The 243,793-nt window shown below is 42.7% G+C and overlaps 9 protein-coding genes and 4 long non-coding RNA genes across 30 annotated transcripts; 7 read left to right on the top strand and 6 right to left on the bottom strand.

The window, feature by feature from the left end:
- The first annotated feature begins 292 nt into the window (after positions 1-292).
- On the top strand, positions 293-25,323 carry L3MBTL2 (L3MBTL histone methyl-lysine binding protein 2). Its single transcript, XM_083400891.1, has 17 exons — positions 293-487; positions 4,661-4,919; positions 7,280-7,413; positions 8,717-8,840; positions 9,354-9,433; positions 10,497-10,614; positions 11,903-12,037; positions 13,540-13,628; positions 16,569-16,800; positions 17,101-17,177; positions 18,426-18,530; positions 19,076-19,223; positions 20,303-20,385; positions 21,230-21,464; positions 22,093-22,194; positions 23,688-23,855; positions 24,150-25,323. The coding sequence occupies exons 1-17, from the start codon at positions 449-451 to the stop codon at positions 24,428-24,430; spliced, it is 2,409 nt and encodes an 802-aa protein (XP_083257017.1). The 5' UTR covers positions 293-448; the 3' UTR covers positions 24,431-25,323.
- Positions 25,324-26,510: 1,187 nt separating this feature from the next.
- Positions 26,511-42,157, bottom strand: CHADL (chondroadherin like). Of its 3 annotated transcripts, none has more exons than XM_083400888.1 (5): positions 41,539-42,157; positions 34,233-34,401; positions 31,006-32,676; positions 29,427-29,593; positions 26,511-28,735 (listed from the first exon to the last, which is right to left on the bottom strand). In XM_083400888.1, exons 2-5 carry the CDS (start codon positions 34,386-34,388, stop codon positions 28,444-28,446), a joined length of 2,286 nt encoding a protein of 761 aa, XP_083257014.1. In that variant the 5' UTR covers positions 34,389-34,401; positions 41,539-42,157; the 3' UTR covers positions 26,511-28,443. The 3 variants fall into 3 exon arrangements, with proteins under 3 accessions (XP_083257014.1, XP_083257015.1, XP_083257016.1); XM_083400889.1 differs by lacking the exon at positions 41,539-42,157 and adding an exon at positions 39,631-39,705; XM_083400890.1 differs by lacking the exon at positions 41,539-42,157 and having other exon boundaries at positions 34,233-34,511.
- On the top strand, positions 29,407-52,568 carry LOC310658667 (uncharacterized protein). Of its 3 annotated transcripts, none has more exons than XM_083400893.1 (4): positions 29,407-29,505; positions 47,837-48,279; positions 49,602-50,200; positions 51,092-52,568. In XM_083400893.1, the coding sequence occupies exons 2-4, from the start codon at positions 47,841-47,843 to the stop codon at positions 51,953-51,955; spliced, it is 1,902 nt and encodes a 633-aa protein (XP_083257019.1). In that variant the 5' UTR covers positions 29,407-29,505; positions 47,837-47,840; the 3' UTR covers positions 51,956-52,568. The 3 variants fall into 3 exon arrangements, with proteins under 3 accessions (XP_083257019.1, XP_083257020.1, XP_083257018.1); XM_083400894.1 differs by lacking the exon at positions 29,407-29,505 and adding an exon at positions 37,049-37,062; XM_083400892.1 differs by lacking the exon at positions 29,407-29,505 and adding an exon at positions 43,985-44,241.
- RANGAP1 (Ran GTPase activating protein 1) lies at positions 52,440-75,353 on the bottom strand. 3 transcript variants are annotated; one of them, XM_083400895.1, is made up of 16 exons: positions 75,053-75,353; positions 68,511-68,669; positions 67,990-68,117; positions 66,560-66,619; positions 65,373-65,552; positions 64,457-64,591; positions 63,285-63,443; positions 62,995-63,108; positions 62,240-62,339; positions 60,563-60,647; positions 59,235-59,409; positions 57,803-57,925; positions 57,310-57,412; positions 56,732-56,820; positions 55,806-55,927; positions 52,440-53,535 (listed from the first exon to the last, which is right to left on the bottom strand). In XM_083400895.1, the coding sequence occupies exons 2-16, from the start codon at positions 68,620-68,622 to the stop codon at positions 53,466-53,468; spliced, it is 1,755 nt and encodes a 584-aa protein (XP_083257021.1). In that variant the 5' UTR covers positions 68,623-68,669; positions 75,053-75,353; the 3' UTR covers positions 52,440-53,465. The 3 variants fall into 3 exon arrangements, with proteins under 3 accessions (XP_083257021.1, XP_083257022.1, XP_083257023.1); XM_083400896.1 differs by lacking the exon at positions 75,053-75,353 and adding an exon at positions 74,697-74,989; XM_083400897.1 differs by lacking the exon at positions 75,053-75,353 and adding an exon at positions 68,889-68,943.
- An 87-nt stretch (positions 75,354-75,440) lies between these two features.
- On the top strand, positions 75,441-123,113 carry ZC3H7B (zinc finger CCCH-type containing 7B). 6 transcript variants are annotated; one of them, XM_083400887.1, is made up of 23 exons: positions 75,441-75,504; positions 84,802-84,862; positions 86,598-86,631; positions 87,852-88,049; positions 88,509-88,667; positions 89,313-89,393; positions 90,980-91,036; positions 91,857-91,899; positions 92,588-92,838; positions 94,291-94,639; positions 95,481-95,539; positions 96,326-96,488; positions 96,567-96,728; positions 97,502-97,707; positions 98,448-98,548; positions 99,377-99,558; positions 100,113-100,198; positions 108,520-108,653; positions 111,088-111,193; positions 114,709-114,817; positions 116,411-116,541; positions 117,347-117,510; positions 118,573-123,113. In XM_083400887.1, the coding sequence occupies exons 2-23, from the start codon at positions 84,810-84,812 to the stop codon at positions 118,763-118,765; spliced, it is 3,021 nt and encodes a 1,006-aa protein (XP_083257013.1). In that variant the 5' UTR covers positions 75,441-75,504; positions 84,802-84,809; the 3' UTR covers positions 118,766-123,113. The 6 variants fall into 6 exon arrangements, 5 of the variants coding, with proteins under 5 accessions (XP_083257013.1, XP_083257010.1, XP_083257012.1 ...); XM_083400884.1 differs by having other exon boundaries at positions 75,459-75,504; positions 90,977-91,036; XM_083400886.1 differs by lacking the exon at positions 75,441-75,504 and adding an exon at positions 78,968-79,188.
- Positions 123,114-130,152: 7,039 nt separating this feature from the next.
- On the top strand, positions 130,153-157,405 carry TEF (TEF transcription factor, PAR bZIP family member). 4 transcript variants are annotated; one of them, XR_014502342.1, is made up of 6 exons: positions 130,153-130,420; positions 144,198-144,524; positions 146,351-146,571; positions 147,879-148,090; positions 149,947-151,360; positions 151,766-157,405. XR_014502342.1 is itself a non-coding variant. In XM_083400404.1 (5 exons), exons 1-5 carry the CDS (start codon positions 130,318-130,320, stop codon positions 149,966-149,968), a joined length of 885 nt encoding a protein of 294 aa, XP_083256530.1. In that variant the 5' UTR covers positions 130,153-130,317; the 3' UTR covers positions 149,969-157,405. The 4 variants fall into 4 exon arrangements, 2 of the variants coding, with proteins under 2 accessions (XP_083256530.1, XP_083256529.1); XR_014502343.1 differs by lacking the exon at positions 130,153-130,420 and adding an exon at positions 141,610-141,947; XM_083400404.1 differs by having other exon boundaries at positions 149,947-157,405.
- Positions 135,208-138,897, bottom strand: LOC310658476. The gene is made up of 2 exons (XR_014502344.1): positions 137,382-138,897; positions 135,208-135,786 (listed from the first exon to the last, which is right to left on the bottom strand). It is a non-coding gene; the product is annotated as an uncharacterized lncRNA (long non-coding RNA).
- An 8,124-nt stretch (positions 157,406-165,529) lies between the features above and the next one.
- Positions 165,530-171,038, bottom strand: LOC310658567. The gene is made up of 2 exons (XR_014502373.1): positions 168,262-171,038; positions 165,530-167,699 (listed from the first exon to the last, which is right to left on the bottom strand). It is a non-coding gene; the product is annotated as an uncharacterized lncRNA (long non-coding RNA).
- Positions 171,039-178,402: 7,364 nt separating this feature from the next.
- On the top strand, positions 178,403-181,084 carry LOC310658578. Its single transcript, XR_014502376.1, has 2 exons — positions 178,403-180,069; positions 180,116-181,084. It is a non-coding gene; the product is annotated as an uncharacterized lncRNA (long non-coding RNA).
- Positions 181,085-182,879: 1,795 nt separating this feature from the next.
- Positions 182,880-194,589, bottom strand: TOB2 (transducer of ERBB2, 2). Of its 3 annotated transcripts, none has more exons than XM_083401188.1 (2): positions 194,245-194,589; positions 182,880-187,320 (listed from the first exon to the last, which is right to left on the bottom strand). In XM_083401188.1, exon 2 carries the CDS (start codon positions 187,232-187,234, stop codon positions 186,209-186,211), a length of 1,026 nt encoding a protein of 341 aa, XP_083257314.1. In that variant the 5' UTR covers positions 187,235-187,320; positions 194,245-194,589; the 3' UTR covers positions 182,880-186,208. The 3 variants fall into 3 exon arrangements, with proteins under 3 accessions (XP_083257314.1, XP_083257316.1, XP_083257315.1); XM_083401190.1 differs by lacking the exon at positions 194,245-194,589 and adding an exon at positions 193,710-193,916; XM_083401189.1 differs by lacking the exon at positions 194,245-194,589 and adding an exon at positions 193,065-193,194.
- On the top strand, positions 189,217-195,513 carry LOC310658818. Its single transcript, XR_014502508.1, has 2 exons — positions 189,217-192,807; positions 193,327-195,513. It is a non-coding gene; the product is annotated as an uncharacterized lncRNA (long non-coding RNA).
- An 8,848-nt stretch (positions 195,514-204,361) lies between these two features.
- PHF5A (PHD finger protein 5A) lies at positions 204,362-212,922 on the bottom strand. Of its 2 annotated transcripts, none has more exons than XM_083400402.1 (4): positions 212,690-212,922; positions 210,750-210,773; positions 208,043-208,209; positions 204,362-204,865 (listed from the first exon to the last, which is right to left on the bottom strand). In XM_083400402.1, exons 1-4 carry the CDS (start codon positions 212,739-212,741, stop codon positions 204,776-204,778), a joined length of 333 nt encoding a protein of 110 aa, XP_083256528.1. In that variant the 5' UTR covers positions 212,742-212,922; the 3' UTR covers positions 204,362-204,775. The 2 variants fall into 2 exon arrangements, with proteins under 2 accessions (XP_083256528.1, XP_083256527.1); XM_083400401.1 differs by lacking the exon at positions 212,690-212,922 and adding an exon at positions 211,062-211,098 and having other exon boundaries at positions 210,750-210,851.
- A 120-nt stretch (positions 212,923-213,042) lies between these two features.
- Positions 213,043-235,546, top strand: ACO2 (aconitase 2). Its single transcript, XM_083400385.1, has 18 exons — positions 213,043-213,673; positions 218,268-218,410; positions 219,706-219,964; positions 221,225-221,317; positions 222,373-222,531; positions 222,919-223,069; positions 223,995-224,099; positions 225,835-225,926; positions 226,549-226,654; positions 227,199-227,356; positions 227,469-227,542; positions 227,848-227,959; positions 228,402-228,524; positions 228,991-229,146; positions 230,554-230,745; positions 232,059-232,191; positions 233,577-233,698; positions 235,067-235,546. The coding sequence occupies exons 1-18, from the start codon at positions 213,638-213,640 to the stop codon at positions 235,202-235,204; spliced, it is 2,352 nt and encodes a 783-aa protein (XP_083256511.1). The 5' UTR covers positions 213,043-213,637; the 3' UTR covers positions 235,205-235,546.
- Positions 235,547-243,793: the final 8,247 nt, after the last annotated feature.

Genomic DNA, 243,793 nt, shown 5'->3' with positions numbered 1-243,793 from the left:
GGGCTTCCCTCAGGGCCGACTGACAATGGCCTGGGAGGCGGTGCCTTTTTCCCTGCGAGGAACGGACTGGGCACATGGTCTGCATTCTCTGCACAGTAAACACCCCGCTGAGAACATGAGGAGAGTGTGTGGTTGTTTTTCTCCCCAACGGGTCTACAGCCTGAGTTAAACTCCGTTGCGCCCCTTAAGAACTACAACTCCCAGAACCGCGCGCGCTGTGGAGCGAAGGCTGTTTACACGCCGCACGCCTCCCTCTCTGGCTCTTCCGGCGCCGCGTCTTCTCTCCCTGCCCATTGGGCGGCGGCGGCGGGAGCGCGAACGATTCCATGCGCTTTGGAGGTGCGCGCGGAGGCGACGCGGCTATTGGCGACTCGTGCGCTCGGTAGGGGGAAGGGAGCGCGCGCCGCCCGGCCGCGTCTTGTCGCTGGCGGTGCTGCTCGGCGTCTGCATGGGCAAGAGGAGAGCCATGGAGCGGGAAGGAGGCCCGGTAAGTCGGTCGTGGTGGTTGCTTTGCTCGGTTAGCGACGAGGCGGCAGTGAGGAAGATCTCCCAAGTTCCTTGCTCTGGTGCCATAATAACATCCCACCTGCCTGCCTTCCGCTTACGGGGAGGGGCGGGGAAGGGGTGTTCCACGTGAAAAAGGAATACAGTATATTTCCCTCATATACGGTACGTGCCCCCTTCCCCCTAAAAGGAGCTCGCCCCACAACCCGTGCCTCTCTTTCTCCCACCGCCCTTCTTGCTGGACCCCTGTGTGCAAGGAAAGGCACTTTTCTTTAGTCCTAAACTGTATCAAATAAGCTTCCTTGAAAGTTAACTCGCGTGTCTTTTTCTCTCTTTTACTTTCAAAGACAATTGCTCCTAGTCTAGATGATAGATAGATAGATAGATAGATAGATGGATAGATATGGATATTGGAAGCAATTCATTGAATACTTGTTACTTCCTCAATCAAAAGGTGATTTTTGTAATGCTATGTCTATTTTTTTAACAAATCAGATTATATATACCGTAGTGTATTTTATAAGTCGATACACAAGTGTATTTTAGGTTATAGAGGTTCTTTTTTCTAGGCGTTTTATATTTTCTTTATTGGTTATAATTATAAATAATAATAAATATAGGCTTTCCTTTAGGGAAAATGTTTTTTTTGATGGGAGCCTTAATGTTACTTAAATATACTGTTATTTCTCTTTTTAGAAAACCAACATGTGGGACAAAGCTCACCACCTCCCCAAAATGCATTTTACTCCTTCTGTGCTCTCCTCAGTATGCCTTGTTTCTAGTAGTATCAATGCTATATATCAATACTTTGTATTGCTGCCCTTGACAAAAAATAGAAATAGACTGAAATTTCTGAGTGTTGAAAGTGTTGGTCCCCCCCCCCATTGAATCCATGTAACTGATGCTCCCAACTATGTTATTATGTGAATTATCCTGCACACATGTAAGTTTCCTTTAAGTATTGAAAGATGTATGTGAGACAGCGCTAGACCTGTTGAAAGCATATTGGCTAATTACCTCCTGGCTTTGCTCTGTGTGCAATTCGCTGCTTCTTGCTTATCAAACAGCTTATTAAATTTGTAGCTGGCTGCTATTAAAACTAAATGACAGGTTGCATAGTGAACAGTTAAGTATCAATAGAATAAGAGTAACATCCAGCTGTTGTTTTCAGGTAGGTAGCCGGGTTGGTCTGCCGTAGTTGAAACAAAATAAAAAAAATCCTTCCAGTATCACCTTAGAGACCAACTAAGTTTGTTATTGGTATGAGCTTTCATGTGCATGCATCCAGCTACTGGTATTTGTTTGAGCACCATCAGTATAGTTCAGGAGTCGCCAGTTTTGTGCCCGTGGCTGGACCGGGATAGGTCTTCCTTGGCCCCCACATGGCCCCATCCTTCCACTGAAATTAGACTGTAGTCAGTAGAATTAGTTTTGGTGTATGCTTTGTTGCATGCTGTCCATTGACAGTTTCTCCTGATTGGGCCCAAAGGTTGGTGAGTTCACCAGTCTGCAATCCTGTGCAAATTTAGAAGGGTTGTATTTGCTAATGCAACATTGATTGGAAGATGCTAATTGGTTAGGAGTGTATAACTGGTTATTCTTGGGATTAAAGGAATGCTTTGTGGAAGAGGGTTGGAGCTCAGACAGGAAATGGAATTTGATATTTATGATGTGGTGGTTCCAGCTGTAGGGTGCATTATGGCTGGATGAGTAGTCGTAGGCAAAGAACTTCATGATCTCAGTAGTGATTTGGTGGCTTGCTGGGTAAATGGACTTAATCAATACAGCATATTGCTTGATCCCTCACAACAAATATGCAAAAAATAATACATGTCCTTCCTGTTGAATAACTTAGTATATAAAAGCTATTTGCTGGGGCTTTATATTCATAAGATGTAGCTTAGATTATTTTTGTATTCTCCCATAAACATGCATTGAACATAGGTGGGAAATGTCCTGATGGTTATACTTGCAAAAAGTGGTTAAGATTGGACTAATCTGCTTCAAGTAATCTCTACTGGATGTGGCCAGATTTTTGTCACCCCAAATAGTAGTGGGCTACTATGGGTATCTGCCACCTGCTTGACATTGCAATCTTCTTAAATTAGAAAGAAAAACCAAGGTGGTAGGATGTTTGACTGCACTGGCTTCCTCAGTATGTTGCTAAACTCACAAAGGTGCTTAACAACTCTTTCTTCTTCACTGTTTACCTCATGTCTTTACAGAGCTGGGCTATAGTCATGGCCACTTACCCCCAAAGTCTTCTTAACTCACTTGTTTGCTTTGCTGGGGTTTCCCTCATACAGTTCTGCCTACAGTGTCCTAACATTGCTTGAATCCAGCAAGTAGGAGGGGGAACTAGATGTACAGTTACCGTATTTTTCGCTCCGTAGGACGCACTTTTCCCCCTCCAAAAATGAAGGGGAAATGTGTGTGCGTCCTATGGAGCAAATGCAGGCTCCTTGGCTTCGCGGCGACGCGCCTGTCATGCGAAGCCGGAGGAGGAACAGAAGGGTCTTCTTCTGTTCCTTCTCCAGCTTCGCTGAAGGGCGCTGTGCCTTCTCCCTCTCTGTGCAGTGCCTTCCCTGTGAAGGAGGGGCGCTGCACAGAGAGAGAGAAGGCGCGGTGCCCCTTCAGCGACGCGTCTGTCCTGGCTTCTGCTTTAGCCCTGCGCAGCCTCTTTGGGCAGGGGGAGCCTTCATCCTGCTGCCCTGAAGAGGCTTGGCGCGGTTACCCCAGAAGCCAGAACAGCCACACGGTATCCCAGAAGCCAGATCCCTCTTGCTGTTCTGGCTTCTGGGATTCAGAATAATTTTTTCTTGTTTTCCGCCTCCCAAAACTAGGTGCGCCCTATGGTACGAAAAATACGGTATCTCTCTCTCTCTTTGCCAACTGTGTTTAACATCCTGTCTGCTTTGCCCCTAAATTTCTGATGTGTAGAAGGATTGCACAGGTCAGTGGGTTTAAAAGCATGTTCTGGCCCTCCGGGCAATTTTAGCAATTCTGGCAATCCTGAAAGGTAACATGTCTGCACTTATGGATTATCTCATATAATGCACTGCCTAGGAGAGGGGCAGGTGCAGGGCATGTTTCATGTGGTCAGTTGGGTCAGGGTGATGTCTAGGCCCAATGGACCAGGGTATCACTTCAAATGGACTTGAGAGAAGCTATTGAAAATTCCCCAGAATCCTCTGCAATATGCAGAAATTCCACAGCAGATGCTCAGGAGTTCTCCGGGGAAGATGCATCAACATAGACAGTGTTCCCTGAAAGAAAGAAAAAAGGGGGAAATGCTAGCAAAGATTGAAGTTATGAAACGTCAAAGAAGACTGAAATGATATACAGTTATATCATCCCCCCCCCATTATTCTAACTTGATTTTGTGTACTCCTTAGGATATACATCAGTTTTACTTTTTCTTCTTCTTTTTGTGCAATTGCCCACTATTACCACATCACTGTTTTCTGATTGTGCCTTTTGTAATTTATGTGATGCTCACTAAAGACCTCAAAAAGTCAATCCTAAAATTTTGAGAGTTATCATGACTTCAGGATTAAAGATTTTAAAGCACACGATAAATGAACAGAGATGCATCTTCATGTTGTTAGTCATATATATCCCACCTTCCCTAATAAACTTGGCTGGACTTGACTCTGCCTTTTTAGCACCAGTTGAAAACGCTTCCATTCTCCTGGAATTTTAATGGATATTATTTGTTTGTCCAATTAACTTTATTTTTGTTAAGAACCAAAGAAGATCTCTGCTGGATCAGACCTAAGGCCTATTTAGTCCAGCATCTGATAATTTGCTTGTCGTTTTCTGTAGCTCTTCCAGTTTACTCTTCCACTTACTGTCTGAAAATATTTTCACTTGATATTTGATATGTGTTTGGCTTTAAATTGCTCTAGTTTGTTGTTGTTGTTAGCTGCTTGGGCTTAAAGGAAACATCACAGTATTTTAAATAAATATGTAATATTTTAAGGGTAGCATATTGAGGGAGTATGGGACCTCATCATTAGTGGAAGTACCGACATTTCCTTGCCCTAATAGCCTGCTCAAATGATTCTGCCTCTGATATATGTGAACCAAATGCCTCTTTCCCACCATCATGCCTGTGGGTGTGTTTCAAATATACTCCGGTCTGTTTTGCTGTTAGTTGGAGTCTCCGGCCCATTCCAAGTCCTCATCCTTGGAGCAGAAGAATGAGGAGCAAGTGGATGATGACTTGGACCTCTTTGGGGGTTATGATAGCTGCCGGCGTTACAGCAGCAGCGGAGAGAGTGGCAGTACCTCCTTCCTGGAAGACTCTAGTGAGAATGAAGCAGCAGATCGAGAAGCTGTGGAACGGCCTACATTGCCTCCACAGGCCCAAAAACCTACCAGCCGATTGCCAGATGAAAGTGGTTCTGAGCCAGGTACTTGTGTTTTGTGGCAAAGGAAGGCTGTAAATGATTGAATACAAAGCAGTTTTTTTCTTTCTAGAGTGGGGGGGGGTTAGAGATAGTTGATGGAATACACTACATTTGGAGGATGAGCCAAAAAGAAATATAATATCAGCTTTTTAACAGGGAGAGTGTGTGTGAAATATTATCTCATACAGACATGGCGAGGGAGTATTGCATATACGGAGTATGCCTAGCCATATGGTATTGCATGAAAAAACAGCGGTGTGTAAAGATGGAAGAATTCAAAATTTCGCTATCATGCAGTTCTGCCCACTTTTTAAATCTACAGGGGCCTTGCTCCCAAGAAAACAATTTCAAACAAGCCATTTTTTTTAAAAAAAAAGTTTGGTTAAAGATTTTGACATACATTTTCCATGAATTCAGTGCAGTTATGGAAACTGTATGTTATAATTTGAACATAAAATTGTGTTTGAATTTTTACACTTGTTTTTAGTGGTAGCTTTAAAACAATACAGCCTGAAAATATATGTCTTATTAAAAAACATGAAATTAAACAATTCAATTATTCTATATTGTTTCGCAAGCAAAGCTTCTGCCCAGAAAATTCAAATTTTGTACTCAAAATCCATTTGAGAAATAAACATTTTTTAAAAAAAAGTACAATCTTGATAATTTGTTCTTATCGTATTCCTGGTGTTATGCTTCCTTAGTAAGAAGGTTTGTGTTGAGAGGAGACGTGTGCAGGGTCAGACTTGTACATTTGGGGGTAATGTGTCTAAAAATCATGAAACAGGACCAGTGCAACTCCCGCAAGGTGGGTTATATGTACACAGCTGAGTGTACCAGACCATATCTAGCAATTCCTCATGATGAGCTACAAAGCTTTCTTGAAAATTGTGGAATGGTGATATCAGAATGGAGCTAGATACAGTTGGGATTACCAACATGGTGCCCAAGGGTGCAGTGGTGCCTCCTGCTCGCTGCTCCCTTCATCATGAGGTGGCTTAGATGCTTTCCGATTTCCCCCTTGAAAAGTACATAGAAGCAAAGGAGGAAGTTGAAAGAATGACAATCTTTTTCACTTTCTCTTTCTACTCTGTGTGCTTTTCAAGGCTCAGGTTGACAAATGAGAAACTGAACAGAAAGTAGAGTGGCCTACATAAACATAAAATCCCTTATCATTTCTCTAAAATATCTGTTATTCAAATGAAGTTGTGAAAGGATACGATAAATAAAACTAAATAAATAACTCAGCGGAGGGCGAGTTGAGGGAAGTCCAGAGGGGGGGAGGGAGAATAATTGTAAATAACATGATGAATGAGATTTGTATCATTAATTGTTATGAAATTCAATAAATATTTAAAAGGATTAGAAAGTAGAGTGACCAAGTGGGTAGGAAGGAAAGGGGAAGCTATGGGACTGTGCATGTATGAAAACAGAATGGCCAGGAGAGAAAGTGGGGTGCCCCAGGAGAGAGAGAAGATGGTGGCAGAAAGAGAGAGAAAGAGGGGGAGAGAGAGAATGTGTGTGTGTGTGTGTGTGTGTGTGTGTGTGTGTGTGTTGGTGTAGGTGTGCATTTACCCAGAGGACCCAAAAGCTAGCCATCCTTTGTGTCCAAAATGAGAGGGTGGAGTAGAGGCTCTTTCCAATCCATTAGGTCACAGCTTTTGTGGTGGAATTTATTTAAGTTACCAAATCTAGCTTCAAGACAAAATTCTGCAACCAGGAGTCTATCTGCATTGTAACACATTTCCTGTGTTGGAGCACTGCCATACAGAGGTGCTTTTGGGCAGCCTCATAGGGTGTGCTTGTGTGATGTTTGGGTCAACCCATGCAATTCCTATTGGAGGTACAGGTTCCCTCTTGAGCGCCAAGCTAATGGAAGTAGTTTATCTCTCTGCTTTATAGTCAATACTATGCAATGCAATGCAATGCAGTACTGTCAGCTTTGTGCTTTTTATCCAACTTGGTTGATGCTCCTAGTGGCCAGTTAAATAACTGGCACTCTCTAACTCCTTGAGGTGTCTCTCTTTGGGATCCTAAAGCACACTATGGGCTCTGCTCTCTCCTTCTGATCCGCTAGTTGAAATGCCAGGACAAGAGCAGTTTGTGTCAGTAGCAGCAAATGCCCCTTTACTTCCCCCTTTGTTGCTACCTCCCTTCTTACATGCCAACTGGCTTTAGGATTCCCCCTAGGTTCACCCCTTGTTTTGGGGGTGGGTGAGACATAAACAGTTCCTCCTAGCTTGGAGGAGGTGGTGGCTCCCAGTCAACCTAAGTTAAATCATCCCCTTTGGTAGCCTTGGACTTTTCTGGTGGAACTGAATTGCTTCCTGCTGCTGAGGCCTGTTGTATTTGTGCCCCCTCAGCTGTCTGTGAGATGTGTGGGATTGTGGGCACAAAAGATGCCTTCTTCTCCAAGACCAAACGTTTCTGCAGCGTCTCCTGCTCCAGAAGCTACTCTTCAAATTCCAAGAAGGCCAGCATCCTGGCAAGGCTGCAGGTGAGCAAGGCCCACTTAACGAGGCTGCTGTTTGCTAAACGAGGCATGAAAATAACAGTAAGCAGTGCTGGAGGCCTGCCAGGGATATTCGAAAAGCCATTCTCCCATGAAGCAGGGACTTCAGGTGCTAGGAGGCACCTAGCAGACAGCCACACTGGATAACTAATTATTTGGAAGTAGCTTTTGGCAGGGGAGGGGAGCGTTGAGGTTGGAAAAGCCATGCTTTCCCCATAGAATTGCACACCCACAGGCACCAGCATATTAAAGATCACTTAGCACAGAACAGTTGCCCTTTAAATGCTGTTTCATATTTGCAAACAGGTTACTGAAGAGGCCCTTTCCAATGCTTGCTTTTGTGGAGTGTGATTTAAAAAACAAACATTGTCAGTGATTGCAATGAAAAAACACAGAGTGGTGGTTATTCCAGATTGACTAATCTCTCAAAAACACACAATCTTGTATAAGTAAGCCTTATTTGGAATCTCTAATATTGTACAATTAAGAAATTGTGAATATGACACCAGGGGTAGTGGTTTATTTCAAAATTTAGAATAAAAAGAGTGTGATCTTTTGCAAGCATTTCCTGTATGAGAGGAGGCACCAGAAGGGAGAAAAAGGACAACCCCACTAGTTGACAGGACACAGCACAGTTCAAAGATAAGAGAGTGAGTTGGAGGAGAAGAGGGATTCCTCAAAAGAAAATGAAGGAATCGGGTAGGTTTTAGGAAATAAGTTAGTTCTTTCTGTTCTTGATATCATTTCCTTCTCCATAACTTGGAGTGAGCCTTTCAGGGACAGAGTTCCATATTTTCCAACTGTTAAATCATGTCAACCACTCTGAGCATGTGTATAAAAGGCAAGGGAAAGATTAATAGTTGTTTTTGCCATCGTCTTGTGAAAGTAGCAGAAAGTTCTGCATTGCGCTCCTTTTCCGTTTGAATGGCAAAAAGAATTCTCTGGCACCTTTGGAAAACTGCAAAACATACGGTTGCATGAGCTTTCCTAGGCCAGGAGTGATTTTGTCAGATACATCTGATGAGAAAAGCAATAGTCTTTGAAATATCATGCCACATCTCTTCATATACAGATAACAAGGTTACTTCTCATTTAGGAAAGCTACTTGTAAGCCGTTTCAGTGCCACAAGACTTTCTTGTACTCGTTAAAGCTGCCCTTCTGGTTTGATCCATTTAACCTGCAAATCTATCACAGGCAGCAAGATTTGTCTGTCCCTTGTGTCACTGGAAGGCTATTGGGAATTAACATCTCCTTATCCTTTTGTTTTGTCTCGTCACACTTTCACAGGGCAAACCACCTACGAAAAAAGCCAAAGTCTTGCACAAGGCAGCCTGGTCTGCAAAAATTGGGGCTTTTCTCCATACGCAGGGGACAGGGCAGCTGGCAGATGGAACGCCAACTGGCCAGGATGGTAAGTGCTGGCAAGTGGGCAGAGGAAGTAAGAGGCTGTCGCTTGCTTCAAACCTCAAGGTGAATAGGAAGTTCATCAGAACCAAGCACAAAAGTATTTCTGGTTGAATAGAATATGCCAGCTGAAAGAGAAGAATGAATGTATAACCACTATATAGATGTGGGTGCAAGGTGAAGGAGTGCCTTCATGGCACAGAGAGAGAGAGAGATGTGCGTCCCCTTCCTGTGTTTTGGTGGTGCGTTTCAGACTTGTTGGCCTTGTAAACTAGTCTCTGCTTTTGGATAAGTCTAAAAACATCTGGACTGTTCTGCGCTCTCTAGAATAGATCTAGCTATTTTCTCCTTTCTACTGGATAAAGATGTCTGAGCTCCTCGGAAACTCGCAGTGTCTTACACCAAGAGGATGATGCTCCAGTAGAAGATGTCCCCATATCTGTCCTTGTCCTATTGTGGCGAATCTGTTTGCCAACCTTGAACCTTCTGTGTTGAGATGGTCTCTTGTGTCCCCTCCCAGCTCTCATCGTTGGCTTTGACTGGGGAGCGTATCTGCAGGACCATGGATGCAAGGCTGCGCCTGTTGGCAGTTTCAAACATGTGAGCACTCCCTACTTTCCATCAAGCCCATATGTGTTGTGTTGTAGGCTCCTGATAAGATAAGAAGGGTCCCCAGAAAAGTGCTCAGAGTAGCTTAAATTTTGTTTTTAAACAAGAATATCAAATCAAGATGACTTTGAATATCCATATTGTAAACTGTGTGCTATGATTTCCAAATGATAAAAAGCTTAATAGTATCCTGCAAATGGGACACGGGTGGCACTGTGCGTTAAACCACAGAGCCTAGGGCTTGCTGATCAGAAGGTTGGCGGTTCGAATCCCCGCGATAGGGTAAGCTCCCGTTGTTTGGTCCCATCTCCTGCCAACCTAGCAGTTCGAAAGCACGTCAAAGTGCAAGTAGATAAATAGGTACCACTCTGGCGGGAAGATAAACAGTGTTTCTGTGTGCTGCTCTGGTTCACCAGAAGCAGCTTAGTCATGCTGACCACATGACCCGGCAGATGTATGTCGGCTCCCTTGGCCAATAAAGCGAGATGAGCGCTGCAACCCCAGAGTCGGCCACGACCGGACCTAATGGTCAGGGGTCCCTTTACCTTTATCCTGCAAATGGATCCCAATTAGATTTGGCAATCAGCTTAGAAATATGTGAACAATTAAATTTAGTGTTGCCAGAAAGGGTAACATTTAAACAAATTGTTAGCTAACATTAAAACTAGTGCAAACTGCTATGACCCTAAAATAAGTATAAGCTGTTCTACAATAATGAGAAACCTACACTGTATGATTAACAATGCTCTATTCACGGCTGTGAAGATGAACAGGAGAATGGCCAACTTCAGACTCTCCATCTGGTGTTGGAGGTGATGCCCCCTTTCCTCCCACAATCACATTTTTACCTAGAAAGGTGCTAGAGAAATGGAAGCTAACAGACTTGAGGGCACAAAGTTCTTTGTTAAAAGCAATTCCCTCACCTGCTCATCACACATGTGCACAATAGCACATCCACACACACACAAGCAAATATAAATTATTCTGACATTTTGCTATTCTTTCTATGCCTCCCTGTTTTTCTGCTTCAATCTGTTCTCCACTCCATCATCAGGTGCCTCTTTATGATCAATGGGAAGATGTGATAAAAGGGATGAAGGTAGAAGTGTTAAACAGTGATGCTGTGCTCCCCAGTCGTGTGTATTGGATTGCCTCTGTTGTTAAGATTGCAGGTGGGTCTCTTGGGGGGGATAACAGAAAAGAGTAATTTACTTTCCTTATTGTTATTTGAATGTACATCTGCTTCCATCTGGAGACTTGAGGCAGGCAACATATTTAAAAGGGAATAAAAGCAACACCATTATAATACGTTATGTACAGTACTTACTTTTTAACACTGATATGCAGCTATTCAAACAGGTTTCAGATCTATTGCGCAAAACATAATTTAATTTGAAAACTTACATTAAAAGCATTATTGATAAAAAGCAGCCCAAGAGAAGTAGCAGAACAGAGAATTAGCAACACAGCAATGGAAGGCTCTCTTTTCCTTTTCAAAAGGGGAGGTTTTAGCTTGTCTTTTAAAAGGACAGCAGAGAGGAGGCTGCATGCACCTCTTGTGGGAGGGCATTCCAAAGAATTGGGGCTGCAACCGAGAAGACCCTGCTTATTGTAGAGAATAAGCTCACCTCCACAGTAGTTGGAATCTGTACCAAGGTCTTATTAGTAGATCTCAGTTTGCTAGGGAGGTTCATTTGGCAGTGCAAGTGCTTGAGCAGTGTTTTCCCAACTTTTTTGGTATGGCGACTCACAAGCCCAAATTTACCTGGCATGGTAGGTGACCCATTGATTTATTGTCAAATGAATTTTGGACCTCAGGTGTTTGGCAGCCACTAGTTTCATGCATTCTAACTGCATGTTTGCCTATTTTATTACCACTGCTTAAGACAGGCATAGGCAAACTCGGCCCTCCAGATGTTTTGAGACTACAGTTCCCATCATCCCTGACCACTGGTCCTGTTAGCTAGGGATGATGGGAGTTGTAGTCCCCAAACATCTGGAGGGACGAGTTTGCCTATGCCTGGCTTAAGACATCCCAGTAAAAATAATTAAGCCTGTGACCCACTTGCAAGTCATAACCAACAGTTTGGGAAGCACTCTTCTAGAGCACTGGTAGAATAGGGTTCCAGACTTGCCATGCTGTGTCCCAACCCAGGGTTCCAGATGGGCCTTGAGAGCATTCTTGGTAACAGGGCATAACTGTAAAAGATTTGGGGAGCTGAATTAGGACACTAGGCTATCTTTCCAGCTGACAAAGTTATTCAGGCTGTGGAGCAACTTCCTAAAACACGTGGTAGAAGCCCTGTGGTTGGAGGCATCCAGTGGTCCATACACTGAGAACAGAGTTTGTCTTGAAGGAACTTAGTGCTATAGTTATCAGAAAAGGGGGTGACAGTGTTTGAGACGTGATAAAATGTTCTCTTGTTTTCCTTTTCTGTCTCCAAAAATCAATCCTTGCAGGATACAAGGCACTGTTACGTTATGAAGGCTTTGAGAATGACTCTAGCAGTGACTTTTGGGTCAATTTGGGTACTGTGGACGTTCACCCTATTGGCTGGTGTGCTGTTAACAGCAAAATCCTGGTGCCTCCCCAGTGTAAGTGTCTTTGAGTCTTGCCCAGCTTTGCGGGTTTATTTAACTCACAATTTGCATCATTGCCTTTTCTCAATTAATGGATCATGCCCATTAATCCTAAATGCTGCACGTTGGAATACATTGGGAACATGAGCAAAAAGTTATCAAATTGCATGTATGCTTGTAAATTTGAGAGTTCTTACAATATGACAATTTTTGTTTAGGGGACTGAGAAAGCAGAGATGAACGAGAAACGGGTGTATTGGGGAGCGGGGCTTTCTAGGCCAAATAGTACAAACCCTTGTTCTAGATGACTGTCCCACTAGGATGTGTCATTTTAGGGGGTAAAAATTTTTGCTAAATTTTTGCAAAAGAAAGCAGTCTTAAAAATATGTTTTTGAGTGTGAGGAATTCAAATCTGCTATTATTTTCGTGATTGGACAACATTTAGCTTGGTAAGTACGTTTGATGAAAAAACACATAAACTGCTTCTAAGAAAACCAAGGAATTTTAATTTTACCTTCTGAAAGTGTGAGGTAATGCCTAATAATAATGATGATGACAATAAAAAATAATAACGTATAATATAACCACAAGTACTTGGTAATCGTTTTAAATTATCTCTATGCAATTTTACACACATTCTATGTACCATGCGAAGCTAAATTATATTAATTTAACCAAAATGTCTTTTGAATTACCAAGTCATGTTACAACTTTTTAGCACCCCTCATTTTTGAAAAGTTGGGTGGCCATTTGTCGTGGGTGCTTTTGTTGAAATTACTGCATTGCCGGGGGTTGGACTCGATGACCGTGAGGAGCCCGTCCAACTTTACAATTCTATGATTCTATGACCTTTAAAGCCCTTTATGGCTCAGGACCGCAATGCCTCAAGGACCACCTCACCATATGAACCAGCCTGGACCCTACAAACCTTTGAGACATTTTACTGTAAAAGCAACTGGTAAATGAAATAAATAATAATAAGTAGTTATTGCAGGTTGGATAATTTAACTGCTTGTAGTGCAGAACTTTCCCTTCAAAATGTAAAGTAATTTACTGCACTTCAAGGTGATCTGTAGTTACCTCTAAATTTTCCATCAAAAATCTAGAGCCTGTGGTAGTATGTTGAGACTTAGATGTTTCTGATGCTTTTGTTGAGAGAATACAGTATTTTGAAGGAGCAAAGCAAGTTGCTGTAGGTAATTTTTGGGGTGAGTGTAAACTGAAAGGAGGCTTTAAGTTTAACCAGAGAAGAAGAAAAATGAGGAAATCCCTGCGTTTCATTCTTTTGCAGCAATGAAAGGTGTGCTGAGTTTAATTATATGAAGATCATTATCCCAGCCTTCAACCACATATGTAATACTGAGGGCAATTTATAGCAGTTAAAAATCACACTTTCATAATAAAACAACAGTACTGTATTGGACACCGATACAACCAAGAGAGTCATAATGGATAAAAACAAAATTCTCAGATCAAAAGTATTATTTACCTGGGCCATCTTATACCTCTTTGTACAGCCATCCATTCAAAGTACACCGACTGGAAGGGGTACCTCATGAAAAAGCTTGTGGGAGCCAGGACTATCCCTGTGGATTTTCATATAAAGGTGAGGGAAAAATCTTTCTCCCCCCCCCCACCCCCCTGCACACAGAGGAAAGAATCAAGGCCTTTCTGCTTATCCATTCTTCCAGTAGCCCAACCTGGTACTCTCACCGTGTGTAGAAATACACCACCCATCATCCTTGACCATTGCTCATGCTGGCTGGGGCAGATGTGAATTGTAGTCCAAACATCCAGAGACCACAGAGTCGGAGGCTGCAGTAGCCTGTTCAGATTTAATATGGGCTGCAAGCCCTGCTGGAGCTCACCTCTGTCTGGAAGGCCTGGTGGTATTAGTGATAAGGGAAAGACACTTCTACAAGTTCCACACCATACATTTATAGCACTCTCACAGCATTTCAACACTCACGGCTTCCCCCAAATAATTTTGGGAACTGAGAGGGTGCTGGGAGTTGTTAGGATACTACCCCTCACAGAGCTACAACTCCCAGAACCCTTAACAAGCTACAGTTCCCATGAACCCCTGGGAGAAGTTACTGTTAAAGTGATATGACAGTGCTTTAAATGCATAGTGTGGATGTGAATGCAGTGCGTTGAAATACGCAATGTGTTTCAGGACTGAGCCGTGTCTGGGATAAGCAGCATAGCATAAAGTTGGTAGAATTTTCTTCAGAGTGTTTGGGTTCTGTCCAGTGCATTGTTTGATAGACATGAACAGAATGTGTTAGCTGTAATCTCCCACATTCGTGACATGATGGCCTTCAGTTTAAAAGACTAAATAAAGAGCAATTAAAACCCTGCTGTTTGGTCTGTTGCCTTCACTAGCTCACCTAAAAACTCAGTTTAGCTGTATTTGCTGCTGGAGGGAGAGAGGGCGCCCCCTGCTGGCACATTTTAGAAAGGGATCTATGGCCGGAAGGGATTTTTCTTCATAATCTGTGCCTCTGAATAGTGAGATGGCGGATTGAGGAAGAGCTTTTGCAATTTTAGCTTCCACATTTAAACAGGCAAACAGGCACGAACCAGTGATACAGGGTTGGAATCACTAAGCAGCGTTGATTAGTCTCTTCAGAATGTTCATTGTGAGAGGGTAATTAGTGTTATACTTCATTATGCCTTCTTCTCCCTCCCCCCTTTTACAAGGCTGCCTTGGCTAGAGGTGGTATATTAGGCTGTTAGGGGCAAGGAGACTTCCTTATTGGGGGAGACCCAGTGAGTTACTGCTTCTAGGTGATATCAAGGTTGCAATTATTTGCACGTGTGTTTCTACTGCAATCTGTTGGATCTGCTTTTAATAAATATGGGTAGGATCAGGCAGAAGGTCATTGTTTAATAATAATGCTTTTCATATATTTTTCCCCTCTAGAGCTTTTTTAAAGTTCAGAGTGCTTCTCATATATTATCTCAGTAATCTTTACAACAGATAATACAGAATGTTAGCCATGTTTAGAGGAGACCCACTGAAAACAATGGACTTAGGTCCATTTGTTTCCGTAGGTACACTCTGGGTATGAGTTAGTTGGGTATACGCCCCCCCCCCAGTCACATTGTATTTTTTATTATTAAATAATTTTATTAATTTTCAAGAAGCCAGTAGCATTGTAAAGTAGGTCAGTTATACAGTGGTACCTCTGGATACAAACGGAATCTGTTCCGGAGCCCTGAAGTAAACGCATCCTGAAGTAAACGTAACCCACGTCTGCGTGTGCGTGGGTCGCGATTCACTGCTTCTGCGCATGCGCATGGCGTCATTTTGACCATCTGCGCATGCGCAAGTGGCAAAACCCAGAAGTTACGCATTCTGTTACTTCCGGGTTGCCGAGGAGCGCAACCCGAAAGCGCTCAACCTGAAGCAACTTCAACCCGAGGTATGACTGTATCCACATATGGCAGATTCGTGCAGGGGACACGAGAGTCTGGTTTGCCAGAGTTCATGCCAGAGTTGCGAAATAACAACAACAACAACAACAACAACAACAACAACAACAACAACAATAATTTATACCCTGCCCATCTGGTTGGGCTTCCCCAGCTCTGGGCGGCTTCCAACAAAATATTAAAATACAGTAATGCATCAAACGTTAAAAGTTTCCCTAAACAGGGCTGCCTTCAGGTGTCTTCCTGGTTCGTAGCTCCATCTCCTGGTTTACAGCACTTTGTTGGCTAAATCTGCTTCTGCCAGAGATGTGGGGCATGACCCATTAACACAGAATGTAAATCCAAGGAAGGTTCTGGAATTTTGACTGAGACTCCCCCCACAACAAAACAGTCAGTGTGGTATTAGGGTACCTTGGGCAAGCCTCTCTCTCTCTCAGCCTAGCCTACCTCACTGGGTTGTTGTGAGGATAAAGGGAGGAAGAACCATGTATGCTGCCCTGAGCTTCTTGAAGAAAGGGCAGCATACAAATGTAATAAATCAGGTTAGATTGTGGTTTTATTTATCTAAATGCTCTGGGCGACACAAAAGTGGCAATGGCAGCATTCACATTTCATGGTAAATAATAGTTAATGGTTTAGTATGAATGCAGAGAAGGCGGCTGCTTTACTTCTTCTTGAGCAGGGCCAACAAACCCTGGTCCCTGGCTTAATACTGCATCGGAACTGGGGATTCAATCAAATGAGTCCAGAAGCCAAAATGTATTCAGATGTATTACTAAACCAAGGCCAATGATTCATGACTCCCACTCGAGCTGGAGAAGGAGTGAAATAGGAGCCATGAAACCATTAACTATGGGTGTATGACCTGGGCTACTGAAAGTGTTTGGAAAAAATCCAGTCTGAATGGATGGCCGAATGCTTTTATGTTGACATGGAGGCATCAGCAATTGGGGTTTTTTTGGATCCATGCGGCATCCCATGTTAAAGAAGAACTGCAAGGCTGCACTCTAGAGGAGGAAGCGTAAAAGTGCAGAGAGTTGCGCAATCTCTGTGGTGGAGAATCACAGACGTGGAAGGCAGCAGAGCATCTCTCTTCTTGTTTACTCAGATGACTGAGAACATGAAGTATCCCTTCCGCCAAGGCATGAGACTGGAAGTGGTGGACAAGACCCGTGTTTCTCGGATACGTGTGGCTGTCGTGGACACTGTGATTGGTGGCCGCCTGAGGCTTCTCTATGAAGACGGGGACAGCGTTGATGATTTCTGGTGCCACATGTGGAGCCCCTTAATCCACCCTGTTGGCTGGTCTAGAAGGGTTGGCCATAGCATAAAGAGAACGGGTGAGGATTTACATAGGAGAAAAACTACTCTTCTGCTTGAAGTATATATTTTAACCTTTCAAATTGTTGCAGATATAATGTATTCCTTCCTTTTAATGAGATTGGAGCACATGATGTGTTATTTGATGGTTTTTAAGATGATGAGAATGTTTGAAATGTATGCTGTGGCAAATAAACTATTTTTAAATGGAAGAAGAAGAAGAATTTTCCTTGCCAAAAGATGACCGCTAACTAGCATATTTGAGATGTCTTGTTTCACTCTTTCTTACTTTCAATATCCTTTTATGTCTTTGCTGGAAGAAAAATCTAATGACATGGCACACCACCCTACCTTCCGGAAGATCTACTGCGATGCTGTTCCATATCTCTTCAAGAAGGTGGGAAAGGTTTATGGTCTCTTTCTTTACTTTGGTCAGCAAGTGAGATAGGATTTGCACCATTTGGGGGATTGGTAGTTTATGGAGCTTTTGAAATCTCTCTCCTGCCTTGCAAGGGACTATCTTTTGTAGCGCCCAAGGAGCTCAGTGTTGTATGAACCAGTCGGGGGGGGGGGGCCTTCTCTGTAGTGGCTCTCCATAGAATCACTTTGCCCTGGAACTGAGACAGGCACTAGAACTGTTGGTGTTTCAGCACCTTCTGAAGTGCCTCTTCCCAGGCTTTTGCTGATGCTTAGTTCTTTATAGTTTAGTTCTGTATACCTGCAGGAGCGTCTCCACCCCCATTGTTTATCCCAGACATTGAGGTCCAGCTCTGAGGGCCTTCTGGTGGTTCCCTCACTGCAAGAAGTGAAGTTACAAGGAACCTGGCAGAGGTAGTGGCACCCACCCTGTGGAATGCCCTCTTGTCAGAAGTCAAGGAAATAAGCAACTATCTGACTCTTAGAAGACATCTGAAGGCAGCCCTGTATAGGGAAGTTTATAATGTTTGGTGTTTTACTGTGGTTTTATAATTTGTTGGAAGTCGCCCAGAGTGGCCAGGGCAACCCAGTCAGATGGGCAGCAAATAAATAAATAAAGTAGTAGTAGTAGTAGTAGTAGTAGTAGTAGTAGTAGTAGTAGTGGAGGTATTGTTAATTTGCCCTCAATTGCTGCTGCATTTTATTTTTCAAAGGTTTAAAGCTGTTTTACTTTGCTTAATGGATTGCTGTCTTTTTTCTGTTGTGCTTTGAGATGCTCTTTAAAAGACAGTATATGAATAAACAAATTACAATGTTGAGCTATTGGGGATAGGATACAGGACCTGCGTGAGTTGAAAGCAAAACAAGGATGGCTTGCAGCAAAAATACGGGGAAGACTTTCTGTGGTTGGAAAGAGTCATCCCACTATTGAAGGACTAGACCTTGGAGGAAGCTTAAGCAATGGGAGATGTTGTCTTTCCCTTTATCGTGCTTATCCTCCTTGGCCTTGCAACCATGCTGTGACGTAGGTCACTGCTGTTCTCGTGTATCAGATAATTAACTGAGAACAAGAGTGCTGCTTCCCCAAGGCCAGCCAGCAAAGCTGGAAAGCAATTTGAACTCCTATGCCCCAATCACCAAGGTCAGTCTTTCTAGTTACCCACACATGTCCCTGCATGTGTCTTATTTCTTTATCACCAACTTCTTTCTCATCCGTAATCTCTTCCAGGTGCGCGCTGTCTACCCAGAAGGTCGCTGGTTTGAGGAAGGCATGAAACTGGAAGCTATTGACCCTTTGAATATGGGCAACATTTGTGTGGCTACTGTCCGTAAGGTATGCCGGTCTGGTCTGAAAAGAGGGAGCGGCTGCTTCAGCCAAGCACAACGCTTTCAAGGAATTGGGAGTTAGACTTTGAAAGAAGAAAGGAACTGCTTTGGGGTTGTTGTTTTCTTACAAGGAAGCGGTGTATAAATTTTTATGAAATAAAAAATTAAGGCTCTAATTTATATACCTTAGAGCCAACTGATTTGGGCCAGTGGGCAGATTTCGAATTTTGAGAAAACGTTGGAGGCAACAGTCACAAAAGAGCGGCTATGTTCTATGAGTCTGCTTTTTTAAAAATCTAGTAATGCTTGTACAGTGTTGATGGGGTGTTCAAATCACACACATGTGAGTGCAGATCTTGGTTTTTGAAAGAAAAGCAAGTTATAAATATTTTAAAAATGAGTGAGAAAATTAAGAGGAAAGTATGTTATATTTAGGTACTTAACACCATAGAGTGCTCCAGCTCTTCTCTCTGTTGAGTTTAGAAGCTGCTATTATGAAATACTTTAGAACAACCTTCAGGTTCGCTTTCTCACCCCTGGCCTGTCTTTCAGGTCCTTTTAGATGGCTATCTCATGATCGGCATTGATGGTGCAGCCTCTGAGGATGGTTCTGATTGGTTCTGCTACCATGCTTCCTTGCACTCCATTTTCCCTGTCAATTTCTGTAAGCAGAACAACATTGAACTGACGCCTCCGAAAGGTGAGGACCCCAAGCTCTCCTTCTCTTTGCTTGCTTCCCTGGCAGATTGAGCTCCTTCTCTGCAAAATAGAATGCTAAGAAAGCCTTGCTTATGTTAGACTATAAGTGTGAAACCGACATACTCTGTTTCTTCTTTGCCTTCGAGATGGCGATCTCTGTTGTTCTTCCTGCCCAAGAAAATGGGGAGTTTGGCTGGAATTCAGTTTCTGTCTTGCTATCCTCCTGCCTGCCTCTGAATCTTGCCGTTTCCATGCTTCTCTTTTGGGGGCTTCGGAGGGCTATACAAAAGCTGGTGTTCATCCTTTCCTGCCTCTGCACTCCTCTGGAAACAAGAACTACAGTAGTGCCTTGCAAGACGAAATTAATTCGTTCCGCGAGTTTTTTCGTCGAGCAAGTTTTTTCGTCTTGCGAAGCACCACGGTGGGGAGGGGTGGGGAGAAGCAGGACAGCTGCCGCAGCCGGTATCTTGGACTCACCCGCGCCTTGTGGCCATCGCGCGACGCGGCTGCTGGAGGGCGGCGGGGCTCAGGAGCGCGACTCCGGCTGCAACGCTGGCTGCTGGCAGCAATGGCTCCTGAGGGGAGCGTGCGAGGGCGATGGGCAGCGGCGCGAGGCAGCCGGAAGGTCGGCCATCAGCCGGAAGGTGGGAGGGAGCCGGAGGAGCGGGGAAGCGAGCGTGCGTGCGTGCAGTGACTGTCGCCATGACAGGAGAGACAGGGCTGTTTGGTCTAGCGAAGCAAGCCCATAGGAAAATCCGTCTTGCGGAGCACCTCAGAAAACGAAAAACGCTTTCGTCCAGCGAGTTTTTCGTCTTCCGAGGCATTCGTCTTGCGGGGTACCACTGTACTTGGTTTTCTGAATAGCTATTGCATTATGTTCTGTCTGATCTCCACTCTGGAAAGCAAACGTTGTTTTTGCTTTCCCCCACTGTAGCTGGCATTGGCTGCTTCTTGGACAAATATGTGCGAGGGGATAGGCAATAACTTGCATGCTTCTCCTGCTCCTTCTGGTTGTGGTGTTTATGAGGAGGTTGTTTCATTCCGGTAACATGCCCCCCCCCCCCCAACTTCATACTTCAGGGCATGATGCCAAGACCTTCAATTGGACAAGCTATCTAGAAAAGACCAAGTCAAAGGCTGCACCAGCACATCTGTTCAACTTGGTGAGTACCATGTGGAAGGGCAAGTTCACAAAGGCACCAGCATCACCCCAAACTAGTCGCTCTGTTGTTGAGAAGCAAATGGCCTTATGAGAAATGCCATTATATACATTGCAGATGCAAGCATACTTATGAAATATTGTGTAAAGTGTTTCCCTGAAGCTACAGAAAATGGCAGTCAGATTTATCAAGGGTTGTGAATGGCTTCCCTAAGTGGAAAGGTCCAAGTGTCTGGGATATTTTAGTCTAGATAGGGAAGTAAGATTCATTTCGTACATAGAATTTCAATGATCACCCTTGACAGTGTGCTTTGCTGAAAAGAGATCAGGAAGACTGCACTCTGCAGCTGAGTCAAATCTCTCATTTATAACCTTGGCATTGGTACTGCTAACTTAAATGTGTAGGGCTCCCCCCCCCCCCCCGGTTTAAATTCCTTCCTTGCCTCATTACAAATATCATTTCTGGACACTCATACTGTCCCTCAACTTAAACTGCTAAGCTTCCCCAGTAGAATTAGCTATTTATTTATTAAAATATTTATTTAATAAAAAAAAAATTACCCTCAACTTAAACTGCTAAGCTTCCCCAGTAGAATTAGCTATTTATTTATTAAAATATTTATTTAATAAAAAAAATTCACAGCCCGCTCTGTGTGTGTTTGTGTGTGTGTGCGTGTGCGTGCGCATACACTTAAAAATTTAAAATCAGAGAGCAGCATGCAGAATTTGGATTTCTGAGAACAAGAATGTTGAGTGCCTTCAATAAATAAATGGAAGGAAGGAAGGGAGCCCTCATGGATGTATATTATTATTTGAGGTTGGGTATATCGTGCTGCTCCTTTTCCCAGGATTGCCCAAACCATGGCTTCAAGATGGGTGCCAAGCTAGAAGCAGTAGACTTGATGGAGCCCAGGCTTATCTGTGTGGCCACAGTGAAGCGAGTGGTACATCGGCTCCTCAGGATACACTTTGATGGTTGGGACAGCGAATATGACCAGTGGGTGGACTGTGAGTCCCCAGATATCTATCCTGTGGGCTGGTGTGAGCTGATAGGCTACCAGCTGCAACCCCCAGTAGCACCAGGTAAGAGAATATATCTTCTTTTCATCCAGCATCACCAGTTTCACTCAAGGTGTGTTGGGGGCAATCTGACATATTCCTTCTCTTACGAGAAAGAGGTACCTTCCACCTGACCCACCCTATGTCTTTATTGCATAGCAAACCTGGACATGTTAAAGGCTGGGAACCAGAATGGGCAGGTTCAGTAGCTGATGAGGAGCTGAAGCTGAAATCAAAACAACAGGAGCCCCCTATTTTGAGGGAGGGAGGATGTTTTCAAGCAGAAATGGTCGTTAAACTGATTCTGCTCTCAATACCAGCTCCATATACATGCAGCTCATTCAGTGAGGACTAGAGCAGCCTTTTGGCTTTGTTCCTCTACCTTTGAATTACCTTACTCTGAGCCACTGACGTTCTTTACAAGATGAAATCATTGTGAGGCCCCAGAATAAAATGTACAAAGGTAGCAAACTTGGGGGCTTGTGGGAGACTAGACAGAAAACTGTCCTTCTCTGTCTCCTCTTATCTTTTTATACAAAGTGTTCTGAGCCTGTTAAACTGGGAACTAATCATGAACCCTCCTGCTTGGAAACTGCATGCAGCTGTGTCTTTATACTTAGCTACTGCTTAACGTCTCCTGTGTCCTGTGTAGCTTCTGATTGTAGATCTGTTTCCTCGGTGGCAGAGCCTATGTCACCAGCGCCAGCAGCTAAGGAGGTGCCGAAGAAGAAGCGAAAGCCATATGGAAGGAAAAGTGAGTGGCAATTGGAACAACCTTGTCTCTATGATTCATCTGAATAACAAAGCAAATATTGCAAGGTTTGATACGAAGGCATAAGCCTGCTGCAGATAGTATGCTGCCCAGAACTACCAGAGCACATGCAAGGAACATTAAGGTACAGAAGATGAGGGTGGAACGTTTGCCTGGACTATCTTCTGTGAGGATAGCATTGCAAAATGGAATAGCTTGAAATGTGGATGATGGGACTGTCTGACAGGGCATGAAATGGACTGCCTCATCATTAGCTTGTGCCTTGGTCCTATGCATTCTTGCAAATTACTGTAAGCTGTCACTATTGGAATTGGGATTCTTGATTGGATGGACCACATATATGACTCGGCTCTATGACAGGGATGATGAACCTGTGATTCTTCCAATTTTGTTGCACTACAATTCCCACCATCCCTTTTATCATCCCATTGTCCCTCTGTCACCCAACCTGAGCCTTAAAGGAGCATGCCTTTCTTATGCTGCTGGTGAGGAGAGCCAGTGTGGTGTAGTGGTTAAGAGCGGTAGTCTTGTAATCTGGGGAACTGGGTTCATGTCTCCGCTCCTCCACATGCAGCTGCTGGGTGACTTTGGGCCAGTCACACTTCTTTGAAGTCTCTCAGCCCCACTCACCTCACAGAGTGTTTGTTGTGGGGGAGGAAGGGAAAGGAGAATGTTAGCCGCTTTGAGACTCCTTAAAGGGAATGAAAGGCGGGATATCAAATCCAAACTCTTCTTCTCCTTCTTCTTCTTCTTCTTCTTCTTCTTCTTCTTCTTCTTGCTGTGAGGTAACGCCGAATAGGGCCCTTCTCTGTAATACCAAAGATCATTCTACAAGGAGGTGCCAGGTGACTGAATCTGTGACCTTGTTTGCACAAAACATGAGCTATGGCTCTTCAAGAATTGTGGCTACAACAATTGTGTTTGAAACCCTGAACGTCTCTTACTAAAAGGGTCTCTGTTAACATGGTGGGAAATGAGCTCTGGCTGAATATCAGATGACTGTAGTGGGCTAATTGAACCATTGGCCTGATGGCCAACGCCAACTAAATATACTAAGCATATGAGAGCCAGTGTGGTGTAATGGTTAGAATGCTGAACTAGGATCTAGGAGACGGGCGTTCAAATCCTCACTCAGCCATAAAGCTCACCCTGTAATTTAAACTAAACAAAAATGACGATCAGTAGCACTTGTGTCAGGGTTGTAACGGTGTGTTTAGAGAATTGTTTGATTGTTCAGCATCCTGCTAAGTTCACTGAGTGGCCTAACCTATCTTGCGAGATTCCTATGAGTCTTAATTCTAGCTCTCTTTGAGAGCTAGTGTCTTGAGTAATTTCAGCTGCACTGAGAGCTCACTTGACTGAATGCTGCTGCCATACAAAACAACAACCACCCTTCACAACAAGATGTTAATATAAAAAGCAAAACAGTCACAAAGGTGGGTTTTCTTATAACTTCCTCTCTTCTGTATACAAAGGGAAGAAGATGACTGCTAAAGCCCGTTCCATCAAGCAAGCAGCAAAGAAGACGGCTGCCCCCGAAGTAAAGAAGAAAGCACAGGCTGCCAAGAAAAGGGCTGCCCCTAAAGCAAAGGAGGGCACACAAACTGCAAGCAAGACCTCCCTGAAACCAGCTTCTGATGAAAGTAAGTTAAAAGGGGTGTCACTTATTCCTACTTTTTTGCTGCCCCCCCCCTTCAGTGGGATTGGAGATGGGAAGGTGGTGGTTGTGTAAATTAGCTATTTTCCTGCTCACCATTTCCAGTTCAGAATCTGCTTGCTGTTGTAGGAAACTCCAGTCACAGGTCTCCCAGTCTTGGTACATATGGATGCAATTTACCACAAGCTTTTGCTATTGCTTATTTCTTACATGTGTATGTGCATGCTCTGAGGATTGTGTCTTGCGATGTCAATGTAGCACCTCTCTCTGTTTCGTGCAGTTGTTGCTGTGGAGGTGAAAGAAGAAATTCTTGACGATTCAGCAATGGAACTTGAAGCCCCACCGCTACCAGTACCAATCAGCAGCTTAAAGGATGAAGATATGGACACGGAATCCCCACTGAGTCCTATGCCAGGCGGCTGCTTAAAGGATAAGGATATTGAACCAGAAGCTCCCGCAAGCTCTGCGCTGCTCAGCTGCTTAAAGGATGAAGCCATGGAACCAGAAGCTCCAGCAAGCCCAGTATTGATCAGTTGCTTGAAGGATGAAGATGTAGACTAAAGCTTCATGCGACAAAGTGACTTGATGTTCTTTTGCCACAGTCCTTGAAGAAATCAGGAAAATGCTGGCCTCATTTGCGGGGGCATGGACCACAGTTTATAAAGCTGTAGTTTTTTCATAGTTGATGGATCACCTCAAAATAAAAATGGAAAAGCTCTCAAAACAAATTCCACTTAATTATGTAAAAAGGCAAGCCCACTATGCCTTTCTGACTGGCATGGCAGGAGCCAAGGATGAACGTCTCCATTTCAGATCTCTGTAGGGAGGTGCTTCCAGTCATTCTAAACTTGCATCAACTGAGCCAGAATCTAGATAAGTGCCAATCCAGTAGAGAACCACATCCATTACATGGTACAGTGGTACCTCAGGTTACAGACACTTCAGGTTACAGACTCCGCTAACCCAGAAATAGTACCTCGGGTTAAGAACTTTGCTTCAGGATGAGAACAGAAATTGAGTGGTGTGGCGGCAGCGGGAGGCCCCATTAGCTAAAGTGGTGCTTCAGGTTAAGAACAGTTTTAGGTTAAGAACAGACCTCCAGAACGAATTAAGTTCTTAACCTGAGGTACCACTGTATTGGGAACTGCCCTCCCAAATTATCTCTGTCTTCCTCTGTGCTACATTGTTTCTTCCTGCCATTTTGGCCACAGAGTCTAAGAAGGCACAGGGCACATGAAATCAAATTACATGTGAGCCCAATGCACTTTGGAGCATCACATTTTCCTCTGTGAGGAGTAGGAGTATACACTTGCCCCCCCCCCCCTTTGTACTATGAACAGAATGAATCAATTCTTTGACAATAATGAGAGGAGAAAAATGTATTGCAACCCTTTCTGTAAATAAAACTGCATGTGTTTATTTTGCCCTTTTGTTGAATAAACTCAGTCAGAATACCTTGTGTTTGGAGTCTTTTCTGGTCTTCTCTGGTCAAGAAAATATGGGTACCAAGGGCATACAGAAGCAACTTGTGCATTGTTTGCTGGTTCTAAAATACATCTGTCTGCAAGGGGGATTGCTTTGCCTTTTGTCTTCTCAGACAGGTCATAACCACAACACCAAAAGTATAATCCTTTTTCACTTTTATAATACTATATATTAGAGAAAGTGTTTCCGAACCAGAACACACAAATGTTTTTAAACATATGCACTATAGACATGTGCTAGGAACATAATGCATGGAATGACATTTAGTTTTCGTTTTCTGACTCAACTCCTCTTTCTCTGCTGCCGTTGCCCCCAAATTGTGTTTCTTCCATCCTTCCCCTTTCCTATTTGCATTTATTCCCAAACTACCTAAAGTGTGACAGCTGGAATCTAAAGGGATTGGAATGGGCTATTATGGCATGTTGCGTTTCTAAAGCAGGGTGGGTAGACTTACGGCTTGTTGGTTGTGCTGAGCCTTTTTCTTTCTGTTAGCTAGAACTCAAAAGACCTAACAACCATAGCCAGGTGCAAATGACAGATAGGAAGAATTAAAGAATAAGGTCCCTTTGAGCACATTTTGAGACTAGGAATGTGACCAGAACTGGGCTGAGCTCTTTACAGCAGCTTAATTTAGGTAGAAAAAATTCATTTTGTTGTTGCCATTGTTAAACAATTGGGAGTCAGAATTTCATGTCAGTCTTCTGCAAATCAGCCAGAGATCTGTCTGTGGATTCTGATCTAACTTCTGCATTGCCCTAATGTAAACCATCTTTATCAAGCATCCTTGTCACTCTTCTGACTGTGGGCATTTTGATGGGCCCCAAAGTCAGCGTGTTTCTCCCACCTTGGCCTGAAATGAAAGAAGGCTGTTGGGTGGGGACTTGAAATAGTCCAGAAGTGTGGACCATCCCTGTCAGCCTCTTCATTCCCAAGCTTCTGGTGAGGTGGTTTTTCATTTCCTTCCTCAACAATAAATGTGTACGGGGAGAGTCCTGATCTAACCATATGTTTTTGTACAGACTCTACCCATCTTCTACCAACTTTCTCCTTACAGAAAGTAAGTCTGTGCTTCTTAACATCAGGAAAGAAAGTAAATCTCATTTTTATAAATGTAAAACAAGAATAAAAGTAAATCTCCACACACTAGAGCTGTAACTGAAGTGTTTATATTTTAGCTTTATTGTTTATGATACTTGTATAGCCATATAAAAAGAGCTTGCTTCTAACTGTATTTCACATACAAATAATTATTTGTGCATTTAGTTACATGTAGGAAACAGCCCTGAAGCTGTGGGGGAGTTTTCGTTTCGATTTCAATGCCATTAAGCTGTGGTACCTCCTGTTATTCTTTACTAGAGTGACATTTAAGATTTGTCTCTTACATTGCACTGGCAATGCACTTCCGTCTAAGAATATGAATTCCTTCCTTGTTTTGTTGCTGTAGTGCCAGCATCCCTGACCATACAGATGACAGCCATAGTCCAGCACTGGTCCCTGGTGAGGTTAAAAGTGGCCTAAGCCTGTGAGAATCTGTTCTGAGAAGTGAAGCAACAATTACCCGATTTACATTCACAGGAGCAGCCACATTGCCACTATGAACCAGTCTTAAAATTCTCACCCCGAGAGCAGATGGGCCGTGGTATATCTCCAGAAGAGGGTTGCCATTTGATAAAATATTAATAATGACGCTTTTAATTCTGCTAAGCTTGTTACCTTGTGAAATAATGGTTGGAATAAATACTGGCCAGCCCCCTGCAATGGCAGCTTCCTGGGGTTTAAATCATGCCCATTACTTAAGCGTGTGTTTCCATCATCCTGGTGTTTTGAAAAGCTCCTAGGAGGAAATCTCACTACTTCCCTGGGCAACTTGTTCCATTGTCTGATGCTTCTTACAGTGAAAAGGTGCTTCCTGATAGGCGGCTTTCAGCTGCTAACTTTAGCATGGACGCTTAGAAAGAAGTCATTTTGCAAGCAAAGGAACTTGCTTTTGAAAAAAGCATGGTTAGGATAAGGCTGTAAATCTGCTGTGCTACAACTTGCCCCCATGGCTGCTTTTGTTTCCTGCTGTGAAACGCTTGATTTCATTTTTGTTTGGAGACATCTTGGTTCTTTCGAACAGTCTTATCCCATGGTTCTTTCAATGCACATTCTTTTGCTATTGCGTCAAATCCCCCATATTTTGTCTCTTGTAGAATGTTTGTCGCCTCCAGAGATAACTCCAGAACACACCAGAGATAAGAGGCAGTTTAACCTTGGGAAGAGTATTGGTTGCTTACAGATGGTGAGCTCCTAGCACTACCCAATTATTGCTCTTCTGTGGTAAGCTATGCTAGAATTCACAACAAATTCCTCAATTCTGAATTGCAAAATTCTGTAAATAGTGCCAAAAGCTATTGGCATGTAGAACATCAATGCGTAAATTTGGCAAACTGAATACAATGAGTAGCAGAAGACAAAGACTTAGCCAAATTGTAGCTTAGCCCAAATATTCCAATGCTTAGAAAAAGCATCACAAGAGCATTGACTTTAATAACTAATATACTTCACAAAGGCAACTTTCTAACTATCTCCTCTAACAGAAACTGCTGTTTCTACTTCAACAAAATGCTCCTGGTTGAGACTGTGGGTTCTTTTACAATTTAGCAAAGATGCAGAAACAGCTCACAGTTCAGCTGTGGGCAAAAAATTCAGCAACCTTGAGAAAGCTTTACATTACGTATGTATGTATGGCAAGCTCTTAATACTTTTTAAGCCCTTGTTAAATACAGACAGACTGGAAAGTGTGCAGGACATGTCTGGCTAAATCATGGTGACAAGAGGAGCACTCGGTACCTGCCACTACTTCCAGACTAGCAGAATAAACGATAGAATATTTAAGTGTGCACATTTGCCTATACAGTACAAGCATCTTGGAGATTTTAACCATGCTCAGTGCATGATTGTACAGGCAGACAGCTATAGCATACCGCTCCACTTGCCTGCCTCTTTAACATCTAAGATTGACTTTTGGTATAATTATCAAGTATTCCTTTGAAAATGCACCTTTTGTAGTATGGAGGGATTTGCAGGCCATAAAAATGTGCCCCCTCTCAAGCCTTTCTCCCCCTATTAATGGGGAAGCGCATTTTCAGCAACTTGCTCTTCCTGCTTCTGCTTTTCCTGCTTTTCTTGACTCGTATATTCCCAGCTTGCTGCTGCCTCTTCTTACTGGAGCTCCTTCCAGCCTTGGCTTTGCCTTTAGTTGAACTGGTTCTTTTTGTCTTCTTGGTATTCCAGCCTGGGCAGCTTTGGAAGATAGTGACGAGCTTCACCTTCTGGCCACGTACCTCTGCTGGGGAGCCACAGGTGGCTCCTACTCTAAGATTCAGCTTGTCAAGCCACCTGAAAAGGAGGAAGAAGCGAGGCAATATAATCAGCCTAAGTACTAAGCCTTTGTATCTTCACAGTCACACACTTTCCTACATTTCTGAAAGCTTGCTTCTTGATACAAGAGGATCTTCAGTTATTGTGAAACACAGAGGAGGAGAAAGGAAGGTATGGAGACTTGATGATTTCATTAATTTAATGAATTAATTTAAAATTTAAAAAAAAATTCTAAGTCAGCCTAGGCAACTATGGAGCTCAGCTTATCAGCTTGATGCGTAAACGAATGAACCACCTTTTCAAATTGTGTTGGGTTGCCTATCTCTTACCTAGCTTTAGTCTAGATACACTGCAGCATTTGAGTCAGCTTAAAGCATATTGGCTTGAAAGCAGATGCAATAGCATTTGAAGTGAGTTGCATAATGAAAAGAGTTGCTTCGTATTTGCTGCTCTTGGGCCTTCCCCATCCCTTACTTGGTTTATTGGCAATAAAGAGGAACATGTTGAATTACAGTACAATTTTGTGACTAGGCAACAGAAACTAGAACAGTGCCCATAATCACTTTGCTGAGATGGCTGGCAAGAGTGCTAGTCTGAGCATGTTAATAGGATGCGTTTGAAGCCCTGCCAAATAAGAAAGAGAGACAAACGTTCTACCCAAACTGCTGTTCTACAAGCCCTTGTGCAGTAGTGGGAACTAGCAGCTCACTTGCGTAGCGGGAGAAGTTGGCAGTCGCAAGAGAAAGGAACATCACTCAGGCTGATGACCTCCAGAGCTGTAAAGCTGTGTAAGTTCGGCAGACTGCGCACTTTGTTTTTCTCAAGATACAGGCTTCTTATCTGTGGGCCCAAGCCAGTGAAGGCACCAGAGGAAATCTGAAAACACAGAACGAGTTTGGCTGTCAGACGCTTAATGACATCAGCAGTAAATTCTACGTTAGCCAGTTATCTGAAACTTCTGGTGGCATTGACCCACTTGGCGTGTCCCACCAGAACCCTTTGGAAGGTGCTCTTCTACTTATCCAGGCACTTTAGCTTCCACATCCCACCCCAGACTGATCAAATTATGGTCGTTCCATATTACTTTAAGGAAAAAAACTTGGATGGGGAAATGGAATTGCTCTACCAGATCTGAGCATCTTCAACCTATAGCTATAAGGGTGCTGGAATAAAGGAAGTAATAGTTCTAGCTTTTAAATTTGCTCATCTGCCGTGGTTTCGGGCTTTGTACCTTCTCCCTGCCCCTTTGAAAAGTATCCAGTTGATGGCAGCATTTAAACAAAAGAAAAACAGCAATAACCCCCGAGATCATATTTATACATTGTGCAGGTAGTTTGGATACAAGCTGTTTAAAAAACTGACACGGTGAGTCAGACCCCTGGTTCATTTAGCTGCGCTCTGGGGTTTTATTCATGCAGGCATCTTTCCCAGTCATAGCAGGAGATGTCAAGGAATGAACCTGGGACCTTTTTGCATAAGAAGCCTGTGTCCTGATAACTGGGCAATGGCCATTCCCTTGGCCTGCAGGAGCCATGAGATGAAATGGAACAGCTGTGCAGCAGAGAGAGTTTGACTAGGGTTAGCCTCTCCTGTGGCCACTGCAATGTGTGGAAAAGCCACACCTGCTAGAAATTGTATTGCATATCTCTGTTAAAGGCCTAAGAGCAGATTTTGTGGTCCGGGGGGAGGTCATTAGCTCAGAGGCAGGCACCTGACAGTAAGAGCTGTTCGACAGTGGAATTTGCTGCCAAGGAGTGTGGTGGAGTCTCCTTCTTTGGAGGTCTTTAAGCAGAGGCTTGACAACCATATGTCAGGAGTGCTCTGATGGTGTTTCCTGCTTGGCAGGGGGTTGGACTTGATGGCCCTTGTGGTCTCTTCCAACTCTATGATTCTATGATTCTATGATTCTACCTTCCTTGCATGCAGAAAGCCCTGCACTTAATGCCTGGCATTGCCAGGTGGGGCTGGGGAAAACCCCTGTCTGAAACCCTTGAGAGCTGCTGTCAATTGGTTACTGAGCTAGATGAACCAATGCAAGTCTGACTTGATTAAGTTTATCCCCTTCAGGTGAAGCTTGTACTGTATTTGGGGAAGGTGGCAAGATAGGGCCTACAGGTTGGATAGGGCCTCCTAGCACATTTGTACAATTTCCCAAATTCTTCTTATGACACCTGAGAACTTGGTATTTAATAAAATTAAGCAAAGAAACATTTGCAAAGGGGTGTTATTGGGACTATGATGGCAAGAAAAGGCAGGTCTTAATTTCCAACCTTCCTACCGCTGCTTACCTGTTCTAGCCCCATATCATCCAAATACAGGTGCTGCAGAGATCTTGCCACTGGCAGGAAGGCGCCATCCCCAATGTACTTTATGGGATTCTTGGACAACTTCAGTTCACTAAGCGTGGGCAGCCCTCTGAGAGACTTGGTGGGCACTTCCTGCAAATGATTCTCGTCTAGATGCAGCTTCTCCAGCAGCTTGGCATGTCCCAGAGCCTTGGGAGACATGTGAGTGATGCGGTTCCCTGTTAAGTATAACCAGCGTAGCTTCTCCAGCCCAGCCAGATCATTATCGGTCAGCTGACTGATGGAGTTGTGTTGCAAGTGGAGGGCAAAGAGGTTTGGCAAGAGGGTGAAGGAGCTTTTGGATATCTGGTTGAATCCATTGTGGTCCAGGTAGAGATATGCAAGCTGGGCAGGCCCTTTGAAAACATCAGCATCTACAGAATCTATGTTGTTGTTAGACAGGTAAAGGTAGACGAGGTTTTTCAAGTCCTGGAAAGCACCAGGCTGCAGCCTTGCAATCTTGCAGTTCTGCAGATGGAGTGAGGTCAGGTTTCTCAAGCCAGGGAAGGAGTCTTGAGGTACCGAGTGGAACTCATTATGGCGCAAGTCCAGAAGTTGGGTGTTGCTTGGAAAGCCTTTGGGAATACTCTGGAGGTTTCTCCTGACACAGTTTGCATGCTGGGAATCTGGTGAACAAGTACATCCTTGTGGACATCTTACAGCATCCTTCTCTGGTTCCCTGGTGACCGTGGCCAGGCTAGGCAGCAGCTCCTCACCCAATGCGTGACTTCTGCACTTCATATCTGTTGCCCTCAGGGATTCCAGGTGCTCTCCCCTGACGGCAGCAGGACCAGCACATACCACATCGGCGTGTATTCTTGCTTTCGCAGCCCATTCCTTGAAGGGGCGCATTTCACAAGTGCAAAGGACAGGGTTCCCTGTTAGGTCAATTTTTTTGAGGTGGGCCATCTCCGTCTGTGGCTGCAACACGGACAGCTGGTTGTTATGCAGGTCAAGAGTGTGCAGCAGAGGGCTCTTGACAAAAGCTCTGTGTGAGACTTCCTGAAGGGCCATGTTGTCCAAGAAGAGCTGTTTCAGGGATGCCATCTCAATGGCCTCCTCACCAATATAAGTGATTGGATTATTTCCGAGGTCTAGCTGGGCTGTGCCAGACAATCTAGAGAGCGCCTCGTTAGGAAGGAACTGAAGTTCATTGTGATCTAGGCTTAGCTTCCTAAGGGTCGATAATCCACCAAAGGCCTCGTTGGCAAGCACATTGAGTGAGTTGTGGGACAAATTAATCCACTTGATCAACTGAAGTCCCTGGAAGACCATATCTGGTAGGTAAACCAAGGAGTTTCTTGCCAGGTTAAGAAAGGTGAGGAAGCCCAGTTGACTAAAAGCCCCTGGCTTTATTTCCTCAATGCTATTATTTTCTAGGATAAGCTGCCGGAGGGAGGAGAGGCCATCTAGAGACTCTTGATAGATGAATGCTATATTGTTGGAAGCCAAATTGAGGTAGACAAGCCGTCCTAATCCCCTGAAAGCCCCTTCCTCAATGCTTTCCACCTTGCATCTCTGAAGTTTCATGTGGGTGAGGTATGGAATAGGCAAGAAAGTTCCTGCAGAGATGACTTTGATTTCATTACCCCGGAGGTCAAGTCTTTGAGTGACCTGTTGATTACACAGATAAACATTAGCTTTATCCTCAACTAATTGTCTTGCTCACGGTCTTTTGGAACAATGTTGCCTCTGGATGAAAAGTCAATTCCTCACTCCCTGGTGTCTTTGTTATAATAGAGAATTAGCATATTATTAACTATTCCATACTTGGAGTAGATATAGAAAATGACTTTTCCCCATAGGTCTCACCTTTTGAATCCACAACAACAGACTTCAAATTCAATCCCAGAAAAGACTGAGAGACCTTTTCAGATGGGAAAAGCATAAATGTATAGTTGCATGGACCTGATACCAAATGGGAATTTGTCTACTTGAGACCAGAGTTTTGGGAGTCTCAGGTCTGGGTAGCCACAGGGTATCAGTAGCTTCAAATAAAGCAGTCTGTACAAAAAGGAGCGGGTAATATTTTCAGGCTGCATCAAACAACTTATGATGACTTCTTTGGCTTGTTATGATTTAGGAGCATAAGAAGCTGCCTTATGCTGAGTCAGGCCAATGGTTCATCTAGTTCAGTATTGCTTACACTGACTGGCAGATGCTCTCTGGGGTTTCAGGGTTTAAGTGGCATATTATTCCAGCTAAAACCTCATTCCAACTGCAGGATGTGTAAGGGGGCATGCCTATTTTATCCATTTGTGGTGGAATTGTAATATGTACATGGGTGAGGTATACAAGTTTTGGGTGTAGATAGGGCCAATATTAGGTGCTAATGCTACTGTAATTAATCATCTCACTGTCTTAATAGCGTAGGTATCAAATGTACCGTATGTGTATTATTTTGACCTGTTTGTAATTGCTGAGATTGTTCTTTCCAGTAGTGCAAGGCTCAAGGTATATGATTGATTAAGGAATGTCTGATAAAATCCTTAGATATTATGTAAATGGATGAACTGACATATTATTAATATTAGAAATTTGTTAGAGGCAGCAGCTGTTCTTTAAAAAAAAGTCTCTGGGTTAGAGAGACCTTAGGTGTCTTCACTAGAACTTTTAAAGAAACTGGAGCTGTTTCATAGACTCATAGAATTGGAAGGGAATGTCAAGGCTCATCAACTCCAACACAGTGTGCGAGCCAGTGTGGTGTAGTGGTTAAGAGCGGTAGTCTCGTAATCTGGGGAACCGGGTTCGCGTCTCCGCTCCTCCACATGCAGCTGCTGGGTGACCTTCGGCTAGTCACACTTCTCTGAAGTCTCTCAGCCCCACTCACCTCACAGAGTGTTTGTTGTGGGAGAGGAAGGGAAAGGAGAATGTTATCCGCTTTGAGACTCCTTCGGGTAGTGATAAAGCAGGATATCAAATCCAAATCCAAACTCCAACCCACTGCTAATGCAGGAAACCCATTAAACATCTCTGATAGGTAGCATTCCAGCCTTGGCTGAATAATAAAGGAACATCCACCACTTTACAAGGCAATTTCCCCCCAAAACTCTTTCCAGTTTGAACTTTGCCAGTAGGATGTCGGAGGAAAGGGCCCTATGGATGCTTCACAGAAGTGCACTTGTGCAAACCTCGTGTTGCACGTCCCTCGTTGCTTCCCGCAAACTGACCTGAGGGATGTTAATGGGCACCTTGGTGAGGTTCTTGTTCAAGCACATGACTTGATGCTTGATGCCGTCGCAGAGGCAGATTTGTGGGCAGCGTTCAGCAACCGTCTTTCCGGTGAGGAGGGCTGACAACAGGAGAAGGCGCACAGAGGTCCACATCTTGCGGAAGCGGCTGAGTAGGGAATATGCAAGAAAGCCAAGTCGTAAGGCAATATTAAACTTTCTGCTGCTGTCGTGGACTGGCTGCAGGCAGAGGAGTAGTGGGAGGCTGGATGGGCAAATGGTTTGAATAACGCAGCATCCTAAAATGTGTTAGAAAACACAAGGCAAATCCTCAGCATGTGTTCCCACCATACTTATTTAGTAACAGTTAAAGAAATGGGCTTGTGCACTGGGTGTGCATGCTGAATGCACAAAACCACTTACAGTGGTACCTCGGGTTACAGACGCTTCAGGTTACAGACTCTGCTAACCCGGAAGTAGTACCTCAGGTTAAGAACTTTGCTTCAGGATGAGAACAGAAATCGTGCGGCGGCAGCTGGAGGCCCCATTAGCTAAAGTGGTAACTCAGGATAAGAACAGTTTCAGGTCGAGAACTGACCTCTAGAACGAATTACGTTCTTAACCAGAGGTACCACTGTATTTTTTAAAAAATGCTCTACACGGATGACCTTAATATTGTCACTGTGATGTAATAAAAAGGGGTATAAACTGAGCAAGTGATCTTCAGATACACTGCCTCCCCCTCCCCACCAATCCAAACCTTAATATATCCAAGACAGGCACTTTCCATACCAGAAACCTTCATTCTTCCTCATTTGCAATGTTGCTCCTGGACTGGAAGCAAATTACAGTTCTTGCGAATTAAGACCAATTAAAGCAATCTGATGTTGAGAATACAACTTTAATCAATTTAGCTCTTTAATACTGCTGCTTCCGGCTTTTCCTTCACTGCTCTTCACTTTGTGTATTTTTTAATGGCTGTTTTTAAAAGACAAATGTTAAGGCTCCCGTTGTTAGAAGTGAATCTGACCTACCTTAGGGAGGCCCCTCAGCCAAAGTAAAGAGAACAGCAGGGGCTTTGGAGAGAGACCAAGAGAGAGAAGGAAATGGAGGAGGGGTGTGTGCAATTGGAATCACAAATCAACATAGTTTAGACAAAATTAAAATGGAGGAAGAAATCCCTGAAGATTTAGAAACATGCATAAACTGGGCACAAAAGCCCAAAGCAAAAATCAGTATTTTTTCATTTACAGGGCAATAAAATTGATTTATACTGTATATAGCCCTCTCTTCTGCCCACCCCACCTCAACTGATGTGCAGGTTATTTTACATAATGCAACAAAATTAAACCATCACTTGATGCCAAGAGGTTCATTTCTTTGCTTTCCCTTCATTCGCCTTCTTTTTGCGCGACCTTCTTTGTGAATTTTCATTTTTCTTTGCCTGTTCCCTCAGATCTGCATGTCTTGGTTATTTTCTGTGCCTGTCAATTTTCCTCTATTGCCAAAGTTAAGATTTCACTCCTCCCTGAAGACCCCTTTCTCTGTAGAATACAAGAGTCTTTACATACATACACCACTTCATTCATTAATTCATTCCACACCTCACCCATTACAAGTAATAATACAAAAAAATAGATTTCCTAAGGGATAGTCTTGCTTAGTGGAAATATAAAATATTTTCCCTTACTTCCTCTCAGTAAACTGTCAATTACAATACACTCTTCACACATAAATAAACAGAATGTTTAATACCAGTGATGAACACAACTGCATCCTGGGAGTGTTATGAATTGCATTTTTTTTTTAAGAGAGAAAGAAGCTCCTGTACTTTAAGCGACTAATTACAATGAAAGTGGAGTTTACAAAGGTGTATGGTACTGTTTTAAGTGTTGCATTTTTTATGGACGGTTCCAAACCTGGCTGATTCCACAGCTATCCCTGTCAGAGGAGCACAATATGATTCAGATGTCCTTGGCATCTAACTCCCATCATCCCTCACCACTAGCCTTGCTGGCTGGGGCTGATGGCAACTGGAGTCCAGCAACATAGGGAGGGACATAGATATGCCATCCCTACCCTAGGCCAAGTCTAAGAAGCCTTGTCTTCTAATCCATCTCTCTCTTTATTCCTTCTGTGCCAGCAGGCAGCTTGATAGAAACCTGGCTGCAATTTTTATACCCTTCTTTTACTCCAAAGAGGTCAAAGCAGCTGAGGTCAGGCTAACGTTCCCCCGATTCTCTGGAATGTGTGCAAAGCTTGAGTCTCATGTCCTTGGTGGGATTGGGTCTCAATATCTCCATTTCCTGAGTCACATGTTTACTATGACCAGTTTGTCTGTCTGTCTCTGTCTGCAGTGCAGCTGGCTAGACACAAAGCATCCCAAATTATTCATCGAATGTTGAAATACTTAAAGACTAAAAATACATCACCCACCCCATTGCACAATGCTGACTTAAAACATCTGCTTCTAAGTTTATTAGACTTAGGAACAGATTTTACATCTTGAACTGTACAACTAATTCATACAGTCATGTTGTGGAGAAATACCCATTTAGGAATGAAGTGTCCCTATTCCTTTAGCCAGACAGCTTCTTATTATTTGGCAGCAAAAGGGTGTTGTAAACAAAAACTGCTCCCTTTCCCTTATGGGGTACACAAGAGCTCTTATAGAATCCTTTGTAGGTTCTGCATCAGTAGGGGAAAATAACAGCAGCCAAGCAGAGAATATTGAGAAGCAAAGCAGCTAGTAAGCCTGATCTTTATTAAAGCTGTTGCAACAGGGTGCTCCCTCTACATGCAGGAGAGAGGAGGAGGACCCAGGACAAAGGTGTGCAAGCCCTTATATAGACTTTTGAACTGCCCACCCTAGAACCTAAGACCACTCCTCCATACATCATACATACATACATACATACATACATACATACATACATCAGAGAAGGGGCGGGCTACAACAGAAATCTGAGTGCCTTGTTTTTATCCTGTCTGCCAGGTTACCTGATTGGATTACCTGGGCATCCTGGCCACTCTTTTGTTATGATAACTACTCAATTTCTGAATCCAGGTTACAGGTCACAGGCTCACCCTATTCATATCTTAAATGTGCCCTTAAGGCAGAACTTGTGAACAAAGAGACAATGGGGAGACTTCCCATTTCCTTAGACCTTGCAGAGAAATATTTGAGGTAATTTGGGAGAGACAAAATGGTTTCAGGACTTTTTTCTGTGGGGTTTCAGACGTGGTTTATACATTTATGTATATGCTTGCTTGGTACATTTATAAACATTTACTTTATATAATAAGACCTTAAAATTCTTATAACAAGGGCTTTATAATTATCCCCGACTACAACTGACAAAATGCTTCCCCTTCCCCAAAGTGCCCACTAACTTACCTAGTTCCTTACCTGGATAAGGCTACGTAAAGTTGGGAAGAGGAAAAGAAATATTGGTGTGAAAACTATCAGAACCTTGTAAATGTTCCTGGTATGTGCATTTGCAGTGAAAAGAGCTGAATGAGCTCTTGTTCAACAGTGGTGTGTGTGCGCTCTCTCACTCCCTCTCAAACACACAAACACACAGGGAGGGTGGAAGCAGGGAAGGCAGCAGCAAAAAGGAAGACCTGCAATTGCCTTTAATTTATCAGTTGCTGCTACCTATAATATTTGGGGGTCAACCGAGGAGTTTTCTATGTACACCAATAAAATAGCATGCAGAATAATTTGAAAGCACATCCACATGTCTCTTGAGTACCTTCGCAGAGTACCTTTTAAATTTTTAAATTTAAAAATTGTACTTCTGTTTAGGAATTAATATGAAACCAGCATATGGATTGCAAACTCAATATGTTTATTTATCATGTGTATAGGTATCCCCCTTGAGCACACTGGGTAAGACCTGTGTGTAAAGTCATCATCCGTTGTTGTTGTAATTAATTCACATCCCACACATGTTGCAGGGCGTTTTGTAGTCACATTAATTCTTAGATGCAAGAGTCTTCCGTGTAGGAATTGTGTCATATATGCAATGGCACTCATTTAAGGGAGTGTTTCAGTGCATTTACTCTGCATAATCTCAGGGCATATTCTAAATCAGAAATGGCTAACCCTCAGTCTGAGAGCCTGATCTGTCCCTCCTAGCAAATTTTTCTGGACCCCTAAGACCCCATCAATTTTGGCAACGAAAACAAAAAACAAGGGAAACCTCTTGTTGGGTTTAAAACCTCTCTGCTCACCCCAGCAGTCTGGTGGGAATGAGAATGGACTTGTCAGCTAATCAGTTATCTGATGAGCAGGAAAGGAGTGAAGTGGCATCTGTTTTTGGGTGGTGCTCACGGAATATAGCTGATAGTGTGGAAAGTGAATATCGAAAGTACTTGCAGCTTTCAACAGAATAACAGTAGGCTAGAAGGCCACCAGAGATTTATACCCAAATGCCCAGGCAAGAGCAAATTCAGAACTAAAGGTAGACAGCTCATCTTTCACACAGTGCAGGGACAACAGTCAAATAGCATTGCAGAAAGTGTTGGGAGGCACAGAGCATAACACAGGCTTGGCCAGTCACATTGCACCCTCTTTTGAGGGGGTTGCACTGGCAATATTTATCTGCCTGATGGAGGCCTTGCTTTACCGCTCATAAAGTAGATTTGAATATAACAGTCCCTTCATTTATTTCAAACTATTCAAGTAACTCCATGTACATGAGGTAATTTGTTTTCTGTATAATTTCCTTCACTGCTTATGGTACACTGGAAGGCTAAAATTTTCCACAAAGTTTGGGAAATTGTCTTTATGGAGGGTTGTGGGACTGAAGGGAGAATGCTGGTTTATTTGCCATAGAGTTGAAATGATCACACACACACACACACACACACACACACACACACACACACACGCTGTTGGGAATGCCTGTAAAGCTGCCATACTGTTGCTTTGAATGTCAAAAAAATAAGGGACAACACATCTCATGAATGCTTCCGCCAATGGAAGCCCTGTATTCAGAATGTCCTTAGAAAATGTCAGGATTTCAGCCTACAAAGGGAGAATTTATTATCATCGCAAAAGTGACCCAAAGTGACTTACATTAAAGCCAATTAAAATAAGCACAACCAATAAAAACCTAAAAACACACCTATACAGATAAAAGACAGGTCTTACAGATCTGAACCCTCTAAGAGAGGCTATAAATACCCGAAAGCCCAATATATAATGCACTGCAGTCATCCAACCTACAGCCGATAACAGACAACAGAAGTTACAGTAGTTAAGACTGTCCTTGTCTAGATATGAGCACAGCTGGGCCACCATTCAAAGCCAAGGGAAGGCACTCTGCACCGTCAAGGCCACTTGAGCCTTAGGTGACAGAAGTGAATCTGGAATTACCCGTAAGCTACGTACCTTCAGAGGGAGTGAAAACCATCCAGGATTCTCATACAAGCTAATCAGTCCTCTTTTTTCTGCCTGCCATTGCAGTGGCTGGTAATGGAAACACACATCGAGAGCTGTTCATCCTTGCATTAACACTGGACTCTTTGTAATACCTTTAGACTTGGGCAAGCTGCAGCCCTTCCACAGAAGGAAACAAGGAAGCTCATGGAGCAGAATTGCAGAGCGCCGCTTCCCCCCTTCAAGCTGTCAAATAGGCCAACCTGTATTACACAGCCTCTCATTTATGAAGGCGACGAAGTCCTTGCTCTGCAAGCAGTTTCTCAGTGTGTGTGTGTGCACGCATATATGCACACACAGCAAGTTAAATTTCCAAATATCCTTATTGATTTGAATGATTTGCTCCAGTACATTAAATGCAAATTAAAACAAAGGGAAAACCTGTTGGATTCCAGGGTTTTGTTGTAAACAAAAATTGCCCTTTTCCCTTATGGGGTATCCAATAGCCCATATAAAGTCCTTACGTAGGTTCCCTATTGGTAGGAGAGAATAACAGAGGCCAACCAGAGAATATTGAGAAGCAAAACAGCTAGTAAGCTTGATCTTTATTGATCTTGTTATGTTGTCCAGTGACTCCCACTACTGTGGCTGGCACCCAAGGAATGTCCCCCACATAGTTCCGGGCAAAGACTTGGTTTCCTGGAACAAATGACGGTGGCGTGTTGGCACAGCCTGGGGGTTCGGCCACGGCAAAGTCCGGGTGCAGCTGGTCGAGCGGTGACCTGAGGTGGCAGCCCATAAGCAGTTCAGCAGGACTCCGCCCTGTGGCCGCATGAGGGGTGATGTGTTGCACGAACAAGTATTCGGCGACCTGCTCGTGCCAGTCTCCCCGGTCCAGGCGCGCCAGTGCCTCTTTTGCCGAGCGCACCATTCTCTCTGCTTGCCCGTTGCTGGATGGATGAAATGGTGCCGTTAGGGCATGGCGGATGCCCAGTCCCAAAAGATACCGCTCAAAAGTGCCTGATGTGAACTGCGGTCCGTTGTCGGAGACAAGGACATCAGGACACCCATGCGTCGCAAACAGGCCCCGCAGCACACGGATGACGGCCTCGGTAGTGGTGGAGGGCATCAGGGCCACCTCCAGCCATTTGGAATATGCGTCCACCACTACCATAAAGGTCCGGCCATGAAAGGTAGCCCAAATTTTTTGCTCTCTGAACCCAGATGTACTATTTGTGGAGGAAATCCAGGAAATTAATAGTTAAATAGAACCATTGTGAATAAACAAATCAGAACTTTCTCATTTATAATGTGATCCTTGGCTGTTCTCCTGTAGTTTTCAGTGTTTAGTTCAGTTCATGACTCTTTTCTGTTACACAGTCTTTGTCAACTTCTTTATAGTAAATATAAAAAATAGAATTTCTTAGCATAACAGTGCTTTCAGGTAGTCTGTGTTGTAAATGGGGAGGGGGTCATTCAGGTATTGCAAATGGGTTATTGACAACAGTTTTTCATTTATCATACTTCCCCCAGAAAGGGTAAATCAAGATTAAGGGCTTCCAGATTGAATCCTACCCATAAAATTGAGTCAAACAGATACCAGCAAAATTCAGATGGCAGTTTAAAAGGATTTGGCACTCTACTGCAATAAAGCTACTTTCCCCACAAAAAACAGACTTTTGTGGTAAGCAAATGCACTGAAGATGATGGGATAAGCCTGGTTTGATGCAATGTGATATAACTTGCCTCTTAACAAATCAGAATGAACGCTCAATACACAACCCAGGCTCCCAGGTTGTGAAAACAAATCAGGTTAAATGCTCAATATGGAAGTAGGCTAAAAATAACAGGCTAACATGCCAACGTTGGGTGCGTGTTGCAAAAATGTGCACACATGAGGTGCATTCAATATACACCCACCTGGAAGCACCCTACCACTCTGGATGATTCCAGACTGCCATTTGTGAGTGGGATTCAGTCTTGTTTTGACGGCAAATTTAAGTTGTGCAAGGAAAGTTGATTCGTCTCCCTTGCCCGCTCAGACTTATTGCGATAAGGAAAACGACAGGGACAATATGCACTGGGGAGTGGGCGATACCCTTTACTTGAGGCAATGTCCTATAACAACTCAGGAGGAATGCTCAGTAAAGAGGTCACCTGGAAGTGGCCTCTGTGTTCAAGGTAGCAAAAAGAGCTTTTCCACACTAAGCCCCATCCTTAAAAGAAAAGCCAACAGAGGTGACCAGCACACTCCGACTCTCAGCTTTAAGGTTGTGGCCCTATTATGCGCATTTACCAATACATCTCACTGAACACACTGGATCTTAATTGGGAGTAAAGATGCGCAGGATCGCGCTGCACATCACTTGCTTCTAATGACGTGAGACTTGCAGCGGGTCTGGGCTTACACTGCACTTTCCTCAAATAATTGCGAGCCTTCTCTCGCAAATAGTATTTTTATTCGTGCATCAAATGCATATTTACAGTGAACGGAGCTGATAGGAATATATACTGTACAAATCTGCTCCTGCACGCATGCACAGACTTCTCTGAGCGGCTTCCCAGGCACAAGCGAAGGCAATTTTTCCTTGGACAAATGACCTCATTCATATTCTCTTCCCCGCCCCATTTCTGTAAACTAGCACCGGAGGTCTGAGCATGCGCAGCGGCGATCATTATCCGGCAGCCTTCGCGACAAGTGCAGACGTCATGAGAAAGCAGAGCCGGCTTGGAGGCGCTGCTTAATTTGCATATCCCATCATACATTGCGCGGAAGGCCATAGATGATAAAATTTAAATACTTTTATTAATGTTTTTGTTTCGAACCCGATTATTAAACTGGCCTTGTCACCCTGGAAATCTACTGTTTACTCAAGGGATTACTTTGGACAGGTCCGTTAGGTATTCGCCCTCACCTGCGAGGCTGTTGACTGATCTCCGGTAGAGGCGCCCGAATGCTTTTCAGCATACTCTGGTTTCTCTTCAGATCGTATAAATCTTTCGCCTTTTACTAAAGATTTCCGTGGAGAGGAACATTTATGAGTTTACAACTAATTTTTTGAGGCTCTGTTTCGGCAGAGCTGTCTTATACGGTTTCAAAAAGTAGAATAAACTATTTTGTCTTTGAGCGGGTGTTTGGCGTTGCCCTTTTAATTTAATATTATTTATTTTTGTGTTCCTGAGGCTGTGAGATGGGTGATAGATCTGTGGTTTTTCTATTCTTAGGAAAGTGTAGGGTTAGAAGTGAGATGTGTTTCTGTTGGTGTACCGCTTGGAGATGGGCTATTACAAATAGTTTTGGGGTTTCTTTACTGCTTTCAACATCTTCCTTTTGGGGTTCTGTCTGAGTTGTATGATCTTAAAGAATATGAATTATTTTACTTCTCATCTCCATGTTAACATCATATTTAACCCTACTCTTAAAATCTAGAAATAAATAGTATATCACTTAAACAACAATGGAACGACCGTGTATTTATTGATCAAAAGCACCCAGCAACCCTCACATTTCTGTTCTTAAATTTCCTGAGCAAATTAATTACTCCCAGTGTTGTAGCACATTTGTCTTGCTTCTGTTATGATGGATAGAGTCCCCGGTCAAGGCGGTTCAAGATATGTGAATCCCAAGATGGTACAATGTACAAACACAAAACATTATGGTACTCCAGTGTTTGTTAGAGTTGATGGTTATAATATGTTTGCCTTGTAAGTGATCAATGGTGGAAAAATAATTTAAAAACAAAAGCACAACGCAAACAGTAGATTATTCCCAAAATCTGAACATTCATGTTTAATACCATATACTTAAATAATCATATGACTATAATAACTGGTTGCAGGCATGTATCTGGGTGTATGGTAAGTCTCATGGAACTCAATAGGACTTCCTTCTGAGTAGACTAACATAGAATCATCCTGTAAAATCATCCTTTAATCATTCTCCCAGTATCTTCCTTTACATCTTTCACCACATCTCAGTATTGTTTATAATACCCAGTTCTGGTAATAACGTTTGTCACAGGGGTTTATGTAATACATGAATTGAAAGTAATATTGGTGTGGGAAGTGAGTGTAATATTGGTGGTAGAATCAATGATCAATATTAGTTTTACTTGTACTTAGTTTGGGTCATGGAATAACATGCAGACATAGCATTTTGTGATGCAAGTAATGCACAGCATTACTAGAACCCCTGTTTTTTCCTCCCTTTTTTAAATTAACAAACAATAAGTAGTAGTTCAATTTATATATATATATATTCCATTCTGATGGTAACACATGTAAAATGTTGGAATCCTATTTCATAAACATTTGCCTTTTTCCATAAATTGGAAAAGAGAAATAAAGAAATATTGATTCCACTCCACTACTTCCTTTTTACTGCCTTATCTACTGGTGTTTTAAGACAGGATCTGGTGCACTGGGTCACTTTTTAATAGGGGGGGGGGCTGCAGGACCATTTTCACTAGAAACAATAGAAGGAAACCCTTGTTCAGCCCAGTTTCCTATATCAGACTTGATGGTTGAAGGGAAGCATATGAAAGAGCAGTGAGAGAAGCCAGCTACTTGGCTGTACAACCCAAAAGCAGCTCCAGGACAGCTTAATAAGAAGCACCGCAGCAGGTAAGGGAGATAGATTCATGGCTCAAATTGATGAGGATGCAGGAGCCACACAACAGGGAGCAGCACATGAGAATGATAAAAGCCTGAATCCATTTTGTGCCCCTAAAGAGATACTTGTTTTAGCAAAGGGGTTTCCTTATCATAGACTATAAAATTTAAGTGGGTTTTGGGGTGTTTTGAAGGCTAGTGACAGTGAGGATTGTTGAAGGCTATGTAGCATAGCAAAAATGGGAAAAAAGTATCCAGATTTAATTGTGAAACCAATATGTATGTTCCAAATAGGTACAACCATCCACTGATGAATGAGAGACTCTGATTGCATAATGCAGTTAACAGACTGTTTTTACTTTGAAGGATCTCAGGTCTTTACATTGGCACACTTACCTTGCATTTCCCAGCAATTGAGACCACAGTCTTAGTGTTGTAACCCACACTGAAGGGTGGGTAAGAAAGAAATAACAGTAGTGAGTTTTCCTCCCAGAAAGTGCATGATGCTGTATTTGAATTATTTGATGATGGTGTGTGCACAAGGGCCATCTGCCCAAAGGCTATGTGTACTGTGTGTTGTAGTTGTGCAAATGACATTAGCATGTATAGCTTTATGTTCATTACATCACTAATGAAAAATGACCCAGCTCTCTCCATTCATACTGGGCCGTTTTGTATTTATGTTATTTTGATGTCTTTAATGACAGGGTACTCTCAGCATAATTTCTTTTACGGGATTCTAATCTCACTTAAAATATATTAAGAAACATATGGTTGCTACCCCCTTCCAATGACTGAATACAAATCTAGAACTATGTAAAAGCATAACCTGGCTATCGCTTTGCTACAATTAATCAAAATTCACCATTTTTGTTAATTCACATGCTTGCTGGACTGAAACAGTCTTCCTAGTATTCCTAATAGTGGTGTCTGGTGTCCATTGGAACTGATAGGGTGGAAGGCATAAAGGTCAACAACACTAGGTAGAGCCAGAGCCAATGACAGAACCAACTAATTCTCATTTTGCCCCCATCCTCCTGCCTGTTGAGTTCTGCAAGAGGCCACACTGAGACTGAGGAAGAGGAGGAAACTGCCGCCTCCTGTTCTGGGTGTAAGAAAGAAGGCTGGCAGGCAGGAGCTGGCTGAGGGCGGACTAAGGTTGGTGGGGCAGTGACCCATTTGCCATAATAGACCAACCTCCCTAACAGTGCAGCCCTGTGCACAGTAACCTGAAAGCAAGTCACGGTGTGAGCTTACTCACTAGTAAATGCATGGAGGATTTCAAGACCAGAACTGCCACTGATGTGAGTTTCATCTACAGAAATCCCTACCCAGGTTTTGAGAGCTTAACTAGCATGGATGAACATTAAATTAGTGGAAATTAGGTACTGCCTGCTGCTTCTTGATCAAAGTTAGGGCTAATGTGGTACAGAGAGTTAAAAGCTATTTGCTGAAAAGCCCCTTAACCCAATAGGGTGAACCTGTGGCTCTCAATCTGAAGACTCCAACTAGGTCCAATAGCTCAGCAACCTCACAAGGGCCACCAGTTCTCTTCTAGAAAATGTGCAGATCCATATAAAACCACCTAATGGGCATCACTGCTGTTGTCATTATGTAGACAGGGGATGTGGCTGTTTCATGTATTGTAGAGTCAGATAGCAAATATAACATGTTAGGACAGGAGAATCTTGGGCAATTTATAAATCAATTATAGAGCATGCCTGGGGACTTTCCCAGTTCTTCTCCCTATAGCTTTTCCATGTGTGGATTTATATTTTACTCACATCCATAAAATCACAAATTGCAAATGGTTTTATTTGAGTGGAACAGTATGTTTCAGTTGTGTTTTATTTATGCATGTTGGCTGCCTTTGGAAGGCTTGGTGTGAAAGCTAGCATAGACACAGGTATTTTAAAAATGAGTAAGATTATCTGATGCAGAATGTCACATCCCAAGAATTGCCATTTTAATTTATAAGCTAGAGCAAGTTTCTACTCTGCACTCTCAAATAAATCTATTTTTCAGGGCAAAAAACAAACCCCCAACTTCCTGTGTTTCTTGGCCACATGGACTGAAGTCACAGAGCCCATTCATCTCATGCCCATGTAGAGAATAGTAGCTTATGCTCAAATTGTCACAACATTCATCAGAGATAATTTAACAGCAGACACTTTTCAAATACCACCAGAGGGAGGGAAATCAAGGGCAAAGAGGTCTTATGCCAGTGTTTCCTGCTTTCCAGATTGCTGAATCAGTATATTTTTAGCTGTAAATTATACCCCTGACTGAAACAAAAGGAGGAAGCCCCAACACCCTCACTGTTTGCTTCCAGAGATGCCAGTTAACTACTTTCTAGAGGGGTAGCTGTGCTACTAAGTTGTTTTAAGAACAGTAAGAGTATTTTGCAGCCTTTTAAAGACTAATAAATGCATTATGGCATAAGCTTTTGATGGAGAGCCTTCTCCAACCTCGTGCCACAGGCGGATTTAGGGGAGGAGCAAGGCCTGTTCGCCTGCACTAGGTACCCAGCTGAGAGGGTGCCACAACGATGATGCAGAACAGAGGCGGGGAGCTGTGTGGATTTAGGTGTTGCCCAGGGCACTGCTGAAATTTGGAAGCCCCAAATCTGCCTCTCCTGCTTGTGCCCTGCATATGGTTTGGACTATGGACACATCCACTTCCTAGAAGATGATGTCCTGCACATGCATGGAAGTCTTCTGCAGCATCCACACATCGCATCAAAATAGCAGCCCACACTTTCCTCCTTAATTCAGATTTCCCTGCTGTTTCTGGGTTGTTTTTAACTTACTGGACAGGATCAAGCCAAGAAGACCTAGGACTGTGGTAAGAGGAAGTGGAGAGTATGTCAGTTAGTGCTAATGTGGTAGGGGAGGGCCACGGAAGGCCAAGTGACTCTGACTCTCCCTTGCCTTGAAAAGCTGGGAGTTTCAACAAGGGATTGCCAGCAAAGAGACAGCAAGAATGATGGCTAGAGAGCAACTGGGGGAAAGTGTGACGATCAGTCTGAGTCCGCCTAAAGGCCTATCCAAGTGACAGTGTCAACTGCAGAGAAATCTTGTTCTACTATAAAAGCTTTTATGGGTTGTGAAGGGGTGAAGAGATTTGCTCCTTTCTTGTCCCGTCGGTCTAGGACATGGGAAGTTAACATGCTGCCCTCCATAAGTTCTTGTATTACAACTCCCATCAGGCCCTGCCAGCATGGTCAATGATCAGGGATGATGGGAGTTGTAGTCTGCTCCGCCCCTGCCCCCCCAAAACAACCCCACACAATCTGGAGGGCACCTCATTGACCACCCCGGGTCTAGGGCTCAGACACGTGCCAGAACAGCACACGGAAGCCTATTTTAACCTTAAGTATGAAGACTGAACAGCATTAAGGTGACTTCACACATCTTTGCCAAAGCCCCTTAGTGCACAGCAATGTAAGCTTTAGAGCTGGGGAGACGTGGTGGGATGCATGTATAATTCTGACACATCTTCATCATGCAATTGATCAGAAAAGGCTCTGGCTGAGCAGAGCTGCATCCCAGACTGCTTGCTGGTTTCTGAAGTGTATTTAATTATTTCAGTCTGCTTTAAATTATAGCATTATGGCTCAGCGCTGGTGTGTGGCCTTTACTCTCTCACTACTGTGGATCATTGCCAGCCCAGAGCTCCTGGACCGTTCCCAATGCCCCATCGGTTGCAGATGCTCTTTCACAGACTGGTTTATTCGGTGCTCCAATGCCAGCCTCTCTTCTTTGCCCGCTGGTATCCCACAAGCCACAGTGGAGCTTGACCTGCAGTTCAATCAGCTTGGCAGCCTGCTGCCAGCCTCTTTCCCAGATTTGCCCGAGCTCACCACGCTTTTCCTTGGGAGCAACCAAGTGCGCCGGATTGAAGCAGGAACCTTTCTCGGTGTAAAGAATTTATACCACCTCCACTTGGACAACAATCTCCTTGAAGAGATCCCAGAAGGGGCATTTGAAAACCTGACCAATCTAGTCTTTCTGCACCTGGAGCACAATCGGATTGCTTACCTTTCACCAGGTATTTATAGATGGGTGTTTCCCCCCCTCATTGCTAAGGTAGTGATTATCCCTCTCACTTTCATTCCCAACAGTTTTAGGGTATGAATTGTAGGGAAAGGATGCATTTGGGATGAATGAGTGGACACATAAGACTTAGAAAAATACCAGCAGCTGACCAATTTAGAAGCTGAGCACAAAGCTGATGTGGAGTAACTTCACTGAAATTGGCTAGTTCAAGCCCTCTATGAATTACCGTATTTTCCCGTCTATAAGATGCCCCCATATGTAAGACACCCCCTAATTTTTGACATTATTTTTAAGGGAAAAAACCTAGTCTTATACAGTACACAGAAAAATATGGTATTTCAGCATAAATTCAATATGGATCTATTCAGTTGAGGCAAACATCTCTTTTCAACAGCAATAAAGTAGGCCCACGGTATTACTGCTATTGATAATGACTTGCTCATTTTTTATGTGCGATAGGCCTGATTCTGGTGCCCTATAGCTTATTCTGGTGCCCTTCCTGTTGCCTTTTGTATTCCTTATGGCACAAAAGAAGATTCTTATTTTACTCTTGGTGTGGAAGAAGGGAGAGAGCTCTTGACATTCTCTGCAAATTTTATAAAATTAAATTCTAACACAAACAAGGATGCAGGTCTGTAATTTTTGCCTGAAAGTTCTGTCCTGTCCTGATGACACCACTGAGCACAAGACCACATTCAGTGCCACAGTATTGCAGGAGGGACCAAGAGGTTAAATCTGAATATCTCTAGAGATCACACACACACACCCCGTAAACCAACTTGCCTATGAGGAAAGACAAGTTAACCTGGCATCATCCTGAGCTGTCAGGTGGGGGGAGACTTGGGAACAAACTAGATATCATCAAACACAAATGTGCACCATGAAAAGTAGAAACTGGCCAACAATATTCATTTTATTTATTAATTAAAATAGTTATATGCTGTCTCTTAAGTCACAGTTCTGCAAGAACCAAATGATAGGCTAGTTTCTGTTGTGCCATGTTCAAATCCCACTGCTAGCACCATGTGATGTCTGGTTCTCAAAAGTTCTGTGAAACACACTGAGTAAGGCTCAGGCCTCCCATATAGCAACAACTTTGTTCATTAATCTGAGCAGAAGCAAGTATAAACACACACCCAGAGAAGGAACCCTAGACCTAAGCACTTGGTTGCTTAAGCACTTTTCACCTGTGCTGGAAAGCAGTTCACAGATGTGCTCTGCACATCATTACCACCCTGGGGAGGACAGAAGTGGGATGGAGTTACTAGCTCTCAGCTCAAGGCAGCTCTTATTTCCACTCTCTCTTTTGCCTAGGTGCATTCTCCTCTTTGAAGCGACTGAGTCTGCTAGACTTGAGTCACAACCTGTTGACTGAACTTTCAGACCAGGCCCTTGGTGGTCTCCAGCAGCTACGCAAACTTCACCTCAGTGCTAACCTTATTGCCAACTTGTCAGCCAGAGCTCTCCCGGGCAACATGAGGATCCTCTACCTCGACTGGAACAGGCTGAAAAGTGTGCCGCTTGCCGTCCGCACCTCGGCCACTCTCTCCAGCCTTTACCTTAGTGGCAACCCAATCCAGGAGCTGACATCGCTCTCCTTTGGGAGGAAGCTCAGCTCGTTGAGGCAGCTGTTCTTAGAAAACCTGTGCCTGGAGAACATTACCAGCTCAACGTTCAAACGGCTACGCAGACTCGAGGTCTTGAGCCTGAGGAACAATAGTTTGGAGTCGCTGTCACCTCTGTCGTCGCTGAAGTATCTCTCGACTTTGTATCTGACTGGGAACAAGTGGCGCTGTGACTGCAACTTAATCTGGCTTCGCACCTGGCAGAAGCAAGTAGTAAGAAAAGATCGCAGCCCAGTGGAATGCAGTTCCCCGGAAGCCCTTCAGGGACAACAACTGGCTAATGTAGAGGTAATGAACAATCTGAATCACACTGACAGACTCCAGAAACACCTTGCAAATAGAGCTGTTGAAGAAAGGGGGGGGGACAGACCCTCCTCTCCATCTGCAATCCAGGGTAGCAAGGGACATTATCACAGTTCAAGGGCAAAATTTTAGCCACCTGAGGGTACTGATCCTTGATTACTTTGTATAACAGACAGAAAAGAGCCTAGAGATGGTCTAAAGCTGGGCCACAAGACAATTTCCCCAGAGCTGAAAGTGGTATGAAACAGGAACACTTGCTTGGGGTGTGTCCACTAGTCTCTGGCAAACAGGTTTTGTAGGTTTTTATAATGCTTCAAGAATATGCAAAGCCTGTTAGCTAGAGGCAGACAACAATGGGGCAGAATAAATGAGTGTGTACATCACAGGCAATGTTGTCATCCAACCACATTCATTTCTCTTTAAGCATTCTCCGTCTGCAGCAAAATGGGTCGCTGAAGGAAGTAGTGGCAATGCTAAATTCAACTCTGAAGTCATAAGAGCTTTCTTAGGAAGCTGTAACATTCTGTACATTGCACTTAGTTGTCATGTACTAAAACGAAGAGCCTTCATTTAGACATTACAGTGGTACCTCGGGTTAAGAACTTAATTTGTTCTGGAGGTCTGTTCTTAACCTGAAACTGTTCTTAACCTGAAGCACCACTTTAGCTAATGGGGCCTCCTGCTGCCGCTGCTGCATGATTTCTGTTCTCATTCTGAAGCAAAGTTCTTAACCCGAGGTACTATTTCTGGGTTAGCGGAGTCTGTAACCTGAAGCGTATGTAACCCGAGGTACCACTGTATAAAGGAGAGAGCAAGTGTGACACACATTATAGTTGATAATGGAAGATAATTTATCTCATGTCTTTTCCCTTCAAGTTACAGAAATTGACTTGTCCACCTTTTCAAACCGATTCAGCCACCACCAGCTCCTCTACAAATGCCATGCCTGCGATATCTATTCTACCCAGTGAACGACTTTTGCTACAAGCTGCTACGACCCTTCCGATCACTGTTTTCACTACTTTCGTTACCAGTAGGATGTTCTCTGTTGCAGGAACAACTACACAAAATAATCCCACTTCAAGACCAACCACTCATGAGACCCATTACATACTGGAGAAATATGACCCTTGCCTCTCTGACCATATTAGTAGCATTCACACAAGAACAAAAGACCACACTGCCCTGGTGGTTACTTGGTCTTTCTCTGGAGATCATGACCAGTTTGAAGTGCGCTACATGTCTTCTGTGGATCAGAACACACTGCGAGTGATTGGACGTTTAACTGAGATTGAACTTCACCATCTGCAACCAGGGACCGATTACAGGGTTTGCGTTATTCCCCAGAACGAGAACCTCCTGGAGTGTGTGGCTCCTACAGCCCAGCAATGTGCTACAGGGCGCACTGAAGCCCAAGTTCCAGCTCAGCACAACTTAGCCTTGGGAATTGGCATCACCATCGCACTTTTAGCACTGATGGCCCTGGCTCTCTTTGCCTTCTACAAGTGGCGGATCCGACCCTTCCAGTTCCAGCGCTACTATGATGAAGATGGGCTGCTTTCCCGACGCCAAGGCACTGCCCAGTCCAAGCTGACCACAGAGCCAAACTATGAGAACTTAGAAGAGGACAACCAGCATGTTTATATGACAGCTGCCAGCCAATGGCCTCAAGAGAAGATAGACTGCACTCCTGTTGTCCCATCCAGATTTTCATCCACACCAGCCTATGCAAGCCTCTGATATTTACAGAATATTAGTTATTTGTTAAAATGACCAGGTGTCGTGAATGGCATCCAAACCTTCACAGCTGTGGATGAGAACGTTTCTTACATGACCACAAAGAAATGCTGAATCTGATGGAAGAAATCTTTTCTAACCTGTCTCCTCCTTGGTGAATATTTTTTCAAAGAAATGAAGTCAGCTGTTATTACCTTTTACAACAATACCAGGAAAGAAATATTATTTGGGTATTCATGTTAGTGGCTGAACCTGAAAGGGGATCCATCTATATCACTTATTATGCAAGAGATTCCTATTTTTCTGAAGACCAGAGCGGGGAAAGCACACAATGATGCCATCATAGCTGCTGCCTATCTGGGATATGCTCCACACAACTGCCATCTTTAGAAATTTTTCATATATATTAATGAAATAGTATTTCTGAAGAAACCCCTGCCTATAGTTCATGGCACAATTGCTCTTTTGATAATCAACAGTGGATGGATAGATGTTATTCGCTTTATTTTTTAATGATTCAAGCTTGGCTTCAAGGTAATGTGTTTTAAAATAAATAACCTGGACAACAAAATTCAAACTAAAAAGTAATTAAAAATGGCAGTATTGTTGAGTTATATGAAGGGTTGCTTATTTCCATTTCTGCACTGTCCAATGAGTCAAATTTCTGCTTCTAACAATCCAAACACAATCACTTTCTTTACTCAAGGTATAAGACAAAATATGAATAGAATGATTCCAAGGAGAGTCAATATTGATTTTTTTTATACTAAACCAAACCTATTTTAATTGAGAGCATTTATGCTTAGAAATATTACTAGCAGTTTTCTTGCAGGCCACCAGAATCGGTCATTTCAATGAGAAACATCAGTGACTAATGGGGAAGGATCACTCATGATGATCCAACAACCAATGAAATATCCCCAATTAGGAATATATGTCACAGTCCACACAATATAATAACCTAAATTTCTGAGAAACAGCAAAAATAGTGACATTGCTTTATACCTGGTGCTGGCCTAGAGCTGGAAGAATTGCCCCCCCAAAGCTCATAGGATAGTGCAGTAAAAAAGTTAGCGTCAAAATTTTCTGTTACCCCATGAGAGGTGGTCCTCTGACAAACAGTTCAATTTAAGCCATTTAGTGAGTCCAAAGCCCTGAATTTGGAAACAGAAGTTTCAGCTAAACAATATGCAGAAAAGCCGAGGGAAGACTAACCTCAGAGAAAGGGGGATGGGGGAAAACAACAAAGTATTTACACTGGGAAAGGCAGAGTTCACTTTGGGAAAAAGAGAGCTTAAAATCACACAGCCCCCTCAAAAAAACCACGAACACGTTTTTTTTTAAAAGCACATGGCAGACTTCCTCAAAGCTTTAGGTAGCAGTAGGTGGCCAGACATCCTGGTGTCAAGAGAGGCAGAACGTTTTATCCATAAGTCCCGTTGTCTTTATCTGCTCTCCATCTCAAGCACTCTGATGGCAGTCTTATAATGTGAGGGAAACAGCTTCCTGTGTATTACAGCTGGTGGAGGGTTTGTAAGAGCAAGTGGCGGGCAAAGGAACAGGAATCCAAAGCATGATTGGGTCTGCAAAGATAAAATGGAAATAGGAGAAGGGATCAATGTTAATGAACTTGTACTCGGATCAACAGATATTCTCAAAGGGGACAAAGAGTTCAGTTACGTAGCCCTGGAATCTGCCATAGGCAGCGGCAATCGCTAGGCGCTTTAAAAAAATACTCAGGATTTCCCACAATGCAACAGTCCGATACACTTGTATGTGTCCCACGTACATGTAGGCCCCATGGTCTAAAACAGGAGGTGGGGGCTAACTGGCCGCCCAGATGTTGTTGGACTCCCAGCATCCTAGCTATGGTCCATGCAGGATGATGGGAGATGCAGCCCAACAACATCTGGAAGGTCACAGGTTAGCCACCCCTGGCCTATCAGGATTATTCTGGTGTAACTATGGAGTACAGAGCAAAGTGTACCACGGGAAAATGGGGTTGTGGGGCAGAAACAGGATTCAATCTGTAGCAAGAGTGAGGCGTGGAACAAATAAGTTCTGCACTGGCAGAAGTCTATCCAGGACAATATTCTCTCCCTCCCTCTCACTCTCTCTCAAACACACTCTATCTATCTATCTATCTATCTATCTATCTATCTATCTATCTATCTATCTATCATCTATCTATCTATCTATCTATCTATCTATCTATCTATCTATCTTCATTTCCCATTGTTTAATATGACTTCAATTCTGCCACAATATGGTCGACCACTAGGTGGTGCTGCAACAGCATGGGGATAATTGCCAAGAAAAGGACAGTGCAACTTTATTGAATACAGTGGTGCCTCGCAAGACGAAATTAATCCGTTCTGCGAGTCTCTTCGTCTAGCGGTTTTTTCGTCTTGCGAAGCAACCCTATTAGCGGATTAGCGCTATTAGCGGTTTAGCGGCTATTAAAGGTTTAAGGGACTAGCGGATTAGCTGCTAAAAGGCTATTAGCAGCTTAGCGCCTTAGAAAAAGGGGGTGGGGAGCGGAAAAAACCCTCAAGAATAGCAAGACATTTTCGTGTTGCGAAGCAAGCCCATAGAGAAATTCGTCCTGCGAAGCACCTCTGAAAACGGAAAACCCTTTCGTCTAGCGGGTTTTCCGTCTTGCGAGGCATTCGTCTTGCGGGGCACCACTGTATTTGTATTACTGCTCACAGTGGGGCATGGTCTGAGACTGTCTGACTGCCAATACCCGCTTGCATGATCTTATAAGGTTCAGTGGAAAACAAAAGAGCAACATGGATACAACTGTACTGCTCATATGGATGAGAACAGAAACTAAAGTCCCTTGGGGTCAGATGAAGCAAACACCAAGCATCAATGAAATTAAAGCCTTGTAGCACCTTGGCTTGCATTTTCATTTTAGAAGGTGTGGAACCCCTTCTATCCATGTGAACATCACAAATCCTATTTAAATCACCACCTAACATTATTGCACCTTCTTGAAAAGACATCAGTTTAGAAACAGAATTGTAGAGTTGAAAGGGACCCTGAGGATCATCTAGTCCAACCCCTCAAAATGCAGGAATATGCAGCTGGTCCAAACAGGGATTGAACCTGCAACCTTGGCATTATCAACACCACATTCTAACCAACAAAGCTATCCAGGCTGAGTAAAGGGGTATTTTTGAAAGGGTATTTTTAGGAAGGGATGGTAAACAGAAGCTATAGTTAAGGTAGTAGAATTAAGTTCCCCTTTGGCAAAAACAAATCTGCCAGCATCATCCATGCCATTTACAGTTAAGGAGTAAAATTTGAGCCCTTCAGAACTCCCCGTGGGAGGCTCTGTTAATGAAAAGTTCTCATGTCATTCTGCTCTTTGAAAGGCAGACCTCAAGGGGATTATTGAGACTTTATGATAAAATAGGTGTTTTGATTAACCACACTATTGTAACCATCATTAGAACGCTTAACATTAAAACACCAGAACAAGGTTGTACTGTGAATGGCTCTGGAAAAGAGATCCTCTCTCTAAGGTCCCTCAGGCCATTCACATAGGCAACAAATGGAGGGGCATTAATAAATCAACCATAATGAATGAATAACCCCTCTCCAGATGAGTGTGTGATTCCAAGGCTGGATATCTATCACCCTTTAAAAAACCAGCCAACCAGCCAAAAAAGGCTTTTCAGCAAAAAAGTAAGCTGTCATTACGGTTTATGGCTGACGTTTAAGCCCTTTGCAATATCATGTCTTGTGCTGAGAGGTTTCTGCTGGATCCAGCAATATGATGTGTCTCTGTTCTCTGGGAGCAGCTAGTGTTCCTAATTTTTCTTATTGAGAAAGGCGCAATACTCACTTTGTAACAAAGGCCAAAAGAACTGGCACAAGAGATTTAGGGAAATAATCCTGCTGGACCATGTGGTTCAGAGTCATCAAAGGGCCATAAAGGCTTGGTACAGCCTTGATCTTCTCTTCGCTCTGGAAGGTACAAGCAGACATGCATGAGATACAAGATACCAGTGTCCCCTGTTTCTCTCCCATCCCTTTGTGGCTGCCTACCCTGGGGCCTTTCAAAGCCCAAACAATTTCTTTTTGGCCTGAGAAATAGAAGCATGTGGCCAGTGTCCCTTCTGGCCTTACAGGACATCCAGCTGCCATATCATTTATACCCTTTTTAAAGGGCGGAAAAAGCCCTCAAGTGGATGCATTTGGGATAGATGGGTGAGAAGCTAAAATTTCACTTAGCTGTTGCTTGAGCACAATAGGCACCGTATTTTTCGCCCTATAGGACGCACTTTTCCCCCTCCAAAAATGAAGGGGAAATGTGTGTGCGTCCTTATGGGGCGAATGCAGGCTTTTGCTGAAGCCTGGAGAGCAAGAGGAGTCGGTGCGCACCGATAAATTTTTTCCCCTTTATTCCCCCCCCCCAAAATAAGTGCGTCCTATGGGCCGGTGCGCCCTATAGGGCGAAAAATACGGTACTTGATCAAGGCCCTGTCTATGCAAGTGTATTCTTTGCTTTTCATTCCTACCACATGCCTTCCATTTGCCAAGAGCAGAAATGGGTACTTCCATTTTAGAATACCTGGTACTGAGAACAGATTTCTGTTATCGCTTATCACCAGATATACATAGAAGCCTTATATAGTCACAGAGAAAGAACATCTTCCACAAGCAGCTATCTTGGTCTTCTAAATCTCTCTGATTTTTGGAGCAAGGGTGCGGTTTGCTTATACAGACCACACCTCACAGTTGCCACAAACCATTTGCTTCTCCTCTCACCTTGAGCAAACCCATGTGAATCAGGAGGCTGGTAATGAAAGCATCAGAATTGAAGGTAGCTGATGAAAAAGCTTCTCTCATCATGGCATCTGAACAAAGAGAATGGCAGGGTTCAATTTTTCAGGGAAAGAGGCTCTCAAGCTTTACAGTCCTGAAGGCAGGTGGCCAAAAGAAAGACACTAAGAACCTGGTGGGTCACAGAACTTAGCTGGTATCTTCATATGGGGGATAATCTGCAGCATATAGCTCTTCCTCTAGCATTTTTGTGTCCCCACAATATCCCTCACCAAAAAATTGGTTATTATAAAAAAATACTTTATTGACTGCTCCCAGAGGCTCTCTGCTGTGATACCAAAAAGGTTTTTATGACCACCTCAAGACCCCCAAAATGTGTCTTTTCTTACCAAAACTAATAATTAAAAATTGGTCATGCCCTCTTGAACCCTGCAGTCAATGCAGTTGACCATTGGCCAATGCAGCCCTTCAGCTAAAAAAAGGTTAGCCACCCCGGCCATAGCGACTACGCCAGATAGCCTGCTCTTTGCCATCATTCTATTGGCCAAAGCTCCCAGGCTCACCTGTTGTTTCATTCACTGCTGATTTTACTGTTGGCTCATCTTTGAACACAGAAGATATCTTCAGAAAAACCGTAACAACTTTCTCTGTGTCAGATGTGTCTGTCTAGAAGAAACGTAATTCCAGAATCAAAAAATGCAGAATCAACCGCAAGGTATTTTTGCTGCTTGAAAGAACAACTAGTCCATGGCCATTACGCCTGGAATTGCAGTCCATGCATGACACCTACATCCCCAGCTATTTCAACAAGTAGCAAGCATGGGAAACCCAGCCAGATGGGTGGGGTATAAATATTATTATTATTATTATTATGATTTTCAGGGGGAAGAATACAGATAAGTCTAATTATACTCAAGCATATTTTGTAGCCTTCCTGAAGTTATGTAAGTATTTGTACGCTGAATCCTCTGAAACACCTAATAAAGACCAATCTCAAACTGTAGCTTTGCAAAAAGAACAACTCCCCACGACTCATGAAAAACAGCTGTGACTTACCTGCTGCGCTATTAAGGTGGAGCATTTAGGGCCTAGTCGCAACAGTTTCTCCGGAGATGGAAAAGCAAGAAAAGTGCCAACATCCACAGGAGGGAGAGAAGGAGAAACCACTGGAGTAGAATCCTGGAAGAGACGGCCATGAAAATTAGTGTGCCCTAGTAATTCCCCAGAAAATTCACAAGTGCCAGAACTCTAGTGCTGTAGATGAGAAGTGGAGGGAAAGGAAGGTCCCAAAAGAGAGTTGCGGCAACAGGGAAGGTCGTCATAAATAAATTAGTAGAGAAGAGCCTAATGCTATATTACAGCACCATGCTGAGCCTTTCCATCGAACATACTAAGGCCACAGCAAAAATATCTTCCTATCACTGAAGTCTTGTGCCTCAGGGAAAATGAGGGTCAAAGAAGCCTTTCTCTGTTACAAGCAGCTGCCTCAAGGCAACTGGAACGCCTTGACTCAGTAAAACCTACAAGGGCAGCTCCCTCTTTACCACTGCTCAGTTGTGGGGGAGAATTGTGGGAAACCAAGGAAAAACTATGGGGTTCCCCCCCACAAACCGCTCTGTTGTTTGGGATGAAGAGGGAGCTGCTTCAGTTGTTCCTGAATTATCCCTTCCAATGGACAAAAAAGGGATGGCGCACAGGGAAGAAACAAAGTGAAAGAAAAAGAAAGAGAAAGAGAAAGAGAAAGGGGTAGAGAGCTCTCTCTCTCTCTGTGTGTGTGTGTGTGTGTGTGTGTGCGTACTGTTTGTGCATCTGTCCAAGAGTGTGGGATGGTGCCACTCATTGACAGTCCTAGCCCTCTGAAGGCATGTGGTCCCTGGAAAGTTAGTCCTCAGACTAGAGTCTGATTTAGCATTTCTGCTTTAAATTTGGTAGGCTAACTTTTGTTAGCCCCGTTCACATTAAACCACAATTTAACACTATAGTTTAATGTGAACAAGCAGAATACTGATGCGTACTGCTCAAATGTTCCTGCGGTGCTCCTCTCCTGCCATGGCTGAAACAAACCAGTCTGGCTTGATTTATCATCTGAACCCGGGCTTCTGATTAGGCTGGAAGACAGTGATACAGCAGCAACTTTAGAGCAGTCCATTTCAGCATGCTACTTGCTCACATTAAACCACAGTTTGTTTCAACCTATGGTTTAATGTGACCTGTGAATCAGGGCAGTAGTGCTTAAAGTTTGTAAAAACAACTCGAAAGTTTTTCCAGTAGCTAAAAATATTTGAATCAAAATTCTTGCTTAGCAGCCCAATTTGACTTGTATTCACTTGATACATTTTAATTTTATGCAATGCTGCATTTGGAAATGGAAAAATTACAATGAAAAATGTGGCAGGAGAAATCTTACAGAACACTTTCCCACCCCATATCACTTCATCCACAGCTATTTTCCCTCTATGTGAAAGTAATGGGATCTGTTCATTCTTACATGTGCCTCCAAGATTTTTTTAGGCGTCAGTGATTCTTGCTCTCCCTGGCCTCTCTCCTGCAACTGAGTTGGTTCTTCTTCCTCCTCTTCCTCTTCCTCCTCCTCTTCCTCCTCCTCCACTTCATCGTCATCATCTTCATCATCATCGTCGTCGTCATCTTCTCCATCATCATCACTAGGTGGACAAGCGTGAGAGAGAATGTTATGAATATAGCTGCTTCATGCCGTATGCAAGCACTTTATTGCCAGTCAGTTTATAACAATCAACACTAAATAATCCTAAACGCAAATAAGAGGAAGATCTAGTGGCAAAGATGGAAGGAAGCACACTTGTAGGAGTGGCTATTCTCCCTAGTGGTCCTTTCAAGGAGCAGCAGTTGGACCTCAGGAGCGGATGTCATCCATCACTGTATTGTTCTTAATGCTATTTTATGTTCTATTCTATTTTTACACATTTCTGTACACCACCTTGATGTGCTATATGAGTGGGTGGTTTATAAATATTTGTATAATTAATAAATTGTTTCCCCAGAGCCTTCATCAGTAACTGAATTTGATTGTTTTCCAGTTCCTATCCCATCCCCTTTTTCTTTTGTTTTGTGAATGTTAGACTGTTACCTCGTGGACAGAGATGCATTTGACATTTAATCTTTGTACAGCTCCTAGAAAACTGGTGGTATACGACCCAATCATACTCAGAGTGGACTCATAGAGATCAATGGATTTGAGTTAGTTATGTCAATTGATTTCATTGGTCTACTCTGACTTAGTGGAATACAACCTAAACTTATCATCATCATCATATTTTTCTTGCCTCATTTAGAAAACTGTAATCACAAAGCAAGTTTTGTATCTTTACACAAGCAAAAACCAAGTAAAACGGCTTATAAAATCTTTTTCTTAAAGGAGCTCAGAAAGGCAGAGCACAAACCTCTAAGCCACCAAAAAGAGCAGCAACAAGTGTTAACCCGAAAAATATTTTCACACTCGGGAATAGAAGCTATGTATCCTGGCAATGGTTAACTAGCCAGTCATAACTAACTAACATAAGGAATGAGCCATTTCCAAAGAGGGTCCATACAATTTAAGTTTTAAGGAACGAAAAACTCAGGCCAACCGATCAAGAGATGGGCATGTCCAGGGCCCCCGAGTCAGATTTATCCCGCTGTAACACTCCTAGAATGGTTGTTATAAAAACAGCAAAACCAATTAGGAGCCCGAGCTTAACTACTGTTGGAGAAATGGCCATTTCACAAGCAGCACAGCTTGCATGCAGCTTCACTAGAGAAAGAGTTCCATGATTACCATAGCTTCTTCATATATCTTACCTCAGAGATCCAAGCACTTCTGCCATGTTGAAGCCTTCAAGGATCTCTTGGAGCTGCTCACAGCCCTCCTCTCCAAAACAATTCCCTGTGGCAAGGACAGACATCAGCAAAGACTGTAATCCCCACAATGCACCTGCAGCCATCCTGTGACTCTCTCATGTGTGTTACCGGGCAGATTTGGCAAGTAATTTTGTGTAGAAAAGGGCAAAACTCTGTGGGTCGTGGGAGGAGATTTCAGGAACTGCTGATGGCTATTTGTTGGGACTACGGATTTAAGGGAAGACTTTGAAGTTGTCTGAGGAAGAAGTTGGAAAATTGCCAGACTTCAGAACTCAGAGAACCCTATCAGTTGCAGGACTTTGCAGCAACCAAGCTTAGGACTTGGCTGTGGACTTTGACACAGCAATGACTTTGAAACAAAGAATCCTCTCTGGGTTGAGAGGGAGAATGCTACTTGTACCATCTGTGTGTGTATGTAAAGGGGTGTATGTTGGTGTTGGCCCCATAAAGACCACTCTGCTAAACAGCTGTTTTCTGTTGTGAGCTTAACTACTTGACTGATCTTCTTGTGCCACATGCACCCAACAAAAACTCTACAGCTGCCATAAAGGCATTTGTTTAGCAATACAAACCGTTGGGAATGAAACAGTTATTGTTTCAGTATTATCTTTATATGAAAAACTTTCATATTTAAATGCCCAATCATGGGACGTGCTCTGAAGGAAATGCCACTTCAGTTGGGTTTGCTGGGTCTATGTGGAATAGTGTTTAAAAAGCAAGTACCGGTATATTGTACTTTGGTAGTGAAGTCTCTGACACAAAATGGCTAAATTGTAGGGGTGATATAGAATATTCATGAACGTTATATATATTAGGATTCTTGCTCCGTGTTTGCAGTCATGGGATTGTTGTCTATCACATGACAGTGTATGTTTTCATTCCACAGTGTGGGAAGTGACGGAGACAGGATGTTTTGTGTTACTGTGTTCCATGATGTGGGACTATTGTCCTTTGTTCTCTCTCTTTGCTGTCTGGTGAGAAAGAGGAAGGAGCTAAGTCAGAATGCTCCGAGTGTATTATATGTAAATAAAGTAGATTAGCCAAAATGCTGTGCTACTGAGTTCTGTTACGTAAACTGCTAACACTCTGCAGGATCCTAAAGCGTGCTAATGCCTTTTGGTATCAGTCGCTGTGATGTTCAGGCTGGAGAAAGCTTTTGAAGCTCCCGAATGACCGACCAGGAGGCAGAGAACATGCCAGTCAGGCATGTGACTCTGCCAGGGTCCTACAAGCGAGTAGGACGCTCCTAACAATATATGCTCAGAGAGCAATATGTCAGAATGTTTCCTATCCATCTTCTGGGAGAGAAAATCACTTTGGCTAGGACTAAGACCCTTCACAGGCTCTAGGAACTACAGTAGCATTGCACGGCCAAGTGATATGAGATTCAATTAGTTAGGGAAGCTAAAGGACAGGAATCCCAGAGACAGGATTGGAGAAACAAGTGTGTGGGATGTGCAATGGACCAAGAACCTATGGGAAGGTTGGGTTAAAGGTTGGGGAAGAGAGGGAACTGTGGCATACAATATTCACATGCCGACCTGAATGAACCAGGCAATTATCCAGCTACAGATTTCTAGTAAAACATTTTTGACACTGACATCATAAGCCTCATACCATTGAGATCCAGCTTCTGTAGCTCCGACTTGTCCTCAGTAGCCTCAGCAATAATTAGAGCAGCGTCTCGCTTGATTTCACAGAAAGACAAGTTGAGTTCCTAAACAGACAGAAGCTATGGTTTTAGAGGAATATTTTTTTAAAATAGACATATATTTTGCATGTTCAAGCCAGGTATGTCTACAATTCACATTACAAAGTACCAAATCAGGAATCCAAAAAAAGCTTCATTAAAAAGGTTGAGGTTGAGGTGATGAGGTTAGGGGAGAAATGACTGAATTATGAATAACCTTGTTTAAGAGATGGCAAATAGTGCTTGGTTTCCTTTTTAAGAATCACAGAAATAAATCCTAGATGAAGGTTTGTGTTGACTCTTTGTAGTTTTAGATTCAGTACAATACATCTAAGCCAAATTTCATATTAAATGGATGGAAAACACTTACATTTCTCTCAAACAGAATACATGTCATTCTTCACGCCAAGTGGCTTGTAATATATTCATGCTTAGTGGCTATGTTTTGACATCAATTCATAATGGTGCCTTTGGCTTTAAGATGGATCTCAGCCATAGGCACGAAAATGAGTAGTCATGTATTTTGTCAATCCCTATTTCAGGGTTTTTGAATTAAACGGTATGGGGAGATGGACCCCCCCCCCAAAAAAGTATTTCCTATTTGAAATCTCAATCACTCAGATTTCTCCCAAGCAGCTTAACAAAATACAGTATCCTGAAAGATTTAAGTTGTAGCCAATACCTTTAATTTATGGAGTCCTTCATTAACAGCTTCAGCAATGGCAACAGCACCCTTGGAACGTACTAGGCAGTCACCAAAGTTGATCACTTCCACTTGTCTGAGTTTCTTGAGGGTCTGAATGGAATACAGAACATTATTCCACTCACTATTCTATTTGACCATGCAAGACCACACAAGACCAACTTAATCCTAAGGAAAGTGTCCGCCCCCCCCCCCCACTTTCTCGGGATTTCCTGGCCCAAGTCACTGTTAGAATCAAGAGGAATTAATTTTAAGTGAAAGGAGCTCACCTCTGCCATAGCCACAGCTCCCTTCTCTGTAAAAGTGTTATCGTTCAGGTTGATCACCCTCAGCAAGGGATTGACAGCAAAAGCCTCAGCTAAGGCTGTAATTCCTGGATGGTTGATTCCATTTTGTGGCATGTGAACTTCTTCCAGAGTCCCAATAGCCTGAAGGGGCAAAAACAGAATGGAAAGCAAATAAAGTTCATGTCATAGGTGATAATTCTAGGAGAGTGGTGTTCTCAGATCCTTTTCTCTCCATCTTCCACAATTGTTTTGGGGTATTCTGTCTGAACCCTTTGTATACTATTTAGCAATCAAAAGTGATTGGCTAATTTGAATAACGAAAAGCCTAAGCGCATTCCTGATTCCAGAATGTTGAGACCCAGAACAACTTTCCTTTCTTGTCCCATTGCTTACTCATCCTGCTTGATTTAAAATATTAGTTTTTGTCTCTCTTTCTAATTTAGTTCAACACCTCCTCTTGCTCTTTCTCTTCAGCGTGAAATCATCTCTCTTTCCTCCACACTTCTTCTCCCAACCACTTTTACTCTGCAGGTGGCAAGTTTCTGGTGCTGGCATTAGTCCAACAAAAATTCTGCAGCACAGCCAGAATGCAGGGTGGGTGAGTAAGAAGAATTGAGGCCCACCTAAAAGTGGAATGCAGTCCACTAGTAGTCCCTGGCCCACCAACTGAGAAATACTGCAGGTGAGTTGCTGTTGCTTACCAGGAGGGAGGGCCAATGGAGCAGGGAGGTCAATGTGGTGCAAAAGCACCAGCAGGAACCCTAGATTGGCTCTGCCAGTGTGTTTGCTCCGCATCAACCTCCTTTCCAGTCTGCCCCTCCTGATAAGCAAGAGCACCCATTTCCTGGCAAGCTAGCACAGTGGTGCCACGCTACCTGGCAAGCCGCTTCTTGCGGCAGTATCAACAGAGGTGACTTAGGCTGCCTCAAATGGCCTTTTCTGATGCTGCAACGAACTTGATCACTACTAATACCATTCAATGTAGGAGATAGTAGCATTGTAGCAAAAGGAATTCATTTTTTTAAAGGGCACCACAGCACACTTTGGAGGAAGAATATGCATGTTCATTAACACCAATGGCTAAGAGCATCCCTTCCCATGCAACAAATGTCAGGGCAAACTTCCTGTCTCAAAGTCCTGCTTTTTGTACTTACACTGAATGCCTCAGCAAGAGCAGTTGCACCATCATTTTCCAGGCGGTTCCTGCCAGCCACAAATACTTTCAGAGCCAAAGGCTTGCCTTGAACACTTGATTTCCTGTGACACTCTTTCAAAGCTGCAGCCAAGATCTAAAATAATAATAATACCAGACTGTTTATGCTACTATAATGTCATTTTGGCCTGAGGGATTCCACTCCTATAAGGCACACATTTAAGCTACCACTTCCTATACATACATGCATACATACATACATAATGCGGGCACTCTGCAGGAAATATTACACACCACTGAAGGCTATTCCCAGCAATAATATCATGAGGGGAATGTAGGTTAGTAAGATGACTCTGTTGTGTGTCCTCAACTCAGATTTCCATGTGTGTGAGATAAGGACACAGGTCCCCAAATTAGGGTCTTGGCTCTCCCATCCCTCTCAAAAAAAAACCCAAAACCCTTCTATGGCAGGCAGAGGAACGCTTTAGATATTTTAAAAAATATCCGTCAAACATTAGACTTTTTTTTACTAGAAAAAGAGAAGCCTGCTCACCCTGTTCAGCTTGTAGAGATTTTAATGCAGACAACAATCTGAAGCAATAAAAAACTTGTTGGCAAACAGAAGCCCTTCTGGAACTGGTTCTACTCAAGAGCTCTAAATCAAAGTTTCTGAATAGTCAACACTTGTCAGAAATAGGGTTTGACGACAGTGTCAATCAACTGACAGGAAGTGACTTCACACAACCCCATTGGGATCTTCCCTTTGCAGTACCACTTGCATTCAAGTTCCACGTGAAGGGGGAAATGTGACATCATGGTGACATCACATGATGGATAGGCAGGAAGACCCAGTAGTGGGGGTTTCAGGTTTCACCCTGCTGTGAAGATTGGATTCCCTACCCAGGAAATGCCCTTACCTTGCCACCACCAATGCCCATGCCACAATTGTTTAGTTTGAGCTCCTGCAGGGTGAAACAGGCAGGGCTTTTCAGAAGTGCCTCAAACCCACGCACTCCATCTGGTCCAAAGGCATTGTCACTCAGATCCAGCTCTGTAAGCTGGCAGCCAGCAGAAACAATGGCCTCTCCAAGTGCGATCTGAAAGATGAACAAAAGGTAAATTTGACACAATGCCCCCGTCTACTACAGAGGACAGAGATCTGCCCTGCAGCCATTTCTTGCCGTCTCTTTTCACCCATCACCAGCTAGCAGCCTTGAGAGGCTCCTTCTCGTTCATAAAATGGAGAAGTTGCAGGTAGGCAGACAGCTGTCCTATGTGCCATGCCTGTGCCAAGGAGGGGCAACACAAGCAGCTGGGATGAGCAAGTCACACCCATCTACCTGGATGCTGTGTTTCTGTTTCCTCCTGGCCTTTTCTCCAGCAACAGATATGTTGTGACACCGAGCAAAGAGGACAGAGGAAACAGTCACTGATGACACTCTGTCCTCCTTATAATGCCCTAATGTTTTATTAAACTGTTACCATTATAATACAGATTCCATCATTGCTCAATTTCTGCCCAACAGAGATCTCCCTTGGCAATTAATCTACAACTCATTTCAAAGCTTAAAATTACAACTCTTCTTAACCTTCCTTTTGGTCATTCATTAATCACATCCCTGTCTCTATCTGAAGCAGGGGTGGGGAACCTAAGACCCTCGAAATTCTCCTCAGGCCACACTCCTGACTGGCTCTGCTTTGCAGCCCAAGTGGTTTTGCCTGGAATGAGTGTGTCCTTGAACTCTGACAGGGCCTCTTGGTTGCATGGATAGAGGATAGCAAGGTGTGCATGACTGTGTGCAGAAACTAGCCTACTGTACAAAGGTAATTTCTAACTTTAATGCCCCACCCACTTTTGCCTCTGCCTCTACCTACCACTGGCAGGTGGCCCTCGGAAAGTTACCCAGAAAGGGTAATAAAGCTTGGGCTGAAAAAGCTTCCCCACCTTTGCCATAAAGTCCCTGTAACAGAAACAGTATATTGCTCCCACTGTTGATCATCAAGCTCAGAAAGCCATTCCTACACTTTAGCCTCAGAAAAATATCATGATAAGAAATCATGAAAATGGCACTTGGTAATATTAGCGACCTAGTCGTACACTTACCAGAGCAGGGGGAATTTCAGATCGTAGTCTCCCGGTGAACATATCACTCCAATGGCATCTCTAAAATAAGACATATATATATATCATATACATGCTTAAAAATAAAAGTACATTGTAATCTACCATTAGCCAAAGTATTTGTACTCACTTACTTGGTGTGCATAATGGAGAGATACACAGGCTTTATATCAAATGTTTTGATCAAGAGTAGTTTTTTATAATAACAGGTTTTTGACAGCACATAGCAATAATACATACAGATTAGAAATTTGGTAAACTAATCCTTATTGTTGGTTTTAATTACCGTATTTTTCGCTCTATAAGACACACCAGATCATAAGACACACCTAGTTTTTGGAGGAGGAAAACAAGAAAAAAAATATTCTAAATCTCAGAAGCCAGAACAGCAAGAGGGATCACTGCGCAGTGAAAGCAGCAATCCCTCTTGCTGTTCTGGCTTCTGGGATAGCTGCACAGCCTGCATTCGCTCCATAAGACGCACACACATTTCTCCTTACTTTTTAGGAAGGAAAAAGTGAGTCTTATAGAGCAAAAAATACGGTATTCATTAAATGTTTAAAACATTTGTCTTCAACTGTTTTTTTTACTGGTAATTTCATTGCTTTATTCTTCTGGGAAACTGCTTTGAGGGTTGTTGTTGCATGCAATCAAGTGGTATATAAATTTTGTGAAATAAATAAAATCACCATGCTCCAAAGGAGGCATGCAGAGTGGCAATTTGCTAAAATATCCAGTATAATCTTGCACACCAATTTAAAATCTTACCACATACACACACAAGCTTAGTAACTACAGCCGAAGCACTGCTACTTCAGAGTTCACAAGGAAGGCAAGAAGCAATGTTTTTTTTAAAAAAAATAGGGCCTATCTATGCAATCACCACCCCACCCAAAAAATAGTCAGACGGTTGTTTTGTAGTCAGAGGGTTGAGGGCAGGAGAGAGAATGGCTGAAGAATTCATAACTGCTACTGTAAGACCTAGCATATTTCATTTTGTTCTCTGCAAAAATGGTAAACTTTGCTTGAACAATGGTTTCAACCAGTATTTGCTCCGCCAATTCAAACTTTTCCTTAAATCAAGAGCGGGGAGCCTGTGTCCCTCCAAATCATGGCAGAATACAGCTCCCAGCATCCCTGAGTGCTGACCAGGCTAGCTGGGGATGATAGGAGTTGGGAGTCCAACATCTGGAGACCCACAGGTTCACTTACCAACAGAGTCAATCACAGGAAGCACAGTGGTGAATGCCACTTATAATTCTAAATTGCTAAGACAGTTTTGATTTTTTTCCTTATGTTTGTGAATGTCACAGATCTCCCTGGGCCTGTTTTATCTGCTAGTCAAGCAGACAATGAATTCACGTTGCAAGATAATGGGTTTTCCACTGTCCATCATCCACTGAAATGCTCACCTTGAGCTGAGATTTCTTCTCCAGAGCCTTGGCAATGACCTTTGCTGCCTCCACCCCCACAGTGTTGCCTTCGAGGCGTAGTGCTTCCAGGCCATCGAACTCCTCAATCTCTTTAATCACCTCTTCGGCTGCACAGAATAAGCAGAATATTACTTGTTCCCAAAACTGAGATCTAACAGTGCTAACAGTACCAGTTGTGCATTTTTATTTTTTTTAAAAAATACTCTGGAGAAAGGGGTGTGTGTACAGCCTAGGTATGTACTAAGGGCGGTTGGAGAATCTCTCCTGAAATCATTCTCCTTGTTTGGGTCTCTAGAGGAACCACCAGAAAGAATTTGCCTGTGAAGCACAGATACACATTCATCCTGCAATTCAGAATCCAAAATCAGGGAAGGATTGGGTTTCCTGCAAATCTGCCATTTTAGAAAGATTAAAGGGAGGGGGGACATATATTTGATCAGGCCAGACTTTTCCAGGATCTAATGCTGGGAAAACATTCAAAGCAGTGCTATTCCTCTTACCATCTTCTGCGGTATTGAGTTTCAGACTCTTGCCTTTGAAGCTCAGCTGCCCTCCGCCCACCTGAGTTTTAGCTAAGGACTCTGCCAGCTTAGAAATGTCTTCTGATGCCATTTTTTTGGATTGTGTCAACCTTTACTGATTACCAGTTGGGAAGGGTGCTGAAAAAGAGGAGAGAAAGCATATACCATCAATGGGGTAAAAGCATGCTGTTCAATTATATGAAGAATTTTTTGTTTGATAGATAACTGCTTTCAAGGCTTAACCCCTTAAGTGCTCATGGAGAAAATGAAACAGTCAAGGGAGGGGAGCAAAGGGTTAAACCATCACACAACCTCCTGCAAAACAACTATTTCAGTAGACTAATAATCTTTGCCTACCTTATATTATATGCCACGAGAAAAGAGGTCAGAACAGGCTAACACTGGGGTGAAAACTGCCTGCGAGGATAGCAAACAGGCCCTGTCACATGCAGGCGAAAATAAAAGAACAATAATTTACCCAAGTCACCACATGCCAGTTCTAAGAGCTGCGGATTAGGAAACAGCTATTGAAAAGAGGCTACAAAGCATAGTTTGCTAGTGTGTACCGCCATGCTTCTGCTAAGTTCCACATAAATAATGCAGTTTGGTTTAATATTCGGCATCAGCACATTTCAGGAAAGGATTATTTGCATGAGGCTGATGATAAACTGGGGCAAGCATGTCAAACTCAAATTAGTAGAAGGGCAATATTCATCACCTAGCAGAACCCAAATAGCTATATCCATAATTTTAAAAAGTCAGCTGCACACTCATTCACAAAATGTTGATTTTCTGAAGTCCTGTTCCTGATTTCTGCGCACCTAGCAAAGCCTGAGCGAGGAAAAGCTCCAATGGGGAAGTTGGGGAAAAGACAAGTTTGAAATATAGGCAATCAGATTCCTCATTATAACACCTGCCTACGCTTTCTCTCATTAGCAGTATCTGGAGGAGGAAGGAAGCATTTCTCTGACCACGTACTCTGGCTGGGTTCAATCCTAGCCACTAAACAAGGAACTCTGATACGGCCCAAATGTTACATACACAGCTTGACTATTCAACACTATGGATTTTAATGGAAATGAAAAGGAGCCAAAGCTAGATGACACAGATTAGCAGCCATTCCCAAGTTTGTTTCTCCCTACTTAAGGGCACTGGTTTCCTATCATCATTATTTGCCACATTTTTGCACTAAGGTGTCTCAAAGTGACTTACAACAATAAAAACAGTGTCTATGTAGAATGTGGCATGGGCAACGAAGGCTATATTGGAGACACACATCTCATACTTCAGGACCATCAATGGTAAACACAGTTTACTGTAAGATACAAGCCCCTGCAAGTCAGCAAGAACCACGGAAGCTGGGCTCCCAGAATCAACATCCAACTGACACCATGTTACAATGTGTGCTACCTGGACTTTCATGTGGACCACCAGCATTCATGTATGTTCATATACACACTGCTGAGAGGTTTAGGATCTTTTGCTGGAGTTACGAGGTGCGCTTGTCATGGATGTGTGTTAACCCTTAGTCTTATGCCTACAAGAAGCTCTTACACAAAGAAATAAAGAAACTTGGTTTATTATATAATGCAGGGGTGACAAACTATATAAAAATGCTGCTTTAGACGGCAAAGTTACAGTCTAAGCAGGTAGCAAATGACAATATGTATACACTTCGATGAAAGAGTAAGATTCCCCAACTATTCTAAAGGCCCACAGGAGCATGGGCATGACAATTTTGCTATAAACCCACACTAGAAGGAGGGGAGAGAGAGGAAAGTATACATGCCCTTAAAGTGAAGCAGACGTGTGCAAAGTCCTAGGGATCGCTGGGTTAAGTGCTGTCCTGTTGGAGCTGTGAGAGCTAACTAACCTTTGCATCTAATGGTTTTTTAATACCCTTTTTGCCAAGGCATGCCAGTGGAGAAGGGAGGGGGTGGTGAAATGAGTGGTTTCTATAATTTCCATAGTTACCGTATTTTTCGCTCTATAAGACGCACCAGACCACAAGACGCACCTAGTTTTTGGAGGACGAAAACAAGGAAAAAAATATTCTGAATCTCAGAAGCCAGAACAGCAAGAGGGATCGCTGCTCAGCGAAAGCAGCGATCCCTCTTGCTGTTCTGGCTTCTGGGATAGCTGCGCAGCCTGCATTTGCTCCATAAGACGCACACAGATTTCCCCTTACTTTTTAGGAGGGAAAAAGTGAGTCCTATAGAGCAAAAAATACGGTACTTCTGGAATTTCCTACCTAGTTCTCATCTTTGGTCATCCTGTTCCTGTCTGTTTAACAAAAAGGTGAAAGATTTGTGACAGTGAGCAATTACCTGAACCTTTACATCACCTTATCATTGTGTAGATGGATCTCACTGAGGAGCTGAGTATCCTGTACCTGACAGCTAAATTTGCCTGGGTTAATCCTTAAAATCAGATGTGTGTGTGTGTATTCAGGATATTCCTGATTTCAGGGTGCTGGAGTAAGGCTTGTGTCAGGTTACCATGGAGTTCATCATGGAGGGTCTCATTTCAATCTTATACTTAGTCCATAATCTACAGAGATAAACTATATCATAAACTCAGATTCACACACACTTCCTTCAAGTACTGTGAAACTCCCAATTACTTAATAAAATCACTTGTTGCTATGTTTCCTGGAAATTTGACCATGTTGGGTAATTTTAAAAGTCCACTTTATCATGTAGCAGGGAAGGAAGCTACCCTAAAATAATTTATTTTATATTAATTTCTAAGCACAGATGTAGAAATTGGCACCAAAGATGACATGGTCTGCAACAGTTAGAATTGTGCGAGCCACAAAACCAGGAAATGTGGAATGTGTGGTTTAGCGGTCCAAAGTAAGCAAAGCAAACCTATTACTTTTCTATATTAATATCACTTTTTTAGATAGGAAGGAATAGCCACTTGCTCCTGATCTCAACACCAAAACTCATGTCCACAGCACTGCATCTGTTTGCCACCTTCTAAAATGAAGATTACCTTCATGCTATTTTTAAACAAGAGGTGTCACATTTATCTACAGGCCTAATTATATCTCTTGGAATTAATATTTTGTTAACTACCTCTCCCCCCCCCCCATTTCAATCCAAATTCTTATTTAAAATTTTGCTTGAGCATGATATTTCAATTTTAAATTGAGTCAGTATGCCACATAACACACTGAATGCCAATTGTTAAAAGACTGATCCGGCACACAAATCTTCCTGTATACTTAAATAATATACTAAGCATCTGTCATAATCAACATTGATTCCTAGGGAAGTTTCTCCATCTCCTTGATCATTTTGGTTGCCCTTTTCTGACCCTTTTCCAAATCTACAATATCCTTTTTGAAGTGAGACAACCAGAACTGTATACAGTATTCCAAATATGGTTACACCATAGGTTTGTATAATGGCGTTATGATATTGGCAGTTTTATTTTAATTCCCTTCCTAATTTTTCCCAACATTGAAATCACCTTTTTCATAGCCACTGCACACTGGGTTGACATTTTCATTGAGCTATCTACCGGTACTTTCACCCCAGGGCCTTTTTCTTGGTCCCTCAAGAGTTCCACAAGGCTTCATCTTATGATCCATGCTATTCAACTCTGACATAAACCTGTGGGAGAGAAGCTCTAGAGATCTGGAGTGTGGTGTTAGCACAACCACTTTGAGGTGGGCTTTTATATTTTCACAATCAAGTGGTGTATAAATTTTATGAAATAAATAAAAATAAACAAACCAATAAGCATGGTAAGGACACCCAATTTTCTCTTTCCCATTTGATTCTAGAGAGGTTGCGGAAGATCTTGAATCACTGCTTGAATTTAAGGAGCGACCGGATGTGGGCTAATAAATTCAGATTCAATTCAGATAAGACAGATGTGCTGCTGATCAGGAGACCCAATCCAGGGTTAGGTGTAAAGTCTGTTCTGGACAAGATTCAACTCTTCATAAAGGAGTAGGTTCACAATTTGGGAGCTCTTCTGGATCCAACTTTGCTCTTGGAGATCCATTTAGTAGCAGTGGACAGGACTGCTTTGTGCTGCTTCAGCTTGATGCACTAGCTGTACTCTTACCAGGAGAAAACAGCTCTCCTCACTGTCATGCCTTTTTCACATCTAGGCAAAGTTAACATACGGCACTTTATGTCAACCGTCTCTGAAAACTGTTTGAAAACTTCAACTGGTACAAAACGCTGCAGCTAGAGTTTTGGCCAGGGCCTATCTTCCACCTTGAAAAGGATATTGTAGGACTGGAAAATATTCTGTAATGGGCAACCAAATGGTCAATGGACTGCAGTAACTCCTCTCTGAGGAAAGAGGCTCTTTAGGCTCTTTAGTTTAGGAGGAGGAAAAGCTGAAAGGGGACATGATGGTATAGATCTGGGGGGGGGGGGTTCCTGTCTAAACCCTAGGAATGAATAAATTGAATGAATTGAGGAAACTCCTGGGCCGGCTTATGCAAACCAGCCTGGCCAAGCTAGGGCAATTGGCAGGAGAACTCCTCCTCCCAGGTGTGAACAGAGACAGGGGTCTGATTTGAAGGGTTGTCAAGCTGATGGGGTGTGCTTCTGAGCAGAGGTTTCTGGGAGGAATGAGGAGGAAGAGCGGGGGAGAGATCCATCTTGGCCAGGGAGAGAGGAAAGGTTGCCTACAATGCCGTTGGCCATGCTGTAAGACAGGCATCCCCAAACTCGTCCCTCCAGCTGTTTTGGGACTACAACTCCCATCATCCCTAGCTAACAGGACCAGTGGTCAGGGATGATGGGAATTGTAGTCCCAAAACAGCTGGCAGGACGAGTTTGGGGATGCCTGCTGTAAGCTCTGGACTCCCACCATGCAGTCCGAAGGTGCAAATAAACCATATTTTTTTTAAAGCCCAACAGTCTCTGCCGTGTCTTCTATTCTCCAAAGGGACAAAGACCCTGTGTGTGTCCCTGTGACCCCATGGGCTCTTGCCACCACTTGGCAGTGAGAGAGGCAGGCACTGGACTTTTGTAACAATATACCGGTATAAAATTACGCATAGCATGGATTTATTTAGTGGATGGAGTCTGTCGTCCTTTTCTTTAGAACCTAGGATCATCCAAAGAAGCTGAATGATGCGAAATTCAGGACAGGCCAAAGGAAGTACTTCTTCAAATCATAGCTAAACTATGGATTCACTATGTAGTGACTGATGCCAGTTTGTTTGACTTTGAAAGGTATTACATAAATACATTGAAGATAAGGTTATCAGTGGCTACTTGTCACAATAGCAATATTCTATCTCCAGTACTGAAGAAAGTATGCTTGTGAATATGCTAGGGAAAAGGAATGGCAGTGTGTTGTTGTGCTTATTTCCTACCTATGGGCTTCTCATCACGGGTTTCCAGTTCAGTTCTGCACTATTTGAGACCATGATATTTAAAAAGATCACTCCCTCCCCCATCCACTTGGCTTCACATTTCACCACTATCAAAAGTGTAGTTGGGGTGGGGAGAAAGTTAGCTTTTTGGCAATGTCTCCATGACTATCAAGCTTTCTAACTCATTTTTTTCTTGTCATACTTTAACTTGATTTCCCCGTTAATGATACTGTATTGCTAGTTCTCTGTTCAGACTGTTGTAGAAGACAAGACATTTTTTAAAAAAACAATACATAAAATGTATTTAATTTTCCATTCCTGTTTTGACTACTCCTGTAGTGACTATCAGTGCTGCTAAAGGCACATTATTATAATCTCTTCAGTTCCAAAACGCTTCAATATTATTATTAACTAGCGGTTTGTTACACAGGTCAAGAGACTGTCAACTTGTTTCCATTAGAATAATCACTTCCCAAACAAAGGTCCTATTTAAAACCTTTTGTTTTTCTGCCTTTATCACCCTATTCCTGAAGCAAAAGGAAAATGCGTGAAGCTGACGTATTTCCTCATGTTGCAAGCTCTTTCAGTCATCGAGCATCGCTCAGCCAATCTAGACACACCGCTCGCCTTCATTGACTCAGTTCCGTCTGCTTCCTCGCTATTCTACGTAAGCAGCCTCCCATGCAGATGCTCACTTTAAAAAAGTAAGTGTAACTGAGAGAAGGTGAGCAAAGAGGTGACTCGAGTCCTTCGCTCCGCAATGCACGGGCTTCGCACAAACGCAGCAGCACAACAAAATTACACAACAGGCTCACCCGAGCGGGCCCTAAAACTGCCAACGAGGGCGTGACGTCATACAGGGAAGGGACCGAGAGTTTTGGGCTGGTAAAAAAAGCACTCCTAGTGGGGAGGTTTGGATCCACGTCCCCGCCGGGCGAACCGAGCACGGTGTATGTCCTGTGGGAAGATACGGACACGTGTATCTTGAGGGACAACGCGCAAGTGCCTCCTTCTTTCCCACCACGCGCCGCGCCTGGCATGGCCGGGGCGGAAAGCGGGGAGGCGGCGCTAACAAACCCACCCGGCGCCCTCTCACCGGCGAGCCTGCCTAATAAACCCAGCCCGCCAACTCCCGCCCCTCCTCGCGCGAGACCACCCGGCGGCCGCTTACCTGCGAAGGCGCCGGGTTCCAGCCTGTCACGTTGCAGACGCTACCGCAGCCCCAAGCCTACGAAGACGATGGCGTTATGGGAGGCGGAGGATTTGAAAGCCGGCAGTTTTGTTTCCTACGCTGTGATTCGCTCTTCGCCTTCCCGGTCTTCCGCGCCTGCGCAGGAAGGGGCTTTCACGGCCTGCCTCCCTCCTCCTCCTCCCCTTTGCCCCCTCCTTCCTCCTAAAGGCGCCCAGGCAATTGTTAGTGCGAGAGCCGAAACGGAGGGGAGAGGTCACAATTTCGCGTCGCACGACGCGACTCCCCCCCTTTGCCGCAAAGCATCCTGGGAGCTGTAGTTTTTTTTTTACTAGAAGTGTCCTCGAGCTCCCCCTTTAAAAAACAAAACTTTGCGGTGGAGTGAAAGAGGCTGAGTTCCCTACTATTTTGTTGCTTGGAGCGGCGGGTCAGATGTGTGTAACGGGTTTGGATACGATTATATGGTTCTGTTTTGTTTTTAGTAGCACTGCTACCTATTTTCTTGAAGAATTCCTGTGCCTTTAAGAACTACCTTTAAGAAACTTTTTTATGAGAAAAAATTACAACGTTTGAAGTTTTTTAATTTAGAAAAAGGTGAGGGGGAAAAAAATAATTTGTTCCGAAAATCCTCTAAGGACCCCCCCCCCAAGTGTCCCTATTTGCCAGGGACGTTCCCGATTTAGAGAAGCCATCCTGATTTTTTATTTGATCCTGGAATGTCCCACTTTCCCTTAGGATGTCCCTATTTTCATTGGAGAAATGTTGGAGGGTTTTGAGTTATCCAACCTCTGAGCCACCTGAAGGCAATCCTGTATAAAGATTTTTAATGTTTTATTATGTTTTATACATGTTGGAAGCTGCCCAGAATGGCTGGGGCAACCCAGTAAGACATGTAAAAGTAAAATTATCATTATGGAATGGGACGTCCCAATTTTCATTGGAGAAGTATTGGAGGGTATAGTTTAGACTTTTACAAAGCGACACTATTGCTTCAGTGTGTTGTGAACTAGGCCCAATCTGAACTATACATTTAAAGCAGTATCATATCACTTTAAACAGTCATGGTGTTGCAGCGTTTTCCCCAGTCAATAAAGACAGACACGGGTTCTCCGAGGAAGGTCAGAATTTATTTGGTCCGCCTGCAGAGAGAAGACAGAGCAGAGGCCAACATCTGCACTTCCTGAGTCAATGGCTTTACCTAAAAGAATCCAGGGAAATGTAGTTTATGAAGGGTGCTGAGAGTTTGTAGCAGCTACAGTTTCCAGAGTGGTTTAACAATCAATCCCTCTTTGGAGGGAACTCAGAGAACTGTAGCTGGGGGGGGGGCAGTAGGGGTCCGTAACAACTCTCTCAACACCCTTAAAAAACTGCAGCTTCCAGGATTATTTGGAGGAAGCCAAAATTGTTTAAAGTGGTGTGATACTGCTTTAAATGTATTGTGCAGATACAGCCTTGGTTTTTTTGCATATGTTTACTCAACAATTTACAGCATCAAAATAAGTTCATATAGTGGGGCTGTGGAGTCTTGCACCTACATTTCCCAACAGATTCTAATGTAACCTGCATCACTGACCTAGTGAGGTGGGTTGGTTTGCTATGAAAAAGAGGTAAAAACTGACTACAGTGCAGCTTGGTAGCAGATCTGTGTGGCACCAGTGGGGCGAAGTGGAGCAGAAAAACACTTAAATGAGCATAATCAAATAGGGTACAAATCTGTGTCCACTTTCCCTCTTTATGATGTTTTAATAGCCACACTAGACAAACTGCTGTGGCAAATGCTACATGTGGCCAAGCCTGCAATATTCTGCTATATCCAAAATACAGATAGGTACCACATATGCAGCCCACCAGTGTTAACAGGACTTTCCATATTTCATTTGTCACAGTTTATTGCCTTATTAAAATAATTTATTGGTTGCCTTTCAATCACTCCAGATACCCTAAAGTGAGACATAAAACTCACTAATAAAACTAAGCAGAGCAAACTCAACAGCCCACAAAACTGGGGGGGAACCCATTATCAGCAAGAAAAAGTATTGCTTGTTGATTTTCCTTCTGATTTGGGGGATAACAACATGCCCAGTTATTATGTTGACTAGCTTCACGCGTTCTTGTTTTTCATGAATTTACCTCTTTTTCCTCTCTCAATTTCAGTGTTGACTAACTCTGTGGTCAACTCTGTGAAGGACAGGATAAAAAATTTTCCCATTAAAATTGATAAATATATGTTTAATTTGACACTTTCCTCATCAGTTACTGGACTGGTTAAGTATCCATTATTTTATACTCACTCCTAAAATTGGTTGTCTCTACTCATTGGGACACTATCAAAAGTTTGACTTCTATTTATATACTCTGATTTTTTTTATCTATCTATCTATCTATCATCATCATCTATCTATCACTGCAAGTAATCACTTTTTATAGGTGACTTAGTTATATTACTCTGATAATTCTTTATTCATACACATTTATAGATGGATAAAGTAGTTTACAGTACAGTCCTATACATGACTACCCAAGTAAGCGGGTCTAGAACTGTAGCCTTAGTCTGGTACTATCTGTTGATAAATTGCCTGGAATATTCTTTACTGAAATGCCAGTTATTGGTTGGACAAGCACCTACTGTACTCCCTTGCATGAGTAGTGCAAAGGCAGGTATAGGAGTTGGACAAAGAGAGAGGGAAGACTGTACTATGCACAGCTAGAAAGGAGGGAAGGATCAAAAGAAGAAAAGGACAATGGATAGAGTGGCCAACAAAGTGTAAAAAAATGGAATACTGTAATGGAATGAAGTTAAAAGGATGGATGGGCTGAAGGAAAGGAAAATGATAAGCACCTTGGCCTAGTGCTGTGATTCCTGGCCCCTCGACTTGCTATATAAGCAAGTACACAAGTCCTCCTACCTGCATGGCTGGTTTATTACCAAGCCACGAAAGCCCCTCCTGATCAAAGGGAGCAATGATGGAAATTAGGGGGAGAGAGAAATGATTATTGATGTCATTATTAATATATTAATTGATAATGGGAGTAGCGGAAAAGAGAAGCTACAGAAGGAGGAAGGAAACAATATCAAAGGAGCAGGAAGAGGAGGGGTTAAAGAATTTGGAGATTTGGGGCAATGATACAAATTAAGTATGAAAGGAGAAGGGCAGAAGAAATGAGAGTTTACTAAAAATATTTTCAGACAAGTGAAACCTCATTTATCAACAGCACCCCATACTACTAGTACCCTGTTTAATCAAGTGAATCTGAACACTTACAACAGATTAACAGAATAATAATTAGGGAGAGAAAAAAGGGGGAAATCCACAGGTAGATTAAGCATTTAATTGTGTATTTGCAAATATAATAATAATAATAATAATAATAATAATAATAATAATAAAATAATAATAAATATTTTGTTGGTTTATTTCCTTCGCTCATTTATTGTTACAGTGGTACCTCGGGTTACATACACTTCAGGTTACAGTTGCTTCAGGTTACAGACTCCGCTAACCAAGAAATAGTTAAGAACTTTGCTTCAGGATGAGAACAGAAATTGTGCTCCGGTGGCGTGGCGGCAGCTGGAGGCCCCATTAGCTAAAGTGGTGCTTCAGGTTAAGAACAGTTTCAGGTTAAGAACAGACCTCCGGAATGAATTAAGTACTTAACCCGAGTACCACTGTATACATCCTTGCTCAGATGTTTATCATCATAGATTGCAATGCAGTTCTAACCATATCTACTCAGAAGGAAGCCATATGGAATTCAATGGGGTTTATTCTCAGGTAAATGAGATTAGGATTGCAGCCTAAATCTCTGCTAGGAAGGCTGGTGTTATGTGTGTGGTGTCGATGAAGCAGTGGACTGTAGGACCTGGAGGGATCCCAAGGAAGCATTTTGCCTTGCTGGTGAGACTGAGCTGGAGAGACCTGGAAATGAAAGTAAAAAAGACCAAGAGGCACATGGAGGGAGCTGTATCGGCAGCAGCTCTAGGAACAGAATGTTGCCTTCTGTAATTAAATAGCAATTACTAGTATTATTACTAACCGTAATAATGCTCTAATAATATCTCTAGTAATATCATAGCATTTATCAAGGCGGGGTGTAGGGGGAATCCCCAAGCAGAGGAGGTGAGTTGGTTATTTTGTTGTTTTTCTGTGAAGGAAGGAAGCTAGGAAGGAGGAGGGTGGCTGGGTTGGGGGTATGAAGGAGCGAAGATGGGCCAAAATAACCCTGAAGCAAAACTGCTCAGCTTTGCAGATGAGTAACGGAAATATTTCTCACTGCATATGTTGCTTAATCCCGACCAGAATTAAATAGGACGCGAAAGTCACACTACTACCGTCTCTCCGGGTCGATTTCTTAAAAAGATAAATGTCTTCTTCCTCCCTGTGCTCCTTCTTTTGCGGTTGGGAAGTTTTTTTTGGGAGGAACTAGCGGGAGCTCGGAACTGAATGGCGATCCCAGAAACCTTTTGACTTCTCTCACGGTTTCATTTCGGGTCTGCGGTTCTAGAATTTTTATTTCATTTTACTGTATTTTATTGCTTCCTTGCTCAAAAGCACTGACACAGTGAAGAGAATCTTTGCAGAAACGCTGATCTTGGACGAGGGGGAGTTGAGTAAAAAAAAAAAGGTTTGGCTGTTGCCTCATCTGGCATTTTATAATCCATGACTTGTAAAAGTTACGTTGCTTAGCAGAACGGAAATGTTTCATTTAAAATCATTTTTGGGCGGGTTTTTTTTTAGTCTGGAACCAGCCGTGACAGTTTGTTGTGAGCTTAGCAGCACCAAGTTGTGTGTTGTGGCTTCCGAAGGCAGAAGGCAGGCGGCTCCTTCCTTGTCTGTTTCCGCGTTCGAGGCACATCTAACGCCGGTTACTTTTGCTAACCGAGGCCGGGGATTTGGAGGCCTTGGATTGGTGGGAATGGGGTCAATTCTAGAGGAATTAAACCAGAAAAATGTGCATGTGTGTTTTAGGGCTGTTAATGGGGGTTGGGGGGCAATGAAAAGGAGGACCGTATTTGAAGGAGCAGAGCAATAGAAGCAAACCAACAAGACGGAAGATGCCGCCAATGCGCATAAGCAGGGTACAATCCACACCGAAAAGGCTTACTAATGTCTGTTATACGCCTGTTGCATTATAGTATGATAGCTAACCAAAATATATTGAAAACTGGGAAAATGAACACTAGGGGAATGGGAAACGTGTTGAAACCGTTGCTGAAAAAGCGATTCTGTTCCCTCCCTCCCTCCTTTTCCCTGCATATTGCAGAGGTCTTTACGGTGCATGTAAATATTTGGGGAGACAAGCGCTAGGGATATGTGTGCTGTAAAAGTAATCTTACATTTGGGTTTGCAGCTCAATGCTACCCTGTTAATGTGCGATATTGAGAGCTGCAACTAAGCCGCACAGCTTTCTTTATGCAAAGCAAAACAAAACATCACAATTTGCATGAGTGCAACGAACCTGTTGTGATTCTGCCAAGCCATTTGTACATTTTCTCGGTAGAGTCTCCTTATCGCATAATCGGTGAAACGTTCCAAACATATGGGATCATAAAAGCTTTGTATTACTAACTCCCAAGGTTCAGGGTTGGAGAGGAGTCTAGAAAACATGAGATTTGAAACCATGATAATAAATGCGTCCCTTTTCATTTGTTTCATTTCTCATTTTAAGCTTTTAGTGAATGTTATAGCAGTTTTAAGCTTTTACTCTGCAGTATACCATCTCTGAGCAATTTGTAGATCCAGTTTAAAATACAAAAACAATCCAAAGTTTAAACAGTGAAAACAATGAAAACCAACAATAATAATGCAGAACTGGAAATAAAAGAAAAGAAATCTAAAGAACAGTATACAGAGCAGCAAAAACAAAAAAACAATTTAAAACCAGCTAGAAGAATAATTAGGTGGATCTTAAAACCCCGTAAAGCGACTATCCATTGTACACAGGAACATAGGAAGCTGCCTTATACTGAGTTAGACCATTGGCAAAATCATTCTGCACCATCTAGTTTAAACTGTAGGCATGTCATGAGCAGCTATTGGCTAGTGCCTGTAACATCATATTAAAAGTGAAACATTTGTTTCCTGCTCCCTATTATGTTACCCCATTCAAGAACTTTAAAAAACCCTAAGAAGCAAAATACTACCAGGTGCGCTACTCCAGCAGAAGTACTCAAGGTGATTTTAAATATTTGTGCAAAAAATAAAAACCAACCTCATACTTCTTCCTCATAGCTGTGTTGTTGTGTCACTTTTTCCCCCTTTCTAAAAATTAAGGCAGTCTAAAGGGATTGACAGACAAATAATGATATAACCAACCAATATTAATACCATGGTTACAAAATATATTTTATAGTTAAACAATCTCATGATGTTTTAAAGTCTGCTTAAATTTAACAATAAATTGTTACTCCTTTGAGAAGGACCTTTACAAAAATGCATTTCCAGACAAGGACATCAGCATATTTAGATGACAGTTCTGTGGTGCATATGTGGGCAAAGTTATATGTAAGATGCATTAACTTTTGTATCACCTGCCATATAAGAATCCCAAATACTGGTTTTTTATTTGGAAATTTATGTAGAGTTATGACTTCCGATAGGATTATGTCTTTGCTGGCTGATTTTATTAATAAATAATAGTAAACTTATGAATAATCTCTTACATTATCACAAAAACAGCTTTAAAAAGTTTTGAAAACAGTAAGAACCTTTCACAAACACAAACAGTACAAAATGAACAGAGACCTTTTCACCCAGCTGGAAAAGCTTATTGAAATAACAAAATCTTCCATTGTTTCTGGAGAGTACAGATAGTAGATTCCTGTTCTATCTAAACTTGAATGCTGTTCTACAAAACAGGGGTAACCACATTGAAAGCCCTGCTCCAAGTCACTGTGGAACACGTTTCTGCTATTTTGGGCACTTGAAGGAGAAACACTCTTGCAGAACACAGAGACCCACTGTGTGTATAAGGGATAAAGCGGTCACTTAAGCAGCCTAGTCCTAAGTTGTATGTGCTAGTACCGAAACCTTGAATTTGGCTCAGTAGTAGATTGGCAGCCAGGGACGCGGGTGGCGCTGTGGGTAAAAGCCTCAGCGCCTAGGGCTTGCCGATCGAAAGGTCGGCGGTTCGAATCCCCGCGGCGGGGTGCGTTCCCGTTGTTCGGTCCCAGCGCCTGCCAACCTAGCAGTTCGAAAGCACTCCCGGGTGCAAGTAGATAAATAGGGACCGCTTACTAGCGGGAAGGTAAACGGCGTTTCCGTGTGCGGCTCTGGCTCGCCAGAGCAGCGATGTCACGCTGGCCACGTGACCCGGAAGTGTCTCCGGACAGCGCTGGCCCCCGGCCTCTTGAGTGAGATGGGCGCACAACCCTAGAGTCTGTCAAGACTGGCCCGTATGGGCAGGGGTACCTTTACCTTTACCTTAGATTGGCAGCCCATGCAAATCCTGCAAACAAAGTGCTATATGCTGCTGGTGGTTTATCCCCACAAGCAACCTAGAACTGCATTGTACATTACCTGCAGTCTCAGGGCCAGCTTCAAGGCTAGCCCCCACATAGAGTGCATTGCACTAATCGAACCTTGAAGTACCAATGCATGGACAGTAGTGGTTAGGCTCTCATCATAGACACCTGCATCTCTAGGGATAGAGCTATATCTAGAAGCAGTCTACACTTTGCAGCTGCTCTTTCGGGGAGTGTTTGGCCCCATCCTGGATCGGGACACATTCTCACTGAACCTAGAAACCCAACCCCCACCCCCTACACACACGGTCTTGCCTGGATTCAGACTCTGTTTATTAGCCCTCATCCAGCCCACCACTGCTTCCAGACACTGGTCCATGGCCTGCTCAGCCATTTCCAATTCATATATTACAGATAAAAAGTTTTGGGTATCATCAGAGTACTGATGACTCTTCATCTTCTAATGGCTGCTCCCAGTGTCTTCATATATATGTTAAATAGCATTGGAGACACTATAATGCCCTGTAGCAGCCCATAACTCAAGAGCCACGGGGGCTGAGAATCACATATTCAGTGTTAACTTCTGGAAGTATCCCTGGAGATAAGCCCAGAGTCACTGCAGAACGGTGCACCAATATCCATCTCCCAAAGATGGTCCAAGAGGATTTCATGGCCGATGATACTGAAACCTGTAATCAGGAGTTTAAGCAGGAGCAGCAGGGTCGCATTCCTCCTGTCCCTCCCGATAGAGGTAATCTATCAGAGTGACCATGGCCGATTGATCCGAACTCAGTTTAGAATGCATCTAAACTGTTTCCTTCTAGAATGCCTGTGTGCGCTGTCGCAATTCTCATGAGTACCTTGCGACTGGGATGTATTTGTAGGCACCACTTCCTTATGCAAAGGAGTGTTCACTGGACCCACCCAGTCACGCCCACCCTGCAGCTAGCTTTAATCAGTTTTGAAAAGCAATGGTCGAGACAGCACTGGAGGCATAGTCACAAATAACTTTCCCACAAAGTAAGACTTGACGGAGCATTCCAAACTTCACTCAGAGCTTAGTCTTAATTTGTGTTGTACGTTATGGGATATGCTGAATCTCACTTGGACTTTTCCCCATGTGTTGAACTTTCTCCTTTTTGCAATGACATTTTGGTTTCAGCAGATAAAAATACCCGGTTTCCAGCAATATAGAATACTAATTCTGCTGCAGATTCAGTGCATCTTGTGTTGCACCTGACCAACTGAAAAATACTTTTAAGTTTGCCTAGCACAGCTAAAGATAGCTGAGAACAAATTTTCCTGTTTTGTATTTTTAATATGAAATGTCAGAACAGCGCACTGAATCATGACATAATTTTTGTGCTCTGAATTTTTCTCCTGAACTGAGTTGGTTGCTTGGTTTCATCTTCATCTTTCATGTTCCTAGTTGTACCACCATAAATAATTCACAGCCTTCATTTTGGTTTGCATCTTCAAAATTGGAAAAACCTAGTGTAGCTAGGTGGGTCTTAGAATCTGTGTTGCCATGAATTGCGTAGAGTAACATCTCTGTGCATAAGATGGTAGTTTCTATGGTATCCTGGAAATCAAAGCCTGCCTTTCAAGTTTGCTTTCTAAAAAGTGGGCACTTGGGGATGTATGAAAATGGAATGTTGAAAAGGTAATGCATACATCTATCTGGAAGAAAATGTGTCAACAGAAAGCAGGATTTTGTTCCTCTGTACAGACCCCAGTCCATTGATGTTCATTGAGGCTGGAATGGTAGCAGGTCAGCTGAGGCCATTTTGGGGCAGTGTGGATCAAGCAGACTTTATTGTGCTTTAAAAAAGGGGGGTGGCTACTGTAATATGCATTTACATGTAGTTATGTTTAATAACAGTATTTGCACTCTTCTATTGGTCCCTAGGCCCATTTGAGGGTGGGAACTGTTCTCTATATAATTCTAAATGGGTTTAACCCACCACATTTGAAGCAGCAGCTGTGAGAGACCATTCCTCAGTGTTGGAATGCATGCTTTAGCAGCGGAGATGAGCAACTTGTGGACCTCCAAATGTTGTTGGACTTCTAACTCTCATCAACCACACTCAGTGCTCAGGAAACATTGGAGGATTCATACAACATCTGGACAACCACAGGTTTCCCATCCTTTCTTTACTTGTACAGTCCCAGGTACCTCTAGTTAAAACTATCCTATGTTATTGTTAAAGTTGTATTGAGGGGTACGCTCAAACTCTAAAGGTTTAATATATGCTTTTCCCTACTGCAGTGACTGTAATGGAGAGACAAAAACGTAAAGAAGAGATAGAGAAGGGACTACAGTTCATCCAGTAAGTGAACAAGTTTGGAGAATGTGTTGTTTCTATTCTCATTAATCTGTGAAATCGAGCAATCCTTACTTTAATATATTTATTTTTTAATATATATAATTTATTTTCCCTTCAAATGAAGACCAAAACAGCTCACACAATAAAGCATAACTTTCATAAATAGCAGCAGAAATACGCTGACATAAAAATACCTAGTTTAAGAAAAAATTATAAAGAAACAAACCACAATTCTTGTACAGCTTCCAAAATTGTGGCAGCACTATAACATAAGTAACACTTGTTGCATGGAAATGTATACTTGGCCTTGAGATGAGTGTACTTTGTTTTTTTTACCTTTGTAAGGGAGAACTGTGAAATACAGTGGTACCTTGGAACTCAAATGTAATCCGTTCCGGAAGACCATTCAACTTCTGAAACGTTTGAGTTCCGAGTTGTGGCTTCCAATTAGCCGACAGCTAGGTTTTCGCACAGTGGAAGTTGTGTCGGACGTTCGTGTTCCTCGGAACGTTTGAAAACCAGAGCGCTTCTGGGTTTTTGGCGTTCAGGAGCCAAAACGTTCGAGAATGGAGCAGTTTGACTTCCGAGGTACCACTGTACTAGAAGTTTGCAGTCTTAACTTTATAGAGTAAGGCTGCAGATTGGAAGGCCCCTATTTTAATAAGACTATTCTAGAGTAAATTGAATAGATTGTCATGGCAACTGTCTACGGTTATAGGGTTAAGACTTGCACTCCAGTCGATAGTCGCTTTTGGTTCATACAACTGTACAATAGTACAATTATAAGGGATAGAGGAGCCAAATTCCCTTCAAATCTGTGGCGCACACCCAACTTTTCCACATACGTAGCAGCCCATGGAAACTGTTAACTAGCTACACTTGGGAACCTAGGCAAAACCTTTTCCATTTGTATATTGAAGAATGTTGATTCATTCTATTGAAGGAAAATACTTGACAGACATAATTTATTGAACTGGACACAATGCCTGTGATGTGGAAAACAAGTAGTGTTATCATTTCCTAGTCAGAGAAACCAAAGTGTGTGTTTGGGTTGTTATCTGGCTGTGGAGAAAGTATTGCCTCCATGAGGCCACCTAGCAATGCAGGGGACATTTTATCAACACAGGAAACATTGGACTTTTGGATGGCAGTAGGCCAGTTGCCACCCAAGCGAGTTGAAACAATTTATTTGTTTCCCTCTATTTAAGTTCCCATCTATGATAGTTCAGGAATGATGTTGTGCTGGCTAATACTATAGTTGGTGGTACATTACCCAGAGGGCTTTGTTTTCCTGTGTTAGTCACTTTCACTGCCTTGAAAGTCAAAAGAAATTTAAACCGATACCGAAGCACAGCCAACTTTTTGATTATCTTGTCTTAGTAGCTTTCTGTTTGCTGTTACTTTAAGCCTACTTTATTGCCCAAAGAATCAGTGTGTGTGTGTGTGTAAACATAAGCAAAGTATTCTTCAGTAACAAGTAAATTTGTGTGCAACGGCTGAAGCCAAAGGGATAATGCAGCTTCCTGTATACATAGTTTAAAGTACAGGCCATGAAAAACTTAAGTGCATTCTGCAAACTCATCTCTGAAAAGTGAGCATACCAATGCCCACAGGTAAAAAATAAGAGGTTCCCTATTTCTACTTATATTATTCATTTATACTGCTTCACATATTAGAATGATGTGTATATGTATATATATATATTTCTGTACTTCAGAAGCCCTTTGTCTTTGTTTAGGTCCACATTACCCCTAAGCCAAGAAGATTATGAGGTAATTTTAAGAGTTTCTTTTTTAAAAAAAGAAGTACCAAATGTTATCTTGACAAATTAGTCCTTGTGACTGGGGTGGTGACGGCAGGGAGGGAAAGGGAAGTAGGTGCTTCTTGCTGCTGGATGTGCAGAGTTGCTCAGAGAACAGGGATAGGGAAGCTTTTTCAGCCCAAGGTCCATATTTCCTTCTGGGCAAGTTTTTGAGGGCCACATGCTAGTGATGGATGTGGCTAGGATTCAGGAGATGCCATTCTAAATCGCATTGAGATTATCAGCTGGGTCTGTGTGGGTGATTTTTATACTAATTTTATATCCTCCTGCTACTGAGATCTCCAATTGGTCCAGTTCTCAAAATATGAGTATGTAAAAAACTATCAACATCGTGGGCATTTACTTTCCAATAATATTTTTGTTGGTTGACTAAGTTACTTAAATATGTTGACTTCAGTGGGTCTGAGTACAGCTTAGCTTTGATACTGCCAAATTTGCTTTAATTGAACAAGCATGCTATGCATACTTGCCCGAGATATATATTTATTTTAAAATGGGAAACTTGAATTTACTCAAGCCCACTTACTTACTGAGTTGTTGCCTGGCTCTTAAGACTCTTCATTTGAGTTCTGCAGCCTCTGGCAGGGCATCTGCCCTAAAACCTTTGACAGATGTCCCCTCTCCAACCATAGCTATGAGTCTAGGGATCTCCTTTGCTCTAAAAATGTACTGTGACTGGTCTAGGTCCTATTTTTCTTGTCAAGTCCTGTCCACACTGTGTTGTGACATTGGCACACTGCATAGCAGACAGTAATATTGTGAAGCACAATATCATTGAGATTAGATGAAGAAAAAGCAGGTGAGAGCTGTGTTCACACATCATGCTAAGCCATAAACCATGGCTTAATGTGCATGAGTGAATCTTGTCCATTGTATTCTTCCCCACTCCTCCAGCTGACACTGTAAGGAAGCAAATGGCTTGGATAGACACATTCACCGTACAATGCCATGGATGAAGCTTTCCAACCAAGGAACACTGTTTCTCTCAGTAGACAAGCTTTTTCTCATAAACCTGTCCACAGGGAATTGTGACTTTCTAGGATTATTCGAATTATGTGCCTCCTTTATATTCTGAGAGAACGTATATGGTGATTTTGATGCCTTTTTGGCACAGTAGCAAGGACACCACAAGATGGCATAGTGTTTTTTCTTCGTTTCTTATTCCTACAGGCTTTTTTGCAAAAGCTGGTGAGAAACTTATTTGCAGAGGGCAATGATTTGTTCAGAGAGAAGGATTTCAAGCTAGCGTTGGTTCAGTATGTCGAAGGGCTGAATGTGGCCGAATATGCAGCTTCAGATGAGGTGGCCATTCCGGTGGATCTCTTATGCAAGCTGCATGTCAATCGGGCTGCCTGCTACTTTGCCATGGTGAGTAGTTTTGGGCTAGTTTGTGCATGTATGTGCTTTATTTGATCTCTCCATCATTGGATGACTTGCGTATAAGCAGGTTTAAACTGCATTAAAGTAATTTTGGTTGAAATAAAAAAACCTTTTTTTTTCAATATACAGTATGTCATGGCTCACTTGCCTTTATTTGACGTTGCAGTCATCAGGTGATGATCATACTTGTGCAATTCATTCCACATTCCATTGCCTTTAGGGGGTGTGGGTAGGGATCTGACTATAGGCACTATACACCAAGGGGAAGAATTATCCATTGTTGTGGGTATTAACCTGACACAACAACCTTTTGCTCCCCCTTTCTTTTCTGCACAAGCAGAACTTAAGAGCAATGAGTTAGGTCGGACAGATCTTGCATGGAAGGAGACGTGTAGGATCTGTTTATGTCCAGCTTCTTATGGTTATGATAGTCTCGTTTTCCACAAGGGCCTGCATGAGAAAGCTCTGGAAGACAGTGAGAAGGCTCTGGGATTCAACAAGGAGAACATCCGTGCACTATTCCGGAAAGCCCGCTGCTTGAATGAGCTAGGGAGGCACAAGGAAGCATATGAATGTAACAGCCGCTGCTTGCTCTCCCTCCCGCATGTAAGTAGTGGCTTGCACATTTACAGTCATTGACTTTTTAATGGAAAGTGAATAAATGCGTTAAAATAAATTACAATCAAACTTGAGATTTCCATTCCCCTCCTCTATCATTGGCTCTCTCATCTTTTCTTTTGATCCAAAGAGCAATAAAAAGGAATCTACAAATCTTCCAAGCATTGAGCAAACTAATAAATGGAGCATGCAGTTTCCAGCACAAATATGAAAGCCTATTATTGTCTTTAGCACTTAGATTTGCAAATATATTTTTATACATGACAGCTTCTGGGGGAAAGCCCCTGCTCTCTCTTACTGCAAGTGCTGCTTCTCCCCCCGCCCCCCCACCCCAAGTTTCCCTCCCATTATGTCCCCTCTTGCAGAGACACTGTCCCTTGTTCTGCTCATATTTCACCTCTAGATATTTTGGTTTGGATTGGAGAGATGGCACAAGAGAGAGCTTGGGAGCAGGGAACAATAGGCGTTTAGAGGATTCATGCAATTTCACTTATGAAATTTACACAATTACACTTATATGATGGGCCTGGAACGTAACCCCGCATAAGTGGGGGGGGGGGACCCTGTATTTGCAAAGAATTGAGTGAAATACTTTGTACACCTACAAAAGTGCTCATTGTCTTCTCCTTGAAGGATGAAAGTGTGGCACAACTCGGCCAGGAGCTTGCACAGAAACTGGGATTAAGGATCCGGAAAGCCTATAAGAGGCCTCAGGTATAGTATTCATGCCCCACGTTTATTTCAGTTGGCATATATAGGGTTATATGATTGCATCCGCCCAGCAATCCTTTGGGATACGTTAGACTGAGAGTGACTTGCCTAAAGCTAGCTAATGAGCATCAAGATGGTTGTGCAGGGATGTGAACTTGAGGTTCCAGCATCCCAATCCAGCACTCTATCCCAAGGCTGCACAGCATGTGATTCAGCTCACCAACAATGTGTGGTAACCTCTGAAGTGCTTGGTACCCTCCCATGTTTATGCAGTCCTCAAATAGAAAACAGAAATAGGAAGTGTTGCGTTCTGGTGAACTGCCATTCATGGCCAGTGCTCAGAATTGGGCTTGGTACAGTTGAGCAGGTCTAGTTTGGGGATCCTGTGTGGCCCTCCTGATGTTTACTGGACTCCATCTTTCTTTACTCCCAGACTTCGTGGCCAAAGGTCAGGGATTATGGGAGTTGTTGTCCACCAGCATATGAAGGGCCTCCATGTCTTTTTTTTTGGGGGGGGGGAGTACTAATTGGTGTGTACAGTTGCGTGTAAATGTGTGTATAAAAGGCTTATGGCAAACCAGAAGGTTGGAATGGTGAGTACAGTGGTACCTCGATTTTCAAACGTAATCAGTTCCAGAAGACCGTTCAGCTTCTGAAACGTTCAAAAACTGAAGCATTTACTTCCGGAAAACTCTATACAGAAGCCGCGTGGCATGTTTGACTTCTGAAAAGCTTTCAGAAACTGAAGCAGTTACTTCTGGGTTTTTGGCGTTCAAAAACTAAAACGTTCTACTTCCAAAAACTAAAACGTTCTACTTCCACTGTATTCTATTTTAAGAGCACCTGCCACTATTATAAATGGTATTTAATTAGAAATGGCATTTAATTCAGCTAGCCAGCTCAGAACAGAATCCTACTGTCTGGCTACCTATGAAGACCTTAGAGAGCATGACTACCTACCTCCTCTTCTGTCAAAACTTAGCACTATTAGTTTCACCCAGGATAAATCCAAAATAAGACTATCCACTTGCAAATGATGCAATATTCCAAACGCAGTACTGTAGTCAGTTCTTGTTGGGAATAGCATGTAACCTGCAAGTAGATTGTCCTATTTGACTATTACCGTATTTTTTGCTCTATAAGACTCACTTTTTCCCTCCTAAAAAGTAAGGGGAAATGTGTGTGCGTCTTATGGAGTGAATACAGGCTGCGCAGCTATCCCAGAAGCCAGAACAGCAAGAGGGATTGCTGCTTTCACAGTGTAGCGATCCTTCTTGCTGTTCTGGCTTCTGAGATTCAGAATATTTTTTTTCTTGTTTTCCTCCTCCAAAATCTAGGTGCGTCTTGTGGTCTGGTGCGTCTTATAGAGCGAAAAATACGGTATATAAGCATGCCTTGTACTGAATGTAGAAAACTGGGAAGTGAGGTTTAGCTGCAATTTCTAGTCTGTGTACAGGGTGCATGTACAGTGCAATATATATATATATCTCCAGTCAGTGCTATCTTGTATGTTTACTTGCTCCTTAATATGGAAGTGACTTTGTGTCAGAATCTTGTAGATTACCACTGTTCTCTCTTCCTTGCAGCAGGAATTGGAAACGTTTTCTCTACTTAGTAATGGCCTGTCTTCTGCCTTACCAAATCAGGTAGCCTTTATTGATAAAATAGTGCAAGTGAGACTTGAAACAACATTTTGCAGTGTCAAGTGCTGCTGTTCAGCATGCCAGCTAGCCAGGACCTCTTCGTGAAACTTCATTTCATTCCTTTCCCCATTTCCCGCTTAAAGAGTTTTATTGTTCTTCAAACCCTGGGATTCCACCAAGAATGCCGATATCTCCCTCATGTTTCTCAGTGATCCTGCTTGGCTAGAGTACTATTGGCACTCACTGCCTAAGTCCACTGTTGCAAGAAATGATGCCTCCTAGAAATGTTTAATTTTAAGTGCAGTTGATTGCATTCCAGAATTTTAGCAGAATCTGAAAAACTGTAGAGAGTGCTGACTGGCTAGCTAATGGCCCTTGTGACAGTCATGAAGTCAGTCAGTTGTGTAGAGCACTGATTGTCGGTCCAACTAGTCACATAACTCACATGGCCTGAGCAGTATTTCAAGGTTGTTATTTTTTTTAAAAAATAAACCCAACAGGAAAGGGATCCAAAGAAAATTTAACCAGATGAACATATGCCCAAGTTTTTTGTGTTTTTTAATAGTTGAAAGCTTTCCTGAAGTCTGGCGGGAAAGGTGAAAGAGAGGAAATTAGTGCTAGTTTCAAAGACCAGTATATGTGTCAGTAAAGTGAATAAACACTTTGCAAGAGGAAAAAACTGCAAACTCCTGTAGTTAGGTACATCACTATGTGCCCTGAAATAACTCTTTGTGAAAGTTGGAGAAAAGATTTGAATGCTGAGAGTAGCAACTCCCCCCACCCTGCCAGAGGGATGACAATAGTATATTCTTTCTTTTTGCAGACTGTTTCTAATGGATTGGGCTCTGTAGATGACATTGAAACAGGTGATTAGTTTTATGTTCCTTTGACTCATAGCAATTTTTGTCTCTTTGCCACTAAGGACTATAACTTGAGTGACAGAAAATGTTCTGGTAGAGGGGAGGGCGGAAGTAAGTTTTACTCTTGCAACTTCCCTCCCTGAGCCAGCTTTGAGAACCTTGCACTGGGCTTGCAGCTGTTCCCCTGAACTGTGTGGATCGGCAGAAAAACCAATGGATGCTGAAGCTCCCAGCACATGTAAATGAAATCCACTGCAGGAGATACCCTTTCCCCATGATACATAGGGCGCCAGCATGCTATAAAACCTGAAGAAACTGTTAGAAACATGACTTTAGATTGTACTCTGCCAGATACTGAAAGACATATTTTGAAGATGGGAGACACAGTATAGTACAGGCTTTGAGTGCAGAAGGTCTCTGGTTCAATTCCTGGTATTTCTGTCTGTCTGTTTATGTAAGGATCCCATAGTGGGTGATGAGAGGGGGGCGGGGAGAGACCTCTGCCTGAGACCCTGGACAGCCACTGCCCCCCAGAGTGTACAATATTGCGCTAGTTGGACAAACGTCCTGGGCTGGCATACGGTAGCTTCCTATAGTTCAGAGAGCAAGAGTCTCTGAGCTTCAGTTTCTGCTACTGGATTGGGATCTGTGTGTGCGCTGCCATCTGGATGTGATCAAGTAATTTGCCTTGCAGACAGCTCTCTCGGTCTCCAGTGCGTCACCCCTCCCAATGTCTCTGTGAGTGAGGACTCTGCCTTTCCATCAACTGACTTGGATACGAAAGGCACACCAACTTCACTGCCTGCCGCCACCCTGCTCCCTTCTACTGATGCTGCATCCATGCCAGGGTCTGAGGGTGCTGATGACTTCACTGAAGGAGGAGTTCTTGGGCATGAACTGGACTCCATTCTGGATTCTATTGCAGATGGGTCACAATACCCTCTGGTAAGAGTGGATTTCCTAGGTCTACCTATTCATCTACGTCTCTGCTTTCAGTCACTCCTTTCTGACTTTCCCTCACTCTTCTCCTCATGCACTGGAGAGTTCTGTGTCTTTCTCCCTCCTCCTTTTGGTTTCTCTTCCCTGCCCACAAACTCCTCCTTTTGGTTTCTAAGTATCTGACGAGATCTGAGCCAACCTGAGTATATTATACATTTCCATGTGGCATTGTTTATCACCTTGGGAACACAAAGGGTGTGTGCACATCTAAAACTCCCAACTGTCTAGCTGTGGTTAAGCAATTGGAAGCAGAGTTCTGGTCTCCCTGTCCACACACGTTGGCCTTTTGGAGTGCAAATTGTTCTCTACTAGTCTTACATGCAATTAAGTCCTACAGTGGCATTGATGTTGACGGTGGCTGAAGTTGCCCAGGGTTTCCTCCCCAACATCCATTTCAAATCTTGGTTAAGAGAAAACTCTGATACCAGGAATGGGGAAGTCCATAGCTTATTGGCAGAGCATGTGTTGTGTACAGTATGCAAGAAATCCAGGGTTCAATCCCTGACACCTCAACCTGAAAGGATCCTGTATTAGGAAAATATTAGGCATGTACTAGGAAAGACCAACTGTCCTTGTTAGACAGCAACTGCTAATCAGAGTAGATGGTTCTTTCCTAGATATACCAATGCTCTGGGTCAACATTGAGCACATTCTCCTTCCCTGAAGCTTCTTTCTGGTACCCTACTGGATTTGTTCACCTGTTGCATTCTTCCTCCCCACTCCCCCAATCCAGTTAATGCCACTTATGCCTCTGATACCTGGTTAGTCTTGATGCCTATGTAATGCTGAACTGCAATGGGGGAGGCAGGAGTTGCACCCCAAAAGAGAGGAGGGTCTTTGTGAATAAAAGTGTTGGTGCTGACCTTTAAAGCCCTAAATGGCCTCGGTCCATATACCTGAAGGAGCGTCTCCACCCCCATCGTTCTGCCTGGACACTGAGGTCCAGCGCCAAGGGCCTTCTGGCGGTTCCCTCACTGTGAGAAGCCAAGTTACAGGGAACCAGGCAGAGGGCCTCCTCGGTAGTGGCATCCATCCTGTGGAAAACCCTCCCACCAGATGTCAAAGAGAACAGCTACTACCAGACTTTTAGAAGACATCTAAAGGCAGCCCTGTTTAGAGAAGCTTTTAATGTTTAATGGATTACTGTACAATATTTTAATATTTTGTTGGAAGCCGCCCAGAGTGGCTGGGGAAGCACAGCCAGATGGGTGGGTTATAAATAAATAATTATTATTATTACCCAGATACTGGTTGATAATGCAGCTGCGTTGGAGAAAGTAACTGTAAACTAGTCTTCAGTTCTGTCTGTCATAGTGCCCTGTGCTACCTACCTTGTATATCTGGTGTATTTCATCTCTTCCCCTCTAACTGTATCATGTTTGATCTCTCTTGCTGAAGTCCCTGGTCCAAGGTGCCATCCCTGCCAACCTGTCTAGTGAGATGCCCCAGCTGATCCCCGTGTTTCCAGGTGGCACTCCTCTGCTCCCTCCCGTGGTGACTGCCAGCATTCCAGTCTCCACCCCGCTCCCTCCTGCTTCCTTTGGCCTTGTGATGGATGCCACCAAGCAGCTCTCCTCCTCATCTGTCCTGGATGCCTTTGAATCGCCTGTGGGTGGCAGTGGCAGCTCCCCTTTGGACTCGCTGGATTCGCTGGACTTGCTCCCATACACAGAGTCCCGCCTCGATGTGTTGGATGCTTTTGGAACCAATAGGGGATCGCTAGATGCGCTGGATTCCTTTACTGTTGGTAGGTGTGGGGCCTGTTAGAGTCACATTATCTTTTGAGAAAGGAAGGGCAATGCTGCATCAAAACTCCGTATAATTTCTAGGCATATCTTTGTGAAGCATCAGCTGCCCTAGGCTCATGTTACATGCTCCTCCACTGCCATCTAACACTCTCCTTCTCACCACTCATATCAGTTCCTGGCCTATGTCCCAGCCTTGTATTGTCGCTTTTCAATGGCAAATGTTTCTTTTTTTTCTATCTAGGCTGGGTATAATAAATAAGCAAATGGATAAATGTGTTGGTTTGTACAGTGCCCATCATGTGGTTTGCACCAAACAGCAGCAGTATTAGTTCATTGCTGCATTATAGATTAAGAGAAACTTAAAGAATTACTTGACTGAATAACAAGATTAACATGTAAGAGGATGAAGGAGCCGGAGGTATGTTTCAGTATGATCCAAAGCAAATTTGAAGAAAAGAGTCTTTTTCTAGCCAGTGATATCTAAACCACCAGAAAACAATTTTGGTGAGAACTGCCTCTTTGGAGTAATTTGAAACTAACACTGGAGAGAGAACCCCCTGGGATATTTCCCTATGCAGACCTCATGGTAATGACCTGGGTGGCAGGGCTGTGCAAGAGCATTACTATGATTTTCTTTCTTAAATCTAGGGGTTTTTTTTAATTATTGAAACTATCTGCCTCAAGTGCTAAAAGAATGTGGAACTTGGTTTCTGTTGCCTCTTGGGAACTTAAGAAAAGAGAAGGTAGTTGAATGTGGTAGTGCTCGGGTAGTTGGCAATCATGCTTGTAAGACCGGCCACCTGTCTTCATTTCTCTTGTGATTTTTCTCACCTTGTTCAGAGGAAACCAGCACACAAGAACCACGGCAGCCTGCTGGTATCCAGAAACCACCACCCTTGGTGAGTAGTAGTAGTTCTCGTTTTCTCTGGATTGGGAGATAGAATAATCTGTGGGCCAAGAGCTGAAAATGGACCCCTTGGATGGCAAAACTTCATTAGGATTTTTTGAAAGGTGTATATCTTGGTTGCATTTTCATGTGATAGCCCGTTCTGACAGGTTGCTTGAGCTCTTTATGCTGTCATTAAGATGGCTGATGCCACCTTTTCTAATTTAAGATATAATGTCAACAAAGTATGTGATTTAAAATGTTAAAACTATGTTGGAAAGCTAATGAAATCTGTTACAAAAAACTAATAATTTCACTGTTTTTCACAATTACCATGATACAGCCATGTATCAGGAAAAAAGTTATTTCCCCCCTCCTGAGCTATATATGACACTTTAGCTGAACCACATAGGCAATTAAAGTGTATTGGACAATTCTGGATACTCTTTGACCTTTCCAATAAGCTTTCAAATAAGAAGGAAATAGCTTTTCAGGTGCACCTTCAGTGTAACAGTCAATAATATAATTGATATCCAGATTTCATCCAGTCTATTCCACTAATGGTGCAATAGGGCAACACTTTGACAGTTCTTCTTTGCAACGCTGCCTAGAATTTATGGGAACGCTCAAGATTGTATTTTCGGTTGACCACGAAAGTCAGAGTAATAATAAATCAATGAGAAGGGCTTTAGTCTGCACGCTTTGGCTTGTTCTTTCTGAAATGCAGGTTGACCTGAAGAACTTCAGGAGAGGGCTTCAATTACTTTTTGTTTCAATTTCCCCCCTCCCCTCTCTCCAGGCAAATCACAGTGGACCAAGTCACCCAACGGTACCCAAAGTGGTAGAGTTGCTGATGTGTCAGCCAGAGTCAATGATGCCCAACACAGCTCTGCTTGTGAAGAATCCGCTGGCATCCACTCACATCTTCAAACAAGCCTGTCGCATCTGCTATCCCAAAACAGGTTATTTGCTTGTGGTGACTTGGACTAGTTGCTATTGGAAAAACTGGGCTCTTGCTAATCTTGTCTCCCCTTTTGTAGGACCCAAGGCTGGCGATTATACCTATCGAGAAGGTCTGGAACACAAGTGCAAGCGGGATATACTGCTGGGCCGGCGCTGCAACTCGGAAGATAAAACCTGGAAGAGAATCCGGCCACGGCCAACCAAGACAAACTTTGTGGGATCTTATTATCTGTGCAAAGGTGAATTGATGGGGGGGGGGGGGAACGGGACTGCTTCCTACAGAAGGAGGGTTCTGTGAAATATGGCGTGGGGAGAGAGAGGCTGCTTTCTGTAGCAGTGACCTGTTTCCTACTGACCTACCCTCTCTCCTTCATGAATGTGTACAGACTTTAATTAATATAGGGATTTATACCTTTGCCTTCAATTGATTCCCCAGCATGGTGGTTTACAACATTTTCAAAGTTCAGTAATAAAACAAGATAAAATATATTCAAAAGCACACCCAAAGCAGCAAGATTTAAAAGGGCAGCATAAAAACACAATTGTCATCAGCCAAGAAAAAAATGATTAAATTATCATTCTAAGAAAATCAAATTGTCTGACTTGCGCCAAAATGGGCAGGTGTCAGGCAGGTCTCCTTGGGGAGATTAAGTTAATCATTAGTAAAGATGGCAGGGGCTTGAGTTATTATGATGACTAATTGCAACCTTGTCCAACACTCTCCAGGTGCTGTTGTTCTACTGCAACTCCCATGAGCCACAGCCAGTATGGCCAATGGTCCAGGGTGATGTGAGTTGTAGTCCCAACAGCATCCCGAGGGTACCAGGTTGGGGAAGGCTGGGCTACCCCAAGATGTGACATTTTGAACTCATTGGTTTATTTTTAACTGTTTGTGATCTTGGGGCTGGGTGGGAGGGGAGAGACGGAAACAGAAGAAGGGGTAGCAAGAGAGCTTGGTTCTGATTCCAGCCTCCATTCCTTGTGTGGTGGTGTGATGTCTGTTGCTTTGTAGATATGCTTAACAAGCAGGACTGTAAGTACGGGGATAACTGCACCTTCGCGTACCACCAGGAGGAGATCGACGTGTGGACAGAGGAGCGGAAGGGAACTCTCAATCGTGACCTCCTCTTTGACCCGCTGGGCGGAGTCAAGCGGGGCAGCCTGACCATTGCCAGGATCTTGAAGGAACACCAGGGCATATTCACCTTTCTCTGCGAGGTATGGAGTAGAAGGCAGGCAAGATGTCCTTCCACTGCATCTTTCTCCTTGTCTAGTTACATAACTGGGCCATTGAGCCTTTCACCCAGAATATTGTCCAGTGCTGACATTTATTAGTTTTGGTTTTGCATAAAAACACCAAAATTCTGCTTACCCTTTCTCTCTCACACTCCATTCTGGGTTGCAGCTCTGTGATGGAAAATGGCGCCTCTCTGGAATTTCCTGCCTAGTTGCTATGTGGCTAGCCTTGAGCTGGCCTCCAGAAACCCCCAGTACTGCTGAGAAACATGAATTGGAAACATCACTGTGTGGTTGTGGCTTGATTACAATAAGCATCCTGTTCTCTCGCATAGTAACTTAGCAGAAAGCCACTGTGTTCTAGTCAATGGAGCATTGGGCTGGGTCCTGGAAGATCAGGACTCGTTGAGTGGGCAAGTTGCAACCTCCGAGCCTTAATTCCTCGTCTATAATAATAATTACCTATAATCACAAGTTGCCAGAAGCATGATAAAGGAACACAAGAAGCTGTCTTGCACTGAATCAGACCATTGGACCATCTTGCCCAGTATTGTCGATACTGAATGTCAGGGACTCTCCAGGGTTCCATTTGGGAACCATTCAGATTTCAGCCCTTGTTAGGCAAATATTACAGTGCATTGGAAGTGCTTTAGAAATGATTGTTTAAAGCAGTTTCTAGGGACTTAAGAGTCTGAAACCCTTTTCTAATGGTGTGCTTGCAGATCTGCTTTGATAGCAAACCCCGGATAATCAGCAAAGGGACCAAGGACTCGCCAGCAGTGTGCTCCAACCTAGCTGCGAAACATAGCTTTTATGATAACAAGTAAGTGGGCTGGGCTTCGTCATAGGAAGTTGCCTTGTACTAAGTCAAACCTTTAACTAGCTCGGTATTGACTCTACACAGACTGACAGACTGCTCTCCAGGGTTTCACACTAGAGTGTCTCTGCCTGGAGATGCTGGGGATTCAAAGCAGTTGCTTAACAATGAGCTGTGGCTGGTGGTCTCGCTAGTAATGCCCTACCCACACCCTGTTTGATCCTGGCCTATCCTATATTATTAAGATAAGGATCATTAAATCCATATTCATTCATTACCATTAGCAGCATGGAAACAGTTGACATGTGGTTGTGCTCATGGTGCCATCCTGTTAACTACCACACATAAGCACCTCAGTTGTGGAACCAACCTTTTCCTGTTGTTGGTTCTGATGATTAAGTATTTGCCATGCTTCTTGAGTAATGCATAAATCAGGCCCAAGATATAATATTTTATTTTGTCTGTCTAGCCCAGTCAATACATTACTCACGAAGCATTGCAGATACACAGTTGTCAAAGCCCACATCCAGTAAGTGTGTGTTCTGAAACTGAGGTACGTCCCCATGGTGGTCTAAACTTAGCACAATTAGCTCCCAAAGTGGCTTATAATGAAAATCCGCAAAAGGTGCAAATAATTAGGGACTGGTGGGCATGTTTTATGGCAGTCTCTTGACAAGCTAACATTGTAGTCCAGATTTGAGGTTCTTCTCTGTAGAATTGGGGCAGAAGGTGCTGCAAATGGATGGGCTGGCTCAGGCTGAGCAGTATTTTTCTATATCACTGCTGTTTTAAAACAAGTATCTTTATGAATAAACATTCCTCTCCTCGATGCAGGTGTCTAGTTCACATTGTTCGTTCCACCTCACTAAAATACTCCAAGATCCGCCAGTTCCAGGAGCACTTTCAGTTTGATGTGTGCCGGCATGAGGTGCGTTACGGCTGCCTGCGTGAAGACAGCTGCCATTTTGCTCACAGCTTCATAGAGCTCAAAGTTTGGCTGCTACAGCAGTACTCCGGTAAGTGTACCACTTGGCTCATCCTGAGGATGGAGAGGGAGATCTGCAGTATCTATGGTTTCTGAGATGCCTTTCTAGGGACCATAGGATTGTACCTTTAGTGTATTGAAATCTTACATGCATGAATTATAAGAGTTGAGGGAATGATTTGTGGTGTTAGGTTTTAATATTCTACACTTTGCAGAAAAGAAAAGCTCTAGAGTGGATCAGTGGATGTAACTGCCAACTTGGCAAGAGTGGCTGGAAATTGGAGGCAGCATGTCTGAATCAAGAGCTCTTAAATTTTATGCCCTTTTGTTGCTATATTTCTGCTGCACTTGTAGTGTTTTATATATATGAAGGGTGGGACGTGTGTATGTGTGTGTACACCCACTCACCCACACACCACCCTTCATCAGAGATCTTGGGGTGGTTCACAATGAAATTACTCAGATCTCCAAGTCTGTTGGTCCATTGCCTTTTTGAAACACTACAAGTAAAACCACTGTTTTAAAAAATCTGAAAAGATTCTGGAAGTTGGAAGCGCTTAATAGAAGACTTTATTATAATTCCAGGGATGACCCATGAAGATATTGTACAGGAATCCAAGAAGTACTGGCAACAGATGGAGGCACATGCCAGCAAGACTAACAGCAATATGGTAAGGAACTTGAAAGATCCAATGCCAATGGCTGTGTTTTATGAGAACACACGTTCATTGATCAAAGGTAGACAGCATTAGGAACTTCCAATTCCAGGAGGTGTACTTTACTTCTGTACTTGTGTACATAAAATGTACACTAGCATTCCCTAATTTTTCCTCCCACACAGAAATTCCTGGAGAACATTGTGCATAGATAAACTCTGGCATTCACTAGCCTAAGATATGGTGGTGGTCACCAACTTGACTCTAAAGGGAAACAGACAGATTTGTGTTAGATATGGCTAACAGTTGCTTCTAGTTTCGGTGACTATGTTGCCTTCAGTATCGGTTGCTGAGGATAGGGCTGTTGTCCTCATGTCTTTTTTGTGGGCTTCCCAGAGGCATATGATTGGCTACCGTGAAGAACAGGATGCTTGACCTACCAGAACTCTCTCTGTATTCTTTTGTGTGCCTTTGAGAGAATAAGAAACAACTCTCTCCGTATAGTGGCCCCCCAGGAGAGGGGTGGGATTGGCTGCTACTCCGGTATATTCGTATTATTAAATGGTGTATGTATTCCTTCCTCTTCCTTGCTTTTAACGTCTCTCTCTCTCTTTCATTTGGAATATCATAGGGGTTAAAACATGTTAAGGAGCTTCTTAAGTGGAAATAATTGTTTATGCGAAAATAGCTCAAGGGTTGTTCTGTGTGTAAGACCACATTCCTAAACACATTTAGTGGCCAACAAGAGCCATTAGGCACAGTGGCACTAACTTCTCAGCAAGGATGAATTGGTATATATTACCCATGTCCAAAATAGGATCCAGAATGGAGCAGTTGGGCCTTGAGGCAGCTTTCAAGGAAGGGAGGAGGATGTTTATGGGCTGTATGGGCGAGTGGCTCTTCATACTGCAGTGCAGCCTGTGGGGGGGGGGGGGGCTTATTTTGGGTGGAGATCACGAGGTTTGCTGCAACTATTACTCTGACTTCTCTCCTTCCCACTCGGTTCCTTCAGCTGATCATGCCTGCCGGCATCTAAAATGACGCTGTTAGAGGCAGCACTATCTCATTTGTTCTTTGTGGTTGTTAAAAGTAACAGAAAAGAAATTATGCCCAGAAAGGCCACCCCCCCCGGACAAAATCAAAGCACAGAAGCAAAATCCAGAAGCCATGGACTTTAGAAAAAATATAGTAATGAGTAGCTAAGAACATTCTTTTGAACGGGGGATCAGATTTCATTATTGGAAGATTATGGCTGGTGGGAGGGCTGTTGATCTGTAGGCGGAGGTTCAAAAGCCAAGTGGCAGCTTTTTGGGTTTTTTAGTTTTTATAATTTTCATTTATATAAATTACAACAATTATTCAATCATAATTTTAACATTTAAAACTTCGACTCCCTTCCTCCTCTTTCTATGGTTCTTTCGATTTCTTTTCATCTTCCTACATACTCCAAATTATCTCAACATATTTTTTTATATATCTATTCCCGTACATATCCCATATATATAGAGAGAGAGAGACTACAGGTTTTACATTAATCCTGCCAATGTCTTAATCTGTTTACAGTTTGTTTGTAAATACCCAGTAAACCATTTCCATTCCTTTCTTTAAAAAATTGTTAAATTGCTATCTTGATTTCTTATTCTCCCAGTAAGTTTTGCCATTTCTGCCTAGTCCCATTAACTTCTATATCCATTCTTCTCTTGTTGGGACCTCTTCTTCCTTCCATTTTTGGGCAAATAACATTCTTGCAGCTGTGGTTGCATACCTAAATAAATTTCTATACTTTTTAGGTAGTTCTGATCCCATAATTGCCAAAAGAAAAGCTTCTAGTTTCCAAGTGGCAGCTTTTAAAGTACTACTGTGCGATAATAACCTGCTACCCTCCTCCTGGGTTTCATTTTGGAGTCCTGGAGAAGTGCCTAGCTGATGAGTAACAAAAGGAGCCCAGCCCTGGCATTGGGTTAAAACAGCTCTTGAACTAGAACACTAAGTTCTTTGACCTTTAATGACTTTCAGAAGGTGTGGTTAGTCAGAAGAGAAAGAGAGGGGAGGGGAGACCCATCATTTAGAAGTTGTTAGATTAAAATGCTAAATAATATTTCCTACCACTTGGTGTCTCTTATTCCTTCTGTCAGTCACTTTCAGCATAGAAGGACATGTTATGGCTTGTCCAGCACATAGAGGATTGTGGCTTCATGCTAGTATAACAATGGGGTCAAATAATCATACTGCGCAGCTACATCATACTTTTCAGAGAAGAGCACGGGTGGAAGGATTGAGGCAGTACAGATGCAAGGAAGGATCAGGCAAGAGCTGGGGAAGAGGCCAGTTGGAGTGTTGTGGTAGCCGATGAAACAAATTAAACTCTGGATGCTCTCCCACCACCATTTACTTCCATGGTGGTTTAAGCTGGTACACATGTAGCCATTAAGGAAATGAATAGTCTGCATTGTCCAGTCTCATGATGTGGGGCTGAGAGTTTTCTTCCCTTTTGCTTTTTTAAACACATCTCTGTTTCTGATTTAGAAAATTGCACGCACACAAAACCATTTTCTTTACGGTGTGCTTCATGCACATCCTGGCAATTATCCATGCACTGGGGAAGAAGCAAGCTTGAGGACCGGAGGGATGGGAAGGAGCTGTCTGGTAGAAGGTGTTGACCAGACCTAGAGCCCTTTTTGGTTTGGGGAAAGGAGGGAGGTGTTGCTATTTCAGCATTCTACCTATGATTCATACCCTCCGACATGCCATGGAGGAAAATTGGGATGCACATCTTTTGGTGATTCATGCGAGAGCCTGGCTCCCCAAAATGTGTGTCTTTTGGGGCTGCGCTCTTGCTGACGGGACATCCCAGGATCCAATCAGAAGTCAGGGTGGCTTCTGTAATTCCGGGATGTCCCTGGGACAGTTGAGGGGTGTGATGATGCCCAAGTACTTCCATGCTGAAGGTGGAGGGGACATGTTCCCAATGAGAGGAGAAGGACCAAGTAGGAGTAGTAAATTATTAAGTGCCATGGTGGAGTAATGCAGCGGAAGCAGAACTGGGACAGTGGAGGCATAGCCTAGTATCAGCTAGAGCAGACAGGGAGGAGCGGCCTTTTCCTCTGACAGCCTATCTCCATGTCGTGGTGGAGGCATTCAGAAAGCATGAGGAACACATGCCGCTTATGAGACCATTATGGAGGCTGAGCTAAGAGTCCCCCGCCCCCCATGGCTGGGTATACAAGGGAGAAGGTGGCCTTGGGCAGCTCACACCCTACGTCTCTGAGGCTGCAGCCTTCCAGACCTGGATCCCTTCATTTCTAATATCTGCGGACATGTAATATTTGGGGGTACATTCAAGCCAAGTCCTGCACTGTTTTTCTAATGAGTCTCACAATCCCTTTGTGAAATAAAACATTCAATCCATCCTCCGTGATGGGAGTTGGAAGTCCAGTAGCATCTGGAGGGTCCAAATTCCACCATCTCTGAGCCTAGTGGGTGTCCTGAACTAAGTCAGAAATGTTCAGTTAGTAAGAAATGCTGCTGTGAAAAGCACAGCTGATAGCAATGGAGATTTTTTAAAAAGGTTTGTGTGGGCATGTTCAGAACATGCTTGTTGCTGATAGCCTACTAATTAAACAGGGTCCTGCATGACACTGATGTATAGCATGCTTGTAGCTTTTTAAATGGAAGGGGATTTTAAATATAACTAACCAGTCCCAGATGGGTTCATTGCGGTTTTGTCCAAGCCGAGGAAACCATCCTACCAGCTTGTAGCTAATTCTCAAAGAAAGTAGCAACAGTTCACTGGTGCAGAGGGCTAAGCAACCAACAGTGGAAAGTTTGTTTTTGCCTTTCTTTTTCTCCAGTCTAAGCAGGTTAATTGGGCATAATGCTTATTCAGCTGTGCTTCCAGCTAAATAACTCTTGCATGGAGAGGAAGTGGGGGAACTTCTGTGGGGAGAGGGATGATGCAGAGTCACATTAGGGGGGTGGGTTCTGTCTCCCCAGAATTCCCTTATTTGTGTGCACTCTGCTCTTGTGCTAAGATGACTTTGGTTCAGAAAAACTAAATAACAGGATGACTTGCTCTCTTGCTACTTTCACAGATTGCAAAATCACCTGACATTTTCTAAGCTGTGAAGTTGTCTGGAAACTAATTGCACAATGCCTGAATGCATTCGTTTTTTGATATACCTGGAACAGCCATTCTGTATAGCCAGCTTCACTCTGGTCTGCCGGTAAATAATGCTGGGCTGAGTTGCTTTTTTTGGCAACTAAATATGTGTGAATAATTGGGAACAGCTGGAGACAAGTTAACAGAGTTAGGGAAAGGTTATGAGAGAATAATACTCTTGCATATCTAAGTGAAATCAGACCCATCCCACATTTCTAGAATTCGCCTTCAACCATTGTTCTATCTAGCTCAGTACTGTTTACACTGACTGGCAGAAACTCTCCAAAGTTTCCTTTGGGGGGCATTCCCAGTCTTCCCTAGAGATGCCAGGGATTGAAATTGGGACTTTCTGCATGCAGAACAGATGTCCTGCTTCTGAGCTACAGATATTTCCCCAAAGCATACTCAGTGACTACTCGGGGGTGGTAGAAGAATGAAAACTAGAGGGAGGGAGAAATGGAATGGAATATCCTGAAAGAAATCATAGCTGGCTGGCTGGAATTCTGAAAGAAGCTCACCCTACTTCAACATTTTGTTGGTGATCTTATTCGCGTGCTCTACCACTGATCCACTGCTCTCTTTCTCGTTGTGGCATGCCTTCTGCCTTACTTGGAATAACAAATCAAAGCATTGCTGTGCCAAAGCTTTTAATCATGTGGCCGGTATGGTTTAGTTGCCAACTAGATCTTGTAATGTTGGCCTCATAACAATGCAGCTGTTAATCTGAAGCCAGTTGGGCTGAGTTAATTCATGGCATGCTTAGGAACCTCTAATTTCCATGCAACATTGACTGATTTATTAGCAATCTGTCAGGTATGTGTCTTGCTGTTACAAATACAGTCATGCAAAGTTGATGCTTTGGCTTCTTCTTTTAGTTCCTTTTAGCTTTGGAAAGATGTATTTACCTGGCAAGGATGCATATGCTTCTCAGCTTTGGGCTACTCACCTGAAAAGACCTGTTCAGTTTGTGCTTGCCTCGTGTTCTTGGAAGCTTCTAATGTTTAGAAGGAGCTTTTCAAAGCCTTTGATGAGGGTGTGAAAAGACTGGAGGCAGCGATTATTAGATAGATACCTAAGGGATGAATTCCATCTGCAACAATGACTTATATGGATTTATTTGGTGGGAGGGCCTTGATGGCAGCTTTCCACATGGCTAATTAACACTGTAGAAATAGGTGTCTAGTAGGCTTGGCTAATAGGGATAGCTGTTTTTGTTCCAGGAATTTGCATTTTGTCATAGTTATTCTTTTTGCACCATACCTCCTGCACTAATCTGGATTAGCCCTGTTTTTCCATTTGTTCTTGCAGTGATCAGCATGGCGATTGGTACAATCTGTACTTATGTGACTTGTGACACCAGCCTGGTGCGTTTATCCAGGGCACCTGAGTCTTTAGAAACTCCCTCCAGAATTACACACATGTAAAACTTTAAACCCTCCTTCTAGGCTTGGTCTAAGGCAGGGTCCATTCTCTGTGGCGATTTCCTTGGCCTCAGTTGGTGTGCTCTGGCTACCTGATTCAGGTGGCTATCCTTACCTGAGAATTAAGACTCAGTGGAACTTGTTTTGAGTTGATGCAGCATAATCCTACACAAAACACTGTGGCTGAACAAATTGCTCGCGATCAGCATTCTTTGCGTTTTGCACTCCTAAAGCAGTTCGCACCCAGAGTGACTCATTCGTCCCAGACCCCTGGTATATGTGTGTGTGTGTGTGTGTGTGTGTGTGTGTGTGTTTTATTTTAATTTAAGTTCCATGAGTTTGTTTATAAAGAAAAGCAGCAAAAAAAATTCTAACATTGCAGTCAAAGGAATGAGGATTGTATGTGAGTATTGTGTTTAATGTTCTTTTTTCCTATAGAGGTGGCAAGAACCATAACAATGTGAACCCTCTTTTCTTCCTCCTCCCCCAACCAACACACATTTTCTACACTAAATTACCACCACCAATTGCATGAATCTGTGATCTCCTGTCCTGGGAGAACCATCTCTCCATATATCTCAGCCTCTGACTTCTCCCTCCTGCCACTGTTTCTTTCCAAATTCTAAGTTGGCACAAATTGTCTTTAAATTATTAGCAGCTCTTTTCTCTTCTACTCAAATTGTTAGTCATTCAGAGCTGAAGTATCATGCTTAATATGTTGCTCAGGCAGAGAATTCCATCAAGTAATATTCTCCCCCCAATGTTGTAAAAGATGATATAGTTTATATATGCACATTAAACTGCCTAACAGTGTCCATGTCACCCAGGAGACCGCAGCTGCAGAGATAAGAAAAGAAGAGTTGTTCTGTTGTCTGAAGAGGTCCCTTCCTGGTTCACATGGAGAAGCCATTTTCAATAGAGCCCACCAATGGAAGCACACAGCTGTATTGAGGCAGCACTGGGTGTTGAAATTTTGCACCCGCTAACAATTTTGTGTCCAGGGCAACCGCCACTGCTGGCTCCTCCCCCCCCCCCAATGCTATGCCATTGCTATGTTTCTCAGGAACACAGGTGGCCTCTTCGGCTTGCCGATCGGAAGGTTGGCGGTTCTAATCCCCGCAACGGGGTAAACTTCTATTGCTCTGTCCCAGCTCCTGCCAACCAAGCAGTTCGAAAGCATGCCAGTACAAGTAGATAAATAGGTACCACTGCGGCAGGAAGGTAAACAGCGTTTACGTGCGCCATTGTGTTCCATTGCACCAGAAGCAGTTTAGTCATGCTAGCCACACAACCTGGAAAGCTGTCTGTGGACAAACACCAGCTCCCTTGGCCTGAAAGTGAGATGAGCGCCACAACCCCATAGTCGCCTTTGACTGGACTTAACCGTCCAGGAGTCCTTATGTTCCTCAGGGTTACTTTGTGTATGTATCTTCATTTTAGACTGGGTGTGTCATGTGCAATGTTTGCAACCCCTGCAGGAAGTGAAGTGACTCCAAGCCCAGGACTGTAAAGATCATATAGGCCCAATTTATGCCTTTAGAGCCCAGTCTATTGATTAGATACTGTGCTGAACCAGTGGCCAATACTGGCAAAAAACAACAACAACCCGTTCCTGTAGGAATGCAATTGTAAATTCAACAGCATGGATCATAAAAAGAGTTGTTTTTTTACTGTGAGTTTTTTATTGTGCCATTTCATTATCTCCAACACCACATCCCACAATACTAGAAAACAGAAGTGGGTGGCTTATTAGCTTCTTCAGTAGCATGAAACAGAGTCTGTGGAGAGAGAGAAATAGAGCGCTTTATCTTTATCTTCAGTCCCTTACATATGATATCCTTTACGTTTTCAAATAACGGGATTTTTGTCTGTAAATTAGCAGCAAAGGCTATTTACTTATATATCACTATCCATTCTTTTTTTTCTTTTTTTTGTAAATAATTTTTATTCCATTTTTCCAATATAAAATTTATACAATTCATACATCTTTTTTTTTTATATCCATTCTCTTTTTTGACTTCCCTCAACTAGGCTGATACTCCTTCCCTTCTTAATTTCTTACACATTTCTAAAACCTTACTTCTAATATTTTTATAAATTAAATCTTATTTTACTCATATTCTAACGTTTCTTGTTACAGAGCTTCATTAAAGCTTACAAGCGTTATTTGCTTTTCACTTAGTTTGTGCATATACTCTGTAAACTTTTCCCAATCTTCTATAAATCTCTGATCTCGTCGATTTCGGATCCTTCCCGTCAGTCTATCAAGTTCTGCATAGTCCGTCATCTTCATTCTCCATTCTTCTAATGTAGGTAGCTCCTCTTGCTTCCATTTCTGAGCCATCAGTATTCTTGCTGCAGTAACTGCGTATAAAAACAGCTTCCTTTCTTTCTTGTTTATCTCATTCCCTGTAATACCAAGTAAAAACGCTTCTGGTTTCTTAACAAAAGTGTACTTAAACATTTTCTTCAATTCATTATATATCATTTCCCGAAAGCTTTTTACTTTCTTACATTCCCACCACATATGACAGAATGTACCCTCTTTTTCTTTACATTTCCATTCGAATGTAATTTTATCTTACTGTTAGGATCTGTTTTTGCAGTCTTATTTTGTCACTTGCTTTATTCTGCAGTTCTCATAAAAGAACATACGTGTAAAAATGTGTATTGTCTTAGTAAATCTAGCTTGTCCAATTTTGTGGATGCAGCAACTCCCTCCACCAACTTCCTTCCTTCCTCCTTCCCAATATCAGGCTTCTGCGAGGACTCCCACGTCAAGCACTTTCGACCTCCAAATGAAATTTGTTTGTGGCCAGTGTTGGAGGAATGGGCAGGTGGTGGAACCAGACAAGGACCTCAAGTACTGTAGTGCCAAAGCTCGCCACTGGTAGGTGCCCTTACCTATTCTACTGCCTGTAGAACGTTTTCCTACCATATATTTTGTGGAGTGCTTTTATTTAAATGATTGCTGTGGTTTTCTAGGGTTTTGTTTTTATTCCTTGTAGACTATAAAATGTATTTGTGGTCATTTTTGAACTGAGTCAGTGCCAGGCATACCTACTCTTGTGGAGGAAGCTGTGTGGAGAAAAAACATGGGGAAAAGGGAGATTAAAAATGATGCAGAGTTTATGGGCCAATTACTTATGGGTCTGTATTGTTTTAATACAATGTTTTGATAATGGGACAGGTGCCCCCCCCCCATTTTAAAAATGGAGGTATACTGAGGCGTTCCCAAAGTAAAGGAAGGATTGAACTCTGATTAATAAGAATACACACAGAGGTTTGAAGGGTGCATATCATAATCTCTGTCCCTCTACCCCATGGCCCAGGTCGTTTTATTCACAAAATAACTTTTTACAGAGTGTTCGTAATCAATCAGACTTCTTCTGAGCATTTCAATAAACCCCACATTGGGAAAATTTAAACTACCAAAACTAATTAAGCACGCATATTGCGATCATTATCACCTTCAGCTGAGATCTGTTTCCTGGCCCTAAGATTAACATCCTAAGATTAACATATCAGAAAAGCTACATCAAAAGAAGCTGCCCACTATCTTTGATGACCCAGGATGCCTGCCTGCAGTACGTGACTTGTCAAGAAAGAGAAATGGAACAGGGATGCAGAGGTGTGGATTGATCAAGAATCATATCAAAATAGTTTAAGCCCAGTCAACGCAATGCTTTCACTTTGCTGACACAGATGGCTTACTCTATATTTATAATTCCTCATGGCAATCCCACCTGATCACGACAGTATACTTCAGCTTTGCACTAAAAAAGATTACTATAAATGCTTGATTACCTTGTAAAGCAATGGGCAGGGAGTTTGAAGCCAGCCCATTTTGATTCTGCTTCCCAAGGTCTTCCCCTTTCCTTGGCCTAGGAAGCACGGTTGCTTCCCTAAGTAGGCAATGTGTCAGGGATTCCCCCAGGCCTGACAGCTCTAGCACAGGCTGCATCTGGGGAATCCTTGGGCATTATTAGTCCTTCCTTCAGGGTTATGTCAATGATCATATTCTGGCAAAAAGGAGGAAACGGGTGCTGTCTGCTGCCTCCCCACTCGGAAGGTATGCACAGTGCCTCCACACACACCTTCAATTAGCCTTCTAAAATCTTTATCCTAGTTGGTGCCTGTCCTGGACCTGAATGGATTGTGTGTATTTGTTGTTGTTTTCAACTGCTTTTATATTTATAGTGGTTGTTTTTCAAAATTGTTCACATACACAATTGCTTTTAAAATTGTTTTTATATACAGTCATACCTTGGAAGTCGAACGGAATCCGTTCCAGAAGTCCCTTCGACTTCCAAAACGTTCAGAAACCAAAGCGTGGCTTCTGATTAGCTGCAGGAAGCTCCTGCAACCAATCGGAAGCCCCATTGGATGTTTGGTTTCCAAAAACAGCATGCAAACTGGAACAGTCATTTCTAGGTTTGCGGTGTTCGGGAGCCAAAAAGTTTGAGAACTAGGCTGTTTGAAAACCAAGGTATGACTGTAGGCAACTTTTATATTTGTCGTTATAGTGTAAATCATCTTGAGATGCCTCTTGAGGAGTAGCAAGGGTAAACAAATAAGGATATAGTGAGATAGATGCCACCAATGGTTATTTAGATACTGGATTTATATCCCATCTTTCCTCTGTGGGGGTTAAGAGATCTCCCTCCCATTCAGGCATTGCTACTCTACTTTAGGAAGGTGCCTTCACACACTGCCACAGACCTGGACATAGTAGCTGCCTAAGTTTTCAAGGCCTAATTCTCTCCCATGGCACACTAGTGTGCCCTGACAAGCAGTTCTGAAAGCTTTTCCTTAGTCTATAAATCATACAATCTATGTGATACAGGACCAGATGATCTGCCTCATAAGACTTTTCTTATCTGCTATTGCTTCACACAGTTTATTTTGGCAATCAGTTGTTGCATGTTGTCCTCCCCACCTCCCCACTTGCTACATGGCACAGAGCTTTCCTTCTTTCTAGCAGGGAATTCTGGATTCATTCGCTCAGTCTGTACAGTGGTACCTCAGGTTAAGTACTTAATTCGTTCCGGAGGTCCGTTCTTAACCTGAAACTGTTCTGAACCTGAAGCACCACTTTAGCTAATGGGGCCTCCTGCTGCTGCCGCGCTGCCAAAGCATGATTTCTGTTCTCATCCTGAAGCAAAGTTCTTAACCCGAGGTGCTATTTCTGGGTTAGCGGAGTCTGTAACCTGAAGCGTATGTAACCTGAAGTATATGTAACCCGAGGTACCACTGTACACCAGTTGTCATAAAAGCCAGACTCTGCTCATAATGGAACATTTTCTGATTTGTCCCCCCCGTAGTTGGACCAAGGAGCGCCGTGTCCTGCTTGTGATGTCCAAAGCAAAGAAGAAGTGGGTGTCTGTCCGACCATTGCCTTCCATCCGCAACTTCCCTCAGCAATACGATGTGAGTAGCACTGTTGTTTTGCAGATGGCGCTTAACATAAGAACATCATCGGAGCCTGCAGGATCAGGCACAACTAGTCCAGCACTCTGTCCTTACAGTGGCCGGTCAGTTGCCTATTGGAAGCCACAAGCAGAACTTGAGCATAGTCGCATTTTCCCCACTTGTGTTTCCCAGGAACTGGTATACATAGGCAAACTGCTTCTGGCACCAATGGTAGACCATCACCATCCTGCTTATTAGCTGTTGATTGCCTTATCCTCTGTGAACTTATCTCTTTTGAAGCCAGCCAAGCTTATGGCCACCACTGCTTTTTGTAGGCGTGAATTCCCTAGTTTATTATTATTATTATTATTATTATTATTATTATTATTACTCAGCTCAGGGCAGTTCACAGAATAAAATAAAGGATAAAAACAATAAAACAATTTAAACAAAAGAGGAAGGTTTTCAGCTGATGCCTAAAAATATATAATGTAGGTGCCAGGCGAACTAAGTGCTGTGCGAAGAAATGCCCTTTTTTTGACTGCCCAGAAACTTGGATTCCTCTTGAGATGAGAGCGGGAGAAAACTTTTCTCTATCCACTTTCTCACTGTGCATCATTCTTTGTATCTGCCGTGTATCTTACTCGCCTTTTCTCTAAGAAGCCCCAAATGTTGTGTGACCTTTTCTTATAGGTGAGTTGCCTTTTCTTTCCATTCACACAAGCTCTGTATGGAGTGAGAAGGGAGCCAGAATACAGAAGCCGAAGGAGGAAGAGCTCTTTACGGGAATAGCAGAGTTATTGTTAGACAAAAAACAGGTCTGGTTGAAGGCCAAGATTAGTCAGTGGTGCAATAATGAAAGAATATTTTGACACCCGTTGAAATCACCCATGCAAATTTGGTGGTTTTAATTAAAATCCTTGTTCCATGGAAGACTGGTTGGCTCTAGAATCGGGTATAGCGTTTCACCTTGGGTTACCCTCCTCTAATTCAGAGTGCTGTGTGTGTGAAAAGAAGCTGGTGATAGTCCTCAGTTTGTTTACTGCCAGAGAAGGTGTGGCACTAGCTCCTGGGCTTGAAGATGACGTGACTTCAAGTCAATTCAAGGATTTGGAAAGCACTGCTCATTCAAAAAAGAAGAAAACTATCAAGAGGAGCTCTTAACGTTAAGCCCAGTTGTGGGTGAACATGTTGCAAAACTTTTTTCTATTCCTTTTTCCTAAGGGAAAGGAAGACTCAAAATGACCAACAATATTTGGTAAATAATGAGCAAGCAATACATACATGTGCATATATTCACACATGAATGTTCAGATCTAGGCTTTTCATGTGCCCCTAGAGTCAAATGTCTCCTTGCTTTAGGAGAGTTTTCTATAAAAATCACCCAATCCCTTTTTTAAAAGACTTGTATTCTGCTGCAAAAGGAAATAACTGTGCTTCAAAAATGGTTGCTACAAGGAAGTGAATAATTTTACTGCTGTACTTCTGTTGTTTGCTAAGTGCATGGATGGGGAACCGTTGGCCCACCAGATGTTATTGGAATCCAACTCCCGGCCAATGGACTCCAACTCTTGGCCAGTGGTCAGAGGATGATGGGATTTGTAGTCCAACAACATCTGGAGACCACAAGTTCCCCATCCCTGGCTAAGGGAATAGTTTTTGTTTACTTTGTTGGAATTGTTCATTAAATCTGTTTCTAATCCGAGTGTCTGTTGTCTATTTCCTTTGAGCACAAAGCCAACATCTTCTGTTTCCATGAATGAGTAAGGATGAGGAAGAGACGTTAAAAACAATTCCTTTGGAAATCATTCTCCTAGAGCATAGCATGACTGTGGATGAGGAATGGGCAGTTGTGCTGTAGCCTCCTCAGGTTGTGGTCTTTTCAAGAACTGAAGAGGCTTTGTGGTAGAAACAGGAACTGAAAAGTGAGATATGAGGGAAAGGGAAAAAGCTAGCAGTATGTCTTTGGAGGAGAAGCTTTTCTTCAGTTCTCCTCCTATATTTATATTTTAGTGTTTTCTATTCAACTCTGCAATCTAGGAGGTTCTTGGAGAGGTATTCAAGAAATCTGGCCTTGATTTGTCTCCATTTCCAGAAACGGAGAGAGGATGTGGTCCAGAGTAACTTCCTGCTATGTTGGTATGGCAGGCAGGTCTCAGACTCTCCCCTCTGAGCTTCACTGTGATGCCAGGCTCTTGCTTGAAAGCATGCTTGAATGTAGCATATTGAAGGTGTACTATTCTTAATTCCGTGATGCAGCCTTCCATTTCAAAGTAGATCTCTGTGTAGCTGCATGTGCTAGAATGCACCTGCAGTTCTTGGGAGCGCTTGTCCAACACAAGGACAGACATAAGCGCTCTGAGAGAGGAAGTGGACTTAAAGAGTAGTAGGTTTTCCTTTGTACCCTGTGTCAAGGGGAAAGATGGCAGTGTCTGAAGACCTTGCTTAAATTGCAAGTGTGAGACATATGGCAGGACTTCCAGGACTTGCAGAAAGCAAGTCTCTGGTGTTGATACTCTGGAATAAGAGGCGGGTGGGGAGGAGCCCATGACTCCAATCCCTGTGACACAGCAACTAGTAGTGTTCTGCACAACAGCTGCTTTTTGAGTGAGGGGAGAAACTATGCCACCACCACCCTAATCCTGCTATGGATCACACAACCATTCTGAATTGACTAGTAGTGATCCATATGAAGAAATTGCTGCAGTCTGTATGGCTTATTGATAACCAGGTGCATTGATTGGCAGTGCACCTGAAACTCAGAAGGCCTTCATCCAGAAGTGCTGCAGCAATTGCTAGCCTCAGGAGGTCCCAGAAAATCAGCAGAAAGCACAGGAACAATTCCACAGCAGGCTTCGCAGAATAACAGTGGGTTGTTGAATAACCTCCATAAGCCCCCAGTGTATCAGTCTTCTGCTTCTTTTTCTTCTTCTTTGCTTGTCATCTTTCAGGTGTATGTGTTGGAGGTGGGTTCTATCACCACAGAGTCTTTAATGGCATTCAACATATATACAGTGATAAAAACCAGAATAAACTTGTACCAATAAACTTGAAAATTTAAATCCTACAGCTCTCAGGGCTTATCCTCACTTACCTCTAACCTGCTCTTTCCAGGCACAGGTCTGCACTTAAAAACTCTGTGTCTGAGCATGGGTTTTTTGTTTTGTTGCAGTGAATACCTGCTCTTTAGCACTCAATTGGAGCAAACGTCAATTCAGATTTTCCAGAGATTGCTATTTGCTCTGATTGAGCTTTAAAGAACAGGTTTTTGTTGCCGGGGTGGGGGTCAACTTCCTTAATGCTGGAAGGCTATCACCTGTCAAGCTGGAGAGACAAATTTGTATGTTGTTATCATTGCCTAGTCACAGATTTGCAGATACAGTCTGAAGCAGAATTAATTCGCAAAGCTTGCTCGTCCCCTTTTTGTTTGACTTAGCACCATTCTTAGCTACTTCATCCTTTTTTCTTTTAAGGGTGGAGGGTTTTTTTCTTCTTTTTTAAGGTTTGTGTGTGTGTTTTCTATCTCTTTGCAGCTATGCATTCATGCACAAAATGGCAGGAAGTGTCAGTATGTTGGAAACTGCTCTTTTGCCCACAGCCCTGAAGAGAGAGAGATGTGGACTTTCATGAAAGAAAATAAGAGTGAGTGGAATGTATGTTTGGGAGCAGGGGGAAAACTCTCTTCCATTCTAGTTCCCCATTCCCCCCTTTATAGGAAAGCTAGCTTTGAGAGTGATGGACACACTGCAGCTTAGTGAAGATGTAAGTCTGGCTCCCTGAAAAGCATAGTTTGCAAACCAAGGGCTGGTCTTGTGAAACTTGCTCCTTCCTTCCCCTCTCCAGAGCAATTGTCCCTTCCTTCCCTGTGCTAATTGAAGTACTGCATTATGAGGACACCAATGTATAAAATAATTGGGAATCTTGTCTCTTTCCCCAGCTTAGGAAGGTGAGTTTGGAGCTCTGGGGGAGACTGAGAGCTTATATAGCAGCGGGAGACTCCATTCCTGCTTGGCTTTCTCTGCCAGGCCCTGTTTTCAGGCACTTACCTGCCTCCTGAACAGCCAGACATGCTGTTAGCCAAGCATGTTCTTGCCTTGCTTCTGTCTCCTCCGTTACTGGAGCTCCGGGGGTGATGATTGGTGGAGGGATGGAATCCAAGAATTATCCAGGAATCTAGGCTACTGGTGTTGTGAGCTCTGGTCCTGGGGCCAGGAGTTCTGGATCTGGCAGGGTTGCTGGCAGTGAAATCTGCTCTGCTCCTCTTATGAAGAGGTTCCAGTCTGAGTAGGGCTAAACCTGGATAGGATTAAAGCCATGGCTTGAAATTGGTTTACAAACCATAGTTCCCTAAAACTACAGTTAATGTCAGGAAGGGGGTGCAGATGACTCCAGAGGAGGGAGGAGCACATGCATAAGACTTGACTCCCGATCCACAGATACCCGCAGTTTACAGGAGTCAGCTTTAAATAGGAACCACTAAATAGGAATTTAAATAGGAATTGTATTCCAAAATGTCACACGCATGTATAGCTATCTTCTTCTGTGCCAGCTGAAACCGTGTCCTGCACCTTGTGCTATTTTATTTTTATTTTGTTTATTTATCGCATTTATATCTCACCTTCTGGGCAGCCTTCCAGGGGCCACATTCCAGTAATGAGCAGGGCCAGAGGCAAAAGTGGCTTTTAACTTTGTACAGTAGTCTAGTTTCTACACTCAGACACCTACCCCTCTCTCTTCTTCATCTAGACAAGGGAGAGCTATGATCAGAGTCCAGGGACAAATTCTACCCATCCAAAAACACCCAAGGGGGGGTTGAAGCTGGGTTGGTGGGGAGGTAGCCTAGGGGTGTGGGGTGGAGAGAGTCCCAGGGCCCAGATAGAGAACCTTGGAAGTTCACATTTAGCCCCCATGCCTGAAGTTCCTAACACCTGCCTTCAAGAAAAAAGTATTTTTGTAAGTCCTTTCAGGTGTGGTGGGGCTTTGGCTCAGTGGCAGAGCGCGTCTTTTGCATGTGGCAGGTCCCAGGTTCAAATCCAGGCATCTCTAGGTAGGGCTTCTAGAGAGACCCCTGTCTGAAATGCTGAAGAGCTGAGCTACAAGAATGCTAAGATAGTATCAAACTAGATGAGCTCTTGCTCTGATTTTGGTATAAAGCAGCTTGTAAAGCTTTCCTCTTGGCGATATTGTGCTTGGTATGACGGAAAGGAGGCTCATCAAACTGATATTTCATTGCAGTTTTGGATATGCAGCAGACCTATGACATGTGGCTGAAAAAACACAATCCTGGGAAGCCGGGTGAGGGGACACCTCTGACATCACGGGAAGGGGAGAAGCAGATCCAGATGCCCACTGATTATGCTGACATGGTAACATCTTTCTCTTGCGCAATCTGTCGCTTGCTGGTTGATGGAGGGCCACTTCATTAATTAAATGGAGGGCCACTTCATTAATTGCATGTATTTTGCTGGAATGACATGAAGTATTGGGAAGACCCAATCCTTGTATGAGTAGTGAAATATACGAAGGATTTAATGTTGACTCTATTTTATTACACACACACACACACACACACACACACACCCCTGTGCCCCTGCTCACTGTTTCACTCACCAGTCCCCCTGCCATTCTCCCCACATTAACCCCCAAGAGCTTCTCCTTCCCATCCCATGCAACTACAAAGGTTGCTTTTCACTTTCCCAGCCCCATTTCTGAAGTTACTTTTCTGTTCTGTTGTGCAGCCCCATTTTGCACCTGTTTTCACCATCCTCATTGCCATCCCTCCTACTCCCTCTCTTTTGCAGCCCCTTGCACCCAACTCTTCACATGCACCCCCTTTTTTCCTCCCCCTCTTTTTTCTCTCCACCACTCCCCCCACAAAACCCAGAAGATCTTTGGCACTTGCAAAACATTTCGGAAAGTGGATAGTAAAGGAAAATCTAGTTGGCGAACAAACTGTGAAACACATCGAACAATAGATTTCTTTTATTATTATCTGAGCTATTTCTATACAGCTTAATTAGTGGAAATGTTTAAGTCATGGGCAAATTGGTTTTATTGAACGCTAGGCGTGGAGGTGGTTGGAGAAGCCCTTTCTAACCCTTTTATGGAGCAGTTGTTCAGTGAAACAGCACGAAGTTAAAGAACTGTGTTCTCCTGTTATCTGATGGCTAGATGGGTTACCATTGCTGGCTTTGTGGGAAGAACAGCAACAGCAAGAAGCAATGGCAGCAACACATTCAGTCAGAGAAGCATAAAGAAAAAGTCTTCACATCGGAGAACGACTCCAGCTGCTGGAACTACCGTTTCCCAATGGGGGAGTTCCGGCTGTGTGAAAGGTACTGTGCACAAAACTACCCCCTTCTCATCTGGTTACATATGCAGTTAATATGTAACTCCAGATTAATAAAGAGAACAGTCCTTGGCTTCAGCTCTTCCTCACCCTATTGCCGTCTAGCCTTAGGAAGAGTTCTGAAGGACTCAGAAGCTTATGTACTGTTTTGTCACGTTTTGGTTGGCCTGGTAGAGTTATTGCCCTAATACTGATTTGGAATTTTCTAATGGGGCAGCACAGCTACTATTTACTTTTCCAGGTTAAATGTTTATTAGTAATAGGTGGAGAGGCACATCTATTTATTTATTTTTAATAGGCGGAGAGCCAGCTTTTATTTACCGCTGCCAATTCACTTTCTAACTGCTGCCACCAGATGTCTGTACTACATTGTTTACCAACATCTTTAACTATATCTCAATAGCTGGTGAAATTCAGACATGGTACAAAACTGGCCAGACACACTTTCATAATAAAAGTAAGGTAAATGTAAAGGGACCCCTGACTATTAGGTCCAGTCGTGACCGACTCTGGGGTTGCGGCGCTCATCTCGCTTTATTGGCCGAGGGAGCCGACATACAGTCATGTGGCCAGCATGACTAAGCCGCTTCTGGCGAACCAGAGCAGCGCACGGAAACACCATTTACCTTCCCGCCAGAGCAGTACCTATTTATCTACTTGCACTTTGACATGCTTTCGAATTGCTAGGTTGGCAGGAGATAATAAAAGTAACAATATATAATTTACTATAAACTATAAAGGCATGATAAGTTTGCTGTTGTTTCTTTAAGACTTATGTTTGCTTTCTTAAGGTTATCATAGCTTTAAACAACAGTTACAGTTTAGATGTTGCTCAGCTCCAGCTCCCATCATACCTGACAATTGACCCGGCTGGCTTGTTTGCCAAAAAAGTGTCCCTCTTTTGCCTTGGGCCCTTGCTATGTTTCGTAGAAAAAACCCTTTGTAGTTTGAAATTAGTTTTCTGATGTCAGATACTGAAGAACCAAGGGAAATGGTTAAAAATGAAAAAACCCTAAAGTCTCTTAAGCCATGTGTTGTCCTCCTGCAGATTCCAGAAGACAAAATCCTGCCCTGAAGGGGAGAAGTGTCACTCTGCTCATGGCCAGGATGAACTGACAGAGTGGCTGGATCGGAGGGAAGTCATGAAGCAGAAGCTGGCCAAAGCCCGCAAGGATATGCTGCTGTGCCCCCGAGATGATGACTTTGGCAAATACAGCTTCCTATTACGGGATAGCATATAATTTACTGAGGGTGGTGAGAAAACAGGCAGGTTTTCAGAACCAGAGATGTGGGAAGGGAAGGAGCAGGGCAGTGACAAAGAGACTGGTAGTTGTTCCACAAACCTTTCTTTGATTGTAAGATAATCAAGATGATTTACTGATGTTGAATGGGATTTTGAATTGATTCATCTATAGCCAGGGAACACGATGCTCCTTTTGTTGTTCTATCTCCCCTGCTCCCTTTTTAAACATAATTTTTCAATTTACCACTTTTCAACTTAAAAAAAAAGAAAAAGATACTGTTTTGCGGTGTTTGGTAAATAAGAGGGAGGGGGCTTCTCACTTTGGTTCCCAAGATCCTGGATCCTTTATTTGGGGTGCCTGATTGCTGGACTATTGCAGCATCATAGACATGAGCATAGAGAGATAGTGGAGAAATGATGAGCAAGTGGGGTTTTGTTCAGTGTTGGTGACTGTGCAGTGCTGTGTGCTTCTTCTCCACAGACACCCAAACTATTGTGTAGAAGAATAAGGAAGTAACTTAAAACAAGCCCAGTTCAAGCTGTCTTTAAAGTTTTGAGGTGACTCCGGTGGTTGCTGTAGGCAATAGTAAAAAATAAGATCATATTTTTCTCTGTGTATTCTAAGATTACCTCCTCCTTTCTGCCCATTCCAATCCCTCTCAGGTGAGGGAGGACAATGAATTTCTAGTCCAGCTAGAAAGATTATCACTACATTGCCTTTGGAGATGGAGGCAACAGTATATTCCCTGCCTTCCCATATAGCTAATTCTGTTACCCAAAAAGCAAATTGATAACAGATTATTGTGTTGGACCTTTGTTTGATAAGCATAACTGTGAAGATTCTTCCTCCTACAGTTGGAGCAATTGCACAATGCAGTCTTTACCTCTCTGTAGAGACACCTAAAACCAAGATGCTCTTTTGAGGATTGACACGTGCTTAAGAAAAATTAATGTTTGCAGGTTGTGCAGAGAGCCTGCTTGGTTGTTACTGAAAGTGTGCCAGTTCCACCTTAGTGCCCCCCCCCCCCCCGTATTGGATAGATGTGTGTGTCTGCAAAGACCAAAAAGCAATGATAGCAGAAATGGACAGAAATTATGTAAAAGGAATCCAGTCGTTTAGATTAAAAAATGTTTGCCATATAAAAAGCAGAGTCAGGTTGGAAACCTTTTTTTTTTTTTTTTTGGCCATGTAAAATATGTGGTGCCACTCAGATAATAAAAAATGTAACTATACTTGAAATCAAAGATAGAATTAAATGCAAAGAGAGAAGTTAAAAATATTTCCACAAGAGAAACTGGTTAAACCAAGGTTACAAAGTAGGAGAATAAAACCTTTCTTGCATATGAATGTTTCATTTCCAAAACAAATATATTATCTACAAATAGCCTCCAGCAACGAGAACACATTAAATCAGCTTTCTGTCCCTTCTCTGACAGTGGACAAGGTTCCTAGAAGTCAATACGATCTCTTCTATATCAGTACTATTTAATACACCTTTTGAAGTGAGCTTCCAGAGGCTATCGTCCAAAGCTTGCTTTCTATGAGTTAAGTTCCATTGAACGCCATGGGGCCTGCTTTGGGGGTAAGCATGTTCAGCACTGGGCTGTAAACGTCTGCAAAAAAATGATGGGAACATTAAACAAAACGTTCTGTGAAATAGGGGTTGAAGAAGGGGGGGAAAGTGCTTTCATTTTATGACACTTGGCATGATGTGTGTGTTGGACACATCTGTTCTGGATAAGAATGCAGGTGATCTAAAATGTGCAGAACTTATATTTTAGCAAGCTAAAATGCTCAGCACTTGTGACTGAACAAGTTGGCGCAATTCTGTTTTTGGGTCTAAGAGGAAATGCACTAATATGTGTATTACAAATTAGTATGCAGTATTAGAATATTTGCTTTATGTTTTGCAAGCAGATGATGTGTGATCTGAATGAGGAGGTTTCATGCTGAGATGTATCTATCTAGGACCTGCAGTCTTGGTTATACTAGCTATTTTATGAAATTGTCCAACTAAGAGTTTTTGATATTTAATCAAATTTTATAACCCTTTCCTACTTAAATAATATTAATTAAGATAATATAAGCTATCCCTATAGACATGAAGAGGCCCAAATAATTGTGATAAGGGGAAGTAGAGTGAGCAGGGGAACATAAGATCACTAGGTTAGGGTTCTCTGAAACCTTTTGTTGCTTTATTTTCTTTCTAACTGATGATCAGATGCCCCATTACTCATTTTTGTCAGTATCTGGCCTTCACACTTATTAACCCACTTGTACCTATCGTAAAACCAGTTTAAAGATATTTGCTCTTTATAAGCAAAACCAGCTACTTGTTTTCAAATAGGCTTATTTTGTTGGACGAATAACTCGTATTCCTAAAGAGGAGATGTAGGTACTTTTCATTGCTATCTTCTAGGAGAAGGTTATAGCTTTTTGTGTGTTTAACTCCCAATGAATGGTAGTCATGTACCCTGACCACCACCATTCCATGGAATAATCCACACATACTTTTCTTGAAAGCTATGATTCCCTTTTATTGATTTGATTATTCTAGAATTTGAAACAAAACCACTCATATCATGTTATGTGTCTTCCATTGGCCTAGATTTTGATAAAAAGGGAGTTGGCATTTTCTGCTGTCTTTCCAGTTTAGTAGTCTTAATTAATTTGACACTGGATTAAGCAAAGCCACAGAAATTCAACTGCAACTGAATGAGCCAAATCACTCCCCTTCCCACACATAAGCATTCTGTGTATTTGCTTGTTGTCTGCTTGGTCATTATGCTTTCAGTCTGTTGGTCCTATTTCTCAAAATACTGATGAGAGCAATTGACCAGCTTCTGGAGTTGAAATGTTAACCTATTTGGGACAGACAGAGGAAAACACACATAAGAAAATGGATGTTTAAAATTCTTAAACTATCTGCATCTAGAAATGTAACTATATAAGTGTATGCTCTACCATGAGTTATAATATGTGAATTTATTTAGATTATGGGGTGGGAAATGTTTCCTTTCCTCTTTAATTAAAAAATAAACTGCTTTGCAGCCTTTTTTACTCCAATCAATACTACTTTGATGGGGGAGAAAACGGCTTTTGTGGTTTATGGAAGTAGAGTTTATAGGGGTGGGAACACATATTCCTGGGCATTGCAGTGAGAATCAACTTTTGTTTTTTCCTGATATGATAACCTGATATGTGGTGTTGCAGTATTTTGTCACTGGACTTGTTCTAGTGTGTATATATGTAACCCTTCCATAAAACATATATACACAGGTATTAAATATATCACTCTATATAATATTATATATGTATGTGGTATCGAAGGAATCTTTTTTTATTGAGGGTTAAGGAAAAGGACTCTAGCTAGGGAAATGCAGCATCTCTTATTGAAACAAAATGATGTTGGGGGGAGGAACAGTTCTGTTGCGTTGAAAAATAATTATTTATGCTGACAGGGGATCATTACTCCAATTAGTGGTGAACTCACCCATGTAAATATCTGCCCATTCCATGGAAAGAAATGTTCATCTAATAAATAAGGTGCTAAAGAAAACCTTTTGATTATTTTCTTAAGAAAATGGACGTTGTCAAGAGCAGGGGGTGGTACTTTGTCCTCTGTTTATCTTTTCCCCTTTGTCTTTATATAAATAGGATGGGATTATTTTTTGTGCTATAGCATCTCACTGTATCCATAGCACTAACAGTTCTTCAGTAATCAAGGGTGTCAGCCCAGTGCTCCAGAACAACTGAATAAAAGAAATAAGCATTTGGATAACTACCATAAATGACCTACCAAGGGAAAGATTTTCAGGAGGGCGGACACATCTGAGAATTATAATGAAATTAGGTCACTGGTTATGTTTTTTAATACTGAACAAACTGTGCTACAAAGAGCTTGGCAATGCCCCTTTCTTAACATAAAATAAAGTTATTGGTCCAGTCACTGTATTATAAAATGCTCCCAAAAAGGAGGGAGGACTCCTTTCCCAGATCCTCAAAGTTGAGGGAAGGGTAGGTTTGAATGGGATAGTGATTGACCAGGCCTTCAACCAGGCCATCCCTAAGAAATTGAGTGATAGGGGAAAGCCAGTGAAGGGAGATGCTATATTTCTAAGCTGATCTTGTAATAAGTTGGAGAGTCCTTCAAAATGTCTTTGTATTACTATATTTTAAGAATACCACGCTTTACTATTACAAAGAAATCCATAGTACCTTTCAGAAGGTCTAGTATCCAAGATAATAATGTAGATGTTCTAACAACTTTCTTGTTCCTAATGAGACAGATTTGCTTCTTTTAGCCTTTGTAATAGAAAATAAAAGTGTGCACTTTAAACCCTCACCGTGTGTGCTGTATTATTCCTTGGAACGAGAATGGAAAGGTGGCTCATCTGTTTCTTCATGCATGGGTAATATGCCTGGTATGAAACATGATCAAAAGGTGATTCATTTGTGGCCTAGGATAGATACAGTGGTGCCTCGCAAGACGAAAAGAATCCGTTCCGTGAGTCTCTTCGTCTAGCGGTTTTTTCGTCTTTCAAAGCAACCCCATTAGCAGATTAGCGCTATTAGCGGTTTAGCGGCTATTAGCGGCTATTAAAGGCTTAAGGGATTAGCGGATTAGCTGCTAAAAGGCTATTAGCAGCTTAGTGCCTTAGAAAAAGGGGGTGGGGAGCGGAAAAAAAATCGCAGCAACTCGCAAGACATTTTCGTCTTGCGAAGCAAGCCCATAGGAAATTCGTTTTGCGAAGCACCTCCAAAACGGAAAACCCTTTCGTCTAGCGGGTTTTCCGTCTTGCAAGGCATTCGTCTTGCGGGGCACCACTGTATTTCTGTTTTAGCTACCTCTCATTTAAAATGAAATACCAAGTCTCATGTCACACAGTTCCCATGATGTCACTACTCTCATTACTTACGTACTTCAGATGTGGGGAACCTCCAGATGCTGCTGAATTACAACTCTTATCATCCCTGGCAATTGGCCGTTCTTGCTGGGACTGTTGGGAGTTGTAGTTCAGCAACATGTAGAAGGCCAGTGTTTCCCTACCCTTGATGTCCTTGGTCAGCACTCCTGATCAAATGACTGTTGCCCCATCCCACTTGTACGTACCACAATGACATTGGCATTGCTTACTGAAAAACAGAGTGGCAAGAATTTACTTCTACACCACTGGTTTGTTACCCAGGTGAGGGAACACCTGAAATAAAACATGGAACTAAGAGAATAAAAGCAAGTGCAACAGATCCAAGTTAGGGACCTAGTTTATTAACTACTGCACATGAGGACAGAACAACTTAATAATAAATAATAATAATAAATTTTATTTATATCCCGCCCTCCCCAGCCGAAGCCGGGCTCAGGGCGGCTAACAACACTAAAATAATACAACATTCTAAAATCATTTCATTATAAAATTAATTCAAATCAAATTGATGGCAACCATTGGGCTAGAGTTCTGTGAAGATTGCCAAAGGAGGGAGTCAGGCTGTGCCCTGGCCAAACTTAGCAGGGTTGTTCTTGCCAAACTGCCAGTTAAGAGAGTCTGCCCTGAGGCAAATCAGAACAAAGCTTTTACAGTATAGTAGTTCAAGCACAGCACTCTTAAATAAGAGTCATAAAACATCAAACCTTCTACTTACATCTACCCCAGCCAATAAGGCCAGTGGCCAGGGATGGTGGGAATTGTAGTCCAAAAGCATTTGGAGGGCCACAGGTTTTCCAACTGTAGTATAGACTGGCTAAATATGCAGATCATGCTTGATTTTTTTAAAATGATAATCAGCAGGAGAGAAGATTTTCTGAAACTCTAATTCTGCCTACATGCAGTAAAGTGTGTGCAAAGGAGAGAGAGAAGATGTATGTAAACCATTAAACTTGCTGCATGGTTCACATTCATGTAAATCCTGCCTAATCTGAGAGGCGGTGCCTGTGCCATGCAGGAAGGTGGTTATGTACTTTATAAGCACATTGACAGTTCTTGTTGCTATTTAGAGATGTTAGCACATGGCCCATACATTCATGGGGCTTGTGGCCTTATTACAAAGAGTTGTGTACAGTTAGCTTGGTGTACTTCACTATACCTCAGGTTAATCAGCTCTTCAGTCTCCCAAGCTTCTATGGTAGCAAATTACCACAAAGCAAATTGCTGTTTGAAGATGTCAATAATCACAATGTTATAAATACATGTAACCATGATTGGCGCTTTTGGCCATATAGTATTGTAGTGCAACTTCATCTGAGACAATATTTCAAATATGTGACTTAAAGCATTTTTTTCTCACCTGCTGCTGATGTGCAGGTGTAAAAGACGAAAAAACAACAACCCTGGAGTGAAAGTTCACAAAACGGCTTGCTGATGCCTTGTGGAGGGATGGAAGAGGCCTGTTACTTTGTGGTGTTGTTGTTTTTTAAATCAAAACTGGTGTCAGATGATTATACCACCCATTGCTGATCAAAGTGAGGGGAAGTACACAGCCACCGAAGAGTCTTGAGAGGAAAAGGGGAAATGGAAGTCCATGGGATGGTGTGGGCCACAGGAAGTGCTTATTTTAGGATGTCACATGTACTGTTTACTAATAATTGGGACATTCATGCCATCACACACTGATTGGCATGAGGACTACTGAGGTCAGGCAAAGGACGTCAGAAGAGCCCTGCCTGATCTCACTGTGGCCAGCTAGGTGCCTGGGGGCAGCCACAAACAGGACATGAGCACAAACGGCACTCTGCCCTCAGTCTGGATTCAGTCACTGGCTAGAAGGTCCAGAGGCTTTTCTCCCTCATAATATGAAAGCTGGGCAAGATGGCAATGAAGCTGAATGTTAGAAGCACAAAGCATAAAGGAAAGGAGGTACTTCTTTACACAGCACATAGTTAAACTACAGAATACGCTCCAGTAAGATGTAGTGATGTCCACCAAGTTAAATGGCTTTTGAAGGATTGACAAACTCATGGAGGATAAAGCTAAGTCCTACCTCTGCCTTCAGAGGTAGCATTCTGTGTACAGTGGTACCTCGGGTTAAGTACTTAATTCGTTCTGGAGGTTCGTACTTAACCTGAAACTGTTCTTAACCTGAAGCACCACTTTAGCTAATGGGGCCTCCTGCTGCTGCAGCGCCGCCGGAGCACAATTCCTGTTCTCATCCTGAAGCAAAGTTCTCAACCTGAGGCACTATTTCTGGGTTAGCGGAGTCTGTAACCTGAAGCGTATGTAACCTGAGGTACCACTGTATCAGTTTCCAGGAAGTGCAAGTGGGGCCAATGCCATTGCACTCAGGTCCTGCTAATGGAAAAGAATACTGGGCTAGATCCAGCTTACATTCTCTTAGGGTTGCAATGGACAGAGTTCTACAGGCCCTCTTCCATCCAAAGAAAAGGCTGCTTGGCTGTCATAAGAACGTAAGAGGCTGCTGGATCAGGCCAGTGGCCCATCTTGTCCAGCATCCTGTTCCCACCATGGCCAACCAGATGCCTGTGGGAAATCCCCAAGCAGGTTCTGAGCACAGGAGCCCTCTCCCCTCCTGCAGTTTCCAGCAACTTGTATTCAGAAGCTTTGCTGCCTCTGTGGAGGCACGGTCATTGTGGCTACTAACTACTCATGCCCTTCCCCAAGGATCGTCTTGTCAGTTGCCCCAAAACTGTAGGTAGGTGAAAGAAAAAACGTACCGGCTGCAGTCATTGGTTAGTGGCTTAAGAACAGGTGGGAGGCTGCCCATTCCTCAGAGCAAGAGCAGACATAACAGCTACATCTGCTCTCAGAGTCAGTGCCATGCGGGGAGGATGGCTATGCAAGAGTTAGGAAAAATTCAATTATATTTTTTAAAACAATTATTTACAAAATATTTGTACAAGTTGCTGAGAGCCTTAAGTGGCATGGGACATAAATTGAATAAATACATAACCGTTTGAAACTGTTGGGAAACTTTCTCAGTTTTTTGTTTTGTTTTCAATTTGTGATTAAGTGGTTTGCCATGTTTGGCTATGTATTCCTAACATGATCCAAATGCATTAGGCAGCTATGAATGATCAGGTTTGGCAAAGCGCTGGAAGAATGCTTCCAAGTCTCTGTTAATTAACTTCAGTTTTTACTGGTTTTAGTTTCTTCATTCCAAACACATAGTTTTCTAGATGGGATTCAACCACCAGGTCACCATCTGGTAATTCTGATATACTTTTTTTCTTTTAAGTGTATCATCACCATCATTCTATTTGGAATTTTATTTTCTTCCCCAAAGGCAGCTGTTTCAGCTATTGGTGTATCATATCCACTGTGCCCAAGAGAACTGGCAACTAATCTGATACATTAAAGAGAACATTTGGCTGTGAACATGGTGGAGACTTGGGTTCAAGTTCTCACTCAGCTATGGAGGTCTATTCTACAGATCTGGTGGGACACAGTGGTACCTTGGTTTTCAAACTTAATCCGTTCCGGAAGTCCGTTCCAAAACCAAGGCATGCTTTCCCATAAAATGTAATGCAAAATGGATTAATCCATTTAATCCATTCCAGACTTTTAAAAACAACCTCCAAAACAGCAATTTAACATGAATTTTCCGATCTAACGAGACCATTGATCCATAAAATGAAAGCAATAAACAATGTACTGCAGTCACACAATCAATCAGTAGCTGAACTGGGTTCCACATGGTCACACACCAAAGAAAAGAGCCACATAAACACAAAATAAATAGCAAAAACAGACAGACCTCAGCGTAACTCTCCAAACGAAAGTGTGGCACTCCAAACAGAAGTGTGGCACTCAAATTGGAAGTGTAACACTCAAAATGGAACACGTTCTACTTCCGAAAAAAGTTCGCAAACCAGAACACTTACTTCCAGGTTTGCAGTGTTTAGGTTCCAAGTTGTTTGAGAACCAAGGCACCACTGTATTTGGTCTATTCTCTTGTGGTGACAACGGTATTCAGCTTTCAGGCTGCTAGGCTAATTAGGCTTGGCACACCCACAAATGTGACAGGTATGTGTTTTGCAGGTATTTCAGTTCCTTGCATTGGGCAAGGATCTTGCAGGTAAGGCCTCCAGGCTCAAAGCAGTGTGTGGGAGGGACTTGTGTAAGGGGTGCCAAGGGAAGAGCTGAGGCTTGTTAACATTGCTTCTGGGCAACTTGTCTAGGTGTGAAGCGTGACTGGGGGATGGGATAGCAGACTGCACCCATTGGAATAATCACAGTTTTAAGCAGGCTTTGCAACACCTATCGCTACTGGACTGAGATGCTGACATAATCACACAACTGATTCAAAATGGTACCAGTCTGTCTCTTTGTATAAAATAGACGGCACACACTCCATCCAAAGAACCCTGGGAACTGTAGTTTGTTAAAGGTGCTGGGAACTGTAGCTTTGTGAAGGGTTAACTCCAGTTCACAGGATTTAGGGGACGTTGCCTTAAAGTATGTTATGTTCACAGTGTGGTAAAGTATTTGAACATAATTAGGAACATGGTGCCTAATAAAGCATGACTTAAAACTGATGACAAACGTAAGAAGATTAATTGGCAGCTTTGGATGATCCCTCTCAGTATCAAGCTTATATAGCATTAGGAATTAGAGTTATACTTGAGACCAGAAGGGCTCTAAACTTGCCCTGTGGGCCTCTAGATATTGCTGCACCTCTGTTCTCACCAGTGGCGTAGCGTGGGTTGTCAGCACCCGGGGCAAGGCAAGTAATTTGCGCCCCCTAACCCGTGGATTTGCGCCCCTAACCCTAACCCCCAGATGTTGCGCCCGGTGCGGCCGGCCCCCCCTGCACCCCCCACGCTACGCCACTGGTTCTCACCATCCCTGGCCTTGCTGGGTGGAGCTGAATGGGTCAGTCCAGAATCTAGTCCAGAAATAGCCAGAGCATGTTTAACAAAACTCAAAGTCTGCTTTATTCAGATAGTGTGGCAGCTAATGAACTAGCCTAAGCTGTTAAAAGGCACCTCTAGCCACCAACGACACTTGTGCCCCAAGTGCCACCCCCAGACTATGTATAAGGTCACTGCTCTATTTTAGTTTTATATAAATATGGCTTTTAGATAAACAGTACAGATAGGTTCCTGGAAATCTTGCAATAGATTTTCTGCTGATGCCATAGAAGTAGAAACTAGATTACAAGTAGGGTGTTTTCCACACCCACACCCAACTCTGAAGCTTAAAGCAGCAGCATGGTGTGTCATTTTACTCCATGAGAAACAGGATGAATGAAAGTGACCCATAATTCTACGGTCTTAGCTACATTGGTGGCACATGCTATAACTTTGGTAGAGTGTATTTGACATCACATGTGCACCCAGCAGCAAAATCAAAAGCAAAGCAGTATCTCAAACAAGTTCTCCCCAACCTGCATTTAATGCCACAAATTCCCACCAATCATAGATGAGTATGCCCATGGCATCTTCAGATTAGTCATATGCAGAATGTGGATCTCTACACATGGCAATTAATTTTCCCTATGATTCCTTTACTTCACACCCAGGCCAGATTAAAGGACCCCACAGCGCAATTTTCACACACCATCAATCACTCCAAGAATTGCTGGAATTTGCGTTTGATGAACCACTTGAAGTGCAGGTGGTCATCTTCTTTATGAAGAATGGGAGCACAGAATTAGTTTGTGGGTAGCAGGGTTAGTTTGTGGGCAGCAGTTGTGATTCCACCTGAAAGACTGCTTTGTTGCAAACAGAAGCAAGCAAACAAACAAACTCTACTGCTTCTGCCTTGCCAGGTCATATATTAGGTAACTGAATTAGGTACCATGGGGTTTTATCCAAGAGATAGAATTGTGATTATACTACTTAAGGTTTATCTAATTTAAGACTAAGAACTTTGATCCTATGGGTCATGACCCCACACAAGACACTGAGTAGCATATGAGAAATAAATATAGAATGTTGCCTACAGTATTCTGATGGAGAAATCAGAAATACTGGCTAAGAGGTGGCAGCTTCCAGGGTCACACTGCGAACCCCTTCCTAAGAAGACGGATGATTTGCAAAGCCGCTCCACAGTCTGAAAACAAAACAACACCAGGAGGAACTACGGCAACTAATGGATTTATTCTGCCTGATTGAGAGAGCAACCTATGATTTACTGGCCCGAGATTGGCATTATACTTTATGGTTGTGATAGACTTGTTGCGCCGACTATCAGAATCCTCCTTTGATTTCTTGCCCGTCTCTTCACACTTGAGATTTAAGCCTTTCCTGCGACCGAGCCCATTTCCTCTCGCAAGTTAGGTAACCGGCCCAGTTCTTTAGGGCCTGATTGGCTGCAGCGGGCCCTGTAAACCAGCCCTGGCAGACCGGCCCGGCCCTGTTTGCCATTGGCCAGCGGGGAGTGGGCGGGGCGGGCTGAAGAGTTCTGGGCTGCGTCCGTCTCTGATTGGCTGTTCCTCTGGCAGCCTCCCCCTGCCAGGAGTTGTTGAGCAATATCGCTCCGGGCTCTTCTTGTGACTTCTGCTGAAAGCCCGTTCTCCGCGCTCAGACACGCGGCCGGCCCTTCTCTTGGGAAGAAGAAACGGGATCGTCCTTCCCCAGCCCAAGGCGGGAAATGTCCAGCTGCAGCAGACTCGGAGCCCCTCCTGCCATGGATTTTCCTGAGGTGCTGAAGTCTCTTCTGGAGTACTCTGTGCCCTGGACGGGATCTCTGAAAGGTAGGATGGGCGCGCCACTCCTTTTGCCCCAAAACCAGATTGGGAGAGGGAGGGGTGGCCGCACAAAAGATATTGGCTTTGGCTTTTCTTTAATTCGACCTAAGCCACGAGGATCGGGAAAGTCGAGCGGAGCGACACGTGCTGAGAGCCACACTTTTCTGGTGCTGCTACATTAGGTGTGGGTCGGGGAGGGGGCGGCCGGAGACTTCGGAGGAAGCTGTCAGATACGTGGTGGGTGTCTTGTGTGGATGGTCCGGTTTGATCTCTCAGCTCAAGCACAACTACTAACGCCATTCTACTTGGGCATCAAAAACTCCCAGGATTTCCATACCTTTTAATTCCGCGAGCTCAGCTCCGGCGGATCATGACCACAAAAAAGCTATCTGACTTTTAGAAGCAGCCCTGTTTAGGGAAGCTTTTAACGTTTGATATTTTATCGTGTTTTTAATATTCTGTTGGGAGCCGCCCAAAGTGGCTGGGGAAGCCCCGCCACATGGGCGGGGTATAAATAATAAATTGCTACTACTACAACAACAACGTCAAAGGGCATGAGAGCAAGTCGACGATCCCACAGGTTTAAATCAGTGTCACGTCGTTTTATGGCGCTGCTTCTGAGGCATGTTGCTGCTTCTCCCTCCACCTCCCTTATGAAAGAGAGCCATCCGGGAGTAGGATGCTTTAACATGTGCTCCGATGGGCTTTGGGATCCGTTGGCTGATGCTTTCTCTTTCCCGTTATGTAGGCGTTTGTTTGGGGGTGGTTGTTTTTAAGTCGCTTGCTGTATTTCTGGCTATTGGCCAGGAACTCGTCTAAATGCTGTGGTGCCTATTTTAGATATGGTCCTGGTTACTATAACACAAGCTGGTGGTCGTTTCAGGGTCCCAAACATGTGCAAGAAGGCAGATTTTTGTGGGGCAATGTAGTGAGTTGATGCAGTGGGGAAAGCCTGCTGAAAGAAATTGCCTGCTATGTGAACTGACTGTGGCAACAGGAGAGTGATGATGGCAAAAGTTCAGTTGGAATGTTGTGCCATGAAGAAAATGGGACTAAAGGAGAATACGTGTTGTTTTTTAGGTCCCTCTAGCATCTTCCTTTTCTCATTGTCTTGTTCGTCCTCTACTTCTTCCTTTCAGAAACCTTTGCAACAAGCCACTGCTATAAAAACGGAGCCAGATGTCTGTTCTGTGACATCCGCCCCCCAGAACTATTTGATATTATGGTAAAAGATCATTGGAAACAGGAGGTCCAATTTAGCTCTGGCAAAATAATTAGAACTGCAACCAAGAGGAAAAATTATGCAGACCAGACAGTTAATCCAGAATCAAATAGTACGTAATTGTTCTGATAGGTGGTTGTTTTGACAGTTTATATACCACCTAATTATAAATGTATCCAAGTGGTTTACATCAAGTTCAACAAATAACAATACAGATTAAATCAGTTAAAAACTATTAAATAAGAAATTACTTAAAATATCTATTGGAATAAAGAAAAGGCTTCGGGTTCAACAGGGAGCGGGGGGATGCTTGATATTAGTTAGGAGGGAGTTCCACAAAATTGGGTCCACAATTCTGAATGCACAGCTCCTGGTGGATATGAATTGTGCTTCCAAGACATTCAGTACTGAAGGACTGAAACTACCTAGCAGATTTTAGATAAACAACATGTGAAGAACAGTGGCGGGCAACGTGCAGTCTTCCAGATGTTGTGATACTACTCCAACTCCCATCAGCCCCAACCAGGATGGTTGATTGGCAGGGATGCTGGCAGCTGCAGCCCAGTAACATTTGGAGGTTACAGGTTGTCTGTCTCTGGTTTTGTTTGAACATACAAACGAAACAGATCTTTGAGGGCGATGATTTACTTTTCACTGGATGTGGTTTATCTTGGCTACTCAGAAGCTGAATTCTTAGATTATGCTATCTTTGAAACGTTGTCAAGGGAACCTCCCTCTCCCTTAAGCAAACAACTTTCCATTTTTACTCGCATTGTCCTTTGTAACTTAAATAAAGCAAATGCACATGAACACACACAGAAAGAGGGGTTGCTACTCATTCCTCTAAAACAGGAGTGGGTAACTTTCCTCCTGCCCAATGGCCTCCTTCACCTTGGATCACCTTTCTGGGGTTCACAAGCTAGCAGTGGGTGTGGATATCCACACACACTCACACACATTCCTGGAACATACAAGTTCACAGTATCCTCCTTCGGTTGATCCATGTGGTTCAACTGTCACCCACTCTCCACACATCACATGATTAAGCTGATGAGCAGGGAAGGACCCCCCAGTGAGGGTGCTTAGCTCTACCTGCCTCAGTGCTGCCTGTTTGTTTATTTTATCTGCTGCTACCCAAATCAGTGTGATCTTGCAGGGGCAGAATTTTTGTAGAGGAGGGCTAGATCAGACCCCCAAGAAGCGGGGCTCCCAAACATGCCATATATATATGACCACCTTATTATAGACCACCCTTCATAATAAGATCTCAGGGCGGATCCCAGACTTACATTGTATTCTATTTATGTTTTGCTTTTCCTGCCTATTTTGTTGTTCACTGTTTTTTTAAAAAAATAACGTTTTTCATTTATTCTTTATGGTACAGAAGATACATTTTGAGAAAACGACTGTTACAACAGTAAACAACAAATGGCTTGTCGTGATAAAATTACAGACATTTGTCATGCTGTGTAATAAAGTTTCATTTGAATACTCTAAAAGATCACATCACATTTTCCCGTGAGTGTTGGCTGGATTTCTGCCAGTCTGAACTATTTATGTATTCAATAAACATTTGCCATAAGTTATAAAGGAAACAGGGGTTGTGTTTGCCCTTTGCTGCTCTGACCTGACATGTTAGTTCCTCTGCCAATGCTATTGACCGTACTTTGTTATACCAAGAATCAATGTTCAGTCCAGTGCCAGTTTTCCAACATCTGGCTATCTCCATACAGGCACCAGTCAATAGAAAGCAAAGAGGTCATCATTTGCTGTACACTGCATTGATATTTTAGATGATGGAGCCAGCTATACATATTTTAGTATACAGTATAAATGAGAACTGATTTTCCAATGGCCTGAATGGCTCTGTATTTTCCCCTCAGACCCAATCATCCTCTTATTTGTCTTTCTTTTAAATCAGCATTGACCTTTCCCATATCCAATATAAAATAGTTTTCTCGGGCATTTAGTTATGGGCCAATTATGAGTCTCACAGAATTCTCTGCTTTTTTTCTTTTACTGCCCATAGCTAGTACCAAAAAGGGACTGAGTCTGAAGTTGTTAGACTTTAAGCAAACCAAGAAGGTGCATCTGGTAGTCTAGGGTGCAGCATTTAGTCTGCTTGGCAGTCAGAACAACTAATTCCAAAAGAACTACAGTATAAGTCAAAACGCGTCGTCCAGCAAAGCTGCAAAATCAGTTCCTATGCATTATGTTCCTAAATAATAGCTCACATAGATCCTAAATAATGTATGTGAAACTCCACTATGTGCCAAACCATGGGCCAGTAGTATGACACAATATGGATACTAGTTCAGAACATCAACTATGTTTCTGCTATGCCAGAAGGCGACTCTTTCATTTGGTGAACTGAAGCCTGATTTAAATAAGCTGTCAGGCAAGTAAGAACGACCCTGTGAGGCGTCTCATGCACCTGGTGTCTTGCTTAAACTGGGTTGGCCTGCCTTGAGGTGCAGTGATAGCATGCCAGTGAGTGGACACCTCGCTGGAGCACACTAGTATTGCATGCATAGCGGTGGTTAAAACGAGAGGTTGGATATGTGGAATGCCAGCTGCACAGGTAAATTCCTCTTGCTCTGGGCATAAAGGTACTATTTTTGGTTTGTGTGCATTGTGAGCCTTCTCAGTAGTTGCGCCTCCCTTATGGAACACCTTCCCATCAGATGTCAAGGGAATAAACATCTATCTGAATTTCAGAAGACACCTGAAGGCAGACGCTACAGAGAGGTTTTTAATGTTTCAGTTTTTTTGTGTTTTAATATTTTGTTGGAAATCACTCAGAGTGGCTGGGGCAACCCAGTCAGATGGGCAGCATATAAATACAACAACAACAACAATTATTACTGACTTCTATTGGATAAATATAATATATATATTTTTACTGTTCAAAGCTTCAAGTAAAGTTTTGGAGATAGATTAAGGTCTAGGCAAATTGCCTAGGGGGCAATGCTGGAGAGAAGCTTTAGTCTCGTAAGTACTGTAAAGTTTGGCTAAATTCAGTTTTATTTACATTTGGGGCAGCTTCTATATGCATTTGCATGTTCTCTGTTAATAATAATATGATTTGTTTGGACCAGGCTTGCCCAAAATAAGGTCTATGATTACAGCTCCTTCAGTGTGAACTCACTTGGAATGTTTGTGCAAGGTTAATACACAGATTTGGGACGCGGGTGGCGCTGTGGGTTAAAGCCTCAGTGCCTAGAGCTTGCCGATCGAAAGGTCGGCGGTTCGAATCCCCGCGGTGGGGTGCGCTCCTGCTGTTCGGTCCCAGCGCCTGCCAACCTAGCAGTTCGAAAGCACCCCTGGGTGCAAGTAGATAAATAGGGACCGCTTACTAGCGGGAAGGTAAACGGCGTTTCCGTGTGCGGCTCTGGCTCGCCAGAGCAGCGATGTCACGCTGGCCACGTGACCCGGAAGTGTCTCCGGACAGCGCTGGCCCCCGGCCTCTTGAGTGAGATGGGCGCACAACCCTAGAGTCTGTCAAGACTGGCCCGTACAGGCAGGGGTACCTTTAATACACTGATTGGAAGCTGAACTGAGCACTGAATACTTGCTGGAGAAGCACACATTGCTCTTGATTGTAATCACACTGATACTGAGTTTAGGAAATTAAGAAAGCTAATTTTATTAAAGGGAAAACATACCTGATAGGAAATATCCTTTCTTCTGTCTAACTAAGATGGCGATACAAAGAACCATGGCTGCTCTTTGTTCTCAGCATACAAAGAGAGAGACATACAAAGATGTCTCTTCTCCCAAGGTGAAGAAGAAAATGAGGAAAGCAAGCCTGAGAATATCAGTCTAACACCTGATGGAAGGTCAGCACAGTTAAAAGAACAGCTCTATGAAGTCTGGAGGTTCCTCTCTCTATATTTTCTCCTATGCAGACCCACCAGTCTTCCATACAAGCTGAGTTTCATCCTAAAACTTCCCACACGACTGAACACTTTTTGTCTGTCAGCCCATTCCCATTCTCTTTGTGACAACAGCTTTGATCTCCACAGCCCCCTCAATAATGGGGTTGGGAGAATATTGATTGTCCTTTTCCTGGATTCAGAGGAACATCCTGTGCAAGTGGTACTTGTTTTTCTTCCCAAGCTGTTGCAGTTAGCCTGCCATTCAAGGATCACTAGAAAACACAAAGACCAACAAAACACACATTAGAAGCAGGAAACTTCTAGCAGAAAACTGACTAGAAAGGAATAAGGGAGAGAAAGGTGTGCTAAGGGAGGAAAATGAGATTGCAGAAAAGCTGAATTATTTGCATCTGTTTTCATGGTGGAAGATGTAGGGCAGATCTGATCACCTGAACCAACCATAGCAGGATGAGGGTCTGAGGAACTGAAGCAAATAGTACTAACAATAAATGAAGTTCTAGGCCACATGGACAATTTAAAATTCACAAATTGCCGGGTGCAGATGGTATCCACCTGAGAGTTCTTTAAAAACTCAAATGCTGATCTTCTAACAAAAACATATACTTTGCTCCTAACATCAGCCTCCATACCTGAGGACTGAAAAGTGGGCAATGTGACACAATTTTTTTAAAAAGGGAACCAAGGGGATTCTGGTGGTTACAAGATAGCTAGCTTTACATCTGTTTGGAAAAAGCTTTATTAAAGCTAAAATTACCAAGCATATGGAAGAACAGTTCTTGCTGAAGCAGAGGCGGCATGGCTTCTGCAAGGGTAAGAAATCCTGTCTCATTAAGGAGTATGACAAAACATATAGAGATGATCCAATCAGCATTATATATTTAGACCAGTGGTTCTGAAAGGTTGTGGTGCGCCACACTGGTGTGGCAGGAGAGGATGGCAATATGGCAGGAAGATTCAAGGATAATCAGTATTTTATTTAGGGAATGATTCGTGTTCTTATGTAGCTGCATTGTTCTATACTTTCTGGATGTCCCATGATCATATTATAAACTAGTTGTGTTCTATGTTATAAATCAAGCACTGCCATGAGATGTCTCTCCCCATGTATTTCTTACACACACACAAATTGGTGGTGCGAACAAATTTTTATTCTGAAAGTGTGGCCCAGAGAAAAAAGTTTCAGAACCACTGTGCTATGGAATTCATTCCCACGAGATGTGATGACTTCGGTGACTTTAAAGGAGGATAATGGTTAGTAGCCTGGATGTCTATGTTCTTCTACCTTTGCTGAGGTGGCCGCTCTAGCACCACCTTTCTCACTTCTGAAGATAAGGGAGCTCAGAAGAGCATCTGAGGAAGATCTTAATATCTGGGCAGGTTCATGCAGTCCTTCTGGTATCCCAGTGCTAAGCTGTTTAAGGGCTATAAACATAAAAGCCATGTGCTTGGCAATTGATTGTTAACTAGTTCAGTTGTTTTGAGACTGCTGGGATGTGATCCATTCAACCAGCCAATTACGAATCTTGATGTAGTATTTTGTACTAACTTAAGTTTCTAAGTATTTGGCAAAGGCAGAACCACATATAGTGCATTACAGTAGTCGAACCTGGATGCTTCCATAACATAACTATGGCTAGAAGTCATTTGGGTCTCCAAATATAATACCAAATCTGTCGGCACTGCAGATTGTCGTCTGAGTTCAACCCTGCCAAGAAAAGGCTAAAGAACACCATATAAGCTAGAGGAACTGCCTACCAACAGAAACTGCACCTGAGTTTCAGTTTATTGGCCTTTATCCAGTCCACGGCTATCTCCAAATACCAGCTTACCGCTTTTGCAGCCTCACCTGATCTCTGATGAAAACGATAAACTGATCTGGGTGTCGTCTGCAGAGTGATGACGCACCTTGTCGCAAATCTCCAGATGATATGTGCCCTGGTTATGATGTTGTCCTTGTGCACTAGAATATGCTAGGTGCTGATGTTGTGTAGAAATCTTATTACCACTAATCCTATTAGTCTGAACTCCAGATTTCATGTTAAGGGATAATTCCTCTCCCAACCATTTTGTAAACAGTTGAAAACAGCAAGCCTTCAGTGGGATTTCAGTGTCACCAGTCCCAGCAATGATGATGTCCAGCTGGACCTTCCAGATAGAATGCAGAAGTGGCTGATGGTGGAACAGATCACTGGAGGAAATTGATGCAGGAGAAAATCATGGTCTAACTTTAGGGACCATGGTTTCTTTAGTAGCAATGTACCTTAGGACATGGATTCTCAAGCTTTCTACTCCCAGGGCTTACTTGAGATGGATGAAAATCACTGAGGCCCACAAACTACAACATGGTGATGCAGGTGCCAAGCAAAATCCAAAATAGTGGCAGGTGGAGGTAAAGTTTGGCATAATCAACTGGCAATTACTATTACTTTCTACTGATATCTAATCCATTTTTTGAAATTGCTAAATTCTTTGCCTTAGCTTTTTCCTTGTAGCAAGGAGTTCCATAATTCAGCTTTCCTCAAGCTAAGTAAGAACAGTAGCCATAGAGGTATTGTGACTCAGCCACTCCATATTAGGAAGAATTTGCTGATACAGTAGCTTTAAGTGAAAAGGGTTTTTCCACACTCAACCTGTACCTTATCCCACCAGACTTCAAAATGTTCAGTGTCCTTTGCCCCTTCTCACTGATCCTTTTGCATTCACCTCTTCCTCCTCTAACAGCTCCCCTCTCTTACCACCTTCCATTCTAATCCCAGGCCAGTGAGGAGGACAGGCTATGGCACCAAGGGCCACCTGAAAGTGGCCCTTGATTCATTGCTGGGTCCCAGCCTAGTTTGAGAAACACACCGCCCAAGGAAATTCGCCTGTCTCAAGCTGCCTCAAACTACCCTAGAAGCTTTACTAGCCATAAATACTGTATAATAAAACAGCTTTCTATGTTTGACTGTAATTAGGTAGACTGAGAGCAAGGCAATATTGTGACTCCTGTTGCAGACCAATACTGTACATGAACCAAACAGTACCCATTTGTAAAAGTAGCAAAATAACGTATTTTTCTGTTTATAAGACACCCCCATGTATAAGACACCCCCTATTTTTGGCGACTCTGATTTAAGAAAATGGGGGGAGATGTATCCGTGTACAAGATGCCCCCCAATTTTTGACATTATTTTTTAGGGGCAAAACCTAGTCTTATACACAGGAAAATACGGTATGTCCTTTTTTAATGAATTCATGATTATTTACATTTATGGTGGCGTCGGGGTGGTTACATGCAATCCTGCTTTCAGTATTGCCCTGCAAAAGCTTCTGGTTGGACATAATGCAATATAGTGGGCAAAAATGCGTAAACATTACATATATTAGAAAGCAAACTTTAAAATGCTGGTCAATTTTCATGAGGACTTTTTTGTATGTAAATGTAGTGAACCAAAGTTAAGACTGAAAAAATGAGGAACAGGTTACATGCATATAAAAAGTAGAAATTTCAAACATATTTATATTACAACAAGGATTTTCAGTTGATCTCCAGTTTGCTTCTGCCCATTGGAACTATGAAAATAAAGGTCTTCTCTTGACTTCATATACCTCTGCTTGCTTGCTTCTATTGCAAGCAGCAGGTGGTTTTAGACTGTAGTCTGTTCTATTGTTTCTGAAAAGTCTCCAGGAAGCGAGTAGGGACACTTATGGCTGCAATTCTATACTTACTTTGGAGTAAATTCCACTGACCTCAGTCAGACTTACTTCTGAGTAGGCATAGGCTTTCACTGTAAATTATTATTTTAAAAACATTTTTTCTGCCAAACAGCACTTAAACTGATTTACAGAAAGCAAATACTACAAACTAACAATACATATACTGTAATACATACACATAAAGCAAATACATATATGAAACACTAGGTACACACTAATATCCACATAATAGTTCTGAACCGAAAAGCTTGAAGAAGAGAGGTTTGCTTGAAAACCTCAGGTGATTTGGCCTGTCACATCTTTTTGGCAGGAAAGTGCCATAACACTTAATGCCACTAGTGGGACCTAAATTCAAGATCTTAATTCCCAAAGGGGTGGACACAAAGGAAGGCATTCCCAGCTCTAGAAATTTAGGTCTGCAGACTTTTAGGCATGGTCTGAGATGAATTTTACAAGCACATTTGATGCTAGTGTGTCTTCCAAGATTTTAGTACAGTTCAAAACTTCTAGATTATATTAATTTGTTTATTCCAACAATGGGTGAATTACCGGTAAATCTTTCATTCACGATTCATTCTTATGTGAACTGAATTGTAATTATAAGAATTGTTTGTTGTTTCTGACTGTCAATATGTACCTATTATTGCTTACTTTGGCTCTAGTGCACTCCTACCCAGTGGAGGCTGGAGTCTGCAGGGCGGAAGGCAAGGAGGCCAACAGTATATAGAGCCCAGAACCTTTGGCAGGCAGAAGCAGAGCAGGTAATAGGTGAAGGCAACTAAGGTGGTTTCTGTCTGGAACCTCCTCCCTGCTAAATTCTTCACAGGCAACACTGGGACTAAGGAGCAGAAGTCTGACAAGCACTGCCACCCCCTGGTCTGGTTGTAAATGGACTAGCCTCCAATGTTCTCACCACTGGTGTTTAAAGCCAGGTGCATATAAAAGGTAAAGGTAAAGGACCCCTGACAGTTAAGTCCAGTCGCAAACGACTCTGAGGTTGCGGCGTTCATCTCGCTTTACAGGCCGAGGGAGCTGGCGTTTGTCCGCAGTTTCTCCAGGTCATGTGGCCAGCATGACTAAGCCGCTTCTGGCGAAACAAGAGCAGCACATGGAAATGCCATTTACATTTACCTATTTATCTACTTGCACTTTGATGTGCTTTTGAACTGCTAGGTTGGCAGGAGCTGGGACCGAGCAACGGGACCTCACCCCGTCACGGGGATTTGAACCACCCACCTTCCGTTCAGCAAGCCCTAGGCTCAGTGGTTTTTAGACCACAGCACCACCCGTGCATATGGCATTTGCTAAATCCAGTCTGTTGAGAAATGCTCCTGTTTGATACTCTTTCCTTCCTTGAACAGGAGTTCAGAGAATTCCAGGGACAAGGAAAATTAGGTAATGTGCATTGGGTGCAGACACTCTGGCCCCTTCTCTGATGTGTGCAGCGAACACCACTTGAAACACAGTGGGGAGACAAACGACCCTGTTGCCTTTTTAAGCCATGGGGGGCATACATACCCTATTTTAAAAGGTTTTATTTATATGGATTTCTGTATCGCTGTACTTTTACAAACTACTGCAAGCTCTTTTGCAGTTAACTGGTTCAAAAAGTGGAGAATAAATTAATTAAATATGACAGAAACTTCCCATTGACAACCTTCCTTGGAGGTTTTTAGTTCGATGGCTATCTGCCATGGATGCTTTAGCTGAGATGCTTGCATTGCACGGGTTGGACTAGATGACCCTCGGGGTCCCTTCCAACTTTACGATTCTCTGATTCTATGACAACGGGTGGATGCTATTTTTAAACGAGGTTGAGAGGCGTATGGTGTGCATGGTAGGTGAAAGAACAAACTGTGCGTATGCGTGTTTTCCTGCAGAGGGTGTGAGGGGCTCCCTTTTGGAAGCCTCATTGTTGTTGCTGCTATCCCTCCTGTGAATGCGCTTGCTGGCCTCCAATTCCGCGAGCTTTGTGACCTCTAAAGACGCCAGGCTCCTCTTTCCGGGGCTGCCCCGCTGGGCCCCCTTCGTCGTCCCGGCACCTCTTTGGTCCCCTCATCTTCCACTCCCCCTCCTTCCCAAGCAGGTGAAAAGGGCTCCGCCGCCTCCCTCTGCTGGTTACCCTGGCGCGCACCCTTCGCTTCAAGGCTCACTTAAGGTCAGAGCCGCGGGTGCACGTCGCGCGCAAAGCAATAGGGCGTCTCGGCGGCATACCCGCCAGCGCGTGGGGCGGGGCCCCCATGCTAATGAGAAACTCACCCCTCCGCTGCACGTGCCTGGCGGCCAGCCCCGCCTTCACGGAGGCTCTAGCCAATCGCAGGGCGCAGAACGTGAGGGCGGCGACGCTGGGCTCATGAATAGTAAAAGCGCCTCGGGGGGCCCCCTGAGAAGCCGCCGTCCGGAGCGGCGCACGCGCACTCGTCGGCGTCGGCGTCGAGTGGTGGCGGGTCGGCCCCTCCCTCTCGCTTCGCGGGCGCCCCCTCAGCTGGCCTCGTTCGCCGCCGCTCGCCCCTCTCAGGGCCTTCACGGGGAGGGTGGGGGTGTCTCGGAAGCCGCCGCCGCCGACCGCTTGGTTATAGTATGTCCAGCCGTGCCGCGCACCAGGAAGCGGCGGCGGGGACCGCGGGAGCCGCGCAGCAGGAGCGGGGCCTGGCGGGCGCCTTCCCCTTGGTGCTGAAGAAGCTGATGGAAAACCCGCCGCGGGACACGCGCCTCGGTGAGGGCGGCGGCGGCGGGAGCGCGGGGGGCTCCGGGGAGGGCGGGCGCTGCGGAGCGAGCCGGAGGGTTGGAGGGGAACGGCGCGCGCAGAGTCGCATCCATTTTGCGGCGCTCTGGCGCCCCGGTTTGTCCTTCGCCTGCCATGATCCTGGCGGCTTGTTTACGCGCCTGAGATAAGCAGCACCAGCCCCTCCTGCACGCTTACGAGGGAGCAAGCCTCGCCGTGCAAACGTGCCTCGGGTGGCACCGCAAGGGGTCGTGGCGGAGGAGGCAAAACAACGGCTCCTCCCGCAGCCTTAAGGGGCCGATTTGATCTCCCGTTTCCCCATAACCACAGTGGCAGCGTGGCTGCCAAAACTACACACGGAAAGGCCAGGCGCTCTCTTCGCTGCGCCGCCCTTCCCGATCCAGAGAAACGATCTGGAGACAACAGATGGGGATTTCGTCAGGGCTTCAAGCGAATACTCTTTGCAAATATTCAAGGTTGTGTTGCGTGGGGGGAAGTGAGGGGGAGGCATTTGGCCTGGGTTGTTTTGATGCTTCGTGGTATTCCAGAGATGGAGGTGCTCCTGATTAACGAAAGCATGCATACGTGTTCTGGAGCCGCCCTTCCCAAGTGACACACCTGCATGCACATTCTCCATCAACATTCCAAGAAGGATGTGAATGTAAATCTCGTTTTGTAGATGTGGCAAGGATGGCTGACCTGGATTTGTCTCTTGCAATTCACCTGGTTCCACAACACCTGTCTGAATTTGGATGGATGGTAGATTTTTACTCATGGTAGATAAGAAGAAAATCTACAATGGACAGTTTGCTAACCTCAGTAATAAATGTTAGCCTTCCTCCAGTTTTGGACGTTCACTGGAGCCCTGTTTTTATTTTCTCAAAGCTCCCTGGTTTCTAGTCTAGGTGATAAAATTCCTTCCCTGTGCAGAAGGTCTGGAGTGCTGTAGATTTGACACTCAAAATAATGGACACCCAAAAATATGTGATCTTGTGTATTGGGTGAAGCATGCAGTGTGGCTTTGTTTAAAATCTTATGGGAAGGTGGTTCTTTTATTATTTGAAATACTTAATGCAAAGTAGATGCTCCAGCATTGTGCCTGCTGCAGCCCTTTCCTAATTCTTGCCATTTGTTTTCTATTACTGTAATAAAACTTTTTACATCTACATATGTTTTCAGAAGTCATCTGATTTTCCCAAGTCTTTTTTCTTTTCTTTTTTAATCATTTCAGTTAAAGCAAAGGAGAAAAACATAACAAGTATCATGCATACATACTGTTGCAGACTGACAACATTTGAGCAGAATTATTAAAATTCTACTTTATGCAAACCCTCTTCTCCCCTTTCACCACCACTTTTGCCAGCCAAACAAGCTTTTTTTCATAGGTTGTCCAGAGAGGGGCATTATTTTGCAAATGGGTTGTTTGAGATCTAATGTTTGTGTGTGCACAGTTGCTATGTAAGAGTCCACACACTCTGGGTTTTTCCAGTCACCATATTAATTATTGTTGCACTTCTTGATGTCCACACCAGTGGGAAAAGTTTGGCAGAAAATATCCTGGTTAAGAACGGTCCTCCGGAACGAATTAAGTACTTAACCTGAGGTACCACCGTATAAACTTCTAAAATGTAACATGGCCGTAGTAGCTGGAAAGTTAGAATGTTTATCTTCATGTGATTTATTAACACTATGTGGACATGTCTTCCCTTTTAGGGCAGTTACACTTTTACAGCTTATCTGCCACATCCTCACTGGTGACTGGATGTAAACATATAAAAGGGAAATGTATGTCTCCAAACATGCAGTGGATATGAGTCAGCCAGTTGTGGCTTCTTAGTGCATGTTAACCATAGCATCAAAGACAGACAAAGTAAACACTCACTTTGGTGAAAACATAGTACACTACTTAGAATCCAGGGTTTTAACGGTCTTGCTGTGAGTTGAGGGGCTGGAGTTTGGCTGTGAACATAGATGTTTATACTTAATGTGCTGAGTGTGCACACCAGCGTTCATTCTGATAGCTTAGTCTCAAAGTCCAGTGTTTCATTTTGTGCATAAATTCCGACCCCCATTTGAAAAGGGATGTTTCTAATCTTAAATGGTTCTGTTCTGGCACCTAGCATGTGCCTTCTGATAAGTGTATCGGACCATGATATTGTTGAGTAATTGAGTGGTGTATATGTTTGAACCATGATTATAATTCACCATAAGATTAAAACCGTCATTTCTTTTTACATTTAGATAAAGAGAAGAAGGAAAAACTCGAGGAAGATGAAGCGGCAGCTGCTAGTACAATGGCAGTCTCTGCCTCCCTCATGCCTCCCATCTGGGACAAAACAATTCCTTATGATGGGGAGTCTTTCCACCTGGAGTACATGGATCTGGATGAGTTCCTCTTGGAGAATGGAATCCCTTCCAGTCCTACTCACCTGGATCTGAACCAGAACCCACTGCTGCCTGTGGCTGAGCTGGAAGGAAAAGAACCTGCCAGTGTTTCTGCTGCTACCACCCCACTCTCATCATCTTCCACAGTGGTTTTCCAGCCATCAGAAACTACCACAAGTGCAGGTATGTGTAATGATGCCAATCTGAATATTTCATAATCACAAAATCAATATGATATATTTGCCTGTTGTGCTTTAATGCTTTTTCATTTAAAGTGGAGATGGATGGTTTAAAAAGCTGTACAAGTCGGCTTAAACTTGTCCATGTAACTTGCATTGCTTCTGCACTATAGCTCATTATCGCTGCTAGTGCATTGCTTTTACACTACATCAACTACAGAGGCCCTGCCCAAGTGACTTTTGGGTGCCCTCCCATGAATGACAGTAACGTTAGAACTAGACCTCCACTACATTAATTGTGCTTCTCAAACCTTTGCACAGAGACATACCCCAATGTTGGGATAATAGTGTAAGTCTGTTCTAAGCTTTAAGTGAGCTGTACTTTCAGACAGAGCATGCTCTTTTACAAAGTCTCTGTGTGTTTGTGTTTCTTGACACAACAGGTAGCTTAATAAATGGTTGCTGGGAGATGTATGTTAAGCAGAAAAGGGTACTTCAATTTGTGGGGTAATCTTCCATTGTGCGGTGGTCTTCACGTTTGCACCACAGAGAAGGAATGTATCTTTTGACTTTCAAAAAGTAGACTCCTGGTATGTCACATTCTGCATGACTCTGAAAACATTTCACTTGCAAGATTATGCTCTGTACTATGAGATTAAATTCTAGGATAGAAGTTTTCCAGAAACTTTCGTTGAACCTTTACCTGCAGGCTGGACAAGTCATCTCTGTCCAAGATAGGAAATATGGAACTATTATCTGAAAATGTGCAGAGTCCCAGTCATGATTGCTACACCCAAACATGTTCTGACCAGTAGGCATATCTTTTCACAATTCCGAGTTCTCTTCTTCGTAGATTACCATCCAGACAGCGAAGAATAGCAAAATGTTATCCTTCACATGATGAAACAGAGCACATTAATACCCTGCATGTCTGGCTATCTGCTTTTGTAATTAATCTTATTTGACAGATGAACAGACTCTCTCTCTCTCTCTACACACACACACACACACACACACGATTGTCTTTACACTCTTCCTGTAGGTGTTACTGCATACAAGCTGGTAACACAGTTTGTGGTAGTTAACACAAGAAGACTGCAGATGCTGGCTTCTGGGAATGACCCCATCTATCCCGGATTCAGAACAAATTCTTAATGGATTGTTAATAGGATGTTAATTGGGATTAATAGCCTGCACACTCACTCAGAGGCACACTCATACCTGTCTTTTGTATGGGACTCCAACCAGGCTGGGGCAGTCCTGTGGCTTGACATTAGAAGAAGAAATGTACTTTTTAGTTTTGCTGTCACCTTTCAATTTGCTGCTGTCAAGGTTTCCTTGCATATCATAGGTGTATTTCCGAAATACCATGGATTGATGTGGTTATTTTTTTGGTGAGTTAAATTAGCTAGGTGACCTGTTAACTGACCTTAAATTGATTGTATCTCAGCTCCTGCTGCAAGTATCAGGGTGTTTTGGTGGGATGAAATGGGTGCACTAACTCCTGTCACAACAGCACAGCCTTAAGGCTGCTTTATAGTGATTTTATCCCAGTGGTCTTTTAATTACCCTCCTGTAAGTAAGGTCAAAGATATGTAACTAAAATCACACATTCTTCCCTTGCCTTCTTCCTTCCTCTCCCATGGGTGTCTCTTTTGTGTCTAGATTTAGGCCAGAAGTCCCTTGGGGTGAGGACATGTCATATCCTCCTTTGTAAAGTGTCATGTACATGGGGCTGTTAAATAAATGGGGGCTTCTTTTGACCCTTTGGTTTCCTTGTTGCTATGTTCCTCACACTGACATCCTATTTCAATTTTTTTTCTTTGCCAGAATCCTCACCAGATAACGAGAGACTGACTCCCAGCCCTGTTGATCCAGAGTGTGTTGAGGTTGATGTGAATTTCAACCCTGACCCTGCTGATTTAGTGCTGTCCAGTGTTCCAGGAGGTGAGCTCTTCAACCCTAGAAAGCATAAGTTTGCTGAAGAGGACCTGAAGCCACAGCCCATGATTAAAAAAGCCAAGAAAGTCTTTGTCCCAGAAGACCAAAAGGTAACACCTGGTTTTTATCACAGTGTTAGAATGTGAGTTAGAGAGCAGTGTTCATGTGTAATTTTTTAGAATGAGTTATTGCATAGATGGAAGGTAATAATGAAAAGGTTATTGGAAGCTGGTTTGTTCACTACTTTGCTGTTCTGGTTCATAGTACTGGTATTTCCTACAGCCCCCCCCCCCTTTTTTTAGTAAATCAGCTGACCCCTTTTGACCCACTGTATTGTTTGTTTGGTACAGAGGTATGAGCAATGTGAAAATGCCTTCATCCTTCTCTAGCAACTACTGTGTGTGTGTGTGTGTGTGTGTGTGTGAACATATACATGCTATATGTGTATATATATATGTATATACGTATTTTTAAAGGTCACCAGCATTTGGTCAAGCATATTTCTATATTTCAACAGAAGTATAGTGTCCTGATCAGAGGAAGTAATAGAATTATTCTATTTTGCCTTGGTCAGACTACATCTTGAGTACTGTGTCCAGTTCTGGGTGCTACAATTTAAGAAGGATACAGTATTGACAAGCTGGAACTTAAGTAAAGGAGGGCAACTAAGATAATCGGGGGTATGGAAATCAAGTCTTATGAGGAAGAGTTGAGGGCACTGGATATGTTTAGCCTGGATAAAAGGAAACGTGAGAGGAGATATGACAGCTATCTTCAAATATCTTAAGGGCTGTCATATGGAAGATGGGGCAAGCTTGTTTTCTCCTGCACTGGAGGGTAGAACCCAAACCAATGGATTCAAGTTACAAGAAAGGAGATGCCAACTAAACAGCAGGAATTACTTTCTGACAGTAAGAGCTGTTTGACAGTGGAACAGACTCCCTCAGAAGGTGGTGGACTCTTCTTCCTTGGAGGTTTTTAAGCAGAGGTTGGATGGTCATATGTCACGGATGCTTCAGTTGAGATTTCTGCATTGCAGGGGGTTGGACTAGATGACCCCCCGGGTCCCTTCCAGCTCTACAGTTATATGACCCTGTGATCGAATAAAACAAAATTGCAGTATGTCCCACTAAATCCTTCCAGCTGTTGAAGTGGATGGTAACCACTGGAGCTGTTTTAAGATGTGTTCTGTCTGTTGATCAGGACTGATCAATCTAGCAGATGGTTTCCTGTGCCAGATTTCTGAGTAGTCCCCACATATGAGACACAGCAATTATTCTGGAAGTTACTAGGGCATAGATAACACTTGCTAGGCTGGGTTGCATAGCTGGTCATAAGAAGAGGCCATATGGTAGGTACTTTTTGGCTTTTTGATACCTGAAGTATTTCACTATTGAACTGATTATTTTCTCTCTAGGATGAAAAATATTGGACTAGGCGGAAGAAGAATAATGTGGCAGCCAAACGATCTCGTGATGCTCGTCGCCTGAAAGAGAACCAGATCACAGTCCGAGCTGCCTTTCTGGAGAAGGAGAATACAGCTCTGAGGACCGAGGTGGCAGAGCTGCGAAAGGAAATGGGGAAATGCAAGAACATTGTCTCTAAATATGAGAGCAGATATGGACCCTTGTAAGCAAACCCTTTTCCCTTACTTTGTTCCTTGGCTTGCTCTGTTTCAATAGAGACTAATGTTTGTAGCTTGGTTGTTCTATAACCCTGAACAGGATCCACTTCTGCTGACACAACTTGGTCAGGCGCTTTCTGATCCTTGTGTTGCAATATGCCAATTTTTAATATTTTAAAAAACAAATTTAACACATTTTAAGAATTTGGTGTTTCTGATCAAATAACACTAATTTGATGAATTGAGGAATAAATCTGTCTATGTTGCTAGACTGGCAGGTGTTTTACTGCTGTCATGTCTGGAATGGAAGGCAAATGGTTCAAAAGTATTTTCCTTTAAAACAAATCATATAATGTGGAAGGAATCATGCTGAAATAATTTTGTAATTGCTCCCTTTTCCAAGTTATACATACAAAATAATATGATGTGCAGGACTGATAGTTTTCTCATACTTTGAGAACAAGTATGAATCTTCTTTTCAGTTCTGGGCCTTTTGATTCTTTTGGGCAGAAATGAGGCTTTGGCTTCAATCCTAACCGTGACTACTCAGAAGTAAGTCCTGTTGAATGCAATTGGACTTACAAATAAGTGGGGTTTAGATTGCAACCTTATCAGCTGTGTATCTGTCCAAACAACAGTGCTGTGGGTGTATTACTTCTGAAAAAAAATATAAATTCCTTTGCATATTGTAAAATGGAAGCATTTCCTCTTAATTGATTTGGATTTTTTTACTTTCATTTAAGCAATTTGTCTCCAAATCACTTGCATTAGTTTTTTCAACTAATATGAGTGGCTGTTGAGAAAATAACCATATTCACTTAAATTACAGGTTCCATTCATTATAGTAAATTCCTGCACTTAATTCTTCAAAGGAGTATATTCTTATTTTTATTAAAAAGTAATGAGCCACAATATTTGTGACCTAGAGTTGTAGGGTAATATTAGTCCTGGGAGAGCTTGCTTTAGACCCATTAAAGTGATGCTTTGCTACAGTGTTGGTTCTGACCTGACCAATGTAAGAGGTGGGTGGGGCACATTACCTTGCTGCAAGCTATTTAATTTATTCATCCATTTGGGTTGCCTTGCATATGGTTTCCCTGACAGCTGCATGTCTTGTGTCTCAAGCATATTTTAGTGCTTATCTTGAAAAGAACACACAAGGCTTTCCACATAGCTGCTAATAGCTGCTAATAACCTCCTCCAGCTAAAGCAGCATACATTGGTGTAATACTGGAGACCTTCTTCAAGGCCATTGGTTGAAAGGATACATAAGAATGTCAGTAATACAGAAGTAAATGGGTACCTTGAATTTTAGCAGAGCCAGTTCAGGTGCACACATCCCCTTGTAGCAATTTTTTTCAGCATGTAATACGCTTTCTTAATGATCAAGGAGAGAAAAATGTCTGAATGCTGAACTAGTTTTCAGGCAGAATGGAGGTTTTTCTTAAAGGCAAGGTTTGGGACATTGCTGCTGTTTTAGGATAATATAATCTAGATGTGCTGCAGCCAGTAACGGTCCTCTGTTGTGCCCACCCACCCACTTTTTAAAGGGAGGTCACATTAGTGGTGTTAAAAAACACCAGGTATTGGGTATGGATCAACTGTTGGACAAGCTCTACCATGGCTCATTGATAGAAATGGGAAGCAGTTTAATTTTGTGCAGTTAAAATACATTTCCTAGAATTGTTGTTCCCTCTCGTGATACCTTGACTCAGCGGAGTGGTTTTACTGTCAGTGCTAGTGTAATGCTCCCCAAGTAGTCTGTTTCCTTTATCATGGGGAATTGGTAACATCCCTGAGAGTGAATGTAACAATATGCTGTTTTATAAATAGTCATATTCTTGCTTTGCTTTGTTTAAAGTGACTTATCCGATTCCGAGTGATGCAACTTTAAAGACTCTTAAAATCACAAAGAAACTAAAAACTACACATGAAACCACCTGCCATCAGAATGAATAGTGAAAGATGTGAGGTGTTCCACAACTGATGATGACCCTGCTTGCCTGCAAGTACCTCCCTCTGAACTACCCAAGGGCTGAGCATGATGAAAAGACCAAGGTCTCTAAGGGTACATTTCTGTTGTACTGCTATTTTTCCTTGTACCCACAACACGGCAGTACAGTTATTAACTCTTTTCAATGACACTTGGTGCTCGTGTCCTTGAGTTCAGTTTGAATAATTAGTGGTGATCCTTTATTGAGAGGAAGGGGCAAGTATTAAGGGAATATAACTATAATTATTCAAGATTTCCTTCTGTGTTTCTTTTTCATATCTGTTCTGTGCTTTAGAATGGATATCAATATTGCAGCTAAATTCTGTTAATCTATTGTATCTTGTACTATTGGAACAGAAACAGCATATGTGGATAACAGATTAAAAAGAAATATGTTCACTATACAACCAACATATCAATTAAAATAGAAGTAATGGAAAATAACACGTACCCTAAGATGCACTATATCTTAACAAATGCTAGTAAGTTAGATGCACCTTATTTTCTCGGCTGATTAAAGCTGACACTCACTTTCTGAAATTAGCACTTTTTCTTAAGCTTGCTGACTGACAATAGAATGATTGTGATGGCATGCTGATGCATTTTCACAATCTACTCCTTGTAATAATCCTAAGAGATTTCTATTTCCTTACTTTGATAAACCTAGATGTGTAATGAAGAGGGAGCAGTATAATAAAAGGACAGGTTGCGAAAGTAGGGTGACTCAGTTATTCACTCAGTTACTCATTTTATCTGCTGTTGCCTATCTTCTAGAAGATGCAAGTTCAACATCTAGTTTACTTTTTCTTGCTGAACAAATTACCCCAAGTCCCTTATCAAAATTGGGGTGGCCTTCTGATTGCCCCAACTGAATAATTACGGAATAATTGCTGATTTTCACTTCTACCTGGTCCTGTACATGTTAGAAATAAAATAAGCAACGTTTATGCTGTTTTCCCCTACTATTTTCCCCTTAAAGATTTCTGAATTTCACTTGAGTGCCTGAACATAGTATGATGAGCATTGGACTCATTAATCTGAAGCATCAGACATAGCAAAGTTGGAATATCCCATCAGATACATGCCTGTGTGGTAGCAGAACCTGTTGCTTAGACCCTAGGGACAGCAAAATGGCTCGTGGAAAATAGGGCATTTCAATTCTGTAGAAGTTACACCCTGAGTATGAGCTACATGAAACTTGAAATGTGTCAAGAATAGATATATTTCAAAACTGGATAAAACCCACACCAATTTGTCATAGGACTAATGACTGGGTTAGCAGGCTTCCATCAGTTGATTAGGAAAGCATAACACAGAGGTTGACAGCTTGTGGGCACATTTGGAATTTTGGACAAGTGCACCATCCCTTCTGGCCACTTCCCTCAGCCAGATCAGCCTCCCCACAGAAAGAAGATCACTTTTCCAAGTGATCTTATCCAGAATAATTAATCTGGGCCTTGCAAAGGACATGGAGCTAAAAAAGAAAGTAGAAATAAGCATCATGCTTCCAATGCTTCCAATTTCCTCATACAGCTCTATGCATTCCAGCTCATTAAAAGGGCAGAAAGTAAGAGGGGCTCATTTGGCCTGTTGGAACCATGGGAAGACCTCAGAGGCGCTATTGTGCCTACAGTTCAATGCTGACAATATTTTTATAACATTATACTGTTTCAAAATTCATAAACAGAAAACATGTGCATGGACAATGTGCATGGATGTTCCATTTATTCAATTCTTATTAATTTGTGACTCCATGCACATATGTTTTCTGTTTATGAATTTTGAAACAGTATAATGTTATAAAAATATTGTCAGTACATTATTAGCCAACGTGTTGCTTGTTGTTTAGAGTGTTCTGTTTGCAACACAGAATTTTTTTGGTGCACAGTTCAACGTTGGCAATCCCTGCTTAGCACAAGAGCCTTCAAGATTGCTGTTTCAGATTCAGAAGTTGGACTTGACAGGAAAGTCCCAACACAACTATGCTAGTAGATTACATTTTGCAAAACACTGATTTTCTGCTGTTTTCAAAGCGTAATCCCCACAAAATTAAGAAATTGCCTGTACTGTTTTAATTGTTTGCAATTAATGCACCAGTGTGCATATTACTTAGTAAAATTGACTGTGGGCTCTTTGTAGAAACTCTCAAAAGTTGGAGAAGATTGGTATAACGATTAAATACACACAGAAAGAAAATAATATCAGAATTGTAGTACTAATCCAAATGATGTGCTGCATCATTATAACTTAATAACTTATAACTTGCAGTTGGAGCCAGATTTCCAATACCTGTGGGTGTTACATTAGAAATGTAATATATGGCTCTTCATGATAGCTGTTAATAATTTTAGTTCTCCAGCCATTTTATAGCACAAAACAACTGAAGTAGATATGAATTCCCACATTTAATGTGCTTTGGTTAGTCACTTGGAAGATTTGCATGTGTTGTGCAACACGATGCAAAGGTTATGTGTGTAACTTTACGTGTACCTTTGTGTAGGAAGATGAAGTAGTTGTAATACTCTTCCAAGGAAAAACAAATGAGACACAGTAAACATCACGTGACTTTACAACTTTGTTTCTTTAAAATGCATTATTTCTTTTGTATGGGAGGTAAATAATATATCATTAGCATAACCAGGTCTTCCACCTTACTCTTCATCTTGGTAACCAATTTATAGTGATAACAGTAGAGAATAATGTTCTTAATTTGCACTAACGTTTAACATTAATTTGTCCAAAGAAATAGTGCAGGATGCCTGCTGTAAGTATGCAAACTCTTCTACATACTGCTATTTAATTATATAATGGAATGACCAGAGTGTGATCTGTAGGATTACAGACCTTGCTGGGAACAGTTTGAGGGGAACAGTAATCTCTTGATGGTTACCCAGTTACTATCAACATGCCATTGAAGATCCAAGGGTTAACAACTTTTATTTTTTTAATAATTATTGTGGAGAAGAAAGAAACTCTTCAAAAGCAAATAATCTATATAATAGAGAATTTTGTTATAGTACTCTTAATGTACATGATCATCCCCTTGAGAGAGATTGAAATAAAATATCCCCTCTAAATGAATTTTATCCATAGATGAAATTAATTGAATAATAATAATAATTTCTAAATAATAATTTAGAAGCTGATCTTCCTTTTCTTAAAGATTTTGTTTCATTGTACAGGCTTAGCATAGGCATTTAACTCTGTTTATTGGTTTTTAATCATTCTTTAATAGTCATGTGAGATTTCTACTTTGCAACTAGAGCAATGATTTAGGTTTAAGGGATAATTTGTGGTTCTTTGTGATCAATCTCTGTGCAGGTTTCATGTGAAATTTTGGTGGAGTTTTCCCTTATTCATTACTTTTCTATCATTCATTCAAGAAGTAATGGAGGCATATATTTAGTGCTGTGGGTGCTGAAGCCTTTATAAGTTTTTATATTAAACCTATGATATTAATCTTGGTTGCTGTTTTGTATAAATTCCCAATGTCTTTGCAGGTGGGTTTTTTTTAAAAAAAATATTCATTGGCACTTTCCCTTTCTGTGCTGTGTTGTGCTGTATTGTGCCGAATAACCAAGTATTCTAGATGTAGAGCTTGCTTCTAGTACTCCCTGGTGGGCAGTCCTTCTGTCAGGTATCAAGATAACAGGTGCAGTAAAAGAGAACCAGCAGTTAAAGCTTACAGAGATACTGTAAAATTGTTAAGAGCAAATATATTTTGAATAGTTAAGACATACTAGAATCTCTATGGTGTTGTTTTTTTACAGAATTCCTAAGCACCTCTGGGCCATAAGCATCTAGTTCAAATTTTTTTCTATCCCCACCCCAAAAACACACAAAAAACTCAGAATTTGGGGATATTTTAACACAGATACTCATGTTGAGGCTGATTCACCCACTAAAGGCAGCTATACAAAACTGAATTGTTTCAACTTCTAGAGTAACAGAAATCTTTCAAATCTGAACCTTTGCTAAGGAAAAAAAGTGCATTATCTATCTTTTTGTATATGCACCTCTGCTTTCCTGGAAAAATGTGTACACTGATTCACTAGTATTCATATACTCTTCATCTAAATATCTACTTCATGTATTTCACGTGTGCACCCTTTTAGATCTGCCTTTTTAAATGCTCACCTAAATTTTGTGAGTGTGATAACCATGTGTTTGCAAACATATATCATGCAGACGCACTTAAAATATAATTTTATATCCTGCATATACATAATAATAATAATTTTATTATACCCCACCCATCTAGCTGGGTTGCCCCCAATAGTCTCCCATCCAAATAATTGATCAGGTCGACACCTGCTTAGCTTCACCTGCAATGCTGGAGCCTCAGGCATCCACAGATACATCTCCAGGCAGCCTTGATTAACTGCACCTCATTATGGAGCACACAGTCTGTGACAGATCTGAGGTTTGCCTCTGTGCAATGTGCATAGCCGTGAGACAATGCTGGCAAATCGAAAATTCTTAACTGATTACTGTCCCTTTTTCAGTTTGAAAACCAGTTAGAGAGAGAAGACAGATGTGACCTGTATAGAGCAGTGAGATTTTGTTTGGAAGAAGCTTCATCTTGTTCAAGCATGCTCTTTAAAAACAAACAAAATAAAATATATATCAAAAAACTGTTTTGCAAGTTTGCAGCCCAAGCCAGGTGTGCATGTGGCCAGGGGCGGAGGAAGGGGTGTGTGATGGGGACAGACTGCCCCAGGTGTCTTCACTCAGGGGGGTGACATGCGGTGTGCTGCCCACCTGTGACACCCAAGCCTACCCCAAGCCGTCGGGGGAAGGGGGGAGCTGCGCCACTTTGCTGGCGGCATTCCCCCCCTTCGTTTTGACAACTGGGGGGTGCACTGAATGTCCGACATCAGCGGCTCCCTCTGCGCCCCAGCGCCCTCGGGAGCGCGCCCACCCTGGGCAGTGCAGGCATATGCTCCTCCACTGCATGTGGCATTGATAGGATGGCAACTACAACAATATACACACACACACAGTTTTCGCTTTAAAAAAAACTTTTGTCCTTTTTTCATTAACGAAATAAGGCAAGGTTGATTTCTGAGCCAGCATTGAATTCACTGCTATGCAGATCTCATTAAGCTGAGAAGCAGGGAAGAATTCAATGGATAGTGTGCAACTATGTTTTACTCAAAGTAGACCCATTGAAACTAATGAACCTGACTTAAATTAGGTCCAGTAATTTCATTGGGTGTAGTCTGAATAAAACCCCTTCTCTCTCCCTGCGGCTCCAAAACATACTCTATATATTACATCTGTTTTTCCCAAATTTGTCACAGAACCTATAAAAATACTTAATGGCAACTACATTCCCTCACAATGGCAATGCCTGGCATGTCCGCCCCGCCTTGCTAAACATCTTTCTTATGGAAACAACACAAGTTTATGCTCTCCTGGCTGAATGATGCCCAGCAAGGAAGATGCAACGTTGTAAGAGACAAGGCATTGCTGAGTTCAAAGTCATTCTCATTGTGAACTTTAGATACTAATTCTCTTCATTTGAGTTAATTTATAATGAGAATTGCTTTTGATGTGAAAGCTTGTCAACTTGATTATCTTTCTGGTGAACTTGTACTATCTAATTATAATGAAAAGAAGGTGAGGCTGAGGAGGCAATGTAATAATTCTATTTTTCAGACTCTTAATAATACATCTTTCCCCACACACATAACCTCCCCCACTGCTCCATTAATGCACATGGTTCTTACTTGTGGTTCCTAGTAGTGCTTTCTTGTGAACTTTATCTGAATTAATCAGCAAGGCAGCCTCCTATTACAAAACTGAGGCTGAGGTGTTCTTTGTATTGTTTTGCTGAACTAGGATAACAATTAACTTGTGCTTTGAAGCATCATCTGGCAAGGTGTTTAGTTGGGTCCAGAATAGCAGAAGTGTAGTGTTTTTCCATTTGTGTCTGAAACACAGTAATAACATGATTATTGGAATACTGTATTTTGTACAACAAAATATGTAAATACACTTTAATATTAATCTCAGTCCTCATGGAGTAATAAGTGCTTTCATTGTAACCTCTGCAAACTCATTAAGATATTTTAATGTAGCATGGTTTGAGGATTTTGTTTCTTAGAAAACTGCAGAAATCAAGCGAAATTAAATTATTGTAGAGCTTTGGTTTGTGATGCTTTCTATTTACAAAATGTTTAATAAACCACAAAAAGCAGAGACACTGAGAATTGGCATGGGAGCTATTTCTGTGGTCACTGAGTTTATTCATAATCATACTCAACTGGATTTGTTTGGAGGCAACATTGCCAGCTAGCAGTATCCTCATGCATTAATTCCTGTTGACAAAAAGCACATCATGATTTCAGAAATGCAAACTACTCTGAATGTTGTGTTCATACGTGCTCTTTGCACCAGCCTGGTGTGAATTGTCATTCAGCACACTATACATTAGGTTTATGGTAGCTTAGCCACAAAAAAATGGTAGATGAATTTGGAAATATTTTTTTGTCAGTATTCTACATTGGCATCTGTTGCATGCAACATACTTCCCTTAGCATTTCTCCAGCTTAGTGACATTATTTCTGCTGTTAAAACTCCATTATCATTGGCATGGAAAGCTTGATCTGCTTATAACATAGCTGGATACAGTGTCCCTTTAAAAATATGTTCTCAGATAATCCTGCAGTGTAGCTATGTTATTTTTCCATAGAGAGATTAACTACTCAGGAGTTTCATTGTCTTTACTCCATTCTGTTCATTTGGAGCAGCAGGTGAGTGTTTAGCTCCATTTGTCATTAAACAGGGGAAATGTGACTGCAATATAAAATGTGACCTTTTTTGGTCAAAACTACTCTTTGTTTTTGCTGTATAACATTTGCATTTCTCTTTGATGTGTTCCAGTATGTACTGAGTGAAAGTGTGTAGATTAGTATATAAAATGCTTTTCAGTCATGGATTTTAAGGCACTACATAGTAGGATCGTTACCATTTATAAAAAAATCAGGGTAAAAATGTCTATCCCTACCCATTTTTTCCCCTGTATACACAAATGAATAATGGATGACTGTTGAAAGGACTTAAAAATGATAACCCTGGTAAGAAAAAAACAAACACATTTTCATATTCAAAGCCTACCTGGTATTCATTTTTATGACACTTTCTAAATGATAGAATTAAGGATATGAGCTCTCTGATGGTGGATTGTCTGGGTACGTAAGTCTCTCTGCTAAGTGTCTTTTTAAAAAGAATGCTTTTGTTTTAAAAATGTAAAGTTTTGACTGTATTGAATTGTTGGATTTCCCCCCCTTAAAAAATAAAGTGTATATTCTACTAAGTACAAGATTTAGTCACTGAAGTATATTGTTTGCAAACTGTCACCAGAACATAAAGATGTGGTGCAGATCCTTCAGCTGTCTCTGAAGTCTGTCTGTAGGAGTTGGTGTCAATAATCACTTTCAGAAGTCAGGCTGTACCCTTGCTTCCTATATTTACAAGCTAATTCTGGCCATGAATGAACACAAAAGTTTATTTTATTTATATTTATTTCTCCTCATGTTTTTATCTTATGAGTGTATCAGAAATACAGGCATACCTCAGAGATATTCCAGACCACCGTATTAAAACAAATATCACAATAAAGGGAGTCAAACTTCTTTCTTTTCTTTCCCAATGCATATAAAAGCATTGTTTATACCGTATTTTTCGCCCTATAGGACACACTTTCCCCCCTCCAAAAATGAAGGGGAAATGTGTGTGCGTCCTATGGGGCGAATGCAGGCTTTCGCTGAAGCCTGGAGAGCGAGAGGCGTCGGTGCGCACCAACACCTCTTGCTCTCCAGGCTCCAGGAAGCTATCCGCAAGCCTTGCGCACCTGGGGGGAGTTCCCCCGGCGCGCAAGGCTTGCAGGCGGCAGCCTGCAGCGCGGAGCACGGGGCGCCCTCCGGAGGACGCCCCGTGCTTCGCGCAGGTGTCCACAGCCTGCCGCCCAGTACGTGGGGCATCCTAAAGCAGAGCGCCCCTCGCGCCAGGCAGACATTGGCCAGCCCCACAAGCTCGGGGGACAGCGGGGAGGCGCAGCGCCGCCATCCCACTGTTCCCTGACCTGGTTTTGGGGGGGAAATAAAGGGGAATTTTTTTTTCCTTTATTCCCCCCCCCCCAAAAAAAAGTAGGTGCGTCCTATGGGACGGAGCGTCCTATGGGATGAAAAATACGGTACTTTAATGCAGTCTATTAAGCCAGACCCCCTGGCTGCAGGAGTGAGAGGGGAAAACCCGGCTCCAGCCCTAGCCCCCACCACTCCAGCGCCCAGAAGAGAAGCAGCAGCGTCGGGGAGTGAGCTTTCCCTGGAAGCAGCCCGGCTTGCTGCAACTACAGCCAATATCTGTGGAGCGCAATAAAGCTGAACAGGGTTGCTTCTCCTGAGAAAGAAAAGCAAGTGCCACGCACTGCGCTTCTTAAAATGTGTGTGGGCAAAGTCACATCCTGAGTAATCCCGCCTGAAGCACTTAACACTCCTAATGTTTATGGAAACCACCTATTTCACAAATGGTCTCCCGCAGCCTTTTGTTGAAAATCTTGAAACAAAAGGCAAAAAATTAATCTGTTCCTATATACTGGAACTGCCTTAAAAGGGGAGTGGGGATGGGACCTTTTGTGGGAATTAAAACTTCACATGCCGTGAAGAATCTATCGACTGTCTCCGAAGCACCACTAATCAATAGTAAGTTAATCTTCTTAAGCACCAGATAGGGTTGCTTAAAAGAGTACTAAAAGCTTTCCCTAGAGCATAAGTACTGAAGTTAGATGCCAATCATGCAAGTCAAATTACATCCTATGCAAATGGAAAGAGAACATTAAATTGCTTACTGGAGCTAGTCATGCCACAAGTCACTCACTGCTTCCTTGGCAATGAAGTCAGTTTCCAGTAGGGTAAGAACAGGGGTCAGCAAACTTTCAGCAGGGGGCCGGTCCATTGTCCCTCAAGACCTGGGGGGGGGGCAGACTATATTTTTTTTTGGGGGGGGGGGATGAACAAAATCCTATGCCCCACAAATAACCCAGAGATGCATTTTAAATAAAAGGACACATTCTACTCATGTAAAAACATGCTGATTCCTGAACCGTCCGTGGGCCGGATTTAGAAGGCGATTGGGCCCACTCCAGCTCCAGCTCCCAGGCCTTAGTTTGCCTACCCATGCGTAAGAAGATGTGGCAAACATGAACAAAGAGACAAAATAATTTGCCACTTGGTAGAGTAGAGTTTGCACAACATGACACCTAGACTGCCCCCCCCCTTGCCGGATACCTGCCTCTTGCCCTCTGAATGCTGATGGGCAGTAGGAGTTTTGTGGTAGTGTTTGGCATTAAGATAGCAACTATTGATCATAAATATTCTCGGGTTTTGGATGTGGAGGTAGAAGAAAGACAAAAGATTCAAACCTGGCTATCTTCATGCAACTTGAGCTAAATATGGCTTTTAAATGACAAAGTGTAGAAATCTTTGGGACTCGGAAGTCTGTGAGGATGATAAGCAGTGCTATGCCTCAAAAAACTAGAATTAATAAAAATTATTCATTAGAAAAACTGGTGATATCCAAGGTTGGTCAAACTCTTGAGTGGATAAATTGAAATCATTGGAATTACGTCCATTGATTTTGATGACCTGCACATCATCCACAAGAACTGGGTTAGACTGTCTCCTTCCCGACAACAGAGTGCTAAATGTTTCCAAAGGGACCTTTGGGGAAATAGGGCTATCTTGGGTCAGATTAAAAAATGGTTTTTTCAAAGAATTAAAGGTGGTTTGAAAGATAGATTGCTGCATGTTTGTGTGTGTGTGGTTTGTGTGTGTGTGTATACACGCACATGCACACACACACACGCACACACACACACACACACACTATCCTCCTTTTGACTCTGCTTAAATGGGTTTTGCAGGATTTTATATTGGTTGCAAAAAACCAGCTTGATAAGAGGCAACAATGGAATCAATGAAATATCTGTCTTTCTTGGAAACAATTTCTCCAACCACTTCCAGCTTTTAAACTATTGTCTTTCTCCAACCTTGGAAATCAGTCTCTATTTTCCACTTTCTTTCATCTGACATTTGGTTGTAATGAGACACCATGGTGATACATTTCAGCTCTTCACAGTTGTCCCCTTGCAACTGAAGGAGCTGTCTTCTACATCAACCCCAGTCATACCACTGGCCCTTCCTCCAAACCAAATAGTTTTATTTAAATTGTGTTTATATATTTGATCTATTTGTATGCTGGCTTTAAGAGTCAAACCCTGTTAAGGTGGCTTCTGTTAAATAATACAAATACAATATCATCAAAAAATTACAGACATTTAATAAGCCGGTAGCAATAAACATCCAGCCCCCCGCCCCCCCTCACACATATATAGCCAAAATCAACTGCAGCAAGAAAAAATAAATTCAAGGAAAGGCCAGTGTGAGCAGGTAAGTTTTTAACCCTTTCCTAAAGTCCTGAAATGTTGTGGTCTGAAGGAACCCAGATGGTAAAGAGCTATGGTGACAATACAGAGAATGCCCTTTTATACTCATCAGTTTAATTGCTCTGGGTGTCAGGCAGGTGAGAATGACTTAAAGGTGTGGGCAAGCTGGAATGGAAGCAGGGAATAATAGAGTTTCATTAAAATTTAATTGTGTGATGAGAAAGTGTATTCCAGAGGAGGTGCTTCAGAACTTTTGTATTCTGGAAAGAGGGGCAGTTGCCTATTATCTGTGTGCAACATGGTTCATGTTTTTTGTTTTGCATCTCACCTGCCAAATCTCTTTTTTGGTGGATATACATCTCACCTGCCCCATTTTTGCCGTTTCCCAGTTATTCCAATACTATGTGGTGTCCCTTCACGAGTCTGTTGGGAGACTTCCATGTAGTATTTAAGAGTTTGTACCTCACATCTTGGAAAGTTTAGTGCTTTGTTATTTTCATGCCTTCCTAAAATTGGATTTTTTAAAAAAAAAATGCTGCCTCATTGGGAGATGAGAGAGAGAGAGAGTTCTAAGTAGTGTTTGTTTGAATCAAAAAACTGCATCTGAACTATCTTCTGCAAAAGGGGGAGTGACACGGAAAGAGCTAAGATTGGTGGAAGTGAGTGGGCAGCTGGAAGTACCAAGGCTTTAGAGTAAAAGTACTGGCAGTACTCCAGGCATTGCAATAGGTGACCTTATGTACGATTTACCTGGGATACACTTGGAGTTACAATGCTGGAGGTGACACTGATTTTCTGGTTTGAACTTTGCTTTGGGAGAGGAGAGCACAGTCAGCAAGACTGACCTGAAAGCAGCTTCCCTCACCAATGGGGCCATTGAAGTTCTGGGTTACTGAACAACTTCCATCCCTTCTGATTTTGAGGGAAGGGGTTTAGATTTCGTTTTCTGCTCTGCTTTGACCCTCTCTGTTCTCTATTCACTTTTCTAGCCCTTGCATCCAACTGAGCTTCTTAGTCTGAACAACTTACCAAGTAACCATGCAACCTTTCTCTCGCTCCTTGTCTCATGTTTTCTACCATATATTACTTCTGGCCATTATGAACCTTGGCTGCTTGCCCCTGCATTGGGCTCTTCACATGAGGCCTTGTTAGATCCTACACCCAGTGTTTGCAGGGCAGCGGCTGAAGAAGGAGCCAAAAGGGGTTTCTTGTGTGTGTGATTCTTGTGGCTGATTAGCTGCTTTCCCTGGTCAAAGGTCAGAGGGGGCAGGGTTTCTGTTGAGGCAGGTGATTAGCTGTGGGAGGAGCTTATCAGTGTTTGCAGGGCAGCGGCGCGCGCCGATAGGGTTTGAACCATCTTTTAGATTTAGGGGAGCTAGTCTCAAGCCCAACGACACATTCTCAAAATGGAGGGGGAGGGAACAGCTGCAGTCGCCTGCGGGTCCTGCGCAATGTTTGCCATCTTGCCAAAGGTTGCAGGCAGCTTTACGTGCAGCAATTGCATGTTGATTGCCCTCCTAAAAGATAAAGTCCAGCAACTGGAGGAACGTGTAGCTACGCTCCAAAGAATTAGAGAGCTGGAGCTCTTCTTGGAAGCAACAGAGCACACCGTCTCCACCAAGGAGGAGACAGGGGACTCCCCTGAGAAGGAGGCTAGTTCACCAACACAGGAGCCCGATATGTGGAGAAACGTGACTCAAAGAAGTAGGAGGCCCAGGGTTCGCTCTGATTGTCTAGAAATACACAATCGCTTTGAGGTCCTCTCCAATAGCAAGGAAGACGAAGAGCAGACTCCATTTGAGGATCTCTCCCTCATTACAGTCGATCACGTATATGAAGATGAGCAGCAAAGTCAGTCCTCAGGGAATGTGCAGGCGACCTTGGAACGGACCGCTCACGGAAGAACCCTGACCAAACCTAAGAGAAGGCGTGTAGTGGTGATAGGGGATTCCCTACTGAGGGGAACAGAAGCAGTGATCTGTGGGCCTGACAAGATGTCTCGGGAAGTGTGCTGTCTCCCCGGGGCTAAGATCCAAGATGTAACTGAACGACTGCAAGGAATCATAAAACCCACTGACAAATACCCCTTCCTCTTGGTTCATGTGGGAACCAATGACACTGCAAGCAATAGCCTCCAGAAGATCAAAAGAGACTACGAGGCTCTGGGCAGGAAACTGAAGCAATTAAATGCACAAATCGTCATCTCATCTGTCCTCCCAGTTGAACGACGTGGCCCAGGGAGAGAGAGGAAAATAGTGGAAGTAAACAGCTGGCTTCGCAAATGGTGTAAACAGGAACGGTTTGGATTCTTAGATCACGGACTGCAGTTTCTTGAGGATGGACTTCTGGCAAGCGATGGGCTGCACCTCACAACGGTTGGGAGGAATGTTTTTGCCAAAAAACTAAGAAACCTCATCAGGAGGGCTTTAAACTGACTAATGTGGGGGAGGGAGACAGTGCTCCTGAAGGTAGGAGTCTATTAATTGATGAAGATGATCATCCAAATGTCATAGACCAAATGGAGCAAACAGCAAGCAGACCTAGTGGTGGGAGGAAAAAATCCTTAAATAAGAGACACGGGGGAATGACTAATGGACTTCAGTGTCTGTACACTAATGCACAAAGCATGGGAAATAAACAAGATGAGCTTGAGCTCTTGGTACAGCAAACTAAATATGACATAATAGGCATCACTGAAACCTGGTGGGATAAGTCCCACGATTGGAATGTAAAAATGGAGGGATACAATCTATTTCAGAGAAACAGACCAGACAAGAAAGGAGGAGGAGTGGCGTTATATGTCAGGGATGTGTATACCTGTGAAGAGATCCAAGATTTAGAACCTCAAAGCCAAAGTGAGAGCATTTGGGTCAAAATTAAGGGAGAGAAGAATAACAGTGACCTCATTGTGGGAGTTTACTATAGATCCCCAAGCCAAACGGAGGACATAGATGATGCCTTCCTGGAACAGATGGCCAAGCATGCAAAAGGAAGGGAGATAGTAGTAATGGGGGACTTCAATTACCCAGATATTTGTTGGATGTCAAACTCAGCCAAGAGCATAAGGTCAAACAGATTCCTCACTGGCCTTGCAGACAACTTCATTGTCCAGAAAGTGGGAGAAGCAACAAGAGGAACAGCCATTTTAGATCTGGTCCTAACCAATGTCGATGACCTGGTTAATGGGGTAGAAGTGGAAGGATCATTAGGCGCAAGTGATCATGCTCTTCTGAAGTTTACTATACAACGGAAAGGAGCAGCCAAGCATACTAGGACTCAATTTCTTGACTTTAAGAAAGCCGACTTCATAAAACTTAGGGAAGTGCTGGGTGAGATCCCATGGACAGTAATACTAAAAGGAAAGGGAGTTCATGATGGCTGGGAGTTTGTTAAGAGGGAGATAGTAAAAGCACAACTTCAGGCAATACCAATGAGACGGAAACATGGAAGGTGCCTAAAGAAGCCAGGGTGGCTATCTAAAGAACTTTTAACTGAGTTAAGATTAAAAAAGGATGTGTACAAAAAATGGAAAAGGGGGGAAACCACCAAAGAGGAATTCAAACAAATAGCCAGCACGTGTAGACACAAAGTCAGAAAAGCTAAAGCACAGAATGAACTCAGGCTTGCTAGAGAGGTTAAAAGCAACAAAAAAGGCTTCTATGGGTATGTTCGTAGCAAAAGGAAGAACAAAGAAACAGTGGGGTCACTCAGAGGAGAAGATGGTGAAATGCAAACAGGGGACACAGAAAGGGCTGAACTCCTCAATGCCTTCTTTGCCTCAGTCTTCTCCGATAAAGAAAACAATGCCCGACCTGAAGAATTTGGAGGAAATGATTCAGCAGAGGAAACACAGCCCAGAATAACTAAGGAGATAGTACAAGAATACTTGGCTAGTTTAGATGTATTCAAGTCTCCAGGGCCAGATGAACTGCATCCAAGTGACACCTGGCTTGAGAGCAGTACATGTGAAAAGGATCTAGGAGTCTTGGTTGACCACAAACTTAACATGAGCCAACAGTGTGACGCGGCAGCTAAAAAAGCCAATGCAATTCTGGGCTGCATCAATAGGAGTATAGCATCTAGATCAAGGGAAGTTATCGTGCCACTGTATTCTGCTCTGGTCAGACCTCACCTGGAGTACTGTGTCCAGTTCTGGGCACCACAGTTCAAGAAGGACACTGACAAACTAGAACGTGTACAGAGGAGGGCAACCAAAATGGTCAAAGGCCTGGAAACAATGCCTTATGAGGATCGGCTAAGGGAGCTGGGCATGTTTAGCCTGGAGAAAAGGAGGTTAAGGGGTGATATGATAGCCATGTTCAAATATATAAAAGGATGTCACATAGAGGAGGGAGAAAGGTTGTTTTCTGCTGCTCCAGAGAAGCGGACACGGAGCAATGGATACAAACTACAAGAAAGAAGATTCCACCTAAACATTAGGAAGAACTTCCTGACAGTAAGAGCTGTTCGACAGTGGAATTTGCTGCCAAGGAGTGTGGTGGAGTCTCCTTCTTTGGAGGTCTTTAAGCAGAGGCTTGACAACCATATGTCAGGAGTGCTCTGATGGTGTTTCCAGCTTGGCAGGGGGTTGGACTCGATGACCCTTGTGGTCTCTTCCAACTCTATGATTCTATGATTCTATGAGAGATCCTGGCCAAGGTCTGACAGTGGGGCAAAGGAGTGCAGGGAAATCAGGGGAGGGAGGACTCATCATCCCTCTCAGCATGCAGGTCCCCCCACATTTATACATGTGTCCTCATCATGTTCATCTTACCGCTTGTCCAGTCTTCTAATTTGGTTAAGAAACATTCTGCTTTTCTAATGACTCGCCACCAGATGGCGCTGTTGCAGCATAGCAAGTGCTGTGACCTTGTCCCTTTAAAAATAAATAACCCTCCCGATGGGATTGCACAAGAAACTAAAGGTTATTGATATGAAATGAAAGAGAGAGAGAGAAGCATACTGTTTTGACACTAATCCAGCCAAAGCTTTGCAACCAGCTGTCTTGGAATGGTTTTTATTTTCTTTAACTGAAAGGCAGTAAAAAATTGATTGTAAAGAAATAAACCTCCCATTAGCAAACAATCACACTTTCTTTCCTTTTATATGCCAGTAGAACCAGCATGATGGATGATCAGGCTAGAGTCTTAAGACTCTACATTCTGGTCCACTTCTTCTCGAGTTTGTTTAGTATGGATGACTGAGCAGTTTCAAGGATAATGAATTATAGAAAAAAGTCTTTGTGCCACAAGTGAAAAGGATTGCAACCCCAGGGACTGCCAGTCTGGATAAGAAGGATCTAGGCTTGTCAAAACCAATCTGCATGGGGAGCAAAATATTTTCCCCTGAGAGATATGTAGCGGCAACCATGGGCGTAGCCAGGATTTTTGTTGTGGGGGTAGGCCTTTTGTTGGGGGGGGGCAGAACTTAAGTTAGCTATATGTTTTCATTTATTTTTATTGATGGGGGGGGCAGCTGCCCCCCTCTCCCCCGGCTACGCCCATGGCGACAACTGCAAACTGCATTGGCAAAGGATCTACTTCCCTGCCCAAAAGGACATTATTCTGCACTCTCCCATGCAGAAAGTGTTCTGCATTTAGCCCAAATTATATAAATGAGTGTTTTGACAGATAGTACTAAGTCACAGAAGCTTAAGTGCTCTTTTCTCCTGTATTGTGTGTTCATTTAAAGTGCAGTGAAAGGGACCTTTATCCCATTTATCACGCAAGTGCTCTTGTAGCCCTATAAAAAGAAGGAAAATGGTTCCAAGGCTATCCCTTTCCTCTGCAGCAGAGATGGGCAACCTGTGGTTCGCCATATGTTGGTGATGGTTTATGATTGATTTAAAGAAAAGAATGCCAGATTCCTAAATCCAAACACGGGGTAGAATACTTTCTGGAAAGAGAGAGCCTCAGCAGAGATTTTAAAATGCAAAACACGCAGCAAAGTAAATCATGGAAATATAGGCTCTTAGACATTTTAAATATCTCATTCTAAGTTGCTTACAGCGACTTTCCCTTTCTACCCTCTTAGCATTGAATAGATTACACAGTTTGGTAAGTTTAAAAGAAGTGTACTTACAAAAATCATCAACAGTCATATTCATGTGTTTTTCCATACAGCAGCAAAGAAAGCCAGGTTACAAAATAATGGTAAAAGTTTCTGAACATGCATTCAAGACTTGGAGCAATCCGCTCACAGATCCTGCCTAGTTGGATTCATATGGTGGAAGATAATGAACAGCAGAACGAAGGCAAATATAATAAAATAACTTAGGAAAGTAAACTGCCTTTACCTTTAGCTTTACCTAAGCCTATGGCATTTAAAAAATTCAATACAAACTAAAAGATGAGGATTAGACCCACAGTCTTGGGGTGCTACTTAATTCAGCTTTGTTACTGGAGGCCCTCATGATGTGCTTTGCAGTGTCTTTTCGCCACCTGGTGTTGCCATGCCAGCCGTGGCCTTTTTGGACAGAGACAGCTTAGCCACAGTGATCCAGCTCTGGTCATTTCCAGACGAGATCACTGCAACATGTTTGGTGCATAGATTACATACCTGCATTACCTGTGTATATACAATATGTGTGAATATGTTGCAGACTTCTCAAACTTCATTTGGTTTGGAATATTATCATTATATATATTTATTAAATTCCTATCCTGCCCTGCCTCCCAAAGGAACCCAAGGTGGAAAACAACAAAGTAGTAAAACAAAAGAATTAAAAATTACAGTGCTACCTCTGGTTACGAATTTAATTTGTTCCGGAAATCCGTTCTTAAACTGAAACAGTTCTTATCCTGAGGCACGCTTTCGCTAATGGGGCCTCCCACTGTGCGCGCCTCCAGCATGTAATTTCTGTTCGCATCCTGGGGCAACGTTCACAACCAGGAGCAGCTACTTTCGGGTTAGTGGAGCTCGTAACCTGAAGCATTCGTAACCAGAGGTACCACTGTAAATAAAAGCACATCATACAGTCACCAACTGGCACCAGGCCTAGCAAACATATCATGGCTGCCTGTTTCCAAGCATAATTGCAAGTGCGGATACTTGCTGTTTAATGATCTATGGGGCTTTAGGTCTGGTTACCTCTAGAGCTGCCTTTTCTCACATCTACCAGCTGATGTGTTAAGATCTTTGTAAACAGCTCTTCTCCAGGTGTCTCTGCTACCTGAGGTGCATCAGGGGACATGGGAGTGACCTGTTCAACTGTAACAACTCCACTTTCCCCAGGAAGCTTAGCCTGGCACTCTGTGTCTTTTGGTACTTCATGAACCCTTCTTATTTTCCTTAGACGTTTAAAAATACTGTATTGTGTTTAATCAACCTCTTGTGGTTGCTGCATTAATTCAGTCCTGCTGCTGTTACCATTGTTGTGTTTTTGGTGCGTGTGCTTCCTTTTTATAGTCAGATTGTTTTCAAAATGTTGTAATAGCTGCCCTGGGATTATTTTGTGCTGAAGGTGTAGGATATAAATACAAATAAATAATGAAAACGTCTGCCTGCCATTAGCTACCAGCCCTAAAATCTAGTATCCCCTCAAAACCTCAGTCAGTTTTTTACCACAAACTCCATTTTTTGGCCACTGCCCCTTAAGTGTGTACCTGACATTTTGAGTCATTAACACTAAAAATGCTTTAAATGTACTATGTGATTTTAACATTGTTTTGTTGAGCTTTCAGCCAATCGGTTGAGGCTGTAAGCTAAACTGCTAATGAATGTAACTAAAGTACCTTTACTGGACAGCGCTTCCAACTGTGAGGGACCAATTTTATAGCAAGGAAATGGAAACTGTTAACAATGCAACATCAGACTGCATCTGAAATGGAGCTGGGTTAGGACTGAGGAGCAATTCTCATTGATTGTGCTACTTAAGCAGTGGTCATCAACATTTTTGGAATTTTGAGGGAATGTTGAAGCCACCAGTCACAAAATGGCTGCCACAAGGCGCCGTGGCTTGATGCAAAATGGCTGTCATGAGGGCATGGCTTGACACAAAACTGGGAATACTCTTATTCCTATGTAGCAAAGCATCAACTAACTGATTGGTTGACTTGGGAAATTCCCACTCAGTGATGAAGTTCGCTGGGCAATTTTCAGCCAGCCATTCTCTCAGCCCAACCTATGAGGATATAATGATGTGCAGGAAGAACTATGTATATATAGCACCTTGAGCTGCATGGAGGATATTATTATTATTATTATTATTATTATTATTATTATTATTATTATTACACTAAAAAATAAATATGCCCTTCTGGGCAGAAAAGAAATGAGACAAGCCTTAAGGCAAGTGGGGATGGCATTCCCTTTGCCTCTTCCTCCCCAACACTCAATCAACATACAAGAAACAAAGGGAAGCCAACCCTCTCCCCTCTTCTTTCCACCCCATCAAAATATTCTCCAGAGCAAGGAAAAGAAGGAAGGTAGAGCCATCCCTGCTTCACTCCCCACCCTATGCCATCTAGGGCAAGAAAAGGGGGGGGAGTACCCTCACCATGTACAGTGGTACCTCCGGTTACAAACACCTCAGGTTACAAACACTTCTGGTTACAGACTCCGCTAACTCAGAAGTAGTACCTTGGGTTAAGAACTTTACCTCAGGATGAGAACAGAAATTGTGTGGCGGCAGTGGGAGGCCCCATTAGCTAAAGTGGTACCTCAGGTTAAGAACGGTTTCAGGTTAAGAACGGACCTACAGAACGAATTAAGTTCGTAACCAGAGGTACCACTGTATTTCCCTCTCCACAAATGAAAATGATATCCAGTGCTAGAAAAACGAGGAAAGTAAACCGAGAGGCCAGCGGGAAACCAACCATGCCACTTATCTGTCCCCCAGAGGAGAGAAGGAGTTCACTGCCCTACCAACTGGAGTAAAAAGGGAGGCCCTTTCTACTTCCAGAACTGCTTGGCATGCAGAACAATACCTATAGTTTCCCAGAGCGTTACTGGATGCCCCAAATCTCTTTCATTTTGCACAGAAAGCCAGTCAAATAATATATACGCTTCTATTTTTGAAGCGTCCCCCTCCCCTAAAACATTACTCCCTTGGGAATTAAGTGAAATTTAGATTTATGCCTAAAACTGCACCCAGCACAATGGCAGGATGTTCTGAACTTTTGTCAAAATTTCTACTTCAGACATTAGGCTGTTTGATTGCTGTAAACCACTTTGGGTGTTTAGGAGGCGTCTCTGATGACAACGAAAAGTCCCCTGCCCTCTTCTGCACCTGGTTGATCTGCAGACAGGAGCTAGAGCTATTTGCCTTGGTGTTGGTTGATTCAGCAACAGCCAGCCCAGGGAGTGGAGTGGATGAGCAGAAAAGCTGGTCACATGTAGCTTCTTTAAGCAGGCATTCTCTTGCTCCTGACCATCTGTCACTCCCTCTCTGTTCAGCTGATGGGGCGATTCCAGGGGTGTTAGATTCCCTATTCACTATGGTGCAGTTTCCACCAACATCCTGCTCTGGTCGCCCTGGGTGGGAATGGCAGTGGAGTGACCTTTCTAATATTACTACGAGAGAGAGGGGACTGCCAGTACTGCGGGGAATGGGGATTAAGGAGACACACCAAAGTCAGGAAGGGGGGATGGGTGGTGGCTGAAATGAGGAGGTGTACAACCTTCGGTGTTTGAGGAAAAATCTTCCCCAGCAGAGATAAGTGCCAGCTCAGGCGACCATACTTGCTGCTAGGATGATGAGGCACCTCCAGAGTCTGACCTGGACGTCAGAATCTCCAGGTTTACCTCAGCTTTTTAGTGTTGCTGGTTGTCTAACGAAGTTACAGTGAAGGAATTCTTGTACTCCTTTCAACAAAACTTTGCAATATCTTATTCCTCTGCTTGGCACTATGAGAAGAGCTAGAGGAGAAGGGGGGCGGCGGCAAGAGATGAGCTATAAAAATAGCTTTGTCCGATGGCTGCGGCTGTTCCACTCACTGCCTGTAATCCACCCTGTGGCATCCTGGCTGCCATGTGCACTGTGTGTTACATAATGGGAGACACTCGGGCATCACTTCAGCCTCAGAAAAGGGAAAGGGAAAGAGTGACGTGACATTTACACGGCTTGCGCTTCCCAATATGTTCCTCCAGCTGGGCTTTCCAAAGCATGTCAGTGCTGAGCTGCTTTCAGAGGGGTTGATAGGCACCCAGAGAGCGTGAAAATAAAGCATTTCCATTTTGCACCAGAGGGCAGTGGCGGTTGACGTGGGTAGGGGCAGTAGAATGCTTTGCTCGAGAATGAATATAATTTGAGGGAGCAGGAAGAGAGTCAAAGAAAAAAAAAAAGCTCTAAGGTGTCCTGTTAGGAGTATTTGCTGTGGAAAGATTAAGCCATTGGCAAGTGTCCAGGAACTAGGTTGCTTTGAATGAACAAGCCATTTTATAGTCTATAAAATATAGTACTAACTGCCACATGCTCAAAATAGGTTTCAGTGTTTGGAAAGGGAGGGCTTAGTTGGAATAATACATGGGGATTTGCTCGTGTGGGGAGGTTTGCGTGCATCCCCAAAGGAGTTAGGGCTGTGTACATACCATACATTTAAAGCACATGACTTCCCCCTGAGATACCAGATAACTGTGGTTTGTTGAGGGTGCTGTGAATTATAGATCTGTAAGGAGTATAGTTCCTAGGATTCCTGGAGTGAGTGTGTGTTTTAAATGTGTGGTGTAAAATTGGGCCTTTCTTGTGTCAGAACAACTGGCCAGTGACCTGCAGAGAGTCCTGTCTTACACACTCACTCAAACACGCACACACAAATACACACACTCCAAGCCTACTGCCTCCTCACATTTTGCCATATGGTTTTCAGCAGAGTGGAGTACCAAAAAAGAAAAAGAAAAAATACTGCTTCTCAGCTTCACTTTTGGCTGATATCTCCTCCCAATGTCAAGCAGCACAAACTTCTGTGAGGCTTCGTGCCAGGAATACTCAGCTGCAACAAAAGGGGTTCCCTCTTCTGTGTTTCTCTCCTGGAAGTTTTTATTGAGCCACTCGTCCTAATTCATCCTTTGAAGAAGGATCTGGAACTGGTAAGTACTGAGTAAAAAACAGGCCAGTAAGGAAGTTCCAGAAGTCCATATGGGGCAGAGAGATGGGGTTGAGTCCAGAAACTCTCCAATCATGGATCATGGAATATTTGGTCAATTAATATATAGAAGAACAGTACCAGAGTAGTATAAAAAGGGCAATTGGTGAGCACTCCAATATTACAGTAGGGCAATTCCTTTATTAGGAACAACCCAAATGACCTGCTAAACACTGGCCTCTTCCCATGCAGTTGAAACTAATGTTTTGTTGGCAAAAGGTAATCCAGTTTGGGTTGCACGTAAATGTCTACGGCCAGACTCTCTTGGGCCTGCAGTGATGAATCATTTTATTTTAAAATTTAATATGCATGTGTTTGAACAACATCTGTGGAATCAGACCTGCACGCATACTATACAAGGAGAAACAGCAGGGCTCTGTCGATGGCAATCAAAGGACCAAACGCTGAGTGTTTACTTCGTCCCGGATGCCTTGTCTGAGATCAACAGTGACTGTAGATTTTCTCATTGTTCCATTGGAATAATATATATCGATTAGTCAACAGAAGTGAGTCCAGTGTGCATATAGTTCAAGTGGTTTTGTTCATTTCATTTAAATCCTCTGGTAGTGTTGGGTGGGAAGCGAAAATACAATTTGCAAGTAGGCCAGTCTTGGTTGCAGTCTTTTTATCCCAGAGTTGATCATTTACATTAGTGGGGAGGTGAAGACAGCTTTTTCAGGGCTGGGGCCACCTTTAGGCCACACATACCTCATGGGGCCCACTTATTCATAGCTTAATATATATTTGTATGTGGTTGTGTTGTTTTTGCAACCTGTGTAGTTCAAGCTGTGACCCAGTAGTGGGTTCCAAACCTGCAGCAATTACCTAACGATGTTAGGTAATTGGGTTGGAGTTGCAGCCCTAGCTTCTGAAATAGGTAAGAGGAGCCTATGGCCTTCCAGTTGTTGTTGGACTGCATCCCTGTCCATTGGCCATGCTGGCTGTGGATGATGGGGAGCTGCAGAGTCTGACAACATCTGGAGGCCTCTGTTCTAGAAGGCTTAAAGGATGAGGACTGGTGACTCTATAAGAATGTTTCAGCCCTTCTAAAGTAAATATTATTTAGTGATATAGTTAAATTACCCTGGCATAGTGCTTTACAGGAACCTTTGCTCTGCTCTATTCTCATTGGTTATGACAAGGAGAGACTCAAATGACTGGAGAAACTTTCCTGAGCAAGTTGGATTATGAGCAGCTACTTAAGTTTTCTTATGTTTAAATATTGCTTTACAGAAACAGCTGCCTCTGAGAGGACTTTGATGAGGCCCCAGAGAAGGGAAGTGGGGGGTGATGTAGGATGGTTTGTCCCTCCTGAATATTGTTGCCTCATTGGATTTATAAATAACATTCTCAATACCTTGGTTGCTAATTGTTTGTTAAGTATTTCCAGAAAGAATGAAGCAATTTCCAAGAACTATCATCATTGGCAAGGGAGATAGTTTGCTATGGAAGCCTTTTCTCCTTCCATATGCCAGTTGTTCTCTACATTTCCAGTAATTTTTATTAATTGTCCAAGATCCTCTCTCTGTGCCTAAGAAGAAAAATAGGCATTTACAACCTTAAGTAGTGCCATGGATATGATATGAGGTGCTCCTCATAGGTAGTTTCAAATGCTTGGGAACAGTGACCCCAATCAGCAACTGTGCATGGCAGAGAGGCTGCAGTTACTGGAATGTCTCCAGGAAAGAAGGGTAGTAAGGGGTGTCAAATGCAACAGTCAACCTGGCAATTCCCCATTAATTCAGCAGTGAGGTTGCCAGCCTTTTTTTCCAGCAAGGTTTTTCAGCCTTTATCAGATGCATTAAAGGCATAAATTCAACATTTCAGCCTTTTCCTAGTATGGAGATACAGTATTAGGAAAGCTCCTTCTCCTCCTTTTTCCTCCAGGTTAATGTTTTATTATTAATTCAATAAATATGTTAAGAGCCAGTGGCTTAAAAACTTCAGCACATAACAAAGATACCAACAAGTCTCAATATCTGTAGACCCACCTGTCCTCCAGTTATCTGTTCCCTCTCCATGCTCCAGTAACAACACGATTGAAGTTATGCACAAGCCACCTTATGCTGTGCTATTCAAGAGAAACCAACATGAGAATAAAAGCAAGCTAAAATAGAGGGGTTGGAAGTAAAAAGAAGCTCTATTTTCATTAGCTATTCCTCAAATGTTTAAGGAAAGACTAACATGTACAGTGGTACCACGGGTTAAGTACTTAATTCGTTCCAAAGGTCCATTCTTAACCTGAAACTGTTCTTAATCTGAGGTACCACTTTAGCTAATGGGGCCTCCCGCTGCTGCCACGCCGCTGGAACACGATTTCTGTTCTCATCCTGAAGCAAAGTTCTTAACCTGAGGTACTATTTCTGGGTTAGCGGAGTCTGTAACCTGAAGCGACTGTAACCTGAAGCGAATGTAACCCGAGGTACCACTGTATTACTAAAGCTTAGCAGACTGCTGTTTTTGATAGGTCTCCCATTCTTTTACCGCTTGGCTCTCTCTGCCTCTAGGGTGGGGGGAGATCAGAAGGAAAGCTGAGCAGCTCTGCCACCACAGAAGCATCCCTTACCTGGATTGCTTCTCCAGCAGTTGTGAGAGTGTTTCCGCTGCCTGAGGCTGCTGCTTCACCTTGCCTCATGGGTGGGCTGGCTCTGGTTTCAAATGTGATTTAAAGGTGTAGTGTGAATGCAGCGTGTTTCATACATGTTTTACATCCTAGGCGGCAGTCTGTGCTAGCTGTGGCTTTGTTGTGGTCCTTGGATGACCCAGTAAGATGGGTCTATCCAGATTTCCAAGAAGGCTGAGCTGCCTCTCTGGACAGGGATCAAGTAAGGGTAGAAACACAAAACAGATGACATGCAGGGAATGAGTTCTTTCAAGTATGTGCTGGGCACAATCCTGTTATGAGCTCTTCCAAACTACTTTTTCTCTTTTTCTTTTGCATGATCTGTTACAGATAATCTCACGATGGCTCTTTCAGACTGCATCTGGTGAACTATTGCTGCTTAGTACTCTAGATTTTTTTTTCTTCCTTACCTGCCCCGCCTTGTTCACAAAACTTGCACCTCAGTTAGGATACTCCTGTAACATCAGTAGTAGTTATATAGAAGAGGACATTTTGGCAGGAGACAGCTTTCATCTAGGGTTGGGGGCAGGAGGAAAGGGTGAATTTGTTGGCATTTATTCCAACTTTGGACCTGGTCACATTTGCATCATTAGTTACAAACCTTCCTATTGCCTTTCCCCATCCACAAACCCACCCACCTAAATAGCAACAATCTCGAAGTGCCTTTGAGTGACTGCTCCTCTTACTGTGCAATCTTAGGCGTGCTTACCTTAGAACCAAAGGCCCTCTTGGAGCCGGAAAGATGGACATTGAATTGCAACCTTAATGTAAAACAAGTGTATTTCTTATTCCCTTGATGAATTGTATGTTCTTTGGCATCCTGGCTAGCTAATGTTTCAAACTGGAAAAGAGAAAACAGCATCTCTTCTATGTGACAAAAGTATTTTCGCTTGGGAATCCACGGGCTGTTTTTAATTTGAACACATTGTCTTGCTTCTATTACATGAAACACTTCTGCTGAGGAATTGCCTTTATTCAGTATGTGTGACCCTCTTAAAAAGCTTTTGAATGGTCTTTTTTTGGGGTGGGCAGAAGAGCAGGTGGGGGAAGAGGCAGAAGAAGTAAATCGGCTGCTAAATCTTCACCTCTGTAAGCCAACATGACCTTTCAGTTGGCCAAGTGTGCAGAATAGAGGCCACAGGACTCAGCCAATATTTGGGCAAAATGACACCAGTCAAATCTGATCCATTGGGCAGGTATGTATTCTAAAGATTCAAACCATGGCCACGAAATATATCTCTGTTGAGAAGACGACAGGTGAAGGGTTAACTTGCAGCAGCAGCCACATGCAGCAAAGGGCTCTCCTCTCTCTGCCTGCCAGCTCCTGGAGACTAGCAGAGAGTTAAGGAGCTGGGAGTCTGACGTCAAGAGGGCCAGAATAGAAGACTCTATTTATAGGGCTGTTCCAAAGGGAATGGGAGACGCACAGACAGAGAGATTGTTCACTGGCTTGTGCTTGCAGGGTTGTTTTCTCTGTTCTTAACAGTGCAGGCAGCTGCCCCACTAGCTGGCACAGCTGCCTTGTTGGGAGGGAAATGGGCTCTCTCCACTGGCCACATTTGGTCTGTATGTCCTCCCCATTCCTTTCCTACACAACCTCATAGAATGGTTACACATCCTCCTAATATAATTCATTTAGTGTCCAAATGCAGTACTGGTACTTTCAGTATATGATAAATCTCTTTCAGTGAATAATTCCTAGCATTTTATCCTGTGACCTACAAGTCTTTAACCCTTTTCCCAAATGCATGGGGGCTGGCAGTGGTGAATGAAAGGTACTCTGTTTAGAATCCGAGGTGTTCCTTACATGTTCTGAGGCTGTGATCTGGTACTGAAAACAGATACTTGCAGGTAAATCCATCCCGGTCTTGACTCATGTCAATATTTGCTCATATTCCCAGGAAAGAGTTGCAAATTCTTTTGGGAACTTAAATTACCTGATTGAATGTTGTTGCCATGTTATCTGTTTCCTTGTCTCCATGGGAAAGGATTGCTAAAAAAGAAAAGAAAAAATAGGGGCGGAGGAGCCCTCAGGCATAACATCTGTGCAACCAGTCCTCTCTCCAGGTTATAAGATTTATGCAAAAGCAAAACACAGAGTCCTGTGCCCTGTGATACCACTGTTGCCAATTACTTCCAAGCTTTCAGTCCTATCGTGGAGGATGGCACAACTGCAAAATGCCCTAGCTTGAACACAATGCTCCTTTGATATTTTTTCCCACAAAGTTCCAATCCTAAAGATATATTTACTTCCCTAATCTAGGAATAATCACTGTGCTACTTTCAGTCTCTCCTCTGCAGCATTTTGAGTATGCATAATCATTGCGGAGTTCTGTTGTTGCATTCCCTTTTGTGCTTTTTGGCAATGGAACAAAGAAGTCTTTCTTCTCTCCTAGTTATCTGACGTATGAAGCAGAAATGTGTGTTGTGATCTTCGTTTCCACCTAGAGATTGTAGTATCTTTTAACTGGAACATAGCATATCTAGCCTTTACACACACACACACACACACACACGGGAGCTTATAATCTCTGCAGCAATCTGTAATACCAGCATCTGGGGCTGGATTTGGGGCACATGCAGCAGCATTTGTGATGTCAGTCTAATTTGTGAATGAGCGTAAAATGGTTGCAAAACAATGAATCCTATAGGCACCCTTGTCAATCAGTCATGGTTGATGGCAGCTCCCTTTACTTCCTGCAGTACAGTCATTACACATTACAAAACTCAAACTGACACCAAAACCAGCATCCCTCTAGTTTTTGGCTTTGCCAGGGTCCAATGTCACCACAATGTGCGAATACCCACCTCATTGTGTAGACCACATCATTGGATGGTGGGGACAGGAAATGCACACTGTAATGAAGCCCATCCAGGTTGGCCAATGGGCAGGGATGATGGATGTTGCAGTCCAACATTTGAAGGAACACAGGTTCCCCACCCCTTCCTCAAGGACTAACAAATTTATAAAGACATTATGCCAAGCAATTCTTCGTTAGCTTTCCTGCAAAACATGCCTATCCTCCTGGAAGAATGAGGAGTACACAGTAAATCAGAGACAAAGCTCAGAGGTAATCAGAAAAATATATAAGAGATCCATTCTTCTCTGTGCTCCCTAAAATTCACAAGGAAAGCTTCCCTTTGCTTTACCTGTTTTGTCAAAGTCAGGATCTGTTTGGGGGCTATTTTGGAGCCTTTCTTGATTCCTTTCTACAAGACTTTGTGCAGCAGAGCCCATCATTTATTTAAGATACAAAACATTTTATCAAGGGAGTGGATTGTATGCCTCCACTTACATACTGATCTAAACACTGCTGCTGCATGCTCTTGGTTATTGTGATGTGATGGCAACAGCAAGCTGAGACAGATTCCTGTGGGTTGTGCATCCTCTCCCTCCTGCATAAGAGAGGTAGAAATGTGACTTTCCTTGGAACTCTGGAGACACATATTGTAGATGGCAGTCAGAGGCCACATGCACACCACATATTTGTAGTGATATTATGCCACTTAAAACAGTCATGGCTTCCTGCAAAGAATCCTGGGAAGTGCAGTTGTTAAGGGTGCCAAGAGTCATCAGAAGACCCACATTACCCTCCTCCCCCACAGAGCTACCATTCCCTGGGAAGGACTGATTGTGCTGTAGGGAATTGTGATGCTGAAAGACTACATGACAGCAGTCGAGACGCATCGTTCCAATCATTAACCAAAAGAATTGGAACAACCCAGCAGCTTCTATCCCATTTGTGGTTGCGTTTGCTGAGCACAAGTTAAACATAATAGTATTGCTTGCCGGGATATAAAGCACTTCTCCTACTCATGATTTATGGATTGAAGTTTTAAATATTAACACAACATAAATAGGCCAAATAGCTTTTATCTTCACTGACTCAAAGGCTCTTCTTTAAACGAACATAAAATCCTTCCTTTTGTAGATAAAGATGCCCATCTGTATTGCTCATGAATCAAGTCTCATTTACTTTGAAAAACTTAAATCACACTTGCCATGGTGGGAGGACGGTAACAAGCAATGATACTTTTTCTGGAGTCAGATACAGAAACCTGAAGGTTGAATTGAACTTTGCTTATTAGCTCTTGTTTTGTGTCTCCTGCTGCACACTTCCCATTCTGACACTTGTTGATCTCAGGGGGGGCGGGCAAAGCTGGCCTTTTAAAATTAACAGTTATATCCCACCATTCCTCCAAGGAGCTCAAGGCAGAATACATGATTTCTCTTACCTGTCCCCCCCACAGTCGATTTTAGCCTTGCAACCACTCTGTGCTGTAGGTCAGACTGAGAGACCACCAGCCCTAGTATTTCACGGCCAAGTAAGGATTTGAACCTAGTTCAGCATCAGTGGACTGTCCTAGTCCTAGTCCAGCATCATAACCATTACACCACAAGAAAAGCCCACTGGGCCAGAGCGGTGTCCCACCTAGTTCTGCACTGTGTTCTCAGTGTGGCCAACCAGATATCTATGGGCAGCCTGCAAGTGCGTTCTGAGGGCAGCTCCTGCGGTTTCCAGCAACCGGGTATTCAGAAACATACCGCCTCTGGCAGTGGAGGTAGAGCATAGTCATCAGGGTTAGTGGCCACTGGTGGCCAGCTTTATTCTCCATAAGTGTGTCTAGCCCTCTTCAAAAACCATCCACGTTGGTGGCCATCAACTGCCTCTTGTGGGAGCAAACACAACAGCTCTTGCTAAAAACAGGGGGCTTTATGGAAGCAGGCCTTAATTAGAACATTACTCTTTGGACATGAGTACCCCATCCTCATGGGACGCGGGTGGTGCTGTGGGTTAAACCACAGAGCCTAGAGCTTGCCAAACAGAATGTTGGCAGTTCAAATCCCCGTGACGGGGTGAGCTCCCGTTGCTCGGTCCCTGCTCCTGCCAACCTAGCAGTTCGAAAGCACGTCAAAGTGCAAGTAGATAAATAGGTACCGCTCTGGCGGGAAGGTAAACGTCATTTCCGTGCGCTGCTCTGATTTGCCAGAAGCGGCTTAGTCATGCTGGCAACATGGCCCGGAAGTTGTACGCTGGCTCCCTCGGTCAATAAAGCGAGATGAGCGCTGCAACCCCAGGGTCGTCCGCGACTGGACCTAATGTTCAGGGGTCCCTTTACCTTTACCCCATCCTCACAATGCTGGGATAAAGAAAAATAGAACCTTGCTGCAACTGTGTTACATCAGTGACATAATTTCACATGGTTCCTAAAGCTAAAGTAGAGCAAGCCATCTCAGCAAAGGAACACATTGGCCTGCTTTTCAAATATGCTGATCCTTTCAAAGGCAATGAGCCCTGCAAGTGACTCTGTGCATTTGCAAATAATAATCAGCAATTTTTTAAACGTGCAATTGCCCCTGAACCTACAGCTGAGTGTTTTTCCCTTATTTACAGCCCAGGTTTTGTTCTCACTGGGAATGACTGCAATATTAATTAATGCTAGCCATTCGTTACGGAAGTCAATGAAGTTAAAGGAGAGAGAAAAACTAGACGAAATTGTTTCTGATAAGCACAAAAGGTTGTCTAAGGTGACACACTGTGAGGTCAGCACAGCAGAGGTGGGGAGGAGCAGGAGGCCTGGAAGCGTAACCCCTCCAGCGAATTAGTGGAGGGGTCAGGATGAACGAGACTCATTCAGCTTAAGTTGGAGGGAAGCCAGAAAAGCAGAGGTAAGAGCACAGACAGGCACTTAAGGTTTTAAGGCTGGCTATCCTTGGCCCAGGCCTTTCCTACTTGCCTGTGTTTTTGTTGGCAGACTTAACATCCCCAAACGAAAACCTGCATTGTAGGGTATAGAATTGTCACACTCCTGAGCAAGAAACATAATATACAGTGGGGAAGAGGAAGAGGTGGCACTGGACTATATCAAGGGGCAGAGGAAGAATAGGAGAAGGATGTTATGGAACTTATCTTGTTAACTGTTCATTTATACAAAAGTCATGAAATGTGTGCATTAGCCTGAACCATAACCCTTGAAGATGGGGCCTGATTCAGAGGGACCGTGTACTCTGCCACTCATCCAGCCTATGACATGCCATGGCATTCAGGAAAGAAAAAACTAACCTAGAGGTGCCAGGAGACCAGCTCTGCCACAGGGAAAGGGAAAAGGAGCATTAGATCAGCATCCCAGCACGTAGCCTGAATTGGTTGGGGGTCTTGCACATCTAGCAAGCCTGCTTTTCCCCCTCAGTTAATTGTTCTGCCTTTGCTCACTCCATACTTCCAACAAGTCCAGCCAGCAAAGTTGGCATTGGTACATTTTGAATTGGAGAGATGCAATTGTTTACACTTTGTGGAAGCCACACCACCTTTCTAGTGCCTGCCTGCTGTTACAATGATGTAAAGGGAGGGATCAGTCTGATTCTGATCTGTGTCAGTTTCACATACGCAACTCTGTTCCACCCCGTTTTTGCATTAGTATGCAAATTATGAAACTGTACCAATTCATACTTAAGTATACATTCTTGAATGTGTTTTCTACACAATAGGTGAATTTCTAAATGCATCTTCCCTAAAAAATATTTCATTTTCTTATATTTGGAATTCTCAGAAAGCCATGTTCTGCCTATCAATGAAGCCTGTAGGAAAGCATTCTAGATGGCTGCTTTACAGTTGCAAAAACTCCACATTGTGGAAGCTCAAAGATAAAACCTGAGCCTCTTCCTTAGCAGGGTAACTGACATTTTTACTCTGGTTTTTAATTAGTGGTAGCTAACTTGGAATTTGGTATGGATGTTTTGTAAATTGAAAGTTTTAACATGACTGATACTGCTAATATGTACATAAACTCTGAACTGATAACGTAAAAGCCAGCAAACTAAAAAAGTAAAACCAGTAGATAGCCTTATTACTATTTCTCTGGGGTTTTTTACACCAGCCCCTGTACTGTTGGGGAACAGCTCAAAAACCTTAAGACATATTACCACATCAAACTCTTCTAGCTACAATGAATTATTTAGCAAAATCTGGGCTTGCAGTGCTGTAGAATGTAAGGCCCTCTGTGAAGCTGTGATTTTCCAGCTGCTATTGTGTGTGGGAAGCATGTATCTCCTATTTAAATCCAATAATCTAAATAATTGAGGCTTCAGCAGTCCTACATTCCAATCCACTTTCTCCAGGCCTGTTGCTCTGTCTTCACATCTTAAGCATTGCAAGATCAGCCTTCTTTTCAGTTCTCCGACAGCCCTCCCTTGCCCTTCATGGATGACTCATGCTGTAAGCTGTTGTTGCCCTAAGAGGGAATGACAGCAAGCAGAAATACCAGTGCTGTTGACATTATAACCCATGTTCAGGTAGGATCCCTCCCTCTCAAATGACTCAATATTTCAAATTCTCTTAACATGGGAGTCCCCTGTGATGAATGTCTAACCACCACCCCACACCCTAGCTTGGGAGAAACTATCCAGGAGTTTCTGGAGACATGTTAGAACTTGGTGCTCTGGCTAGGCTACCAAAGCACTATTGTGACCAAACTTGGTATAGTTTGTTACTTAGAGGAAGGCGCTTAACTTGAAGAAAACACTTTCCCTTTTTTAGGTGCTCATAATGGCGGCTTCTTAAGTGCTGCATGACAAATACTGCACATTCTTTCCAAAATACTGGCTTTTGCATGCAGTTACAATCAACACTCAAGCAACGTTGAAACCATCATAATACTCTTTGCACATGTCAGGACACCAAATCCTGAAGCACTGGGCCAACTGAACACTTAAAACGGTCTGCCACAAAAAGCCCCTAGTGGCGATTGCTACTGCTACCCAAAAAACCTATTTTGTTTAATCCAGGAATAAGGGCAGTGTGTTGCGGATCCTAGTTGATTTCTGGACATGTCTCACCTTACAGGCTAGCAGGGGTAGTAGTATTACGAAACTCCAGTGCAACATTATTTTCTGAGTTCTTGGTTAGTATAGCATTATGTAGTAACATGCTTTCATTTTATTCATATAATTAGGGCACTTTTCGTGATTTTGTTACGGTTAACTTTGCATGCTCCGACAATCACTAGCACTTGTCATGCTGCCATGTTTTAAACACTATTTGGAAGCAAAGCGAGTATTTTCGCAAAGCCCTCCGATTGCATTTACCAATAGCATTTGGAATAACCAATACACTTAAGGGTTTTCTTATATAAGGCAGAAATTTTAGAAAATGTTGGTATCCTTTAAGCTAGGTGTTGCCCCATACACCTGACTTACTTCTAATACACAAATGTTAAGTCAAATTCTTACTGAATTCAGTCAAATTTACTTCCACATAGAAATACTGTGGTAGAAACGTAGTCCAATTAAAGATGTAATAGCCAGGAAAAGGTCGTGGTGCTAAACAGCATTTTCTGCTTTATATATGGCATTCAGTGGCTTCCAACCATGCTTTGGGAGATTTCATTGCTGCAACATTTCCCGTTATCATCCAGGTGGCTTTCAGCAGGTATCAGTCACGTCTGGTCTGTGCTATTTCTGCAGCGAGCTCCTCGCTCACCCTGGGGATGTCTCAAAAGAGCTGAGCCTGTCTTCAGGACATTTACTTTCTGGCTTTAGACTACTGCACCCATCTGGAGAAATGTCCCTCCCAATCCCCCCCAAAATCTATTTCCCACCCTTTAAACCCTTAGTGCCCTTGCACAAACAACAGGGACAAAAGGCTATTATATATCATGCTTTTAATACAAACTTAAAAAAATCTGGAACAATAGAAACTGTACAGATTTGATCAACCTTTGTTGTTTTTTAACTAAATCTCTAGACACGCCAATGTCCTGTTCCAAAATATTGCACAACATTCTGAATACAAAACTCTGATTGTATTCCTCCTTCGCTAGAGAAAAAAGAAAGAAAAAGAACGAAACCCCCTCTGGATCCCTACTCAATGGCCCCCTGCATGTAAGAACCAAAAAACCAAACAAGAACAGCATGGACCTCTGCATTAAAAAACATACATAATTCTGTCCTCTTTGTGTCCATCCATACTCCAAGATCACACGTTGCTGATTCGCTCTTCAAAAAGGGTCAGGAAGGAGGGAAGCGAGGGGAGAAAAGGAGCTTTCACTGCTGCTTTTTTAAAATTTTCCTGAAAAAATATTTTTTTCTCTCTCCTCTAAGAAAAAATCTTGAAAAGAAAAAAGTTCAATTTTTTTTTTACGTTAGAAATATACATATATTATATATACCTCTTACATTTTACAAATGTAGCAAATTATTCAATATAAACGGACAACAAAAAAATTAACACAAACCCATAAAAATAAAAGTTAAAAAAAATCTCTTTTTCTTCCTAAGAAACCAGGTAAATTAGTGCAGGTTTTAAAAATAAAATTGAAGCTGAACGTCTAACTCTTGAGACAACAAGACCAAAAAAGAGGCCGTGAGTTTCATTGTCGCCAGCACTGGAAATGCTTCTGAAGCACGGTATGTGTTCCTTTAGGAAATACAGAGGTTGGTCCTTCCCCTTTTCCTCCTTATGAACGCAGACTTCTTTTCAAAAAGCAGTTAACAGGACAAAGCAGTGTGAAACATCACATGTTGCAGGTGCTAGTGAGGTTCTCTCCCTCCCTTCAATATACTTAAGCCTGAGAAGGGTACATAACCCCACCCAAGGCAGTGGCTCAGGGCAGCTTTCTGCTGCATGTGGAAGTTCTCGGCGGAGATTATGCTGGGCAGATAGGGAGCCTCTCCTAGGGAGGAAGTCCAGTGTAAAAGCATGGCAGTCTACAGTACATGTTGAGGGGAAAGAAGTGGGTGGCAGTGGTAATGTTGGGAGTGGGGGTGGGGTGGGGGGAAGACAAACAAATGTGTTTACTGAAGAGGTCTAACGTGTCTTGTTCAGGTTGAGGACTTCTAGCTTCATGAAACTTCACCCATCACATTACTGCCCAATAGTATCTTCTTCCCTCCTCAACCCCATAGTGGCTCACAGAAAACAGGCAGAATGCAAATAAGTTTTTTTCTTTTTTAGTGTCCTTTTCCTCAGCCCAGCAAAGAGGCAGAAGTAAGAAGGGGTACAAAGAAATAAAAAAGGGCTCAACTTGGGGATACCTAGAGAAGATCTCATGCATAAGCCACATCGCTGTGGCCTGGGCAGGAGACATTTCCCATCAATTTCACCGAATGATCTCTAGTGCATCAGAGTTAGGCATCCTTCACAGGAGGACAGATGCTTGTAGCAGTTAAGGCTCATATACAGTCCTACAGGGAATCCTCAGTTTAGCTTAAGTGGAAACGCAAGTCTCCAGGTCAAGTCACTGGAGAGCTCTAGAATTGTAGCTTATTTATTCAATATGACTTTGCCAGAGAAGGTGCAAAAGCAACACTTTATACACGGTCCAAACCATGCTGTTTGGGGGTGGGGAGCAGATAGTGATGGTAGAGAGAATATGCCTAGAGTATGTAATCCACAGCCACATCTATGTTATCTCCCCATAAGCTCTCTCTCACCCCTTATCGCCATAGATAAGTAAACTTTTGGACTCAGTAATTATCTCACAAGGCATAGATGGGGAAAGGTTTGCCAATCATCTGCCAAAAGAAAAAGAAAAACTCACTCTTGAAGGCCACTACTGTCCCTGTCTTCCAGGCTGTCCTCTCATGACAGAAAAGGGAGATGCAGGGAATACCATTAGGATTCCTAGTTCAATAGCAACAATAAGGAAGGAGAGACTCTACATTCTTATCAGAGAACACTTTCTTCTCACCACATGTTGAGCAACATTCTACAGCAAGCCCACTTCATTCCTCATGCAGAGTCTCGAAATGGAACAAGTCCAGACTGGACCTGATATGTGGGGCGCTCTTCCGTACAGGAATGCCTGCTTCCTTTCAAATGAAAAATCATAAGGTTTTTGGTCAGAAGTCTTAAGAGACATGAGATTCAAAGTGCAAACCCTCATGCTATTCATCCAGAAAGCAGTCTGCACTGTAACTCCCTCTTCCCTGCCAAAAAGTAGTGCTATCATAGTCAAGAGCAGGAAACCATTCTTTCCATGAGAATTAGTAACCAAATGCTCAGCTGTCAACAGAAGAGCTCAGAACCCCATAAACCAAGGCAATTGGTCCAGAGGAACATCAATGGGGGCTGCTCAGGCACAAAAAAAACCCTGGAAGGCCAGCTCTCACTCCTACCCTTGAAAGAGAGTGCAATATACATGGATCAATTTTTCTCACAAGTCAGAAGTGTTTGCATCTAGAGTCCTATTTATACATCATAGCATTAGCAGCTGACACGGGATCTAAGCTTCCCAAAGAGTACATCTAACTCCAGGCTCTTAAGGGGGCTAAGGGGAGAGGAGGTGCTTACAATGGAAAACTGTAGGGGGGAAAAACCTGTCCCAGATGCTACAATGCTGCCCCTTCCAGCATTCCCCTGAAGCTAGAGGGGCTAAGGCCTTGCCATCACCAGTTAGCGCAGGAAGAAACAGAAGCTGAGAACTTTGTTCTACTCCCATTTTGCAATAGGAATACAAAAACTGAGTTATGAGAAATGAATACATTTGCTCCACTGTCTGGGCCTCTCATTACACACTGAGAAGCCCAGGCCTACCCTAGGAAGTGCTTGAGACTTCACACATCCAGAAGCCGTCTAAATCATCCCCCATCACTCCAAAACAGGGAGGGGGAGAAATCAAGGTATCTGGCTGCAAGGGACATGACAGCACCCTGAAAAATGCCATCCTTGCAGTAAGAATATTTGAGAACCAGTTCCAAGAAGCAGCATGGGACATAATATAAAGTGGCTCTGGCTCCCACCACTGCTGGGCTGGAACAATAACCTTCCTCATTAAGTGTACAACAACGGATAGGAAAGAGCACAGGAAACAAGTTTAAAAAAATAATCAGTGCTTCAGCAGCGCTTCCTGGCATGACACAACGAATCAGGATTTGTCTCTTTCCAAGAAGCTATATTTATAAGATTTCAAATATTTCTAATTATTTTTTCTCTTTTTTTGGAAGTTATTTTCCCCAGAATACTCTCATGGTGGTCAGTTGGCCAAAACCACTGGCTGGAACGACTGGCTGGGATACTGCATGGCGTTCAGATTGTAGCTGAGTCCTTCCACGAAGGGTGTCTTCTCCAGAAAGAGGCTGTTGGTGCTGCCCCCAAAGACCTGAGCCATGTCAAAATTGCCGCCGCCGCCACTGGCACTGAATTGGGATGCAGGAGGCATGCCGCCGGCCTGGTTTTCGGTGGCTACACCATCAAAGAAGAGGCTGCTAGCTCCTGGCGATCCACCATTGTAAACAAACTCCTTGGCATTGGGGGAGAGCTGAGATTGAGGGGCCGTACTGCCCCCGATGAAGTTCAGAGAATGCATAGACAGGGAGAGACCTTTGTGCTTCAGCAGGCCATTGGTGGGCGACCTGGCCAGGCGCTGCTGCTGCTGTGGTGGAACCCCTGTGCCACTGGTGGCTGCTCCAGCTCCTCCGCCTTTCTTCATCTTGGTTGAGCCAAACTTAGTGGCAGCAAAAGTGGCAGTGGTGAAGGTAATGGGCTGGGCAGAGCGAGGGATGAACGTGGGGCTGGGTGACTGGCCAAACGATGGGGATGGAGAATTGGACAAGGAGTTGTCCTGGCTGCCAATGGGGACGAACACCTGAGCGTCAGGATTGAAGCTGCTCTTGATCTCCTTGTCCAACTCGGCTGCACTGCAGCCCTCGCTGTCATCTAGATATAGGACCTTGACAGACCCTTTCTCACCAATCTGGTAGGAGACCTCAAATGGGTCAATCCAGACACTCAGTTCTTCAGGAACATTGGCCCGCACATCCTCTACAGCCAGCCCACTCCGCTTGGCTGCCATCTCGACTACGGGGTCCACCGTCTCCCCAATGTGAACACAGCGGTAGCCAGAACCCTTCAGGGGCTTCTCTGGGTACCAATGGCCTTCATATTTTTTCTTCAGCAGCCGCTCTAGCTCTTCACCAAACAAGTCGGCCCGCCTCCGTGGAAGCTTGTTGTACAGATATGAGATGATGAAGTTCAGAGCAACTTTGATCTCCAGATGCATACTCCCTTCACAGCAAGCAAGGTAGGGCAGTATATTAAAAATAGACAGCGGACACAAACATAGACGGATTTTGGCTCCAAACAATTCTGAAAAAGACAAAGAGAAATGAAATGTAAGGTGGAAATATTGTATCCTTAATACTGTTGCAGCACAATAGTTATACTTTTAATTGCAGAAACTGATTCCTGAGAATTCAACATCATAGCTGGCAATAATAAATCAAAGACTGTGCAAAGTGCATTTGCACCTTGACGATTGTAAAGAAGAATATCCCTTTATGCGTTTAACACATACACATTTCTTTGGTTCTTTGTATGCTGTCAAACATTATTATTTATTAGTTTATCTCTAGACCATTCACCATCCAAAGATTGCAAGGTGATATACAACATAAATAGCTGTAAAACTACACAATAAAAAATACAATAGATCCTTTAAAAAAATCACAGTAAGTTAAATGTTATAAAGTAAATCAAACCAGCAAAATATATGCACCCCTGGAGTGGCTGAACTTCCTTCAAGAGCCTCAATAAATAAATACATATTTTTTAAAGTGCCTAAAATTGCTAACGAGACCAACTGCACCTCTAATGGGAAGGATTCTCATAACTGGGGTGCCACTGAAGAGAGGTGTTGCTATCTGGACAATGCCATTGATAGCACCACTAGCAGAGCTTTCATGTAGTTGCTACTGTCTTAATGAGTCAAAGTTTCATTTTAAGACACTGGAGCAAGGCAGATCAATACATTTCAAAAGACAGAAACTAGTTTAGTGGTGATTCATCCCATTGTGGTAACACCAGCGATCCTTGACATTGTAATATTAAATAGATAACAAAAAGCTGAAAAGGTGTTTCTTCTGAAAATAGCTTCAGAAGGTCAACTCAGATAAACAGAAGGTAATCCTGGATGGAACTAACAGTAGCTTCTGATCCCAAGTGATATAAAAACAAGGCATACGTTCATCAGGAAGACTCAGGAAGGTTAGTACTATGTGGCCTGGAAGAGAACTTTAGGTCAGGCTTTCCCAACGTGCTGACCTCTAATGTTTTGGTGTACAGCTCCCATCATCACTGACCACTGGCCAGTGATGAAGCCCAAAACACCTGAAGGACAATAGATCATGGAAGACTGGCTTAGGTTCCCAAACACAAACTTTTCTTCTTTATCCCCCCATTTTTTTTACTAACATTCTAGGAGACCTCCAATCATCACCATTTCACTCATTCTATTAAATACAACTCTAAATGCCCCATAAAAAATAATAGAAAATGAAGGATATTAAAAATGAAAGCTATATGTATTATCTTGGCAGCTTAGCAGGATAGAGACTAGCTTTTTGCTTCCTTAGGATCCCCTATAACAAGTGCCTACTAAAAAAGGAAGGGCAAAAGGATACACTCCAAACTTCAGGCATATATGTTAAACTGCTTCTTCTGGTGTGGTGTTTGGAGCTAGTAAGAAATATAAGCTTATCCTGAAGAAGGAACAAAGGAACAACAAAGGAAGCTACTGGATAAGTTTCCATCTTACACGCCATTTCTGAACACTTGTGGCAGCTTATCTGCCTACAATGTTTGAAACTGCCCTAGTGTACGAACAGCTGAAATTAGACAAAATTGTGTGAAAGAAGGAATTAGCACACAATGACTGTACAAACTGTACACAGGTAAGATACTGAATTTTCTACCAGAAAATGTAGTGATTATAGGTGGTGATTCCTTAAAACCAGGGTTGCATTCACCAAAAAGAATGCCTAGTTGCCATTTTGGGGCCAGACAGCTTGAAAGTTGTATTTTTCAAAATGACAAATTTTTGGTTCCTGAAATTCATTCTGATTGTGCAAATAAAATATAATATAAAGAATTCTACAGGATGTGTTGCAAGTGTGTGAAAACATTCAAGACCCAAGGATTCCAGGCATGCATCTCGAGATGGTGAAGATGGCAGGCATCATCCTGGCGCCTGGGCATCTTCACCTGGCAAATTTCAAACACTGGCCACCACCACCAGTATTTGAGAGAGTAGACAGATTCATGGAAAGTAGCCCCATCAATGGCTACTAGTCATGATGGCTGTATGCTGTTCTCCAGGATCAGAAGCAACATGCTTCTGAAAGTTGCTGGGGAACAAGAACAGACTATTGGGCTTATGCTGTATTTGTTCCCATAAGCATCTGGTTGGCCACTGTAGGAAACAAACTGGATTTGATAGGTCTTTGGTTTGAACCAGCAGGACTTTGTGTTATTGTGTTTCACTAAAGCGTTAAAAAACTAAACTCTGCATTAAGCATGTCCACAGAAACCTGCTGATTCTATGCCTGCTGTATTATCAAGTTGCAGCAAATAACAGAAGAGCTCTCTAAAAAAATTAATCTGAATGCAGTCTTGTATAGTTGACCATGGCCTGACCGCTAACAGCACAGCCCAAGACCTTGGAGCTTGTTTTTCAGGAGTTACTAAACCGTGAGAAGTTTTATCACAGCTATTTGAATGTGCTTCTTCAAATGGAAATTGCCACAGGAGAAATTTGAGTAAGGCAAATTTCTGAAAGGTCAACTAGAAGCAGAACATTTTCAAGCTAGGCAGTCAAACAAACTCTTTAAGATGGAGCCTTCCAATGGATTTCTGGCTAAAGAACTATTCTTAAAGCAATGATCCTCAAATTTCTCCCCCCACAGAGCCCCTGTGGGTCTTGGCAAACCCCTAAATTCTGTTTATGCCTCTTGCAGCAATTATAATTATTTGTAATTTTATTATTACATTTGCATACTGCCATTTATCCAAAGATTACAGGGCAGTTCGCAACAGAATGCACTGTGCTAAATACTGTATGACTTTTAATCGTATTTTTATTGCTTCTTCTTTTCTTATATTGTTATTTTGTTGTACTACAATTTGAATTTCATAGGATTCTATAGAATTCCTTCACCAGCATGCTGTGGAACACCTGAATGATATTCAGTTTGGGAACCCCTACCATAAAGCACACAATCAGCTTGGAACAGAAGCTCATGTGCAAGTTCAACCCACACCACCCTCAGTAAACAAATAGGCTTACTTCTGCGTTTATTCCACATATAGCAAAGTTTCAGTCTGCTGTACTGAAAGCCTAGCAAGCTTGAGAGGGTAATACATGACTGGCATTAAGAGACCTTATATTTCTATAAGGATGACACATTTTGGAAACTAGCTACTATAATTCAGATCTGATAGTATTTTTTTGTTTCTAAAGGGACACAGAGCTGTCTACAAGTATGTTTTCAGGAAATAAACTGTTTTTGCTTATGTACATGCTGAATGCCTTGGTCAGAATATTCAGTTACAGCTCACTTCAGAGTAATTATGCACATGAGTAAATACCACCAAGTTGAAAGGGGCATACTTGCAGATAAGTGTACAAAGGATTGCAACTTTCAGACCTAAATACCATTGTCCTGATTGAGGGGTGCTCTTTCATAGTATGGCTTTAAGACAGGCATCTACAGCTGGAGAATGGAAAGACTGTCTCTCACAGGAGTTCCCTTGTCCATCTGGCTCTTTCTCTCTCAGGGAAATGAAAGGAATGTATTACTTTTCTTCAAGCAGAACTTTGATGGTTGTCAGTCTTTAAAGATAGTACGAAAAACTACAGATATCTAAACTTCTACTCTTTGGATATACCATGCTGCATTTATCACTACAATGGTAAATTAAATGTTTGTGTTATAACATCTATACAAATAATAATCATCAAACACTAGCTGACCCCACATAATTTAGCACAACAGTCTAAATTATTTTAGAAAAAAGGTCCACCAAGGAATATAAATCTAGCTTACACGTCAACAAAATAAGCTTTATATCCATCAGGATTCAGTAATCCCTAGGCTGTTAATATGGCAACCTACACAGGGGATGACTGCAGGTGGCAAAGCATAACAGTCAATACGGAATCCCTTGTTTTCTCTGCAGAACTTCATCAATAAAGGCGCACATTACCTCAGGACTATGGTTCTGAAAATGTCAGAGGCAAGTAGCAATTTATTTTGCACGAGACAATTACAAGCACATGACACAATGTGGAATAATGAGCTACACGACATCTGCCTATGATTCGATGCAAGAACAATCTCTGGCATTAGGGAATAATGTCTCAGTAATACAGGCATTGTCAAGGTACATCACTTGCACATGAGGAAATTCTACAGTGGTCCAGTCATATTGAGTAAATACTTAAAATAATGACCTTGTGAGCCAGGTTTCTGACCCTTACACAAAATACGACAATTATTGGGGGGAGGAAAGCAGTACAACGCTGGCTTCATAAAGCCATCATTGCTTTACCCAATATAAGCCAGAATCTTATAATAGTCTCCTAACATTTGCTTGCAAGCCACACCCAGGCAAAAGAGCACCCTTCGATTCAGTTGACCCCACCTCACCAATGCACCCAATTCAGAGGATAATCTGAATTAAGTACAGATGCAATACAAAGCGACGGTGCCTGGGGAGGGGCAAGCCCGAGGAAGACACGTTCTCGATCCACGATTGCACAACCCACTCCCTCTTCTCCTGCCAAAACCTCCTGCGTCTGTGGGCGTTATTTGCACAGGGCACCTCCCTCCCAGGCCTCCTCGCGCACGCAAAACTGGCATTACCGTCCCGCACGGGGACCTGCTCCACGCCCGCCCCCTTGCCCCACAACTTCAATAATCGCCCGTGCCAAGGTCCACGGATGAATGACCCAGCCAAGGAAGCCTCAACACCCATTAGGGCTAGCCCCCTCCCCTCCGCTCTGCCTCGACTGGAGTGTCCCGGGAGTTGTACTACGTAGCGAGCCCTGCTTTTCTCCTACACAAGATGCAGCGCCTGGGCGAGTGACCTACTTTGCCTTTTAACTACCCTTCTCAATATGCTTTGCGCCAAAGCTGGCCCAGACAGCTAGCGCCTGCTCAGTGGAGCACGGCACAAAATTTTCCAAGGCGCATGCGCTCTCTGTGCTCGATTGCTCAACGCTTCTCCCCCCCCCTCCATCCCCCCCCCCCCCGGCCTCAACATGCCATCTTGCATTGTTGGATTTCTATGTGGAATAACTAATTTCTCGGCCTCTTTCTCCCCCGCGCGGAGAGGCGGCTTGCGGGGCGGGAGATGGATTAAGCGGAGGAAATTTCAATCAGGGCTTATTGTTACGGCTGCAACTCACATCTGCTCCTGCTGGGTAGCTCAGAAGTAGACAACACCCCCCCCAAAAAAAGACACACCAACACACACACACACAGGAAGAGCTGCTAGGCCTACGAAACAGAGACTTCGCTAGGCGTCCTTGCAATACTCGAAAGTAAATCCCCGCTAGTACAAGTGCGCCTTGAAACTGACAGCCAAGGCACCAAGCCGGGAGATGCGGCCCGCACTGGGGGGCGAGGAGGAGGAAAGGCCGCTTCCCCTGTTCCCTCCCCAACCAGCAGCCGGCCTCCGCCTCCCCTTCCCGAGGGATGCACGCACCAAAGAACCGCTTGCAGCCTCCTCTTCCTAAAGGAACCCCCCCCCCCCCAAGATGGGCGGAGGCCGAGGAGAAGCGCAGGCCGAGTGAAGGTGATCTGGCCCTGACCTTTACCTCCAGGCTCTGGGCTCTCCTTTCAGGGCCGCCCAAGCTTCTGGGTCACAGGCGCCCCCGCCCCATAGCCGAGAGCCTTCCCTCCCGAAATCCCCCTTCTCAATAATGGGGGGCCACGGAGATGACACCCCAAAATTAAATTCGAGGGCAGTGCAAAAATGTGGGTTTGGGCTCCAAGCCGCCCCAGGCCCACACCTGCAGGGCCCTCCGAGGCAGATCCCTGGGCCTAATTTACCTCACAGGGTGGCTGTCACGATGAATGAGAGGAAGAAGACGGCCAAAGGCCCTTCCCACACCGAAAACTGCTCCCAAAGCCGAGTCCAGTGCTGCCGTTTGGTTTCCCTGAGCCTCCCCTCCTCCATCCCATTATTAAATCACTGCGGGAAGGAGAACAAGTTCATCATCCCACTTAAGCTTTGGGGCTGCGGGAGGCTGGATTTCTCCCCCCTTTTACCCCACACTGTAATATAAACATATCTATATTTGCTTTGTTTTAGGTCTGCGTTTGTGACATAAGAAATCCTAAAGAGGCCCCCGGGGCTCTATCTATTCCGAGGAGGGAGGGGGAAAGAAAGTTCGAGCACAAAACGGGCTGGAACCATCTTTTTTCCTGACAAAAGCCGAGCTTTTGAGTATTGATCCGGATTGAGCGGAACGAAGCGGAACAGAAACCATCTTTTTCCTCGCTTGGGTCCCAAAGATCCCCCACGGCCACCGCTTTGGTGTTGTTGTTCTTGTTGTTGTTGTTACCTCCACCACCGTTTACATTCTTAAAAAGGATCGAAATTTCCTCCCCTAATTCACACGAACCTGGGAGGAAGGCAGAGAGGAGGTTTTTTTGCACGATAGGTGGTCCGAGGACTCGATCCTCGCGAATTACCTGAGGGATCTGGGGTGGCTGTTGTTGTTTGTTTTTAATCCACTCCGGTAAAATGAGTAAAAACAAAATGGTGAACCGGGGACATTTTTCAATCGTTCAACCCAAATGACTTTCAACCTCCCTTCACCATGAAATGAAAAACATTAATCGCTTTTGTTGTGGGGGGGGGGGGGAGTGCCGTGTAAGAGACACAGCGCTATTAAGACTAAGGCAGGGATTCATTTTTTCCTCCTTTCTTTTAAAGGGGCAGAACAGATCTGCCTACGACGATTTGAGTAGAAGCCAGCCCTTCTCTCCTTGAGAGAACCAGGAGCGGAGTTGGAAGACTGGCGGCTTCTGGAAATCTTATTAGCACAATGCGATTAATTCGTTCCTTAAAGGAATATACGAGGCGCAAGCAAAACCCCAACGAGATAAGCAGGCGTGCGGAAGAAAAACACCGTTCAAGAAAATATTTAAATCGTGTGACTATGGAAATCGTTCCTCTTCCTTTGCCCTCATCACCCCTCAATTCTAGCAATAAGCCATCACTTACTTCTTTTTTTCAGCACCAGGTGAGATGGTTTGGTGGCTTCTTTTTCTTTCCAGGGTGTTTCTTGGGAGTTCCTCTCTCACAAAGTGCTGATATGGTGGTGGGCGTTCGATTTTTTTTATATAAAAAAATTAAATGGATGCTGTTTTAGATAACTTCTCCCCCTTCTACAGGCCCAATCAGAAGTGGGGTGGGGGGATGTTGACTGGGGCGCCCCCTACTTCCTTCCTTCCCTCCCTGCGCAGGGAACCTGAAGCCACCCTCTCCCTGGCCCAAAGTGAGCAAAGTAAATGAAAAGTTTCACCCTTAGCAACCCTGCGCATGGATATTCCCTTCCACACCCAGGGTGACGCGTCCTGCAAAGGACAAGGAAGGGGAGGGGAGGGAGGGCAGGCTGGAACTACTTTTCCAAACACTGGTTTTAAATTAACCCGTTCTGCGCCGGGCGCGTTATATTGTTTTTTCAGATGCTTGGAAACGCGTCCCGTAAAGAAAGTCCGTCATTTGCCACGGATATTTATTTATTTTTTTGGTACGTTTTAATGAATTTCCCCTCTTCATTCTGTGACAGGCAACAACTTGTATTCAGCCCTTCAAAGAACGCTCCTGAGAACAAACCAAGGAAATTTTAAATAGATTGGACCCCTTTACTTACTTCCGAGTAAACCTACATAGGCTTAGGCTGCATGAGAGATCAAGCTTTTATACTGAAGACTTTGCCCCTTGTAATCTGAGTTAATTAATCTCCAATAACTACCAACAAGCTTTCTTCCATACACATAATCATTTATGGAGACAGAAATGCTCCCCGCCCCGAAAGATGTGCTGGAGGTGGGGAAATTCCATCTTTCCCACCCTTAAGCCTCACTAATGGTGTGAGTGGGTGGTTAGCACCTTTCACCACCAATTAGTGAATGTGAATATAGAGGCAAGGGTTGGTAATTATATTTGATTCTTCTCTGCTATCTTCAGTTAAGGCTGAGAAAGATTTCAGACTAAAGCCCTGGAGAGCTGCCAGGCAGTGTGGATAATACTGAGCTAGATGGACACATAGTCTGATTGGATATAAGGCAGCTTCCTGCATCTGACAAATGAAGCAAGAAATATTGTATAGCCTGGTGGTATCTATGCATGTTTATTTGGAAGAAAAACCCATGATGTTCAGCGGTGCTTACTTCTCCAGTAAGAACCGTAGCTTTGAACAAATATACACCTATTCTGTACCTCCTACTTTACTCCATTAAATGTTGATAATGTTTGTATGTCGTCATACCAATGAAGGATATTTGAATTAGACTGAAACTGAACAATCTCTCCCACTTCCCGCTGAACATGTTGGTTCACCCAGTCCTGTAACCCTCCAGTCTGGTGCTGTCAGATGCCAACTCCAGCCTCAGACGGCACAGTCGACAGACAGGGGTGATAAGTGATGTACTCCAGCATTAGAAAAATGCTCACTGCAGGGTCAGCCCAAGACATTTTGCAGCCTGAGGTACAGCACAAGATGGTGTACTTCCATTTGATATACACAATGCAACTGGACTGGTAGCTGGATTTTATTTCATCACTGGCAATGGGGGCAGTGGCCTATGCCACACCTGTAGGAAGCAGGTTCATTTAGGGCGGCCAGGCCATGTGGCAGGCAGAGCTCTGGCATCCAACAGTGAAGAGTGAATCTTGGAGCCAGGAGGAACGCCTGTGAGGCTGCCTCTGCTGCTTCCTAGCATCTGTTGCCTCATATGGCTAGTGGTAAGCATAGGCCCTGTACAAAAATTGGGTTCTGTGCTTAGATTTTTTAAAAAATAAACATGCTGCAGAAATAACATTTTATAAAATGACAAGCTAAATATGTTTAGGATGGATCTGTAGATTAGGGCAACAGCGTTTGTACCACGGAGTAGGACCACTATTTGCAAACACATTATTCAGTTTAGTTAAGAACTGCTTAATGTAGGTTAATTCTTATTATAAAATATGTCCATAATTTTAGTCCACTAAATCAAAATTGTGTTGCTTCCCTCATTTTCATAAGAGATTGGCTTTTTTCAACCAGGACAATGATGATAGTAGCAGCTGTCTTAATTATGCCATAAAAGTGTTTCTGTGAGCTGATTCAGTGAATGGAGGATTATAGTCGAAATTTTGTTCTTATTGATTCAATTGGCTCTTAGTACCTGTTTATATTACATTTATCTCTCAGGAAAAATCCACCTGCACTTTAAACATACAATATTTTGACAGGTGAAATTGACACTCTATAATACTTGTCTCTGTAAATCAAATTAAATACCCTGCACTGCAGATTTCACTCATCCTTTTCCATGCATTGTTCCCAAACATGAAGTGGGTGTAAGTGGGGTAAGCTTTTAAATTCCTTGTGGCCATCCTAAGGAGAAACCACTCTGAGGAGGCTGGGAGAGCAGCTTCAAGCCATCTTTTCTAGGATCTTAATTATGAAGTTCCTCTCAAACCTCTGCATGGCAAGAATCTTCTTTAAAGTACAGTAAGATAATTGCCTTTTGAGGGTGTTCTGCAGAATAGGCTTACCAAGAGAGAAATCCTGTACATCATGTATACTCAAAAACAAGCCCCATTAAGTTCCATGGGACTTACTCAAAAGTAGCGTTTTCCAGACAGGTAGCTATGTTAGCTGGTTGCTGCAAAAACATCGAAGAACCCTGTGGCACATTAAAGGTAAACACATTTATTATGGCATGAGCTTTCGTGAAAGAGAATCCGTTTCATTAGATGCAAGAGTCCACTCCTTTGGTGTGCAACGGATGACTTATCTATATCTAGCATTGACAAAGTGGTGTTGGTGCGGAATTGGAGACAAAAACCTAGCTGGCTGTTGTTCCTGTAGCTCTTTCGCGGAGCCATACCCTGCTAAAATAGTCTTGTCATAGTAGGAAATTGGATCCCCGACCATAGCATCTTTCAAAAAATGGCAGCTGTTAGTTTCTTTAAAAGGGAAAGAGAGAAGGGAGGGTTTGCCCTTGCCTGGAAACCGTGGGCTACGACTTCACAGCTCTGTGGGAAGCTTAAAACTATCTGCTTTTTGAGCGCATGAACTTTTTAAAGAAAGAGCTCGCTTAAAATGCGTGAGGTAGTCTTGGCCCCTTCCCCTTCAATCTATGGAGAGGGCACTCAGAGGCACATTGCGCAGTCTCAGGATACGTTCTCGCTTCACAACAACCCAGATCTTTTGCTGGCACGGAAAACAGATCCTGGAGCTGAGGGATCTCTGCGATCCATTCCCCAAATACAGCCCCCCCCCCCATTTTATTGGGAGTTATCCCCGTGGTTAAACCAGACTATTGAGATCTGCGTGTGCGCGAGCGTGTCCTATTCGTCGATCGACAAACCCAATTTTATTTTTTTCGTTGGAATCGGAGCGTAGAATATACGTGTTTATTTGTAACACTGTGGCATAAGGGGTTGGCGTGCGCCATCAGATCTCCCCACTGGCTGCCTTGGGTTAAAGCACGCGAACTGCAGGCTGCACAGAAGCGCACCTCTATTTCCCTGTTTATTTTCATCCTTCAAATGCCGGAGGGTATGCAAATCAGCTCACAGCCCCTAAACAAAACCCCACAAGGCACGGATGTCAGATGGCATTTTAACTATTCATGGAGCACGTTTCCCCGCTCTCAATTGCAGGTGCTACTCCGCACGATTCAGGGACTACTTTTTCAGCAGTGCGCCTGTGCATTTGCCTTCGTCGACGTAACTTCAGACGCAAGCACTGAGATAGGCAGAACAACCTGCAAGGTGTAGGAGCGCAGGCTGTTCTAAAAATAACAGCACCATGCTAGCAACAGCCTTCCCATTGGCTGGAGTCGTTAGGGGGCTCTGCAGATTGGTCTGCTGCGTTAACCAGTAGGCTAAAAGCGGGGTGGGGTCGGCGTGTTTTGTGTGTAAAACTGGAAAGGCAACAAGGTTGCTGGGAAGTGTAGTTTTTGCCCGTAGGTTCCCTAAGCCTGAAGTTGCCAAAGGAAGGTTAAAAACAAGACTTAAGGAACGATGTGAAGCTGTGCTGTTCAAAATAAAGGATGTGTTGTATTTTATCTGCTCCCATGGACAAATATGCTGTTTAGTATGCGTCTCCATAGAGCATTTTATTGGTTATTTATAGGGAAGTGTAGAGACACATTCTGTGCATCTAAACCCCTATTAGCGCAACTATGGAAATTATTCTATGTTTTTCTTTTGCCTGTCTGTATAGCACACAAGCAGGAAAGCAGGACAGGTTTAGACTGCCCTGTATGAACCATTTAGGTCTTATAGTAGATAAAGTGTCTCTCTACTCCTTATTCCTCCTATTCAGAGTTAAGCATGCCAGAGCTGCATTTACTACTTACAACAAAAGCCAGGGGCTTTGGCATAGTCCTAAAGCCAGTAGAAATATCTTCGACAGCATTCATGTTACTGATTTTTATCGTATGTTAATATTTATTTACTACACCTCTACTAGAAGCTCCAGAGATGTAAACAAGCATATAAGGACAATTTTGCCAGTCATATAACCAGTGTAATCCTAACTGCGCTTACTCGAAAGTCCACGTTTCAATGTGGCTTGTTTACTCAAAAGCACAGTTCAGTATTGAGCTGTAAGGCTGCATTCTTAAATATACATGCTTGGAAGTAAACCTCACTGAAATTAATGCACCTGCTGGGGGCATACCATGGATGATTAATTAATATGAAATGAAATATTACTTGTATCAATAGGATAATTTGCCATATATTATTAAAAATAATTTTTGACATGTTTTAAATCTGGATTACTATTCCTGTTGTTCAATGTGCTGCTCACCTCCATTCCACTCAGTGGGACGTTTGTAGTTTCCTATGCATAGTAGGAAAACTTGGTAGATTGTGCCCAGAGTGAACATAACAGCTCCTCCAGTTAAAATAACAATGCGTTTGTCCAACAGGAAGTTAGAAAACCTGCTAATCCAGACAACAGAAAAGTAGGACAGAATTAATATACAATTATACCAATTTGACTTAAATGAGACTAAATATTATGTCCCTATCCTAAATACACTTAATGCAAGTCTTTTTAAGTTCAAATCTCATTGTCCAGAAGACTAAATGGAGCGCTCAAAAGGATATGTTTTTCAGATTTCATATAGTCAACTCAATCTACATCTAGTAAAATGAAATTACAGCAGCATTTCTATATACATTTACCTGGAAGTGTCTTATTGAATTCAGTGGGACCTCATTTGTTCCATAAAAGTAAATGGACCTTAAGCTCATTTACAGCACAGTTCTATTAGAACTACTGTATCTTAAATCCTGGAAGCTCATATAATTAGAATGTAATAAATGTACAGCCCAATATGCAATCTAGCATAACAGGTTATGTTCTATATGTAGGCTATATGATCATCATAATCATTATGTATATTAATAGCAAACTCAGTTGCTGAGTTACGACGGCTATGTAGCCAAAACAGGGCTACTGAAAATACAAGAAGTAAAAATATCAGCATGCTTGAGAGAACCCGAAAATAAGCAAAAGTAGGGGAAAATAATTATTTAAATTGTAATAACATTTTGTTGCAGGCCCCACTTGTAATTTCATATTATTTTGCCAGCATATTTTGTTGTTTATTGGGCAGACAATGTTCCAAATATTTAAATAAAGACAAGGAATTTCCCGACACACCCAGAACTGTCCACTGACAAACTATGTAGAGATGCCTCAAGCATTAATTTTTCCATGGTTCATATGCTCTTTTTACAAAGGTGAAATATAATATTCCAGTCATCTATGCTATACTTGAAGGAATACATGCACCCTGAACCACTATGCATGTTTATGAAAAAACAGATCCTTATATATTCAGTAAGGCTTGCTCCACAATACATTGAAATGCAGCACACACGTCTATTCTCAGATATATCCGTCAATGATTGCATCTATATTTCCATGATCTTTTCATCATTCGTATCCATTTGGAACCAGTCAGGGAGAATTAGGAATACAACTGAAATAGAAAACATTTTCAGCAAAGACACACAATTTATTATTAAATCCAGCTACAGTATTCCTTATTTTGCTTCTAGTAAACCAGCCTTACATTAGACTGACCAGTCCAGTTTCAAACTCACACTGCAATTTATGTAGCTTTTCTAACAGTGCAATATCCTATACATGTCTACTCAGAAGTAAACTCCACTGACTTCAGTGGAACTTATTCCTAGGCGAGTATAGGATTGCAGCCTAAGATTACATTTTAATTGATTTTAAATTGGATGAAATTGTTTTGCACTTTTTTTTAATTTCCCAGGCACATGGGCAGCCCTAATGGTATTTTATTATATTATTAAATCAGTTTTTAGTATTTAGTAATTTTATTATTGTATTTTTTAATCTGTAAATTGCTTTGGAACTTTTTAGTGGAAACTACCACACACATTTAATACACTTTAAAAATAATCCAGAAAACTTAGTTAATATTGCTGCCGATGACTGAATAAATCCTATTCATAGGAGAGAGGAAAAACATTCCTTCCACCATACTAGATTTGCTGTGAGTTTTTAATACCAAGAAAGACCAGTCAGTCTATAATTAGGTGTAATTAGCACTTACTCATTGCCCAGCATTCTTTACCTTTGCATCACCTGACACTTACAACCCAAGGAAATTAGTTCTTTCCTGCCTTTCAAATGAAGAAACAGTTTGACAAGGAGCAGTTACTCACCATGAAGGTGCAAAACACAATATATACTACAAAGTCAGACTTATTCATCTCAAATCATCCTCCAATTTAGTTCTCTATATCTTAAGGTGAGAGGTGTGGACTTTTGTCAGGGGAGGAAGAAGCCATTCTCCTCCACCCTCTTCTTGATTTATAGCATTAATAGGGCACCTGTGGCCATCCAGATATTATTGGGCTACAAATTCCATCCCTCCTGATGATTGATCGTGCTCAATGGGGATGATGGGATGTAGGCATCCAACACCATAGATTCCTCATCCCTCCTTTATGTCCGTTTCCCTGAGTAGACTTACCAAGCTGGGAATCATGGGGGCAACTCTGTTTTTCACAGTCTTTATGCCTTCCCTCAAGTGCTCACCTGACTTGGGAACTTGACTAGGTAAGGTAATTGCTTCCTTGACAAGGATAGCTGGGATGGCAAAGTCTGAGAAGCCATGAGACAGAAAACTACTGAGTTGATCACACCCATTTTAAGATGGTTACATGTAAGACTCAGGAAGATGATCGGGCATGTGATACACATGATTAAAGCATATTACTAACGGGCTATTATGGGCCATTCCAGGTCTCCTCACATGAGCAAATGCCAGCTTAGTAGGTATGACTCCTTTCTTGGCCTAGACAAAACATTGCAAGTTTTATTTTCATAGAACTTGGCCAGCTGTGCATCTAATGGGACACAAAGGCATAGATGTGAACATAACAATGCATTTTAAGCAGGGCTAGTTGAAAAGACCCTGATGTTGAGAAAGATGGAGGGCACAAGGAAAGGGGACGACAGAGGACGAGATGGTTGGATAGTGTTCTCGAAGCTACCAGCATGAGTTTGACCAAACTGCGGGAGGCAGTGGAAGACAGAATTGCCTGGCGTCCTCTGGTCCATGGGGTCACGACTAAACAACAACAAGTTGAAAGGTACATAATATATTCTCAACACCAGAGAGCACAATTTACACAGACCTTCCTACAAGTTTTGTTGTGTATGTGTTTTTTTTATTTTTACAAATTGTATTATTGTAGGACCAACATGAGTACAGCATCCATACCATAAATATTTGCTTCATTCTTTCTATACAATAATCTCACAAGGCAGGCTTTGGGCTCCATTTTCAGAGGAAAAGCCAGGCTGAAATATAGTGACTGGATTTGGGATTGGTAAATGCAGGTTCGAAGAAACTATTCTCCGTAGAGGTTGCCCTGGTTTTTAAATCTTTTAAAAACACTCTTTAAACTTTGTAACTGAAGGATAAGGAGCCTATGCCATTAGCGACTACACATCAAGTGGTACAAGCTTTTGAGTGCCAAGGTCGCTAAAAGTAGTGCACACTGTATCTTGGTAACATTGGTTTCCCTGGAGATTTACTAATGCAGGCCTGTATAATTTGTAATTCCTCAAGTTGAAAATAGCCCACCAGCCACATTATTGTGGCATGCCAAGCACTCCCCCATTCCAATTTTTGCAGGTCCAGGAAGGAAGTAAAATCAAGTTTATTGAGCCCCTAGAATGGCTGCCACATGCGGCTAGTGGAATGCATCCAGCTTGGTGATAAGGCAAGTAGTCTCATAACAAAAAGTTGCAAAGAAATCAGAATAAATTTCTTATCTGAGCAGCCTGCTTTACATTGTCACTTTCGTTGGATTCTTAGGCATTAAACCAGTCTCTCAAACCTGGGTCCCCAGATGTTGTTGATACCATGGTCAGGGATGATGGGAGTCGTAGTCCAACAAGTTTGAGAAAGGCTACATTACACAAACACTTATCAAATTTAAGGTATCTGTGCCAAGTAGAAGCAAAACTCCTCATTAAGACAGCAGCTCACATTAAAAGGAATGTCACTTCTCTTTGTATCAAATATTTTAGTCTATAACATAAACAGTAGACCAAGACAGAATCTACAAATCATGTCACTTGTCATGTTCTGAACACTTTTCATGTTTTTCCACATTATCTTCTTTTTCTTGCATACACCGTTTTCAGCCATTCCACATCATAGACCCAATGTGGGGAACCTATGGTCCACCAGTCCTCTCCATTTGGCCCATTAGGTCATTTGGGCTAAGCCATGCCTACCTGCTTTATACCTGATATGATGTCTGATGTAGGACAGATGAAGACATGGCCATGCCAAACTGGGGTTGCAAGCACTACCAATCTAGAGTACAGAGTCTTCATTTTGAGAATTAATTTATCATAGAAGCATAGAATTGTAGAGTTGGAAGGGACTTCAAGTGTCATCTAGTCAGCCCCTGCAATGCAGGAATCCTGCCCACAGCCATCCCAGGGAGGACTCAAACTACCAACCTTCTGGTTAACAGCCAGACACGCTGACCCATTTTGGCACTGGTGGCTACATGACTGGATAGATTTGCAATATTTTGCGTCTTGAGTCTTTCCATTCTGGTCCCATCCTCCCATCCAATTGCTCCCCAAAGGTAATATATCTTATTGGTCCCCAGTACTAGCTCAGTAACAGCCTCTAGAGCCACTACCATTTTTTGTAAAAAGAAGAAAAAGCTTCACCTGCATTTAAAAAATTGGAAAGGCAAGAAATATTATGAAACCAACTATAAAAATCAAAATTCCAAAAGTAAGCTTTTGGAGGTGGTACAGAGTATACCGAGACCTGTTCTAGTTATAGCATTTGAGAAACAATGTTATTCATGGCTATGCTGTAGTGGTGTGTTAATATGCTTTGCCTAACAGGCACAGTGGACTACGGAATTGAATAAGGTCAGTTAAGAGTGACCTGTTTTCAGAAACCCTGGAAGCAAAGGCTGAGGTCCAGGGTTGCGAGTATGTAGAAAGCTTGTTGCTTCTCTGGCTGAACCTGTTCTGTGGAGAGTAGCTTTCTACCATGTAGAGGCACCTTGGTGCTTAGAAGTACACGTTTATTACCACACCTTTTACCACACCAACTATTTCCCTTCAGAGACGACAACTTGTGCACAATGTCTGGCTGTGATTTGGAATCTGGTAATCACAGCTCATAACAATGCCATTTATGGGATGGAAGAATAATCTGGGCAGGGCAACACCCATCTTTTTATAGTCTGCTTCTCATGGGTCTTTGTCTGTAGCAGCAGTAGGATGTCATTTTCCTGCTGCTAAACTAGTTTTATGTGGATAATTGCACTAGAACAAAACTGGGTAAATCTCAAATGGCAACTAGACTTTTTCAACAGTAGGCAAGAATGGCGGTTTTACAGCATAGGCATTTCACACTGATGCAAGACACATGTTAAGGCAATATGAACTGCTGTTCTTATAAGCCTTTCAGTGCTGTGGGCTTCAAACTTGCCACTGTTGGAGGATATCATTTTATACATATCTAACAACAGGAGCCCAGAAAGACCAATATGGAGAGATTCAGAGACAGGACCCTCCTTTAGAAGACTACTATAAAACTTTATTGATGCATAATTCACAAAGATGCTGTGGCTTGGCTTACTTCAGGGAAAATATAGGCACGGTCATAACACTAAGTGAAAGGATTCAGTCAACAGAAATTTAGGTTGCTTATCTATAAAGGGGGAGATTGGAAGTCACAAGGGCTGAAATGTAAATCTCCTTCCTCTGAGTCACAGATGCAATAAAAATGCTCAACTCCTTTGGTAACATTAGGGACCACTGAGGAATGGCAGGGAAGACAGCAACCTCCAAATTTAGTTTTACATACTAGTTTCTGCAACAAATTTTAAGGACTAAGAACAAATGAGCTGCTTTCCAGTAAGATGGCAGTCCTTTTTTAAAAAAAGAATCCTTGCAGTCTCCAGCAAATGTACCATGGTGGAGATGGGATCACCTTTTCTTAAAGCCATACTTCTTTCGCTCATAGAAGAGATCTGTTTTTGAGCTGCCCAGATTGACAATCTTGGGACAGCCATCTCGCTGAAAAGGAACAGAAAAGGGATATAGTTAGAACAACGGTAATGCTAGTAAATGTATCACACAAGTTATTTCACAGCTCAGATAGGGTGTGCAAGAAAAAATAAATCATCACTCAACACAAGACCCAATTCTGATACACGTACTGGCTACAGATAGTTACGCCAACCTTCCATTTGAAGTCCAACAGAGATTCTGCCACAAAGGCTGCAATTCTAGATACGCTTAATTATTTCTGAGTACACTATTTTAGGATAATGCTGCAATTCAATTTTCTCTACCAGGGGCGTATGAATTCTACATCCAGAATAAGTTGCACAAAGCTCCTTTATTTAATCTGGCCTTGGTGTTTGGGGTTTTGCAGAATTTGGAGTGTTTTTGCAAAGACAGAGGAATTAAAAGATCAAAGTCATACTCGGTAGACCCATGAAAATCAACATATTTAAGTTAGTGATGGCTGACATGGCTACCCAAAGAAAGCAGGCATGGACAGTGAGAAATATTAAGAGCTGTACAGAACAAGAAGATTAAGCACTTTGCAAGCCCGACTCAAAAACTTTGCTTCAGCTTTCTGCAGATACATCAGAATATTTTCAGATTTATCTAAACCACCATAAGAGCTAGAAAATGAAAAAGCAACAGAAAGCCAATATGTGAGCTCCTCAAGGAGTCAAATAGCATGCTGCTGTTCGACTCTACAGTATTTGATGGCTTGAGGTAGTTCCTGAAGAAAGAACTGATGTTCTGAAATGCACTGAGCTGTAAAAAATCTCAGTTGGCACTTTTGAGAAGCTTCTCCATTTTGCATTCTTTCTCATTTCTGTGGCACCTTACAGACTGCTACTGGCATGCAGTGTTCGAAACTCCCATTGTGACAGGGAATTTCATTAGCACAAGAAGTTTCTGAGCTCTGGGTGCAGTACTGCGCCTAAGATTTCAGACTAAAAATTGCAGAGTGGAAGGAAAGGAGGACCCTTTTCTGCCTCCCCACTTCCAGCTACTCTCCGAAGACTGGAGAAGAGACCCTCTGAAAAATATTAGGAGGGTAGGCAGGGGAAGGAGTAAAGCACATGAAAAATGAACATAATATTTTAGCTGCAGTTCATTCATTTTCAGCTTTGTATGCTTGTTATAAAAAAGTGCACCTAGACATTCTGTTGCTGCACCCATAACATAGGTTTAAGGTGCCATTTGGCTCCTATCTTCCATATCTCAGTTTCTAACACTACTGGCATGGCAGCTACAGGGTTAGGCAGGTAGAAGATCATTTGCTGTTGAATATGCCAGGGTAGTTTGGATTCAGGGTAGGCAGGGACCGCCTATTGTTCCAATAGCTGATGTGAACGGATGAAGAAAAAGAGCGTGGTACAGTTACAGCTGGAGGAACCCACCTTACAGATAATTTTCAGTTACATTTAAGCTGATAGATCTGTAAACTTTTTGCAGGGTGCTGGATTCTGTTCACCAACCTACCCGCTCAGCAGATGCAATATTTTCCTTAGTTTACACTTTGACACAGGAAATCAATAAATACCTCCCCAGTCTGAAGTGACACATTTTGTGTGTGCCCTATGCCACATTTTCTGGAGGGGCACTTTCATTACTGTGTGATCAGATGAAAAGCAGACAGGGCGCCCACACAACTCTTAAAGGTGAAGGAGCCCTGGCCTCTTTTTCACCTGGATACCCTATTGTATTCACTGACAAACTTCCCACAAGTATAGAAATAGCTTTAAAACCATTTCCAACTGCACTTCATAGCCTCGCCATTTCAGCATCTGTCTGATTTGGAGAGGATCTTCTTCATAGAATTCCATCTTAACCTGGGTGCAGCAGTACTTTATGCTAAAAGAACCCATTGTTACTGACCCATTTTCTTCATACTGTCTAGCAGCCCTAGTGCCTTCTTTTCTGTCTACAGCGGAGACGAGTTTATGCACACATTCAACATGCACTCAACTGTGGAATCCAATGTCGATTTACTCATAAAGCATCTATCCCACCATAGATGGCTCTAATGTCACAGCATCTCAAACAGTACTTTTAAATGGAGGTAGTCAATACACATTCAACTGCAAATCATCAAGTAATGTATATGCAAATTCAAAAAGCCTTTCCTTTTTAAAAACCTCCTCCTCCCAAGCTCTTCCTACACAGTTAGTATCAGAGAGAATGAAGCTAATTGTCAGCTACTCCATTTTCAAGAGCGATGCTCTCTACTTCTGCTTATTTTTCAACTCAAATGCGAGACGGCTGGGTAGGAACAAGGTCACTTCTATTGTCCCTGCGTAGTAACCAGCAAAAGAGGTGCATTTCACTTTATAGATAATTGCATTTCTGTGGTACAATTAGAGCAGCGAGGTGAAAAAAGAGAGCACAGGAGCTCCTGCACCTTTAAAAGATGTACCTTCCCTCTTCGCTACAACTATTAAAGATGCATGAGCCCTGACCTATTTTTCACAAGGCCACTTTAGAGTCAAGGCATTTTTTCCTGTACTCATTCATTGTTAAAACAGTCTGAATCTGCTCTTACTGTAAGGGTTTCTGGTACAGAAGAAGACCAGCTCTACTGTGGCAACATTGTAATACCCATCCTCAGACAAAAATATAAGGTGTCCCAAATTCATAGAAGGGACCCTGAGGGTCATCTAGTCTAACCCCCTGCAACGGAGGAATCTCAAGAAGTGACATTACAAAGGAATTTGCAGGACTGTGTCACTGGAGAGAAAATCTGATACCATTGCTACTTACAAACCACCCCACCCCAAGACCGCTAACCCAGATTGCTGTTTAGAATAATACTACACTACAACAGCTGGTAGTTGATACTATAGTTTTATATTAAAGGTTCAACTGCCAATGCTGATTTTTATTTTTTAAACCCCTGTCCTTGATCTCTTGTAATCTAAGGCATGAATGAAATCTGTCTACTGGTTTGCAGCCATAAGTTGTTTTAGAAGAGTTTGAAATTATAAATTATGTTAGTTTTAGGGCGCTTTCGAAAGAGACAAGTATGAATAGGCCTTTATTGAAGGTACTGGACATGAGAGCATATAGATATTAGAATATAAGCATCCCAGGCTTCAGATGTTTACCAACACATAGGCCAACGATAATAGTTAAGAACAAACAATTGCAACTTAGAGAGCGGAAAAATGCAAACCCCTGTAACAATCTTACATCTTTCTCCTGGATGGTGCATTCTTTACAGTAGTATGCATCAGAGACACCAGGACCTCCACATATCACACAGCGCCCTTGATAAGACCCATAGTTGCACTCATCACATATGCGCACCAGTGTGCAGGGCCGCACATAAGAGTCACAAATAACACACTTGCCATCACCTGCAAAATAAGTACACGTATTTCAAGTGAAAGAAAAGATGCAGACAAGCCACCCACAGAAAGAACATACACAGCCTATTAGATTACCCACAGAACATGCTACAAAAGCAAAGCGTCAACTGGGCTTGCTTCCAGGCAGATGTGTTTAAGGTGGAGTTGCCACACCCCAAATACAATGGCTTGTGTTGTTTACAGATAAAAGCCCAAAGCAATTGGCATTTGATTGAACTTCTCCATAAACCAGTCTGCCACATTTTTTAAATTTTTTAATCATATGTAACATCAAATCAGCATTTTTGTGCGGGGATGAACACAGAATGCAGTATCACAGATACATCAATCAATCATATAATGCCAATGCAATCTTCTACGCTTGAAAGGTATATTCAGTGATCTTCTTTTCTTAATTTGGCTTTAGGAAAGGCTGAAAGGGCAAGTGCACTCATACATAATTGAAGCCATTATTGCTGTAGATAGCTCTTGAGGTATGGAACCAAAGTTAGCAAGTAAGTAAATAGCCAACAGATGGCAATGACAAGCACTGCCAGCCTGGACCATATCCAAGCAAATGACCTCAAGACGAAGAGCTTCATATCCCATTACCCTCGTCCATCTAATCTTTATTCCTACCAAGGACTTGTTTAACTTGCTCTTTCTTTCGGAAGGTGAACAAATTCTTTTAAAGAATGCTGATAATTTCCTGGGTGACAGCTACAATAGACCGTCTCATAGTTTCCCCCCAGTAGTGCTTTATTTCTAGTTTCGAAGATGGGGCAGGAGTAGGGAGCCATTTCATTTGTGTGGCAAGTAGCCCTGGGAAGCACCCAAGTGCAGCACCTTCTACTCTCTTACTCTGCATCCCTGGGCTGAAAAAGCATCTCTTTCCTGTCTGCAATAGCTTGTGCTGTTATCCTGTCCTTTTATGACCAGGAGAGACAGCATATGTTACCCCAACAGCGATATTAATAAATGCCATAATCTGCCCATAACTTCATCCTTTCGGACATCCTTTACTTCTGCCTAGTTTCACCTCAAAATGGATACTAGCTAGCCTGGTCATTATGTGGCCTGAAGTTTTGCTTTCACTTTACAGGTACCTGTGATTTAAAAGGACCAGAGGAACAGCTGCAACAGTGCTGTGGAGACTCCAGAGTGCAGGGGTGTGTGTCTTTTTTCAACACAAGGGCTGCCTTCTTTTCTGAGCAGCCTTCCTGGGGCTACATGCCAATGGTGGGTGGGGTGAGGTGGGGCAAAAGTGGGCATGGCACCAAATTTTAATTTTACCTTTGTAAAATAGCCTAGTTTCTATGCACACTCAATCAACCCTCTCTATCCTCCATCCATGAGTACAAGAGGAATTATCAGAGTTCAAGGACACATTCCAGCCAGGCAAGAGCTCCTGGGGTGTGAAGCATGGTCAGTGAGGTGTGTACTGGGGAGAGTTCCAGGAGCCAGGCAGAAAGGCCTGGAATTTGGCCCCCGAGCCTGAATTTTGCTGCCCCTGATTAGCACACATGCTAATGCATGTGTGACTGTTACGTCTTAAAATGCCAGTAAAGACAGATGCAGCATATCAGAAATGCTAAGAGTGTTTTCTGTGGGCTGGATTGGACAAAAGTCCAAAGCATGATGTGGTGCATCAAGAAACCTGTGGCTGGTGCACATCTTCCTCCTTTTCACAGGTGCCTTGCTTTCCTGGTCTGCTTCCTTGAAGTCTTAAGTTGCCAGTGCCAAACTATGGTTTAACATTACATCTGAAACAGCCCATGGTCTCTTCAGACATTCTAAGTTTGAGAAAAATGTAGCTACAGTAATACTGGAGCAGCACAGACATCCCTGCTTAACATTGCAAAGCTCTTAGGAAGCATGAAGTTAAAGGGGGATTGGAGGGAATGGCTGCCATGTTTTGATACATTTTTCAACCCTTTCCTTTCTTCTCTTAAACTCTTACCAACTTTTTTCATCCCCCTTACAATCTATATAGCATAGATCCACCATGACTACTTTATTTTTAAATTATCTAAAGTAAACATATAGGTATGTTGCCAATTTTTATATTCCTTCTCTTCTCTTCGGTTTAGATTCGAAAGTGTTTCAGACAGGTTTAGGTGAAAAGGTGAAGTTTCTCAAGTCTATGGCAAGTCTTGAACATCCAAGCTGCAGTTCTATACTAATTTGCCTGGGAGTAAGTTTCAGTGAACATAGTGGGGAAATTCTGAATATGCAAATACAGGATTATACTACATGTGTAGCTAGAATTTTAAACTTAAAATGGCATCATACTCAGTGCTTGTTTTCAGGGGGTACTCAATAGTATGAACTATCAACACCTCTTTTTGTTGTTAAAAAGTGTGGCACTTACTGTAACAACTTCATGGTGAGTTCTGGTACCTATTTTTCTAGAAAAAATGCACTGGTTATACCTATAGGTTTAATTGCATTTTAGAAGACAGACTTTACTCAGCTTGGAAGAAATTCTGATTCACTATATTGGGCTCCAAATCACAGAAGACACACAGTATGTAAAAAGCTATACTCACATTTTTCACATAGTCGTCCAATAGCTGCAATAAAAATGGAGAAAAATGAATAACGTTCATTTGGAAATTCTGAAAGTTCCACATTATTTCTAGAATCTGTACAGTGGTACCTTGGGTTATAGACACTTCAGGTTACAGACTCTGCTAACCCAGAAATAGTACCTCGGGTTAAGAACTTTGCTTCAGGATGAGAACAGAAATCGTGTTCCAGCAGCGCGGCAGCAGCAGGAGGCCCCATTAGCTAAAGTGGTGCTTCAGGTAAGAACGGACCCCCAGGATGAATTAAGTTCTTAACCCGAGGTACCACTGTACTACTCTTCAGGATTAACCTCATATTCAGGTGGGGATGGGTGGACTATGGGAGAATAATAGGTTTTTAAGGCAATTAACTAAAATGTTTAATAAACACCCTACTTTTGGTATTCTTACAGACTGATATTCAGGGCTGATCCTATCCATGCTTAGTCAAAGGTAAACTGAACGAACTTTAATCAGCGAGTAGCTAGATACAGTGAAGTGGCAGCAAGGCCACATGGCACAAAGTGCCTGAGTATATTTTAAGAAGCAGCCTTTATATTTTCCCTTCAGTTTCAAACAGTGGGACCTGTTTCCAGGTACGTGTGTTTAGGAATGCAACCGTAGGCTTTCACTGTTAATACTGTATTGGCAGGACTAAACTTAAAGCAAACATAATCTTTCCTCACTCTGCCTAATGTGTTTTGCCAAGATTAGAGCTTGTCATTTTCAAAACAACAGTAAGAATGTAATACTCATAGGGAATGAAGGCAAAGAATGCGCTATTTTGATGAAAATACAATAGCAAAGCTTTATGTCTTATGTACGTCACAGGCCGAGAGTGACACAGCATCATGTAAACTTACAACTTCCAAAAGTAAATAAGAGGGCAGGAGGCCCAAAACCTGTAGTTGTATGGTAGGAAAATCTTGTTGCAAGTATGATTAAAAAATAAATAAAAAATCCTTGCTGCTAAGAAGCAGTTAATAAAATATCAGTTAAAAGCAGGAGGGAAGGGGACAGAAATGTAGGACGTTAGATATGACTATGTGACTCATGTAAAACTGTTGTAACTGATACAACATTCATTCCACTTTAAGCAAGTACTGTATTTGGTTGCAAGAGGATCTCCTCTTTTGCAGCCCAGCTAGCTGAAATCCTTTTAATTAGATGCTAGGGATTGATCAGAACTTAAGTGTGCAAATCATGTTCTAATATTACACCGCAGGACCTAAATGCTTCCATCTACAAGCCACAATGATGCAGCAGATATACAGGACTTGTTTTTCCATCTAGGTCTGCTTATGACAGCTGCAAGGTTGGCAGACGACTGTGCTAAGGAGTATGGGGGGGGGAGGAACAGTGATGGGCTCCAGAGATGCATTTGTATGCAATATAAACCATCCTAGGGGCCAGCTGGCAACTTGAGGATGGGAGAGTCATTAAGGAGCAACTACTTTATACAGAACTTATGCCCTGAATTCAGCTATCACGGCTAGCAGTTAAACGGACTAGCCATCGGCTGATTTAAAGCTCCTTCTAAAGCCACCTAAGCCTGCGACTATCATTGCATCTGAGGGCACGGAATCCCCCGAGTTCACTGCCGCTTGCGAGATGCGGGGAATGAGGTTTCGCCGGTCCATTTCTGAATCTCCCGCCGATCGATTTCATTGGGCGGCTCCGAGCGAAGCACAACGAGTGAGGCCCAAGCGCGCCGGTTCGCAATTCCGTTTCAGACGTGAGGCGCCGCTGCCGCGTTTTGCCGTTTGGACCAGGGCAGAAGTCAGTCGAGCCTCCCGCCTCGGAGACCCGGCCGGTGTGGCCTTCCCGGCCGCTGCTCTCCGCCCGCCTCCCGCCGCGCGCGCAGCCCAGGCACCCCGGGGCTCCCGGTCCGAGGGAAAGGGGGAAGGAAGGGGGGGCCTCACCCACGCCCGCCTGCTTGCGGCAGAAGATCAAATCCGGGTGGTGCTTGGCCATCCCTGAACACCTTCGCCTCGCGCCGCCGTCGTTACTGGCCTTTCACCTTTGACCCCTTCAGGTCCTGGGGAAAGCGGAGGTCCTACACACTCGCCCACCTCCGCACAAACCGGCTTTTAATTTCCTTTCGCGCGCTACCGCGTCGGGTTACCACACTCGAATATCCCGCAAATAAATAACCTGTTTCTTCGTAGCCCTTAATATCTTTAGAAGAGGGGAAATGTCGGCAATTTACAACTCTCTCTCTCTCTCTCTCTCTCTCTTTCAGGACCTGGCAGAGTACCGCCCCCTCGACTGACGTCATTAGCACGCTAGAGATTGGACCCATTTCACAGACTAGCAGCGTAGAGTTAGACTTGAAAAGCTGACAGAGGCCTCAACTTTCGTTTGCTTTCCCTCTCCAAGGGCGGAAGTGAAAGCTGCTCATAGAAATTTGGGAAGGAATTCACGGTACTAGCGCAGCAACCCGAGGCAGAAATAACATAATACTCCTAATGTTGCTACTTTTTTGATTGTTTGTTTCTGGATGAACACGCTGCTCCTCCTCAGTCAGCTATGCTAAGCTAATAGACTTCCCCATTGATTTGTACAGGCAGCCTTAATTTCGGTACTATTGTAGCGAAACAGGGAATACGTATTCCCACGTAAACCCGGAAATTTCCAATTATTTAAAGGTGTACTTCTCTATATTTTCTTATCACTATGTACTATTATTGACGAGGTAACCGGTTTCCTGTGGAGAAGTCACGCCTCCGGAAGTACTTTGTTTCCACGTGCCCGCTTCTATTTAAAAGGAGACTTGATGGGCGCGGCCTAGGCCCCGCCTACGAGGCACTTCCTTTAAAAGCCCCGTGTGACGCTATCGCGCGGCGACTTCATCTTTGTCAGTGAACAAAATGGCGCCGTACTGTGTCCTAGTCAGTCGGTTACAGGTGAGTCTGGTACCCGTAGACTCGGTTATGGGCAGAGCAAGCGGTAGAAGCTGAGTGTAGCTGGCGGAGTCGGCAGTGGGGGTCGAGGCCTGCGCGTCCCTCGCTGCTCTTCGGGCTCGGCCTTCCGCTTCCTCGCTGTAGGTCAATGTGTCCCCCATGCCGGTCCCGCCTGTGACTCCCTGCAAGCGAGGAGGGATGTTTGCTTGGCAGTACCGTAGAAAGCCCTGGCATGCCAACACATGTACATTAGCGAAGGCTTCGTGCTGTCTCCGGGGCTGGTGTGTTGTCTGGTGGGGCCCCGATCACGAACTCAAGGTGAGGGCAAGGTTACTGGGGTTCTGCGCCGCCGCTGGCTTCCCTCCACACTCGGCATTTATAAACGACGCATTGTACCGTTATGCATGCAGTCGTATTGATAGATGGATTTTTACAACCTACACACGGTAGGTGGCATAGGAATTCACTTCTCAGCAATAGGCCTCTTCCCTGTGGCTCGTTTCACGCAAATAGTTCCCCAAAATTTTACGCTACAAATTGTGCACAGAACTTCTTTTGGGTAGGTAGGACTTAACCTCTCTAGCCCTACAATCCTGTATACACTCTTATTTGGGTGAGCCACTCAATGGGGTTTCCTTCTGAGTAAAAATGTAGAAGATTTTGCTGTAAAACTTAAGCACCAAATAGTCAAGCTGTAAATGTTAGATGTATTGCTACTTTTTGTAATGTTTTGTAATACCTTTTGTTAAAAAAAATTGGTTTGTTTCAATCAACCAAATAGCTCAGGCTTAGGCATGAGATGGACATGCACAACTTTGTATGCTGCCTTTCCGTAGTTCAAACCATGCTCAGGACAGTTTGCAACATAAAAAATATATAATTACACACATAACAAAAGTAGACACAAACAATAAATACCAAAAGTTCACAAATTAAAACAATTTCCACATAAATAATATTTAAAATAAAGATACAAAAAAAATTGATTACAGCAGCAACCCCACTCAACAAAACCCCCTAAAAAGTACCCCAATCCAAGAGTCTGTTCAGCATCCTCAACTTTTGTAGCTGGAATCAATCAGGATCCTGCCCGCCCAGGCCAGGTGGGTAAAGGCCTGCAGGGCAGGGAGCAGGTCTTCCAGGACTCACAGCCAAGATGGACACCAACACTGCAGACAGGATGAACTTGAAGCTAAGATTGTTGGTTTATGAAAGAGATACCATGTGCATAAGGGAATACAGTGGTACCTCGGGTTAAGTACTTAATTCGTTCCGGAGCTCCGTTCTTAACCTGAAACTGTTCTTAACCTGAAACACCACTTTAGCTAATGGGGCCTCCTGCTGCCACCGCGCCGCCGGAGCACGATTTCTGTTCTCATCCTGAAGCAAAGTTCTTGACCTGAGGTACTATTTCTGGGTTAGTGGAGTATGTAACCTGAAGCGTATGTAACCCGAGGTACCACTGTAATACCCCACTGTAATTGGGGCCTTAATGGTGCTTGTTAATGGGTTCTGAAGACTCAAGAGATACTGTTGCTGATACCAGCCTGTATGATACCAGCTTTCATTTTCCCCAAGTATAAGTGGGACAAATTGATTTCTCGGCACCCCTACTTCATATAGCCCTCTTCATTCTCTCTACTTGTTGAAAAGTCTGCCTGCTTTACCATAATAAAGAACGTTGCCCAATCCACATATTCAACATTCATTTCCCCTGAAACAGTATCTTCCAATATCTTCCATTGATATAAAGTCAGGTCATATTAGGGACACTGAAGATCCAGTATGCAGCATACTGAAAACAGTTATTTTCTTTACCAAAACTAGCTCCCTGCACAGTGATATTTTGTTTTCCCCCACTCCATTTATCCCTTAGTCACTTACATTGAGTAAGAGTGTACGGAGGGGACACACTCTGTGATTATTTCTACTCAAGAGGGCTTGCATGCTACTTCTGAACAGTCAGCCCTGAGGGAGGAATTTGTGCTGGATCTTCTAGCTGTTTGGTCCATCAGCTGCCAATCAAGTATAAACCCTGCTGCTGTAGGTAGTAGATCATCAATGAGCACACTCTTATACTGTTAATGGATACAGACGGTGACAATTTCACATGGGAATCACATGGATTCCTAGAATCCATGCACAACAGCAGAGCACGTATAAGCTCAAAAGAACCCGTGTCTCAGTGATCTTGCATCAATTGGACATTTCTAAAATGGTTGCCGCCTGTACAGAGTTCCCTTTAAAAGTACTGGGAAGCTGCTAGAAACTAGCTGTATTGTGACTATACTACACAGTCAGAACTATACCGTATATAGTAGCAGTGTGTGGGAAAGCATTTCTGTTTTGTTCTTTTATTTAAGAAGCAAGATACTGTGGAGGTGGTGGCAAGCAGAGAATAGAATTGGAAAAGTAACAGCTGTGTCAGAGTTTTGAGAGGTATATGCTAATTTCAGGTAGAAGGAGAGATTGCACACCGATAAGCTAACAATGGAACGAGGCTTTCAAGACCAACTCTGAAAGACTGCTGTGGGGACTGAAAATTCAGTGAAGTTTTGGGTTGCATCTTAAGATTAAAAGCAGTATTTAGAGTAAGGGTGGCTAACCTTTGGCCTTCTAGATGTTGATGGACCACAATTCCACTTATCCCTGGCTTATTGGACATGTTGACTGGAGCTGATATGAGTTGGAGTTCAACAATATCTGGAGGTTAGCCACCCCTGTTTTAGGAGGCTTTATGTACAACTAGGGGAAAAGTTTGAAGAGGAAAAGTAGAACACATACTTGTGGGGGTGTAATGTTGACATGTTTACAAAAATGCCATTGTGGTTGGCCAAGGACCTATGACTGAACTGAGACTTAATCCTGTGACCAGTGGTAATGGTGCTGCTTAAACACCTTTTTCCCATCATCTGCTATCTACCTGGAATGTCTCATGTGCAAATTCTGTTAACATGAATGTCACACTAATTTCATTGGGATTGTGCAAGAGGCATTCCTCATGTATTGTACTTTTAGTCATGATGGCTTTGAGGTAACATGTGAACCGCTCACTCAAAATGCCAGTAGGAGCAGAAAAATGAGTGAAATCACAAACATAATGTTGCCTAGATTTGTATTTTGGGTTATGAAGTGAACAGTTTTCCAATTGTAGTTCCATTTAACTAAAGCAGTTGGCAGAAAATCTAATTGTGCACTGAAATAAAGTTATGCCTCTTACTGTACATAGAAATGCTTACAAAGTAGAGTCAGTGTTCCGCACAAAGTGATGAGTCTCAGAGAAGTCAAATTGAGGATTGGAGTCTTGAGTCACTTCCTTTCTCAGTAGAATTTTGTACTGAGATTTTTCAGGACACAAGAAATTGTGAAGGTGGCTGACCATTACTTGATCAGATTTGAAACTGAAAGCTGTTTTAAGATCTGCTGACTTCTTCAGTCATACAACGACATAAAGACAGCTTTGGCTACAATCCTAAGTACCTTTACTAAGGAGTACCATTTGACTAAATAGGATTTACTCCTGAATAAGCATTATTAGGATTGCAGTATTGTGTTTGTCAGTCTCATATTAAAAATAGTCTTAAAATTTGAAAGCTGGAAGCTTACTCGGGGATAGTGACAGCAACTGACAATGGTGCTAATCTTTGTTTGACAAATAAAGTTTGTCTATACATGCAGTGGTTGCCTATCTCTTACTTGTGTGCATGGTGCTGTTGCAATCAAAATTCTGACACTTCTTTGCTGTGAACAGTGTTTCTAGATCTCCAGTGCAATCAATTAATTTTCCCCTGAAATCATCTACCCTCACAATTTTATAATTGTTCTGTTTTATATTCGTATCTGCATTTTAGCCTCACTGTGACCTATAAGGTAGGTTAGTTTGCAAGAGAACTAACTAAAAGCTGGCAGCCTAGCTATATATTCTGCCTGAACATTCATGATTTTAATGTGGTCTAGCTACACATGCAGCAGAACATGATAGTAGTAGTGCTTTAAAATGGATTGTACTACTTCAGATTGGAGATGGGGTTCATATTTTTTAATGCTTCCCCATGTTAGGGGTGGGAGAAACACTCCCCACAAGTAGAAAACTAGGCGATGAGTATTTCTTCCCCTGATTTACCAGTTTTTCTTTTTGCTGGGACATTTTTTGTGTTTTTTTGCTATTCTGCCATTTCTCTCTCCTACCTCTCCTATCAGCCTTTGCTGCAAACTTTGAAGTGTGGACTTCTGGCAAGGATTGGCACTGGGTTGGTCAGTGCTGTTTGGAAAACTGGAGAGGTGCTGTTAGAGTGTGCAGAGGTGTACTTACTGCAAGCTTGAGATGTTTAGGGAGTGGCTTAGCATATTGGGCCTTGAAAAAAGAAATTATTCGCAAAGTGGTACTTCTAGTCTTCTTGTAGCTGCAGGTGCTCCCTAATCTCCAGAATTCCATTTGGGAGCAGCCTGTATCCTGATGGTGGTAGCTGGTGAAAGCTGCTGGAGTTATCTTGCATTTGACATTCTGTGGTTTACAAGTATTTCTCATATTTCTCATTGTAAGGTCTACATTTCATTGATGGTGACAGCTAAGCACTCCCTTGTCTGTTTCTTTCAGCAAGCCTTGAGTAAAGGTGTTCGGAGGTACCATGCCTCTCGTGTCCTGTGCCAGAGGGCCAAAGTGGCCATGAGTCAGTTTGAACCCAGTGAATTTGTGAACTATGAAAAGCTTGAGAAAAACATCAACATTGTCCGGAAAAGGTAAGAGTTGAGCTTGAAAAATGTCTTATTAAATGGCTGGGAGGAAAGTAGTTATTACAAAAATACATTTGTATGCAAGATCTTGCGGTGGTAGTGGAATGCGGAATATTGCTGGACAGCTTTCATGTATTGAGGCTTGAATGCATGTGGTGGCAAAGTTTTTTTTATTTCAGTTTCTTTCCCCTTTTTCTTAAAACTGGTTCAGTTAAAAATATCAGAAAAGATTTAGGGTTAAAGTAGTCTTAAAAGCACAGGTTATTTTTAAAAGTGTTTGCTTATTTCTATTACTTCATTTTAAATGCTGCCATTTTAACTGAGCACTCTAAAGTGGGAGTGAACTTGTGGAATTCTGTTGTGGGGGGCATATATTTAAAAATATAAAGTTTTTAGAAATACCATCTGTTAATGGATAGTCATTTTTGCATCTTCCAAGTTTTTGGCAACCAATCTGAGTATGAAAATAATTGCATTAACTGGTTCTTCAGTAGTCCTGGCTGCAAAACTTTTAGGATCAAAGCAAAAATAACCATTAAGCGCTCTCGCCTTCAGAGCTGTGAGGCAATTATCGCCATAGTGCCCATAAGTCATCCCACTCTACCTGTAGCAGCTAGGAAACCTAATCAATTCATGCAAGCTGTTATCATGTAACTAGTTGAGATTTTAACCCAAAATAGAAGGTGAATACGTGAATGAAAAACGGCTTCGAAAGTCATACAAATTTGTATTTATTTTACAAAAGGGGAAACAACTCAAATGAGAATTAGAGAAGCTAAATAGAACAGTTAGGAGTCAGTTCTGGTATAACATTCCTGCTTTGTAAACCCTGGTTGAGCAAGCAGTTGTGGGCTGCAGGATTCTCTGCTTTCCGTCATGCCCTGAATCTTCTGGAGCACAAATTTTCCTTGTTAGCTCTAACATTAGAGTGTATACAGTATCAGGATTAACTATTTCTGGCCATTAGCTCCTGAAGCTCTTTCCTCTAGCGACATACTTGCGTGTAGAACCTGACAATGAGCTTTCACCTGTGACGGAACTGGGATAAAGTAATGGGCTACAATAGGGGTGGAGAACTTTTGGCCCTCAAGAAGTTGTTGGGACTACAACTCACATCATCTTTTACCATTGACAACACTGGCTAGAACTAATGGAATCCAACCTGTCTGGAGGACCGTAGTTTCCCTACCCTGGCGCTGCAGACAGGACCTTTATGAGTCTCATGTTAACATTTTGAAATATGTGACGTGGTTAAAATGAAGGAGCTGAAGACATAAAGTTCCCTGTTTCCTTCCCAACAGATTGGACCGTCCCCTTACCCTGTCAGAGAAGATTGTATATGGCCACTTAGACGATCCTGCCAAGCAGGATATTGAGAGGGGCAAGACATATCTGCGTCTGCGGCCAGACCGTGTAGCCATGCAAGATGCCACTGCCCAGATGGCCATGTTGCAGTTCATCAGCAGCGGGTTGCCCAGAGTGGCAGTGCCCTCGACCATCCACTGTGATCACCTTATTGAAGCTCAGTTGGGTGGCGAGAAAGATCTCCGAAGAGCAAAGGTCACTTATTTATATTTTGCACCAGCATTTTATTTACTGGAAGCTTGCAGCCAAATAATTGGCTTGTTTAAATCAATATGTGAAATTTCAGAACACCCCTCTTCCTTTTTGTCCTATGGGTCACAGTGCTGCAGTCTTATTAGCAGTCACTGGCAGAATTCCCGTTTCAGACCTAGCAACCACTTTCCATGAGGTTGCATCTAAAATGGAAGTTGGGACTAAACGGATGTGGTGGTACAGAGCAAGAGCCTCTAAACTACCATTAAACTAATGAAAGGTAAGCCTGTTAAATACAGGGAAAACCTTCCTAGACTCCAGCAAGCCATGAGGATCCTGCATATTTTAATATTTTCCAGTCTTGCCCTTTAAAATAACTTTCCATCTTGTTGCTTCTTCCTCTGAAATGTTTGCCTTAGTTTCCAAAACAGTAAGACTTAGAGCAGTACTGCTGTAGTAGACACTGTTGTAGTTATGATAAAGGTACCTCATGTGATTTCTTGGGTTTGAAATTTTCCAGCTCAAGAATCTTTTTGCTCATTAAGTCAGCAAAGTAATATCTAGAGAGTAACCAAAAAAGCACGGGAAAGAAGTGATTTTTAAAAATTTGTTCTGCATTTGGACTGTTGCACATCAGGTTGAATAATATAACAAATGTGCCCCCTTGATTCATAGAAACAGATCACTGCGGCATTTACGGAGACAATCATCCTTCATGCATTATAATCTTTGGCGTTGTTTTTATTTTTTAATTGGCTCAGCCTATTACATTGGTGGGATCAGACACAGCACCTCATTTTGCATGTGCCTCAGAAGAATGTACATACATATTAATGTGTATTCTACAGGAAGAGCATGCCGTGTTTGGAAAAGAGTCGATTATTATACAGTTGTTTATATTTGCCATAACAAAAAAGAAAAGAAAACGGAATAGATTTGTATACAACTCATGCAAGCTATACAATTAATCTCTGGATGCAGACCTTTTTTTAGAACACAACAGACAGGTTTTGGTTATTTATCTTGCTTGTCAACATATGTCTAGGAAAATTATAACTTATTGTAAGTTGCAACAAGCAAATTAAATAAAGACCTAACTGCTTGGTATCTGACTGGGATGTCATTCTCAAAATAAAATCTCTGTACAGAGTAAAATCAAGGAATTAAGGTGAAGAGTGGGGTGGCTGGCCTCTTAACTATTTGGGGTAGAAACCATACCAAGATCTTTACAGATGGACTTCATTTTTTTCTGGGTATAAACAGGACATTAATCAAGAAGTATACAACTTCCTAGCCACAGCAGCTGCCAAGTATGGAGTGGGTTTCTGGAAACCTGGATCAGGAATCATTCACCAGGTAAACTCTTTCTTCCTTAGCAGCAAGAACAGAACTTTAGTACATGTGGTTTAGGAACATAGGAGGCGGACTTGCATTGTTTTAGACCCTTGGTCTGTTCAGTTCAATATTGGCCACCTTGACTGGCAGTGACTCTCCAGAGGTTCAGGCAGAGGTATTTCCCTGCTCTATCTGGAGATGCTTAGGCACAGCCCATCCCCTCCTTCTTGAGAAATAACTCTCTGTACTTTGTGACATCCTTCGTGTGGGTGATTTTCAATCTTTCATACGAGAAGAACTTGCAACTTCTTTTTCCCCCTGGACATGTGGTCCTGCAGGGTGACTAATGTGTACCACTCTGGACAAATCTTCCAGCTGTCCATTCAAGGTCATGCTGATCAGAGTGTAATTTGATATTTTGTTTTCTAGAACACCATTGGAAGGGTGTTTTGTTTTGTTTTTTGAAGGGGGTCTCCAAAATCCAGTGTTTTTTCCCTTGTAGTCGCAAATTTAAGAGAAAGTTGACAGGTTAGAATTGCAGAGTTGAACACTGCACCATGTCACTTGCATGTTTTTTTCCTGCTGAAATTCATTTTTGAAAGCAGGGACTTGAGAAGGGGCAGCAATGGATTTGTGCTCTCCACAATTAAACTGTGGCATTTTCTGTAGCAGAACTCACTCTTTTAATGTAACATTAGTTTTCCTTTGGCCTGGTAGAAAGGCCTTTAATATATCCTATTAGATTTGACCTTAAGGTTAACTGGTCATAGTATTTTTTGAGCTATTTGTATTCTTGTAATTAACTATGAATTTTTAGAGAGCAGGAGCTCAAGGGAAAACTTAGGAGATGGAAGCCTTTAAATTCATCTGATTGTGTCAGCAAGCTCCTCTTGTGTCCCTTACTGATGGCTTCTTTCTTCCCTACCCTGATGAGCGTGACTCATAGCCAGCCCAAACTGATTGACCCTTCTGAATCTGCTTTAGTACTAGAAAAGTTTCCAAACCATTTTGGTAGTTATTACATCACCTTAGAGTCCTGCTGAGTTTGTCTACATAAATCTCTCCTTCTTTCTCAGATCATCCTGGAGAACTATTCCTATCCTGGTGTTATGCTTATTGGCACAGATTCCCATACCCCCAATGGTGGTGGCTTGGGTGCAATCTGCATTGGAGTTGGTGGAGCTGATGCAGTTGATGTCATGGCAGGAATCCCCTGGGAGCTCAAATGCCCAAAGGTGAGACAGTGGAGCATATAAACGTTGTCTCCATGCAGACAGTTGGGATAGGTGAACAAGAGGGTTCTTTCTAAAGAAAAAAAGGGGGGATTTTACAATATCAAAATATGCTGGTGTAAATGTATAGCTATTGCTTGCAAGTGGAAACTCTGAATTTCCACTCTTCCCTTTTTCTTATTCTTGCAGCTTGGAAGATACGCTGATGCCACTAACTTTAGTTAAGCATACCTGAGCTTAATAGCAGATAAGGAATGTGAATCTCTGCTCCAAGAATCTCTCTTATATTTGCAATAAGGATATTAGTAAACAGCCATTTGAGAAACTGAATCTGCATACTTATTTTTGGAAGTGACTCTTGCTGCTAACTCATTTTATTTGGTTCTTCAGGTGATTGGTGTAAAACTGACAGGTTCGCTCTCTGGCTGGAGCTCTCCTAAAGATGTGATCCTGAAAGTGGCTGGCATACTTACTGTGAAAGGTGGCACAGGAGCTATTATAGAGTATCATGGGCCTGGCGTTGACTCCATCTCTTGCACAGGTAGGAAAAAAGCACATTAGATCTAGAAAATCTTGGACCATGAAGGTTTGGGAGCTGGTGGTTATGGTTAGATCAGTGACTGAGGATGGAAATAAATTGTTGGTCCTTGGGAGTGGAATTAGAACACAACAAGCAGCCATTGGCTAAGTAGATCAGCAGTGTGATGCAGAAGAATCTGCGTATTAATTTTTAATTTAAACATTAAACATTATCAGTACAGTAGTACTATAACATAGCAGTTGTAACAATATGCTAAAGGTAAGTAAACATTTATCAGTTTCAGAATTAGACCCATAAGTAGTAGCAGTTGCCAGGACACTGTCATGTTCACCTCTACATAGCTCCAGGAATCGATTATTTCAGATACTGTATCGTGATCTACAGTTTAGCTGTGATATATTGTGATGTTGAAAACCAGATATCATCCAGCCCTAGCCAGAAGTGGCAGTTTCATAGGTCTGATGGCTCCAAGTGGCTCAATGAGGCTTGCTTTTCTGTAAATTCATGTCGTCGTGCCCAAAGAGGTGCTATCTAGAAGCGGTACACAGGTGGTTGTGTTTGGTCACTACCTGGATCCTGTACTAAAAACACATGTAAATCTATAGAATAATATTTTTTAATAATCATTGGTAGTAAAATGTGACTTGTTTTCTTAGAAAAGACAGTATTACTGCTATTAGAAGAGGAAGGGATTGCAGTAGAACTAGTGTATTAATCAAACTATCTAGTTTTTTACTGCATAGCAAATATCTCTTTTTAAGAGAGATTTTCCTATTTAATGAGCAGTAATATCTGGCTCTTGGCTGTTTATAAACTCATAAGTAAAATGATGGACTGTAACAGGTCAGTATAGTGACTTGCAAATGGCTTTAATTACTTGGGTTCCAATCTCACTTGTGGTATGGATCACCTCTTTCAACCACAGGAATGGCAACTATCTGCAATATGGGAGCTGAGATTGGTGCCACCACTTCAGTCTTCCCTTACAATAACCGGATGAAAACATACTTGTCCAAGACTGGACGAGCAGGTAAGAACTTGCGGAAGGACTTCAAGGGGTCATACAAAATGGAAGGCGTTTTTTCCTTTTATTCACTGTTCTGCCTTGTGTGAAATTACGTCTTTCATTTGTTGGCTGTTTGTCTCTTATTCTAATTAAATGGATTTTAATTTCCAACATACTGCAAAGCCAAGAGGAAATACCTAAGGAAATGAAGCTCTAGAAGACATTCATTTCATGAGTTAATGGGATAAAGCAAATCATGAATTCAAAGGGTTGCTCCCTTAAATTGTTTAACTGAACAGAGATGGTAGGCTATTGAGAATGGGAAGGGGGGTGGGGAGAAGGCGAATGGAACTGTGTCATGTCGTTTAACCTGGTGCAGAGTTGCAGCTTGTGTCCTTTCCTCCGTTCATGTTTGTTTTAGGCAAACATCAACTGGTCAGGGCTCTTGTAGAAGGTAACTTATGCTATGCAGTTACAATCCTCTTAAGCAAATGTAGCTAGAATGAATTAACTTTATTGTTGATTAAAACATAACTCTGCCAGTTTTATAAACCACGACTCAGAGCTCCATTCTCCAACCTGATGCCCTCCAACTGTTGGTGAACTAAATCTCCCACCAGTCCCAGCCAGCATGAACAATGATCAGGGATGATGGAAATTCTTGTCCAGCAACATCTGGAGGGCACCAGGTTGGAAAAGTCTGGTTCAGATTATTGGAAATAAGCCATAACATATACCTGGTTTGTGTGCTTCCTCTGGCACGAGGAGAATGGAAATGTCCTTGTCCCCAACCCTTTTGGGCCAGGAGGCACATTTTACAGAAGGAAAATGCTTAGAATCCCCTCCCCCCAAACAAGCACAATATCTACAGTCCCCTAAACAGATTTTAAAAAGGAGAAACACTCTCTGAAAATAGGCAACTCTCTCCCAACCAAATAGCTCCAGAAAAGCCCACAACTTAAATTTAAAAAAGAAAATAGGAAGGACAGGAGGTCTCGTTGGCTACTGAGAGGTGTGTCCAAGGGTTACAACCACATGGGGGATCTCAGATCAAACTATAGTTCCATGTTGTGGAAAAGCTTCATGAAGCTTGTTTCATTCAAGGTACCCAAAACAAGGAAATACAAAGCCCAACCTCAAATGATGAACCAAAATGCACAATTGGGTAAAGGTAAAGGGACCCCTGACCATTAGGTCCAGTCGTGACTGACTCTGGGGTTGCGGCGCTCATCTCGCTTTATTGGCCAAGGGAGCTGGCGTACAGCTTATGGGTCATGTGGCCAGCATGATTAAGACGCTTCTGGCAAACCAGAGCAGCACACAGAAACGCTGTTTACCTTCCCGCCAGAGAGGTACCTATTTATCTACTTGCACTTTGATGTGCTTTCGAACTGCTATGTGGGCAGGAGCAGGGACCGAGCAACGGGAGCTCACCCCGTCGCAGGGATTCGAACCGCCGACCTTCTGATTGGCAAGCCCTAGGCTCTGTGGTTTAACCCACACCGCCACCTGCGTCCCGAATTGGGTACAAGCATATAATTGGGTACGAGCATATAAATTTCCAAATTAATATGCAAAGTGTATAAATGTATGTAACTTTAATCTCTTTACATAAGTTAAATGTACAAAATATGGTGAATAATTAATATCAGTCCAGTTTTGGAGAGCCCAGTTTAGGGACATGTTCTTTACTGCTGACTGCCTTTTGGTTTATCTCCTCTTGACCTCTGCGTTCAGCTTTCTCCCTCTCTGATTTCAGCGATTGCTAGTTTGGCAGATGAATTCCAAGAGCACTTGAAGCCGGATCCTGGATGTCCTTATGACCAGTTGATTGAAATTAACCTCAACGAGGTAGGATACACTTGCTATTTTTAAAGAAACAGTTCATGTAGGAGACCTAACAAGGGCATTTTAGATGATATATTCAAATGACATTGCTCAAGAGATTTGACACAATTCCTTTTTAAAGTTTAGTCTATATATCAGTAGGGAATATTGACTTGGAAAGAAGACAAGTTATTGTAGCAACTTGAAATAAGGAAACTGCATATCTTGCTGACCTTTTCACTCCTAAAATCTAGCCTAGACTTAAATTTTTCATTTATTCTGCTCTTCATGGTCCATTCTTCCTAGATTTAGATTTCTCTTCTCAACCAAAGTGCCTATTTAAGAACAAACTTTTTTTTAAATATTTATTTATACAACAAGAAAAAAACACACAAAAAAAACCACAAATACCAAATTACACACAAATTACAAAAATAACCATAGACACATAATTTTCTTGGCAAACAATAAAACATCTATTGGTCTTAACACTAAAGAACACTAAAGAACAAACATTTTAAAGTGCTTCTTGTTCATGAAAAATTCCTGTCTTGCCATTGTGTATAAAAATCGTGTTCTTGCAATGTAGTGGTGATTATTCAGAACTTTCTCAACTACATGTGACATTTCTCCCCCCTTCCTCAAGCTGAAGCCCCTTATCAATGGGCCCTTCACTCCAGATCTGGCACACACTGTAGAAGAAGTTGGCGCTGTTGCAGAAAAGAAGGGCTGGCCAGTAGATATCAGAGTAGGTGAGTAGCACTTTTCCCTTGCTGATGATTCTCCAGCTAGCTTTTCTCTCCACCTTGAAAACTGAGGTAACATTACTTCAGCTGCCTCTAAGAGTGCTCTTCGTAACTATCAAGCCAGTTCCTGGAAGGAATGCTCTGTCTATCAAGTATACAGGTAGCTCCAGTCTTGCATGTTGGGACTACAACAGAGCTTGAAGGTCCTCATTAGCTGTGGTCTAGAATATGCAGAACCTTCTTGTGACAAACCTGTTCTGTAAACATGAACATTCAGTATCCCACTAGGAATCTTCATCCTTTCTTCCTTTAAGGAGCATGCTTGAGCTATTTCACTCTCAAATTTAATTCCAAGGGGAAGCTGGCTGTTTTTCTCTGTAAGTGTTGCTATAAGATACTAGAGGTTAAGCAGAGAGCCTAGCTTGGAAATCTCTGGCAAAATAAGTGCTGATATGTTACACGTTTCTTTAATTTCTTTTTTTAACAGGACTTGTGGGTGAGGTTAAACATTTGGAGGTCTGTTTCTGACTTTTCCATCTCATGTGCACAGGTCTGATTGGTAGCTGCACCAACTCCAGCTACGAGGACATGGGGCGCTCAGCCGCTGTGGCGAAGCAAGCGCTTGCTCACGGGGTGAAGTGCAAGTCTCAGTTCACCATCACACCTGGATCAGAGCAGATCCGGGCCACCATTGAGAGGGATGGCTATGTGAGTACTCTTGCGATGGCGCGTCATGGCCAGTATATGCCTCCTGAAGAGTTTAAGATGAAGACTGCCACGTAGTTTTCTATTGGTTAATTCTGTTCTTTACCTTCTTCAGTCGAAAATCCTGCGTGACGTTGGTGGAGTGGTTCTTGCCAATGCTTGCGGGCCGTGCATAGGCCAGTGGGACCGGTAAGAGGGAATGCATTAAACTGATTTCTCGTAAGAAACGAATCCTTTTACATTGGAAATGAAATGAATGCATGAATGCAGATAAAGCAAAAACTTGCAAGCAGAGATCGTTCTCCCAGATCTCAAATGAACTGGTTAGCAGGAAGAAGATGTTTTAAATTGTTTTTCAGCACAGCTTTGGGAACGCTGGTGCAGAGCAATGCAAAGCTTTGCACGTGGGCCGTGAACAGCTAGCTGTTCATAGCTTCAGGTCTCACATTTTCTGTAGATCTTGACAAGCCTTTCTCTTTTGCTTGACTTTGCAGAAAGGATACGAAAAAGGGAGAAAAGAATACAATTGTTACCTCCTACAACAGAAATTTCACTGGTCGCAATGATGCCAACCCAGAAACACATGCTTTTGTAACTTCACCAGAGGTATAGTATGCATCAGGTTTATTCTACAAGGGGAGAAGTAGGCATCAGAAACTGGACCTGCTGCATTTCCTTTGGGAAAAGGATAAGTGGGCCTTTGAAAGCTCCAGAGCTCAAGCTGGGGAAATATAAGAATTGCGGATAGCTTCCTTGTGCTTTAAAACCTAGTGGCCCACAAGTCTTTTCGAAATGAGACTACAAATAGTTGTTCACTTGAAATTAAGGTGAGGAGATTATGCAGTCAGGGTTGGTTTCAATCTTGAGCAGATAAGTCTTCCTTGTACCCTCACATTTCATGCTAATAGTAGGCTTTCCCTAACAAGTATTTCCTTGTGAGACATCTGAATTATGGTTAAAAAAAATTAGATTGGGATTTTTAGAGTGACAGAATAGATTGAAATTTAGGAAATGGGCTTCTCTCTCACCCATAACATACTTTTTTCAGATTGTAACAGCCCTATCACTCGCCGGCACTCTGAAATTTAACCCGGAGGTAGACTTCCTGACAGGTTCTGATGGAAAGAAGTTCAAACTTGAGCCACCTGATGCTGACGAGCTGCCCAAACTGGTAATCTTCCCACTTTTTGTCAAACTTGCTTCCCATCTTACATCACCAATTGGTAGGAATATTATTAAAGGATGATGCATTGGAAACCATGTTTTTGCGTCAGTATAGCTGTTTAAATATGAAAATGCTCTTAAGGTGGTGTGCAGAACATAAGTAGTAATCCCACTGGACAGAGACCGTTGTCTTATCTGAGTGAGATAGATGTGGGAGGTGGGAGCAGGCAGTCAACAGCGATGGCAGAAAAGAGTTGAAACTAGGGAAGACCACATGATTCAAGGAACACCTGAAGATGGCCAAGCAGAGAGATGACTGGTGGGGGAATTCCTTGAGATACTCTTTCTTTGTAATCCTGAAATACAAAATATGTGGCCTTGCATGAATATTATGAACTTGGGTTTTCTCTCTCTTTCGGATAAGATTGGTTTCCTCCTTACATCCCTTTGCTTTTAATAATAATTTCCTTCAGGAATTTGATCCAGGACAGGACACCTACCAGCATCCCCCCAAGGATGGCAGCAGCCAACATGTGGATGTGAGCCCCACTAGTCAGCGCTTGCAGCTCCTTGAGCCCTTTGACAAGTGGAATGGCAAGGACCTTGAAGACATGTTAATTCTCATAAAAGTAAGGAGGGAAGGGAGCCTGGGTAGGGATGGGAACTATTAATTGTCCACTCACAGCTGGAATTGGGAATGCCTGCTTCCAAGGGTCCAGTGTCACACACTTCAGGGATGTTCGGAGGTATTCTTCTGCTGGAGGTCTTCTCATCTGGGCAACCTGGGGAGGTCAGTTCAGTGCTGCTAACACAGCAGTTTGGCTTCACCCCCGGAGGCATACACCTTTGTCTCTCGGGACAGACAGATGCCAACAATGTGTGATGCCTAAATTTCGCACCAGCGGAATCAGTCTTCAGGGTAGATTTAAGCAGTAGAGCTTTTATTGGAAGATTTTTAACAAATGTAATTGTGTTACCCACCAAATGTTCCTGGCAACTCACAGCCCGTAATTTAGAGGGTGGATCCTTGAACTTTATATCACAAGCACTATGACCCCAACCACAGTATTCAAGGGTAGGTTCCACTGATAATTTTCAGATAATCTCTTGTGATTATGAGGTTTAACCTTTTGCCAAATCAGTAGCTTTTAATGGAAGATCTAGGGAAAATTTTAGTAAATTGCATATGGACAGGATTAAACATATGGGATGAAAATCAAAGGATGCTAAGAATACTAAATTGGGGAATTGGAAACCCCAAAGTTTGTGGTGGTCCTCTATATATCTTAAAATGAATCGGAATAAAAAAGCATATTTCCCTTTGATCATATAGGGTTGTATCCAGTGTTAGTTCTACTCAGAGTTGAACCATTGAAAATAATGACCATGAATTAGGTCCCTTAATTTCAATGAGTCTGTTCCAATTAGAACTTAGTTGGATACTAGCACAGAAGGCAGCAACCAGACTGCTGACAGGAGCAGGCTGCTTGGCAACATGTCACTTGATGATGAGATAGCTGTACTGGTTACCAATTTGCAGCCAGGCCAGGTTCAAGGTTCTTGTGTTAACCCACAAAGCCCTAAACAACTTTGCCTTCAAATACCTTAAAGGACTGTCTGGTTTCTGATGGTGACCAGGGTCTTCCGATTGGGCAATTTGGTGGTCCCACATACCCCTGAAGTTCAGCTAGCCTCTGCTGGGGACGAAACCTATAGTGCAGCACACCCTGTCCTGTGGAAACCCCTAGCAGTAGAGGTTCAGTAAGAGTCATCCTTGCTTTTAGGTATCTTCTGAAAGCTATTATTCAGACACACCTTCAAATGTGAGATTCTTTGCCAAGCCGCTTGTACTGATGTGTTTTTTATTGTTGCGTTCTGTTTTTAAGTTGCATACCACCTTGCAATATTTTATATGAAAGTGCAGTTTTAAAATATTTAAATAATACAATACACAAGAAGCCCTTGAAACTGAAACATACCTCTTGTTGTCAAAAGGCTCATTCTTTATACCAAGTTTCTCTTAACTTGTATTCCAGGTGAAAGGTAAATGCACCACTGACCACATTTCAGCAGCAGGCCCCTGGCTCAAATTCCGTGGCCATCTGGACAATATTTCAAACAACCTGCTGATTGGAGCCATAAATATTGAGAACGATAAGGCCAACACAGTGAGGAACGCATTAACCCAGGAGTTTGGACCTGTTCCTGATACAGCCCGTTACTACAAGGTGAGACTTCTCTAAGCACCATAGGGGTATGAAGGTGAATAGTTCCTAGCCACATTCTCACAAATAGCATTGCTTTCTTCTCAAAACTCATTTCTGCACTTTAAACACCATAAAGCAGGAATAAAATCTCCTCTCGACTGTCCTGCAATTGTATAAAAGCCACCGTATACTGTAGCTACTGTGCTTCAGGCACGATGTCCTGCAAAAAAGGCTGCTGTTCCACTTCTAGACACTAGAGGATGCTCTGGAGCCAAGGACTCCAGTCAGTTTGGTCAGAACTTACCGTATATCCGGGGCCAAACTACCATCAACTGTCCTGTAAGAAGGATCCCATGAGAGGAAGGAGAGGAGTCTCCTTTAAGAGGGAGGGTATAGGAATGTAAGTAATAATAAAGATTCCAGCTGGACTGTCCCCTTGACAGGGCTATCTGCTACTTGCTGCCCTCTGTGATGGCTCCATATATGACTTGTCACATGTTGGTTTTACTCATTTTGTGTGTGTTTAATGTACTGAAATTATTTGTACGTTTTATTGGAAGCATTGTACCCTGAAAAGTGGGATATTAAAATAAGAACCTGAGAAGAGTTCTGCTTGGACCAGACCAGAGTCCCACCTAGTTCAGCATCCTGTTCTCAGTGGCCACTTAGATGCGTGTGTGGGCAGCCTGCAAGCAAGACATGAGTGCAACAGCATTCTTTAATGAAATATTGTTTGTTACAATTGAACTAATTAACTACAGTAGAATAAATTAACCAAACTAAATAAATGCAACATAGGGAAAGGTCTGGGTAGGAAGAGGGGTTATAAGTCCTTGGATGCCCCCAGTTTTAACCACAAGAACTAAGGAAGCACGTTTAGCTCTTCTTTCTTACGTGCAAAAGAAACGTAACTCTGTCCAGTAGTTACCTATTCTGATTGCCTTCATGTGACTTGCTGCTACGATTCATGGCCTTCAGTCTTCTTTTCCTTCAAAAGGTTACATGACATCTTATTCTTATTCTCTGGCATTCACTCATAGCAGAATAAGATTGTCTTTCATGAACATGGTCTTAACAGTGAGTCCACGGGTGACTGTGGAGGCAAGTTCTGGATCCACACGTCCTTCCACAGTGGGGACATAGGTTTCCAGGCAGGAGTTGATCATGGTGAGGGTTTGCCAAATGTGCCTTCCTCTTGGCACGTTTCTCCCTTTTGTCCCGAGTTCGAGTGTCTGATAAGCCCTGGGATAAACCTTCATTCCTGCTTTGGCACAGCAGTCTCTTTCTTTCGGAGTACTAAATGTTTTGTGTGTGTGCATCTGCTTTGTTCACAGAAAGAAGGTATTAACTGGGTAGTGGTTGGGGATGAAAACTACGGTGAAGGCTCAAGTCGGGAGCATGCAGCACTGGAACCACGACATCTTGGAGGAAGAGCCATCATTGTCAAGAGCTTTGCCAGGATTCATGGTGAGAACCCCACTTTTTATAGAGCCAACTGAAGTGATACGGAGGTTATACGTACAGTTGGGTTTTTGTCCAAATCCAAACATTTGCTCCCTTAAGAACTTGTGGGTGCATACATGCTTAGATCCACATCTATGCACTAGTGGTTTTCTGTAAATGTGTATCACCTCCGTTGTACTCAAGAGCCTTCCACCCTATATATCAAAACTTACATGTCCAAAGTGGAGAGTAACCAGTTTAGTTGTTGTGCTTTAGTTACATCAGGACAGTTCAGAGGGATTCCCTGGAGGAGAGCTGGTGTCACTGTGAACAGCCAGCTGTGGAAACCCTGGCGCATGTAGTGTGGCATCTCTGTCTTTGTAGTTGCCCTAAACAAAATTTAATAGCAAAGTAGTTGGGGGAGAAAGGGACCGTGAGGATAGGATGTACTGGGCTTCTTGCTGACAAACCAGACCCATAGGATTAAGTATGATCTACCTAGTTTTCTAGTTGTGGTTTTGTCTAAAAGGGAATGGGTTGAATCCCATATGGTGGACTTCCAGCACAATTCAGAACACTGAAAGTGGATAAAGAGTGCCAGATAATAGGGGGTTACTAATTTTGTGTTGAAATATTGAGTTAAATTATAAGTAGTAGCATTTTACCTTTTTTGCAGCTTTCTGTAGTTTATTATTACAGTTGAAGTGCAAAATGTTGGATGCTGCAACATAGTGTGATTCTCTTTTAATCATGCTCTGAGTCATCTACTTTTTATGACATTTGGTAACAGATTTAGACCTCTAAATGCTTATATCCAAATGGCTAATGGTACCTTCTGTGTTCACTGATCTCATGTATGGAATCCAACAATATAGAAGTTAATATTCTTATCTTCTCTCTCGTTGTTGAACTCTCATTGCAGATAATTGTGTACACGTATTAAGGGGGGAAAGGACCCTTCCATGACTATTTTGTTGTAAAGAAATGGTCCCCAATTCAGGGAGTTCCTTATTCTGGTGTAAACTCCTCAAACGATAATCCTAGGCCTTTAGACTTAAATTCCTTCTATATACTTTCTCCCCGAAAAACTGCTCATGTGTTCAGTGGCATGTTAAAGTAACAAAACTATTTCTATTGGCTGCACATTTAGAAAGCTGCAGTAGTGCATGCAAGCGGGTTAACAGTTCCAGCTGAAAATCTTAAATGATTTGCCTTTGGGATATAGAGACTTGCTTCCTTTTGTTTCTTCAGTCACATTTAATAATTTTGATAGCTAGGATATCTGTTACTGCTTCTGTAAATGAAATATAGACTACATTGAAAAATCATTCAGTTACTTCTTGCAACAGGCTGCTAGAATGTGTCTTGAAAGTGTTTTGCTGACTGTTTAAGTCCGATGTTCCTAACAGAAACCAATCTGAAGAAGCAAGGCCTCCTGCCACTAACCTTTGCTGATCCAGCTGATTATGACAAGATCCACCCTGTGGACAAGCTCAGTATTGTGGGTCTGAAAGATTTTGCTCCTGGAAAGGTAATGGCCACAGTTTCTCAGCAATAGTCCTTCCTCTCCCTGCTTTTCTGCTGCATATTTGTAGTATACAGCTGTATATATCAGGGCTATTGTTCCACTTGAGTAGATCAGTTTCTAAAGAACTTCTAAATTAAAAAAAAAAATGCAGTTCAGATATTCTGGATTTCTCAGAGGCACCCGAACAAGCAATATATAGTAATACCTTTGCAAACGTCCGCCTTGTCTAGCGTCCATTCCGGTGAACATCCATGGCAAACCCAGAAGTACCGGAACGGGTTACTTCCGGGTTTGCCGCTCATGCATGCACAGAAGCGCAAACTGCTCCACGTGTGTGCACAGATGCGGCACTTTGCCCTGCGTCCTTTTCTGCTAGCAGCTGGGGCTCCGGAATGGATCCTGGCTGCAAAACAAGGTACGACTGTATTAGAAATCTAGAATCTTGGCTAGATTGAATGGATGGACTTCTTTACTTTGTACAGTATCCAAGTGCTTTTCTGTGCTTTTCTGGTTCCAGCTTCTTCTTTTCCCATAAAATGGTGCAAATATTTTGCTGCCGATCAAAGTGTAAAATCTTGTAAAGGCAGAAAGGCAGACCTTTTTGCCCAGACTTTCTCTGGGCAAGGGTCATAAGACTGGACCCTTATATTGCCGAATTCTGTATTTATAATGCTGTGTTTGCTGTTTTGCTTTTTGTTTTATTGACACTGTTTTACTATTGTAGTTTTGTACACCACTTAGAGATTTTGAAATATCCAGCAGTTCATAATGCTTTAAAATTATCTGGAAAATGCATAATTTATTTTGGGACAGATTTGGGACAGATTTTTTGGTCTTTTGCATAGAATTCTTGCATTTGAGCTCTGATCTTTACCCATAACGTCTAGCTCACGTTAACTGGATACATGATCTGCAATACAGTGGTACCTCGGGTTACATACGCTTCAGGTTACAGAACAGAAATCATACCTCGGGTTAAGAACTTTGCTTCAGGATGAGAACAGAAATCATGCAGCGGTGGCGCAGCAGCAGCAGGAGGCCCCGTTAGCTAAAGTGGTGCTTCAGGCTAAGAACAGACCTCCAGAACGAATTAAGTTCTTAACCCAAGGTACCACCGTACAAATAAGTAGGCAAGTCATGTTTTACATAGACAGTTCTGAATTATGTTAACTAAATGGATAGTCCTTTAAAACAAAAGATCTGAGTATCTCATCTCTTAGACTCAATTCGGCTTGCAAAAAAACTGGAAGAAAAATCAAAGGCATTTTTTGACCAGAGTAATTGATAAATGATGCCTTTAGCAGTCTGACGGAACAAGCTGAGATGCTTAACCTAGTCCTAGACTTCTAATTTCTCTCCTTTCCTTCATAGCCCCTGAAATGCATCATTAAGCATCCTAACGGGAGCCAGGAAACAATTGTTCTGAACCACACCTTCAACGAGACTCAGATTGAGTGGTTCCAAGCTGGTAGCGCACTCAACAGAATGAAAGAGCTGCAGAAGCACTGAACCTAGACAAGTTCACACATCCAGTGGACCTGATGACTGTCTCTATAAAAGTGCAATTCCACTACGATTCTTGACAATTAATGTCTGTGATCAAATGTTAACTTAGCTTCCCCTTTATTACAGTACTCACTTGCTGACATTAATGAGAGTACTCATTTTTGCATTATCAGGTTCTGGCTTCCATAGCTGCCTATGTTTGGTGCATTTCAGTTGTCCCATATTGCTTTGTATTTATATTTCCTGATGATTTTTCTGCCTGATCATTTCAGTGATGGCAAAAGGATAAAACATTAGAAGATTATTGTTCTTGTGGAAAACAAAATAAAGATTGTGACTGACTCATCTAGTCTTCATTTAGTATTCCTACTTGCACTCTGCTCAGCTTCGTAGTGGATATAGGCTGTAATATGTGGTTGAGGAGTCCATCAGGAAGCATACTATTAATCCTAGAATGTGGCCTCTCTGTAGAATCAAGTAGCTTTTGTGGAATCTTCATTTTAGTTAGAATTTTGTTTGTCTTAAAGGTTTCAGTAAATATCTTGATATAGGGCACAGCACCTGTTGCAATATTGAACCAATACAGTATTAAGATTTCCCAATTCCAGGGGATTTTATTCCCATTTGGCAGGAATTTCCATACCTATCCTTGTTCTACATATCTCCCTGCTCCTCTTCATGCTTTCTTATTTTGATACTTTCTTCAATATCTGGTTTTAAAAGGAATAAACAATTGTACAATAAAATTGCAACATAATATAGCACACTAGATAAACCTGCTATTGGAGTTTTCCCCTGGCTACAACTATTCAAAAAGGGGAATGAATCCCCCTGGGTTAGAAATCTAACATATTCCCAATTCTTCCTTCAACTGCAGTTAAATGTTTTAAAATGTAATGCAATTTTGAATTACTGCACAGAAAATGACAAGATTATAAGACCAGTACTGTGTCTAAATCATCTCTGAGGTCCCCCATGACCTGGGTTTAAGCCATCAAAAGCTTATTTGTGTACAACAGCAAAAACTCAGGCTTCCTCCAACTCGGCCCTCCAGATGTTTTGAGACTACAATTCCCATCATCCCTAACCACTGGTCCTGCTAGCTAGCGATCATGGGGAGTTGTAGGCCAAAAACATCTGGAGGGCCGAGTTTGAGGTAGCCTGCTCTAACTGATCCACAGACTATTCTGGAGTGACCCATGTAGTTGTCATATTCAGAATTGCTCTGTGGCAGCTGCATTAAAATCGGCCAGCTTTCACAATAGCTGCCACAACCTTGCTCCTTCTGTAGCCAAATAGAAATAGTTCCAGGGTGTACATAGATAACTGAATTTTAATTGATGCAATACACATTTCTTGAGTGACTTCCTCACATTTCTCTATACTCCCCTATGATCTGGGAATACTAGTTAGAATGCTATTACGGCTTTCTGATATGCAGGACTTGTATGCTCCGTGCTTTTGATCAATCTCACATTCAGTTGTTGCAAAACCACAAAGATTAAGTGCTCAAAATATAATACACACTGGGAATCTGCCTAACTACTATATTATTCTTTTCCTGAGTTCTCAGAGGCCTGAGATAATGTGCCCAACTAATGGAGTAGGGATTTCTTCCCCCCCTACTGCAGCACTTAAATACAAATTATTCACTGCCATATTAAAAACAAAATGGTGAGGATGAATGAGTCGATACTCACTGTGCACTTCTAAGAATGGGTTTCCCTGCTTAAGTAAAATGAACCTGTTCCTTGCTTCATGGATAGAGGATTAGGACCCCTCCAGATATTTACAGGGCTGCACCTCCCATAATTTCTGACAATGAGCATTGATGGCTGGGACTGATGGAAACGGCAGTCTAGCAACTGGGGGGGGGGCACAGGTTCCCCACCTCTACAGCAAGGTTCCTTCCACTCATTTGTCAGTCAGATACACTGCTACTCTTCTGCATCTGGAACAGGAGAAGAGCCCTCCTAGATCTGGCTAAAGGTCCATCTAGTTCAGCAAACGGTTCTCACGGTGGCCAGCCAGATGCCGATGGGAAGTCCACAAGTAAGGTGAGGGCAATGGCATTCTCCCTTGTGATTCCCAGCAACCAGTGGCGTAGCGTGGAGGTGCAGGGGGGCCGGCCGCACCGGGCGCAACATCTGGGGGGGGCGCTTGCACTCGCAGCTCTCTGCCCCCTGCTAAAATCCACGGGTTAGGGGGCGCAAATTACTTGCCTTGCCCCGGGTACTGACAACCCACGCTACGCCACTGCCAGCAACTGGTATTTATGTGGAGTTGCTGCACTAGTCCACTGGAGATAAATGTGACTGGGACATAATTGTTAGTTTTAAATTAATATTCTGCCCTTCATCTGAGGATCTTTCTTTGGCGGTCACTCGTAGCCGGGTAAGATTGTCTTCCATGAACACATTCTTAACAGTGAGTCTGTAAGTGACTGTGGAGGCCAATTCTGGATCCCCATGTCCTTCCACAGTGGGGACATAGGTTTCCAGGCAGGAGTTGAAGGCCAAATGTGCCTTCCTCTAACATTTCTCCTTTTCACCCTGAGTTCATGCTTCTTCAAAGTCCTTGACACCTTTGGTAAAGGCTGTTCTCCAACTGGAGTGCTCACACCTAGTGTTTCCCAGTTATCCGTGCTTATGTTACCTTTTTGTAGATTTGCCTTGAGAGCCTCTTTAAACCTCTTTTGTTGTCCACCACTATTTTGCTTTCCATTCTTGAGTTGAATTTTGCACCAGATTGTTTTGTTCAGAACTGATCTTCAGTCTCTGAGTAGCACTTCCAGGTGCCTTCAGAATTTTTTGTGACCTTGCACTGCCTTTATTCATGCTGCATATGCAGAAACGCCAAATGTACACTCAGGTGCTATAAAGTCACTAGTGTTGCTTTCTCACTTCAGGTCAGCAGAATTGTAGCCTTCTAATGTTGCAGTAGCAATCTTGCCCATATAGCTGGTGCAAGAGCCTCATATTGTACTTCGTTCCAGTCTTGTATATATTTGAATTGAAAAAGGGTGACACCATTTCCTGGATTTGCCACTGGAGAGCAGTAAACAGCATGGCGATGTATTCTAGGCTTTCTGTACATAAATGCAGCACCCAAAGAGGGATAGATAAGGCTTTTTCGACAGGAAGATTGGAACGATTGCTGCCTAATACAGGAAGCAGTCATGGTTATATAAATTCTTCCATTATATCCAGCTCTCGTGGATAGTCTGGATTTCTGAAGTGCTCCAGTCTTATTTAGATGTGTGACTGTGCCCTTCCAGTATATTTCAATGGGACTTGGCCTGTTTTGCACAGCAGAATATAGCCCACCCACCTCACCAAACAGAGAATAATAGCAGCCATTTTCTTTCTCAGGAACATAGTAAAGGATTAAGGAAGGGCAGCTGAATTGATTCCTGTTGCACTGTAACCATTCCAACCTTCTTGCAAACTGCAATCTGGAGACCATTTGGACAGCACAAGGCCCATTCATTTGGTCAGGACTTGTGCCAATAGCACTTTCATGTGGCTGCCTGTTTGTACAACACAGTTCCAGACCAGACCAAAGGGAGATTGACAGCATTATGAAGAAGGGCCGAATCCCTCTTCCTGTCACAGCTTTCTTTATTGGCATTTCCAAGACTAAAGAACCAGATTGTTGCTTTTCCAGACTGCTAATCCAGTGTGTCAGAAGTGCCTCCATCTATTTTACATGCTATGGTAGAAATGGTGCCTGCAATACTGGATAAAATGGCTGCTTACTTTCATACTCCATGTTCCTCTTCCCACAAAATGCTTCTCAGGTTCTACATGAAGAAAACAGAATGCACCTCAAGTGGCACCAGGAAGGAATCTTCCCCAAACTTTGAATTATCTGAAGGGGGTCTAGCTTGAAAAAATTGGAGGTGAGATTACCTGGTTGGGGAAAAAAATGCATTTTTGCATTCCAAAAGAAGATAAACTGACAGATTTCAAATCAGCCACCATGAACATCCCAGTTCCTCTGTCTGAAAAAGCAATGAAGAACATTACCCAAAAAAAGTTAATTGTATATTCTGACTGAACATAGAATGTATAACTGCTGCACTGTATTTTGCAGTTAACATTATATATACTGTGTATGGAAGGAAACCTTCCAAGAGCAAAACACACACACTCACATGCTTTTTAGCTTCCTAGGGGGCCTCCAAAGCAATTCACAATCATACCTCGCTCTGCATATTTCTCAGGAATATTTCCACTGATACTTTCTTGTTCCCTTCAGAATAAGGTTACCAGACGTCCCCGTTTCCCGGGGACAGTCCCCGGATTTACAAATCAGTCCTCGTACAAAATCAATTAAAGTTGAAAAGTGTCCCTGGATTCATTGAAAAAAATCTGGTAATCTTACTTCAGAACCCCTCTTCCAAAACATAATAGCCCCTTGTTCATGTCCATGGTCCTTCATTCTCCCCTTTCACCCATCCTCATTATTTCCGCTGTCCTTTAATCATTCTCTTCAGGGCATCTCCTGTCTCTCTTCCCCTCCACCTCCACCTCCACCTTGTCCAGGTTAAATATTCCCCTCCCGATATCCTTTCCCCAACTCCATTTGGCATGTCAACCCTCCCTCACATTTCCCTCAGAACTTCCTCACCAATTCTCATTCTCCTTTTCCGTCCCTCCCCGGTCATCTCCCCCAATACCCCCTTTATTGTATCCCATTATTCTCCTCAGGAGCCCCTTTTCCAGGTCCTGAGAGCTCCATACTACCTCCTTGTTCTCTCTGTTATTTCCTTCAGGAGATTCAAGACCCCTTTCTTTCAGGTTCTCTTCTGCCCCCATCAATTTAGCCACTCCATTTATTATTTATTATTTTCTTGCAAGAGACATTCACTTGCACTTTACCCTTCCTTCCTTCCTTCTCTCCCCGCCTTGCTTCAAATGGGCACTTTTGTTGCCCTGTTTGATCTCCCCTGCCTGTCCCTCTACTGCCCATTTTTTACTTAACAAATTCTAAATAAGCTTTCCCTGTTAAAAGGATTTGTGGCTGGTTGCCTGCTCTTCATGCTGGGCCATAGAACTATAATGGTGAGAACATGTTGTTATAAATTTATTTGTGTCCCCCTTCCCACATCCTGGTTTTAAAAGAGGAAGCAGCTACATTATAAAAAAAATAAAAATTCCAGCACTCTTGAGCTGCTCAGATGATACAGCTTGACTGACTAGCTATCTCAGGGATCCTGGATGAGTTATGATGTCAACTCCAGAGGGAAATCAAAACTGAGATAAATAATTTTGGTATAAAATGCATGTTACCAAATATTTCTTGTGATAAAGCAGGGAGTCTGAAAATATGAAAGACTGCCCAAGACTCTTGGGAAGTATTGTCAGTCAGACTAAGCAGTACTTGGCCATATGGACCAATAGTCTGACTCAGTATAAGGCCTTATGTGTTTATAAAATCCATTAAGGAATTGTTTCTGCTATCAAGCGATCCTAGAGTCAGTTAAACGTATCACAGTGATTTTGCTCAATTTTATTTACAGAAGCCTCACAAAGAGATTGCCAGTGACTGCAAATTCTGAGATTTCCTATTACCTTGGGTTAGAAAGCAAAATCCCAAAGCTATTAAGAAAAAAAGCCTCGAGCCTGCCTAAAATCAGTAGCTGAGCCACTCAACTCCCAAAAATGGTTCCACTCTACCATAATGGCCCAGTATAGCAGTAAACACATTCCATTAGGCGTTAAATTAATCATTAATTCTACACACGCTCTCTTGTTTTGTATTTATTTACATTGGGAACTTGCTTTTACCTTTCTACAATGCCTAATTGTATTGGGCAGTTTTACAAACATTTCACGATAATGATGGTCATTATAATAACAACAATCATCAGGGTAACGCATGGGAATTAAGTCTTTGTTCTCTAGTTCCTAAATTTGACTAACAAAATGGCTTCCCTTCGGGATCCACTCTGTTGGTTCCCCTCATACAATGTGCTGTGCTGTTCTCTACACTCACAACTAGCCATCTAGAGACCTTCGGCTTCTGTGACTGGCTGTGGCTGTCTCAAAAGCACCCGTCTCCTTTCTCAAAATTAAATTATTTATCATTAATTCCTTTCAGACTGAAGCTTTTTATCTCACCAAGCAGAATCTCCTTCAGCAAGGGTGAAATGCAGTGTACCAGAAAAGCACTCAAAAGGAACAACAACTACCAGCATCATACTTGGAAAAGTCCCATCTCCCTCCCACAATTACATTTCTAAAAAACAAAATAAATCAAAGAATGCAGCAATCCCATTAACAGCATTCTCCAGAAAACTGCATACTGCGTCATCAGCTCTCAAAATGAATATTTCTGTTTGAAAGCACTGTGACATATTTTCGCGTGACTGGAACACGTAAGTATATAAGTTTATGGCTTTGCAGAGGTGGGGGTTAGAAATCTGCATGGCTCTGATCTCCTGGGACATGCATGACCCATGGTGTTGCAGAATCTGGCAGCTGAACGAGGATCCAAAGAAACAGAATTTATCAGCAAAGTTTCTCTCATTTGCACAGCTGATTATGCAAAACATAAAAGCATCCAGTTCTAAGCAGCTGAGTGGTTGTTGTTGTTTTAAAAAAAAACATTCTGCAAGCTGGACAGACCAGAAATAGATTTCTTTTTATCTATAATCAGAGCAGATAGGACAGCGTTAGGAAAACTACAGGGGAAATGAAGGTTGAGTGCAAACAGCATCACTTGATTATTGTCTCGGTTAAATGTTAGATGTGTATATTTTAAAAAATAAACATATCAAATATATGCAAAGGAAAGACATGCCTTATTTACAATATTTATATTCCATCCCCATGGAACTGACACAGTTAGAGGTTCCACAAAATATTTGTTCTGCAGTTTTAAAAAAACAGTCTTTCAGTTTGGCAGCTCCCACACTTTGAAGCTCCCTGCCTATCAACATCAGGTAAGTGCCTTTGAAGGGCTCTTTTTGATACCTGTTAAAAACAATTTTCTCATTTTCCTACTCATATTGAAATACAGTCCCTCAATTAGGCCAAACTTAGATTCACAAAATGGTTAGGGGTATGCGTACCCGTGCGTACCCCCAGAAAAATCACTGCATAAATATATTAAAAATAATATATTTTTATAAAAATAATATAAAAGACAATGTTTTCAGCATTGTCTTTTATTGACAATTTTATTGATTATTATAAGTTTTAGGTTCTATTTTAGGGCTGCCATATGTCCAGGAATCGCTCAGAAAAATGGCAAGTTGGGCTATTTTTATTTTTAAAATCTTCAAAAATCTAAGAAAAGCACCATTTGATCCCCCCCCCCCCCCCCAGAAAAGCTCAGCAACTCTTCACTTTGGGGAATATGGCAGCCCTATATATTTACAACCAAGTGGTATATAAATGTTCTTAAATAAATCAAAGATTTCCCCCCAAAAGCCCAGATCTGTTTACAGAGGGTTCCTTTCAGATACCAGCCAAGCCTAGGCTTGTTTAGCTTCAGATCACACCACTGTCTCCTGGACAGAAATAGTCTGGCCAGTTATTCATGCTCTAGTAGTGTCCCATTTAGATAACATTAATGCATTTTGCATTAGGCTGCCTCTGAAAACTGTTTAGGAAATTCAGTTGGCACAAAACACAGCAGCTAGCCTAGAGTACTGACTACGACTGGGTATTTGGAACACATCTTGCCAGTTTTAAAGCAATTGCACTGGTTCCCAATCTATTTCCAAGCACAGATCAAAATGCTAATTCTGACCTTTGAAGCCCTATGTAACTTAGTGACGGTGTGCACGTCCTGGACTGCTTACTCCCAGATGACTGTCTGGAACGTGAGGTCATTTTCACAGGAAGCTTTTTGGAACTGCTTACCTTCAGAGGTAAGCTGGCGGATGGAGACCCAAGAGATACCGCATTTCACTGGCAGCACCTGTCTCTGGAAGTTTTGTGTGGTGCCAAACCTGGTGCCCTTTTGGTGCCAGGTTAACAGCTTTTTATTTGGTCAGGGCTTTTATATGTCATTCTATAATCTCTGCTTAGCTCTGGATTTATCTTGTTTTAAGATCAGTTTTGTTGTTCTGATGTTTTTTATTTTGTCACAGTATTTTTATCTGAAATGTTTTAATTATTGTTTTCACCGTTAGTCGCTCTAGGAATCCTAAGGGGTTGCTAAATGGGCTAAAAACGTTCCAGACAAACCAATGAACAAGACCTTAGGAATCTTCTGGGGTCAACAAAAATACATGTGGGCATTATTGAATTTTTAATTTGGGGCCATGTATGTCCCTTTATTTCTGAAAGGTAGCATTTATATGTACCTAATCATTTTGCACAAACTAGATTTAGCTCTGTAGTAGATTTGAACCCAATTCACAAAGAAGCCGTGGTTAGGTTTATTTGGCTCTTTATTTATTTAGTACTTATTCTGACTCAGAAAAGCATGTTATTTGGACAGATCCCTGTGGCATAGGCCAATGCCCACCATGAAACAACACCAGCATTTAATATTACAGAAATATGCCACCTTATTAATGACACCTGGGAAGGATTTTAGCTCCCCATGACTGACATTTGTTTCTCATTGACTATG

Source organism: Podarcis tiliguerta, assembly GCF_965153285.1.
Source record: "Podarcis tiliguerta genome assembly, chromosome: 10".
Lineage (NCBI taxonomy): Eukaryota > Metazoa > Chordata > Lepidosauria > Squamata > Lacertidae > Podarcis > Podarcis tiliguerta.
The sequence above is the reverse complement of the archived record's forward strand: the minus strand, read 5'-3'. Positions and strand labels throughout refer to the sequence as shown.

Bases quoted from the DNA above. Each gene is read 5' to 3' on its own strand.
- RANGAP1 (XM_083400895.1), bottom strand. From the start codon at position 68,622: ATGGCATCAGAAGACATTTCTAAGCTGGCAGAGTCCTTAGCTAAAACT. The intron at 64,592-65,372 runs GTAAGGGCATTT...TTATTATTTTAG, and splicing joins TGGGCATTGGTGGTGGCAAG to ATCTTGGCTGCAGCTTTGAA. The intron at 55,928-56,731 runs GTGAGAGGAGAA...TGTACCTTCCAG, and splicing joins TTCACATGGGTTTGCTCAAG to AGCGAAGAGAAGATCAAGGC.
- TOB2 (XM_083401188.1), bottom strand. From the start codon at position 187,234: ATGCATCTGGAGATCAAAGTTGCTCTGAACTTCATCATCTCATATCTG.
- ZC3H7B (XM_083400884.1), top strand. From the start codon at position 84,810: ATGGAGAGACAAAAACGTAAAGAAGAGATAGAGAAGGGACTACAGTTC. The intron at 108,654-111,087 runs GTAGGTGCCCTT...TCCCCCCCGTAG, and splicing joins AGTGCCAAAGCTCGCCACTG to TTGGACCAAGGAGCGCCGTG. The intron at 111,194-114,708 runs GTGAGTAGCACT...ATCTCTTTGCAG, and splicing joins ACTTCCCTCAGCAATACGAT to CTATGCATTCATGCACAAAA.
- ACO2 (XM_083400385.1), top strand. From the start codon at position 213,638: ATGGCGCCGTACTGTGTCCTAGTCAGTCGGTTACAG. The intron at 223,070-223,994 runs GTAGGAAAAAAG...TTTCAACCACAG, and splicing joins TGACTCCATCTCTTGCACAG to GAATGGCAACTATCTGCAAT. The intron at 230,746-232,058 runs GTGAGACTTCTC...CTTTGTTCACAG, and splicing joins ATACAGCCCGTTACTACAAG to AAAGAAGGTATTAACTGGGT.
- LOC310658667 (XM_083400893.1), top strand. From the start codon at position 47,841: ATGGCTCAGCGCTGGTGTGTGGCCTTTACTCTCTCACTACTGTGGATC. The intron at 48,280-49,601 runs GTATTTATAGAT...TCTTTTGCCTAG, and splicing joins GATTGCTTACCTTTCACCAG to GTGCATTCTCCTCTTTGAAG. The intron at 50,201-51,091 runs GTAATGAACAAT...TTTCCCTTCAAG, and splicing joins AACAACTGGCTAATGTAGAG to TTACAGAAATTGACTTGTCC.
- CHADL (XM_083400888.1), bottom strand. From the start codon at position 34,388: ATGTGGACCTCTGTGCGCCTTCTCCTGTTGTCAGCCCTCCTCACCGGA. The intron at 29,594-31,005 runs GTAAGCAGCGGT...CTGTGTTTTCAG, and splicing joins ATGATATGGGGCTAGAACAG to ATTTCCTCTGGTGCCTTCAC. The intron at 28,736-29,426 runs GTGAGCTGCTAG...CCTCCTTTTCAG, and splicing joins CAACTTCTCCCGCTACGCAA to GTGGCTTGACAAGCTGAATC.
- L3MBTL2 (XM_083400891.1), top strand. From the start codon at position 449: ATGGGCAAGAGGAGAGCCATGGAGCGGGAAGGAGGCCCG. The intron at 9,434-10,496 runs GTGAGCACTCCC...CTCCATCATCAG, and splicing joins CTGTTGGCAGTTTCAAACAT to GTGCCTCTTTATGATCAATG. The intron at 20,386-21,229 runs GTGAGTACCATG...TCCTTTTCCCAG, and splicing joins CAGCACATCTGTTCAACTTG to GATTGCCCAAACCATGGCTT.
- PHF5A (XM_083400401.1), bottom strand. From the start codon at position 211,083: ATGAGGTTAATCCTGAAGAGTA. The intron at 208,210-210,749 runs GTGAGTATAGCT...CTTATTTTGCAG, and splicing joins TGGACGACTATGTGAAAAAT to GTGATGGCAAGTGTGTTATT. The intron at 204,866-208,042 runs GTAAGATTGTTA...GTTCCTTTTCAG, and splicing joins GCACCATCCAGGAGAAAGAT to CGAGATGGCTGTCCCAAGAT.
- TEF (XM_083400403.1), top strand. From the start codon at position 141,812: ATGTCCAGCCGTGCCGCGCACCAGGAAGCGGCGGCGGGGACCGCGGGA. The intron at 141,948-144,197 runs GTGAGGGCGGCG...TTTTACATTTAG, and splicing joins GCCGCGGGACACGCGCCTCG to ATAAAGAGAAGAAGGAAAAA. The intron at 146,572-147,878 runs GTAACACCTGGT...TTTTCTCTCTAG, and splicing joins TTGTCCCAGAAGACCAAAAG to GATGAAAAATATTGGACTAG.